We start from the raw sequence: 288,358 nt of genomic DNA on the forward strand, positions 1-288,358 counted from the left end.
GGAGGATAGAATGAATTTTTATACCAGTTTAGCCTGAAACTTGGCATTCTGAACTGTCAGCTTTTCGTATGGAAGTTGATATTAATGATCTGCTTTATTCCCTGTGATTATCATAGCTGTTTGACTATAAGACAGGTGAACTGAGACTTAAACAGCACTGACAGATTACCAGTCTATATTTATATGCCATATTGTATTGTATTCTCTGATTGGTTGATGAAACAAATTGTGAGTTTACTATTTACACCGTAGAACCTTTAGTGCGAGATAAACAAGATTAAGTGTTTTAATTTACGAAGCTATGAAAACCACAAGAAGAGCTTCACTCTGTTCTGCACCCTTTGCATTCACTGCATCCTTTCAGTATGCAGAGATTTTTAGCACCATCCTGTCATAATGCGAGTGCAGACATGCCTTTCGTTAATTAGGTAAGAAAAATGTATTAAGTCTTGTTAGCACTGGCATGACATGAAAATGACCTTAGGAAATACCACAGTCTGTTTTCATGTTTGACTTGCTTTATTGAACTCAAGCCTTTGACACATATTCAAATGTTTTTCTGAAGACAAACGGATTCACAACAATCTTTTTACATCCATCCATCCATTTTCTACACCACTTATCCATCAGGGTCGCAGGGGAGTTGAAGCCTGACTTGCTGCCTATGGGCGAGAGACTGGGTACACCCTAGACTGGTGGCCAGTCAATCACAGGGCCATCTTTTTACTACATTTGCTAAAAACTAGTAACTCACATTTATTTGTGACCAACAAATTCTAACTCAAAACGATAAGACCTTTTCTTCATCTTGCTACCTTACCTTTGATTTAAGGGGGATTGCACATCTGGGCCAGCATCTGCAGTGTAAAATGAAAAGCTCCCATAACTGTGGCTCCTGAAGTTAAACTAAGCTTGTTTCCAAAGCAGAAAAGAATCAGACTACCATAGGAATTTCTTGCCCTGGTTTGAGTCTACAGTTCCTGCCTCCTTGTTTCTAAACATAACCATGTCCCCATAATGCTAAGTTTAACCATCTATAAACTACACATAACCTTATATTTAACAGACTTAAATTGGGACTGTTCACAGCTGGATTGATTGTACACAAAGTGCTGCAGCGGGGGTCAGCTCATGACAAGAACATTTTAGATCAGCTTACTTGAATCAACTGAAACTTTTTTCCCTCTGCATCCATAAAACATGCGAAGATTCCTCTGTATCCCCACAAGCATCTTCCTTAGAGCTATTACTAAGTATTTCTACTCAAACTACTTTAAAATTTTCCTTTGGGGATAAATAAAGGAATTCTGATTCTGATTGTACTAAAGAGCATGAAACACAAAAATAATTATTTGTACATTATGGATATTTCCTGATTTACTGTAAACTACTGGGTTGTTTCAGTTGCCACAAGAATGACCTCATACAGGAGATGCTCATACCACTTTATAGTGTTGCTGATGGTGGACCTTAAGTTTGCCGTTCGGCCACTGAACTGCAGCTAGTGATGATTACGTGCAGTAAGTTTGTGGATAAGAGAATTGGGTGATGAAAATTGCTGGCAGCACCCTTTGAAATTAAATTCTCTCCTCCCTGTTTGTAAATTTTTTTGTGCTAATTATGAGGCAGACCAGGATGTTGTAATGTTGGCATTTTACCGGCTTAATGTGCAGGTGAAAGGGGGCAATGGAGGTGTTTTTAGATCCAGAATAAAAGAAGGCACTTTCCTTTGTGTGTTAGATAGAATGAAATGTCTGTGTCTTGTTAAAACAAAGTTTGCTGTAGTTGGGATTGACAAAAACAAAAACAGGATATACAGTTCAGACAAGTACAGTTCAACAGTCTTCAGTTGTTGATTGCCTCATACTGTGTTTCATCAGACCTTCCTGATGTTTTGCTACTAAACAAGTGTTGGCTGTGGATGAACTTCCCAATAGACTGTAAAACAGCATGCATGCTAACTTAAAGTCGACATCCAACTCAGGGCAATAAATCATGTTTTACATTCCAACTGATTATAAAGCACAGAAAAGTCATTATAGGTATGCAGGATTTCCCTAAAAAATAATATGTATAGACTTACATTATGTATAAATGTATAGACTTATAGAAAATAATCACCCACAATCATAACTTACAATCTACTAGAAGGTTGTGATATTGTCTGTTTCAGCAGGAACCCTAACCTGTGCCTGTATTTTCTTATTTTCATCATTGACATCAGCAGTTCTGGAGAAAAGCATGGAGATTGTTGAGTCTTACTCCCAGATGATTAAAAACCAAAAATCTGGGAATGAAACTCAGCAATCAACTACATTTCTTGTGTACTGCATCTTTAAATGGAATTTTTTAAATTTACAAACAGGCAACTGACAAATTCTGCATAGGATACCTTTAAAATGTAACGGAAAAAATCTGTTTCTGCTGAAACCATAGCTTAGAAGGATATGATGTCTGTCTTTTCTTGCAAGTTTTTATTCAGTTCCATTGCACAACAGGACATTTTATTGTGACAATATGACCTTTTGTCTCTGTTCCACTTGGTTAAGCTGCATTAGGTGTTTCTCCCACGATTAACTGAAGAGAAAATTTAACAACGTTAATATGTGCAGCGTGACACAGAGCACAAAGCAGAAGAGCTGAGCATTTGTTTAGAAAGGAACTATGACTGAAGCGATGTGAGGCCAGTCAATATGCCCAAGAGCCCATTCAGCCCAGAAGATCAAGGTCAGTAAGAACATCATGACATCCTCCCACTTGTACAAGCAGCAACCCCAGACTGACAGGAAGGAACAGACATCTAATCTGCCAAATCAAACGCACAACAGACTGTTTCACTGATGTCTCACTGTCAACCAAGCGGATGGAATAGTCTCGGTTTGTAGCATATGTATAAGTGGATGTTATTCTGAGTGTCCAGTTGCTGTTTGTGCACAGAGATATTTAGTCTGAGTATTGATACATAACAGCATCAAATAAATCAACACAAGATAAAGAAAATGTGGACTGAATGATAACACAGAAAGGCGAATACTTTTCTCACTTTTGTGCAAATTCAGGCCTGTTAGCTCTTAAAAATAAAAAGATGCGAGATCTCAGTGCTTATTGCTGTTGTCAACTCTTACAAAAAGAAAAGATTGAAGCAAAAAACATGATCATCATATTGTGGCATGATATGTCATTCAGTCCTTATGTTGTGCTGTAGAAGTCAATTATATGTCATGTGTCCTTTTCCGTTGTAAGGAATAATATTTAAAGCAAGACAAAATAACAGAGCATCTATCAAAAAAAATCTAAAAAGCCACGAAGGCAGGGTATTTCTCTAAGTCTAATAATCCCATTATGATCCCAATGAAAAAAACCTCTCTGTCAAAGCAGGGAGCATTGACGCAAGCATGTCTTGACGTCAGTAGCTGCAGTGAATGAGGGATGGGAGGGGGAGCCGGAGAGAGAGGGGGGGGGAAGAGAGGGAGAGAGAGAGAGAGAAGCTGCCGTGTTTGCTTTCAGAAAATACCACGAAATAGCGTCATTGGCACGAATACAACTGTAGCCCTTTGGAAGAAGCCCGCCGCGGATGTGCGCATAGACGCACAAAAAAATGCCCTCAGCTTTTTAGTTTCAAACCTTCTTGTTCTGACATCCAAGCGACACGTTCGGTGCACTGGAAATCTAAACCACATGTAGTAAATGGAATATGATCCCCTGACCCGGGGTTGTTCATAAATAAATCAGCATATGAGAGAATGAAGAGAGTAGGAGGGAAAGAGAACGAGGAGGGGGGCTTTTGCTCAACTGGTGTCAGGCATCCATCTGTGACTCCGCTGAGAAATGAATGAGTAAAAGTAGAAGTTCTTCACAACCTGAGAAGGTTTGTGCAGTTTTATCTCACTGGATATTTCTTAACACTCCTCAAGCACACACACACACACACTCTTCAGTTGCTGTGGTGAAAGCGGAGGGCTGATTTTTTTTTTTTTTTTATTCTCTGGCATTCAAGCTGAGTCGACCGGAGGGGAAAACTACCATCAAGCAATTTGTAAAAGCCAGACCGGTGGCGTCATTGCCTCTTCTGTAGTAGACTAAGCGCAACACCGCGACTCTCCTGCTGCATTTATTCTCCGCTTATTTTCAAGTTGGTCTGTGGCTCCCGCATAGTGAAGTGAAAGCAAAGCTAATCCTGCAGTACCGGTCCTCATAACACAATGCTTGTTTGTTCGATTTATGTTACTACGGCACTTGGATCAGAAGGTTTTGCGCAAGAAGTGTCACAGACAAATAGATTGTTTTGTACTCGTCGCTGGACTGATGGTATTGTAAGAGAGAAGGTATTGTACTGCGCGCCCTACCCACACTACTTCTGTAGTACAGTGTCTCCAGTTTTATGCCGGCTTCGCAGATGTTACCGGAACATTTTCTACCCTCGGCTTAGCTCACATGCGACCAAAAGGACACATGCTTTGGTGTACTTTAGCATGCAGACCACGTCCAGCTAATCTCCGTTTACATTGGCCTATACTCTTCAAGATACCCGAGAGTTCTCGGTGAGTCGTCTGTGCGTCATCTATGCCTGATTAGACTTGTAGTCTGACGTCGCCGGGAACCATTTAAGCAAAACACCTCATACAGCGTTGGAAATCTAAATGGACTTTAAAGAAAACACCCTGGCTGACAAAAAACACTTTTTTATCATTAAGAAGGGGATCAACAAGTTTCCTCGTGTGCGTAATTTCCATCTGAGCGGGGTTCAAGCGTAATCCGCGACACACGTGATCGACAAATCACTTCAGCTCCAAATATTTCTCATTTGTCTAGAGAAATAAGCCTCAGACCGTCCGTGGAGACGCTTCTTGTCCGATTACGACGGGAATCAGGAGGAGACCGGCTCCATGCCTCGCTGCCTCTCCAGATGCTCGGTTGGCCACCACATGGTAACTTTGCGCACACAGCACGCTGGAAAGAGGACACACAGAGAGGGGATCTGAATGAATGGGACTGACATTTATTCGCATTTCTCTTCTCGCCTCCCACAGACTGTTGTATGTGCTGTATACCCTGCTGGTTGAGGAAGTCTCACGTTCTCAGCAGATATAGATTCAGCGGTGGATAGATCCATCAGTCAAATAGGGAGCAGCAAATGTCGAAGAAACGGAAAAGTCCTGACGAGCAGGACTTTGAGGAATCTCCGCATGCAGGATGCAGCGACCAAGGTAGGAGTCGTGGTCACAAATGGCAGCTTGAAAGCAGAACTGTTTGTTATAAGGTATTTGATATCCTCAGGGAATGTTTGATGAATTCGTGTAGCTTTTGATGTGTCTGCGTAGCATTTCAGAGTTGGTACCACTGCCCCGGGGATGCGCACATTAGCTGCTGCATTAACTCTATGGATCCATAAAGTATTAAACCTGTACATGACCGTGTTGCCATGCAATCACCTCCCCATTCAAATAGGTATTTCTGTCCCTAGAAAACAATCTTCTGTGTTGCTGCGGATTACTTTTTATAATCTCTCATCAGTTCCCAGCAGAGTCAGATTTGTGTGACATTAGGTCTGGTTGCAGAACAGCCTTTCATTTCCAGCTACAGAAGAAAGTACAGGAAATGCAAACTGTGGCATGAGAGTTATAGAGGCTGGGTGCACTCAGCTCGGTTGGTGGTATGACTGTCATTATACAGCAAAAGAACGACCTGTTGATTTAGAAACTGGATTATACACATGTGAAGTATAATGGTGGCTCACCAACAGTACTTTTTCCAGTTGTGAAGTGAGTTGATATATTGATATGTACTGTGTGAATTTAGAGGAAAAATGTTAACAGTCACTTCTTACACGGCCTGTGGTCCAGGGACACTGGACCTGCACCCATTAGGTGTGTTCAGCAATCCACAATACATCCTCATACCTAAACAACTGAATAGATCCATTGCCACTGACCAGATCAGTTCATTGTCTTGCAAGTCAGTGAGTCCAAAGTCTTTGCACTCAAGTCTCAAGTCAAGGTAACAATTATTTTCACACAAGTCATTGATGGTAAAGTCTGAGTTGGGTTGCAAGTCTTTTTTTTTTTTTTTGTGACTTTAGTCCATACGAATCAAGTCCACACCTGCCAGTGACCTCCTAACCACACCGTTGGAGAGGACGGATAATGCTAAGAGATAGTCACAGTTTTAATTAATGTAGCTTAAGCTCCATTTTGTAAAATAACATAGATGAGCACTTACTTTTGACTTTTTAATTTACTCTGGACATAAACATAAGTGTCCTGGGTGAAAGTCTGGGTCTGTTTGACCTTATTCATCCACTCCAGCTGCCTGCATATGCAGACTTTGTCGCTCTCTGTACGTCACCTGACCTCTGGCTGTGATAATCTATCCGTGACGCTAAAAAGCCAACTACCCATCATAACCTTCTGACTCTGGCAGGGGGTTCACCAGAAGGGGCAAGTGCTACCTTTGGCCACCATTCTGGCCCCGCCACGGACTGGTCCTTACTGATTGCTAATGATTCTGCACTGAGGACTGGGGAGCTATTTTACACTTAACAACAGACACAAGACAAGGCCACAGTGTACATTGAGCGTAACAAACTGTTCTCACCGGTCAGGTTTCTTTGAGATTAAACACAGAGGGTCAGGGGAGCTTTAATCCAGTCATGAGGATGACTGGATTCTAAAATATAAATGTGCGCAAATTGTTGCATGCTCTTTGGATGGTAAACAATATCCAGTATAAACCAAAATCAGTCCTATTCGTAGGAATGTTATGCTTTATCTTCCTAACAGTGTATGTGATCCGAGATCGGTGTAGTTGAAAACCTGGGTTCAACACATCCTTTTGCTTGAAATTAAAGCATTCCTCTTTTTCAGCAGGCAGCTTTTGAAATACCTTGAACAGAAGTGTGGCTGCTATTATGCTGGCAATCATAACAGGAGTTGTAAGTTCAAGGCCAAGAACAGCATCACCTTCAAGCAGAGAGTCGTGCCTGTTTGCATGAATAGTGCAGTAGCAGTGAAAACGGCTTACATGATGACAAGATGTGTGGTGTTTCCTTTGCATCACATTATTATATTTTAATATTTCTGTTCATACACGAGTATATATGTGGTTATCATCAGTGAGGTCTATGGATTATTTTGAGAAATGCTTATTCTAATGATAATAGAATAATGAAGTAATTTGTCAATGTTTTTAGCAGCAAAAAACAACCTCAACTGCATTAAGATGGAAGCAGAAACCCCTCAAACAAATATCTCAAAACATGGACAAATAAAGTCATATTTATAAGTGTGGTTAGGTACCACTTGAGGAAGGTATTTTGAAACTTGACCCCTTAAGACCTTAATATGAACTCATAAACATTATGGCTTCCGAAGGCGTGCAGACTTGTTTGTTTGCACTGAAGATGTAACTTGTTTACTTCACAGTCTTTGGCTCAGCATCTTTTTGGGCAAACGCCCAAGCAAGAGTTTCCCTTGGCTAACATGGAAGGAGAGCCGGGCGCTTCCTTCCCTGACTGTGCATAGCATCTGTGACTACTCAGGGGGTACACACCCACTGGACTCCTCCCACTCAAGGTTTTGACCTCCTGCATGCTTTTGAGCATGCTGACATCATTGTGCATTATACAGTACATTATCAAAGGAAATGGGGGTTCGCTCACCAAGGAGTTATTCGCGAAAGAACCAGATTATATTCTCACAAAATGCTTCTTTCTTAAAAATCTGGCAGCAGTGCATGATTTTTTGCTTATCTTTTCAAGTATTTGTTACAGAACTGCTCGTCTGGAGGATCTGGCTCTCAGGTGCATTCAGTCAGCTAAATGTTTTAAACAAAATGAATTTCCTCCGTGTGAGACTAATAAAGGCCTATCTTATCTTATCTTATCTTATCTCATCGTATCGTATCGTATCGTATCTTATCTTATCTTATCTTATCTTATCTTATCTTATCTTATCTTATCTTATCTTATCTAAAACTATCTTGAAATTAAATTAAAGTTAAGCTGTTTTGTGAATCAGTCATTTATCCAAAATAAATGGTTGCTGTTATTGAAGCAGACAAATACAATAAAGCCACTCTACATTTGGGCATCACGACCAGAATCTGAAAACTAGCACCAGTCACTGTTATGCTGTTACTGTCGCTGCTCCATTCACTGTTGTCTCTGAGTGCTCGTGCTCGAATTTTCTCATGGAGATCGTTTTTGTTCCCTCTGATATCCTCAGTGAGGCCAGGAGGGGAGGTGTAGAAACAGACCAATTGAGATTCATATCAGGATCACAAAGCGTTTTTTGTGTTGGCTCTTGGTGTGCAGCCTGGACCTGTCCGTTAGAGGGCCACTCCCACCCATCAACCACCACCACAGCTGGTCAACAGCCTTCAGCTGTTCAAATGACCAGCTCTCTTCCATTACAGTCAGATACCAGTGCACAGCCAGGCATGAACCTTGGTGTCTGACTTAATTGATACTTGCAGTTGTTTTATTGCCTCTCCCGAGAAGGTTGTGTTTTCTGTTTGGTTAGTTTGTCTGTTTGTCAGCAGGATTACAGAGAAACTACTGGGCAAAGATTTCTTGACACATGGGGTGAGAGATGTGTAGCCTGGGCCAAATAAGAATCCATTAAATTTTGGAGCCAGTCCAAATCAGGGTGGAGATACAGGTTATTTTTCACTTTTGTTAACAGTGCAAGATTTGGCAGAAGAAATGTCATACATCTTAAAATCCAGTAGGTTGTAGCTGCATATAATGATTGGATTTGAAATGATTTGGAAATAGTTCTGTGAACCGGATGTCCCTTTTATACCCGATTAAGATACCATCACCTGTTACCAATGAACCTGTTTACACAGGAAATGTTCCAGACAGGTGCTTTTTGAACATTCAGCAACTTTCCCTGGGTTTTGTTGCCCCATGCCAACTTTTTGGAAGCGTGTTGCTGCTATCATATAAATCAATCAGATAAATCAATTTTAAATTAATTGATGAAGTTGATGAGTTAAAACATTAAATATACTGTGTTTGTACTGTTTTTAGCAAGTTTTTGGATTTTGTTTTATTTACATAACATCTAAACTTTTTTATGATTGCTTATCAGAAAAGTGGACTATTGGCCTATTGGTCCTGGTTAAGTAGCTATGTGAGAAAACCAAGCTATAACAGACGTCAAGGCGAAAGGAATGTATAGAAAAGACTTGCCGTCTAGCTTCAAAGCACACTAATATACTCCGAATGCAGCCATGTATGTGTCATTCCTATAGTGTGGACTGAAGAAGAAGAGGAAACCAGAAGAATTTTTCCTTGTTAAAAGAGGAGTTTATATGGTGAATGGTGGGATTAAAAAAAAATGCCTGTTGTCTTTGTTTTCCTTTGCATCAGAGCCTTTAGAGCAAATAGTATCCATTCATCCTCTCCTCTCCACACAGTCATGATGCTCCCACCTCATTAACAATATGTCAAGAAGAACATTACAAAATGGCATCCACTTGCGTGAACAAAAAGACCCTGTGAGACAGGAGATGAGTACGGTCAAGGCCAGTTAGACTTCCTGTTTAGAGAATAGTTCCACATCTTGTGGACTAGTGTGTCCTCATAGATTAAACTGAGTAGCAGCTCCGCGTCATAGACCAGCATGGCTTTCCAGCGGTGTACCATGTGTGTCTCCTTAAGTTGGCTCTGTGCCCACAGAGCTGAAAGACTGTAGAATTGCAGTTGAGACTCGCAGGGCTGTTTGCCACTCTTGTGACGCCACAGAGCACTTAGTGTATAAACCACATGCAACCTCACACACATTCAAACGCTCACATATTCTCATGAATATTCTCATCCATGTTGCACAGCTGCTTCAGTCTAGGACTGTTTGGAACAAGCTCAACTTGTACAAGAATACCACTTAGTGGTCTTGACGTGTATTGCAGATCCCAATAGTGCACACCAAGATGTGCATCGGGAAAAAATGTGAAAATTCTTAATTACAGCATTTTGTTTTTACATTTTTACATTTATACCAAATGCTGACCTTTGCCCATGCCAATAGTTAATAAATGCCTTTATCAATCAGAGTAGCAGACAGACAGACAGACACCAGGTGGGGCTAAAGTATAAAGATAAAACCCAGAGAGCAGTGTCAGAAAAATTTACTATGGAGCAGACAACCAGTCGCTCTTTTCACCATTTTTCAAAATTATTTTTATCATTTGCAAACTTGTTGAAGGCTGCTGAAATGGCCCCACAAATTTGTTGATTTACATGATCCTCAAATGTCAAAGGATATTTCACTATCATAGTTTTTGTGAAGTAGCAAAAGGTATAAAGCAAAAAAAATAGTTCTGTTTTATTGTTAAATGAAAACATTGTTGTTACCTTACACTAAGGTTATTGAGTTTCAGTTTCACAATTTCAAGTTGACAGCAGTGCTGCGCAAAGTGAGGTTTTCTCTGAGAACGAACTGAGAATGAATATTGTGCGTCATAGACTGACTGATTTGTGTGTTTTATTTCAATCCATGAATAAAACAAAAAACAAAAACTTTATATGTATATTCTATGATGCCCAACTGAAGACACATAATGCACTCAAGAGTTTGAACAAGGGGGAAAAAAAGAAAAAAGAAAAATGAAAGCCAAAGCTCATGAAGCCTTCATTCTACCTTATTCAAAGTTATACAAGCCACACAGTCTGTAACGATACATACACATGACTGCACTTGGACTTACATTTACAAAATCTCATTGTCACATATGGATACAGTCAGCCACACTATATCACAAGGCATTCATGATACATATTATGATGGGATATCAGTGTCTCACATTAATCTCCCCACTTTTAAACAATCTTAAATTTACTTCAGTGTGATTAAGGGGCAAGGTGTGTGTGTGTGTGTGTGGCTGATGAATGGATTGTGTCCATGTGTTATCAGTAAACAGGCAGACCTGATGTCTGGCTGCTTGGCCGTCTTGGCCTGTTCTGATGTCTGCCGTGTGGAGAGATTGACAGGCCTGTACGTCAGCATCCATATTTCTCACCTATGATTCATGCCGACTTTGTTTGGCTTCTGATGAGTGCTGCAGGCAGCCTCTTCGTGCTCGTTCCCCCGGCCACTCCCTGAATTCTTTGAGCTCGATATGGAACTCTCTCATTTTTTAAAAACATTTCTTTTCTGAGGCACTAGATTGATTTATATCAGCTCCATACAAATTAATAATAAAGTCAGCTGCATTTCATTTCAATGACTGTTTCATTCTTGCTTTAGTCGCTGTGTGTTTTTTCCCCATGTAGTTTCTGTTAATACTGAATTGAAATTAAATGAAATTGCAATTTAAGCATCTGATTATTGATTATTTTTACAAAAGACATTTGCAGTATTTTTTGTATAAGTGAAATATTTGGTAAAGATTTTAATTATATTTTGCACCACTCTTGCCACAGTTGCCCAGTTTTTACATACACACACACACACACACACACCTCTCTCTCTCTCTCTCTCTCTCTCTCTCTCTCTCATATATATATATATATATCGATGAAGTTATATTATATATATATAAAGAAGTGTGTATGTGTGTGTAAATATATATATATATAGGCACACACATTTTGTATAATGCCATAAACTGTATTGCTGTGTTAAAGACAATTTCCTGTTGGTGTATAAATGTGTACTGATTGTAGAAGGAGCAGAGTCACGCTGTCTGTCGGCTGCACCTCGCTATATGCACACACTGTACACCACCACAAGAAACACACCACACACTGACAGGCTGTGTGACATCATCCAGCTGTCAGAAATGATCCATTGGCCAGTACGCTGTTAGCATGTCAGCTCAGAGGTCAGCACACGAGTGTTCAACAAGCCGAGTGGTATCATCATGAGGAGGACAGTGAGGACAGTCTTTGCCTTTTGTAAATCATCATTGTTTGTGTGTGCATGTGTGTTTGTGTGTGTGTCAGAGGAGAGTGATGGTTTGATGGGGAGCTGATGAGGTCAGGTTCAAGTCTCATTGCTTGCGTCATCACCTATAGGATGTGACATCTGCAAAGCTACAGCTGCTGCTCTCTTGTCGTAAGAGCGTCAGAAGCACAAAAACAAAATCTGAGTCGTGTTTTAGCCCACATAGCAGTAAAAACAATCACACACCGATGGTGGACAGAAAAAATTGTCCTGTTAAAAAAATTATGGATGATTATCCAACGCAGGAAAATTTCATGTTTTCACATTTTCGTTTGAGTTGGAACATTTTTGCAGAAGTGTGTTTCTTATACACATGGCTGAGCACAGCACATGGTCGCACATGTCTGCTCTCATTTTTATGCATCTGAAGAGACACGTTTGACCTCCTCTTTTGCCTGCAATTTTACAAGATTGCACAGTGAAGCATTTTACATGGCAGAGTGACGTCAGCAAGGCCAACGAGCCACTGTTTGTTTTGTTTTTTTTCTCTTTCTCCTCCACAGACCTCTGACCACATGCTCATCAACACTGTCATCCTCTCGAATTACGGATGTGATAATCTAGGTCAGATGTGATGCCAGCAGAAACACTGCCTGCTAATCTACATAACCAGGATTTGCATGTGTGAGAGATAGATTAGTGTGTGTGTGTGTATGTGTGTGTGAGAGAGGGAGGGAGGCAGGGGAAAAATGTAAAAGAGAAAACTCTTTTTTAATATTTTTAAAATGTTTTGTTTTCTGTTTGTGAAATAAATAAGGACAAGCACTGTGCTAATTGTTTTTAAGGATTTTATTAAAATCCCTAATTAATAGCTGAATAAGTACCACCCCTGACAAATACTATTTAATAGTAAACTACTATAGCATAAACAAATCATATAATGCTGGCTGAGTTGATTTATTAGCAATCCATCTTTTGATACAGACGCAAGAAACCGTTTGGTTGCTCTGGAAATATTGGCACTTGCAGCAGCTCTCAGGCTATATGCTACATTTACTTAAATACATAAACATTAGCTTGATGGTGAGCAGCTTGAAGTTACATAATATGTAAAGATGTAAAAATCCTCCCCACTTTTCTGCACTGTTTTTTTTTTTCTTTCAGAAATGAGGTGGGGGTTTTTTTCTTTGTGGTTTTATTTCAATAGGGAATCAAATACAAGTTTGCTGGTGCTTATTTAAATGGCACTAAATGATGCTGTATATGTGTGTGTCATGCACATAAATTGCATTTTTACCTTGTGTGTGTGCATGTCTGTGTCCAAGGCAAACGTTCAGGCAGGCATAATTTGTGCCAGCTCTGTGACGTAGAGGACATGAGGCCTAGGCGGGCGCTGTGAGTGGCAGTAACAGCGTCTCCTGCTCGAGCCAGCCCCATCTCTGACTTCATTGGCTCCAGCTCTGACGCAGATACACCCACCAACCCCCTTCCTCCTCCTGCACACTTCTTTCATCACATTTTTTTTTTTTTTTTTTTTTTTGCTCCCATTTAAATGTTTTTTTATTCATGTGCTTTCTGCAGTTCCCTCCACTGCAGCGCTCAACACCACATATCTGCACTACCTGTCTGTTCTGCGCTCTGTTTCCTTTCTTGAATTGATATAATATTTATCAACATTTCTTTCATTTATTTCTTGCCGTATTATCCATGTTAATCCTCCTTGCTTTTGAATTTAATTGTGCAGCGCGAGGTCTGAATCACAGTGAGCCACTGAGAGCATTAGAGGTGTTATACGGTCACATTAAATGTGTCAGCATGTGGCACACAAGCAGGAGAAGGCTTCCACTGTTTCATCTGAGTGCTGCATTAAAACTGTTGAAACATACTATGATGTATGTTCATTATGGACCACATCATTAGGCTTCCTCCACCAACTGCACCATGCAGTGTTAAAAGGAGCAAGAACAAGTTTTAAATAAACAAAATATTGCATCAAATGTATCCATCCAGGTTCAGTCTAATAACTAATAATCTAAAACAACAAACACAATAACTAAAAGCATGTAATCCAACTAATATAATTTACAAATGTACACCTTATATAAAAGTGTGTGTTGTGAGTGGAGAAGGGAAACTGAAAGACTGACATATTATATTTTTCATCAGTCTCTAAAAATACTCCATTGCAGTAGATTAAAAACATACAGCAAGTTTAGGTCTAAAGAACTATTAAAGAACTAAAGACTAAAGACTTAACTATATTTTTTTTTTACTGTACAAACCCTTTAACATGATAGCATTTGGCCAGAGTCGTACTGTAGCACAGCTGTCCACATTGTCTGCTCACAGTGTGTCTGACACTCTGAATTTCAGCAGAGGAATTCTGGCAGTGCCCTGAATTCACAAACACTTCATTTTGCAGTCGGAGTAAGCTCTCCTGCTCACAGCGCTGCTTTACAAACCCACGTCACCAGTGTTTGGATGTTTTGTTTTTTTTTTTTTTCTTAATTCGCTGTCTAGATCGACTTTCTTCAGGTTACGCTGATGAACTAGAATACCCATCAGCTTCCAGGGGCACCACAGTTTGCCCTGATCTCTGCTGAATGGTAAATTACATGAGACTTTCCCTGCAAATAATTAATCATTTGGAACTGAACATTTGTTAATAAAACTGGAGCAAAATAAAATATAAATTTTGTCAGTGATGTCATCCTTCTGGTGCTACACACAGTGCAGTATTTCTTATGTGACGGTAGTTGTGTTGTTATGTATAATTTCATCGGTCATTGTTGACTTGTTAAGAAATACCGGTAGTGGAAGGCCATATCTTGCCTCTCGTCAGGCTGCTTTTATTTACTTTTTTCAATCGTTCCCCTTAAGATTTCTTGCTGTAACCTGTTTTTCTTTTCTAAGCACAAATAGTGATAAAGCCAAAATTGGACCTAAAGAACTCAATTCAGCATTCCATATAGCATGTAAAATTTAGTCAAATAACTAAAAGATATCAATGGTATGTCAATTAAATGTTCTACATTCGATGAGTTGAGACCATAAATGCTGGTGATGTATATATAAGACATTTTGAATGTTTTTTTTTTTTTTTTGAATGTTCAGTCTTGGGCAATAGAACACTATAAATTTGTAGACATTTTTATTTCATTTCCTGTTTCTTTTCTTATTTTTTGCCATTCTCTCCTTTGTAGAAAGGACATTTTCTCTGCCCAGCAGTCCTTTGCTGTTAAGTCCCAGTGTGGTCTCGGGAAGGTGTAGACACCCATGTGCCTCCAACAGTTCACATGGTAACAGTGTCTTTCCACCCGACCACAAGAGGCTTCACTGGTACAGCCTAAAGGAAAACTATTGTTTATTATAACATGGTTTTACGCCTCCACACCGGAGAAGGACATGGCCAGAGGCATTAGGTTGTCAGGTTGTACGTCCATCCCTTTCTCATGAACGTGATATTTCAGGAACTGCTTGAGGGGATTTCTTCAAATTTGGAACAAATGCCCACTTGGACTTAAGGATGAACTGATTAGAATGTGGTGGTCAAAAGTCAATGTACGTGTTACCTCAGGATCACCTGGAGTGAATGTCATTACATCTGGTGACATTTTAGTCATTTTTATCTTTAACAGTTTTCGTGGACAACAACATCAAATACATTCGTCACTACATTTTAGTCAACTTTTAGCATCACCTGGGATTCTGGATGTCTGCACACATCACATCAGTCTGCACTGGTCAGTCAGTAACAGGAATGCATTGATTATATTTTGGCAGAAAGATAGGAAAATATCATCCATTTTTGAATGTCCGGCCTTTTTTTCATAAAAGGTCAAAGGTCAGCGTCATTGTGACATCATGTTCTGCAAAAATACTTTTAAAGTTGTGCTTCAACGGCATAAATCAAGAACAGAAGGGCGGATTGTCACCATAGTTCACATTTGGTCAGATGGTGAATTGGTGACACTGATCTTTGGTGCCCACCTTGAAAATGTGGTGGCTATACAGATCTCCTCTATACATGTTAATACAGTGATGACTTTCATTTCCTGAGACCTACAGTTATTACCTTTCGTAATTTTCTTCAGCGTCTTTATTACATGTATGAGTCAGATAAGGTGCAACTTGACATAAGTACCCTCCAGCTAATTGCTATGGTCTGGGAAAAAGTCCCATTGAGCAATCAACATAAGGGGTTTTTCCATGCATGTGCTGATTTGGTTCCACTTGGCTCTAGTTATAGCAGGGATTTATATCTCCATTCCCACAGGGCTACCTGCTTGAAGGTGTCTTTAACCGATGACATGCTGCAGCTCCTCATCTGAAATTTCAGTGTGGCTGTTGTTGATTGCACTTTCCTCTGTACAGAATTATTGAGGAAGCCGCTAACAAGGCTTCATCAATTCTAGAAGAAGAAGAAGAAGAAGAAGAAGAAGAAGAATCAGCTTTATTGACAGTGTATATATTTTTACATACACACAGTGAATTCGTCTTCTGCATTTGACCTTAGTTGAACACACATGCAACACCCGGCAAATTACATGCAGTGAAACACACACAGGAGCAGTGGGCAGCATCAAGCACCTGGGGAGCATATTGGGGGGGTTAAGTACCTTGCTCAAGGGCACATCAGCCGGAGGGGGGTGGAGGGAGCATTTTTCGCATTAATCACTCCACCCCACCCAAATTAGGTGAAACACATTTAATTTCCTATAAATGCTTCACAGTAATAGTTTCCCTTTATTGTGTTATTAAAAGGCTTTTATTATGAAGGAGAAAAATGTTGGAGTTTTAGGTGCTAACTGAACATGACACTTACAGCCAAAAACATGATTAAATGGTAAAATAAAGCAGATATGTGACAGTATAAACAGGCGCACAGGAGAGAAAATAAACTTCAGACCACAGAGATTTGATTAGAAGACACAAAAGTACTGAAAGCTGAAGACACAGAGACTTTAAAATGTCTTTCTCTCTCGTAACACAGGCTTGTTTGAGCTCAAAGACAGGCACTACTCCAGAAATGGTTTATCTCAGGCATCGCTCAGCATGACTCAATGCGGTTGAACTGGTAATGGAAACGCAAATCAGTGGCACATGGTTTGATTCAGTGTGGCCTTAAGTAGAACTGATAAAGAATTGATAAGATTGATGGCCAGAGCATCTGAGCTTTATGGGTGCCAAAGCCAATCAGCAAGAGCCTCTAGAGCAGCATCATTGATTCAGTTATTATATATTATATTGTGCAATGATGAGTGTCAAGACGTTGCCAGATCTGTGCTAAAATTATTATAGATTATCAACAAAGTTCTTTTAAACTTTAGGGTTAAGTTAGATGTGGCAATCACATCTGCACATCTGTTTTCAAAACATTTGGTGCCAGAAGCATGTGCAGGAATTTTGCAAGTCAAGTATTATTGCTATTCTTTTTTTTTTTTTTTGACTGATTGAACAACTGTCAACTGTTTGTGGCATCTGACAAAAAGTTGACCAGATAATTGTCAGACTTGACTAAACAACCATGACAAACCTGATACAAAGTCAGATAGATAGAATATCTCAATGCTACATGTTTCTGTGAGATGTACATTGTCGACGGGAGAGTAATAAAACAGTGTCTAGCCTGAATTGCACACTTGTATTTACTGTAAGTGTTCTCGCCAAATTGGGTTGGATTATCCAGTTAGTTCAATCTGAATGTGTTGAATGTGAATGTTGAACCATTGAAGGGGCATACAGTTTCAGTATTACTTGTTCTTAAACTCTGGAGTATCATTGGCAGATAGATGGTAGTGCGGATGGCAGATATTTATTTCCGGGACCCAGACAGCCGCTCTTCATGGTCCCGTGTAGGCTGTGCTGTTAGGGCAACACAGCTCTTGGCAAGAAACTTGTCATACTGAAGATGCCAGATGTACTGAGGCCTGTTTCCTTTGCCTGCTGCAAGGGGCAGCACGATTGTGGGTCTAAGATATCTGCAGAGGAAGCAGAGCAGACAGTAGAATCCTATATCACATAATACATCATAATGGAAAGAGCAGAAAAAAAGATCAGTCATTCAATAAGCTCCACCCCAAAGTTAGGAAAACCATCCTCCTCAGGTTCCCTGAACATGCTGTTGCTGTCAGTGAGTCCATAAAAGGCAACCATCACCAGATTAGGCTGTTTCCTGTTGACAAGCCAGTGTTGTGTGTCTTCTGGAAGGACATTCAGGCAGCTGAAGTTTTATTAGTGGACACTTGCCCTTGGGGGTCACAAAATGTAATCCCTGCTGTGTAATCTACACAGCGCTTCCACAGATGTGACAATGCTGGCAAAAATCAGCCTTCATTTAATGGTTCCATTGCACTGGACCCTAATTTCCTGTCACCATGTTCACCACATGGATGGAAGTCCTCCAAGATATAGGCAAGGCAATACATGCAGCTGTGCAGACGCTCTAGTCTCAAGCTCAGATGAACTCCTGCCTAGAGGAGGCAGAGTTTCCGAGATGCAAGCAAGATGTGTGGTCCTGAAAGGGCAGGCTTTACCTTTGGTCACCTACAGCTTGACAAACCAGCTGCTATTCAGAAGAATAGGTTCTTTTAGCTGCATCCCTGAAAATAGGTGGATCATCAAGTATAAATGCGTTTTTAAAAGTGTATTTGGATCTGACTGAGACCTTGGGCCCAGACTCAGCTTTTTTACAACAAGGAGGAAGCCATCAAAGCTTCTTGTGCACAATCTAAAGATTCCAAGAATCATCTAGTTGAAAAGAAAATTGTTTTGATTCAAGTCAACAAATGTTCCCAAATTTCCTCTTTCCTCACTACAGTGAAATGCATCACACATTCTAAACCTCTTGGATATGCATTTACAATTACATGTAGTGGGTCCACCTCACCTCCCCCTAAGCTAGATGGACAAACCAGAGGAGTATAGCTGTCCATGTAACTTGACTGATGCACCTTCTACGATGCTCGGGGAATAAAAAATCATGGTCATGTCTTTGATAATCCAACACCCTCTGGATGGACTTTCTCACCAATTTCCAGAGAAGTGTATGGCTGCGGATGGCATTGTGGTGACATCACACCAGTTCATATGCAGGCTGAGCGAGGAATAATCACTGGAGACAATGCAGAGACCTGTACCTTCTCATTCCTGCTTCCCTCTTGGTCTTGGTTGCCATTTTCTGAGAAACAAAAGTCATAAATGATTGGCTTAGTTACCAATCTACAAGCTAATAATGGAGACCACAGACGACACAAAAAAGTGAGCAGATCTGCCATGAATGAGATGAGATTCAAACATTTTATGTAATGCACATGAATCCAGCATGAGTGATGTTTGATGATTTTAGATTAAAGGATCAGTTGTGGTTTCTCTAGAGTGGTGCAATAGTGATTTTTTTTTTAAATGTTTGATTGTCTGGCATGAAAGTTCACTTTGAAACAGAAATCCAAATGTAGAATAGACAACCTTAGTGTACTCTGTGATATTAAACCTGAATGATCTCAGTCAGAAAAGACTGACATGATCCTGCTTGATCAAAAGGAATTTTCAATCAAATTGTGATGAGTGGTGTACATCTTTGATAGTCAACAGTAAAATATTTCTGCCCATTAACTATATCCCTTCTGTACATGGTGGGGAAGGACAGAAACATGACGGTAGTCAAATAAAACTGTTCTATGAATGGTGCTTTCCTGATGAGCTGTAAAGGTTCTCTTGTATCCTTCTCCTGTTAAAAGGCTGCAGGTGAAGTGTGTGCTGCTGAGATTGCTGCCTAATTAGAATGAACAGAAATGCAAATATTGTTCCAAGGACACAATGTGGGTCCATCTTAAAAACTGCATCAACATCCTGATCAACTTCTTCTTGTATAATATTTCTGACAGATTATTAGGTGCTTCGCAATGGGTGAAAGTGCTTTGTCCTTGTCAAAATAAATTGATTCTGATTAAATGCTTATGGGTATGCAAACACGCATCTTACAGGATCACTTTGTTTAGTGTCCATGAAAACAGCTAAGTTGGAATTTCTGCTCAGAATGATTTTAATCTTGCTGAAGAAATATTGTCCATGTAGCTGCAGTTATTGTGTTGTAGCTCTCACTTGCCAGCTGGTTAGCTTTTTTAGTTAAATAAATATGCAAACAACTCTGATAAATGGCACAATCATAAAAATGCAAGCAAAATATCCATCACGAATGAAACTCAGTCCAAAAAGGCTACCCAGCCCAGAATTTGATGATCAGTGCTGTGGATGGGATGTGTGCTGTAGCTAACGTTACTGTCTGGATGACAGTCAGTGGCTGCTGCAGTGACTCATTCTTCAGTTCTAAAATAAATTAGCAACCCTAGCTTTAACTAATTTGTGTACTTCTATTTATGATCACTATATTCAGAACATAAGATATTTAATTCATACCTATCCCCTGCTATTTCTCTTACTTGTTTTTTGTGTTATCTAAGCACACACATATAAACTGATAGTCCAACAGTGTAATGCTCATGCAGGGATCATTTATTTCTTTACAAGAACACAGCTAAGAGAACAGCAACACACACTGTATCTGATTACAGACAAACTCCTCAGGTAAGAAGAGGTGAACGAGAGAGAACAATGAGATTAATAGCTCTGATGTCCTGATGTCTTAGAAGACGAAAAGAAAAAAACAGAAAGAGGTTCAGAACATTGAGCAGTAAACAAAGATGTCATCTTTTCTCCTGAGACTGTGAGGATGTCTGAACGAGCAACAAACCTTTCCTCTGGGTACATCTCACATACTACAGTCTGACAGCAGTTATTCAAAATGGCAGTAATTGAGACGACAGAGGTCAGGTAATGATGTTGTGTTTGTATTTCCATTAACTTAAATTATGCACCTACCTCACATTTGTCCTAATGGATCACAGCGCGATGACGTCCACTGACGTCACGTTTTAGATGATCCGCATTGCAGTCGCATGCAAATTTGTGCATGCCAGACTTTGTGTAAATGTGGAACCTTTATTGGTATTGTTGTTATTATTATTATTAATGTTGTTGCATTTTCCAGCAACTAAGAGCAAACAGAGTCAGTAATATGCTCATTGGTTGTTGAACTAGTTGCGAGTCAGGCTGTGAAGATGTGCATAACTCCCTCAGCCCCCCAGGGACCCTGTATTTTCATGGGCCTGCCTCTGACGTCAATGCTCCGGCTGTCCTGTGGATTGTCAGAACAGACTATTCAGTTGGGGGGAGGGGACCGAAAGTCTCTGTGGTGTGTGTCTGCCGCATGTGATGTGTGCGTGTGTGTGTGTGTGCGTGCATGTGTGTGTGCCTATGTGCATACAAGAATGCTCCTGTGCGTATGTGTGTTCATGTTTGCATGTGCTTGCATGTGATCTGTAAATGTTTCACTTACATCTCTGGCATGTGTGTGCATCTGTGTGTGTGTTTGCAGCGTGCAAAAAAAGCTCGACAGTGCCTTGAATCAGAAGTGTGGTGAAGTGGATGAGGTCCGTAATGTGGGGGTAGGGGGTAAGGCTCTGCGTGTGAACCAGTGTGCACACGTCTGAAGATGTGCAGCGAGACAGAGGCCGTAGTCATCATGAGGATGTTTGCTAACAACAGCCGAGAGGGGAAGAACAGTTAAGCATGTCTGCCGACCACATCGTTCTTCAGTCAGCTGTTCATCCCCCAGTGGACAATACTAAAGCTGCTCTTTCACCAAGAGCCATAGAAATATACTGCATGTGACACACATTAAGACAGATGAGTTTTCAACTTTCATCATCGCCTTTTTGATTTCCATAAATGTCCCTGTAACACACATGCTATCCATTCACAGATGGATATGGGATTTGGTGGCAGGATGATGTTGACAGAGAAATGAGTGTGCACTGCCTGTCCAAATTGATACAGATCAAGCAGGAGAGGACCCTGGTGGACATTTTGAGGTTTTCTTGGGTCTATGGCACCTAGTTCATTTATTCCTACTGCAGCCAAATAAATAAAAAGAAACTGTGATGCAGATTTGGCCACAAAATCCTTCTGTTGACCTGACTATCTGCCGGTGGTCTAACCCCTGATGCAAATATGTATTTCTTACATTATGTTCAGTACAGTTCCATCAAGTAAGGGGGATGCATTAAAGTACTTTTACTCCAATACTACTTAAATAAAAAGTTCTACAAATTTATAACTTCGCATTATTCTTTTACTTGACTAGATTTCATGTGAAAGTATTGCACTTTTCACTCTAATCATCTGACAGCTGCAGGTATTTTGCACGGTTTTGCAAAACACATGACAAGCTTATAAAATATTATCAGTTAAATTAGTAAATTTAAATTATTACAGTGATTATGCTGCTTTTCATTTTCTTTAACTAATTAATTTTGGCAACTGGAATTCTGGTTGAAATTTGAAGATGTCACTGTGATTAGAATATTACTGTAATTTGAAATTAAAAGTCGTTGGAAGATATATTGATCAAAATCGTAAAACGTCAGGTTAGAATTAGCTCCCTAACTATCAACGATGTGTTGCTGGGAGTGTGTTTGCTTTGTGCACTGAAAATAGTACAGGAAACATCTGACAACACATGATTTGCTGGAATCGTTTGTTGCTTTTGTTTCCTTTGTCTCACACATACATTTTGAGTGGTGCAAGAGTAAAGAATACTGTGTAGATAACACAAATTACTTTGGTTCAATTCATGTTCTTATTTATTCTGAGAATTTGTGCCAGTGGTTAGGTGTACTTCTGGCCAAGTGGAGTAATCTAAACACAGCTGAAATATCCGTTAGATTTGACAGCTCAAACTGGTCAGTTACTTCCTGGTATGTAATAATTATTTGAACATCTAAAAAACGGTTGCTCTCTCGCTTCGGAGAGCTGTGGATCAGCAGGGTTCACCGCTGGGTCACAGAGAGAGTTGTGGCATCCCTCGTGATCTACCGCACATTTAAGTTCTTCATCCATAACCGTCTCACATAAGCTCATAAACTTCCAGTCATGAACTTTGCAGGGAAAGATTTAAAGCATTTGTTTTCTATCTAAATTTCCGTGCATAAGCTACTTGGAGTGAAGGGAGGATGCAGAGGTGAGCCCCGAAGGAGCTGGCAGGGCTCTCTGAGCTTCATCAGCTCAGAGCCTCCTCTCATTTGTGTTCCATTTTCTAATAATTGTATAACCTATTTTATTTATCCTCACAAGATTCATAATTAAGAATAAAATGTAATTAATGTTTTTACAGTCTAAGCTATAAAAACGGGAAGTTGCATATAAATCTTTCAGCTCAAGATGGTACCTAAAGGACAGGTATCTATCCTCAGGTAAAACACTGACAATGTGCTGCATGTTAATCGGTTCATTTTACCTAAATGGGCGAATTTACTTGGCTTTTTTTCTGGGTCATTCCTGGACATAAATAAATATTGTTAGCTTACCATTTCAAAGGAACAGATGCACACTTTGTTGCTATTACACGCAAAAGAATCAAAAGGCAGCATCACATGTGTGAAACAAGAGATGTCTCTTTGTTTAAGGGCTTTTCCCATCAAGCTAAAATGGAAAGAAAAGCGGCCGAGTGTGTCAGAGAGAATCCATTATGCTATATGTGACCTCTGAATGGACCAGCTGCTTGGCAGTGTAGGAATGCCAGTGATTGATAGCACACGTGCTGACGTAACCCGCCACAGCTCCCACACCTCTCTCGCTCTTTCTCTCTCTCCACGATCAGAATGTACCGCTGCGACCGTGAGGGATTCTGGCACGCGTTATGCTGTATCATGTTGCCAACTCAGAGCTGTTTAGGTGCGCTGTGAGCACTGATAACAAAAGCACACGTCTACAGAGGTTGTAGAGATAGGAGCTCACTTCATTTGAAAGTCGATGTGAGCTCCTCACAAATAATAATAGAAAAAAAAGGATAATAAACAATAAAAAAATAAAAAGAGAAAACAAACTCTTGCATTGTTGTGATTGTACATCTTCTTTGTGCCATTTTCTAATTCTAATTTTGCAGAAGCCAAATGATTCTTACGATATTCAGCTTCCAGCTGATGCATAATGTGAAATATTCTTCTAGTTAACCTGAATTTGAGGTTAATTAGATTAGTTTTATGATTGTCACTATGTTATTGGATATTATTCTTTTAAGATTATAACTCTGTGGTTCTAGTGAGCACGTCTAAATGTTTCCCTCGCGCTGCAGATGTGCAGTCTTTGCAGTCGTTTGCAGAAGTAGGCCTTCGCTAAAGGAATGGGCTACATTGATTTATTTTATGGTGCCAAATGAAGGCAATATTTACAATTATAATTTATGTAAATGTACGACTGAGTTAGCCTGGTGAAATAAATCAATTGAATACATTCCTTTAGTACATCCAAGTCTCTGCAGATATTTGAAGTCAGGAGCTGAAATATCATCAGCGCTCCAGAAAAAGGCAGAAATTTCATTTACCTCAGTAAAATCTCTGGCTAGAGACGACACGGTTTAGAGTATTTAGAGTGTTTTCTGACTCACTCTCACACATATAGACTTTGTGTTTTCTGTACATTGAACAAGCTTCTCTTATGCTCAGCTATGATGAGAGTGTTCAAATGTTTCATGTTTATTTTTACAAGACAGACTGCGTGCTTCACGCTCTACATGACTGTCTTTTGCCTGGCTTCAGGTGAAAGGCCGATCTGAATGAACTGGCTTGTTGGACACGAGCCATTCATAAAATCTGATTTTGATAATTCTACCTGACTCTGCAGATTGATCCCTCTAAATTCTCTCTCTCTCTCTCTCTCTGCTGAGCAGTTCACAAAGGCCTGCTCAGAGCCTTGCTAAAGGGCACGTCGGGGGACAGCAAGACTCTTAAACTAGGGGTCTTTAATCACTGTGCTGCAGCTTTTCAGTCACTGCATGCGATAGCTGACGCTCCAGTGCTTTGTCCTGCCATGCTGTAAATTTGGAGGCTGTGGCCGTCTCCTCCTTGACCACCGAGTCGTGGATCAGGAAGCAGCAGCGTGTCTCTGGAGAGCACTGGGCATGTGGCTCGGCCCCTTTTACGCAGCCAAATTCAGGAACAGGAACAGCAGTTCATCAGCGTCAAGAGTGCGCTTCCCAGACGCGTCAAATTCGCAAAAACACCGGAAACAGGATTGATTTTACCCTTCAAATTAAATACGAAAGCCGCTTTTTCCCCATAAATAAATAAATAAACTTGGTGAACTGCAGGTTTTTTTAATAAGATGACCCACATTTTTGACAGTTCTATTCGGGGTCGTGGTGAATGTTGCCTAAAATTTCTTAATATCTTTTAATATGGCAACTTAACAATAGGCAGTATTAATTTCGTTGACGAATGATCCTCGAAATCCAAATGGGATTTCGTCTCTGGCAATCATTTTCGTCTCGTTTTTGTCAATAGATGTCAATAGATTCCGTCATATTCTTTGTTCTCGTGCATTAGTTTTTATTAGGTTATTCTCTCTATTATCACTGGGTCCCTTAGCATAACCCAAACGTCATATAGCAGGCGTCAATTCTGCTTTTATTTTGAAAATTAGAGAGGACGTCGTGCTTGATCATTGTAGCTGACTTGACAATAGCGTGCGCCTGTCTTCCCCTCTCTCTCCGTGTGTGAGTGTGTGTATTTATGTGTGTGTGTGTGTGTGCGCGCGACTGTGTGTGTGTTTACTCCCATTTCTCCGTGTCTATGCGTCGTCGTCTCTGCTCCGCCAGTCTGCTGCTGCACATCCACAACGGAGCCACCACGCCGAGGAGGCGGGCCGACTATAGCTACACCTCGGCCAGCGGTGCTGGGTCATAGCGCTGGTGGAGGGGAGGGGGGGGGCAGCACACTGCTCTTCTTGCCCTTCCTAAACCGTGCACAGCCTGAGGACACCATCAACTCAACGCGTACTGGAATAGTTTTGGTTTTTGCACAGACGCACCAAGTTGCAGCTGCAGAGGCGCACTTTTCTCCGTGGCTCCTCTCTCTTCTTGCGCTCACAATCCGAAATGGAAGATGGTCCGTCTTCAACAAGCTGTTTCAGAAGGTTAACGGACTGCTTCCTGGGTGCAAGTAGGTATTTTTTGTTGGACCAACACTGTTTAAGAATAAAACAAAAACGATCGATGAATTTTACGCATACATATAAAAAGCTTTGACTTTCACTAACAGGGGCAGTCAGTCGCGAAAACATGGGCATATTTTGGTCCCGCATGCGTACGTTATATGCCCATGTGTCTACCCAACTTTATGAATGACAGATTGATAGCTGATCTGGATGGGTGGGGACTTCACTAGAGGGGTCCGGGGAGGACTGCAGTTGGGGAAATGTAGCATGTGTGTCTCCAGTCCTTTCAATGAAACAACACGGTTTTAAGAATCCCATGTCGGATTGGAGTCGTTCCGGTCTGCCATGGAGGGGACAGTCAGCGCTGCTGCAGTGAGACATGGCATCAGAGAGCGGAGCGCAGTCCACAGCTTTCGCCGGTGTCAGGATAGAAAGTCTCGTTGGTGTCATAAGAAAATAAACCCTAAATGTGAGTTCAGGGATAATTTTCCGATAGAAATGTATATCATTATAGTTACATGAAATATTATTTTTCATGTTTATTCAAATACTAATAGTAATATTTATATAACACTCGTAATATTCACAAGTTTCTTATTCCACAGCTTTGATAAATGTCCTACTAAAATGTAGTTGTTTATTATTTTAATTTAACCCAATATGATTGTGAATGTTCAGAGGCTGGCATAATCCACAATTTAACATTATCTTTATTTAAAAAAAAAAATACATTTGTATATTGTTTCCAACATTAGAAAATCTATGCAAAAAGTTTAGTGGTTGCGTTAGGAAATTTCTCTCACTACAGTAAATATCCCAGATATTCACCTGTAATAAACTTTTTTTATTTTTTTATTTTTCTCAACACGTTGTGTTTGCCTTTTCTGTCATGAAATTAGACTCCTCCATTCATATTTTGGGAATTTTTTATCCGCTTCTCTATCTTGGTGTTATTGCTGTGGGAAATTCTAGCTTTGGAATCATTGTCATTTTTCATTTCTGTGAGTGTAACTTACATTCTCTGTGTGACACATGAATAACTCATGTCAGTGGTTCCTGTTGTTTCGGTGACACCTCAAGTGACCTTTTAGTGGCAACCGTGTAATAACAAGTTAGCAGTCTGGGGCCTGGGATACTGAGTAATGCCAAAGTACACACATAGCAGTAAACTGCAGTCATGGAATGTATTATTGAGGTACAGTATGTAGGTATTCTGTCCTCATACTGACCAAAAAAGGACAAAAATTTCTGATTTCACAAAAGCTTCCACGCTTTACGAATTTACGAAACAACGATGTGGGCGGCTGTTGGAGTTGAGTCAGATCTACTATAGATGGGCTGTAATATTCAGCTGTATCAATATTTTTTTTGATACTGTAAACAAGTCATTTACAAAGATGGTGGCCTGACTAAAAGTGCATCATCATCATCATCATCATCAACTTCCACTTTTGCAGTAGTTGTGATTATATGGGAGTGTTATATTTCGATTTATGCTGCTCCTTTTTTTGTTTGTTTTCAAATGTTACAGCTGTCAGTTAATCTGGGTTAAATGTAGGATTAACTGGACGCACTATTCGTCTTCTCATTGCATGTTTTCCTGTGACTGCTGTGAGATCGGGGAATAATTTGATTATCTGACCCAAGAACACATATATGTCTCAAATTATAATACATGTTATTATGTGTGTGTTTTTATAGCGCTGTTTACACTGACCGCTTTGTACAAATGTTAGGCTTTTTTGTTTTTAAAAGTGTTTTCTAGCAGCTGCATGTTTATCCTCCTATCATTGATCGTCCCCTGTGAAATGGGTCCGGTTGCTGGACTGTCCAGCAAATCCCAGGCCCTTCCTGGTGAAACAGACTCCAGTTTGCAAAGGCAACATGCTGGCTCATTCACTCCTTGGTTGCTCCTTTAATTCCATGCAGTGGGATATTGTAGGTGTTTGTAGGCCCTCGTTGTGGGACACTACATGCACATGTGTGTGTTTGTGTGCATTGTTTGCGGCTAGTTCTGGTCAGGATCGGAGGTCAGTCTGGGTCAGCCCTAATGTGATCTCTCAGGAATTTTTCAAAACCCAATTGGTTTTCAACGAATTGTTTAACTCAGTGAAGAAGGCTGCATTGTCAGGCAGGAAGTGCTCACACTGGACATTTCCTGCCCCACCGCCTCCCTGTCTCTCTCTCTCTCTCTCTCCCTCTCTCTCTCTCTCTCTCCCTCTCTCTCTCTGTCTTACACCAAAGACTGCTCTCAGTACAGTCACTGAATATATATTAAAAAAAACATACAGCTTGATATGATTGGAATATGAAAATTAAAGCTTGATTCAAATTTCAGTGGCTAAATAATTCCAGACCCAGCTGAGCCAAATAGTCTCTCTTTGTAATTTGTCTTCTGTGTTTATTTAAACTCTTAGCAAATTCCAGCCAAAAAAAAATATTTTTTTATGCATGTTTGAACCCTTTTATATCAAGATTTGTGCAGGACTGGATCAGTGCCAGGGCACAGTGCACAGTTTGAGCGGTGAAACAGATGACATTCTCTACAAGTCATCCATTGACCCCCTTGTCAGCTTGTTGTGGGTTGGTATCTGAGGGGATGGGAACAGGACACATGCATGTAGATTTCTTTACAACTTGTCCTCGTGTCAAAGCTTATAAAAGAGCCCGGCACAGGAGAAGACGCAAGGATCTGTGGTTCTCATTACCCGGGTCCCCACTAGCTCCTCTGCAGAGCGGCTGCAGAGTTCAGCATTGGTCCAGATGTGGAGTGGGGAACATGACCCGCGATCACTGATGTGGCCCAGGGGATGGAGGAGGAGGAGGGGGGGGGGACCACCGGTTTGGGCGAGATGCTGACTGCAACTGCAGCTTTACTGTTAAGGCTCGTCATCAGCGCTGTTGTTGGCCGTGTGATCGACCACCTCTGGCTGTTGTTCAGCTTCCTTTCACTGAAGAGAAATGCACAAGAAAGTTTAGAGTTTGTAACTTGAGTTGAAGGTGAAGGTTGACCTGCCGTGTGTCTGTAACTGTAGTGTTGCTGCTTGCCTGTGACCACACTGTTAGACTGTGGATCAAGGGACATGCCTTATCTACATCTCAGTTTGCCATTTATAGCCCCTACCCTTTACGTCTAATGACCTGGACCATGGAAGTGGAAATAATGCTAATTACATTTCCATGGAAATCTCTCTCTCTCTCTCTCTCTCTCTCTCTCTCTCTCTCTCACTCTCTCTCTCTCTCTCTCTCTCTCTCGAGTGTGGGGTGTGAGCTTGCATGTTTGTGCAGCGGTGTTTGTTTTTGTCATTTGGGGGCGTGTCCCTTAAAGTGATGAGACTGCAGTTAAAGTCTTCTTTCTTCATTTGACACCTTTTCACTGACTGGTTGTATTGATTCAGCCACACCGGTCACCTCACCCTTGGCTGCCGTGGAATGTGTGTGTTTTCACCTGCAAATGGACACACACACACAGACACAGATATGCTGGTTCACCTGCACAGGCTCGATGAATAAATGAGGTGAACAGTGGGAGAGGAGTCAAAGCGTTTTCATCCTCAGTGTTGCCTTTGTTTTCCCTCTTTGCCTCTCACTGAATGTCAGTGTTGGACACCGTGCTCCAGCCCTCCCATAGATAAGATAAGAACCACATGCTCTTCCCACCTCCTGGCAAGGGAGTCCCAGGCGGACCTGCTGACGCACGCACCCTGCAGCCCCCCCTCCCCCCCTTCCTTCCTCAGCCTCATGTCAGGAAAGTGAAAAGTAGTACCTTGGCAGCTTGCCCTTGACTCTCTGCCAGAAGGAGTGCGCTTCAAGAGAAGTGGTCTTTTCCCTTTTTCTCTCATGTGCATTTTTCATCTATGTGGTGCAGAGAAGGAACATCTTGCTCACTAAACGTCACCGCTGCCGAAGTCGGTCTCTGCTGTTGACGTTGCCGCCCGACAAGAGCGCTGGAGATGCTCGTTCACTTCTGTTCAGGCACAGGCACACAGCTTACTGCTTCATGGGAAATAGAGATGAGTGATGGAGATAGGGTGGAGCTGATTGTTCTTCTTAACATAGCTTAAAATGTGCCGTTATCTGAATATGTGGGTGTATTGTTTCAATTAAAGCAGTACTTTCCTTTGTCCTCAGTCCCTCGAGGAGTTTGCAGTCTTATTGCAAGAATTAATAAACTCAATCAGTTCTTGTATTATTTGATCGAGGTTGCTCCTTTTTCTAAATCTTGCAGTAATAGGAAAAAAAGAAAATGGACCAAGTTTTATCCTTCTCTGCAAAAAACACTAGTAACCAAAAGAACAAACCAGGTCAAATGACTTCACCCTCAGCTACAGTAACCACCTTCCCCCCAAGTGAGTCAGTGCATCATCAGCTTCCTGACAAGCCTTATTAAACAGTCCTTACCCCCATGTTGTGTAAAGTTGGTTGTTGAGAAAGAGTTTTAACTGACTTCACCTGACAAGCTCAATTCACGGCAAAAGGTTTCTTAAACATTTTCAAATTTGTCTCTATCTCATGACCTGTTCACAATTATATACCAAATATTTTTCTGGTCTAAAACTTTTGAATAAGGTAATTTTTATTAGATGTTATTACCGTACATGTTATGTTTTCTTTCATTTATTTACCAATCATACTTTTCCAGCTGAAAATTGCATTTTAAACACCACAACAGTTTATGAAAAAAAATACACACAAATGTTGCAAATTGCAATGTATATTTTCAACCAGTGAAAAACTTTTGGGTTTGTACTGTCATAAAACAAATAAAACAAATTATTATTCAACGAATCAGAGAAAAAAGAACAGATTAAGAAATAAGAAGACTATAAATTGTCCTATGTGCCTTTTCTCTCATCACAGGCACTTATATTGACATATTCAGATTTGAAAATAAAGCCTGTCAACTTAGAAAGAAGTAAAAGAAGAAGCTGACCAGCAGTCATCCAGCGCAATCACCCTCTCCGTTCCTCAGCTCTCAGATGAACGCTGAACTGATGACATAAAGCGCGGTGTTGGATCAAAACAGTGACAGAGAGGTTGTGCAGGCTTGAATAAAACCAAATGGAAATGGTGTGTGGATACAGAAAGAGAAATGACGCCTTTCTTCACAGGGTTTTTTTTTTCTTTTCCCAATCCCCTGAAGGAGCTTTCTGTGAAGAGATAGATGAGAGATACTCTGGGGCTTTCTGTGTTGTGTGCCATTGATAAATGCTGACCAGCAAAGGGTCTTATAATGACTTGTAACTCATATGCCATTTACCACAGCTGACTTCACATCCGGTTCTAATACCGATGCTTGTTTTATTACGTTAAAGCTATTGCTCCACTAATACAAAGCATAAAAAATGTTTATTGAAAGCAGTTTTTATTATACAATGAAGTGAATTACTTAGTTTGCCTCTGTACAAACCATTTACTTTTCCACATAAAATCAGACCATGCCTAATTGATTTCCTTAATGAAAACACTCATAAATTCGAATGGTAACTCCCCAAAATTTGCTATTTTTCAAGATGTTTTGATACCTGAAATTTCATTTTAACACCACAAACCGCTGCTGACACATCTACACACAGATACCCAGCTCATCCCGTAAACGCATTTCCCGTCAAGCAGGAGTGTGTTCCTGCTGAAACTTGGATGTGAGACCCAGACAGACTGTGACTGCTTTGGCCTTCCATTCCCAGTCCCAGGGTGTGGTGTGCTGAAGTCAAGATAAGTGTTATGCAACAATACCTCACTGCATGAACTCAGGCTTCAATTTTTACACAGGAAGCCCAAGTCTGAGTCAGGCACCGAAATCTCTGCCAGTTGGGCTTCAGCCACTCACAAACATGCTGCACGACAAATTACTTGCCGCTTATATGTTTGTCTGAATGAGCGGCTTCATTTCGCTCGTTTGTTTAAGAACAGAGGAAGGTGTACATTTACTCTAATGTGCTAGTTTAAGGTTCTTGTACCTTACATAGCATTTCAGTTTTACACTATACTTCTACTCCTCTATATATCAGAGAGGGCTATTATCCCGCTACATACAACATACATACAACATAAATGTGGAACATACAACAAATTATCCCAACCTTTTTGGATTACAGAAAGTTTAGTAGGATTCTTTTGTCATGATTCAGATTTTTAGAGATTTTACCTTTACAAGTGGGTTGGGTAATGTGATGATTTTAGATTGAGATCGGTCCACAGGGGTGCCCACAATCAACTTCCAGGTGAATCATAGAGATTGTGGTATTTAATGTCCTCTTACTTCTGTTTCCAAACTTCACATAACCTCACTGACTAGAGCCACGCTGTGTGAACAAACCAATAGAGTGATGATGCCAACCTGATGGCCATGTGAGGGGCTTGCGCCAAAAAAGAAATGTCTTTGCTTTAAAGACTGTTGTGTCTTAACAGTGCAAATATAAAAATCCATAGGCTATTTCACGTCTGGATACAGGTGTAGTCTTCAGGGTGTTTCAAAATTGAGAAAAAAAAAAAAGAGATTGCAATCAGATCAAGGATTGTGATTGTGGTTAAATAGATCGTTATTTTATTTTTTGGCCAGATTGCCCACCCCAGGTGGTTTCATTGAATGAGGATATCAAGGCCCAAAATTTCACCAAAAAAGCAAAGATTAGAGAAAAGTACAAATTCTGACCACAAATTTGTTCAGTAACTCTTTGTTTTTCCTTCTTTCCAATCATCTCACAACCTCCCAGATTTATTTTGTGATGTTTGGAGGTTGGGAACCACTGGACTAAACTGTATGTAACTCCATCTTCGCCTGAAAAGCAGTTAAGTTCTTCTTGTGCCTTAATGTATCAGTATTAACTGATTAATTGGCTTAAAACCTTTGGAGTACTAAAAGATCCTGTTAAATGGTGAATGTTTTGACTTATTTTGTTTGTACATGTTTAATTTGTGTATGTTTGACATGTCACACTTTGGGTTTATTGGAGTCAAGTCAAAAACATTTAGTGATCATCTTGGTGACCCCATTGTCTTCAGCAGCATTGGCCAGAGCAGGAAGGAAAGTTTTACAGAGGTTTGACAAAACTAAAGAAAAAAAAACAACCTCTGGTCGAACTGGTGACCAAGCCATTGCTTCTACCACAGCAGCCTCTCTCCCCTGATTGAGTGAGCACATGTGGCTCCCAGTAGGGTTAATCTTTGTGGACCGCAGCATGTGGGACAGATCTGGCTGCACCTTTGATTAGCCGTCACAGTCCCAGGCCCAGGACACTGACGCATATCCCACAGCTCACAGTGTCACTGCGGTCACATTAGGTTGAGCCATAGCGCGAAAGATTTCAGAGGGAATCAGAGGGAAAATCTGTAAGGTCGACAGAAAGTAGCAGGAAAAAAGTGCCATCAATCATCATCAGGCTGCAATATAGTGACTGCTGGGTGAAACCGGTCATTCCTTTGGCATCTTTTCCCAGAATACTTTAATAAAGATTGACGATATTTACATTTTTGGCTTTTTACCATAACCAGAGATTTCTTCTCTAAACTGGTACAGGTAGCATTCAATGTGGAGAGTTTGCCTGAACTAACTGTGTTTAGCTAAGAACAGACGGAGACGCTGCTTTGTGAGTATCGGATTCAAACTGCCTACACACGCTGACAGAAATGTTGAAAATGTGTAACAGTGATTTTACATTTTCAAACATCTTTCTTTCACATTTACGCTAGAGGAAGTGGACCCTTGAAGGCTTTCCTGTCATGTGCTTTGCCTTCCGTTAGTGGATCATAATGTTGTGTTACTTTGTCATACGTCTTCACTGTAACCATTCAATCAGTGCATTGTTATAACATGGTTTTGCAGGATATATGTAGTGATGGACTATATTTTTATTGTTGTCAAAAAATATCAAGAAAATAATTGATCCTAGTGGTTTATGTGGTCAGAAGCTGAATGTGGTGTATTTCTCTGTGCAATAGAAGGAACTTATAAAAACACACCAGTGAGCCAGACTGTTGCACTGCGTAACATGTTCCTCTACTAGGCTGAACACGAACACTGTAGTTAAGTTTGAATAAATCCCAGAAACGCCGGCCTGCAGCCTGAAATATTCACTGGAGCACAAAATGTGTGTTCAAAACAGATCCCAACATATGCATTGTTAACTCCTGTTTGAATAATATTTGATATAAACTACAGCACTCAGCCATTTTAGCTTTTTAATGAAAGCTTATACTGGGTTTGTAACCTGTTTTAAGACAGCAGGCGACAGTCGCAGTCAGTTTCATACTTTCATTTCTCATCCTTCTCAACAGAAGCAAAGGTCAAAGGTTGAATTAGGGGTCCGAAATAAGTGTTGGCTGTTCTGAAAGCCATGATTTGCACATTCTTTTCCAGTAAGTTTGTCAACGCCCTCCACCTTTTTTTTTTTCTTTTTTTTTGGACAATTTTTCTAGTGTGGGTCAGTCATTTTAAGCACAGGGACACCATTTTCTCAACCATTATGTGACCACGGCAAAATTCTAATCACTGAAGTTTGTTTTTGCCCTGTGGAAATGGGACATTTGACTATTTTTGTTCATGTGCACACATATGATAGCTAAATAATTTTCAGAGCCCCGTCGACACAAAAGTTTTATTCATAAATTGATACAGCGTCCTTGTTTTTTCAGTTCTTGTAGTGTCAATAATCACAGTGCCTTCTTTGTGTTTCAAATAGGACAAAGTTGTAAGGGTCTTTTGCAGCTCTCCCATTTTACTCCTCTCTGTGTGTCTTTCTGTCGCCTTCAGCTCCCTTCACCCCCCCTTAACTTTCTCTGATTTATTAAGCCGTATTCTGCCGATGTGCGTCAGAGCTGGCCAGGAGTCTCGTGAGGCGTTCCGCTCCTGAAGATCTGTGTCTCGTGTCTGGACAGCTTCAGACCGCAGCGTCCTCCACCCCCCAACTTACCCCTACTTCTGTTTGCCTTATTTGCCTGCAACCACAAGCCTGCTCGACCTGCACACGCACGCACGCACGCACACGCACACACAAGCACACATCGAGCAGATGATCCATTGTAACTGAAGATCAAATGATTTGTACTGGAGGAATAGATCTAAGATTGTAGATAACAGCTCAGAGCACTTTGATTCTAAAATCAAATTAAAAGTTATTCAGGTTTTTTATGAGCATGCATGAGATACCTGTAGCTGAAGTGGATTCTTCTAGCTCTTGCATCTGGTTTTATTTTGTCATCTGACACGACTGTCGAGTCTGTGCCACCTTCCACGTACAGTCTGCAGCCATTTACCACTCTGATATCATACAGGATTTCAGACACGCCACTTAGCAGTATTTTCATGCTGTGTGAGTGTGTGTGTGTGTGTGTGTGTGTGGATGGATATATCTCATAGCAGAAAACATGCCTTCCAGCTAAATGTCCTCCTGTGATTCATACTTGAAGGGAGTCTACAGAGATGCTGCTGATAACCGGACATTTCGTGAGAAAGCTGTTTAACAAAAAAAATAAATAAATAAATCAGGGCTGTGTGAATATAACAGCCCTCTTTCTCCTACTGTTATCTGATAAAAGATATAATTACTGTGTACCATACCATAAAATATAAATTTAGCATGGCCATAGGTTTTGATTTTCTTCTGCAGGAGGAATTGCTTTTGTCGCCTTTGAGTTCAAGGTCTCGGGATGAAATGATGTCTCATGGTTGAATTTAGATAGTTCAAGTCTTTGTTTTAGGCACACACACTCCATTTGCGTGAGTGACCTAAACATGATGGTTTCCTAGTGCATCATGACGGCCTCACAGACGCCAGCGGGTGTATTAAAAACAACTTTCCCTCAACGATGGTCTGGCAAATGGCTTTTTTCCCTGACAACAAAGACAGTAAACAGCAGCACTTAGCGAGCTCTCAAGAACCTAATTGCCTATTAAGCACAATCAAGTCCTCCTTTATCCTGCTGCCTCTGTTGGGGGCTCCTATCCCCGGAGACGCAGCCTTACAGTAAACATAAGTGAGCTAGCCCGGCTATCAGCTGCAGCTTCAACCTAGGTGCTGCCGCCGCCGCTCTCACCTCACGATAAAGAAAAAGAGATGACCTTCGGCTGTTTGTAGCAGCTACATTTGTTCGGGTGACTGTGGGAACGCTGTGCCTTTAGCAGCTTGTTATATGACGTTATTTCCATCTCCTTCTTCTTGTGTTTCTCTCCTCTGTACATCTCTAGCATTTGCATGATTTTGTGCAGCTACTCCCAGCATTAGTTTCACTTTGTTTAGTCATGAATAAATATGTGTAGTGTGTGTGTGTGCGTGTTTGTAAAAGATATTTTGTTTCTGTGCTTTTCAGGTTTGACAGATGAGAAAGTGAAGGCCTACCTCTCGCTGCACCCGCAGATGCTGGACGACTTTGTGTTGGAGAGCGTGAGTGCAGAGACGTTGGACAGATGGTTGAAGAGGAAGACCAGCAGCAGGCCTGCAGGTACACAAACACACAGACACACACACAGGGACAAACATGAAAACAACCACGCTCACACGCACATGCCTCAGCTCTCTGGATCACTGTGACGTTATGATCAGATCAGTGGATTTCAGTATATTGACGCAGGGTCGTAATTTCGGTAATATTTTGCTTTGGTTAAATGTTTGTGCATTTTAGGCCACATAATCCCATGTGAGTTCCCAACCAGTCAAAATAAAGACTGAAAGCTCTGAATATCTGCAGCCACGTCAGTCGTTTGCTTTTATTGCACTGCAAAAATGAAAACCTTTTTCTCTTGAAGACCAGAGGATAACGGGAGCCGAGGCTGAGTGCGCCTCTGTGGGTTTTATTTGTTATCCCAGTCTTTGGCTGTACAAATCACTCATCTTCACATGTGTCTCCTTTAATAGTCAGTATGTGTGATAGACAGAAGAAAGGGAGAGGCAGCGGGCCTTTAGAGTGTTTACGGGTCATTAGATGTGTTTGAGCGGGCCGAGTTGAGTCTGTGCTGTGCGCTCCACACACAGCGGACTGTTTCTCAGACCAACCGCATCCATCAAGGGCCCACAGGGCTGGCACTCTGCCCAGTCGAGCTGCTGACGTCAGAGGCGACCTCCAGAGACATGCAGCCGGCTGAAGGGGGCCCATGGGAGGGGAAGGGATGGTGGTGGTGGGGGGTTGTACTGGCTCAGGGTGTGGGTGTGTTGAAGTGAAGGGGGAAACTGGCAGAGGATGGATTTGTCACATTTTGGAGCTGCTTTCTACATGAGCTCTACAGACAGTAGTGTTCCCTACTGCCACACAGAACTGATTTCTCAATTCTGAGCCTGCGATTGAAACCGTTTCCCGTATACAGTGTATGTGTGCGTGTGTGCGTGCATGCTTGTCCGCGTGTTTAGGTTGACATGTACCAAATAGAGGCCCTCGTGTTAATCATTCTTGCTGGCGCCAAGTTGGAATAACTAATTTCCCTCATGTAATTCAAGTTAGAGCAGATGAAGCCTGTGCAAAGTCAAGCTCTGATTCACAAAACTTCAGAAAGGCAAGAGACTTTCAGCTTATATTTCTGTAATTTTCATCAGTTTCTGATTATTATATGAGTCATGAAGCTAAAAGCAGTTAGTGCAAAGATCAGGGTTTTTTCAGCTCCTGTGAAAAAAACAGTCTTATTTACTATAAATTACATATATTAACCTAAAGCATGTTTTAACATTTAAGACATTGAATTTGTTTTTGTTATTTCCCTATTCACTCACTGACTTCCATTTGTGTCACTAATGTTGGAAAAGCGACATTCAGGGACTTGAAACTTGCTTGAGTCAGATAGCTCATCACAGTGAACGAAGTCAAGGTGATCATTGCACAGGAGTTCACAACTGCTGATTGATTTGAAAAGTCTGCACTGCGTTACCTCACAGCTGTGACATAGATTACAAAAAACAAACAGACATCTTTGTCCAATATGATGAATTACATGTTTCAAGCAAGTTTGGAATTTCTAAATTGACTCTCATGTTACATGCTAACCACTGACTGACTGAAACTGCTCTTGGAAAGTGGTCACCAGTAATGTAAACTATATTAGTGATCCTCTGATAGCTCCTGGTAAAATGGTTAATGGCATTAATTTGTCGGATGAGGTAAGAGAGTGGAGGATCAGGATGTAAGCAGTATATGCTGGCAACATCAAGTTACTGAATTGTTATAAGAAGAGCAAATCACAGTTTTAGTTGGTCAAAAATCTTTTTGTTTGATGACAGAAGGAATATGAGAAACTTCAACTCTGTATTGAAATGAACAGCTGCACTCGCACACACTTGTACACCTAGTTGTAAACAGCATTTTCCACATTTATCCACCTGCATTCATACCTACATTAAAGTCATGTGTGGGTTTGCAAAATGCTGCTCAGCTACAGGCGTCTAGATTTGATTTCAAAGAATTCCCGTCAGTGATTCGCTGATGGAGCTCATATTAATACTAATATGTAACATGTGTAACATACAGTAGTTATTTCGCCAAAAAACTCTTCTTGTTTGTTTGTCATGAGATGACAGGAAGTGAGGGGACAGAGAGATAGGGCCCGCTAGGCCAGCAGGATGCCCCTGTTTCTGGGATTCTAATTGTGTTATATTTATATTCTTTCTCTCTGGCTCTCTCTCTCTTTCTATCATCTAAGTGGGCTTATAAATTTGGCACCTTTCTCTTTGAAAAACGTATTTAACAATCCTCAATGTTGTTTTGGTGAAAAGTCTGTTGACCCTATCGTCACTGGTTACGACTAGGGCTGTGTACTTGCAAGGATCCGGTGATACGAAATGTTTCATAGCACAGAGGTTATGATTCAGAATACTGTAGTATAGTACAATCCTCCAAACACGGTGACATTTTGTCTCACAGGCCTGTGTTTTTGCTGTTTAAGCAGTTGAAATGTGTGATTCATGTGTACTGCTTCCTGTCTCAGTTGACGTAGTTATGTTGGAGTGGACAAGTCAAATGTTTGAAGATAGATTACGATGCTGCTCTCTAGTGATTGAGGGTTTAAAAATAAATAAATAAATTTACACATAATTAAAGATTGAGAGTGTTTTTGTTTTCGAGTTACACTGTACCTTACAGAGCCATGTGCAGCTTTGTTGTAAATTTGTTTGAATGTCATGTAGTAATTCAACACCATCGAGTATTGCTGCATATGTTGTATGTAGTCAGATGGAGGTCTGATAAATTGCCTCAAGTGATGTCACTTGGTCACTGTTGCTCATTTAGCGATTTATCCAAACGGCACATGTTCTGGGCTTGACATCCCTCCTTGCATTCCTGGCGTAACGTTGCCGTCATCCAATCACGGCCCACTGACATCATCAGCCTGCTGCTCCTGTGCTAAGTTTTCCCAGTTAAAGTTATTAGAATTAAACAAAATCCTCAACAAAACAGAACAAAATCCTTCACTGCATATCTTTACGTCACTAATGTTCAAAATGCATAAACAGCAGCCTTGAGTAGCCATATGTTCGTTGTGCAGTTTTGAGTAAGTAAAACAGAGCTTGCAGTTGGTCTTAACCAAGTTGTTGGAGTACAAGTGCAGGCAATATTACATATTATATTAAACCCACATATTACATTAATATATTAGATAATATTCAGCCAGTATCTCTGTGCAGTTGTGCTCTTGGGGTGTGCGAGAGGCCATCAGACTCAGTGATCATCAGTAATATCGCTCCACTGTCCACTTATTGTGCAAGGCCATTGGGTGCAGACACTTAGGCACCACTCTGAAGGCTGTATCCACTTAAATGACAGGCACAGTCTAATTTCTGGTTCATCGTACAGGCTGAATGGTCACTGTTTGGGGATGTTGGCTAGTGTCTCGCTTTTAGATTTATTTGACACTTTTGTCAATTTGCTTTAAAGAAGGGCTTTTCTTTGGTGTATTTGTACTGATTAAAGTAGCTAATTTCATCTAAAGATCTATTTCTGTGTCCATTTTTACAGTAATTCTGCGAGATCGGATAGATCCTATATTCTTTATGAGTGTAGGAGCAGCAGAACCTGTCATCATGTGATCATCACTGACATAACCATAGCTTCCTGGAAGCAGTCCCTGCAGCCAGTCCTGTTCTCAGTTATCATGTGATGGGCTACACTGGATAACATAAATCAGTTTGTCTGTACACATACACGCAAGTGTGTGTGAGGGTGTGTTTGTGCAAACGTTGCGCTCCAGAGTTCAGTTCCAGAAACGGCCGTCACATTTGCACACTCTTGTTACTGTGTTGAATCTACTGAGTGGTAATATTACATGTGTGCCTTGTCACAGTAACTGAATTATACTTTTCTTGTGTTGTTCTCCTGATTATTACTTTATTGCATCATAGTCCTATTTATATGTCAAGGTTAGCTTTCAAGGCAGATGTTGTTGTGTCGCGTGTGCATGTCACAGAGCAGACTGGTGTTACAGCAGCCTCTTACTGAACATTTCCCAGAATCCCTGCTGATGTCATTTGACCATCACACCTCTCTAGACTGCTGTCCCTCAGGCGATGTTTACTTCTCACCACACACTGTCGTGGGGTGATTAATAAAACTCAAACCCCCTGTTCCTCCCATCTAGAGGCTCCTCGTTACTCATCAGTGCCTTTTGCTGATCATACACAGCATTTCCTCATTCCTTAAATTTGTGAACAAGAAAGTGCACAATATTATTTGTAATAGTTTGACTATATCTGGTTGCTGATTAACCTGATCATTATTTTTAAACAAATCAGTGTCAGAAAGTAGTGGACTAAATCCTTGAAATATGTAGTCAGATATCAGAGAAAGGTAACACACAGAGTAGCTGGAAACAGAAGATAGTAAGGTTTTTTTGGCCGTATATGCAATGCTAACGATACGAAAAAGGAAAATAACAAGTGAGTGAGTCTCGATGTCTTTCTTTCCTGTGCTCCAGAGGACAGGAGTTGGGCCGAGCTGTTTAACAGCTGATACTGTTTCCCAGGTGTGTGTTTGGGTTGCAGGCTCAAGCAGACAAAGATGTGATTGTGTAGCAAAACTTCATACACCACCAGAGTGATAACAGTACTGTCTCACCTGCAGGGCTTTCCATCAGGAGGGAGGAGGAGGAGGAGCCCCCCCTCCCAGTGCAGTACTCAATGGATACACTTTGATATACTGGGGAGGGGGAGGGGGGCATTTTAGGTTTACTAATGTACCGTAGTCTTAAATGCAACTGAATTCATATGTCAAACAAAAAAGCTTTTGCTCCTAGAAATTGTTATTAATTAATCATTTTTAGAACAGGAAGTCCTGTTGACATCTCTATTTAAAGAGCACACAGATAAGCAAGTGGAAGACTAGTGTGGAGGTAAACAGGGAGGTGCACATCCTCCATGGAGCAGGACTCGGTTGACACATGTTGACTGCTGAGTCACTGCTCATTGACCGCCCTGTGTGTGTGTCTTTCTGTTGCAGCAGATCAATAAAATGCCCATCAGGTATCATGCACATTAGACTCAGCTGACTGGGGGATTTTTTTTTTTCTCCAGTTAAAGGCCTCAGTCTGGAGCTGCTGATTTGTTTGAGATGCTTCTGGCTTACTTTATTTATCTATTTATATCTTGTGCTTAAATACATTAAACATTATAAAAGTGTCCACTTTTTGCTGAGCAGTATTTGTGAAATGAGTTTATCAAGTTATCGGGTATTATCAGCAGTGGATCTTGTTTTCTCTCCTACAGTCATATCGCACTGCTGTGTGCTCCACACCTCAGGCAGCATTGTGATAAACAGTTTATCTGATGTAGAAAGAGTTTTGCTCCAAAAACAACATGTCAGTCTGATTGTACATTAAGCCATTTGACAAGAGGTGACAGATTATGAAAATGTTCAAATGATTTATTAGCAGTTAAGTCAAGAAAATTCTTGGCGTCACTTTTGTATGTTATCACAGACATAAACGATCGATGCCTAAAATCTGATGATTTGATTTGATGTTCTGATTTTTTTTTCTTGTCTGCTGTACATTTGTTCCACACTGACGTAAGAGCTTTCATTACACTCCATGAGATCAATATGAGCAAATAATTTGCCCAGATATTCCTGTGTGGTGTGAAAAGGATTTGACCCTCTTGCTGTTGTTGCTGTGGTGCTGGAACTAGGATGAAATTTTACATCCAGACTCAGGAGCGGGTTTGTCCTGTCTGATGTCATGCTGGTTCATTTATTTTAACTTAACTGTTCTGTTTTTCCAGAAACGGTCTGTGAAAGGTTTTTCTCTTCCCAGCTGTAGCTGCCTGTTCCTCTGTCTTAACTGGTGCAAGATGGGAACAACAAATGTATCAAAATGAGACTTTCTGCGAAACAAGAGCCTCTAAACAACTCAATACTTAAAAAATAACAAAAACATCAAATTATGATTGAGTTTATATTAATTACGATAACCATGCCGTTTTTTCATCCTGAAGTTACCATAACATTTTAGGTAGCATTGTAGGAGACAAACAAAATCAGAACATGCGGTACTGTATGTTTTGGCTATAAACAAAATCTTCCAAAGTGCTTTACCCACTGAGCGTTGGTGTACAACGCAGAGTAACACATATCCCAACATGAGACTTGCCAGCTTAAAGCTGAACATCCCAGTGCTGCACACCTGGCAAACATTTTCACTCAGGTTGTTTCCGTTCGGGAGAAGTTTGAATGGAGTGATGGAGTTACTAGAAGAGGTCTGTTTATCCTCTGCTGGTTTCAGGAGTTGTTAGACGGTTGTGTTTAGTGTTTGCTGCTTAGCGAGCTGGCAGTATATTTTCAGCCCTTTCCTCCTGTGTTTACTAAAAGCACAGCACTGTCTCTGAAAATATGGGATGGCATTAGAAGAAGCTACTGGTCTCCGTCTGTGTGCTGATGACTGACCACACACACACACACACATACACACATGCACAGACACTTGTATACATACCTCCCCTCACTGCCCCAGGGGTAGCTGTATCCTAAGGGTTAAATCCCCAGACTCATGTCTGATGAAACAAAGATGTTATTGTTGCAAAAGAATAACGGGACACATAAACTGTCATATACTGTATGTTACATATTCTGTGGTCCATTTTAAGTTTTTCTAAGTGTATGTTTTTAACCTATGAACATAGAAAATGTCCATAGATTTTCTCACCCACTTTTCCTCAGTAAACAAGATCATAGCCTAACATACAGTACAGTGTACAGTCAAGCTGTCCTCTGGTTTCTAGGAAAACCAGGAATATGCTGAATCTCCACCTACTGAATGTGTGCATGGCCCTGCATGCTCGCTTGCTTGAAAGAAACTACTGGAACCGGTCCAACCAGGTGACTGGTTCAGCACAGCAGATTCAAATGGTACTCATTACTTCCTAGAAACAGGAATGTTCTGCATTTCACTTTGCAATGTGTATAGTCTGCAAGTACAGCCACTTCCTGTCACTTTATGGCCCCTTAGCCATTTTCAGTGTGTGGACACAGGGCTCAGTGGTGCTCACCTTGTGGTTCCAGTGGGACTGCCACACAAGAGAAGTGAGCAGAGATGGTTTGGCAGATTGTAATTTGACCTCCAGGAGTGACTTTGAGAACTGGTGGATACCCACAAGCCCTGACGGAGGACTGAGGTGTACGATTAAAATATTCAGAACAACATTTTTCTGATATATACTTACTAAATATAAAACAGAAAACAAACAAAACAGCTGATCTTCAGTGCAATAGATTGTGTTCCAATTTTATGCACTTCATCATTTTTTGTTGATGTTTAAAACAAAAACTGAACCGACTGATTTTGATTTTAAATTAATTTTGTTTGCACAGCAGAATTTTAGAAAACATAACACAATTATATCATGACCATACTCATGCAGCTGCATCACCTTGGTGTTTGTGTGTGTGTGTTTATCCTGACCTATCGGCTTGCACAAGGCAGGTGCTCTGAAGGTTTTAGTTTTTTTAACTACCGCCATTAGTTTTGCTGCCTAAACGATATTTGCTGCAGTGACCTGACTGTGCACATGGAAACCCACTGATCAATGTGATTCTGATGTTATCAGAGCTGATCTGTGCATCACTCGGCAGAGTCACAAGCAGAGTGGACGTGCATTGTGAAGCTAACAAAGTTTTTCCAAAAATCAATTACTGACTCCGTCATAGTGTTTGTGTTGTAATTGGTGGTGTTAAACTGCTTTCTGGTAAGATATCAAAAAATGCAGATATTCAAGTCTATTTCTAAAATTTGTCTTTCAAAGGGGTTCATGTCAGAATATTCTTGGCCTCAACAAGTCTTCATCAAAAAGATTCTGTGTATTTTTCGTTTTTTCAAAGTGGTTTGAAGTCTTTTTCAAGCGCAGCTCTCTGTCCTCTGATTGACGTCATGCCCGGCCAGGGGTTCACTCTAAAATAGCTCTCATGGCTAAGTTAGGAAACTCATAGCTTACTGGAGGAATGTTTAAAACAACAAACAATGTAGCTGGCTGTAATTTCTTTCTTCACATGTACAAAGAGGTTCTTTTCAAAAGAGGAGCAGCTCGAGTCAGCACTTCAGTAGATGTTTCTAAAATCAGCCCGGTCTGATCTGATCACATGAGAAGTTACCAGAGAGATCTGAGCGGTTACTGTTCCTGTGTGCTGTTGATGCATGTGTAATGAAGAAGCGCACGAGCTGTGTGAATGGTTTTATTTTCATCACAAGTAGCACTCCCAGACTATAAGTCCAGAAACTGTTATGACTGGCTGAGGCTCTCATTATTATCACATATTTCAGTGTCTACGTCCAAAAACAATAGTTGTATGTCTGCTGTGTCTCCAAGTCCGACTGAAATCACACCAGGAATTCGCTTTTGAGGCCTCTAAATTTTGCAGTAAAACCTTTCTTAATTTTGTTTGTTTTAAAAGGAATGTAATTTTAGCCAACGTCTGACTGCATCAAGAGTGGATGAAATATTCTTCTGTGATTTATACATGCTGTGTATTAATGCTGTGAGTTCTGTTTGCATTTTCTCATTAATCATTCACCTGAGTGCTGTTGGGAGGACAGCGTGAGGTTTTGCTTACTTGTAGTGTTATGCATCTGTAATCCACCCGACCTTCCAACAGCCAAGCCAGATTACCTTGTAATTTTGTGTCCAAATGCTGATGATTGATAAAAGGTTGATCTTACCTCTGACTTCTGTGTGGCTCATCAAGTAGCTTTTCAGCTTTTTAATGCAGACCAAGTTGATTGTGCATGCACTCCTATCACATATGAATAGGTACATAGACTTGGGGGTCTGCAAGTTAGCTATTTAATGAAGTATTTAACTCAGTGACACATTGACAGGGGCTGTAATGGACAGCCTGGCTCCAACTCACTTCCTTCTCTAGTTGCTTCACTAGCTAAGTAACAAACAATGCTCATATCAAATCATCTTCACTAACCAGTGTTCATTGAAGCAAGACTACAGTATGTATTTTGCCAAACCACATCCACCCTGGCCATATAATTAATTAATTGTAAACATAACAACAGATAGAAGAGTCTTCAAGCTGCAAGCAGACTCAGTTATGTAGTAATATCTGTACTCTGTAATATCTGTCCAGTTTTCCTAATATTTGCCAACTGTCAGAATCAGATATTGGTAAATTTCCTTCCAAGGGTATTGAATAATACTGCAAGGATGAATGATATGACATATTAATTAAAATTTTGATTTGTAGAAGGTCTCATCCACCCGTTAAGAATGTCAGATCTGATCCCTAAATAGAATCTTTGTTTCAAGTTGTTTTGTTTTAACTTTGCGATTTTTCTCTATACAGATGACACATCAGCTAAAGAAGTCAGCAGGGTAGGTTTTTGCTTAATTTTATGTGTACATATTTATGTGACAAAGTACATGACCCTGAAATATGTTAACACATTGAGATATTTTAGTACTTTAATACTTTGAAATTGTACCCCCATTTTCCCAAAGCTAACTTTACTGACTATTTAAGCTTTTACCCAAGACTGGACGATAACCTTCAATAACTGCAAAAATGCCCTGGTGTACTAAATTAAGATGCAGATTGCACTTTGACTACCATTTCATTTGTCCTTGGGCTTTTTTTCTTCAAGACAGTGTATTATTGACTAGAAAAATATGGATAAAAGCAAAACATAGTTTACAAAATCAGTGAATGTTCAGGTCAGCTTCAGATCGATGATTAACAAACATAAGAGCTGCTGCTCTAGTCACAGCATAGACAAACAGTGTGAAAGTTATGGGAAAGTGTAGATCCCCAATGCTCCACTTTCGTATGTTCTTTTGTTATCCTAATGCTGTCGGGCCCTTAGGAGGCCAGGTGTCAGTGCCCACAGCAGAGCCCCAGAACTAGGAGGAACATCACGGACTTACACACAGAAGTAAAAAAAAAAAAACGAGGACCACTCGACCCCTCAGTGCGTCATCTATACGTCTGCGCAAACAGGATGTGGGAGGATAGAAGGCGTCCCGTGGGGGGAGGCTTTCTAGTGCGCGATTCTCCCTGCCGTCCTGTCCTCACCCTCTCTGCAGGCGCACAAATAGACAGCTCTCTGGCCCCGTACAAGGCAGGAGGTCTGCCTCTTACATAACCGCACTTTTAAGCTGAGGCTGAGCAGCAGCACATCTTGCCAGGGCTCTAATCATAGCTGTGGGGCTCCAGTGGCCTCCTCTTGGGACTGCAGGGGATCCCTGGGCCAGAATGCAGCAGTGAAGGGGAGTGTAAGGGTGGGGTGGAGGGTAATGTTGTGATGAATGGCTTTGTCTTTGTGAATGGCAGGAAGATAATCCTCTTTCATTCATTCAAAATAAGAACAAATTCCCATTTAGTTAGTAGCAGGCTGCAGTAACATTAGACTGGGTGCAGTACAGAATGAAGGTTATCACTTTTTCTTTGTCATGACACGTGCTGAATTTTGAAATTCAATGTCAGTGTTTATGGCTGTGAAGTTGCAATTTCTGGGTGTCTTGCGTCCAGCAGTACCAGGACACAAATATGCAGGGTGTGGTGTACGAACTCAACAGCTACATGGAGCAGCGCCTGGACACTGGAGGAGACAACAAACTTCTGCTCTATGAGTTGTGCAACATCATCAAAACAGGTATAAGTAGACATGGTCCTCTCTCAGCTTCTATTCACATCGCAGTGATAGCACAACCCTCCTTTTTTTTTGGAGAAAGAACATGATAAAGACTGGGACCAAATGCTCAAAGTACCATTTGAAGAGAATTTGTTTTAACAAAACAAAACCGTGGTGAATGAGCCAAGAAAAGTACTTTTCTCATATCGTCCACCAGTATGTTGCTGTAAGAAAAATATATATGTAACACAAGCAAGAAGAATTATTTGTGATTGATTAGTCCCAGGTCTTCTACCCATTTAGGCTGGCAAACCAAAATCAAATGAGATGTGAAAATATCTAAAAAACTAGAAAATTGAATAAATATGTTCAAAGGATATTTTATAAGGATATATATATTTTTACAATTATGCTTTTTAAATGATCAAATACTAGATTTAATCAGTTGATTGTTCAAAATGATTCAAATTGTTCTAAGTTAGTTTTATCAAAAGTCCGGTATGTAGAGTTTAGTGGCATCTAGCGGTGCAGTTGTAGATTGCAACCAACTGAACATCTCATCTGCATCCCAGACTGGACACACTGGAGCATTGAAGCCAGATAGTGATAAATATAAACACCAAAAACACAAAACACATCCAGGACTTCTAACCCTGACAATGTCCGACAAGTTGAATTTTACGAATATAAATTATTATGTTGTCAAAGAATCAAAGCAAAGAATAATTTCAGCCAAAGTACAGTACTAACCACAGATCATCTGATCCTCTGCCGGCCTCTTGGTTGTCACATTGTATGATAACTTGACCCATATATCAGTGTGAAATGGGACTGGAAAGGCGGATTGGGAATGAGATGAGCAGTCAAAGCCCTTGGTCAGAGTGCCCTGGTTGTTATGTGGGACATTGTTAATAGATTGTTATTAGACTTTAACTGGACTGTTGTCTCCTTGTCCTCTCAGGTGTGCCCGCCATGTATTTTTGGGCAGTATAAGGGAATGTAACATGGACCTACTCTGACTGCTCTCTGACCTGTCTCTTATTTCTACAGCAACAAAAGCTGATGGATTTGCACTTTACTTCTTGGGAGAATGCAACAATGTAAGCGCAGTGGACATTTGCTGAGTACATTTTATCCAGTGATGCCGTTGTGTGCGCATGTTTGAAATTGTCTTTCTCCGTTTCTGTTTGTCTTTCTCTTCTTGTCCATGCTTCTCAATAGAGTTTATGTTTGTTCACTCCAACGGGGGCCAAAGATGGCCCTCCAAGCCTCATCCCCTCCGGCCCCATCGCATTTGGGACAACCATTGCCGCTCATGTTGCCAAGACTCGCAAAACACTGCTAGTAGAGGACATCATGGGGGTAAGGCTGTTTTCTCACATGGAGCGCAGATTTACCCATCACAGGAATCAGTTCGCTGTGAGGATCGATTACAGGTCTCTTTATGCCTCTTTATGTGATTATATTTAATTAAATCACCTGCTTTGATGCATTCATTGCCATCAACCTAAAAATAATAAAGCAAAAAACAAAACTTTAAATTTCAAGGAGAAACATCAAAGTCTCCAAACAGAAAAAAAAAAAATCAAAGTTAAAACTCTTTATCAGCTGATATATACAGCTTTGAAGATGCTAAGAGAAATGTTTGCTCTGCTGAGGGGTGAATGTTTGGATCCTTTGTCATCTATATCAGCGGATGTACCAAACTCCTGTGCACCTCCAGTGATAACGACCGTCACACTGACCTGTGTGTTGCAGGACGAGCGCTTCCCCGACGGCACAGGGCAGGACTCAGGGATCCATGTTCACTCTGTCCTGTGCCTCCCCATCCTCACTGCCATTGGGGACCTCATTGCCATCCTGGAGCTGCATCGGCACTGGGGCAAGGAGCCCTTCAACCTCAGCCACCAGGAGGTCAGTCTGACCCAGACAAAACACACCAAGAGGGGGAGGCTGGAGAAACTCACAGAACTACAGTTAGTCTGGTATTCACCTTAATCTGGATCTGTTTAAGATCTCTACATATTGGATTGGTGGGGTTCATCTCAATGTAGAAATATTTAATAATCCTGTTTGTCTTTGTACATGGTGCTAATGAAACACATTCTGTAAAATGGCAATACATTGAGCTGGAACATTATTTAACAAACAGATTTCTGAAGCAAGTATGGCCTTGTTGGCTTTCCACAAACACACCACAGCATATTCAGTTACATAACGATTTCATAATTTCATTTATTTTAGCTTTTTTTTTCTTAAATCTTATGCAGGCATACCTGTGGTTGTCAATTTAATATTTGAAGCAGGATACATTGGGTAAAACTGACTAGATTTTATTCTTTTTTGGCCAGTCGGAGTCAGCACAACACTGTCACACTGTCGCCTTTTTAAAGCGAAAGTTGTTTACACATCCAGCAGACCCAGACCCCAAATTGTGTTCCTGACCACCTGATGAGTCCAGTAGCACAAAATTCACTGTAATTTTAGCTCTGCGTTGATCTCCGCTAACTGCTGAAGGAAATATCTGGCTCTTTAAATGTTCCACTTTGCTCACACATACTTGCTAAACTCATCTTGATTTGGTGTTGGGCAAGTAGGAGTATCAGTTTGTTTATCAAGGCTTTTCAGATTGCTGATAAGATCTTCTGGAAAAGAAGCTGATCAGGCTAGTGAGACTGAACATTTTGCAACATTTTGCTTACAGGCCATAAATCTTATACACGCTCTGTAGAGCTGAGGGGAACTGCAGAGTCATGTGATAACTCTCTGTGGCTTTCTCACTACGAGCACTCCTTTCACATTACACATAGTCATCTGACCTCTTCATATAAAAATATCTCTTAGTGCCGCTTGAATTTTTCTATTGCGTGAATTTGAATCCCCAACAGTGAGTTCCCAGAGTGGCTCTGAATCTATAGGCTAACTGGCTTTGCTGTGAATACATAAAAAAAAAGATTAACTGATTAAACCTATATAGATATATATATATATATACATAGATCATCTATATACATACATATATCTATATACATAGATATATCTATACAGATAGCTGCTGTTCTTTGGAGTTAAATTTCTCTTTGTTTTCCAGGTTGCAACAGCTAATTTAGCATGGGCGTCGGTTGCCATTCATCAAGTACAGGTGAGCAGACTTCCACAGAGGACCACTTTGAATCTAAAATTGCACATTGCAGCCAATATTCTGTAACCCTTCACTGAAGTCTTGGAACAAGGTGAAATCTAGCCGTCCCACTTATTATGATCTTGGCTGACTTTGTTTGTTCTGGTTCTACACTGGTGTTTTTAATGGGGAAATCCACTGTGTACAGGAACTGGGTTGTCACTGGGCCCAGTCCAATCAACTAAGCAATAGATTCAACAAACAGCTCCCCAAAGACGTCATTATGCCCCAGTGCTGTTTTTATACGAAGAGATAGCACAACATCTCAGAGAAGCAGCGTCCCACTGCAGCACTGGCCACAGTGGACCTCTGAGCCTCAGTGAGCCTTACTGCACTGCAGCAAAGTGCACTCCTGGGTTGGCTGCTCACTGCAAAACACTCAGTTGTTACAGAAAGTCATGAAGGTGGCCCACAGCCAAATGTGTAGACAGCAAATTGGTTTGTTTACAGTACACACAGGATGCTGTATGTGTCCTGTGAGAAAAGTGTGATACTCTGAGTCTTGGGTCATGACCTTCTTTTTTTTGTTTTTAGGTGTGCAGAGGTCTCGCCAAACAGACGGAGCTCAATGACTTCCTACTAGATGTGTCAAAGTAAGAGCTGCTGTTGGGGAAGTCTGATGAAAACAAATCAAATGTATTTGCTCTGTGATCTCATTTTAGTCTAAGTATAACTGGAAATGTCTCATCTTTTCTCATGTCAGGTCAAAGGTTAAATCCAACAGTTTTTTACTACATTGTTAGGAAACTTAGCTCTCATGTCTTGAATGTGAACGTCATCAGAGCTTCCCATTTGTCAGACATCTCAATGCGCCATTTCTTCTTTTCGCACAGAACATACTTTGATAACATTGTGGCAATAGATTCTCTACTTGAACATATTATGGTGAGTGTGATTCTGCATGTGTTCATTCACACTGTCCTCAAGGCTACACATCCTGAGAGTGTGTGTTAGGTTATGTCTGTTAAAAAGAATAGTAAAACAGATCAGACACACAGGCCATATACCTGGGGGCCACTGCTAACTGTTTCCTGACAATACATGCTTGTTGACATTAATAATATCTCATAATAATAGTAATACTGTTATGTCTCATAATAATTCTAATTATTTGTTATCATTATATTAGACATTGTCATTCTAAATACATGTTTATGCGTGGCTCGCAATATTTGTTGTACTGCAAATCTAAAACAGATGTGTGATTTTCCTGTTTCTTTTACTAAAAACCCACCTCTCTGTTTGTATGTATTTGGCTGCCTTGTGACTGTGGTGTCATCTCAGGCCATTCAAGTCATCTGGTTCAAACACTGAACTGGAATGACCTGTAGTTATACTGTTTGTTTTTTTAGTCATTTAACTGTTCGATCCCAAAAATCAATTAAAACTACAGTGTTTTACAGTGTACTGTTTTAATTAGGTTGCAGGAGCTAGATGCAGTTTTCAATGTTTTGTTGTTGTTGTTGTTTTTCAGTTTTCTTCACACCCTCAGTGTTTCTGATAAGGTTCCCTGGTATTGTTTTGCAGATATATGCAAAAAACCTGGTGAATGCTGACAGGTGCGCACTCTTCCAGGTAGATCACAACAACAAAGAACTGTACTCTGACCTGTTCGATATCGGGGAAGTGAAAGAAGGCAAACCTGTCTTTAGGAAAACCAAAGAAATTAGGTGTGTAACATTTACCCTTTTCTCTTACAGTGTGCTAAATAGTATACTCATTTCATTTTCATTTCATTTTCATTTTCAAATGGGCTTTTCTTTTTTCACACATCAACACAATAGTGTTTTGCCTGCAGCTATAAGACAATACTCATCATGGTGTACAGTAAGCATGGCCATCCTGTGACAAAGGCAGCTCAGAAAAAAGACTTCCAATAATAGAAAATCAATAGAAAAACGTGGGGAAAAGTCAAATGACCTGCTGATTTTGTACCATTTTTAGTCAATGGAACATAATCATTTTTCTCTCGGTGTAAAATTGGTTCATCTACACACTACTTCTGTAGTGTGGATTTTCACACTTTTGATTGACCATTGATTTTTTTCAATGCATATTTTCACCCATCCACCCAGCACAAACGTAACTCTTGTCGTCTCCTCTCCGCTAACCCTGTAGGTTTTCTATCGACAAGGGAATAGCTGGCCAAGTAGCTCGGACAGGGGAAGTCTTAAATATCCCAGATGCCTATGCAGACCCACGGTTCAACCGGTAAACTCTAACAAACCCTGCAGTTTTTCAATTATATACAATTATTGACAAATCTTACTAACTTTCTTAGCCAACTTGCTTTGCTTGTTCTCCTCTATTTAGGATAAAATCATTGTAGTCAATATAGAGGCCTTCAGTGTACACCAACAGTTAAGACCCAAACACATTTCTTGTGTGTGGTTCACTTCATAAACTTAACTGAAGTCTGTGATTGTCATACTGAGTCTCATATTTTTGTATGGAACAGAGAGGTGGACCTGAAAACTGGCTACACCACGCGGAACATCCTGTGCATGCCCATCGTGAGCAGGGGGACCGTTATAGGTGTGGTGCAGATGGTGAACAAGCTAAGCGGAAGTGCCTTCACTAAAACAGATGAGAACAACTTTAAGATGTTTGCTGTCTTTTGTGCTTTGGCCTTACACTGTGCAAATGTGAGTAAACTGAATCTGCTTTAAAATATTTAAACAACTAACTGATCTTCCCCGACGCCAAAATCACAAGCCATTCTCTTTATATCTGTCTGCACAAGCCTGCTCTTCATCTTTAGCTGTGTAGGTAGATGTCATGAAGATTATGTAATACTTCATGGCCATGAATACTCAGCTCTGATTGGCTTATTTTCAGAAAACGACACCTTTGATGTAGTGGCCTCATCCTCGTCCTGAATTCATACTTGTGGCTGGAAGGCCTGTTTCAGTGGTTACTAGGCTGCTGGTTTCCCTATTAATCAGACTAGTAATTTCATTTTTTCTCCAAGGTTAACAAAGATAGTGCGACCATATTCTATTTAAAAAGTGCTTTGCTCCCGTATATGAATAAAAGCGTATTTTCTGGCAGTGATGATTATATCCCTTACATGGAACACACAGACACAGACATGAATCCCGCTAACTCTGGGAGCTTGCCTTGTGTGGTCTGTCTGTCAGAGTTTCTCCTCTCTGTGGGGCCTGACTCACCATCAGCTTGTGCGACAAAATTACGCAGAAGCAGCGTCACAAAGTTGGTTTTAAAATTGATGAGGCATGTTAATATTTTAAGACAAGCAGTCTGCATCCGTCCGCTGACAGGATTTATGTTTAGCTGTAATTTATGCCTTGCGTCTCTAGGAAACTCGCTTGGGCCCAGCTCCTGATTTATGGTGATTTAAGGTGGAAGGTGTGAGGCTTGGTACATGTACCTGACTGTCTTATCCCTGCCTGTCTGGGACTGGGACAGGGATAAAAACCAGATGTGGAAACCCACAGATAAAATATGATACAGGACTGTTACGGATTACTTAACTTTGTTTGACCCTTTTGAAAATTCCAACAATGATACTTAAAGAATTCAACAGAAGATGGTATTTATAGCACTGTGTAGACGTTTGAAAGACTAATTCCTGTTCTGCGACCTAACCTTGTTCCCCATGCGTCTCTGCAGATGTACCACAGGATCCGGCACTCTGAATGCATTTACAGAGTGACGATGGAGAAATTGTCTTATCACAGCATCTGCACATCAGAAGAATGGAAGACCCTTAGCCAGCTCAACCTCCCTGCACCCATTTATAAAGAGATCGAAATGTGAGTGCCCCCCGGAGTGAGTGCTGATTCAGAGCAGTGTTTGTGTCACCATCTCTGCTGTGATCTAAAGCCACATGTCTGTGTAAGGGATGGGATGATGACAGAGTCCAGACCTGATCGAGTCCTCTCAATTTAATTTAAGACTTTCCTCCCATTTTTGCCCACCCCCCACCCCCAATCCAGGTTCCACTTTGACATTAATCCCTTTGAGGAGATCTGGCCTGCTGTCTTTATCTTCATGGTTCATAACTCCTGTGGAAAGACCAGGTAAGGTGTCGCTGGGTCATGACGACATCATCATCATCAAAGCTTGGGATGATTTGTTGTTGACCATCCTTTCCTTCCTTGTGTAGCTTTGAGCTAGAGAAGCTGTGTCGGTTCACCATGTCTGTAAGAAAGAACTACCGCCGTGTGCCCTACCACAATTGGAAGCACGCAGTGACGGTGGCACACTGTATGTATGCCATCCTGCAGAAAACCTCTGGGATATTCACAGAGCTAGAGGTCTGCTCCTTACTGGGTCTGACTTTCACTGCTCCAAGACAAAAATAAATCATATTGAATTAAAGCAAGCCTCTGTCCTTTGTGATTTTTTGTTTTCTGTCTTTCCGCTGTGGTCTACAGAAGAAAGGCCTGTTGATAGCCTGTCTGTGCCATGATCTGGACCATCGGGGGTACAGCAATGCGTACCTGCAGAAGTTTGACCATCCGCTGGCTGCTCTGTACTCCACCTCCACCATGGAGCAACACCACTTTTCTCAGACCGTCTCCATCCTACAGGTAGAGCTCCACTATGCAGAACTTTCTGTATGGTTAAAGTCAACATTTCTTTCTTTATTAATCATCTGTTCACTTCTCCTATTTAGTATGAAATGATGTGCCTTGCATAACATGTTCTGGCCTCTTCATTGTTTAAGCATGTCAGCATTTCTCTGACTTGCTTCACTACTTGCTGTGCAGATGGTGTGCAAAAGAATGGGAAACCATTACTTTTACTATTACGCCATACATGGAGAAAGCGTGTGACAATCTGAATCCCACACTGAAGACAGTTGCCTACTTAAAACCATAATGAAATAGTGCCTTCAGTTTTTTTGCAAAAGTACAGCTTCAAAAGCTCACATTTACCTCAGAGATGACTTTTAGAGACTAAAAACACTTGCATAAAAACCATACCTGGATTAGATTGAACTGCTTTTTCATTGGTTCATTGTTATGTTTTTTCTGTAAGAGAAGAAGCATTTTTACTTTCTTCTAATTTGAGTACTTACATCGGCATATGAATTCTAGAAAACTAAAGCTTACACTCACACAATCTGACAATTCCTTGACAGGATTATATGATGTAGTTCTTAGTGCCCTCTTGTGTAACATCCAGGGTCGGCTTGACAGGGCGTGGACCCTGAGATGAACGTGAGATTACAACCTGTTGTAGTCTAGCTGAGCTGAACGCCTCATAAGTGGAGCTTTTGCTTTTTTATTGATCTCTTTGTTTCTCATAGCTGGAAGGGCACAATATTTTCTCCAACCTGAATTCCAGCGAGTACGAGCAGGTGTTGGAGATCATCCGGAAGGCCATCATTGCCACAGACCTCGCCCTGTACTTCAACAACCACCAGCAGCTGACGGAGCTGCTGTCTTCTCATGCGCTGGACTTGAACAACCACTCACACAGGTCAGACCACTGTGACTCGCGTCAGTACACAGGTCAGGTCAGAATCGTACCGGATCTCCTAGCATCACACAGAGAAACGTGGACCTGGCCAAATATTCGGCACATTGAGTTTCTCCACACGGCTATAACGAGGCTTTGCTCCCCTCCAGGGACCGTGTGATTGGTCTGATGATGACAGCATGTGACCTGTGCTCTGTTACCAAGAAATGGCAAATCACACGACTCACAGCCAATGACATCTATGCTGAGTTCTGGGCTGAGGTACGGTGGGATACTGCTGGAACTGAAACAGTTTTAGTGTCGTGACTGTGCCTCCAGTATAACAGTCAGACCTTTGTTAGTACTCGTAAATGCTGCTACACCAAGCTGTCCCACATTTTGTTAGGCACAAAATGGCAACAGGTTAGCCACAGTGTGCAAATATAAAAGGAAGTTTCTTTCTATGTTTTCTTCTTTCACAGGGAGATGAGATGAAGAAGATTGGGTTGCAGCCGATCCCTATGATGGACAGAGATAAGAAGGACGAGGTGCCCCAAGGCCAAGTAAGACCAGCGTTTTTGCTTGTGTGTCTTTAATCGTGTTTACTCTCTACTTCACATTCTGATGGTGCAGAATAATTACAAAAGGGCAACATTCAAATTTGAAACTCTGTAGTCCTCCTCAAGATCGTTGCTTTTGCTGATATTCAGTTGATAGTTGTTGCACCATGTGATGAAGCCCTCAATCAGTCCTCTGTAAAAACAGTCTCTGGAAATTATTCACTGGAATCATACATGTTAATATAGTGATAACTTCCATTTCCCCAAGAAATGCATGTTTGACACATTCAGATAATAACAACATTTTGACTAATGTTAACTTAAAGAAAATGAAAGCCTGAGTTTACCCGAAAGTAAAACCTCTGTGTGGGCGTATACACAGTGTTGATTGACAGCTCCTTTACTCCCTTGTTAGTTTCGTAACAGCTGTTTGAGGCATGGTGGTTTACATTATTTTTACTGGTTCAGTTTGATGATGTTACATATTTTCAGCATAGCTCTGCCCTCACCTGTCCCAGAGGAGTGTTCTCACCAGCGCCTGTGTGGGGGTGCGTGGTCAACTCGGTTAATGTACATGTGAATTTTGGAGAGAGGTACCACTTCCAAGCCACTAAACCAAATGACAGACACCTATAAGGATTTTTGTGTACCTATTAAGGCAAAGTCTTCTTTTGTGAAAATTGCTGAATTTAAGGTTTTCAAAAAACAAAACTTTGCTCAGTTTTGTATGTTTGGTATTTAAGAACACACCAGGAGTCATAAACTCATAGGTCGGCTGTTCTTTGTTACCTTAGGAGATGAATCCCCGCACAGTCACCCCTCTTGGCAGTCCTTGGTCATAAAGAAGCTATTATCAACATGTGACAGACAATTGAAAAAATTAAAATCATGAGATGTGTGTTGCATTTCTGATGTGATTGTGATCAATCTAAATGTTTCTAAAAAAAATGTTATTACAAACTGTATACAGAATTTGTTTTTGTTTGTTTGTGGTCTTTTTAAGGTGGGCTTCTACAATGCTGTTGCAGTACCCTGTTACACAACACTAGCGGAGCTTTTCCCACCATCCAGCCCCCTTCTAAAAGCCTGCAAGTGAGTATTTAACGCTGCAGCTTTAAAACACAAGGGAATGTCTCAAAACAAAAAAAAGCCGAACAGTATCTTGATTTGGAAGAGAATGTGCTGTATATAGGATGTGCTGTCAGGAATAAAAAATGAAATGACTGTATGATTGTAGGGGTTTTCAATTTATACTTTTTTGTGAAACAAGTCAGAAATAATAACATTCAAGTGTTTGCACAATACTCTCATGCTGATTTCACATCTGATATGGTCAATAAGTGCACTGACCACTGCTTGCAACAAGGGATGTGTGTGCTGGCCTTGTCTGACCAGAGCGGTTTGTGTGTGTGTGTGTGTGTGTGTGTGTGTGTAGGTGCACATTCCACGTATTAAACTGAAAATACAAAACAAAACACCCATTCGACTAGACTGATATTGAATTAAACAAACTCATACTCTAACTCTTTGAGAACACATTCCAATAGACATGTTTCAATATAGAATACAGTGTACCAACAGGAAACAGTTGCTTTGCCTGAGTGTGTGTGTGTGTGCAGTATGACAATGTGTGTCTGTATGTGTGCACGTCACATTGAAAAAGAGTGTAAGAATGTATTTATGTGTGTAATTTCTGCTTGTTAAACAGGATCATATTGCACATTTGCCTGTCCTTCCGGGGTAACCCTCTGGTTACGCTGAAAGCGTTGACCTTGATCTGCCTGGAATGCAAACAAAGTGAGCAGTGTAATATTTAAACCCCGGCTGTACGTCAGCACTGGGCTCTGGGTGGGCAGCGGGCCTAGACCCCGCGGAGCCCGGCTGCTTGTTGTGGGATCTGTCACAGATGTGTAAACTGCATCAGGCTGGCTAATTGAATGGAATGGCAGCAAAGGGCAGCACTCTCTGCGCTCGTGTGTCAGGCTTGATTATAGCACAGAGGGGGGAGAGATTACCTTCATGACGACAGACCTGATGGGACCCTGATTACAGATGACAAATGAATTACAATGCTGCTGCCTGGCTGTGGTGACGCGTGGTTACAGATTTTTGTCTGACTTTCAAAGTGTAAATGAATTATATTTAGTTGTTTAATACAAATTGGTTTAGTTAAATGCATGCTGGTTAAACATCATTGCTACAGTTGCACATGTTTTTAAAGTACAAATAAAGTACAATATTACTTTCTTACCATTTGTAACATCAAATGCACACCCTTGTGGTACCAAAGTGTCATAATGTTGTATGCTAAGTAGCCAGCCACATCAATAGAGACAGTAATACATTTAATTTTCAGTCAAGCAAGAAAACTGAAAACTGACAGCAGTGGAAAACTAAACAGTTACACACCTAATATAAGCGTTATTGAATCAAATTGCTATTATTAGCCAAATGTAATTGGTATTTAAGGGAAAAAAAACACATTTCACTTAAATTCACAGTGTGTTTTGTGTTTGTTTATGTTTTTGTCCTGTTATTGATGTTTAAAATGTCTTTCTTCATGTTTATGTTATTTTATCCTCTGTGAATGTCTCGCATTAAGAATTGAAATGTCTAGTTGCACAGCCTTGACTGTAAACCCAAAACATCCGGAGTCTGAATTTGATGGAGGTGTTTTGTGTTTGCAGGGAGAACCTGGGCCATTGGGAGAAGATATCGCGGGGAGAGGTGGAGGACATCGTGCCCAACCAGCCTTGTGATTCAGGCCCTGTAAAGGTGGACAACTGACTACGAAAGGGGTTGCTGACCCGCCAAAGGAATACAACTTGCATCCTGCCACGGACCTGGTACTCTGTAGGGGGAAGAACCCACATCCTGCATTAGCAGGAGAGGGATCAGCTGAAGGCGACTTGACTTTGAAAACACACAGTTACCTCATTGGGTGACGGAGGTGTCAACACTGAAGGCTTCACCGATCCCAGAGACTGACGGACAGCCGATGGGGAGGGACTTCAACCCATCACCCTACATCCACTCAGCTTGGGAATTCATTTGGTAGAATGGTTTTAGTTCATCTGTTTTATGTCATTTAATTTTTTACTTTTTTATTTGAGATAATTCTTTTGCGGTCTGGTATTTGTAGAGGCCTTACTCTGAACCTTTCACAGGCTAGAATATGTGAAATCTTGTTGTCGGTTCAGGCTTTTTGTTTTCTTTTTTTTGTTGAAATGGTACTGTTTGCCTTCTGTGGTTGGTTTATTGTACGCGCACTACTTCAGCAAGGTATTCCCAGAGACAGAAGGAATGTGTAGAACAGACGTATAGTATGATGCCACCTTACTGAGAAGGTGGATTTCAGAATGTTTTTTATTACTTTGTGAGCAAAAATCCTTGGCAGTACTTGAATAAAGACATAAAGCCTATTTTAGGTGGAGATAGCAGAAATCCCCCCGCAGCATATTGTACAAAACATGGATGAACTGTGACGAGAGGAGTTAGATAATGTCAACACTTGTGAACATGGTCATAAGAGAGTCACAATGTTTCTCCGTGAAGTTGACCCCACAGCGCTGCCCCCAGCCCCCCCTGGCATTTAGGGACCCTGCATAGTACATTGACTATCCTCTGATTAACAGGATCTGATCCCAGGCCAGCAGAAACAGTAATGTTAGTAGGATGGAGTTCACAAGAAAAAAAAAAGAGCAAGATGCAGAAATAGCATGGCATCAGTTGTAGTAAGCCAAGACTGAATACAATTGAGTTTCCACTCACATCACAATTTTCACGCCACTATCGGATCATAAATTATTTTACACTACAATCTGGTTCCTCCTCATGAATGAGTTATCATTTTCTGCCATGAATAAAACACAAGTAAAATTAGGATACTGTCCAAATTACACCACATGGTGAAGGCATGAATTATGGAAGTATAAATTAAAAAAATGGTGAAGGGTGGAATGAGCCGTCGCCTATACAGCCTCTGCTTGACATAGACTGGTGTCCATGCAGGTTCAAAACTGTAGTGTGGACAGCAGCTCAACAGAGCTCTCAGTAGCTTGATCTTCATATTTTTCCTACAATGTCAAACCTGTTAAGCTAAAGTGCATCAGATGTCTGTCTGCTGCGGGATTGCAGCTCAAGATTGTGGGTTGACTTTTTGCGGGTGTGCAACAGAAGTTCCCCTCACAGCCCGTCAAAGGAAATAAATCCTTTACGCTGACTCTCCAACATGATGCACGCGGGGAACATTTGGACTCTTTCAAATGAGTTTCTGAGATCTTCCAAAAGACAATTTTGTCTGAAACTGTCATTCCAGTGGACATTGTCCCTCCAAGACTGAAATTACTGCTAAAATAATTTGTTTTTATGACTGGTACTGTGGCCCCGCCCCCAATGGTGTGAATGTACATTTTGATGAATGTTTTGTTGATTGCAGGTCCTCAGTGGTGGCAGTTTTCTATGATGTGCTCTGTCTTACTTTTCAGAATTGCTTCCAGTAAGCTTCAACCAAGAGCAACAGTTAGCATGCACCTAAACTGAAGTTTATATATAATTTTGCATATACGGTAATAGGTGTATACTGTGTACAATCTAGGAATTAGTTTGTACAGACTGAGATGTATGCTCTGATGGTGCTAAAGTGAAAGGCAGTCATGCACTTTCTAACTAGGGGTGTGTGTGTGTGTTTGTGCGTGCGTGTGTGTGCGTGCATGCGTGTGAGTGTGTGTGTGCGTGCGTGTGTGTGTGTGTGTGTGTGTGAGAGAGAGAGAGAGAGAGAAAGCTTTTGACTGTCTCTTTGCCCTCCCCACCTGAGAATATGGTTAAGTCCATAACACTGCACTGTCCCTTCTACTTTTCAGCACCAGTTATATCCCATTGTCTGCACTATGTTTAGCTTATGATCTTTATCCTTATTATTATTGATGATTATTATTATTGCTATTATTACTATTGTTATTTTCTTAATTAGAGTTAAATTTAAATTAACTTATATTTTTTATACAAAGAAAAATAATGTTGGCCTTTTTGTTTTGTACAAAGTAAGCGTTAAACAAAATGGTCTAAGACATGTTACTGTCACCCAGAATAATTGCAGAATGTCTCAACTGTAAATGTAAGAGCAGTAGCCCAAATGACTTTTATTAAATACCTGAAAAATACACCTCTGTGTCTGATTGTTCTTGATTTAGTGTTTGAATTACCTGTACAAACTGAGAGTACTACAGTCTAAATGCTGCGTAATGTCTCACCACCCCATTTTAAAACTGATCATCTAAGGAATTTGTAACAGGACTTTTTACTGATTTCCTACAGATCCATTCATTATTCCAAGTAATACAGTAATTCGTCTCTTGTCTTGTAAGTTGTTTCTGCTATTATCTTGCACCATCGATGGAAACACAGTGAAACGATGATGATTTAATCAGCAAGATAAGCTGTACGTCAGAGTTTAAAATTTTCATTTGGTGACATTCTCAGAGCCGCTGTTCGAGGGGTACATGGAAGGTGTGTTCATTATGCATCTTATATAGTGCTATTAATTGTGAATAATTCCCAAATAGCAGCTCTTCAATAAATATCTGCTTGGTGGAATTTAATCTGTTGTTTGTTATTTTTTTATCATTATTATTATTATTCATTTCATCCAATTGCCTGTAAATATTAATTTAAACATGTCCTACTTTGGCTCTGATGCAGCATACAATTGACAGTAGTTACTAACTGAAGTTATCATATAATGTCATGGAGGAAAAAGTATAATGTGCCCAAAATTTAGAGGCGCAGAAGTGTAAAGTTGCAGAAAATGAAAATACTCAAGTAAAGTACAAATACCTCAAACAGGCTACTTAAGTACAATGCTTGAATAACTGTTCAATACATCATCAAGCTCGGAAGAGATATTATTTAATTTGTAATGTAATACAAATGTGGAAATGAACCTTGGTATTTCCTATTCATTGTCATCAGCAGCTGCATCTTCTGATGACAGTTCTGAGAGCATCTTCCATACTCACTACACTGCATTATTTTATTTTACATCATTATATGAAATGTGAATGGAGGATGAACACTCCACTGTATGGACCTACTTCTTTCAGTGAAGTATAACATTTTACACTTTCTTTCCTCTCACACTCAGCTTTGCCATCTGGGTCCTTTCCTATTCCATTCAAGCCCCGAGGCCAAGTCTCACTCTCCTTCTCCTCCTCTCTCTGCTCTCCTCTATGGGCTACGCTCACTGTTATGTGTTTACTTACACACTATAACCCAATTATTGTGAGTAACCAGATTAAGATAATAGTTTGATTTAAGGATTTACTGGTGTTTTGCAGTAATCGGATTTCCCCAGTAACCCATAAACACAAGTTGTGTGTAATTAAAGGATCTGTGGCGGCCCACAGGAAACATTTGAGTGTCACAAAATAAGAACCCTGAGGAAACAGGGTGGAGTTGTTGGACTATGCTATTTTACAGCTCTATTTGTCAGAACACGTTCTGTTGGATTCCTTGTTTACACAAGGTCAGCTGCCTGAACTCTATATCACCCACACATATCTTCGCTACACTGACTGATACATATACAAACTTATTTCTCTTTCTTGAAAACTGTTTCTTTAACGTCACCCACGTACAATTGAGACCTAATGCCTCCACCCCAAAACTCATGGGTACGATTATTACCAAGACACTGAAGGCAACGCAAACATTGCGCGCTTCGATCTCCTTGGCAACCGAATAACGAGCAGACGTTCGGCCATGATGAAAGTTTATTTGTCATGATTTCACACCAAAGTAGAGTTAGCCACAGGTGAGGAGGCTTTTAATGAGGGTTTGTGTACGTCTAATTAGCTTCAAATGTTGGAACTGTTGTTGTCGAACTGTTGGGTCTTTGCTTCACGGTTGTGGAAAGTTACGTTAACATAATTTGCGCACTTTCTGGATATGGATTTATATTGTTTTACCTCAGTCTGTTTTCACGAATTTGTATTTTTATAATCTTATTTTTGGTTCATTTTGCTTAATGGGGACATCACACTTCTGCTGTAAAATCAGTCACCTTGTGTGTATTAACTAATATTACTTTGTTTTGTGCTTTCACAGCCATGTCCAGCAGCTTTGGGAGCGACATCCACAGACTGCTGCTGGCTGCTGAAGCCGGTCAGAAGGCTGATATCCTGGCCTACTCCTCAGGTCATCTGGGGCCCCGCAGCCTGGGCCAGAGTCAGCCTCACGTGGAGAAAAAGCAGTCTTTCTGGGGGATGTCTCATCGCCAAGGAGAAACTCCAAACCTTCTGACGCTCCAGCAGACACAGCAGATGAAGGCACTGACTTATGTAAAGAAGAAAGAAATTAAAGAGTCCTCTTCAGCCTTAATAGAGTCTGAAGTCTCAAGGTCAAGACAAGATCAGGCTACTGATTACTCATCACAGAGAAGAGAAGGTATGATTCTGCCTAAGGTAGTTTGCTGCTCCTCATAATCTTTGACGTACCAGCCAAGATCCTTTTCCCAAAGTGTAACTCTTGTTCTGACCCAGAGGGGAAACAGCAATTTTGCTCAAGCCACACTGACCAGGAAGGCCTGACCAATGTAGACCAGCAAAAGATGAAACAGAGGCTTAACAGGCAAGTCATACCCAAGCAGGACCTTTTTGCTGGAATAAATGTTGCTGAAAAGCTTGAGAGGAAACTACAAAAGGTGAGAATGGTCACACGAATGCTGACATCCTGCAACTAGTTTTGGAATTGCACTTTTTATCATTTTCATGCTTTCTTATATCTCCATTTTTCAGGACATGGCTATTCTCAAATACCCTCTCATTACTCTTGCAGAAGATGCATGAATAAAGACACACACAGACTCACGCATATCTTAGCTTGCTGACGTTGTGTGTCTGTGCGTTTCTGTGTGTGTTCCTGTCGTACTCAGGAGCTGAAGAAGCTGTCAGCACAAAGCTGGCCCAGCAGAGACCGCCTTGTGGTGTTCAGTGACGTCTTTGATGATGTATGTGAAGACTCGCCAGTATTTGGACGCATCCTGAGGGAAATTAAGGTTTTTCCATTTCCTCCATACCCAGTAGCACATTTTTAGCATGTGCCGTCAGACGTATCAGAGCCAAGAGAGCGTGAGTCCCTGATGTAGCAAGTGGAAGTAGAGCAACCACTTGAGCCTGGCCATGATGTGTCAGGGAGCAGGTCATTGCAGGGGAACAGCTGAAATTAGTGCTCATTCATAAGAAATGTCTTAGGATCATGCCAGTTTATTTTGTGCACACAATAGCTCTTCTAATACTGTTAGTAAGACTACTTTTTATGTTTACAATTTTGCATATATATAGGTGTGTGTGTGTGTGTGTGTGTGTGTGTGTGTGAAATGTGTTCTGTTTTTCTTCCAGACAGATTATGATTTGTATGCCAACCACATGATGGATTCCCACTCATCACTGTATGATATGGTAAAGCACACTGGCCATAATGTATTCATCATATAAATAGGAAAACGAGCTGAGACATGGATGTGACTCTCTGACCTTATTTCCTGTCAAAAATATTGTTTCACTTCTGTGGATGTCAGTGGATTGACAGAAACCTAACACAATGGATTCATGTTTACTGTGATGGATTATCAAGCTCGCACACATTCAAAGTTTGTAGATGTGTCCATTAGGTACTGAACTCAGGAAGAATATGTTTATGTAGCTCAGAGAGTTGCACGTTACAGATACTTAAACTTTCCTCAAAAGGATTCTTGAATAGTTTTGCAGTAGTCACGGTATGGAAGCATTACTCATGAGCATCTTTTGTGTTTGTGGGAAAAAATGCAAGTCCTGATATGTCTCTGTTGTTGTGTTTTAGTTGCAGACTACTCCACGCGAAGAGCTTGGCAATGGTAAAGTAAGGCATGTAGAGTTAGAGGATGCTAAAAAAGAGGTTTTTCAGCTGGAGAAGGAGGCCAGAAGAGCTCTAGAGGAGAATAAACGGTACTGCATGGACCTGCTCAACAAAAAGCATTGTGCATATTTATACTGTACATTCTCTTTAGTTTAGGCAAGTTTGTCCTTTTTTTAACCTCAGAGTCCGAGAAGAATTACAGAATGTTCCAGCTAGGAACATTGGCCCAGAGGACAATGACATGATGAGTAAGTCTCAAGACAGCATTGCTGTATGTATCTAATCACTGGTGAACCACCTCAAAGCGTTTGCTGTATATTTCCATGCAGGGGAACAGCACATGGTAACTTTTAAATCTCTGGTGTGGACAGACTGAACAAATAATCACTTTGTCATGACAACACTCATAAAGAGGTTATTGTAGTGTTAGGGAGTCAGCTGTGACTTCGTAATGCCTGCAGGAGTGTGTATGTACAGATACAGATATATCATTCCTCAGTGCAGCGCGTTCATGCTCTGCCCTTCTGCGTTTGGACAGATACATCTCTTTCAGCGCTGCAGGACAGAGAGGCTGCCATCGGTTGCACTGGCAGCATCCGGTCCAAGAGGCTTCTGGTCTTGAACATGTGGAGGGAGATTCAGCAGCTGGAGGAGGAGATTGAGGAGAAGCTGGTGTCCATTGCTACAACCACAGCCACAGAAAAGTGCATCAAAGACCTAAAGGTGCTGTGAGATAAACTGTCTGCTTACGCTCACACATTTTTAAGTTGGGCTCTCAAGATTCAAGATTGTCATCATACAGCACAAGATGTGCAACCAAACTCAGGAATTAGAGGCCTATGCGACACATGAAAAACAAAAACTATATAAACTAATGAATATGTCATCGTATCATAAAACAAGCTTTTCAGACTTTGAGTTTAGGAGTCTCACAGCCAGAGGGAATAAAAAAATTGCTCCATAGTCTGGTGGTACAGCAGTGGATATTTCAGTATCTTTTGTCAGGCGGCAGAAGGGCAAACAAACTGTAGCTTGGGTGGGTGTTGCCTTTTTAGTATCCTCTGGGCTCTGCACCATCACCCAAATAAAACAGAAATGTGAAAAAGTAAGTTACGTTTAATTATCCCCATAGGAATAAATGTTCTCTGCATTTAAGTCATTCTGACTATTAGGAGCAGTGAGCAGCCCCTGTGAAACCAGGGATTTAGTCAAGGGTACTGACAGGAGAATTTACCTAACATACATGTTTTTGATGGTGGGGGAAAATGAGGCAGAGGAGGCCCTGATATGCACAGGGATAAAACCTGCTCCAGTCAGGAATCAAACCCAGAACCGTCTTGCTGGCTGGTGACAGTGAAGATGCTGAACACTGAGCGAGAGGGCTGATAACTTGCACTCTCTTTGTCAGAAATAAAAGTAAATCGGTGTAAAAAAGCTTCTTTGCTGATTACTGAAAATGCTTATGGCTGCAGTTTTTATTTTTTCCTTTTTGCTTCCAGACAGAGATAATGAGACTAATAGCCTCAAATGACCTTCTAAACACCACCAACAAGGCAAGCGATTCTGACCTCGTTCCTACCATATCATCACTTTTGAAGTATTACAGTTTTTAAACACATGTTATGCTATGTGATAGTGAGTCTTGTGTGTGTTTTTTTTTACTCTGTAATTTTCCCTCAAGAATCTGGAAAACAACATCAACAGGGTGCTGAACAGAGAGAAAGCAAGCAAGGCTGTGAGACGGTACTTGTTACGTTACACATACTGTACCTGACACTTGACAAGGAGATGTCTGACTTTCTTACTTACTGCTGCTTTCTTATGTTTTTTACCACTAGGATGTTGTGGGACGAGATACACTGTGATCAACAAACAGAAAGCGACAAGCTTCATCAATGAGTAAATCAGAAGATCATCTGATGAAATGGATGTTTCAAAGTTAAGAGCTAGATAAAGTGCAATTTTCATCAAAATGAAGGAATAATAAGTAGAGTCGCGTCTTTGACAACCAACAAGTAACATATTATGAAATTACCTTGTCACTGTCATAGCTCTTCAGTTTAATACACATCAAAAAAAATCTCTTCACCAGAAATGACACTATAGATCATCAGCTCAAAACTTCTGTCAATATCACCAAGCAATAACGCAATGTAAAAATATGCCTGTATACTGTATGTCCTGCATTCAAATTTAAGTACGGGTACAGAAGTTGGGAATATTGGGTTCTCTATATTACAATTTAATTAAAGACTTTGGCTAGACCTGCTCTAATTGGAAAGTTTCATGAGATAACTTTTGTTGTGAATTGGCGCTATATAAATAAACTGAATTGAATTTAATAGAAGTATCAACAGGATTACATACATGAGATTAATAAAAATAAAATTAAGTAAAGGTACTCTGGTGGACTGACCCCTTTAAAAGTGTTATATGTCTATAGATATTTTACTCTTTGACTGAAGCTAATATTAGCTGCTTTAAGTACTAGCCTGCCTGGAGTTTGCCAAAAGGCACCAGAAGGACTCTCAGACCACGAGAAACAAAATTCTCTGGTCTGATTAAACAAAAATTGAACTCTTTGGCATGAATGACAAGTGTCATGTCTGGAGGAAACCAGGCACTGCTCATCACCTGGCCAATACTGTTCCTGTTGTGAAGCATGGTGGTGGTAGCACCATGCTGTGGGGATGTTTTGCAGCAGCAGGAACTGGAAGACTAGCAAGGGTCGAGGGAAAGATGACTGCAGCAATGTACAGAGACATCCTTGCTGACAACCTGCTCCAGAGTGCACTTGACCTCAGACTGGGGCGAAGGTTTATCTTCCAACAGGACAACGACCCTATAAGCATACAGCCAACATCACAAAGGAGTGGCTTCAGGACAACTCTGTGAATGTCCTTGATTGGCCCAGCCACAGCCCAGATTTGAACCCTACGCTCCCCATCCAAACTGATGGAGCTTCAGAGGTTCTGCATTGAAGAGTGAGAGAAACTGCCCAAAAATAAGTGTGCCAAGCTTATAGGATCATACTCAAAAAGACTTGAGGGTGTAGTTGCTGCCAAAGAGGCTTCAACAAAGCATAGCTCACAGGGTGTGAATACTTATATACATGTTATATTTTTGTTTTTTTTATTTTTAGCAAATTTGCGAAATATTCAAGCAAACTTGTTTGACTTTGTCATTATGAGGTAACTTGTGCAGAATTTTGAGGGTGAAAAATGAATTTAATGAATTGAATGAGACTGTAACGTAACAAAATGTGTGTGAATACTTTCCGGATGCACTGTAACAACAGTTTTGAATAGTTGTAATTAATTAGCTTGCTCTACTGCTGGTATTGGACATTTACATTTACTTGTGCTGCATATCCATCAACGTTCTCAAGCCTTACATTCTGACAGTGCTTTGGGTGCAGTGATACATGCATGCGCATAAGGTGTTTCGTTATAGAGGACGTCAGGTTTAACAATTTCCAGCTGTCCTGCAGTTTAAGAACAGCAGTGAATCAGACACTTCACATATGTTGCTTTCGTGACCCCAGGCAGTCCAATTAGCATTTTTCTATTTCAACAACTTCTAACTTTAGGTTGAAATCAAATAAGTTGTTATGTATGTACAGCCTTGAGCTACTGAAATGTTAATGAACTTAAAAAAAAAAAAAATTGCAAAGCAGATGACAAGACCTGAATCATTTCTTTTCGAATGTATGTGTGTTTTCTAATGTTTGTATGGGGCTGTACATGAACATGATAATACAGAATATTAGCAGAACAACAAGACTTATTCTCCTTTTTGGCTACAGGAGACAATAGTAAGTATTCATTTAGTGAGTATGCATTTGTACAGATTTGTATTGGACGACAAAATTCGTAAACCAGTAACATCATTCACAGTTTGTGTCAGCAAAACAGACCTCGGGAAAGTAAACATAAATTTTCACAGCGCTGGGAGAAGATTACTCTTCAAACACAAGAGGGCAGCAGAGACATGCCAATAAGATAAGATAATGTCCTGTTTGTCTCTGAACGTCTTCAGTGCTGAAGTGTCAGTGTGTGACCTTTGTCAAAACACAATGAAGATGCTTTGAAATTTGGGCTGTCTTGATAAAGGTTACAGGGTTGAAATGCCAGCATTAGATGTGGTGAGTGTTTATATTAATACAAAGAGGGCTTTTTTTCACTAAGCTCAAGCTCCATGTGACTTTTGAGTCAGAAAAATCTAATTATATCTTTGTGAATAAAACTGATGAAATTACTCCTCTGACATGTTCAGGAGTCACAGAGGAGAAGATTAGAGGAATTATGGAAGCTTTCTTTGAATTGATATGGAGGTGAGCTTTGCCCCCCAACATGACAGAGTGCTTTGCTGTCTCCTAGAACCTAATCATAGGTCAAAGTCTGCTCTGTGGCTGGCAGAGCTAGTAGGAGAGTGTTTTTGTCCGTCACTCTACGCTCTTCTCACCCTATTTACACCACCTCACCTTGTGGAGTGCGTCCTCTGCTTGGATTGTCACCAGTTCAACACCATGCTGCTTCGGACTGTTGTTATGCTCCTCCTCTGTGTGTCTGTGGGCATGTGTGCCACTTTAGGCCACTACCAGACTCAGTCAAAGGAGGAGGAGGCCCCTGAGGTTACTGATGTAGCTGAAGAAAGTGTCGCTCCTCCAGATGCTCGAGTAGGAGATTCACCTGCGGCCGAGGAACCTGCAGCTAATTCCCTTTTTGGTGACAATCTTCTAGCTAAAACACTTGCAGTGGATGACTCAGCAGCTGATGAACCTAGAGTGGATGTCCCTGTAACGGAGGGTGCAACAACTGAAGAGCCAGGGGTAGACAGTAATGGGCCGCCCGGAGACACCCCTGCTATGGAAGCTCTTACTAATGAAGCTATCACACACGAGCAACCTTCTTCTTCTTTTGAGGAGAAAGACATCAGACCAGTCCAGAAAAACAAGTCCCTGAACAGACCCTTGGCTCATGAAGATAACAGTTGGAGCCTCAGCTCAATAAGAAATCAGTTTCAGACCGTGCATGGATACTTTGACTCCCTGGTGGAGCTGGTGGGAGGACATGATGGTGTGTGTCAGTACCGCTGCAGATATGGTAAGAGTGAATCTCTCGAATTAACATACTGCTATGTTACTGAGAACCAGAAGTCGTTTATTGTCCTGTAGGTGGGAGACTCAGGGTGCTCAGAGATGGCTAGATAGTCAGAGTTGTTATTGAACTGTTTTCAGAGACGTTTTTAAATCAGCCTATCGCCTACCATAGGTTTTCAAATGATTGTTATGTAGTCTGCATCCAACATTCATTCAGTTACTATGTATTTGTTCACTTAGCACACTTTCTCACATCAATCATTCCACTGTCAGTTTAGCTACATTTCTCATGATCCAAGACAGTGCACCGAATGACATTGTGGTTTTCATCCTGGGAGGAAGATGTACCTACAGTTACACAAATCAATACAGAAGTTACATCTTATCTGTGAAACACGCAAGAACAGAGATAGACCATACCTCCTGGACTAGGAACACATGATGACATTAGTTTGTTAATGTGTAGATTCTCTGGGGCTTTTTTCAGGAGAATCTCCTCAACCTCGCCCCGGCTACCAGCTCTCAGAGCCCAACGGCTGCAGCTCCTCTCTGGTGGGATTCCAGGTGAATGCTGCTGTAGGTGGCCTGTTTGTATCACCACAGCCCAGAAATACATCATTTACACCATAATGACTGTAAATGCTATTCTTTATATTAGTAAGCTATCCTGACACAGTATTCCAACAGTTCATGTCAGTTCCTTCTTTTGACAGCTTGACCTGGGGATCCCTGCTATGACAAAGTGTTGTAACCAACTTGACACATGCTATGAAACCTGTGGGTCAAACAAGCATGACTGCGACTCCAAGTTTCGCTTGTGTCTGCATGGCATCTGCTCAGACCTGAATAAGAGTCTGGGCTTTGTGACAAAGGTACAAGGTGAGTTCCACAAGTTTTCCTGTCCTCATGGGTCTGAACAACAGCAAAATATACGGGATAGTATGAATATGACCAACAAAACCAACAAAAACATCTTCTATATATGGCATTCTGCCTCTCTCATTTCTTTATTTCTGTCTTCTCTTCTCAGCTTGTGAATCAATAGCAGACACCCTCTACAACACAGTGTGGACTCTTGGTTGTAGACCTTACATGAACAGCCAGAGGGCAGCATGTTTCTGCGAGGGAGAGGAGAGGGATGAACTGTGACACAGAACGCTGTGGACTCCTGAATGCCTTCACAGACAAACAACAGAGTCATGGGTATTTCTACAGACTACAGGCTTTTTGACTCAAGAGGAGACACCGCACAAGAGCCTTCTTACAATTCGGAGCTTGGGAGTTAAAAAAAAAAAAAAAAACATAAATGAGGAATGCAAATGAAAAATTTCTCAGGTTTTATTCATAGACAGGATGAACAAATATTTAATTGTCTCAGTATGAATTTCAGAATTTTAATTAATTGTTTATGCATGTTAAACTTTCCATTCTCCATTTCATTTTAGGCCACTTATAGGTCTCTATAACTCCATTACCATACATTACTTTGATGACTCCAAACAAAATGTTTGATGGGAAGGATATTGTAGTTGGATTAATTTCCTCTGGATAGAAAGACACTAAATAATTACTACACAGCACATAATTTGTTGTGTGCTCCTGTTTATCAAGAAGGCGTATCTGCTCAAACCTTAAGTCACAGTCATGTAAATGTAATGCCTATTACTACAGCAACTACGTTAATATTTGATGTAAGTTATTTGTCAGTTATGTGTTACTTTTTATGAATAAATGCACAGCTAATTGCAGTTTAACTGACATGATTAATTTTGGATTAATTGTCAGAGCGATGAAGCATTTGCATATTTTCCAGGCATGGCACACTGGTATCTCTTTTCCACTGTGCTGGAATATGTGACAGGCTCCCTAGCCATCGATTACACTGAGCAAATTATGTTCTACATGTATTTTTCAACTCAGTGATAGTGTAAAATATACACCAATTTTTCTAAGTCCACTAAATCTTTAAGCTGTAATCAAGCCTGAGAAATGCCTGAAAGTGTGACCTAGAAAAGCATCCCTCATGCTGTAGTTGTTACAAATGATCTGTAGCCCCTCTGAGTGATTACTAATAGGAAGGTCATTCACTTTAATGTCACTAAATTGTGCTGCCAGGCAAAATGGTAAAGCCTCCCCCCCCAATTTGGGTGTGTTAACCAGAATTCAAGTGATCTACAGCAGTGTGGCTCACACACGGACTTAAACATCAGTAAAGAGCAGTGTACTATTAATCTATTATATTATATTATGTATTATACATACATTATATTGTACATCTGCATGTATATGTGTACAGCACAATGGACTGCCCTGTGTATATCTGTTTGGTGTTTTAAATACCAAATAAACTGAAATGGTCGGTTCATCTTAAATCTAAATGTTATGCTGCAATTGTTTTTTTAATCCTGGTTCTGGTGGTTTTTTTCTGGCTGTTTGTTTGAATGGCTTTAAGTTAGTCATCATGGCTCAGGCAGGATGAAGATGGGACCTCCACTCAGCGTGTGTTGTTCCCGAGGTTCATCAGTCCAAACCTCTCGGCGGACACGTCCACGACAACGTTGAACACAGCGGGAGTCTCCCACCCCACAGACCAACACCTGGCAGTGGAGGAACACTTGCTGTGAACGAAGGACACAAACTTGTTTTGAGCAGGACTATAGAGGAAGACCATCACAAAGTAAGGACACTGCTAATTCTATGTACTCAATCCTTACGGTACATTGGTACATAGACATAAGCCCACACACACTTGCCAGCTGGCTCCCAGTATGCCTCTTTTACTCACTTGCTTGTCCTTGCCGATGAACTTGAAGACAGGGACCTGGTAGTGCTTCGAGAGCTGGTCCTTTGATGAGAACTGTGTCACAGTTTCATCAGAGATACACCTGAAAAAGAAGACAACGAGAGGAAACAGTCATGTGCCTGATATGGAACATGGTACTCAGTGATCCATATGTATTTTTAACAAGTCACTTCATCAAGGTTAGCCGCCCCAAGGCCCTGAAACACAGTTGTATGTTTAATAGGAAATTGCAAGAATTGATTATAGCTGTGCTCTGCTGGGGTTTGCAATGTAGTTTTTGACTAGCCAGAAGTGAGTCTTCCTCAGAAATTAAGTCCAATCTGTTTTTTTTTGATTGTTCTACTCAAAATATTCTTGTTTTCTTTCTGTCTATTGAAGAAACTGTGCCTGTGAAATCTGATGACTGTGTTGTGTCTGATGTTGTCTGAATAGCTCCGAGATGGTGATAGTGATTCTGAAGAAAGATGTCTTTATAATGAAATTGTGAGGGTTTTTAGCACCATAACAAATACTAGAGTATACGTGACTCCTGCAAATGTAAAAGCTACCATGAACTGGATATAGCTTCAATACAAAATACAAAAATTATTAGATCATTTTCCATTAGTAAACCAAAACCATTTAAAAACGTAGTGAGTATACTGTTCCAGCAGTGCTATGTTGTGGTACGCCGAAGTGTGACTTCAAAACTGATAAATCATCTGCACAATTCACCCGTCTTTGATGAGGTAATACTTGAGCGCCTGGTCCGCTTTGGGCCCTGGTGTGGCGAAGCAGCTCTCCACCAGTGCAGACAGACCCTCCACTCTCTCCTTTGGCTCCACGCCGAAGTACAGGGAGTCGTGCAGGTGGAGCTGGGGCGGGGTGTGGTAGGGTTCTGAGAACTCTGCACTTTTGAAGAGTTCCAGGGAAAAGGGGAACACTCCCTCACTGTGACCTGCCAGCTTGAGGGCCGAGCTGCGCAGACTTGCCTGGTATTCATCCGACACATGGTATTCCCTGGGGAACTCACAGGTCACTGGGAGCACTAATTTGCTGGTGCGGACTATCAAGTCACTGCTGCTGCCTGGGCTGCTCCTAGGAAGGCCTGTCACCAGGTTGGTGGCCACAATCTTGTCATCTGTCACCTGGGGGTCAATATTCAGTAAGTTGGTGACAGCCTCACACAAGCCACTCTTAAGGCACAGCTCTTTAATGTAGCAATGTGATGATGAATTCCTCCAAGCCCTGACTGAAGGGACTCAACCCCGGTCACATGTCTAAAAATTAGTCTTAAAATTTCAACTCAGTGCCTCTGACCTCCACCACTGTGCCGCAGGTCTTGAGGCTGAAGCTGAGGTTGATGTGCGTGCCATTGGAGACACCTTGACAAGACGAGTTGGACAGGGAGAGCTCCAGTCCTCCTACAAGGTCCTTAGGAACTGACACAATAATAGAGCTGGAATCACATTGGACTGGCACTGCAGAAGAGGGAGGCAAAGATATGACATGTTGTTATGATCTCATGAAATGTCATGAACAATGAAACATCGCACAGACAAAGAGCAGCAATAAATCATCTCAGAGTCATGTGACTGGATCAAAACATACCACTACTTGTAGTGGTAGTATCACAACTAAAATGACTGACTAATGATTTCACTAATTTCACTAACATTCAGAGCTCCAGCTTGCAGCGTTACTGTCAACTGAAAAGAGCTGAAATGATTCATCATTTATTGACATAGCTTACTAAAGGAAAATTAATAGGCAGTTATTTTGATAATAGGCTAATTGTTATTATTAGTAGTATTATTTACTGGTTCCAGTTTTTTTGCTTGTTTTTTTACCAAGGTGAACATGTGTTTTCCCCAGGATTGTGTAATTTCTCAAGTCCGTAGAAAAATATGAACTGGCCATGTAATCTGCTGCTTATTTATTTAAGGATCCTCCCTGACACATAAATAACTCTGCACTGAAATGCTAAAAAATCATATAATAGCAAATCATATAATAAGAAATGCATTTCAGTCGAGCAGCTACTATTTAGAACATCTTCTCAGACTGATGCAAGCTTGCATCCCTGTGTCATTGTGCTGTGCTGTCTGTACCTTTTTTCAAACAGACACACACACACACACACACACACACACACACTGGTACACACCCTGACATGTGCGTTTATCCTCTCCCAGCTCCAGCCCCCTGGGACAGTTGCACTGATAGGTGTCCAGCAGCGAGGAGCAGCCATGGCTGCAGCCTCCATTGTTAACATGACAGCCATCTATCTCTGCATGAGGCATCACAAAGAAAATGAAAGGATGAAGACCACCGTGTGGCTATCTGGTTTAATTATCTCTGCTCAACGCTGACTGGTGTGTCATGTAAATATCAGAACATGGATGTACCTCTGCAGTTGTGTCCATCCGTGTCCAGCACACGCCCTGGCCCACACTCACAGCGCCTGGAGCCTTTGGTGTTTACACACACCTCTGCACAGCCACCATTGCTCTTCTCACATTCATTCACATCTGAACACAGGACACACACACACACCACACCTGGGTCAGATATTATTATCAGATGAGTCTTTTTTTTTTTAATTGACTGAGTACCAGATGGGTGGAGTTTATCACCTCACGGCTATTCACTTAGTGTTCCAGAGAGGAGGATAATAAATCTACTTTAAAGGACTTTAAAACTGCATTTATAATACTGAGAAGACTGGTAAAGAAATAATGAGCGATGAAATAAAAGAGGGACAGAAGTGAGAGTGCAAGAGAGTGAGCAAGGATGGAGAAATGAAGAAGTCATTTCTGAGACAGCGAAAGCCAGATTTGGTTGATGGGTAAGTAATGAGATAGTGGCAGCTCGCAGACTGGCTAGGTTCCAGCTGCATGCCTGTCACCCATCATTAGGTGTACCTCCAGCGTATCACACACACTCACTCACACAAACACACACACACACACACACCTCCACCTTCAGTTGAGTCAACAAATACAAAAGACAATCTTTTGGTCTTTCCACCACTGCTGCTTCCTTCATCAGACTTTTTGTTCATCTGTCCAATTTTATGGTATTTCATTTTGAATACATAAAACTAGTACCAAGTATATTGGTATGAACCTCGGCTTTGGACTTGTGGACAGATTGTAGAGTAGATGACTTGATCGAACAGAACTTACAGATTGATTTAAAATTATAGTCAGCTGTAATACCTGAGCAATTTTAAGAGTTTGTGAAAAAAAGCGTTAAAAGTAATAGATAAATGACTGAAATAGCTAAATGACAGTAGCAATGGCTAATGTAATGGAAAGGTTAAAATAGCTAGCTAAAAGGGCTAAAAGGACAGGATATTTATGAGCTCTACTGTCTGAATACTAAACTGTATTTCACTGTACTTCTACTTGTGTATGTAAGTAAAGCTGAATCTCATCTAATCTTATTGGAGGTTTAGTTCAAATTCTTTTTTTGTCAACATACTGTTTAAGGTCAAGATTGAATTTACAGTAAAATAAAAGGAATAAATCCCCTCAACATGAACGATAGTGAAACAAGCCAATTGTCTCTGAAGACAATGGGTTGACAATGAATGATGTCATGATGAAATACTTGATCCTATTATGCTTTGCAGTCTTTGCGGACCGTGTCCCATATTGTACATATCCCATTAAGTCAAGTAAACATGGATATTTTAATAGCAAAAAAAAACCAGTGAATATTATGCAGATATTATACTGATCTCTTTTGTTTTCAGAAGCCATTTCCATCCTATCTGTCTTCCATGTTGTCATTACTGTTTGTTGCACAACTTATCTGTCCTGTCTCTTCCTTCCTCTCTGTCTGTCTGTCTCACCCAGGCATGTTTGTCCGTCTGGTCCCAGGACAGTTCCAGGCGCACAGCGACAGTCAGACTCAGGACATGTGAGACCTGTACAGTCCACCTCATCACAGATGTCATAGAAATCTGTGGAACACACAACAAAACACATAAACACCACAATAGGCAAGAAAACAGGATAAACAAATTGACTTTTAACATGTCAGACACGCTCACTCACGGCCACAGTAGACATGGAAGCAGACTGAGGGTCTGGGCAAGCGGTAGACAAAGTATCCTCCAGTACAGGCCTTGACATCCACGCTGGCGTTCCACTGGCAGCAGTTGTCGTTGAAGCTGGCACAGACAGGCAGGGTGACGATGCCTTCGTGGGGCTGAGGGTGGCTGCCGTTGAGCCAGATGGGAGCATGGGTGCCACAGTGATTCTCAGAGATGCAAAAGGTGGGCATGGCGTCCCCAGCCATGCCAGTGAAGCGGTACCATTCTCCAGACACGTGGCTGTCACACAGAGGCACGCCGGATGACTGCTTGACATGGTAGTCTGTGTTCCTCCAGGGTTCATTCAGGCTGATGTAGGCAGAGCAGGGGTCCAGGGCTGAGGCATGTGGGTGGGGTGGCAAAGATGAACAACATGTGCACATAGTTTTTCCTTAGTAAGAGCTGTGAGATGTCTGCCTCCATATCAGTATAATGGAGGTGAAAATAATTTTGTTTCTTGTGCTGACAGCATTGAAAAATGACTTTAAAAAATTCAAAACAGCAATGTTCTTTGAATTCTTTGTTGCATCACCAATAGTTTTCGAGGGGCGATTCCAGTGAAAACAAAAATCTCAGAAGGCAGAACTATGTGCATGTTAGTGAAGTCACCCTTTGGCATTGCTGTTAATTCAAAGTAATACCATTAGTTACTTTGGGAAAGGTTCCAATCTCTGCTCAGTCCACAGACAAGCAATATATCTTTTACCCCTTCCCATGTACTTTGCATTGTCACTGGCCACTTGAGCAAACTTGTTACCATGACGCAAACCTTTGGACTGTCAAGATAAACTGCAACCCAGAGTCGATTCTAATTGAACTAAAAGCCAGCCTACAAGAGGCCCTTTATCCATCAGCGGTGACTCTTTTCACTACAGCAAGCTTTGCAAAATCAGGAGAACAACTAAACAAGCAGAGTAAACAATGTGCAGCAAAACAATCAATAGTCTCTCCCCCTCTTCATGCCCTCTCAACAGTGTAATTAAGAGTTAGATGTAAAACAAAAGGGAAAGTAGAAGGCATGAAGGATGAGAAGTAAGTGTTAATCACTGAAAATCAGCAGGGATGAAGAAACAGCAGGAGGCTGATCAGCCCAGCAGTAAGGCATCTTCAGTGACAGGCCAGAGGCAGGAAATATGACAGCTGACAACTAGCACATTACACTTTACTGTGGCAGTAACCACCACTATAAGCTTTGCTTTTAGTTGGATTGCTCTACATAAAATATCCGTGTTTACGCTGTCCTGTATCTTGAACAAAAATTGCTTTCTGTGGGACGCACAAGGTTGACCAGAACAGTTTATGGTTACGATAACTCTCCCTTTTCTGATATCTGCTTTCACAGGCAAACATTGAAACACACAAACACATCCTCTAAAGAATAATAAAGTTACACTACACCTCGGGTTCTGGGAGCTATGAAAAAATGCTTTTGTGAGATGGGACTAATATCGTGACCGTAAATGATGTCACCACACATCATTTTCTCCCTCCATCCACTAATAGACAGTCCATCTTGTCACTACCTGCTGCTCCAATAAGAGCACAGGGATCAATCCATGGCCTGGACCAACTGACAGCGTAAACGACCAGTTCTGGAGACGTACGACTGACCAACTGTGTTCCAGCTCTAGTAGCACACAAGGGGCAGGGGACATAGCTGACTCATGCGGGTGTATGGTAATGGGGGTGTTAAATCTTTCAGATGGGGCTTGAATGACTTAATATGGCTATTAAGGGAATGTGGAGCCACGCCTGACCTGAGTCAGACTCCAGTCTCTCATCTGCACAGCAGAAGATGAAGACCTACAGTAAACAGTGTCAAACCTTGTTGCTCTTAAAGAAAATATTTTAGTGATGTTCTTTATATGTCTGTCTACAAATCAAAAAGAAAAAACAGCAATGATTTGATCCTACTAAAAGTGTGCTCACTGTGTGGCCAAAGCCTGATATGAAGATGATGTCTTTATTCCACCGTGTTTATTTTGAGCCAGTCCTGCACACATCACCCTGCCGTTGTGAATACTATGTTATCAAATGTGTTAATCCGCTGCTGAAAACAGGCCTTCAGAAATGTAATATTTATGGAATTACAGATATTTAATTACCATTTGCTGAAAGCTACAGATACAGAGTTCAGCTGCTGTTAGAAACCACTGAGCTTTTTCTTTTTAATGAAATTACATCTGTGACACATTATGTGGTACATATAGATTCGGGAAAATATTCGGGAAGGTAGACGCAACTAGTTGGTTTGGTTTCATTTTTTGCTGAGCATAAGAAAATACAGAATAACCCACAGTAACAGGCAGATGAGATACATACACATTGCTGTACAATAATTAAAATATAATCTAACTGTAGGAGACACCTGCTTGTTTCAGGGGACAGCATAAGAAATGTCACTCACCTACACCTGCAGCTGTAAGAACCTCCTGCAGCAGAGCAGTAATTAACAAAAAAATCATGATGTGTTTTCTCTGTGTTGAATGAATGATAGTCCAAGCTCAGGCCTGAGTGGGAGTGTGTGTGTAGCTCTCCTGTTTCACCCTTGGGGGAAGCCTTTTCTTTAATAGGCGGCTCTTATCTGTATGTGTCATGGTGTCATGTCTGTGTCTCACCCTGACCTTCTGATCCCCACGTCCACTGACAAGCTCATCCTCCCATTGTTTCACTCTTCTCCATCCTCTCACACACAACCTGAAACTACCCCAAACAAAATATCTTCTATTCTTTTTTTATTGAAAAAGTGTGATTGTGGCTTTTACAAGTTCTACATGTCTTCAGTATTTTCTCTCTCATCCTGATTTAAAGGTCATGGAAAAATTAGCAATTATCTAATCTGCAGCAGCATTAAACCAATCTGATTAATCTGCTTAGTGTCAGGCCGAAGCAGCTTTCACATCAAGACAACGGCAAGACTCAGGATTTACCACAGACCCCCACCCTGGATACACTGTGCAAGTATGTTCTCTACTAACTCGGTACTTGACCATTGGTACAGGCCAGAAAATGTCTGATGTTTGGTTATTTCCATTTAGAAAGCATCCAAACTAACCTGATGCTTGCAGTTCTTGTTTCTTGTGTGTAATTAAATCAGTGGAGACATTAAGGCTGTAAGAAGAAATGGGGTAGAACATGTCATTCTTCTTTTGTGATTACTCGTGGAAATAAAACACTGTTAGTCCGCCTTACTGCAGTCTCTATGGCAGTCTGGATGGCAACAGACTGAGATATCTTAACAGCTGGACAGATTTCTCATTTACAGACATCGACGGTCCACAACTCATCAGTTTCATGGTTCTTTCACTATTTTTTCACTGATGTCAAAGTATCAGTTTGTCAGAGACTTTGGTTTATGACCAAATACCTGCAAAACTAATGACTTTGTGGTTAGTGCAATTTAGCAAATGTTAACATCCATCCATCCATTTTCTATACCGCTTATCTGTCAGGGTCGCAGGGGGGCTGGAGCCAATCCCAGCTGACCACGGGTAAGAGGCGGGATTCATCCTGGACTGGTCCCCAGTTAATCGCAGTGCTGACAAACAAAGACAGACAACCACACACTCACTTAGGGACCATGTAGAGTAACCAATTAACCTAAGTATGTTTTTGGGATTGTGGGAGTAAGCCAGCAAAAACCCATGCAGGCACAGGGAGAACATACAAACTCCACACAGAAGAGCCCAGACCGGGATTCGAACCTGGAACCCTCTTGCTGTGTGCTGCACCATCATGCATTAGCAAAGTACTTGCATGGCAAGGCCACAGAGGTGCGAGCCCAGGCGCAGTTGAGAGAAATTATTTCATCCTTTAACCCAGATTTTATTTTCTTTTAAAACCACTTAAAGATTTAAAGGAAAATATAACCCTTTTTTCCATTGCCTTTTTTTAAAAAATAAACTTTGTTTTTGTAACTTTTTGTAACCATTATACCCTTGCATTGCTTCATGTGCCTATTGTACACAACAGCTTATCCACACAGGTCTATCTCATAGGATGTCCTGTACAGGAAGAACCGGAGGCCAAGGAGACCCAGAAGAGGCAGTCAAGACCTTGAAAAGCTTCTTCTTGTAAATTTCTGTAATATGGCCATTAATCACAGAGTCTTCACTTCCAGAGAGAACAACAAAAACCGTAACTGGACAACTGGCTCCAAAAACTGGATAAGGATTTTATTGATAATTGAATTACATATCTCTTTTATACATATTTCATAAATGATACAGGATTTTACATTTTCTTTTTTGCCAACATTACAGCATCATATGTCAACAGAAGAAAAAAAAAGACAAAGAGAAAAACAAAATAAAATAAGAGGTCAGAATGGAGTACAAGATCATTTCAATCCTATAACTGCCTCACTCTTTAGGCTTTTTAAACATGTCATAATAAATGCACACAAAGAAAGTATTCAAAACACATTCAAAACACAGAAGAAGAATGAGATTTGAGGGAAAATAGGCTGAGGGTGGATGAAAATGACAGGAGAGAGGGAGATTTTCCCTGATATGCTAACAGAGTGCTCCTGACACTTCCTTTGCACTCGAATCCAGGACGTTAGAAACCAAGATCGAGAGCTCTCATCCTTTATAGGTACACCGAGGATGGAGGGTGTTTTCCCATTTATTGAGGAGTACTGATGCACACTGAGGGAGGGGGATATGGAAGTAAATAAGGTGAAGGTGGGAGTGCGGTTTGAGCAGTTGGTTGGCTGGGATTTAAGTCAGATTTGGCAGGGCAGATTCTAAAGACACAGCCCTGTCCGCTGCCCCGTCATAACTAGGAATCTCTACAAACAACGTTCTTAAATTATCTTTGCAATTTTATTTCTTTATTTTTTTTGATAAATCATGTTTTTTATTTTTCACATTTCTCTTGTAAACATACATTCATGCAACACCCTCTTTATAGTAAAGTTTCCCTATATTTGATATATTTTGTATTTCAAAAAATAAACGAGAAAAGGAACGAAGGTTATAAACGGTGGATGGCATGATAAAAAGGAGGTGGTGATGATGGAGAGAAGTGTTGAAACAGCAGAGGGGAGGACTGGACTGCAGACAAAGGGCCACAACTCTCTCTCACCTCCCACAGTACATCTCCAAGGAAACACCGTTGTCACATTGTGTGTGTGAGGTGTGTGTGTGCATGTGCGTATGAAAAAAAACGAGTTTAAAGCTAATGACTGCTATGAAGTGGGATGTGGGCGGAATTGAATTTTTTTTTACCATTATTGACAACGAGGTGATGAGGGCCAAACGATTCATGAATATGGTGATCTGAACTTTGCCCCCAGTGCACTCGCACTCGTCAGCACGTGGACTCAACAAACACGAATGTTCACAGACACACAGCAGGATTGATTTCCGTTTCCTAACATTCAAACTGAACCCTCCTTCATGTAAGGATGGCATCCAGAATAAGAAATTTACTTACTCAGCGATCTTATCAGTGCTGTTCACCAAACTGCTGCATACACCTTGAACATCATCAATCAACCAAAAGGCACCGTTTCCCTTGGAGATAAAACACACACACCACCACACACAGTGACACACACACACACCAAGCTCTGCCTTGACATGGCTAACTTTGGATTTTATCTGAAATCATGCATTTTAATAATAAAAAAAAGTCTGCAGTCAAACCCAAGGATCTCTTCAGTAGGATTCAGCCAATTGTCCACAAGAGAAACACAAGGGGGAGATGATCTCGAACTGGAGTCTATGTGCTGGGATGTTGTGTTATTGTGCTTCCTCTCTGCAGAGGTGATCTACAGCAGTTCAGACTGAAAAATAACTAGTGTTGAGACCTTTTTATTTTTGGAGACATAAACGGGGCCATAAAGAGGGCCACCAATCCTCACCCTGAACAAAAAACTAAGTGAAGCTGACAAAGGTTTATTCGATGACCATCTCAAAACCAACAGAAACATATGGCTTCTATAACCTTTTGGGGGGGGGGAGATGAGACTTCAGCTAGATGTGGCAAAGAAAAGTGTCCAATTAAGTACAAAACTGTAATAATGCTCCTACACATTCACAAATTTCTACTGAGGGCATACCACAGCATGCAGTCTACCCTGCCTTGCCATCGCGGGAGCAGGGGGGCATTACAGCAACAGTGGGAGGAGAAAACTCTGGCCTTATTTCAGGATGAAAAAAGCCTCTGTGAATCAGTGCCAAGATGCTTTTTTTTTTTAGTTTTAGATATAACCTTTTGGTCATTTCATCTGAAAGCTTCATGATGGAGATTTGTAAAAACAAAGCAAAACAAAAAAACATTAGATGATAAAATACACATCACATGCTGCTAAGCTAAAGGCCAGGACACTGAAAATCTGGAAATGGTAATTTTACACCTCCAATAATCCTTTCAGATTCATCAGAAACATTCATCTATAACATGCTTCTGGGTTTGTCTGAGGCAATGACCAATGAACATTTGAGCCCCATCATTATGTTCAGCATTTTCATAGCAACCTGATTATAGAGGTGAAGCATGGCATTATCCATGTCAATATCCTCTCTTGCTGAAAACAATTCTAATTAAAGGCATTTCCAACCCTGATTTGGCTTCGATGTTGTTACCCCATTTGGCGGCCATGCATGAGAGCCTTACGCCCTAGGTAATTAATGCATACAGTATAATGCTATTTGTGTGTGCGTATGTGACAAAGTATGAGTTGGGCCATCAGCGGGAATCCTTTGTTCTGGGAGATCTTCAGAGTATGTAACTGAGTTTCTGATGAAATGATGTTTGTAAGAGAGTTCCTCCCCCCACTGAAAAGACTAGCCTCTGGTCATTTGTTTATTTGATTGTATACATATATATATTTATATTCTTTTCATAACAAATATACTATGGCTTTCAAAATAAAAAGTGCCAAAATATTTTTTTTGGAATAAAAGAACACACAGTGATGTTGTTGTCGGTAGTACTCTCATACTTGCAGACCGGGCAGCTACAGGACATCAACAGGAAGAGGAAATGAGGCGTCGTCATGCCTACATCCTGCGGGTCGAGACAGGCTCCCGACAGAGGTCACTCTGGGAGGGACAGCTGTCCGTCACCTGGAGAAGGCATGGCCCAGGCAGGGACAGGCAGCAGGGTTCAGCCACAGGAAGACGAAGGTCCCTCCTGATGACTGCGACTGCAGTCAGGACTTCCTTGTAAACTTTAACAAGTGGGGTAGAGTCTCTCCCTGGAGTCTGCCCCAACCAGGAGTAGGTGTGTGTGTTGACAGTTTGACTGCTAGAGGAAGCAGGACTACACCACTGAGTCGCCAGGGTCGGTGTCCCAGTGTGCCTTGAAAGTCCCACACATACACACACGCGCACACACTCACTGAACAATCACTGCCCCTGTCTCCCCTCTGCATGTCCTCTGTTCTGGAGTGTCTAGAGGTGTGATGATTCCTGTTCGCCCCCTGGAGGTCCTTGCAGGCTGTCCATCTGGAGACTTGAGGCATGCCCATAGTGCCCAGTTTCATCCCAACATCATCATCATTGTCCTTTTCATCATCCTCATCATTGGCTGTGAGAGTTTTTCAGTTTCTGGTATTCTCACCATCCTTCTTTGTCTTTGTCGCGGCTTTCACTTGCAATTCCAACTGGAGTTTTCAGTCAGGAAAAAAAAAGAAGAAAAAAAAAGGAAATAAAAAAACAGGAGAAGAAACTAACTCCCACAGTCAAGAAAGAGGGGGCATTATTCAGGTGTGGGAGGGATGGGGGAGGGAGGAGTGGGAGGAAATTACTGGGGGTAAGAGGGGAGGGAAAAGGGTTTTGGACGGCGGGAGAAAAGAGGAGAAGAGGGGTTGTGGGAGCTGAGAGAGGAGGGAGTCACTCTTCCCATCAATTTTTACTGGCAGTGAGCTGCTGAACTGGGAGCTGGAGCTGGAGCGGGTCCCGAAGACGCTTCAGATCCAACTCCACCTGGAGAGGGAGGATAAGGAGAGAGAGGTAGGGTGGAGAGAAAAATATGAGAAGAAAGCGAGTGGGGAACAGAATGAAAGTAGGTCTACGCACAGCTGTTACAAATCCAAGTACTGAAGAGTAAAATGTGTGAATCCCCAGTGTCTGCAGTGCTCATTTTACATCACAAAACATGTAGTTTTCACCAAGCGACTGTACCTCAGCGATATCATCCTTCAGCTTGTTGTACTTCTCAATGTCAAAGCGTGTCCTTTTCACCCCCTTGTGGAAGAACAGCAGATACTGTCTGTCTCTAGCATCGGGGTAAACGTACTCCTGCAGGTTACAGAGAGATACAGACAGAGCACTTTGTAAGAGGAGCCAGTTTATCAGATACCCTCCATGTTTGCGTCCTGAGTCACACTTGTGAGAAATCCAACATAAGACGACCTTCATGTCCTTGGAGGTAAAACTTAGTGTTGATTTATAAATATTGGATTCAATTCTATACGGCAACAGTGTCACCACCAGTATCTGGTTCCCCCTGGAGTCCTTTGTTAACATCTTCAGATTACCTGTTTTCTGTAGGCAGCAGTTCAAAACCAAGTTAATCAATTTACACTAATATAAATGCTTTATAAGCTTGAGAACCTTAAAGTTTGGCCCTTTTCTTGAAGCAAACTTTACTTCAAGTACTAGTTGCTGCATATATATTTTAATATTTGTTGTCTTTCGTTGCGTCTCACCTGGCGTGTAAGCACAAAGTAGGCGTACATGGCCATGGCTGTGCCATAAGTGATGAAGTAGGTGACAGGCTCCATGATGTCCCAGGAGTACTCCCACCAGGTCAGCCTGGCCAGAATGCCAAACTGGGTTGCCATGTAGGCCATGCCACCCCACAGCACCCAGGTGGTGCGTCGTTCTGCCTTCTTACTCAACTCCTCCCTCACCTACATAGAAGTCGAGAAGGAAGCAGACAGTCAGCCAGTTCACATGTGTGAGTGTGTATTGAGTGTCTTCGACTAATTATCCGCAGATTAAAGGACTATAAAAATGCCTTTTACATTCTGAGCAACTACAGCTCCTCTTGGCTACCAAGGAAAACGATTCAACAATATGCTAATTATTTAATTGCAAGGTCACATATGTTTTACTATTCAGTTCTTGGTAAAAACAGAGGGGTGATTTGTGTGTCTAAGAGCAGCAATGAACTTATGTAACCAGGAGCAAAATATTCAGTATAGTCAAACTGTGCTCAAGAAGTTAGACCTTCTCCAGGGGGCGGAGCTGAGAGTTGAGGTCTTCCAGTCGTCCGATCAGCTCGCGCTCTTTGCCGAGTTGGTGCTCCTCGATGCGCAGGGTGGTGTAGAGCTGCTGCACCAGAAACTTGACATCATTCAGCCTCTCTGCCTCCTCGTGGGGCAGCAGCTCTGAAGCACAAACACACCAACAATTACAAACAAATAAACAAAGATGGGCCTTCCCTCCTCTTATTGGTAGTGACTCTGACTGTGAGGAGGTGACTCAGAACAAACAGCAGAGGCTCTGCCTTTTTCTCTGCCAGTCCTCACCTCTCCTTGGTGGCCGCACAAGGTGTGTGGTGTCGTTAATGACGAGCTTGAAATCATCCAACAGCAGGATGTCTATACCTGTGGAGGAGGCGACCCTCGCTCCATCTGGAGAGAGACAAATGGGAGGGGAGGTGGTAAGAGGCGGTAAGAGGGATGGAGCAACGATCAGTCACCACTTCAAACACCACTGACATCTCTTGATAATCAGGCTTGTTGCTGTCTGATTACCATGAAAGGTAAAAGCCGATGCACTAACACAGTAAGAGTAAGACTTAAAGCATGAGCTGCTCCTGTATAATGAACCCTCTGAGCAAAGCGAGGGCAGAAGAATCATTTCATCGTGGTGTGTGCACTGTAATCTTGTGTCTGTGAACACACCTGTGGAGTAGATGGCCACCCGGTCGATGCCTCTGTCCTCTGCCTGGAGCTGTTGCAGGAAAACTCCCACACAGTCACTGAGAGGCTTGAGGGTGAACTGACAGCGCTCTCGCCTGGACGGCAAACTCACTGAGATCACTGGTAGCCCATTCTGATACACCACCGTCACCTCTGTGAGGGGGTTGAAGGCATGAAGTGAGATACATGTCAGAAAAAGTAAGCTAAAGCTAAAGTCTTCACTGAATCATATAGCTGAGTTTTAGTGTGCTCTGCTCCCTGTGAGGATGCATATTTCTTGTTTTGTTCCGTACTAGTTAAGTCTTCTGGATTACTAGATTTTACATATACAAAACTTTGAACCACAAAATAACCCAACATCGTCTACATCGACAAAACATCACAAAACACCACAGAGTCTGATATTTTGAATGAAGCATCATTTTGACTGGCCACACAGTTTGCTGGTTTGAGTTCAACAACAAAAGGCACCTTTTCACCCCAGGAGCTACATTAAGTTCGACAAACATTATTTTATATCCCAAAAATCCCTGTTCAGTGTGTAGTTAGTCCAAAAGTACTGAAACACAGTTTGAGCACTAGCAGCATTTTATTTCAGCCAGCATTTTCAAAATCCAGCAGCTGCAAACGAGATCATTTTTTTATTTTACTGTGCTTCAGTGCATCAACAACTGCAGGAGAAGGCATACGACAGATGGACAGAAATGCTGTGTAGGACAGACATTGCTTTTTCACCTGTTAGTAGACAAAAACAGTTTGAAGGAACGTTTTGGTTCTTTGACAAGTATTTCCCATGATTAAAAGCTGTGGGTGCTTTTGGTGAAAAAAAGCTGCCACACTAAGAGCAGCAGCATCCCAGAAACTACCTTCAACCTGAAACCAAAACCTTCACAACAGCAACAGTCTTTATCGTTAAAAGACACAAGAAATACAAGCTGTTCTTAGCAGTTAGGATCTCACTGCTATGAACATACCACATACAGTACATGTACAACAACACACAACAACAGCAATTAATTCAAAAGTTGTTGTAAATACTACATGAATTCTCATTGTGCACCTCGACTGTTTAACATGTAATCAAAACACGACCGAATCTCATACGGGAGTGCACAAGTTTATTTATGCAGACACGTAAATACATTGTTTTGTCAAAAATAAGCTCACTCTCCACTGTCAGGGTCCTGAGGAACAATACAGTATAATATTGGTAAGCTTTCCTTCTTGGACCTGTTATGTTAATCAAGTACTGATGTTTCATATTCCCACAGAAAGGCTAAAAGGCAGCTAAAAGATGCATGTGCGGTGGGACTGACTTAAAAGTCCTTGAGGTTCACATTGCAATTTCTTCATTCCTTGAAAGGTTCTTGCTTTTCATAGCAGCAAAAAATAAGAAAAATGGGCTGAATCAGTGCACCTTGGACTAAGAGAATACACTCCCAATACAATTTTGCAGTTCAGGATGAGTTATTGTGTTCCAGTATTGAGTACATGTTCTCATCTGTGCTTGCTTTTTCACAGCACACCCTAAAAACTGGCATTTTTGTCCCAACCAGCTGAGCTGCTGGTTCTGCTCAGTGGAACTTCATTTCTCTAGAATACTAATAACCGTTTGTAACCGAGCTCTACTGGTCCGTAACCAAACTCCGGCTAAAAAGAGCCCGCACAGCTTATACCATTATCATGCTGAGTGGTCTCTAATGACAGAGCCATGAATCAACGCAGAGGGCTACGAGCCCACGGTGGAGGTGATCCAAGCTGCTGTGTTGCTGCTGCACCCAAAAACCTCTGCCTGCAGATTGGGGCCACTGCAGTGAATCAGCAGATCTCTGCTTGGGCTCGCACCAAGAAGTGAAGGACCATCGGCTGGCGCAGGCAGCACCAGCCAGGCCTCAGTTTTAAGAGTGTCTTGACAAGAAGCAGGGTGCAGGCATTTTATTACAAACCCACTTCTTCATTATGTCGACAATTTGAAAACTTGCCCCGAGTATTTGAGCTGTTCTGCTCCTGCACCTGTTCCCTTTGCCTGCCACTGCTAATGTGATATCTCCGCTCCAACGCTACAGCTATTTAAGTCCACGTTAAAATCAAATCAGCATGTTCTGCAATGCTGCTGCCTTCTCTCAGTGCCCCATACTGTGCTTTTCCTCCCTCTGTTCACACTCCCCAGCTCTCTCGACTTTCAAACAGACGAGCAGATGCTACCCCGACACAGATTCCTTATTAATATCTACTGGCTGTTAACTCCAAATGAGCCTTCACTGTCCGATCAATGCAGGATACCTCCACATGCAGAACTCATTTGTCTTGGACAGAGAGCACAGGCTGGACTTGTGGTTTTCTTTAACTCGGGGGAAACCCCTTAAATAGCCCATGTGGTCACATATAAACTGAACGAAGTGAGAAGAGGTGAGTACTTACCCTCTGGAGCAGCAGAGGAACACAACAGTCTCTGGCCATGCCATGAGGGGGCGCCCTTCCAAACCTGCGGACAGAAAGAGAAAGAACAAACAATCTGCTTATTCCACTTTCTCTTATCTAAGGTTTCTGTTCTTTTACATCAACCAGAAGCGCTGTGAGGCAGTCGTGTGACATTCAGCAACATGACAATTTCTAAGCCATTTACTTCTCTAATCGCTTATTTGCAAGATTGACCGAGTGCCATCTGAGTATCGTGTTACAAAATGGCTTCCTCTGTTCCAGTTTCCAGAAATGGTCCCATATGCAGACAGGAGCCACACCTATTAACAGATCCAACAGCAGCTCCATGAAAATATTCTACAGTTAGATGACGCACTAAGAACACACACAGTCACATTTAAGTTCACCCGCAACCAGGAACAACAACCACCAGAGGAAAACACCCCAGTCGGGGACGCAGACAGAAGGCAGCCAAATGCAGCCTGAATAACAACCATGTGGTTCAGCATGAATTCTCCACTTGTGTCACAGTGTGGAGCGAGGGAGGGAGGGAATATGAACAGAGGAGCAGAGCTTGGGGAAACCCTCATTTTTTTTCTTTAGCAACTGTCTGCTGTTAGCCCAGCAAAGTAGGAGTATCCATATGCGCTGATTTGTTTCAAACCACAGCACCAGTCACGTTTTTCTGTCGAGCCGCAATCGAACCTTTTAAGGCACGAGACTGGCTGCCAGATCTCCTCACACTCGCACAAAGAAAATGGGGGTGGGGATGAGGCATCTGAAATCAAGCAAGAAAGAGTCCCAGGGGGTAAAAACAAGGCATTTCTGATTAAAGTTTTAGATATCTGAACATGCAGGAAGTAAACATGTCTCTACAGCATCACAAACAAGGCACTGCTTCTCTGCTGTGTCCTCGCATTTAATAACTGCTACCTGGATTCATGCGATTTGTGCCACTGTAGCGCTGTATATTAATTTGGATATGCATATACAGGATGTTCTCCTGAATCCCACATACGTTCATTAACCCACAGGACAGCTTTCGCATGTCAAGCCCTTAAAACAGAGCTGACTGGATGCCACTCAGCATCTGGCAAGGCCTCAGTCTGATGCACTCTCTCTGAGTATGACTGAACAGATTTGTGATGAGCCCAAAGTGTCTGACACTCACTGGTTCAACTTCTCCTTTATGACTTCATGCTGATGGATGAAGTGAAAACATATCTTGGAGGAGAGTAGTAGTTACGTTTGGATGCTGTCACTGCAAAGATGCTTTCTGGATTTGTAACACTGAGCTGAACACAAGCACTGCAGACACCAGTCCACCCAGCATTTCTGTCCTATGACTCAACAGTAGAGATATTCTGGCTAATTCTGTGACAGACACCAACAGAAAAAGCCCATGATGAAATCATTTTTTTCTGCTGTATGCCTCTTGAGAGGGCCTGATGACACAGCATGAGACTTGGGGAATACATTGGCTCATGTTTCAGGGGTCTGACTCAAATTCCTCTTGTATTTTCAGAACCTTTTGTGGTTATTTTGTCTTACAAAAATAACCTGTAGTTTGAGGTTTAACACAAACTACAGGCAGCCAGTGTAAAAACATTTCAGTCAAGTCTGACAACTGGCTGAACTTTACTGCCACAGTCTAGCTAGTTAAAACGCTGCACAATTGAAAATATTTTTCTTTGTGAAAGGACAATCCCAGCAGTGGGACCACCTGTAATCCCAGCACAGACCTGACAAACACAGCAGCCAGATTCGCGATTAAACGTCCCAGGCATCAATCAGAAAATGTGTCAGCCATTCACAACTGCAGTCGCCTAATCCAGCTTCCAGTCAGACAGCCCAAACAAGTCAGACTGCTGCACGTACAAGTAGCAACAAAGTGGAGGGGATAAATGTAGAGAATAACAGAAACAATGACAGTTGTTGACAGTTAAGCACCGTTTGCCACCCTGAAAAATGCTGTGGATTGTCAGTAGCTGAGCATGACTGACATTAATTAGCCACGAGGTGCTAACCAGTGTGTTGTCAGCTCTGGATCTCCTCTGCTGTCTGTTTTAAGACAGACTGCTCTCACGGGGCGTGCTATGCTACACTGACCATCCAGCACTCAGAGGCTCAGTAAGGGTTCACAGATAGAGGCCCTGCTGTGTGTTTACTAAAACACACAAGCAAAACTTAAAACTTCTTGAACAGTCAAATTTCTTTTAGATTTTTCAACATTTGCAAACACAGGTGACGATGAGGAACAAGTTAAATAAGTGTGAAAACATTCGTGAAAAGTAACCGCTCCCACTGCAGCAGTGATGCACCACCACAGGGTGTGTGTGGTATGTGTGTCTACTAATCAGGACTGTAAAACTCTTGGTTTTGACACTGCAGGCCAAAGATGACTGAACGCTGCAGTAACAGTAACAGCATGGTGTGTGTGTGTGTGTGTGTGTGTGTCCTAAATGAGAATACTGATTACTGTCCCGTGGTACCAAGCAGAGCCCAAACAGTGATTAGGCTTCTGATCAGATGACATGCTGAGAAAGGCATTTTGGCTGGCCTGGAATAACTGCACAGTCTGCAAAGAGCGGTCCAGCTACTGCTTTACTCATTCATTAACTATATTTGCTTAAGGCCAAGAGGAAAGATTTCACAGAGACACCCACAACATCAACAGCACCGACCCACGCGCCCTGGCATCAGGCAGCACTACAGACATATGCAAAGACGGCTCTGGCGTGTGTGTAGATCCATCTGTGGAGTGACATGTACGTGTGGAAGTACCGATGTGTCTTTGCAGGTGGCATGTGTGTGTGTGTGTGTGTGTGTGTCCATCCGTCTGTTCACCAGCCTGTTTGTCAGCAGTAGTTGCAGAGCACCCCCCCCCCCCGTCCACTCCCCTCCTCTCCCTCGGCACGCAGCCACTGAAACGCTGCCTGAAATATTTAACAGCGTAGCAGCAGTCAATAGCACAGCAACCTTGGAATCAATGTCACACAACTAACAGAGGCAGAGGAAAAAAAGAAACGGGCATCAAGGTTGGCTGGTGAGATTGACGAATGAGCTGGAGGAGAGAAAGAGGTGTGGAGGCACGGAGGAGGAAAAAGAATGCCAGGATAAATGGAGGAGCAGCAGGGGAGCGATAGAGATAAATGAAGGCTGGAGTAAAACGGTGTGAGTCACGAGCGCGCTTGCATTTCTACCCATGTGCTGCATATACTGTACCCTGCAGCAGACAATCCCTCCACGCTGAAACGTGACTGCCGTGTGCGTATGCGTGAGTTTGCGTAGTGGGGATGGTGGCTAGCAGAAAGAGAGAGGAGAAAGGAGTGAAGGGAAAGAGAAGAAGGCAAAGTGAGAGGGAGGGAGCCATGAAGAGAAAGCTGCGAGTGTGAGGGAAAGCAGGTGGAAGGAGGGGAGGAGGAGGAGGAGTAGACTTGCTGGGAGGAGGGGAGGTAAGGACGGAGGAAGTAGGAGAAGGGGGGGAGATTGCTGATCACTGCAGTAAAGGAATCCCTCGTCTACAAAGGGGGGTTGCCCCTTGAATTCACCCTCCCTCCTCCCATATCTCCCTCCCTCCATCTCCGTCTTACGCTGAATCCCGATGTGCTCGTTTTGATGTACTCTCCATTCTCATCTGCACTGCGCTTTAACTTCCACTGCATTTCATCATACCACGTGTGCATGTTGCCTCAATTAAATTAAAACTGACTCCTCAGTTTGAAAAGCTCGCATTTTGTCCAGTAAATGCAAAGCACGGGCCCAATATATTATACGCTATGAACTGTAGGAGATACACAATAATATGCTAATACACAGCAGGCTATGCATTGCATTCTGAGCCCTTCATTGCTCTCATATAACATAGTTAACACGTGCGAGAGGTACGATAATGATCTTCTGTAAAGATTAATCAAAAAAGTAACAATCTCACCATGGAGCGCAAAAGCACACAGAAGATTAAGACTGAAAAGAGCTGAGCAATTAATCAAAATATCAGCAAAGTTGCAATTTAGCCAAGTGCAACATCCAAATCACTGGAGCTGCAATGTCTTTGACAAAGGAAAAATGTGCCACAATAATACCACCATACATGAAGTGTTGTGGTGAGAGATGCATCAACCTACAGACCATATTGAGATTATTTTCTCCAGAGGTAAGGAAACAAGCTCATGTGGTACCGAGTCCAGCAAAAATCACACCTCCATCATCTTCCATCTTAGCCTTCAATAATGGAGTCATACATTCAAACTGTCAATGTTTTGAGAATTCTTTGCATTTGTCCTACTACTGCTGGGGGCTGGACATTTCAACAATTCATCATCATGTTTTTGGTCAATTGTTCCCACCGTTTGCTAACAATTTCACTATTTATCAATCACTTTTAGCTGACTAGCTCAACTATCCATTGCTTATAGCTAACTATGTGAATTCTTTATTCATTACCTTTTTGTTTTTTACCTCACTCTTCATATATAGTTTAGTGTTCAAGTGTTACAGCTGAGTCAATAAACTGATAAATGTTTAAACAGTAATGTCTATTCTTTTTAAATTAGATGAGGCACTCTACAGTCTTTCCACATATTCCCCGGCATCTGCAGAAGTACCCACTGGGGTACAAGTACACATATGGACATCCACTTCTTTAGCTTTGTTGTTAGGGCTAAATCTGCACATAAAATAACAATTTTAAAAATCTCTCGTGTCAGAGCATATCCTTTTATCTCCAGACACAATATTATACAAATTCTGGGTGCTGAGCATGGCATGAAATGTGTCTCTGTGTGTTTCAGACACCAGCACTGAGGAATAATGTCGCTGACATAATTCCCATTTCATGGTGCCCTTCCGGGGGAGGTGAAACCTCTGCAATCTGTCTATACAATGACTGCATCTATCTAAGTGGTAATGTGCTGTCCGGGACGGCTGCTACAGACCAGATAACATGGGTACTCATGCAAAGGCATTCATGAAATCATTCATGGATACACATATACACCTCACCCATGCCAACAGAGCTCATCGCTCCAGGCATCAGTGCACACATGCATCTACATTATCTTTTAATATCATATTTAAAATCTTTTTCATTTTCGATTCCTTTTACTGGTGAAAGTCGTAATGTGAGGATAGATTTACAATCAAAGGAGCTGGGATCAATTTCCCAATGGCACAGTCGTTTAACAAGCGTTCGGTTCAAGGAGAGGTGAGGTGCTCCATCATGTTAGTATAACAGACAAAGCTGGGAGAGGAGCGAATGGTCAAGGTGGGGTCAGTGGGAGGTTACTCTATGTAGAGCGACAGGACACACTGGGACAGGAATCCAGTCTCGAGGACAGGACAGACAGGGACCAGCTAGTGAAAGCACCTTGTCTTTACTCAAGAAGTGTACTTAAAAAAAAAAACAACCAAAAAAACAAATGCTTCAACTATTCCACTAAGAGTCAAAGCACAGCAGGGGCGAATGTGTGAGAATAATAAAAAAGAAATGAAAATCTGTTGTATAAGTGAAGCTTGAAGAGCAGAGAGTAGAGATCACCAATAATCAGCTGTGACACCCTGCCGACTCAACTTTAAGGACTATTTCCATGTGGAGTGTTGGAGCAGGCGAATGAGGTTTATGAGCTATTAAATTGGAAATACGCAGCGCCTACTACATTATCATCTGGTGGACGGAGAATGTGTGGACGATGCTCTCATTCATTTACCCAGTGAGATATCTGAGATTTCTTTTTTGCATCCTTGTGTTTCTAGCTTTATTACTTTTTAATAGCACATTAAGAGTCTGCTGACTGTGGCTGTTCAAAAGTCTCTCTTCCTCTTATTTCCAGTGATGTTTTATTTTCTCTGAGAAATCATTAAACATCACCTAAATGATATGAAAGTGCCATTTATTAGATTTTGATTTTATTATTTATATGTAAGGATATTTTTTACTCCCTTACAAACAAAGGTAGCGACTTAAAACTGCAAAATCAGACATTTTCTATAAATATTTGTTTGGACGAACCAGAAATGAACACAAAAATCACAGCTGAGACTAATTCATCCCTACCAAGACGCTATTTAACATTTTTCATGACCATTTAATCTTAAGATATTTTGTGTATATTCTGTGTAACTAAAATGCCAGGAATTGGCCTAAATGTTGAAAGAAAGAAAGAACAACAGCAGGTTTGAACCACCTGGTCTTTTTTCTTGATAAATGGCGACTTAAGGACTGATTCACAGACTATGTGAAATGTTTTAACAGAATCCCTTCACACTGAGCGAAAACATATTAAAATGGGGCTAAAAACATTGTTGCCTTGCGTCGGCTAAGTTACAGCTAATACACAAAGGTCATATTGTGATGGTGCAGCTGTAGATGTCCAGGCTTCTATCTATTGTCTATCTATTGGTGTATTCTGCTCTGGGGGGGTGCAAAGTCCTGCCCACTCAGCTCCTTGTAGCCCGTTGTGGGGTTAACAAATTGAAAAGCACAGCTGCGCCCTCTTACAACCCCCTGCACGTACACACACCCACATTCTCCATCCTCTCAGAAGTACAGACTTAAGCGCACACACACACACGCACACACCTAGATAAGATGGGCACTCAGCAATTGCTACAGAAGAAAGTGGATTTGAGTACAGTATGACAATAATCACAGTCATTTTTTCCGCTTCAGCGCAGACGAGCTTATGTAACGAAAGAAAATGCTGTCTTTTCTCTCGGCTGTGTTCCTCGTCTGGTAAAAGCCATTAACAGATATGAAATGTGCAGTCACATACTTGAACGCCACAGAATTAAGTAATCTCCGCTCACGCACTGGGAGGGAAACCGTGACAAAGTGCAGCACCCGATGGAAGCCTGTGCACAATCTGACCTCCCCACTGCAATGCAGAGCTGATAGTGAAAACAACCTTCTCCTGATTAGGCTCTTTCAAATATCAAAACCGCACACCCGTTACAGCAAGATATAAATAATTTCAGACTAATCTTTCATTCCATTTCAATAAATTGCCTTTCAGAGCCTGGACACACTTTGATTAATTCATGCCAGCTCATGGCTTGCTTAATCCACAGGATAGGATCTGCTGGGAATGAATCCATTTCTATGACATGGAGGCTTACGTCAGAAGGGCCAGTTGGACCCTCACGAACCCCCAACCTCTCCCTGGGAGCAGCAACACTGGAACCTGATGTATTATTAAACAGCAGTGCAGACATTCACGCCTGAGCTTAGAAAACGGTCAGCGCTCGGCCACTGTGTTTCGCGGCGTTGCTCCTCGAAAGATTCAGTCCTGCTGAAGAGCAGCGTCTGTGCTTTCTAACTTCCTCGGGTCACTTTTTAAATCTGAGTGGTGCAGAAACTGAAATGGGTTTTTGAATGCATAATGTACATATGTGTGTATGTGTGTGCGCGAGGTCAGACCCCCTTTGACTGCTCATACACCAGATGGCACTAGCTGCTTGTGTCAGTGTTATTTCCAGTGCAGGTCAAGCAACACTCAGACCCTCACCCTGACTAGATGAAGGAATTCTTCTTGCTTTCATTTTATTTTTCTTCCTCCTTCCCTTCTTCACTTCCTCTAGCTATTTTTTTTCCCTTTCTTGAAAGTAATTGAGACCCTTCTGACATTCACAGACATGTATCTAAGGAAGGCATGTAAATCCAGCCGTGCACATGCACACTATGCAAGCTCATGCGGGTTCTGATCTGACTGGTGAGCCAATGGGCCCAATTAAACCTCAAGAGCCTGAAAAGGTGGAGGCCTGCAGCTCCTTCACATCACACATATCACACACACCAATCAATGCTGCTGAATAAGCACTGTTCATTGGTTGTTATCCTCCCTTTCTTTCTCTTCCCAGAGAAAGCCTCACTATCCAGCTATACTTCCCACCATTATTGTTATCCTCTTTGCGAGCACACCTCTGAGAACAGAGCCACATTTTGCACCATTTGCCATCACTTTGGATTCATTAATTATAGTGGAGGATAAACACTTCAATTAAGAATTAAAGTACCCCCCCATTTGTACTGTCTGCAGACAGCGCAGTGGCCCTATATGACCACTCTCTGCACCATATGTTCCTACAGAAGCTGCTTTAGGCAAACAAAGAAACAGGTAAAACAGGATATTTTTTTCTTATCTAAAAGTTTGGCTCCAGAACAGTCTGTCACAAATTCTTGGTGAGAGATATAACTGGTCTTTTAAAGAGACACACACACAAAAAAAACACATTTGCAAGGATTCCTGTGGCAAAAATATTCCCTCCAGGATTCAAAGTTCATGATCACTTTTAAGAAAACCCACACTGAATAAAATATCATGTTCAGAGCACACACATTAGTACTAGGTCATCACCAATTTATCTCTCATCTGTGACGCTGAAGGGCGCAAGATGCTCCACTTTTCCCACTCCTGTTTCATCTCTCGCCTTGCTTTCATAATCTGACCCTCTAGTTATGTTTCGGCGAAGAGCCAGGTATACAAACTTTGTACCTTGTAACTAATCTATTTTAGGTAAATTTCAAAACAAGTTTACAAACAAGTTTTACTAACTTGCTGCTCATGTCACAATTCAGTTAGAGAATGCTAAGTATTCTGCACACAACATTTCTGACTAGCACTGAAACGTTTTGTCGGTTAATTGATTACTCAATTGACAGAAAATTTCAAGAATTTCAATTCATGTTTGAAGTCATTTATCATGGATTTTGGGCTGCGGGTCAAACAAAACAAGCAATTTAAAGATGTCATTTCAGCCTTGTGGAAACCGGAACTGAGAACAGAAGTTTTGGTTTGGTCATTTTGGCTTTGTCGACTTAGTTATTAACAGCTCTGCAGTTTGCAAGTACCCACAAATGTACAGGATTCTATCATTGGAGTACTTTGACAGGGAACAAAATTTTATAACATGCTAATTCTGATAAAATATGAGGTTTAAAGTTATGAGGAGCCTCGTTTTTCTATTTCTAAATAGATTTATGGATGTTTAGCTGAGAGAGGTAACCAATATAATTACACACTGACACTGTCAAAAAATATGTGAATGATGTCTATGTGTTGAGAACTGACTGAAACAGGATTCCAAAGAGAAGTATGATTTTTGATGTACAGTAGATTCCAGTAATCAGCACCAAGAGACTTTACTTTAATATCCTCGTGTCACAGCTCCAACTGTTCACTGTTGACTTCCTGTTGTTTACACAATAAGAGCATTCACATGTCCCTGCCCCCTCAAGCAGCATCTTAACCTCATGTCTCTAAACCTGTTATAGCCTGACAAGTTTATCTGAAAAGTAAAACAGATTAATCCACAATGAAAATAACTGCTGGTAACAGCCCTGCATTTAAGTTTACTATACTACATCCTTTCTATACTCCCTCAAAAAGTTTTTAAGAGTTACACAAATGACAGTCACTTCCTGGTTAATCTAAAAATATGTCTATATGTGAAAAGGTAGAAGAAAGGGGAACAAAGCTTTTCACTGGTTTTGTTCCGCTGAGGCGTTGACTAATTAAATGTCAGCTCAGACAAAACATGCAGTAAAATGTCAAATTTAAAATTCAAGGCAGGCAGGCAGGCAGGTGGCTGTTAACCTCGTCTGGGGTGCAAGGTTTTTTGGGCTCTTCTTCTAAAACTTTGTAGTGAGCAATTTTCTCTAATTGGACAGAAGAGCAGTGACAGGAAATGAAACTACTCACATGGTCAGATTACAAGGTGGATGGAGGATGAGGATGAAATGTACAAGGCAAAATAAATAACAGGCTCATTGTGGGTGTTTCAGTAATTGCATAATTAAATATGTCATTTCATATAAGAACCACTGGTATTGCTCCCTGCATACTGAGAACCTCTTGGGGTCACCCGCAACTTGTTAGTTAAAATGACAGCTGTTACCATAAATGGTCAAAAAATCAGCTAGCAGGGTAGTTTTACCAATATTCCCATGATGCAGGGCTGACCCTCAATGCTTGTGCCTTTGCTCTGTGAGAGCATGTGAGGTGAGCAGCAGCTGTTATTTATGGAGAGGCAGGCCTGGGAATGATCTGTGTGAGGAGCTCTGCTCTCCCTCTCTTATTGCCTTGCCTATGGCCCTCCATGCCTTGAGAGCGACTTGAACTGTAAAAGGTACAAAGACTATGAAAGCATAGCTAAAACTAGCCAGAGTATCAATACTTGATCCTAATGAGCTCAGCACTAAACTATTAATCTTCAGCTAATCTTAGCTGTCTAGCCTGATCAGTGGATGATCCATGGAGAGAACTAAAAAATGTGGAAAAGTGAATCCACAGAATTGTAACTCTCTGCCCTCTTGGCTGTGTTGCTGAGTCTCCTTGAGTTTTGCTCAGCTGTGGTCCACATGGACATATGGCATGCAGACACGCCAGTGCTGAAACTGGGCTAATGAATGCCACAGACTGGACCAGACATTGTTCAAGGAGCTTAGAGGAGGCTGCAGCAGAACAACGGACTCATAAAGAGAATAGGAACACACAGCTGTCCTCGAGTGGACATTTACTGTGGCAAGAGCTTTGATTTGTGGCCTCAATATTTTGTAGGTACAATGACAATTTTCTTGTTTAGAGCCATAAGATGTAGTTTATGTGACAAACAAAGTGGATTTGGATTTTGCCTGATCAGTCCCAACAGCCCTCTGCCGGGCATTTAGGAGTTTCAGTGGAGGAACCATAATAGACATGGAGGCTACACCATCTGCCTGAACACTGGTTTCTGTGGTGGTCAGTCAGTGTATGTACGCCTTTTAAATATGCATGAATGATAAAGAAAAAATATTCTCCTCCCAGAGAATATGATAAACAGTGGGGTAGAAAGTGTAGGAATATTTCATATCTAGAGCCATGTGTGCAGCAGTACAAATGTTCTTCCACAGCAGCATTAAGTCAATATTTACAGATCTGTGTCACATAGTAAGTACTAAAATACATTTATGGTACCTGGCTTTTGGTGCAGAGTGACTTGTCTTAAGAACTCAGCTTCAAATTCTGACTGATCTACATACAAAACTCCAAAAACAAATGCAGCGTGTCAAACTAGAAAGCTTTACTTTTGCTGCATCACCTGAGAAATGAGCACATTTTACTGCCTCTTGTTGTATGAAATGTGCTACAGAAGTCAGTTTATTTACAGAAAATAAATTTGTTTCAGCAATTTTACATCCAGCCTGATAGTGAAAAACAAAAGATGTAAGTAAGTCAAAACATATTAATTAAATGAATAAAGTTCATCAACAAATTTCTATAAAATGAATACAAATTATTATACATACACTCCAGTATTGTACTGATTTTATATATTGTATTGGCCCAGAAAGCAAATCTTTGAAAATCTTTTGCATCACATTAAACTTTGGTAAATGAATTATGCAAATGAATGCTTTGGACCACTAGCAAACCATATTTCAACTGCTAATGTTCAAAGGAACCGAGGGCTGCAGATCCCAAAACAAGCTAGCATAGCTTATTAGTTTCCAATTCACTGATCAGGACAGGTGGCTGAGTCTTAAAAGGGCTCAATCCCTTCTGTTTAAGCTTTATGTATGTGCAGAAAAATAGCAAAAATGCCTCAATTATTGGCCGAGATACACGTGACTAACAGTGGACTGCATCATTGTCATTTCAGAACCGTGGACAGCATTGTTAAAATTACTGTGAATACTGCATTGGAAGAGAACCCATCCATCCATCCATTTTCTATACCGCTTATCCGTCAGGGTCGAGGGGGAGCTGGAGCCTTTCCCAGCTGACTATGGGCGAGAGGCGGGGTACACCCTGGACCGGTCGCCAGTCAATCGCAGGGCCGTGGAAGAGAACCATTTTGAGAAATATTCTTGGAAAGACAGGAAGTCGGGACTTTTTCTGTTTTGTCTGTTTGTTATAATCTTCACTTCAGGCTATTCACAGCAGGCATTGAATATTCACATGTCCTGCGCCGTGGGGCTTTGTGGGGAGCAGCCGGCCCTCACACAAGATGTTGGACAGTTTGCAGAAAGTGGGCCAACGTCTGTGAACTGTCCATCATTTCGCCCACTTGCAGGGCTTGGGGAAAGAAAGTCACAGCAGTCAATAAGCAGACAGCCACGGCTTTCAGATCCCAAAGAGTCCTGGGTGGCATCCCCACCTGCCTGCATGTGACAAATTCACCACCCAGACAGACCGCAAAAGGAGTGGGAGAAAGGACTGACCATACTGAGTCTAATAAAGTCAGCTGATATTAACGCTGGCTCAGACTGCATGGCTAAAGACAACATTGTTCAAGATTGCGCTGAGCCCCTTGTCTCGCCTCCAGCTCTTCCTCCCATCTCTGCCCATTTATCTCCCCTAAATGACATCCTGACCTGAAATTCAAGTGAGCTAGTGAACCTCCCTCATGCTCCAACAAAAAAAACTCACCTCAATATCTCTCTGTCCTTGTGGTCCCATTCACCATATCTTAATCCCCATCATCAGAATGCTGCTCATTGTGCTACCCTTCATCCTCAATTCCTTACAGTGTGAATGTGATTTAATTTTCTATCTTTTTCAAGCGCTTCCTCCATCACCCACTGCAATTGTTCCTGCATATTCTCCTCGCTCAATCAATGCAGGATTCAGCCTCTCTGATGTTGGCTGATGAGCTCAGGCAAGGGGACCAAAGTATCCCCATCATGTTGCCTCCCACAGTGGACAAAATGCTGTAGCTCTGCTTGCTTCCAAACATTCAGGAAGATTCAAGTGATTCAGGTCCCTTCAAGCAAAACACTGTCCTTTTTTTGGAACAGATGTTTATAAAAATGTATGCTAAGTTAATCTCAGAGGGCCACTATTAGTGCAAATTAGAGGCTTAACAACTTTAATGTGTTCACTGTTTCTCTTAGAGGAGTGCCTTAGGGTGTCACCCCCAGCAAGCTACCAGATATAACATGGCCTCAGCATGAACACTGGTGTAATGGGAATGAAGAAAGTCCTTTGATGACACCACAAAACAACTTTAAACGCTTAAAAGGCAAACTATCGGTGATATCAGTTTTGATGTCATTTTGTTTTTTGTATTTTGAATCCTCCATCTCATCATCACACTTCAGGAAGTTTAATATAGCCAGTATTTGTTTGCTTTCAGCTGTAAATGTCATGTTTTCTGATAAGCTTTTCAGATCCAAAGGTCAGGGTTTATACTGTAGACTCATCATTTCGCAGACATTCAATAGTGTTCACATTTATACACACATAAATAACCTCTAGTCATAATAAATTACCTTTATTGTTGTTATACTCAGGTACAATGAAATTTTGCAAGGCTTCTCTTGATGTAGTTAAAATAAATAGATCAAAGCAGTACCAGCAAACACCAGTAAGAGCAGAATGATATTTCAAATAAATTCAAAATTAAAACATTTACAAATTGATAAAGGTTGAATGCTATAAATATTAATAAACAGACACCCTTGTGTGTGTGTGTGTGTGTGTGTCGCAGTAAATAATACAGTTAAAGCAGCAAAGCAGGTAAGGTGGAGTCCCCATAGATAACATGCTCCGAATAGCTTATAAAACCATTTTGAACTTGTGTCAAAGGATACCAAACAGAAGGTGTTCACATTCTTGCTCAGAGCTGCTGGGTGTCTGGCTGAAAGTACCTGCTAGCTCACACCTCTGAGGTTCTCTGGAAACCCTGTTAAGATTAGGGAAGGAGGCTTGTCCTTTCACAACATAACAAGACCTTTAATCCCAGAGACTGGGGCACTAGGAAAAAAAGAAGTCGATCAATAAAGCAGCTGTATGTGACATATGTTTATTGCGACTTAGAAAGAAGACAGAAAAACAAGAGACAATTTAAGTTAAGACAGGTAAAGAGCAGAAAAGAAGGTAAGATGTATATAAACATCTGACAGAAGAATGGTATTTGTTGGGACAGTTTTGAATACATTAAACTGATAATTTAATATAATATAATATAATACAATATAATCTCAGCTAGTTTGCAAAACCTGAGGGAGAAAGCAGAGGTTGAGGGAAAAACGGAGAGCTGAAAATACAGAAGGAACAGTGATAGAGCCTATCAGGACACGCTGATAATGTTATGCAGCACACACGGCTTTGGAAAGGCATAACTATAAAATTTTTATAATTATATTTGCGTGCCATTTAGTCATTCTGTGCACCAAAATGCCAGATTTGAGATTTCACAAGATGTTTAATGAAAGAGGGAGTTTTATATGCAAGGATGTGAAATTTTCACTCCTTGCACAGAATCTACATTAGGCATCATCATTTTCTGATTAAAGCAGCACGTTTCCTCAGCTCCGTGTGACATTGTTCAAGATTTCAGCCACATGCAGGTTGTATTACTGCAACAAGCGACACCATTGTGACTGTGTTTACAAACAGCTTTAGTCAAACTTTTGTTCATTTTTATACTATGAAATACCATACAGTGTCAGTGGATACATATGGTACTGGAAAGCAAAGCTTAATTACTACATCATCATCCCTCATCCTAAAAATGTAAAAATACAGTTCTCATTTGAACTGATTTCTGCTCATCTCTCCTGAACGTCACAGCGTGATGATATCTGAGTGTAAGGGCACCCAGGTTGCAGTTTATCAAGAATCCCTGCTAATTCTCATAAGAGAGGCAGGGACTTTCACACACACGGTGACTCCAATAAGATCAGGTTACACTCAGTGAAAGTTTAAGGTGTGGATATCAACAGGTTTGTTCAAACAGATAACTGAATGAACGAATGAACATCAACAAAAGAAATCTGCTTTCTCCTTGAAATTCTTCATATTGACTTAGATCAAAGGCAGAAATTTATTTGTTAGACTCTTTAATATGAGACCAACTTTAACCGTTCTGAACTTTCAGACCGATGATGTCTCATTTGGTGGGCGCATAATCTTCTTCTCACCAAATATCCTCTACATCCTATCTTCACTGGTACCAACATTTAACCATATTCAGGCTGCTTATAATGCACTTAACCCTACAGGTCAGCTGTCTGAAAATGTAAACCGAAATTAAAACCACAATATAAACCAAGGTCTCCGTTTGCTGGAGTTTTATTCATGAAATATCTGTCGAATGTACAAACACAAAGATATGCACAAATAGATCAATAATACAATCAGACACAGTGATGGTATCTCAGCCTAAAAGGTAGTCTAAAGCCTTACTGAGCCGACCAGTATCTGTGAGTCATGACGGAATAATCGATTGGATTTGAAGGCAACAGACTTAACGGCACAAGAGGCATCACCACACAGAGTAGTTTAGAAATATCAGACTGATCTGAGCTTTTTTTTGGTTTTTTTTGCCATGTCAGCTGACAAAATGGCACTTGAAATAACAGCCGTGATGACTCTTCACACTTTGTATTGCTACTCAAAACAGACAATATGAGAATGGACTAATTAACTACCGAATTAACTAAAGGAAAAAACATTATGCACAAGTTTGTGTTGGGTGAACTTCACAATATCCATCTGCTGACAGCAGTGGTGCAGTTTTATAAACTAAGAGGTGCAAATGCACGCAAAGGTTCTTTTTCCACAGAGATCCCACAATACCGCAGCAACAAAGAGTCGCCATTAAGCCAGCTTTGCTTCTTTACACTGAGCCAAACAACGCTGGCCTAAGGCCGCACGAATGTGTGATTTTACATTTTGCCAGTGTTTTGGAAAAGAGGTGTGTCCACCCTGCACTTTCCACACAGAGGTTAGGGTGCTTTGGCTCTGTTACTACCTCCACTCCACTCCATTCCACGTTCATGCTTCTTATACAGAACAGCGATGTGGAGTAACAGCGAAACATTCTCGCCTTAATCAGGCTGTGTAAAAGGAGCAATACAGAACCCAATCACAGCGACAACTGTGTTCTCCCTCTTTCCGTTCTCGTTGCCTTTCTCCTTTCACTGACAACCATGAAAGATACAGAAAATCAAGAGGTTTGAAACTACAGACTTAGCTCACTCTTCCCCCCCAGGAGAGTCACGACTGTACAGAACAATCAGAGAGGCCTTCAGGACAAGCAGGCAAGTCCCATTAATCTTCTTTTGTTTATCAGCTCCCATTATTAACCTCTGCCTTTAGGCATGCTGTGCACACCATTTCATATGGGCTGCCCACTGTATCATGGTCAAATTGAGAGGGTTGTGAGCAAACATTTCTGGGATTAGGGAGGAATAGGGAGTGTGTTGTAACTCATATGTATGAGGGTGTATTTGTGTGTGATAGCGGCAGTAACAGCCAATTAGGGCTATGGTCTCCTTCAAAAGGTGCAACTCTGAACCGAGATGGTCAGCCCAAATCAGGGGGTTTCACCACTGTTCTGGGCTTATAGATTAAGTCAAGACAAACACTCCCCAGTATATGAATAGATGGAGGTTAGTGTTAGTGTAGCAGGAATATAAGACCAACACGATGGGACATTCTGAGCTTTAGTAATGTAAAGCAAATATTGAGCAACATGAAAACAGATTATCATTAATGGAGTTTGTCACACCTACTATTATTCTTACTGCTGTTTGTTTTGGAACACTCCCTATAATTTGGGAGCTTGGGAAATGAACAAGAAGTATAATATTGCCATGAATTTAGTACTCGTAGGTTTGCTCACAGTTGGCAAATTTAAGGTATGCTGAATTGGCTATTGGCAGTTCCTGTTTGCAATCCAGTGGATATAGAGGCAACTATCACTGGTATAATTTGATGTGGAAGAAAACATAAAAACAGGATGATTCTCAGGCGAATTCTGCAGTTATAAGACCCATCCTTTTTCCCCACAATAAACAGATTTATAGACTTTTAGTCGCGATGGAGATAATGATATCCTCGGGAAGCGTAAGTCACCCCGAATCTAAAAGTATCAAGTCTGTGTGTTAAGATGCGACTGAGAAGGAGTACAGGTTTTAACTGAAATTGCAGCAATTCACCTCAATTCATCCACAGCATCTTCCTCTCAGGTTTCTCACTCCCTTCCTGAGGAACGCCTCACACTTTGAAAACCTCTGCTCTAGATGAATGAAAACTAGGCAAAATCATGGCAGTAAAAGGCTCTATAAAAGAAGACTGATTGTTGATTTGCTAAGAGTGGATACTTGAACCACTGAGTGCATACAAAACCTCTATGCTTTGTATACCCTGTTTTTCTCAAAGACTGCCTGGTGACATTAGGGAACTAAAAATGTGTCAGGTTTGAAAACGTTTAAGGCGTTGACTGCAAATACAAGCTAAATCCCAACTGGCTGGATGCAAGCTACAAGCCTGGACTGGCAACTCCACATAGTTTATGGCCAATCAGAGTAAATGGACGGTATGGCGGTCTCTTGCTGACTTGATGCTATAAAAAGAGAGGAAGCAATGGAGATGTGTACACACAGAGAGAGAGATGCACTCTGAAAACTGTTAGAGGGAGCTTGCACTTCAGAACACAGAAGTTCGTTTGAGGGGAAACGGTTGATAATTTGGGCGGTTCAAGGTATCATTTAAATAGAGCGTTAAACTGTTGTCATGGCTCTCTTCATAACACACCTGCCTCCTGGAGAAAACAGCAGCCATTGTTTTCAGTGACTAGCCATTTCCCTGCTCCTAACCACACTGAAGCAAGTCTGTACAGGGCGGCTCATCCTACTCTTGGGCTACACCCACCTGCCAGATTGGGCAATGTGTGATTGTATAGAGTACTGGCAATATACACCTAAGAATTGCGAGGAAAGAGCAAAAAAACACTTGAATTGATTGAACAATGTTATTATTTCATTTTATTGATCAATGTCTTCCCTGCCTTCAGGAGGAACATTACAAGACAGGGTCGATGATTTCTCAGGCAAAAGAGAAGATCCTTTTGACATAGACATGGCTTGGTGAAGACATAAGTCGGGCCAAAGGTTCAAAGTCCCTGTAAAGTGTGACTTGCTCAGTGCCCCAGCACTATCCTTGTACTACATCCTTAACAGGATGTAGTATAAGAATATTCTACATTCAAAAATTTGTCCTTATTTTATTTTACAGGTTCCCACTTCTGTTTTTTGACCAATCTGTTCAGCAATCTAATCTTGCGTACTATTACAATATGAATTGGCCAGTTTACAGTGAGGAACTAACAACTTGTTCTCCCTTCTCATTTAGATTTCTCTCTTCATGTGTCAGTGTGACATTTGACAACTTGTCCAAATTGCCACAGCTCCCATCTGTAGAGGGCTGAGTCGCAGATGGGTCGAGAGGTCCATGTATGAATAGCGCTGCTGAGAATGGCTCAGTGTGTGTTTGTGTGTGTGTGTGTGTAGCTGTGACCCATCAGGCCTCGTGGGAAGCTGCAGCTTAACTGATGGATGCCAAGGAACGACAGCGGGAGGAGGGAGAGGAGGTTAGGGAGGGAGGGAGTGCTGGCTTAGCCAAGTAGGGAGACAAGTGCCTGTACTGCAGCAATGCAGGAGAGAGAGAGAGGGATTGTCAATGGAATGCACAAACAGGAAAAAATTGCAAAAAAAAAAAAATGTTGACTGAAAACAATGCAGTACACAAATACCCGACAGTGCAGCACACATGGTTTGAGACAATGTTTGCAGGGCTAACAAGTTTATGCCACCTGATTTCCATTCTACTGGAATCTCTGTACGGCATCAGTGTTTTGCTGAGGTATTGCTGTCCTACTGCAGTTATGACAATATCATCCTGAGCCCTACCTAGCACAGACAACAAGCCCCGGCAAGGCAAACACTCCCTGCTGAGCCTCCCGTGTCTCCTCCCTCCCCTGCCCTGTGAACAAACAGCTCTCCCTCTGGAGACTACATGGTAAGGACAGGGACACTTGAGACTATCGACTCGCTCCCCGTCAGCTCTGTTGATTCACCCCATTGTGAACAAGGCCTTGCTAGGACAACCCACTGCCAATGTTTTTACTTCTCCACAGCGTAGGTTATGTATACATTTCCTCTGCCCCAATTTGCCGACCTTCCCCCAATCGCAGAGCAGCCCGCCGCAGTAAAATGTAAACACAGTCCGAGGAAAGCCTCCACTCATTTTTCACTGTATAACCACCCCCACCTTATACAAACCCCTGCCTGCCTTCTCCATTTCATACCACCCAATGACACATAAATACACATGCACCAACACAAACAAAGCACACTGAACATACACTCACTGCCATACACGTAACCCCCCCCCCACACACACACACACACACACACACAGGCGAGGAGGTGAGCTAATGCACTGCTATCCATAGCAGAAGGATTGTGAGCACTCAAGGAACAAATATCCTCTTCTCATCATAAAATTTTCATCCTGTGCAAGCTTGTCGGTGGGCCAAGCACATTTCCTGGTGAAAAATATGCACGCTTAACCTTGAGCTGATCTTTTTAACATAATGCGTCTGCTTTATTGGATTCTAGCTGGACGTTACTCACAGGAATACAAAGTACAAAGAGTTGTGGTCTGGCCAAGTCAAGTTGGAGAAGAAACGAAGGACAAAATGGAAGTATAAAGAAGTCCTTGTCCCGGATCTTATGACTAACTTGTCATGATCTATTGAAAGGACACTGAAGTGACACCTTGTGCTGAGAACACAGCAACAGTGTAGTACTAATCCTCAAGTGATAACAAGTAGGAACCAACTATAACATGTATAAAAACACGTGGCACGCTCCCACTTTAAGTATAGTCTTAATAACTAAAACAATGACAACCCAATTCATTTTGTAGCTGTTTTCAATCATATCTCATGATCTTTTTCAGCATGGAGAATGTAGATGAATGCAGATGTTAAAATTTCCATTTTTCTTGACCTTGGAAAAAAGTAGTTGAGTGTAGGATTTAGTGGTGAGGATGCAGTTTGCAACCAACTGAACACCCCTCTTCTCACCCAACCCAACGTTCGCTGCTAAAAACGTGGACTTTCGTGGGCTACTGTAGAAACATGGTGGTGCGATGGCATGGCAGACTCAATGGAAGAACACCCAATCCCTCTGTAGACATAAAAGCCCCTTTCTAAGAGAATATATTATTATGAATATAAATTGTTAAAGTACATTTAAACAAATCTTTGAAACACAAACAAGTCTTGAATAAAAATGGCTAACTCCATCTGCTGATGAAGATGATGTGATATGCTCAACAGCTGCAGAAGAGGCGACAAATTGGACCTGGTCAACTTCGGTTTCCAAGGTCATCGATGAACCATGACATTCAATTACAAAAAGGTCTGCACATTTCAATTGGGATCTATTTTGAAATATTTGATTCGTTAACATTATACACCACCGCTTCAAATGACAGTATGTGGAAAGCAACAAACATTACATTACTCTGCCAGTGCAGAGACAATGAGACAGACCAAAGTGGATTACTTCACAGTGCGATCCACAAACAGATGGCAATAGTCAATCAAATTTATAACTGAGGAAGGGATTTCATTTGGCTGTAATGTCACGCTACTGGGCCCAGCAAGAGGCACAATAACACAGACTCATCCATTACAGTAGTTTATCAGATAACAAACTTTGATCTGAAATCCCCACGAGCACCACACAGTGGAAAGTGTATTAACCATCTGCAAGTCAATTAAGTATATTATGACAATTTATGTGACTCTAATGTGACTGTACTGTTGTAAAAATAAAAAACAAAACAAAAATAAACTTCTCCCATGTGCTGTTGTGAAACAACATGTCAGGACATTTGATAAGTTTGCTTTCACATGGAAGCCACATTTCCTCGAAACAGCTTGTTCTCTCCTGTTACACAACACATTGCATCTGTAAATCTCGCCGGTGTTTAAAATCCAAATACATACTTGTCAAAGTGTTGATTTGCATGCTGTATAAAGGTCTGAGGCGAAATTGGTTTCATATGGCAGCTTCATGTCAACAACATGAATCAAGGCAACAGCACCTCAGTGAAGAGGTTGGCTTGAACACATTGAATCCACACTGAATACATTTGAATAGATTTCTCCTGCTAATGGCTTTATCAAAATGCTGCCGCTCAATCCCCTCATCAGCCTTCAAAGGTTTCTCCCCTAATATGCCTTGCAAGCTTATCACCAGAAAAAAAAGGAAAAAACAACAGATAGGACAGATTATGAAGGAACAATGGGATTTGGGTGACAGGAGTTTTAAATAGACAATATAAATCAAAAATACATCTAGATTGAGGCGGCCAACAGACATTTTGTATCAAATGTGGAGTTTGGCACAATTTCATTCTTACAGCATTTAAAAGATCATATAGCAACGAAACTAACATTGAACTTCTTAGAGTAGTTGGCAGCGTTTTGATGCAGAATGACAATGGCTACACTGACTGCAAATGTCCAAGTGATCAATATGGATGGGATATATGAAACAATATGAAATCTTGACCTCATAACGATACAACAATATTTTGACTGTCCTTCCTAATGATTTTAAAAACTGCTTAAACAACTGTGGTGATAGACTTACAGGCCACATCATGGAAATGTAATTGAATTGTGGGGCAACCACACTCTTAATCATATTAATTTCCCCCTGGTAGAGTATGACTCATTTTTTCCCATTTAACCAGGTTCATTTTTATCTTCTGGAGGACTGTTTCCATATATGAAAGTATTACTTGCTCCAACTTTGGATTTAATTAAATATTTCATATCTGAAGGTATTCATGTATAATTAAAAGTGCTTTTAACTGGTGATGAAGGTCTCTGATAGTGATGAAGATGCTGTTAGCTGCTGCTCCACATCAACGAGTCACACACACAACTAACCTAAGATGTATGAATTTGGAAATCATTCATGTCCAGAATGAGAAAATCTGTTATTTTCAGTCCCTTAACAATACACGCATATATGCGTGCAGACACACTAACCTGTGGAGACAGGGCAGTGGGAGGCTGGGTGAAGAGTGTGGAGTGGGCTGCTGACCGTAGGCCATGTGCTCTCCTGACAGTCTGACGGTTGAAAGGAGCAGACAGTGCCTCCTGCTGAAGAAAAGACACAAACAGAGCATCATCATCAGCTCGAAGTGGAAACAAAGTGTTTGGGATAATCATGACCCATATGGAAAATAGCAAATGTCATGCTATTTCCAATAGAGCCACCATCAGGAGTTACTGTGAGCTAAAAAGAAGCTTAAAATAATGAGGCGTGAAAGTGGTCGTCATGTTTTATTTTCTATTCCCGTCAGGAGCCAGGGCAATTTCCTTTTTGAACCGTGTGGTTGACGTTACACGAGTGCAAGACATTAGAACACTCATGTGAAACTTCCTGTGAAGGCTGGAGAGAGTGTGTGAGACAACCTCTACTTCTGTGACTGTCAATCAGATAGGAAAGAGCGGACCAGCCTGCAACCGCTCCACACCTAAAGCAGGATTAGCAGACTGTTATTTGTTTACTATCTATGAATTAGGTTGCTTACAGGCTGACTGTTATCATACAAGAGGACAAGCACAAAGTATGTTTGCTTTGATGTTTCTGGATGTGTGTGTGTGTGTAGGCAGGAGTATGATAGAGGGTCATGACTGGAACGACTAAAATACTTTAACCTTCAAGTTAGTGTACACACTCAGATGGTCCCTGCCCCCCAGCACTGAGGAAAGAGAAGATGGAGATAAAGATACTATACTCTTCTATTACAAAAACTGAGAGCACCTTGACTGTAGCACACTGAACAATACCGACTGAACACAGGCACTTTTACAAGTCAAGCTGTTAGTATTTTAGCACTTCGCAACTGCACCGCTCTCGGCGTTCTGCGGTAAGCAAAGCAACAAGAAAGGTCAGGCATGAAGATTACATTTTCAAAAGCAGCCACCATCACAAGTGCATTTAATAAGCAATGCTGTCAAAAATGAAACGGTTTGAACAAGCTGGGAAGAGTCCAGGTGCAAACCATAAAACATGCAAGTTGGACAAAAGGACTGACATCAGTCTCACGTCACTACGGGTTGTATAAAAACAAGACATTGCTGTTTAACGGCAAGTAATGTGCTGGAAAACATCTTGGCTGTCAGTTTGTTCTCTAGACTTCTTCTTCAAGGCTACGGGTTGCTGGTCCATCACAGGACCGGCACTAACACTGACACTTATATTAACAGCTATGTCCAACATACAGACTCCACACACACATGGCCCATGTGAAATGAGAGAGCTAACCACTAAGCCGCCACACTGCCAGTAAATGTAAGCTATACATTAATTAATCAATAGCAATCACTGTAACAGTCGACAATAAGAAGGCTGGCACGAGAAGCTTTGCTACAGCAGTAATTCACTGCATCTGCTATGTCCTTTCTACTACCAGAGCTCCAATCCACGAATGGATGTCTGTGTGATACTTCCTCTCTCTACATGTTATTACACACACAATTACCTTCCCTTTAACGACTTTTAGTCTCCCTATATCACAAATGACAAGCAAGGGCAGAGTCTGTACTGTAACCGTTTGAGTTTTTATCAGAGGTTATGAATCTATCTTTACACAAGGAGCACTTTGGTAAATTATGTCTGTAGCTTCTGCTAGATAATTATATTCCATAGATGACCAAACAGCTTTTTATTGTAATGTAATTTTTTCTTCTCAGCGTGCAGACCTGCGAAGGTTCAGCGCCAGTCAAACTCAAACATTAGCCACCCTGGAGAAGCGCTGTGATGAGCAGCGTCGATGCCATTTCTTTTCCTGCGGTTCTGACTTTCTACAGCGGCAAACAAGCAGAAATAATTCCTGAAAAGACTGTTAAAGAGGCGTCATAATTGTGTTTGAAATAGATTTTTCACAACAAAGTGGTGCTCTTAAATAGAAATAGGCCATCCCATGACATATCCAGTATTGCCAACAAAAATAAACACATATATACATATACATCATATTGTGCATTAAACTGATCCGGTAAATGACTAGAAACCAAAGTTATTAAATATGCTTAGTGAAGTAAAAAGTATAGAGTAGGAGAAAGTGGAAATATTCAAGTGCAGACAAAAAACCTCAGTATTAAATGGTAACTACGTAATTACTGTATATTCTATATTTTGACACTAAGATTTTTTTTTTGACACTGTCAATGTTCATTGGTTCAAACTATCGGTTACTGGTGTCCTTAATAACTAATAAACAGTATTGGCTTTGAAAAAACATGTTAATCAATCCCTACAGTCAAAGACTTTCAAACACAGCATTAAGATAAGCAGTGAACCTTGGCACTAAGATAGCACATTGCAGCAGGATTATTGCCTCTTCTTTATCTACGACAAGTCAGGCGTGCAACACATAGGAGGGGCCCATATTCAAGACTCCATGAAATGCCAAGACAGGCTCCTCAGATCTGTTACTGTGAAGGAGGAACAGTGTTTGTCGAACTGTTTGACGCTCTGATGAGGAATATTTACTCGAGTTAGATCAGCCAGACTGACTCATTCTCATTCTGCCAGTGAATTCAAGCTCCTGCAATACTATACTATACTATACACAGAATAATGTGGCTGTTTGGATCAATAAGCTCCAGTTCAACAATACAGGTTTTACTTATTGTGCAATAACCGAGAGCCTAAGGTGTACAAAAAAAAACCACCATAACATTAATAAGAATCCAAAGCAGGGAATTATTGGAGCAACTTCAAGTTCAGTTAGTAAAACACAAAGCAACTTTTCTGGGTCTTTATGAATCAGTTTCATTGTGACTGTGTTAATGTACCTTGTTTGAATACTCTTAATTCATTTGAGTTGGTTAACAGTTAGCAAAAAAACAAAAAAAAAAAAAAAAAACAATCTTTTTTACTGGAATAATATAATATAATATACCAATACTGTATGCCCTGAGATAAGTAGTATAATTAAACTGCTGTTTAAAACAATCTGTAATTTGTTCAGCATATTTGACAGTAATTTCATATTGTGTTTGGTTGTGTGACACTCACAACGTGAACACAGAACATGACGGGGTGATGGCAGGTGTTTGCTGTTAGCTTTAGTTATTTAGGTGACACACCATATTGTGACACACTGAGATTAAAGTTAATGCCACTTTCTAAAAGTTACATTTGACTGGAGTGATACATCATGTTTAAGACATTTTCAGACCAAAAATTTAGACCATTTGATTTTAGACTTTTTAAGAACCCACAGAAACTGAACGTAAGAAAAAAACAAAACAAAAAAGATTCTAAAACTAAAGTGGAAGTGAGAAATTATGCTTTACAAGTAAATGATCAATTCCCACAGGCATTAACTTCATTTAAAATGTGATAAACTGTTCCTCTGAAAATAGAAAGAAGAAATAGGTTGCTGTGACCTCTCTGCACCACCAGGCCTGCAGCCCAGAGAGGGGAGGCCACGTCTATTTCTGTTGATTAGATTGCCACAAAGGACAACAGCTGCTCTCTCCAGATACCAAAGCAGGATCATATAATGTATACTCACTCCAAACACACCACTTTATTCTCCTGATACAAGAAAAAAAAAAAAGCACCAGCTGGTTAAGTCCTGACTGACAACACACTTTGTTTGTGGATAAAACACAATAAGCAACAAACAGGTAAGAAGACATATTTTCTACTTACAAAGCTGCAATTCAAATACAACAAAAAGAAAAACATCTCATATAGTTACCCAGCCAGCACATTTTCAAACATTCACGGCTGAACAACATCAGACATATGTATTTAACAAACAACAACAAAAAAACAACTCAAAGAAGTGCTGGGCATTAAACCATCAACAATAATTAGCACTATTTTCCTCTGTTATATAATACAACCAGCTTAGTATTTTTGAGTAAAGCATGCAGCACACATGGACCAGTGAGAAGGGAAACACATTGCAAAGAAAAGAAGGGTGAGAAGACTGCAGAGCCTGAGGGTACGAGGGCCAGCTCAGAGAGTGCCAATGAAAAAGTGAGGTGGCAGCAAGGACTCACAGACCTGGACGCAGGAGGCCATGTCAACAATGATGGCTACCACAGTTCTTGGAAATTTGGACTAACCTTCAGCAAATAAAGACAATATGGAACTCCAAACAGAGCTCTTCTATTGAGGGAGGCCGACATTATGTAATTGGTGTCACAGTGACATTAACCTGTGACTTCTTGGATATAAAATGTCATAATATCCTAATTTTATCCTACTAGACTTTTGTTTAATTGAATGTCCTAATTACCATTTGAATTCTTCGGTTATAGCCAAAACTGTGCTTTGTGAGGTCACCATGACCTTGACTTTATACAACCAAAATCTATTTGATTCTACCTTGAATCCAAGTGCATGTTTGTGCCAAACTGGAAGAAATTCCCTGAAGGCATTCCTCAGATATCACGTAATGCCTCCAGCCACGGCTGTTATCAGCATAAAAGTGGTGTAAATTCTGTTGCTATCATGATCAGTCATACTTAGTGGCACTGGCTCAACAGAAGAGCATATTGACAACACTGCTAGGAAAAAATGTTTATTTTCAGAGACACAAGTACCACACTTAAAAACAAATAAGTGGCTTTTTTTCCATATTAGATAATACAGCACGCATCAAAAGTTCAGCCACATCACATGTGACTCTTTCAGGAAAGGTGCACCCTACACCTTGTCACAGTGAGAAAATAAGCAACCACTGGCTGCCACATATTGATTTACTGATTGACTTATTGCGCAGTGCGTTATGAGCTTGCTGCAGCTCGGGGACCAATCTCCACCGATCACAGACGCGTCAAACGTAAAGCCTGCAAGGCTCGTGGTCTTCTCAGGTAACTCCAGTCACACCAGCACTTTAGCCGTCATGCTTCACATGCTGTCAGTTTGCCGCATTTGACACCTGAGCACCGCCTGATCCGTGGCAACAGAAGGTGAAGTGTTTACACGAGCTTCAGGCCGGGGCCAGACTCCAGCTTTTTGTCACCTCTGCAGATTCCATGCCTGAACTGACGTAATCATCAGCAGCTTTAATTACAAGAAACGACTCATCAGCAGGCAGCCATAAGACTCACATGTCTCCTTATGCAAGATATCTTACAACTCAGATTCGCTAATGGTTAATCTTGAATGTCACAGATGCTAAATTAACTGGGCCTCTGTGTAAAATGATGATGCAATGGAACAGGCCTCTGGGTGTGCTCTGTAAAGGCGGCATCGGACTGTGTGATTTCAGCACAGTCTACCCAAAAGCTGATTAGTCTCAACAATTTAATTTTCAATATCATGCTCTACATCGACACAGTTGGTAATGTCTTGTAAACCCTTGACAGCTCCACTGATTCAGTCACCGTGAGGTGAAATTTCAATAAATAAAAGCACCAAATAAAGTCTTAAAAGAAGACAGGAGAGGAAGTGGGAATATTACCTGAGTCATACCTGATACCTAAAAGTCTAAAATATCTTGAATTGCTGGAACACATGACAGTACAGCAAGGAGACAACCATCCACAAATGCCTACGCCAAGATTTTAAAACATAATTCCATCACTTCACATCTAACCTTGATATTTAAACCTTACAAGCTGGGATTTTGCTTGAGATGAAACAGACACACTGGTCCTTCAGAAGGGCTTTAACACAAGCTTCTCAGCTGAAGAAATTACATGACAGAGGGGTCAGGTAGGTGTCACAAAGAGTGTGTGTGTGCGTGTGTGTGTGTGTGTGTTGCCACGCATCAGATCACACATCGGCTTCTGAGAGATAATTAATGTGAGACAAATGAATGGGAATGCTATTTGTTCCCAGTTAAGTGAGTTAACCAGGGCAGCAGCTGGTAAATGGAAGACATCCTACAGAGAAAGAGTACAGATAGACTGCAGCCATTCCTCTTGTTCTCATTTGTTCAAATGCACACAGCTATTAAATATTGCATGTTGAATGCATGGAGAGAATGACACAAAGAGTCTTTTTTTGTTTTGTTTACTCTTCCTCCTCGAAGTACTTTTGTCAGCAGGAAAAATTCCAATTTTTCAATGACTCTGCAACAACGTGACTAACATTTCGTGTACAATTTAAACGATTCATACTCTGATCTGGCCAACTCCGCCCATTCCCTTATCTTGTTCTCTCAGTTATTCTTCCCGCCTTGCTCATTCACTCTCTCTGCATCTCTCTCACTAGTAGAAGAAAGGCAGTCAGCCACAGGGAGATGGGGGCAGGGGGCTGGAGAAGGAGAAAGTGGGGAGGCTGCAGGCAATCACCGGCCACTGAGAGGAGAGATGAAGTGAGTAAGATAAGAGAAGTGGAGAGTTAAATGAAATTGCCAACATATTAAGCACACCCTGTTGCCCAGTGCATGCACATGCAGGGTAAAGAGGGGTGGGGGGGCTGTTGAGTGACCGCTGTCCAATGAAAGTGTTTCATAGATAAGGAGGACTGATCCAGTTACAAAGGGTTTCCTGGATGTTTCTTGACGATAGGCCGGCATATAAACACAGGAGCTCAAGGATAAATAGAAGAACCTGTCCGGGTAAGCAGAGGCAATGTGAGAGAACCAAACTAACCACACGGTCAGTGAACCCAACTCTTCTCTCAAGGACATTTGTGTGTATGTGTGTGGACGGACATGTGTGGCTGTGCTTGCTTTTCTGCGAAATGAAATTACCGGCACCATATTGCAGGGTTACTGCAAACCAATATCAACCAGACAAAAGGAGAGGGAGCTGCACTGTCAGACTACCTTCCCCATTTATCACCTGAGAAACATAGAGACACGCACATACGTAGTACCCTCTCTGCCATTTATCCGCTGTTCGTGTGGGATACACACTAATACGCATAACAGGGTCATGAAGGCGGGGTGTGCCAAGAGTGGGGTTGACAGCTTAGCATCTTCTGTTGCAGTAGAGATGAATGGGTGGGCTGAAAACTGCCTTCATTCATAATGGAACACAGCAACAACACAGCTTCATCCCCAGGTGTCTCTGGAACTATAAGAACCGTAGTGCAGACAAAGAAAGGAAAGCAGGGGGAGACAATTGGACAGAAATGGGAGGCCAACACAAAGGCTGATACATGCTAGAAAAAAGTTTCTAGATCTACCATAAAAATATTTTCCTGATTTATTGGTCCAGGTTTTATTTATTGCTCCAGGTGCCACCCAAATAAAGCTTAGAAGGGCAGAGAGAGCAACAGCATAACTGTGCTGGTATTGTTGGAAAGCCGGAATGGCCTGAAAATGTCAGAACAAACATTGCTTACTTTATCACACTTCCTCGCTGTTCCAACTGGCTTTAAAAGGGAGGGCTTAAGGTCCTGTACACAAAGATGAACAGAATATGAAGAAGTAATGAAGAATAAAAAGGACAAGGATAGAGAATGTTGTATGGAATGTGCTGCTTGCTTTATCTCATATAAAAAGACACATGCACGTCCTCCAAACTGTGGCAATGAAGCCGGTGATCAGCAGTACAGGGAGTAGAAATGTGGGCGTGAGGGGGAGGAAGCACAGGCATGAGAGAGAGAGAGAGAGATGGAGTGAACATCACCAGCATCACAGAAGAGAGGAAAGACTGTGCAAGAGAAAATTCTGTGCGAGTGTGTGTCTCTCGGCGTGTCTGCATGTCTCTCTCTCTGTGTAATCATAACAAAGCATTCATTCTTAGCGACTGTGAAAGCCAAAAATAGCAAGAACCTCCTACTGGCACAACATGGACAGTCATGGTAAATCATTACTGGAAAAGAAAAAGGCATGTTTTCAATCTTTAAAATGTAGCAGTCAATACCAACATTCACTGTTTACACAATTAGCTTTAGAATGGAGCAACACAGCCAAATGTTGTATATATTAAAGAAAGTGTGGTGCTGGCTGGTTCTCAAGCAAAGTCAGCTATGAGGGGCTTATCAGCTGCATGATCACACAGGACAACCACACAATATCGGTACACTGTGTCTGCAGGTAAGTCTCACCAAGGCTACACAAACATCTGCATGGCTCCTTTCTCCCTGTGAGTGACCCTACTTTTCCTGGAGACTGGCTTCATATCACTGCAGCTCAGCTTTAACTCTAAGTTCAGCCTGTGCTGTAACTCTAGTCAACCACATCAATCAAATTTTTATGGGCATGTCATTTGTCTGGTGAATCTGAGGATAGCTGGATATGTGGTTCACCTTAGGGTGAGTGGGGTAGGAGCTATCCAGTGGTATGAAACGGAGCAGTGACACATCATGTAAATGCATATAGGCAGATAACCAGTGAAAATTCAAACACAGCTGTGTTTAACAGATTGTTCTGTCTGTGTCTGCAGTACAAATGCAAAGAAAGATTTTCAGTGTTCCAGTAGTGATTCCTATCTGTGATATACGTTAAGCTGGCTGCATGCGCTGTGAAATTCAAAACACAGTGTCACAAATATATCATGAAAGCCACACGGGTGAAATCCCCACCAATGCTTCCAGCATATGTTAAACTGCTTGTCCCTATGCTATGGAAATGTTTATTGGTTGATGCTATCATTTGAAAGCTTTAACTGATTTTGTGGGATGGGAACTAGAGGATTACTCACCACTTCACTGAAGGGCTTGTCCTCTCACCTACATTATATGTCCTTCTTAACAATGGCCGGGTTGACCACACATTTGAGTTTCGTTATCACTTCCACGACACCCACACATCAGAAAATAACTGTGCTGACCCGCAACATTATGGTCCTGCTTAAGAGAAACTGCATTTTAGGTACTGTTCGTGCAAACACAACACACCTCCAAACCACTACATGACATTTACTGTGAAGCAGCTTATGAAAGTGATTTCTTAGTCAACGTGTTATCTGACTTATTTGTATGGCCTTGTTTCTTTACAGCAGTTTGGCTGAACCTCAAACCTCGATGGCATCAACCGTTTAATCAACAGTTTTCACCATGGATTTCTGTCATATTCTTAACCACAGGTCCTGCGACTGGATGGAATAGGTATTACCAGCATATCAAAATTTTGAAACACGCTCCCTCCCATGCTGTCTTGTTTGGCATTACAGCAGAAGCTCTACCGGAACCTGGGAAGCACAGTAGTCATTTTTCTGATCAATGAATCCCCCCGTGGATGAGGCTAAGTGAGGGGAACAGACTGCTGAACTTAACCTACTCTGACACTCCCACTGCCTTAGACATGCAAAATGTATTTCGGTGTGTAGGAAGATGTCAAATGAGCACAGGGTTCATTGAGAGCTATGAACCAAATGGAAATAAAGCAACAGCCACAGTACATTTCACAGCGTGCATTTTTCCTTGTGGGTTTTTGTGATAAAATAAGGTAAAGATTGAGCAGCAGCAAGTCTCGTCAAATTTGACAGAATTATTTATTTTCAATTTTGCATCAAAGGAAGAATGAATTTGAAGGAAAGCCTCATAGGCAATTGAATAATTCAATACTGGACTGAAAACTGCCTGTGCATCGTACCGTTACATTTATTCCAAAGAGGCGAGTGAATGGAAGGAAGTGAAGAGTGCAGGGCAGTGCAGCAGCTGAGTTGAGAAGGCTTTCTACTGAGTACATGCCTGCACAGAGAAACGTTGTACTGTATCCCGCTAGAAGACAACGAGATAGATAACCTTCGATTCTCTGTCGGGAAAAAGGACATTTTCAGTGCAGCAAGTAGCAAGTAGTAACCCAGGCAACAGTAGAAGCAGGACTTTTGAAATGCTCCATCGACATTTTACTTCTCCTCTAGGCTCAGAAACATTTGTGAACGAAGGATTTCTCACATCTTCCTAATGCCATGTAAAATACATGGATTTACAAGACAGCACAATACATTGCTACCTCAGAAAGGCTGCAAAAAAGCAATGCATTGTGTTGCTATTACCAAAAAGAGACACTGCTTACCACCCTCCCAACCCACCTCCCTTTCACCCTCCATCCCTTTCACTTTCCATCCAGTTCATGTCCAGGTAGGGATTTCCCTTGTATTCCCCTCAGGACCCCAGTAGGTAAAGGCCCTGGTGGTGCAAGTTGAAAGCTCAGCTGGAGGTATGTCACTGATCTACTCTGATGCTAAGCTCAGCTCTGTTGCCTCCTCTCTGCTTAACTATTTTGCCTGGGAAAACAACAGCCAGGCTGATACCTCATTACTGTCTGGCTGAATGACAGGCTTTTGAACTCCATGCATTGGCTGTACTGAAAAACAACTCTGTAACCTTCCTCAGGTAGTTGTCTTCTCCCTGCAAAAAACACAGAAGTTGTGGCGCCCTGCTGCAGATGGTCTACACAGCAGACAAAACACCACAGTTGAGACACAAATGATATGATCAGAGAGATGTGTATCAGATCAGTTTTTTCATACCCACACTTGAAACGTCACACTTTTTTTTTAAATGTAATGCCATGGAAACAGTGAACAGCCACACCCGCTTTTAGACCAATACCCCAGAGACAACAGCTACACTGTGTTACCGACATTAACAGAATAAGGAGCAAAAGCATTTATTAAACATTAAATCAAATATAGTAAATGCGTAAATAAATGCTCCTACCCTCACAGGCTAATCTATGAAAATAAGATTATAGTCTGCGTGAGTCTGTCCACAGGATACTTTGCTTGAGGCAAAGGTACAGTGCCCTATTTGCTTTTGCACATTGTGTGTGTGTGTGTGTGTGTTATTATTTGAGACAGCATGATGTAAACTTTACTAGCACAATGTTTTTTCAGAGCCTATTTCATGATGTTCCCCAAATAAAATGGGAATGTTGTGGCTGCAGTATCTGGAGCTGACTCAGGCAGGAGCAATCTTGTTCTATTTTGGCTTTCCCAGGCCGCTATGGTGACACTGTCCTGACAATTAGTCAGGGAGTGTAAATATATACTTTTAGCTAAGCTAGCCTTGAATGTTTTCCTTCACAATGGCTCTCTGATGTCAAAGCCAAAGCCCAATGAAGACTGTCTCCATGGAAATACATCCTCCAACAAACTCTGCTCTCCACCATCTCCTCGATCCTATTTATAGAATGGTGGAGCACTAGCTAACTGGCAAAGGATGAGTAACAGTATAGTGAGAATGGAAATGTCTAGTATCTCCATCTCCATCTCTCCGTACTGCCCGTATTTTTGCTCACAGCTTCATTTCAAATCAAAGGCTTTGAACAAGCGTTCACACAAACAGCTGAGTGACAAATCCCAGCCTCTCAATAGGAGGCAGCCTTTATGTGTGTGAAGTTATGAGAAGCTTGTGTGCGTTTCAAGCTGATGCAAGGCCTGCAGGGTATGCACACACATCCATGCCAGACAGCGGAGTGAAGACAGCGGCCAGCTGGATCATCACTAACTTTCTCTGTCAGAAGGTCGTGGGACTCTGCAGTCCGCTGCTTTTTGACCTCTCTGTGCGGAATGAGGATGAGGGAACGACGGGCATTTTTGAGGTCAACAGCTCCTTCCTCAGCCTCCATCAAGAAATGAGTGTGTGTACACAAGCACACGCATGGCTAAATCAAATGAATGAAGATGAATATTTCTCACTTCTCTCACAAGTCTGGCATACAACAAAGAGCTGGACTAGCATAGCTAAAGCAAACCTGCAGCACAGCCTCAGCCTATAAACTGAGCAACAAAAAGACCTCAGTGCCTTTAAAATAACAGTCACAGTCTGACAACGCTGTCAGAGCTCAAGGGAAAGTCCTCCCCAACCATGCTGATAGTGCTAATTAGCATTAGTCGACATGAATGTCATGCTTATTAATACCACGCTGCAGTTGCACCATAAATATGAGCTCCTACAAACAGCATGGAGTTAACTCAATGACCGAGAACAACAATTATGGCTGTCGGCTTTCATTAAAAGACACTCACTGACCACTAATGAGACCACGCATTCCTTTTCATTCAAACACCACACCATATCCGTAATGCCAATATTGTAGTGGATCTCCCTTCTTAAACTGACACAACACAACAAGTCAAAAGTTAAGTGCTCTTTTACTCAAAAAAAAAAAAATCAAAATGTTGGACCGTCACATCGCCTTGGACCTCGTCAACACAGGATTATTGCAGCAGAGCTATTTACATAAGCAATTTACTTACTGCCCTGCTTCCCAGAGGTGCCTTTGAGCTGAGACAAGATTGTATCTCTCACACATCATCCCCTCTAAGTCCTTACTGACTTCCACATACAGGAAGAACACTGCTGAACAAGGCAGGGCACTTTGTTCTAGAGTAGGCCATGATGGATTGCCTGTTGTTGGGTTGGGTAAAATGACAACATCAATTTGTCAACTGTAAGAGATAATTCTATACATTTTATAATGCATCCTTTTAATGCAATATCTCTGGTTGTTCTGTGGTCAGTGCTGCAACACAATGCGCAAGATTGCTTTATGCTCAAATTATATTTACAGGTTTTTTTGGAATATTTCAAAATACCTTGATTGTTCAGGTAAATTTTAGACATTTTAGTGATAATTTACTCCATATTACAAGATCATTACTCAATATATAATATATACAATATATATATACAATATATATATACAATATATATATACAATATATATATACAATATATAATATATCACACAAAATTACCCATAACTATACCCTACTATTCTAGAAGTAAAGATACTTTACCAACCAACGAGCCATTTCTCTGTTTTGAAATCAGCGGCAGTCATACTTTAATCTGTATTTGACGCGTTCAGCAATGAATAAACTCATTATATGCACCGTGATATGAACTGTACAGTCAAAACAGATATGCAAAATGGACAACGCTATAGATCATTTTGCTCTCACTGTGTCAGTCTCAATCACATATTGCACTACAATCAGTCGAGAGTAACATTACAAAACATGTCTCCTATAAAGTCAGACTGTGATATGATAATTTGGCAATATTTTTCAGGCTTTGCTACATTTGCACAATACCCCTTTAATAGGATTATCTGGTCAAAACCTCCAGCCCTTACAGAAATACAGAATATCATTAAAGTGACAGGTTTGTGTGAACGAGGCTGCAAAGTGCTGATGCAGCGTAAGACAGCCTTAACCCCCACCACCACCCTACCGCATACTCGACCCCTCCCTGCCTCTCTGGAGCAGGCCTGCTTGTTGCGTGCGTGTCTCCAGCCATTGATCCACTTGTACTAATATAGGAGTTAATTAAAACATATAAAGATTCATTCAAGCTGTGAAGTGAAAAGGAGACATGCTTCCTATCAACAAACCTATGAGAATTCTCACCTTGCAGAGCAGAAAAAACCCTACTCTACAAAAACACACTCTACAGAATGTTAACTGTTATGTTTGTGCATGCTGTGACCTGTTTGACTTGTCTCACTGGTCCAGCTAATCATTACAAACAAAACAATGGGACTTGAGGGCTTAAAGTCCATTGTTGGACAGAGGTGTGCATCTTTGTTTGTTTTCTCCATGGTGAATCCCCTGTGTGTGCTTGTGTCTACCATGGCACAGCTACAATCTGGGTAATTACAGTGCAAACAAAGTGGGCGCCAGGCCGAACAGAGTCTTGCTTTGTGGGGCTCATTGACTCCCTGGATGTTCTCCGAGTCTGATCAATCCACGTTCTTGACTTCTGGCTCTGTAATGAGGTTGTCACAAGCATCATTCAGAAAGCACAGACAGCTCATTTCAGGCAGAGAGCAGGCTGGTACTGGAAAAGCAAAAAGGGGAAAAACATGGACAGTGAAGTTTTGCGAGTCCACGTGGACAAGTCTTGAACCCAGTAGACACAACAAGGGACGAGAACTGCAGAGCCTGGTTCACTCCAGGGGCCGATGTGGTTTGTGTTGTGGCAGACATTCTTTTCCCTGTCATGACCTTTCAGTCCACATGTTGTCTCTGAGCAGCTGCCGGGCAACCACTTGTTTCTGTGTGTCTTCTGAGACCCACCTGAACACGTGAAAACCAGACAGCTTCCTGATTGCCAGAAAAGGTTGTTTTTTTGTTGGAAAAGTTCTTAGATGTCCTGATTGGCAGTATGCAAACCTTCGACCTCATTAAAGAGAGACTTAACACAGCCAGCTGTCAGACATTTCTACAGAGACATGTTTCAGCACTTTTCAGCCATTGTAATGCCTAAAATGGCTTCATATAAGAAAGGCTATACGCCCAACTTTTGCTTCAGGATTCAATGATCTGTTTGTATGTATAGGACCAAATTACTAGCCTTTCTCTGGAAAAAGAAAAATTATTTTCTTAATAATAAACACAAGAATGGGTGTATCAGTGTAATAGAGTTACTGTACCCATATTTAACTAGCTCAAAAATGTGGATTCATTATTATTTATTTACAGTTACGTCGGTGTTAAAATGTTGCCTATGGATTTGTTCTATAAACTAACAAAGTTCTGTTAGGTCTAAAGCACTGAAAGCGTTTCCTTCCTAATAATGTCTGTTATCTGGCAATGTTGTGCTTTGCTTTTGTTCATTTCTGTTAACAAGTGAAATATGACACCATGTTTGTTATGTCTGTCCTAAAATCTGTGCACAAAAAAACTCTTTCTAGAAACTGTTGAGAAAATAATACTCCATTATGCTGCTATATCTATATAAAAATATACATTTTTCATTAGTTCTGCATCCTTTGGATCTGCTTTGATAAGGAGAAAGTTTGATGACAAGTTTAATATCAGCTAAAATACCCTTTAAGGAACCACATCAAATCTGCAAGTCTTTGATTTGCGCGTCGCAGTAAGTGTGAAGTAGTAATATCTGCATGCAAGTTGTACAAGCTAAATTTTGATGGCTGTAACTAATGTGCACAAACCACCCAGGGTATAAAGGGATCAAAGTGAGTAGATGATAAAAAAAAAAAAAAAACACAACAAAGAGCAACCGACTTGGCAGCAGGCCTCACACTAAGCCACCATGGAGGGACAATTCCTCCCGAGTTGACACACACTCCTCCCACCAGCCACAGTGACCTAAGCACAAAGATGATGTCACAGCTCTCCATACATCCTGTTTGACTATGACCGGCAAAGCCCTCATTTCCCTGGTAACCTAACACCAGTATTTTTCACTACGCAAATTTCCCTCCAGCAGAGCAGCCACATCTATCCTCTGAAAACTCAGAGAGCAACCGGCTTTATCAGAGGAGACAGGGGCCCTTACTCTCAAATCACCGGGACAAAAAAGGTGTAACGAACTTGAAAATGTCAAGCCCTCCTGCCATTAACCCAGTGCATCGATCCAGCAGGGAGAACAGAAAGACTACTTATGAGCTTGTGTGTGGGTGTGTGTGTGGGGGGGCATCCAAGCGATTAGAGAATCATTATCATGGTCAAGTTTGCAGGGGTCCCCGTTTGAAAGTGAACTGTTTGGTAAATTTTGTCTGTAAAGGTTTGTAAAGGTTTGTCGGCAAAGTTTTGCATTCTGTTATGGTTAAACCATAACCTAATGGAGCACAATTGTGTCCTTTAAATGCCCAGTAATGTATTACTTCTCCCTCCAACAGAGTTTATAAGTGACTGACTTATATGCATGCATAAATATTTTACAGAGCAATTACACTTAAATCAGTTGTCAGGGCTGTTAAATGCTTCTGTTTCACCATCATACATGATCTCGCTACAGTATATGCATCAAAAACAGTACTCATTATACTTTGGGGGGTGCTTATATTCAACACAGCTATTCTGGAGTTGGCGGCAGCAGTTTGACAGATTGAAAAAAAAAAAACTGGCTTCACATTTGAATGAGCCTTTTTAAACATGTGTCTACGTGTTTTGTCAGAAACAAGATAATGGTCTTCTGAGCAAAAACTCCAACTTTTGTTCTGTGTTTAGACGGACACAATAAGGCTCGCAGCTCTGCTGGCAGTAAGATGGTAAAGCTACAAAGAGAAGCAGCCCTTCTCACCCAGTTTCTCTTCAGTGAAAGAGGTGAGCCTGAGGCCGAGGGAATCCTCACATCACACAATCCCAACATTCCTCTGAACAATTTCCCAGCCATTAATCCAACAGCAAAACAAGACTCATTCATACATAATGCTACCATTTCCAATTATGAGCTGCCTCACTGTTGACAGCTTCTTCTCTCCTGCTTGCCTGTCTCTTGCTGCCTTGCCCTGATAGGATTGTTTTCTGCTTTTCACTGCACAATTGTAATTTATGGATCCGGCAGATTCGATATACCATATTGTTTTCAATTCAATAAAGCAGCGCACTGTAGATAAGTGTGAACATGGCTGGAATACCGGGCAGAGTAGGTTCAGAGAATACAGCTTTATCATTGGGCTGTTATGTGAAGCTGTACACACTGTAATCTGTTTTTACTGTGATAGAGATACAAAGTCTATCTAATCTAGTCTTGACTTGATACCAAAATTATGACTTTGATACAATACATACCCTAATTATCTAGATACCAATAACGATACCATGAAATGATACCATGGCAAAAAACACAGCAGATCAGAAAAGGTAATGGAGTAATATATTAAATGAGTACTGACAAAAATGTAGATCATGTATGTTGGTCATGATTACCATTGCTAGCACTGATGGAGTATAAATTGATCATTTAAGATCGTTAACACCACGTTTTTAGGAGCTTGAAAGTTATGGTGAAATTAACTCTACCAGACATAAGGTGCGCATAGAGAGAACTTTGCCATAGCAAAACAGCTAAAACCAGACTAAACGGTTGTCATGACGCTTAACTGTCTCGTCAAATGGATGGTGAAAGAGGTTGTCACAAAGTAAATCACTGACATAATAACAGTGATCTGTCACACTAACTAGACTGTCGCTCTTTGATTGCCATAAACATTTCTGGTCTGTGTGGGTTTAGCACATCTTATATAATTATTATTATCCATATTTCTGTAACACTTCTCCACCTGGGTCGCGAGGCGGCTGGAGTCTAAACCAGCCCATAATTATTATTATTATTACTATTACTACTACTATCTTAATATTAATTCTGGCCTACAAGACTCAAGCAACATTTTATTAAAGTAAATGTTTAAAACATTCATAATAGTAAAAGGGAGGGCCAAGCCCTCAAGTAGGCGTGGCTTACCTCTAAGGAAACATGTGGACAGACCTGAAGGAATTGTCGCTACTCGCTGTCAATGTCCCTGCACTCAGCCCAGCTTCCATCCTACTCTGCCGCTTGTATTAATTCAATATGAACTTGTATAAACAATCAATACATCCTGATGAAAAAGTCAACCTCAAGCCCCTCTTTTGCTTATTAGCTGCATATTGGAGTCTTGATAATTTGCAGGGCAAAGGTCAACCAAATTGAACTCTACAAAGCAAACAAGGTTGGATCAATTTATTACACTGGTAAGAAGAAAATTTTGTTCCAACAGCGACTTGAGAGGAGCCAGCAGGGGGACATCCAACCACATCTCAGTACACTCAGGTAATATATCAGCATACTCACTTTTATGACCATTTACTGTTAAAGCAGTTCCTTTTTTCAAGGTTCTCTGCCCTGCAGATATAACTGACCTGTTCGAATTGTTCCTCTGCCTAATTTTCATTTGGCCAAGGTTTTATGTAAATCTAGAAGTACCAGCGGAAATAAATGAATAAAAATGCTTGTCAAATCCAAAGAAGCCCAAATTGTACATGCAGTTTCCAAAAGAATTAATAGCCAGATGTTGACCACAGATAGCATTATATGGGGCTGTTCAGATTTTGGCAACAGAAATGGAATGCTTTCACAAGTAGAAGTAGGGGTGTGTGTGTGTGTGTGTGTGTGTGTGTGTGTGTGTGTGTGTGTGTGTGTGTGTGTGTTAATAAAGCCATCGTCACGCTGCTTTAAGTGTAGAGAAGGCAAATCAGCCTGAACACAGTGACCCACACACAATTACAGCAGAAGACCTCTGTTTGGAAATGCTTTCACACAATTGTCACACCTTCTTTGACAGATTTGGCCACTCCTGACCTTCATACAAGCAAAATCTGCTCACCCTAATTCATACTGGTCATTTGGACCCAGCATTACCACAGATTACTGCTGCCGTCACAATAATGAGCCCAATCCCAAATCTAATAGCATGAAAGGCTGGGCTGACGATGACCTTCATAGGTTGTTGCAGGAGCCTCACCTGCCCTCCTGGCAGAGGACGCCACCACCCAGACCTCCCAGAGATGAGAGGGGGTAACCAAGCGTTGCCTCCATCCATCATCACATTACACACGTTGGCCTAGTTTAATGTCCTTTTCAGACTTGACTGGAGACACGCTGGGCCACACAGAAACATGGGAAGCAGCTAATTAGTCTATGCCAACAGCAGAGGTTCACCAGTCATTTACCACTTCAAGGGTGAAATCCCTTCTAGAGTACTAATGAGGACAATCACAATAGCCTCATCCATTACAAAACAGCATCTCTGCAGTGAAGACTCAGGAAGTATAACTAACGTAGATACAAAGAAGGAAGGGGAGCACTTCAGTAAGTGTATAATACTAAAAGATTTCACCTTCCAGGACTGTTCTTTTGACCACAGGGCAAACAGCTGGTAATCGTGAGAAAGGTTACCATGCTGAGCAGGTGCTGTAATGTGATGGGCTCGGGGAAATTAGCAGAAGAAAGCACAGGGGAAACAGGACACGCACCAGCATATGTCTGGAGATTGAGCAGAGCCTTGGAGGGAGAAGCAAATAGAGAATTTTTCTCTCTATGCGTGTGAATTAGCTGAAAGATCATGCAGTTATACAGGGACTACTGTAGACAGCTGTTCATGTACAAAAACCTCGCATGTTGTCCTAAGAGGTGTACCTGCAGTCACAGCAGTACTTAAAGCAATTAACAAAAATGTTAAAACATCAAGAAGTGCCATGAGATGTTGAAATAAGATTACCACTATACAGTATCCAACATGTGCAATATAATAATGCACTTTAGTCAATGAGATATTGAAATATTGTAAGAATTTTAGCTTTTCAGTTGCTGCAGCCTGAAATTAAATACTCCTTATTTCACTTATAACTACGATTCCCATCTCAGGCTTAAACTCTACCACATCACAGACGTGTCAACTTAATCGTAATAGAGACGATGAAAGGGATGATGGAGACGAGGTAGAAACATGTCCAAAAAAGGGCACAGCTGAACAAATGCACCACTTTCACTTTCAGAGCAGAGCGCCTGCCAGGTCAGCCATACAACTCCTGGACCATAGCAGACAATGGAAATTACTCTGGTTGCTGCTCACTGGGGTGATCACCACCTGCGCTGACAGGAACTCTGTCAGAAACACAACCACTAAAGTCATTAGCATTTCATCACTGCATCAAGTTGACAACGCACACTTATTTTCAACGAACTCATGTTGTTTGATGGTGAGGCAGTCCATGATATTTTCACTTCTCTGCCATGAGATGCAAACAAAAGCACTAAAACATGACAATCACAGTTAAACATGAGACCAACGTGGCATCTAAGCTTTGAGCCACAGTTTTGAAATTATTGTTTGCACAGACAATACCATGTTTAACGCACCAACCAAGTTGTTTCAAGACAATTAGAACAGAGTTTTGTTTCAACTAGATAACAAAGCAAATTAAAACTCTCTTCTGTCATGGGTGTAGAGCAAACATCTGCTTTTCCTCGTACAGCTTTTTAACTAGACTGCTATTGTATTATTCACTTCAACACCAATTATCTTGCAGAATCTTGTGTTCCTCATTTCATGATCGAACGTTTAACTGCCGTATGTTCTGTGAGTTAGGCCTACACAATGTGAGGAAAATCTGCACTGTGCAATGACATTGTTCAATACTGCAAAGTCGATATGATTTGCTATAAATATTGGACCCATCAGCCATTGCACTAACTAACCTCGCAGTCGCCACCAAATTGACACCAATTAATCTGAAGATAGCTGACTGGGGCTTCATCTGATTGGCCAAACAGTGTGAATCCTTGTCCCATGTATCCAGGGTATGCTGTACATTTGACCTATCAAAATGAATGGTGTGCATAAATAAAACAAGTATTATTATTAGTTACATTTCAGGCAGTCTTTGTCAATGTGATCATCTCACATGAAAATACATGTTAGCGGTCAACACTAATATGAGTTCACCTCATTCACATTACCCTTTACCCTGATCCCCCCGCCTACAGACATACAAACAAATGAGAGCAAACAGCAGTGCTAAAAGGGATACACCGCTTTACTCACAAAACAAAGGACATAATGCTGTAGAAACACAGCCTCACTTCTGGAAAAACATCACCAATACAAATGACTCAAACACAAAGGGGTCACAGCTTGTGATAAACTCAAGATTTTACTGGGCACAGAAGTCCCCTAGAAGGGCAATCACATCAAGGGAAATGCAGTTGTTCTGTATCTAGACACTGGTTTATCTAGATAGATTGCCATTGAAGCAGAGCACCTGGCCTGCCTAACTAAGACTGGTTGTCTCCAACAAGATCTAAAACACATCACACTATCTAAAACTAATTTGTATATTGGATTTAATTTATAGTGTAGCACCTGGTGCCTGGAGGAACGCTGTCTCATTTCACTGTTCACTACTGTAAACAGCTGAAATGACAATAAAACCTCTTGATTCGACTTGACTTCAGACACTCAAGAAGTGCAGTGGACTGAACTACTCAGTTGTTTAGCTATGTGGGGTCGGATGTGGAAGGTTACACAACTTAGAGCTACGTTGTAATGTATAATTGTTGGGCCAAGACAAACCAACATGAAAATTGTTTCACTTAACTTTTTAAATAGCAATATTTTGTTTGTATTGTGGAGTATTATCTTGCTGATCTTATTTTAGTATGCTGACCAGCTGGGATTTACAAGTTTCTCCTTGTCCTTCTGGCTTGACACGACTTCAATGAATTAATTCTTTGTGCCTTTTTCTGTAAGACTCATTCATACAGTAAAGCTAGTCAGGTATAGTCTGCTCTTTTACTTTCTTCTGTACGCTAATGTGGAAAGTGGAAGCACGTAAAGACCAGTAAACGGAACATGACATGATATATGGACTGAATGTAATATCCAGTCGACAAATTAATAATTTTTGTAACCATATCTTTGACTGACTGAAATTCTATGATATCACTGTGCCTCACGTTACCTAGCAAGAGTGCATGAAACCCTGCAGGAAAACTCGGATCAATTTTCTCACTGGAGAAAACCCCCTAAATTGCACTTCATGGCCATTAAAATTGACTCAGTGTACAGATAGTGATCCAATATCAATGAGAAGATGGAACAGTACAGCCATGCTGACCAAAGATTGAGAAACCACTCCAGCAGAGGTACCAGACATGATGTGATAAGATTTGAAAACAGACAAATTGTCATCATAGACCTCTTGTGACAGTAAACCAGCTTAAGCTCAGAAATGCCATCAGTTATTTTCCATACATGGGAAGGTCACACACCTGTCAATCATCAGACTCCTCAGTGAAGACTAGAATCATTAATTGGCCACATGAATGACAGCTCAAGTGACAGTTCATTCATCATTTCATGTCAAAATGTTTGATCCTTCATACAATTATTTATTTCACATGTACATTATGGGATCCTGAAAGGTGTAAAAAAAAACAAAACAGTTTATCCACAAAAGACAGGATTATATTAGTGAAACTGACTGTGTGGACAGGTTTACCAATCATTCAACCTTCTTGTCACCTTTTCAACAGACCACAAGAGGAGCTGACAGTCACTTATCGCACTAATTCGGATAACTTCAGCACTGAGCCCAAGAAGGCATGGGGGTAAATTAGTTTACTCCTACACTGATTGGATTAAAAGCCAAGAGTGGGCTTTGACCCCCTGGTCCCAAAGACCACGGCCATCAACTGCTCAGCTTTAATGAACATGTCGGCTGAAAGTGGGAATAAATAATTGAAAAAAAACGGGATTTGATTTCTCACCATGAAACCCTATATTTTAGGTACATATGGAAATATTAAATTAATGTGCTCATACAATATAAAAACGCCTCTACTTCTCATTCATAACAATTTAACAAAGACTATTTACTTGCAGCGACTCAACTCCCCTGCCGCACTTCAAGACGGCACAATTTATATGACAGCTAACTCAATAGTAATCAAGTGCAGGTTAAATGTGAGCCTTGGAATTGACCCATCACGTCTGCAGCATGTTTCAGAGGCAGCAGTCTAAGGCGTGAACCCTCTCGCTGTTTGAAGCTGAGCTCCCGGTGGCACTTTTGCATCTTTTGAGGAACATGTCCCACTTAGAGACACTACATGCTTAATGGCAACTCATAAGTATGTGTCCCACTGCAGCTTTATAGACGTAAGTCCAGAAAAATTGGTCCCACACTGCAGTGAAAAAAATGAATACAGACGCTTGGCTGTCAAATTGTGACAGGCCCGAGTTAGGAGCTGCAGCAGCCTCGCATCAGTGGACGAAGACACAATATGACAGGCAAACAACACTACAACCTGAGTAAACTGAAATAAAATGAAAACGTATTAGGGTCAGCTCTGCTGAAATACAGACTCGGTTAAATCACTTAAGGTTTAAATAGACCTACTTATTTTAGAAGAGGGGAGAACATTACCTCTCCATGGGGGTAAATGTGCTCTATTGTAATAGTTCACAGTGGGCGACAGCACCAAGGGCTGGTGCGGAGATGTGGACCAAGTGAGTCTACTCTGACAGCCACTTAACCTCCAGGCCGATCTGTTTCACAGGAAGGAGAGCCTCATTTAATTTCACAAGGCCTGTGGCAACTGGCTGGTGTTTGTATAAGAGAGAAGTAAGAAAGGGAAAGAATGAGGAAAACAAATAGATTGTAAGAAAAGGACAGAAAGAGAACAAGTCTTGTGGTTAAACAAAAGACAATAAATACCAAAGTATTCCTTGCTGTTCTCTCTCAGGCTGCAACTACTTCCTATTCAAGTCCATCCTGTGCCTCACCTCCCTCCACAGGCAGTTTCAGCCAAGGCAGAGGGTCACACAGGCAGGAACAAGGTGTGCAACTACTGCACTGTAGTGACCGTTCTGTAAACACAATTAGATTCCTGTTCACGTGAGCATTTTTGCACCTGTATGTATTGCTACAGTGGCCGTGTAAAAAGACCCGCATCAGCTTGCAGGAAAACCCAGGATCTCCCAGCTGAATGGGGAAACACCCGCAGGGAGGGGAGAAACAGCAGGCTGGAGAGTCTGACATCATCCAAGTGTGGACTTCCATGTTTCTCTTAAGTCTCGTGTGTGTGTGTGTGTGTGTGTGTATGAATAAGCAGTGAGAGTATCTCTCTCACATACACGAGCAGAGATGTAGTTTTCCTCTCTAGCTCTGACCAGGCATTCATTATTCTGAGTTTCAGCTGCTGCACCACCACACAGACGCTGCAGTTTGCACGCCGTATAGAAGCAGAAAGACGGGGGGGGGGAACATCGGTCATGGACCGTCCACCAAGCCTTCAGCCAGCAGGCTTCAGTCTGATAAAAAATACTTACACCAAACATCCTTATTGCAATAGCAATTCAAAAAGACACCCATCCCCGGCCGTCGTTAATGAAACCAATCCCAACAGCTACTGCAGAAATGAACCAACACCTTCAACGGGATCGTATTCAAATTCACACACAGCAATCAGGACAGCGCTCGCTGTGAGGAAAATACACCCGCAAAGTTGACGGACGCGGGACAAAGCGTAAGATATGAGGTATCTCGTGAAAGCAGGGCAGAGTGTCTGAAGGCTAGTTACAGTAAACGGTGGGGCAGCGCCAGTGGGGTGTTGATGGGCTTCAGCGCTCCAAAAAAAACCTGCATTGCCTCTGTCAAAGCTCCACGTCCCACTGTGTGTTAAAATACCCACACCACACCGGGCTGGGGTACATATCATGACTCATCTTGTGCCTCGCCTTTCCCTAAGGCGCAATTTGAAGAAACGATGTGAACGGAAAATCTTGAAGCTAGTTAGCTTTACTTCCTTAGCCAGCGCCGCTGCCACTGCTGCTTTTCTCTCTCCGGTCCAGCCTGCCTGTCCGGTCCTACACCTCTCTACCCCGTGCGCACAGATGTCCTGGGACTTACCGGTCTTATATGCTGATGATGTCGCTGTGAAGAGACAACAAGTGCGGGGAGGCTGCCGGCCACCGCTCCGCTGCTCCGGGACAACAGGAGTACTGATCTGCACACTTTCGCAGCCATCTCTGTAGTGAAACCTCGCCGGGAAGGAGACTGCTGCGGGCGGACCGAGACGCACCGAAGGGAAGAGGGAGGGTGGTGGGCGGGTTGCAGGGCTGGACTACGGCTTCATACACATGCCCAGTGTTGCACCAGTAGGCAAAAGATAAAACACTTTTTTGTGCTGGCTGATTCAGAAAATGCAGACTGCATGCCGTTTGTCGGAACAAGCACAACATGCATCACTCAGGTACTCTGCTGAAGGTCACGGAGGCATCGTTATCGTATAATAAATCCACCGTGTGTGACGTTAAACATATTATTGTGACAGGACAGTGGCGTGTTTGAAAGGGAACCAGCTGTTCAGTTTCATCTCAAACACAGATTACAGTCTCTATTAACATTATCTCAATAGAGGAATAAACAAAGATAAAGATAAACAGATTGCGTTGAGCCTCACAAGTGTGTGGTGTGTTACACTGACAGAGGAAGAGGATTTCAACAAAACAGGCCTTTTCCTTCACTGTCACTCCCAGTAGTAAGAGAAATTTAAAAGGTTAAAACACACCATAAGCTCAGTATAGAGTTTGTTTTTTCTAATGACTTTTTCTAGTCTTGGAGTATTATAGTGATTTCTAACAAAAAGCATGAAGGCTGAAATTCAACTGCAAAGTTGTAAAGCTTCCTGATGTCTTTTTTGTTTGTTTCTGTCTTTAGATAATAATTAAAAGAAATTATATAGTACAGTATAGGAGATGATGCCCATACCTTTCTGTCTTTATCCACCCACTTGTCAACCCTGAACAAAACATGGCACTGAAAGGGCTGCCTTACACCTCAAAGGTTTCCAGCCATCTTTAAAGAGACAGACACAATATAACTTGTCTCAGTATCACTGGGTTAGACTCCATCTTTGCTGGCTTGCTGTCACTGGCCAAACCATTCCCCTATAACTGTGTCTAATATTAGACTAACCTTCAGTCACTCTTGTGACACTATACCAAAAGAGTGACCTACAGGATCAAATCTAATTGATCTGATCTTGAGCAGCGACTAAACAGCTCAGGATACTTTCTGATGTACAAGAATTGGAATGCATTTTAGGGCTTCTGTGCCCAAATGGCAGAACATAAGAGCAAGCAGTCAAGTTTAAGGCTCTTTCACTCAATCACTATAAACGTGTCTAATAGGAGTGGTAATGGGTCTGTTTGGCCAATGAATGTCAGGGAGACTCCCCTCAGCGGAATGTAACATGTTCTTAATCTTTGACAAGGACTGTCATATACTGCCTGCCACACCTGTATGGGTCAAAAGAGAAAGCAGATAACATTCACTAACTCTTGAATTGTTATGCGGGAGCAAACACATTTTTGTAACTACCACTACAGTGACTCATTCAAATCACAGGTCAAACTTTAGAGAATAAGGAATAGATAAATACGAACTAAGACAAAAACAAATAGAGATTTTTATTGAGAATGTTTTTGATTGTGCTTGTCTCTGTTTGTTTGTGAAATACTGTAGTAATATGCCATCTCTCCAGAAGTCATCCCAGCCCTTTCTGTACTTCTTCAGGTGCAGTGCATCAGGCTGTGTGGGCGATGTAATTTAAATGCAAATTCTCAGCCGTGGACAAGGACCTGCTCAAGGCCTCAAGACAGCATCGATTCACAAAGCGAATCTCTGTGTGATGCCAAATACTACCAAGCAGTGATTTATATAAACCTTTACAGTACTGTTTTAACTGGGCCATGACTGTATGCATTAACACATAGTGTGTCAGCAGTATAAACCAAAGAAGCTGTATTAAACTTAAAAATGCCTGCAGGTAAGTCATTTATTTATTTACAAAGAATATACAGTAGATAGTAGAATTAAGGTATGTGAGATTTTGTGTAGTTTTGTTTGTACTGCATAGTGTTAATAATGTTAAATCAGTGTAATCAGCTTTTAAAAAGAAGCTATACAAGGGCTAATTGCCAACACTTGTGTACTTGTATCAGACCTCAGTATCTGAGTTTGTTGGACTCTAATGTGAGTTAATGATTATGGTAATTAGGTTCATCTTATCTACTCAATATCTAATCGTAGTACTTTTAACGGGCATATTTAACAGAAATTCAGGAAAAACATAAACACTTCAACATAAACATTAACTGCATGACTTGTTGTATGAAATGTAAAATATGAAAGCTATTCACTAATTTCCCACCATAATTATAGATAGTGATGTATATATATATATATATATATATATATTTACACAAGACAACAATACCAAGTACTGGGGCCTCCACTACTCTTAAATGCTGTTGAGGCAGTAAAAATATGTCTTGAAGAGTTACCCTGAACTTCAGAATACAGAGTAAGAAGCTCTGCTGATACAAATCCTTTTTCATAGTTGTCCACCTGTTTAAACAAACAAACTAAAAAAAAAAAACACTACTTAAAACTGCTATTAAAAACTCCCTGTACCCATATCTCAAGGTCAGACATGGATGAATTGAGCACAGTACACAAAGGAGTGCGCATAGATGTGTGCATGTGCGTGCATGTTTATGCATGACTGAAATGTCTCAAGGTAGCACAAAAGAGCCACTCCCATTGTTCTACTGAAAAGGTAATGCCCAGAGTAAATGTGGGTGTGTAACTTCCATTTCATCACACCACTAGTCAAGTAGTACATGATATAAACGCAGACCTAATTAGGCAGAGTGTGCTGTCTGTCCTTCCTTGCTTACTCTTACACACTTGACGGCTCACAGACACCACACAGCAATATGAATCCTGAAACTGGAGCCCGCATTTATATGCAAGTCTTCACCCGAGCCATCTTTCACCATTATACAGAGGTACATTTTGTGGATCAAGTTTCACCATACTTGTCATTCTGCAAAGCAGTTCAGCTGGGACATGAGTGCACAGAGACTGCATTGGTCTCTGTAAAGTTAGCACCCCATTATGGATTTACACGTCTGTTCTTAATGTAGTGCTAAAAAGAGAGTCTCCCTCTTAAACTAAACACAAGTCACAGCAGTAGCAACACTGTTGTTATGTACTAAAAACAGTTGAGCTGTGGAGGCTCTCCTGCAGGCCTGTCTTATCTGCTGCTCCACCTTTGCTCTGCTACAATAGCAGGATGGATGACATCTGACACAATACCATTGTATGGATTTTTGTTCCATTACAGCACAAAAGCTACAGGGGTAAACAGTTAGCCTAACCAGTTATACTTAATCTTCAAATAGAAGTGTGACTACAATGTGAAGCGCTAGAGTCAGAGAGTGGAAACTTGAGTAACAGGAAGACTTTAGGTTTACCCAACGGTTCATTGATTGTTAAGGTCTAACTTCTAACAGGCCTGAACCCTACACCACAATGAGGCAACCCTGGACATAGTGACAGATCATGGTTTTATATACACGAATGTGCCATGTGCATATTGTGTCTCCAAACTGGTTGGTCTTTTGGACAATTTAAAGAACTGATTTGCATGTTTACGAGAATTATTAAAGACTGACAGTGTTTGTGGCCAAGATGAATAGCTATGAATTAGAGAACTATGCATTACCACTGTGGACACCTGTGTTGAGATTATTACCGCCGTGAAGCTATTCAAATTCAATATGAAATTTCAATAGTTGACAATTACATATTGTTCATATTAATGAACCCTGCACTGGAGGGCGGCAGGCAGAGTTAAGTAGCCTGCCTTAATAAAAGGGAACTAGAGAGAGACAGAGAGAGAGAGGGAGAGAGAGAGAGGAAAGGGAGGTATTGAAAAAAGATGGTGGGAAAACACAAAGAAACTAATAGAGATAAACATCTGTAAGATAAGTATTAGAGACATTAATTACAATATCTCTATTCTGATATTACACTGCTGTTCTGTCAAAGTAATGATAACCTCAATTTCACAGAAACATTATTGAAAACAGTAACTCCTGTGTCTTGGCTGTATAAAGCAAGTATAAAATAGCAAACAAGCTCAACTGCAGATGCATCCCTGAGTTTTTCTGGCCACAGGTCCATTTCTTTTTATAACGGTTCTATTGATTAAGTGATGTATATTGACAGAATGCTCAGATTCTGGCCAGATTGTCAGGACAGTGGTCCATTTGTAAATGCATCATATTCTCCTGACTCACTGTGAATCCTCAAAGGAGAAATATTTGGCTCAATTTTCACAAATTCATAGCTTATGAATCAATATAAAGCTACTGAATCTCCTGGCGTTCTGCATCACACCCAACAAATGTCACAAGATTTTGATGATCTGATACAGGACAGTCAGGAATGGTCTGTGTATTTAGACTCTATAGCTTAACAGATATTGGGTGACATTGAAAGTAAGTGTGTTGCTTCACATGGGCCTCTGAGAATTTGTAAAATGTTTCTTGTCAGTGACACTGATTGAGAAACCAATGAGGCCAGACATCTTTCAGAGAGCAGAGCAATTTTGTTGATCTGCTTTTGATTTTAGGAATATGGGTAGGGAGATGAAGTAATATAAGTGACATAAGGAACATGCATCTACAGATTACGTTGATGTCAAAAGATGGAGACAGTGTTATGTCGGGGAATTTCTAAAGAACCCAAGTGGGGTTTGGATTCAATGAACAGTCTCTGCTGAGTTCTATCTTTTTTCTTGTAATAACCTCATTAACACTAGTGTACAGCCACATAAAGCAGACATTTGATCGCCACTTTCAATGGATGTGACCAGTTTCTGCAATCTGCACTCTTCTATGACACATCTCGACTTTACCTGGCAGCTCCACAGCTTTTCATTTTACATGATGCATTCAGTCGAGGAAATAAGTATTCAAGGCAACAATTATAACTAGCACACCTTGAGGAGGCAAGATATTTAGTTTTGACACATTTTTATGCTGGAACTCTGTCAAGACATGCATGACTGGTGGCAGAGACTCCCTATCTCCCAAAATGATTCAGTTATTTTACTGAAATGAATGTTTAAAAAAAAATCATAAACAGGTATAATAAATACCTCAAGGAAATTCAATTGAATGCAACTGGACTTAGTTATTTGTCTTTGAAGACGCTCGCTTGACTAGTCTTGACTAGTCAAGCGAGTCAAGCGATGAATGAGAATATTCACAGGCTTAGGCATGGTAAAGCAAAGGATCTATAAAACCTGCATACAGCAGTTTATTAATTCAACCCATAATAAGATGCAACATTCCAGATGTGAACCTCTGATAAACCATCAGTTCCTAATCATATTTAACCTATTTAAAATAGGATAATAGTAGTAGAGCCAATTATCTAGTGGTCAATATTTTGGCTGCTATATTGGACTGATTTAGATAAATGTGTGTTTGGAAAACAGTGGTCATGTTTTTCATCATTGAAAAGTTATTTTCCTCAAACTGGTGCCTGCTTTTTCTTTAAAAGCTGACCATTTTAAGATGTTAAATACAGCCTGTTCGACCCTCATTTATGTTGTCTGCCTGTGCTGAATGAGAGCATATCACGTATCTAAGTTATATTAGGATATATGGCGTGATGGACATTTGATTTTATGCTACTATACTATGTACTCGCATGCCCAGCAGTGGCAGGACGGAGCCCGTCTGAACTGCATGGGGCGGAGTGCTAAGACGTCGCCCCACCCCGCCTTCTGCACGGTTGTTGGTGAATACGGAACTGCGGATTGCGCTGCGCTCCAGCTCTGCAGATACAGGAGGCTAACACGTACTCCGAAAAGCCGAAGACATTATCAATTTGGACCGACTGGCGCGTGGTCATTAATGTGAGTAGTCACGTAGCTTCTGAAAACAGCTCTCTAACGAAACACTATGTAGCCGCTGAGATGCCAGCATCCTGAGCTAATAGCCGACGTTAGCCAAACGTTCATTTGTCAGCTAGCTAGCTTAAGCTTGCCTTCAAAACAATTATCTGACCGCTGGACTGAATAGCCTAGCTTGTCAAAGTGACAGTATCAGTATCAGAAAAGTAAAACAAAATTAGGCCTGGCGCTGACAATATGTTTTACTGGATGCACACAGCTAACCGCTATATTGCTGTGGGTTGTGGGTTGGGTTGCAACGAGTTTCGCGTTAGGCTAAAAACAAAACATTGGGGTCCCCCCTGCTGCATCATGGGAACAACTTTGGGTTCGACTTTCCGCTCAGAAAGGACAAATATAACACTGGAATTCCCACATATGTTATATTTTTTACCTTAGCTTAACGTTAGTTTTTGATGCCATTGTGTCGAGTCAAATGTTGATGCCAGTGTTGATGAGACCGTCATTATATCAACCACACCCCACGTGAAAATGTGATGCTTTGTGTCCTGAGTTTCCTTACGTTATGTTGTTAGTTATGTTGGTGACACCTGGGAGAGTAAAACGTGAGGTCATTCTCACACAAGTCAGTGCTGTGCCGGCTTCCGCTTCAAGTCATGTGGACCCTTGGATGATAAACTGAGCTACTAGATCCGTTAACAGCTTAAACTTCTTTTTTGACCAGTTTGTAGGTATACACACACTTGTTTCTTAGAAAGTTGATAATCCAGTTGCGTAGTATGAAATGGTTTATTGTCTTGAGAGACTGTTGTCTGTCTGTCCACTTTAGTTTGAATTATTCAAGTAACAAACCTTCAGTAAATAATCCCTAAAGTAGGTGAACTTCACTGAATTTAAAAAAAAAGTTTTGTTAACTTTAAGCCATTTATTACCTTTTAAGGAACTTGTCATAACTCATGAACAAGTTACAGACCTGTCTAAGCATTAATGCAATATCTGAAAGTGTCCAAATGAGACACTGAGGGTAAAAGGTTGTCATGCAAACTTTGTCTGTGCCCCTGCTCTTAACAATAATCCCCTCTCTGTGTTTAGACCCATCACTTAGAAGCAGAAAACATCCCCATGCAACAGAGCAACTAGAAAGTTTAGCATCGCAAAACTGCCAAGTTTACTATTGTTTGACAGGAATTCATCACTAGTTTCAACTGAGGGCATAAAACATATTTTTTTAGTGCCACACGCAGCTAAGGTGACACTGCCCAGTGCAAATACATAGTCGTGTTCACACTTATGTTTCTCTTGTGAGAAGCTCAGTGTGTCCCTGTCAGGTGGCAGAGCATGTTGATGAGCCAGAGTGGTATTGATTTACCAGGTCCCAGGTCAGCACATGTTCCAGTGGACCTTGACATCGGACTGAAAGGGCAAAATGTGAATCTCATTTGTGTCATGGAATATGCCTGATGTCTGGACTGATGTCTTTAAATACTTGGCTCCATAAGCTAAACAAGGTTCATGTTTTATTCTATTAGTTAGGCAGCACTGCATTTAAAAAAAATGGTCCTAATTGGCAGGGGTTTGAGGTGTGCGTTAACATATGCTTTTGGGGTTCTGCGATCTTACCAATTTTAGATATCCATTTAACATTTATATTGATAATCATGAATTAAAAAATCTGATCAAGGAACCCTGACAACAACTGCAAGTCTGCATCATACACACATGCACACATTCACATTGCCTGTGTCCTCTTCCTGAGCAAAAGGTTCTGACAGGTTAATGACAAAATAAAATAAATATAAAAATCTATTTTCGTAAAAGCTCCAAGCACAATTTTTAGAACATGACTGCTCTCACTTTGACAATGATTAATTGCAACTCAGGTGACATATCTCAAAGGCCCAGGAAGGCATTCATTACACTAACCTTAATGGTTTGGCCTAAGCTGGCAGCTCAGAGTCAAACAAATAAAAAAATAATTCTGCATTTTCTGTTTTTCTCTCAGACTTTTGTCGATTTAGTCTTGTGTGTGTGTGTCATGCTTATGTTGGGGCAGAGATTTTCCGTAAAACCCGTAAATACCTTTCAGGCAGGTTTGATAAAGACTTCAAAAAATTCTCTCAGGTCAAGATTTTAGAAATTATTCAGCAGTTATGTCCTCAATTATTTTGTTGGTTATAAATATGACTAGTTGTTAATGTAATTTGGTACTTACATTACATTTATTTCAGCAGATGCTTTCGCCCAAACTTGCATGAAGTGCATTCATGTAGGAAGAAGAGCCATTATCCATTTTAAGCAATAACTAAAATCATTTGCAGTACTGCAGCACAAGTGTGTAAAGATTTTTGTTGTACCATTGGCGGACAGTGAGGTCATTCTGTTGCACCGAATAGGTTTTGCTGGTGTCCGTAATATGTGTGGCTGCGGTATCGTGCGCATGTGTGCCTGCTGCACCCCTTGGTCCCCACTGCCATGGGCTGCTGAAAATTTCAATTAGCATATGCCATGTCTTCTTTGATCTCTCTGCAGAATCAGTTTGATAATTGGTGTCTGAATTGTTAATAGCATATTGACAAGAGGCAGCTTAGGAACTCTGTGAGTTGAACACCACTGTCCTGTATTATGTGCACACAAGAGGGGTACAGATACACACCAGTAGCCCCTTCTTTAATTGTTAATCATCTTTCCGTGACACTGATGAATAAAGCAACAGCCTGGTCCAAAATTAAGTTCTGGAGCTTAGCTGCAATAATGGCAATTAGTTTTTTTACTTGCTTTCTGTTGTTTATCAATTTAGGTGGTTGAGGATTCCAGGATATTTATGCATTGACTATTGAAGGTAGAGTTTTGCCTGCAGTGCAGTATGAAGACATATCCCATGAGTGCACTGCTATTCTAAGCTTTTCCCTTTGAGATGAGTGTTAATTAGTTTTTTTGGTCAAATTCTCCAAATCCTTACCTAAGATTTCCATGGCTTATGACTGGAGAAGTGATGTGCCTTGCACAGTGCTGACGGTGGTGTGCCGCTTCTATTTGGTGTTCGGGTGATATGCGTGTTGGGTAGTTTGTCTTATTTGTCAGTATTTGCAAGAACAGAGGTAGATCGATGCCATCTATTTTTTTCTTTTTCTTGTCATCGCATAATGGACAAAATGCCCAGAATAGTATTGTGGAGTACCTTCTAGTTTTTGTACAGCACAGCCCTGCGAGGGCCTTGTTAAGAGTATCAGCTCTTTTTGTTCACATTTTTATTCTTTTCCCTCTGCAGGATGTTGCGCTTGCGGGCGTTGTCTGCACTTTCAGTGGGGTTAGCACAGCTGTCCAGGCGCCACCACACTGGCGCAGTGCGGGGGTCAGGCCGGAGGAGGCTGATGCTGGCAGCCCTGGCTGGAGTGACTGGTGTTTCTGCGAGTGCTGGACTTCTCTGGAAACGGTAGGACTGGTTCCATTATCCTATCTGTGATACTTCAACTGAATTTAGTTTAAAAATGCTTAATTTGTCCCTAAGGGGCAACATACAAAGGATCACAAAATATGTTTAAAGGTTTTAAAGAGCACCTTGCTTTTGATTGTTCCTGGCTTGCCATAAAGCTTTTCACACTAACTAGTTCACCAAACAACAACGTCAAGTGAAAGCTCACGGACCACAATCCACATCGAGTAGACTAGGATCACTTGTGGTACAGTATTCGACAGCAGTTTGAGCTCATGCCAAATTCAATTCCCCAGTTTTGCAACTGTTGGGGAAACTACTGAATGAATTTGCTTACCTGCTTTCCTCTTGACATTCTTAGACACCGCCCCAAGGGTGTCACAATGTTTTCATAGCTATCTATTACTAAGGAGGCTGGTGTTTAGTTAAGGCGAAGCAGTGGAAAAGGTGTTGACGTGAGAGCTCTGTGGGGACAGAATGAGTGTGCTGCAGCAGGCAGAGTGATGGATGGTGCCTCAGGGCATTTGAGACTGATGGGACTAGACTGTTCCAGGCCTTCAACCCGGGCTTCATTCTCCTTGTGTCTCATTAAACTGAATTATTCAGCCTCCCTCAGACAGACTCAGCTATTTATTATTATTATTCCAATTTTCAATTTAGTCAGAAAAATGGTCAAGTGGGAGTGTGCTGTGGTAAACCTGCTTCACTTTGCACAGTGCAGCAGATCTTCTCTCTCATTCCCTCTCATAGCTACAGCACACACTTAGCTCCAAAACATCGTCAGCTGCATACTCTCCCCGATTCAGCTTGGTACCAGAGGAAGATACAGATATACCCCAAATATTGCAATACCACACCTTCTTGATAGGTGACAGAAAAATGTTCCTTAGGTTTTAATCATTTTTTTGTTTTGTTTTGTTTTTTAACTAGAGCATATGCAGATGCAGGGCCTTCCGTTCAACACTCTGAACAACCAGACAGAGAGGGAGTGGATTTCGTGAAGGATACAGATTCTGAGACGGGCTCCGAGAAATCGGTGGAGGCCAGCAGTGGAGATGAAGAATCAAAAGATGAAGGTGGTGAAGGGAAAAAGAAGAAGGCACGCTCTGGATTCCGTGACCGCAAGGTAATCAATAAACAATAAACATTCAGTTCTTCGGTCAGTCCAGTCTTTAATCACCTCTAGAATGGTATTTTGAAAGCATTCCCAATCAATGTCCAATATGCAAACGCTAGTATATTTTGACAGAATATTTTACGGAGACACGCAAAGGAAATGAGCATGCAGTGTCGCTATCATAAACAACAGAAATGTGCCACTCGTAAATTTATTGCTGTTAATTAGGCAACAAATGACGAAGGAGAAGCAAACAAAGGGTGGTTAATACCATGCCAAATAAACACAGTTTGTTGCTCTACATATTATCGCTGGAGAATCAGGGAGATTGTGGTCAGGAGTACTAGCAACTGTCATTGAACATTTATTTTGAGTTTTTGGTTCTTTCATGTATGTTCCCTCTTACTTTTGTAAGGACTTTCTGAATCACATCATTTCACAGGCAAAATTACGCAGAGGGATGGGATTTTCACCGATATGTTTTCAAAATTCACTGCTTTCCCCTTCTGATTTAACTGTTCTTATCTCAGTTGTTACGCTGCAAGCTTTGAAAATCCGAGGAAAATAAAACACTTGGTGTGACTTGAATTTCATCACCCTGGTTGTGTATTTGCGATGTTTTTGTAATGGAAAGAGAGAGCATAAATGGCTGAAAGCACTAAAGAACAGGCTTGACTCTTTATCAGTGTGGATGATGCTCAGATCAGTAGCCTGTAAATCTGAGGAGATGAAAGCTAAAGAGAGACGACAGCATACCCAGGGCTTTCCATCAGTCAGACTCCCCAGTATTTCTACACGACTGTCCTATAACCTCTCATCCATGCACTGATGGTTGCCTCTACTCTGGGACACGCTCCTGGTGATTTCCCTAAAGACCGATAAGGTCTGCTAAAGTGGAGGAACCAACACGAAAGCACATAATCATAGCTACAGACTTGAGGAGAATTTAGCTTGATTAGAGTCTGTGTATGTCTCTCACTCTTTCTGTTATAAAATTGAAGTGGATAATAGCCTCAAAAAGTTGAAGCTTTTGCTGCAGGGAGTTTGTGTAGTATAAACAATCATTCACCATCACATAAAATAACTGCCTGTGTGAATTACAGCTGAGCACAGCTTCCAAACACTGCTCTGTCAAGTTTTGTTAGAAACTTCCTCCTGAAAGGCAGATGGCGGAGACAAGGCAAACATTCACATGGCTAATGTGTGTACCAGAGCTGAATGAAATGAGGCTCTTTGTATTTTCCATAATGGTGGACTACGATATGTCGGCAGTGCCATGCTGTTATCCTCATGTGTGGTTTTCACAGCTTTGTGTGGCTGTGATAGTTCTGCACTCTCCCTTCATGCTAACCTGTCAGTCAGACTGATCCTGAAAAACACTATTTCCTGTTTTGATTATGTGGTAGTTGTGGCAGTCAGGAGGTTAATATACTTCCTCATCAGGACTGACAACTTGTTTTCCCTGCCACCACTTGCTTCTTTATTCTAGTCAGTTCTTGTCAAACCTTCACCCTCTTCAGTCTTAATTCTCGCTCACACATGACCGGAATATTGCTTGGTCTTTGATTTGCTTGATGTTTGCATAGATTAGACTGTTGCTCAAACTGTGTCATTAATTTGTATTTCCTGTCTGATTGACAGGTGATGGAGTATGAGAACAGGATAAGAGCCTACTCCACTCCGGACAAGATTTTTCGTTACTTTGCCACGCTGAAGGTCATAGGCGAGCATGGAGATGCTGAGGTCTATATGACGCCCCAGGACTTCATACGCTCAATCACACCCAACGAGAAACAACCTGAGAGTGAGTTTCCTCCCTTACTATCCATCACTTTTGCTCCATCAGGGACATCCACCGGCATACTCCAGTTGTTATCTGTGATTTTTGCTTCCTTTTTCTTTATTCCTGAAGTCTAGTTGTATAGATTCAAGTAAATGTTTAGGCTGATTCAGCTCCTCATCCGAGATTTTGACCCTGAATACACCTGGGCGATCCTGCGTGTGTCTTGGTGCATACATGCAAGTAGGTTATGGTCTTGGTGAGATGTTTCAAGTCAGGGTTAGGGTGCTAGGATGCTGAGATCATATTACTTAAAGGCTAAAGAAACCCAAAACTGACCCCTCCCACCCAGCTACAGGAACACTTAACATGGACTAGACAGTTCAGGACTAATGACAGTTCATGGTATTACTATCCCACTGACCATGTTCACAAGTATGAAGCTGGGGGGGCGGGGGGGTGACAGGGCTGTCGAGTCATGCTGAGTTGAGTGAATCGCAGCCCAGCAGTTGGTGTATCAATTAACGGGTTCAAACCGGAGCAGATCCCAGACTTCACACATGGAGTCACTGAGAGATATTTAATCTTCAGCCATGGGAGGGTTGGGAAGGCAAGGAGCTTAACTTGTCATAGATAAATCCATTCTCCACACTACACCATGAAAAAATTGTTTTATTTTTATGTCTTATTTATTCATCCATTTGTGTTATTTTTGTTTAATGAGTAGCATAAAAAGGACTAAAATGAGCATTTGGTTACTCAATCCTGTGTTGTAAAATGATGAGTAAATGAACCTCGTGCTTTGTTTTAGCCCTGCTCTTCATCTGTCATTATGTGGTTATTCAACACTGAAATTTACTGAGATTTGTGTGACATGTTATTGTAAGGGAGTGTATTTACCGCCATCACACACTCTCAATTGAATGCTCAGAGTGTGAGGACTATTAGATCCTGTGCATTCATCCACAGTAGAGGAGGCCAGTCTGCAGTTAGTACTTAATAAGGACTTGGCTGGCCCTGTCACGTCTGCGCTGGATTTCCCGCTCACCTCAGCACTTCCATCTGTTAACCATGCGCAAGACTTGGCCTAGCTTGGCCCCTGTTGGTCTTCCATTCTTAGACCCAATGCCTCTTGATGATTCCCCAGCTCTTCCTTTCTTTATCCTGTCCCTTTCAAACTGGAATTAAAAGAATGATAAGCTGAGCTCTGTTGGATAAGAGAAGGTTCAGCAAAGCAGATGGAAAAGTCAGAGAGAAACTGCAGTTTACTTTATAGGCAGCCATTTCAGTCTTTTCTTAAACACCCAAAGCCAAATGAAGTCAAACAACAGACTCCCTGGTCAAGTCTGCTTTTGTTTACAATGCTCAGCAGATGTTCTGGCCCACTGATGATAAAAAAAACCGATGGATGTGATTAAAAAACAATTATCACGTAGTTTTATTTTCTTTTATTTCTGTCTGTTTGGACAAGGTGTGAATATGCATGTGTTTAGATACATACAGCTGGAAGGACATGGAAGGCTGTGTTTTTCAGGTGCATTTAAAAACAGCCTTTGAAATTGGACAGATCTGGAAACATGGGCTTAAACTCAGTGATCCACCCCCTGAATTTGGAACATCTACTGATGTGGGAAGGATGTGTTAGTCCTATTGCAGAGGTCTTATGCCATTAGGTGATCTTAATGTTGATGAAGCCAACTTTAAACAAAATTATGATGTTCTCTTAATTAGTCTTCGCTTTAACAAGATTGCACTATAACCATTGCCCTCAAAGTTAATCTGATCTGTTCCAGCAGGTCAGTGTGCTGTTAGGCTCTCGGTGTGAAGTTGAGAGCCTCTGCTTTTTTTTTTGTTTTCTCTCAAACATCACATACTTCATTTAACAGATGAGAAACGCTGCCTCACAAAAGAGTTTAGAAAGTAATCACCTCAACAAGGTGTGTGTACATCAGTTTTGAGATGGGATTGTCTTTTTTTTATGCAAAAATTCATAACTCATGCTTGGAGTATATTCGATTAAGTCCAGAGAAAAGTGGAGGAATATTGCATTTCGCAGAAAGAAATGACAGAAGTAAATCTCTGGTAACACTGACAGCACAAAGGACCAGAGCACAGTGAAGTCTACTCATTTTCCACTGATCCATATATCATTGCAGTTATTATTCACTGAGTGATATTGGCACTGACTTCCAATAAACCCAAACACACAACTTTGAGATACATAAAATCTATGATATAATTACAAATATAAATATAAACACTTACTCTCAACCTTGGTGTGTGCGTTTGAGTGGGATCTATAAAATAAACCGGGTTTGAGCATACGCTCTCGACTGGTGATCAGAAAAGTCGAAGCTGAATGCTGATGATTATTTATTTTAAAGAATTTGCAAAATGGAAATGGGTTGTTAATGGCTATTATTAATCTCGAGCACATGGCAGTGATTACCAGAAGTTCACTAATGACTGCAAGTGAATACATTTGCTCTGCTTCATGATAGGCATAAATCTTGATGCCCCCGCTGTGTAACTAGTCTCCCTCACATCTCGTTTATTATAATATTTGTCTCTTAATATGTATGTCTGTTTATTTTCTCTCTGTCTCAGATCTGGGCCTGGATCAGTTCATTGTGAAGCGCTACGATGGGAAGGTAAGAAGTGGGCGTCTTTATGGTAAAGAGGATGGAGGGTCAGCTTAGAAAACATGGAGGTCAGCAGCAGAAAGTTTTTATAATTGTGTATAATTTTTGACGGATTTCATCATAAGATATTCTAAACCAAATGACTATTGCATTTCCTCAGCAAGCTGTGTTCTAATAACTATAAGAGCTTATTTCTCTTCCACTGCACAACTTGCCAGCCTACCAGAGGGGTTTATACCCCAGGAAGGCCAATGTCAGTAATGACTTTAAGAACCAGAGCATCCAAAATGCTGAAAAATTTAATTTGGGAAAAAAAAATGAGTGCTGTGTCCTTGCATAACAAATATTACTCTGGATAATCCGCAGGCCTCCTGTATTACATATGGAATATTTTCAATAGAAAGTTGTTCCAATTTAGAACATTCAGTAACAAAGTCAATATGACAATGTCAGTATATGAAGCTTTAATTTGATCGGAGCTTTGTTCCTTAACTATTAAATATTGGTCCTTTTCCTATTATTATCATGCATGAAAAATTAAGCAAATGACATCTGCATTAGATAATGAGCCTTAATAAGAATACATTAATAGTGTTATCTGTTCATGGCTTGGGGTTCAAATATGCATATTCAGAGAAGATTATAAGTGAGGTCTTGTGTTCAGCACTGAATGCGCTGAAATATCTTTATGAATATGATATTATATAATAACATAATGATATCCTTCTCCAAAGTGCAATATAAAGATGAGAATTGCCACATTCATTTTGTTTTTCATGATGAAATGACTTTGAAAAAAATGGATAGATATAATTAGAACTGGAGTGATGCATAAACAGAGGTGATAATTCAGTGTCATAGAAATGCACAAATGGCTTGCAGCATTGTAGATGACATGGCGAGAAAAAAGAAAACACCATTACATTTTGTCAGCAAGGAGTGGAGAAATTAAAACGTTCAAATAAGCTATTTGTGGGAGTGTTGGCTGGTATTTCTGGGTCCACTTTGTTGTTTTGTAGGTGTATTTGGCCTATTTAGAAAGTAAAAAAAAGTTTAGTCTAGCACCTTTCACAGAGCAAGGTGACAAAGTGCTTCACAATAATAAAACTGTTAAACATGCGACTATAAAAACAGTAAAAACAAAACATACAAAATTACAGCGACCAAGACAGCTTGAGACGAGACAAAACCCAGTTGGAAAAAATTCAGTCCTCATCTGCTGCTGCAGGTACAAATGAATGACCCAGACCATACACAATGAATATTTAGAAATTTTCGTCCTCCTCGCTCATGATAGAAGTGAAAATATGATGAAAAGATTTTTCACAGAGAGTACCCTGTATAATACGGTTTTCTTTGCTTATATCTTTGCTTTGCATTTGCTGTTGGCTTATTTTCCAGTTACAGTAACTGAGGAGAGAGCAGATAAACAGAATATGTCATTTTCCAAATGTTCTTTGAGCTCTCAAAGTTAAAAAAAAAGGTTTAATGAAGAAATGTATTATTTTCAACTGACACACAGGTTCTATATCTGTCTGTCTTCAATCTCAAAGCACTGAGTGAGTTTCCACTTTATCAGAGCAGCTCTACATTTAATCATTAAGAGGGACTGTTTGAAGTGGGTCTGTCCACTGTATAATGACCTGTCTAAAGACAATAACAGCAGGTAAACTGTGGACAGGCTACCCCACTGCCCACCACAGCCACAGATTAAAAAGGGCTAGTCGCTGTGCCCTAAACGTTTTAAACATTTCTCTGATCAGTCTTGAAAATAGAAGTCTTCGTTATGAATCACCAGCATCATTATTTTTATTACTGCTTCCCTTGATATTGATTCGTGACCATTACTGCCCTTTCACTGATCCCAGGGAGCATCTCTCACACCCAGCAGCCAGCTATTTTCATTCATTTAGTATTCACCAATCATCAGTGTGGTGAGCGTAGTGTCTAACCTCATTAAAAGATCAAAATCCATCAGCCCCCAAGCTGGCTTGATGACCAGTATGTTTGTACCCCATCTACCATGTTGGAGACACCACGTCAGCATGGCTAAAGAGAGAACTCTTTGTCACAACGTCCCTCTTTTACTGCTCTCTGCAGCTCTTTAGTGATTTTGTTAAGCCTTATGTTTTGTGCAAGTTTTATCCACCCATATTTCAAAAGCATATTAACCAAAGAGTTTTGGCTATGCATTAATCAAAAGTAAATGTAAAAGTACATTTTGTGGTGGTCTAAAATCAAAATGAAACACTCTCCATTTATGGCCCTTGTCTACTCTTTATGTAAATGTCCATCCATATCTGCTGGCCCTATGTTTCCTGTATTTGCCAGGCAAATCTGTAGATACATGGTTTTCTCTGATACTGTATTTAGCTTTGTTTGTTTCCTGTGATTTTCCTACCATGGCCACAGTGACTCCCTTCCCTCTCCCTTTTTTTTATTTTTTTTATTTTTTTTGGCCCCAAGACATGAGAATCCTCCTCATTGGCTTAATGGGTACCCCCAGCTAGTTGTCGGAGGAATAATCCATTACTGTTTCCTGCCAAGAAGCCATGAAATCTAGTTCACATGAAAGTGAGTTAAAAGTGCACTGAATTAGACCTAGAAGAAATGACCACGGCCTGCACAGTGGTGCGATATCTGTAGTGTGTAAATCATGAAGTTGATGGAGGGTGTGGGGAAGTACAAGGGGAGCGTTTCAGCTGGGGGTTGGGTGGTAAGCTGCGACAAATGCAAAGGTTGATAGCAGGGAAGTGTACAGCGTTGTGTGAGAGTAACGTGAGAGCTCTCTAAAAAAGACCTCTGCGTCTCACTTGCCGTGGTTTTATTTAGAAATAGGCACGGCATCTGAGAGATTCGTCATATGCACACTGTTTGGCCGCATTAAAGTGGCCAAACAAAAAAAAACCACACACACACTCACCGCACCCCCCACCCACTGACACTAATCTGTGCCCTATATGGTTGTTAAACAGCTGCTGTTCACCTTGACGCATGATGTATGCTTTATTTGTATTTTCCTGTCCAGAGGAACAAAGTTATTTTAGAAGTCTGTAAATAGGATTGCTTGTGTTTGCTCAACCGATTTGTGTAATCGCATTTCTCTCTGCTGTTAACTGACTCCATCTTTGTGTTTTCTCCTCCTGCCCTGATCATGTGGACATGCTTTCATCTGCCGTAATCTTATGTTGATATGACCTGACGTTGCCGTTGTTAACTGTTGATTATTCTCTCATGCTCTTATTGGCTGTTCTCTCTCATTCACATAACAAGTAATCCCTCCATTTTTTCTCTCTTCCCTTCCTCGTGAATAACCATCATCCTCAACTCCCCGCCTCCCAAAACCCCTGCTTTTTTTCTGTCTCTTACCCCCATTCATTCTACCTACTGATCCCCATTTTCCATCCATGAACTCCCCGTCCCTCCTCCTCCTCCTCTTCCTCCTCCTTTCCTCTTCTGTCTCCTTCCCGGTCTGCTCCTCCCTCTCTGCAGGACTTCTGGCAGGTATGGGGTGTGTGCCGAGCAGCATGTGTGCACCTGAATGAAAAACTGCACTTTTGTAGTCACTACCTACTCCCTCCTTCTCATCTATACTTTTTTCACTCTTCCACCTTTTACAGTCTCTCTTGTTATTTTTCTATCTTTCAATTACTCACTCTTGCACCCGTCTGTTGTAACATGCAGGGCATAGCTGTTCACTTTTATTAGTCCAGGGGAACAGCTAAGTAAGTAGTTTTTCTGTGTTTACCACATCTCAGCTTCAGCGAGTGTTAAACCGTAATTTTAAGTTTACCACGTCCATGTACAGGACATTAGCCAAACTGTGCATTAAAGTGTAAGCATTTTCTAACAAGAAATCACTCGGTTGGTAATGAAATGTTAAATTTACCACTTTTCTCTCACCGTGTACTGTGTATGTGCGGAAGGTACTGCACACAGGGGAATCAAATAATATGGGTTTGGAAGTAGAATAAAGCACCACTACTATATTTTCTCATACGATAAGACAGATTATATCATGGTCACAGAAAGTGTCTGATTGGCTACTCAGCAGTTTAACCACAGCACTGCAGATAACCTAACAGTACTTATGTTGCTGACCAGGCTCCATAACATTATCATCCATTTTAAAGATATCTTAAAGATTGTTGATGACAAGTGGCCATGGTATAAGCACAATAATACATCCGAAATAACAAATTGGGTAGAGGAAATGCCACTCTGCCTTATCTGTTAATTTCTTACGCTGGTGCACTTTAGTTGCTATCACTTGCATAAATGTGTATGAGCTTGTGCATTTATGTGCTTCTAGTTTCCAACAATGCTGTAACATGTTTCACCAGAGTGCATCTGGGAAACTTTTTTGTGATTCAGATGTTCTGCTCTACACATTTATATTGGCAAGTGTCAATAAATGAGCCCTGATCTATGAGCTTTATCTACTAAATGATTTGGCCTTTAAGCAGGTTTGAATGCCTCCATCCGTCAGGATGACGTGAAGATAAGCCAGGCACAGCAAAGGACAGGTTACAACCTGTGCACCTTATAAAGATGAGAAGTGTTTGAAATCAAAACTGGCACGCACCCCTTTGTGAGTGCACTTGTATCAAATATGCAAAGTCAGACTCTATTGTTACTGGACATTGTGCACAAGACCTCCCCCATGCCCTTTGTATAGCTTGTTGGAGACAGCTGTGTACCATGCTCTCCCTGCTGAATTATTGAAAGTGAAGACTTTTGCCTCTACAGGGATTATTAAACGCTGCAGCACTGCTACATAATTTACACTTTAGTCAGTTCCTCAAAGTAAAGTTCACACACAATTATAGTCAGATTTTAAGGAGAATGTCAAACCTTAAAAAGCTGAAATGCAAAGAGGGACTAAAATGGGTCTTTCATAGTGAACTTGCCAAATCATGGCAGTGCTGTTCCCCTGCACTCTCTTCTTATTTAAAAACCTTTTCCCTCATCTTTTCATCTCTTCTAAGAAATATCAGCTCTAGCTTTCCACACGCTTTGGCACTCTAGCCTTTTCCCCAGCATGCACTGCTCTATTGCCTGTTTCTCACAGAGAAAGTAGCTGGTGGTGGCGCCCCCTCTCTGCGCATGGTGGCATCACAGGGTGGTTTGGGGCCCAGAAATTGGCTCTATTAGCTAACGTCAATGCTGTGCTGATGTGCTTGAAAACCTTCACAAATCCATCCTCTGGATTGTCCGGATGTCAGTGCTGCATGATTTCTGTATAGCATGGTTTAGAGTCACTGGAAGGAAGGACTTGGTCTGTACATCTGAAATGTAACCAAACTGTTCCTATATGCTGTGGCCCTCTTTGTATGTAAAGCCACAGTGTCTGCCACATGAGCTGCTACAACTGGGAGTGGACTCCTGTCACTCAGAAGGAGTACTGAGGGGGGCTGCTGCAGTGGAAGTGTTGTCATGTTCACTTGTTCTTTTTTGGCAGGAAGCTCCCAGGGCGTGGTGTTCGGACTGTCACCGCTCTATTTCTCTATCTTTTCACACCATCTTCAATACACATATGCCTTCTTTGTCTGTTCTGTCAATGGTTATCTCTATAAAAACTTACACACACTTTCACTTTCTCTCTATCTCCATCTCCTTTCCTAATCTCCAGTAGTAGAGGTTGGGTTGACTGTACACCTGGTCATTTATTTGGTTTCCTCTCCCCTCCTGTGAGACAGCTGCTATTCCTCAAAGACCAAAATTTGTTTATTGAGCATTCCACATCATTGGGGTCCATTATGGTGATTGTGCTCCCAAAATAATTCTGAGTTATTTAAAAATGCACCTGCTCTGCAATTACCCGTGGGACTAAAGGTGGAATGCTAATACATTAATGTCCCCCTTCACACACACACACACACACACGCTCATTAAAAGTTTCATCATCGTGAGCAAGAGGAAAAATATTCACTCCTGACACCTCCAATGGGCAAGGATGACTTTTGCTTAATTTGTGCATGTTAAAGAGAGAGTACTGAGCGTAGAATCATGTAGTGTGTGTGGTTTTCTTCAGGGCATGGATGGAGATGTGCCCTAGTTGTGTGTGTGTGTGTGTTGCAGCACAGGTGCACTTGTATTGTGAGGGCTTTCAGCCACCATTCAAATGTCAGACTACCCCTCAAGCGGGTCATCCTGCACTCCCTTTCCCCTGAAACCCCCATCTTTCATTGCACCTGCTAAAATGACAGTAGCCCCTGAGCTACCGCATCACACAAAGCGACATAAAGATACTGATCCATTTTTAATGCATTTCCCCCCTCCTCCTCCTCTTTCTTTCACTCACTCTGCGCTGTCCATCTGTCGATTTGTACATCTCTCTCTCTCTCATTTTTTTTTAAATCAGCATATCCCTGCTGGTGTAGCTCTCCAGTACACCAAGTTCCATTGAGACACACCTGTACAAAAGACGAGAGGTCGCTTGTGGTCAGACATCACTCAGGCGTGCACACACTCGCCACACACACGGGTGAATTGACAAAGTGAGTGGAGGCCTGAGAGCTTGAGCTTTTCATCTTCAGTGGCAAGGCCTCAGCCTAGATCCATAAAGTTATATATTTGTTTTGGTGGTCAGAGAACACCATACGATATTTAATATTCTAGATGTTTAGCTGCATGGCTTAAATCCAGTTCTTTCAATCATCCATTTCCCTCTTTCCTTTTACCTTGTTATCATTGCGTCTGCAGCTGCAGTGTTGGACAGGGTCACAGATCTAATCAGTAACAAAGCACTGCAGTTGGTACGGTGGTATTGGACAGGGCCAAACCTAAGCTGCCATCAGCTCCTTTGCCAAGCATATGGCCACACAAAGTGCTGGCGGGGCAGTGCAAATAACAAGAGTGACGCCAGCAGGAAATGGATGGAAGGAACATATTTCTACTATCCAAATATCCACATGAGAAGACTACGGTGTCGAATTTTGTTCAATCACAGTCACTTCAACATTTGCCTCTTTTCTTTTTTGATGTGATGATGCTGGATGCCAGAAATGTGTGCCTCTGCATCAGCACGGTTGAGATAATTGAGATTGTCAGAGCAATAGTCCCATATGGTTGATTTGGTCTTTTAAAGTTGTTCATATTCTTCATTTGTTTGGAAGCATAAAAAAGGTAACAATTTGAGACTATTTATCCAAGCTTTTGTTATTTTTTGTCAGTTTTCTACAGTCAGAGTCAGTCAACTACAAGCCAGAGCTGCCACTGTCAGGTTTTCACTACACGATTATTGTGGGCAAGTTCGTGATAATGAGAACTTTAAAAAATAAATAATAATGCTATCAGTCAAATTCATCTTTAACTTGGTTTATCATATATTAATATAACTGTAAGCGTACAAAAAGAACCACATGAACCAAAAGATCCACAAGGCCTGATGTCTGTACTGGATTGTTTACACACTGTTATCATGCTGTGTATTGTTATGGTGTACGTGATAACAGTATTTCATTCTGTCATGTCATGGTTGATTTTCTATACTGAGAAATTGCAACATCTCCAGTAAAAGCACATAACTCTTCATATTTGGGTTTTAATAGTGAAATGTCACAGCGGCAAAGATCTTATTAAGCAGTCACTTTTCAGTGGTGTGCTTAGAAAGCGTTTCTTAGCCACTCATGGGAAATGAGCAGAAAGAGATTCAGCCCCTCTTGCATGCATGCCCCTGGCTGTGCTTGACTTGCATGGGTCTCATTTGTTGGACTCTTTAAGCTTGGGCTAGTTGAAATTTGGCCAGGGCAGCGATCAGGGCTGCTCTGTAGCCTGACGCACTGGAGAGATTAGTCCGGACCAAACCCTTAACCCCGGCTGTGTGTGTACATGACAGCAGTACATTTGACTGCCCCGCCGCCAGCACCACTCATCCAGCAGCTCTGTCAGCACTGAGTTTCTGCCTCAGCTCACAGGCTCTTGGGTTTGTTCAGTCCGTCATCTGGACGCTGCTCATGGACTTTGCCGTAGCGTAGCTGACACACACATAAGAACACATGAGAAGGCTTAAGGCAAAGATTTAAAAAGAAGTCATGCTTATGTGCACACAGGCCGCTACAAAGTTAACGCTGATCAACACAGACACGCTGACAGAGCAGACGTTAGCTGACAATTAACTTGAGTGCTGCAGCAATTAGGATTACAGTCATTTGAAGCTCAGTGCTTTGGGAAAAATTTGGTGTTAAATACCGACTCCAGTGTAGTTGAGATCCTTTTAGCGACTGCAGCAGTGTGTTTTATAGGCATAATGTCCTCTGGGTAGGAGAATAAACATTGATGAAAGACAAATCTGATGAGACACAGAGACCAGGTCTGTCTGGGGAATCATGTTATCCAATAGGTATCTTGTGTAGATAGAACCTTTTTACCATTTATTAAAATTTTATATCAATTTTTGTACTGATGGATGGCTTTTTGCTAGAGCTCCCAGTATTGCACAACTACAACAAGAAACTGGGGCTTTCAGCTGTGAGAGAAAGATGGTGAATGAAGCAGAGGTGAGACATGGTCTTACAGCAGAGCCACAAGCTCCACTAAAAAAATGGCTCAAAAGCTGAGGTGAACCCCACAGTGTAGCTTCACATACACATGTGTCTGTGGGAGGCACTGAGTTATCACATAATTCACGTATACAATGTGATAGCACATTGCATATACTGTCTGCTTCCCCTCTTTGGTCATTATATTTGTGAGTAATTTCCTTGAATGTCATTTTGGCTGTTCTGCAGGGGTGTTTGTGTCCTTGACTCAGGACAGTGTTAAAAAAACTGAGTTATTATGCATAATGTGCTCTGTGCCTCTGTTCTGATCATTATAATGAGCCCCAGTGTGTTTATATCTCTCGTGTGCATAGTTGTGTGGCTGTCTGTGTGGGCGGGCGGGTGTGTGTGTGTGTGTGTGCGCGCGCGCTTGCCCATTGACATGCACACACTTGTGCAGTTTTGTTCGTTTCCTGTTTTGCGGACCGGCATTAGGACTCACCTCGGGCCCAGAGGGCTTACTGTGCGTGTGTCATCATTCCAGACTCAGGGGTCAACACCAACCTCTTTTACACTCACCCACTCTTTGCTTTCTGTTTTTACTCTTTCTATACGTTCATATTTATCTTCCCCAGTATTCTCTCACACATGAAAGCCTTTAGCTCTAATGGCACGAGTTGCATTTTTTCCCCCCTCTTGTTATCTCTTTCTTGCTCTTTTTTTCCTTTTCTCAGTCTGGTAGCACTGCTCTGAAAGTAACTTTTTCCTCTCTCTCACCTCCCCCTTCTGTCTCCCACTCCCTTCTCCCCTTACAATGTTAAATGTTACCGGAGGAAAAAACTATTTCCTTCAGATAAATGTGAATCGAGACTAGTGATGTATTTTATGAGCTTATACCAGTTCTCTTTAACAGCCATTATACAGTCTGTATCTGTGGGGAAAAAAATTTGGTTATGTTATGCTGTTATGGGGGCTCCCACCAAATTTTAGTATTCTTAAATGTTTTTCCCAATTAATTTAACTCGGCCTTTTCAAGAGAGCTTAGCTTTCATTTGCAGTCTGCACTCAGCATACATCTCCAGAGACAATACTTAGACAAAAGAGGACAGACAATAGGTATAAATGATTGTTGTAACAACCTTTTTAATGGAGCTGCATTATTTTGTATTTGGGGAAATCAGTCTTCGCTTAATTCGTTCTAGTTTTGGCGTGCATTGTTGTTCATGCGTGCTAACGTTGATTGCAGACGGCAAGACATATTTGAATTCTTAACTTGAGTGGTATCCCCCAATTATCTTGTTGCAAGCAAGATATTTTTTTCTGTGTGTGTGTGTATGTGTGTGACAATATGATTGCACATGCTTGTCTTTATCGTTCAAGGCCCTGCTAAAGACAGCAGAGGCTGCACTGTTTGCTAACAGTTGTTTCTCCTCCTTCCTCCTCCTCTGAATTGGATCCCTTACAGACGGAGGTAACTCCACGCGGGCTCAGCGTGGCCCTCTCCCCCCCCCCACTCTCAAGGCATGCTCTGTCCGTCTGTCCACTCTGTTTGGTGGAGCGTCCTACTAGTTGGACACTGTCTTTCAAGTCTCTATCACTGAGTGTGTAGTGTGCATGTAGTTAAGTCTCACTTTCATGCAATGCTGTGAATATACACATGCTAACAGGAGAAAATTTAACTGCGTTTGTGTGTGAACGATAGAGCTAAAGTCTTTGTTTTTAACGATTAATACGTTTCGATTGTGTTACAGATATGGCTAATCACTAGTGTGTGTTTGTGCTACGGTCTCTCATGATGTTTTCCCTCCCTTTATGTCAGTTTCACACTGTGAGTACAACCTCTGGTGGATAGCGTGTTCTGCACTCGAACTGACCACAGACTAATTGTTCGTCACTGCCACCTTCACCTGCCCGTCCGACTTCATGTGTATGCAGCATTTGCATGACTTGTTATTGTGATGAACCGTCTATTCATTGCCATCCTTATGCACCAGGTCTACTTTTAATGTGTGTGTGGAAGTGCAGTATGTGTGCATGTTTCTGCGTTTGAGCACAGTCAGTCTCTGATTAAACCTCAGACACACACACTTGCTTTCACACACACAAAGCCACACCTGGGGCAGCTGTAATAGCTATAAGGCTTGTGCTGAGTCATGTGAAATGTTTTAATGTAACTTTTTCCTTTCTTTTTTTTTTTTTTTAACCTGAAATGGATGAGCAGAAGATCGCCCAGGAGAGGGAGAAGTTTGCAGATGAGGACAGCATATTTTACACACTGGGAGAATGTGGCCTTATCTCCTTCTCAGACTACATCTTCCTCACCACTGTGCTGTCCAGTAAGTACATTGTTGAAATGTAGAGACATCATTTCACTCCCTTATTCTTAAAATATACAACTCTGATCAAATTCCAAGGAGGTCTCCACTCTGTCTTCTCTGCTCTCGGCCTTCTTTCAGTTGCATTCCCGTTAGTTAAGACGAAAAATTGAAAAGGAAAAAAATTTGCCAATATCATATTATTAGCCAGGGAGCCTGTTCAGTATGGTCTCCAGTTCTGTCAAAGTTAATTATATGTGTCTACCAAGCTTGCTACCTTGGATATGTTGTGTTTCACAGAATCAGTTTGTTGTGACTAGATCTAGCATTTGTTGCGGAGACAGGAAGTCAATTCCACATTGAATGCCTCCTTTCTGAATGTGTCAAAGATCATGGTAATGAAAACGAAGCTTTGACTCCTTCGTCTAGTAAAATTTTATCCCCCCTGCTTAGCTTGAGCATTTATTATAATCTGTTCACACGGAGTAAGTCTCGGGGGAAGTTTTCAAGGACAAGTCATTTTTAAGTAGACAGGGCAGGATGCCTTATGGTTGGTTTCAATCCATTTAACATGGCCACTAAAATGGTACAAAGGGGGAGATATTCTGCCTAACAGGCCTCATGGTGGGACATATTTACTGCTTTTGTAAAGTCTGAATCCTTAGACTTAACACAAGATTAATTTTTAATACATCCCTTGAAGGATTTGGTCTGTTGAACAGTAGATGGTCGTACTGTAACCCAGTAGTAAAAAATGAAGCGTTGAAGACAATTTAACAAATACATTATATAATGTAGTGTGTAAATATTTTTGGTTCTTTATTTCAATATAGGAATTATAGTATTTATAAACATAGTTCCACATATAATGACAAATATAATGAATGCAACGTTATATGAGATGTTAACAGTATGAAATGTAAATGTTTATAAACAGTGACAATCATTTTTATTACTTAAACCTGCATTGTTAACTCTTGTCTCCACCTTCTGGCAGTGAGAGTGATGATAAGAAATAACATTAAGGGACACTTCTGAGTTCATTTGTGCAAGTCCCTACTCTGAGAGATTATCTGCTAGACATTTTTTCATTGACTACTTAAAAATTTCTATGCTTCAGTGAGTTTCAGTGATATTGGTTTAATCCATTCAGTTGCAGCCAAGGATAAAATAGTATTTTTTGCCCATTGAACTCTTGAATCTAAAAAGAGTAAAACTTATTATCTTGTTGCAATTGTGATTGTCACTGAAGAGATTAAAGCAGTTGGACGGATATTTGGGGACCTCATTATGATCAATTTTGTGTGGAGGTCCCAACTCGATAACGCGCTTTTTCCCCCCAACTGGAAGCCAATTCAGTTGCTGAAAATATGCTGTGCAGCGTCTGCTATAGCAGCTGTCTGCAGACAGGCTGTTTGTGCAGCAATCACTGTGCTCTCTGATGACTCTTGGCACTAAAAATGAGCGTCGAAATCGCTCCATGTTGCACCACTGGGGGTTCAAGATGAAAACTGAGGATGTTTCACAGTTTATGTGTAATGGCTGAGTCAGTATTGAACTCCTTAGCTGTTGTCCGGGTCAATTTGGTTCGACACGTGGTTTTCATATTGTGTTTTATTGATTTCTGAATTTGTTTTTGTGTCCAGCTCCCCAGAGGAACTTTGAGATTGCCTTCAAGATGTTTGATCTGAACGGTGATGGAGAAGTGGACCTGGAGGAGTTCGAACAGGTCGGGCTGTGATCAGCAGCACAGCTTGCCGTCACACTCAAACACACACTAAGTCAACATATTGAAGGAGGCACAAGGTTAAAACAGTCAGCCCACGTGTTTGGACTGTGATTTAATGTACACAGTAGCTCTTGATTGCATTAGAGTAAGCAGTGACACACAGTGACAGGCAGTAAAGGTAGGTCCCTGCATTGACGTGCGCCACTGTGACATTTCCTCAGAGAGAAACAATCCTCCACAGTCTGTGATGTGTGAGTATCTCTGACAGGGTTTATGGTGTGCAGTATTGCATGTACAGTATTATTCAGTTACATTTAATTGCGTGGTAATGAGAAACAACTAAGCAAATAGCTTTGTATTTCAAATTAAGATAATTATACTCAAATCTCATAAGCTTTTTATTGTGGATAGTTATGCGATTATAATTATTTTTTTAAAAAAACACTTTTAATAGATTTATATAGTCTAGAAAGTAGTCATTACTAGTCTGCACCCTCCTGGTTGACATAGGATCCCCCTACATCCTTAGGTCCAGAGCATCATTCGTTCTCAGACCAGTATGGGCATGCGACACCGTGACCGCTCGACCACAGGAAACACCCTGAAGACGGCCGGCTGCAGCTCTGCTCTCACCACCTACTTCTTTGGAGAAGACCTGAAGGGAAAGCTCACCATTGGCAGCTTTCTGGAGTTTCAGAGGAAACTGCAGCATGACGTGCTCAAACTAGAGGTAATAGAAAAGGAAAAGGAATGAGTGGAGGAGAGAGTTATTCTGTTTTACTGTACTATTGTGTACAATCGTAATGAATTAAATTGAATCTAATGTTCGCAATTTGCTTTAATCTTAAATCTTGATCTGCTCTGTGCCAATTCAGGGACTGCACATGAAAATTAACAGCTTCTTAATTCAGACAAATTAAATAAATCCTACAGTAAACGAACAAACAAAAAAAACAAGAGGCAGGGGAGGAGCTCGGAGGCCATGACACGTGAGCGTTACTCACAATACAGAGCAAAAAACGAGGACAGAGGATGAGAAATGTGCTGCGTGGATTGTCTGTCAGCACCAGTCAGTGTCACACTCTCAAAGCTGTGACAGTTAAATATAAAAGCCATCTTCCCACATAGTAACAGCAGCTGATCTGTGTTGTTGAGCATATGGTTATTCTAATCTATTTAATCAACATAAATAGTGCCTGAAGCATAATGAAAAGGAAAGAAAATGATATCTGGCAGGTCTTAATGATACAGAGATGCTCAGAGGGGGGGAAATCATAACGGTGCAGATAAAGTTGATGCCAGTATTAGTAATCTAATTCTTGCCCTTACTTCCCTCTTTCTTTATTCGCTGAGTGTGCAGCTCAGTCTGGACCATATTTCACCAGGTGTTTGTCCCCTTTGTTCCTGTTTTTGTGACTCTTGTAATACCCCACTTTAATGAATTTCCCAGTAAAGCTGGGGTTACAATATGCTTTCAGTGCGTATTATCTGCCATTTTAAATACAGGGATGCACAATTTAAGAAAACAAAGACAGCAACTGACTGTCTTTATTAAGCCTGTGTGTTCACGCATAAGACCAGACACATGTCCCTAAAGCAGCCTCATTTTTATAACAATCTATCAAAGGACCAGGCGAAAACAATGTGACAGTTTTACTGAGCTTTACATTTTCAAGTCCAGCACTCAAATCTCACAGTCACATTGTCGTCGGCAGCAACAACCTCAAAAGATTCCGCGTGCTAACTGTTCAGTCCCACACAATCAGACTCAGTTAGAAACTAGCTGGTGGACAGAGTGAAACATTAAGCAGCTAAAGAGCTAGAGATTTCCATGAACCAATTACGGAAAAATCTGTACACAGTGTCAGAGATGTGGACCCATTCATTCCTATGAAAGTTGCTCAGTGGTGCATGAAGGCCAAGAAAATTCTGCTTCCCGGGTATAAAATTACCTTGATCTTCCACATAGCTTCAGCACTGTGCTGGCCATAGAGCATGTGCACTAGAGACTTTCACCAGCTGAGCAGCTAACTCCCAGTTTTGCCTTCCAACATGAATTGGAATTAAATTATTTAACCGTGTGACTCCTCTAGACTTTCAAAATGTTATCGAACCAAATGAATGAAACACTGCTGAATTGGCTTTCTGTTCCCGAGCACCTCGATATTTCCCTCAGGAAAAAAACAGCAAAAATAATGTCACTAAGTATCCAGAAATACCAGGTTGACATACAGTAACCAGCTTATAAAGTGTCATATGTCAGTGTTGTTTCCACTGTCCCTAATGGACAAAAACATTAGTGCAGGTTTAGTGCAATTTCACCTCATAAAAGGTTGATCCTTCATGGGTGCACTGAATGGTCAGTTCACCCCAGAAATTTTCACTCCAGGCTTATTTTGGTTTAGTCATGAGCTCCCTCTCGCAAGTGGGACAAATTAACATTTTGAGAGGTCGGCGCGTTCGGAGAGAGAGGAAAAAGGGGGAGCTGTGTGGCTGTCGGAACAACCTCAGACATAAATCGACTGGATTGGCCTGACACAGCCAAGGCTCACTACTGTTAAGCCATGCTCCAGCGGGACATAGTATTAAAAAAAAAGGCACACAGATTTAATGTCACCAATATCAGCCCCAAGCATGATTCAACTTGAAGCCTGACACCCATATTTATTGTTTCCCATCTTCCCGGGCCTTCCCCCTCTTATTAATTTGTTTGTCCCTCTGCATAGTACTCAATCTTCATCTTGTTTCTCTCCCCCCTCCAGTTCGAGAGGAACGATCCTCTGGACGGCAGAATCACAGAGAGACAGTTTGGGGGCATGTTGCTGGCCTACAGCGGCGTCCAGTCTCGTAAACTCAAGCAGATGCAGAAGGGCTTGAAGAAGATGTTTAAGGATGCGCAGGTAGATAAATGGCTGTTGTCATTCATACCATTCTGACTTAAGTGACTGGTACTCTGTGTTTATATATTGTGCTTGTTTTGGTGATGTGAGTGTTTTTAGCTAATTGGCTTACATGCAAGGGTGCGGGACAGACGTCGTGTGCCGGCAGGGAACGGAAGATTGTGGCGGGACATTGTGAATGTGTGAGAGAGATGATACATTACGGGGAGAAATGCACAGCACAGGACGACTTTATCCACCTGACTGACACTTATTCTCTCTACTTCCACTACCTCTGTTCGTGGCAGACAAATAGAGCACGGCCAGTGCTCAGCGAAAGGGCATAATTACTCCTCCATCTATCTCTGTGCTTCTTAATAAGCCCTTTCTCTGTCGGCATCACAGCCTCACACTCTCTGATTGCTTCAGGTTTTGTTCTTCACTTGTTTGGTCTTCTATTAATCTACATCAGCTTATTCGGTTGAGTTTACCTCGGACTGATCATCATTATGCAAGGTTTTGTGCAATGAAAAAAGAAAAGAAAAGAGTTTTGGCTGCCCTTTGTCTTCTCTAGTCTTTCACCAAACACCACTACATTGCTCTAAACGAGTAAAATGACTCCTCTGGGATAGACTACACAGAGGAAAAATGTAAAAATATTCAGGTCGCGGAGAGCTTGGAGCCGGCCTCAGTGCATACCTGTCCTTCTCCTAATTCAGTGCTTCGCATGAGCATTGGTTTCATGCTGGTTCTGCCTCACTGTAATGAACCCCATCAGTCAATCGACTGAAGTTACGCCCATGCATATCGTATCCCCAGAGGTGTTGCAGCAAAATACCTCCCGTTTCGATGTTTTTTTAATAGTAAGCATTTCCTAATGGCTTGTTGGTATACATTAAAGCACCACAAATGTCAGACTGAGCTACAGTAAAGCAAATCTGATGGTTAAATGCCGTGATTAGCAGAGAACACTGAGAGCAAGGAAGCTGTCGTTCCTGCAAGGCATGAGGAAAACGATGAGGCTGGGTGCTGCCAGAGTTTGATCTCTCTAAGGAATTAAACTGCAGTAAGCATCTATCTCTCTATCCCTCTTTCCCTCTTTTTGTTTTTCTATCCCACTCTCTGTCTCTCAGCGTTGGCATAACATGTAATGTAAATGAGAAAAGTGTTATTTACTGCCGAAGACCAGCTGCTCACTTTTCTTTGCAAATGAGCTCATCAGCAATGTGGCAGATGTGTGTCTGTGCGTCTGTTTGTGTGCGTACATGTGTGTCTTGGGCCGTCTGTTCCCCTTTCCGTCCGTGGCACATCGTTCATCCATGTGTGTCGACTGCTTCTGCCTGCTTCCTCTTGTTGTTTGTGTCACACTGCTGAGTTGCTCCCAAAATGTCATCGTGTAGTTGCAGCTCTTGACAAATTTGGTTGATATTTCACAGGATTGTAGTGCACCAGAGGCTCAGGTAAAACAGCAGGAATGATTTGTTCCTGATTTGTCACAGGCTTTTCTCATCCAGACTGTTTTTTTTTTATATATATATTTTCCTGTCTTGTACAGGGCATCACATTTGAGGAGGTGGAGAATTTCTTCACTTTCTTAAAGAACGTGAATGACGTGGACACAGCCCTGAGTTTCTACCACATGGCTGGAGCCTCCATAGACAAAGGTACACTCACTTTTGCCATTTTTTCCCCGACATTCTCTCTTTCCTCCTAATTAGACCCTTTTACACTTAACTGTTGCCACTTTCATCCCCTCAGAGCTGTTAACACTCAGCCAACCAGATTCCGCTTCCCACATCTCTTTTGCCTGTCTTTGCTCCCACTCTTCACTCAACCATTTGTCATTTGTTTTGTCCATCCATCCATTTATCTGCCACCTCTTCCTCCAGGCCTGCAGGAGAGCGCATGCTCCAATCCAAGAACCATGATCGTGCTCATTTGACAGACCCCCTCCTACTTGACAGTGCGGGCTACTGATGCCCGCTGACACATGTCAGCATCATCAGTGGGGGAGGGAGATGAGGGTTGGGATAGGGCTGACCTCTCTGTACATGGTTGCTCATCCTAAGCACCAGAAAGAGTTTATTTCATCTTGCCAGCTGGTGACTGGAGGGTTTTACCAATGCAGCCAAAGTACCAAATGTCATGTAAAGATTTTCTTCACAATCAAAGCTACCCCTTGTATAGACAGTTGAATGCTTTTAATGTTAAGCAGCTGCAGTAGGATGCTCCATTAACACAGTGTTAGGAGAGTGAACACTGAAGTGTGTAAATGTGATGAAAAAGCAGATCTTAAATGGTATCATACACTTAATTTCATGAAAATCTTAAGGATTGTGATTTCTGACAGATGGAGATATACTGCGGTTGTCCAATGGTTACTCAAGAAGACAAATTACTAAGTGTCCAATCAGTGGTTAAATTACTCTTAGTTCATTTATCTTCCTCAGCTCGTTCATTTTTACTGAATTCATTTGTCTGGCAGATCATAACAATGAAAGTCAACTGAATGTGAGACAGCCCAGGCAGCAAGGACCTAAAGTTTTAATAATATGCCAATTGTTTGATGTGTCATTGTTTTCTCCATTTATCGTTGTAATTTAGCCCTTGAGTGGGTCTCCATATGTTTTCTGTCAACACATCCATTAGTCCTGATTCACTGACAGAACAGCAGCCGCTTTAAGGAAGTGCAGGGTCGACTCATTTCCAGTATATGGTTTTCAACTGCGTGCCTACATCAGACATCTAACGAGCCTGTATGTGCGTGCGTGCGTGCGTGCGTGAGACAGAGTGTGTTGCGGAGGGGTGTTGCTGCCGAGGGTTCGTGGACAGCTGCCAGGCATACGTCCACAAATTATCTGTACCGTCTGAGCAGTGAAACCTTCCTACTCTTCGAGCCTAAAGGAGCCTTCTCATTCCTCTCTTTTCTTTTACAGCTTTGTCTCTCTTTTTTCTTTCTCTCATCACTTTCATCCCACTCTCAAACTCGATGATTTCACACCCTTTTAGTCCAGTTTCTCGTATGTGGGTGTGTTATCTGGAACTGCACATTGTCTTTCTTAAAGGTAGAAACGGAGGACACTGATGGGAATTTTGGTGGAGTGATTCAGCTGTTTGTTTTCTTTTTCCAATGGCAATGCCATTTGCCGGGAGATTTCATTACTCTCCTCTCTTTCTCATACTCCTCTTTTTCTCTTTGCTCCTCCACTTGTGCACCCTTTGAAGTCTGATCAATCAGTAATTCTGGTTGAGACTGTGGAGTCTTTCAATCATTTCATGTATTATCTGTTTGTTTTTCTGAAATGACCCTGAGCCTTTCTTCCTCTCCGGTCTCTCTCCAATTCCCCTCTCAATCTCTAAACCTTCATCCTCTCCCACCTTCCTTATTTTTTTCTCATTCCTCTCAGCCAGTCTCGTTGTCAGCTGGATGTCCTGACTTTCTCCTCCTGCTCTCAGCTCTTTCTTTCTCTGTCTCGTGTCTATCAGATAAGAGTCTCTCTGGTGAATAGGAGCTCTCCCTGTTATCGATTGCGAGCAGTTTGGCTCGCACACAATGTCCTCCACATGGGCCATTTATGAGCTGGCTTGTGTGACTGGCACCTCTGTTACTCTGTCCCACAAATGGTTAATCTCTCTGTGTGTGCTTCCCTCCCTCTGTCTCTCAGTTACCATGAAGCAGGTGGCCCGCACCGTGGCCAAAGTGGAGCTGTCAGATCACGTGTGTGACGTGGTGTTCGCTCTGTTCGACTGTGATGGTAAGCGACTGACAGGTGGAAATCATCAACAAACGACTTCTCCTGCTCTTACTTACTTTTCTCCTGTTATTTCATCATCTGTCACCCCCCGTCCCCCTCCCCTCTCCCCCCGCCTGTCTTCCTCAGGGAACGGAGAGCTTAGTAATAAGGAGTTCATAGCCATTATGAAGCAGCGGCTCATGCGTGGGCTGGAGAAACCCAAGGACATGGGCTTCACTCGGCTGGTGCGTGCCATGTGGAAGTGTGCTCAGGATACCGCCTGGGACTTTGCCACACCAAAGACATAAAAGAGACAGGAGGCAAGGTGTGAGAGGACAGAGAAAAGACATAAAGCAACACCGGTACACCGGTTACTCTCTTTCAGCAGGTCTTCAGAATAAAATGACAATTAACGCAACAAACTCATTATGGCTGCAGCTCTGAGGGGCATCATCAATCTTTAACACATGTTGCACTAGTTCACACTATCAGTATATTGACTGAAGCATGCTGACACAGCACAGGGCGTCCTGAAAGGCTTGTCTGTAGCCTGTCCAAGGCATCTTGGGTATTTGTACATCTTAAAATATACGTATGCTAATTTTGGCCATATTCTACAGAGGAATGAGTAGAGAGTGTGAGCAGTGTGTGACCCTTTGTCAAACTTTAAAAATGGCACTTTTATATCCGCTTAATACGTTTTACTGCAAAAGGCAAGACAAGAAGTGCAGTCAATCTTATTTGACCTTCAGCTGTACAAATGCCGCAGTATGTCTGTTCTATACTGACCACAGACCCTTAGTCATATCTTTGGTGGGATGGAGGGAAGAAGCCTGTAATCTTCTTAGCAACTCTGCATTCAGTCTGCAAGCTCCAGCTGCCTCTTTTCTCCCATCAGTCTGTTTCCATAAAAGATCATCGATGCTTGTCTTGCTCTACAATACATATGTATTCTAATTATTATTGCTCATTGAAACACTTTATATAAGATGGATGTTAAAAGAAATGCTCTATTAAACATGTTTTTAATAATGTAAAAGTGATCTGAGCTTTATTTATGTAAGACTGTGTTCTGCTCGACATGTAAATTGGATTGTTTTCCCGCCTTGTTCTCAATTTTTACACTCTGAATGAGAAAAGCACAGCAGAGGTTTAGTGAGAAATCGGGGGACACCATGAGGTCATTTGTGACATTTTTACACAGAAAATGACAGCTGGTTGTATGCGGTAGCTTTGAGTGTGTGCCAGAAGAAGGAAAAATGGTAATGCTTGTGTGTGCAAGAGCAGTCAGCAGTTTTGTCTAATTAAAATGGACAGGATGGCCAGTCCTCGGCCCCTGCTGCACATTAAAAGAATTTCCTGCAGCCCTTTCGTACGCACACTGTGCTGCATTGGCCTGAAACAAGCTGGCTTGCGCTCTCACACATTGCGACTGACAGACAGAAGTGGTACGCAGTGAGTGATTGCTTGGCAGGAGATTAGGTTGAAGGGCCTCTCATCAGTATTCTTCAGTATTTCCAGAGTATAAGTCTGGCATTAACAGTCGCATGGAACCTTAAATGAATTTTTGTACCAGAAGATCCTCATCCTCTCTGTTGTATGAGCTTTAGAAGGCTCCAGTTTAAACATAAAATTGCGATAGCCGTGACTGGAGGCATTATGTTTGCAGGCAGTTCGTTCATGCATCCGTTCTTGTGACTGCAATGCATCAATGCTTTGGGGAAATTTCTGCAGGTTTGTACAAACATCCAGTTGGACTCAAACAGAACAGATGAGAGTATGGTGTTCAATGGTCACTGGGACCTCACTGGCCATAACTCAAGAATGCATGCACTAATTATGACAAAACTTAATACATGACGGCAAAGGTCAAACCTCACTGTGACGTCATGATGTTCTGCAAACATATTTTTTACATACACTGAAATTCTTCCTCTGCATTTAAGCCATCACTGAAGTGACGCTTGCTGGTTAACTTCTGTCAGGCCAGTGAAGGGGGCCGTGCAGTGGCAGACTCGGGCTGTCTGAGGGGAAGGAGTGAAAAAATCAAAATGGCACCCGCCGCTTGTGGTGAGGCAACAGTGCATAGAAAGTCGTGTTGCATTGATGGTAAAATAGCGCCAAACTCTAGTTAGTTTGTTGAATGATGTGACTCAGATTTAAAGTATAACCAATAACAAACACACAAAGGGGATTAGCAACTATTTGACATGTAGAGATTAACCAGTTTTCTAACTTGAATGGCAGCTTGTGGTACTGCATCACATTTTTTTTTGTTTTTGTTTTTGTTTTTGTTTTTTCCAATTTTAATTGCCTCCCAGAAGGATTTAGACGAGGGGAGGATACAGCATGAACTCCTTCATGTAAACGGTAAGATTTTTTAAAATTTCTTTTCTTTTTAAAAAAATGTCATTAGTAGAAAGATGCAGATGGATATTTCACTTGTTCACCTTTCTTGAGATATTTCTGGTCATCTCTTTTGTCTTAATAAGTGTGAAACATTTATTGTAAAAGGCAAATATCAACTAATTTAAAATTTTGTTCAGAAATGTAAGAAAAGTAATGAACAGCAGCAAGGTTGGTCATGTTTATGTCTATTCTTCCCCAAAATCTGAACTTTATGTGAAGGCACAGAAACATTTCCTCAGCATATGGATGCATGAACTGCATGGACAGTGCATGTGCTGTTCATTAAGAGTATTTTTGCCATCTGTCGTGTCACATAAAACATGAGTAATATTTTCTCTGCATAACCACCTTACTGCAATTAGTGCAAGGCCTGTGTGAATGGAGTTACAGGATACTAAAGAAAAAAAGTCCTTCATTTTCTGATTCAGCCCATCAATGTTGTGTCACTGTCACAATTAAGACCCAGCAGACTTTTACTGACAACATGGAAGGAAAGCTACCTCTCTTTGCTTTGAAAGAGCAGGGAGCAGCATGAGTTGCTGAAAACATTTTAGATTTGCCTTTTTGTGTTGTGTAAAATATTCTGAGACATCCAGGATTTAATATCCCAGAGGAAAAGCTGGATGAACTGACAGGAGGAGAATGCATAGTTTACAGTAAATAGAAAATTAGACCAAGAACTGAGACTTGGCTCCCCATATGTGAAATTTAAAAGATATCTTGGAGATATCTACACATTTTACAGAAAATAAGGGGTGAAGTTTTCCAGATGAGGTACAGTACTAAGTCTCTGCTAAAACTGAATGGCTGATGGCACCAAAGCTATTAAAAGAAGATGGTTATTGTGTGAAGAAGAAAATGAACACAAATGAAGCAAATTGAATGAAGCTCAGTAACTGCTGTAAAAGCTGCCAGTGTCTTGGGTTCGGGTAACTACATAAGAAAATAATCCTGGTGCTGTCATAATGATGTCATCAGGCTTACTTCTCACTGGGCTTAGACAATGGGAAGTGCTGGGTCTACATTTTTGGAGTTTGACCCATATCATGGACTAAAGCAGGCATCTCAAACTGGTCCACAGGAGGGCCGCTGTGGCTGCAGGTTTTTGTGCCAACCAACCAAGAGCACACCGTTTGACCAATCAACTGTCTGAAGACGGAGATCAGTTGATTAAATGAGTCAAGTCTGGTGTGCTGCTACTTGGTTGGAAAGAAAACCTGCAGCCTGTGCTGTAAGGTAAGCAATACATTTTTAACCTGTTATGCCAAGTCTCCCAGTTTTATGGAAGTGCAATGTTAAATTTGTTGAGTACCCCTTTAAAAACAATGGCCTTCTGCCACTATTGCTCTACCTGCAGTTCCTGACAGGCCAGTGAGCAGAGTGCAACACACTGGACAATCACCCTCAAAACTGACCTGTGGTAAGTGAAAAGGTTTCACATACTGTACAATGAGTTGCACACTTACAACTAAATGTCAGTCCTAAAGCAAAGAGGTACCTGACTGCCATCTAGTGGCTTCGATGAAATTTTTGTGAAGTCTGAAGGTACTTGTACTTGTACTAACAATGGACTTTCCATGACTGTTACTTCAAAGAGTGCTAATGACATGAGGAATACATGGAATACATGTCTGTGACAGTAGATGGACAAAGCGGCTCTTAATTTGTGGGTGCCTGTTAAAAACACTGACTTCCTCCTCGTTTCTGTGTATGTGAAACTGCTGTTCAGTGAGAAACTGCTTCCACTGTAACCGAAACACATTAGCAATGTCAAACTGAGGAGAAGTGTTAAATAAACAAACTAAAACTAGCACCTTAGACATTTGGCTGAAATTTCACCCTATTTAGTGCATGAATTCTTAAGTTGTGGCTACAGGTGTGTTTTATGAGATAACACTGATCTCTGACAAACATTTCCTAATCGTCTCTGAGTCAAAGTTGACATTTGTGGCAGATTCAGGTTCCCTCTTTGCGTTCCTGAGATGTTGGCTTTGTGAGAACGGACACACAAACAGTATGTAAGGACGACCTGAAAACATAATGAACAACTATCTCTAGCAGGGAAATCTTAAACAAGCTGCAAAATCATTATTCCAGTCCCACCAACACGTAATCTGTTAGGTCTTTAATTAGCACTACAAGAAGCGACAAAAAAATAAGAGGTACACATCAAGTAAATTCAAATAATTGAAACGAACATGGCTCTCTCTTATGCTGGAGAATTAAATTCCATCCCACTGATGGACAGATCAGGAGAGATTGACAGGGGTATCCTAACATCAGAACAGAACAATAGTTTCAATCTAAAATGGATTGAGAACAACTTGAGATGGCTTTAAAGGTTCTAAATATTGAAATGGAATAAAACATAATAAATACACAGTATAAAACTTAGTTCTACTCTCCAAGTGTTCATGTAATGTAGAGACAAAAAACCCCCATCATGCACCCTCACCACATTTAAATGTGGCCAAATAAAAATCAACAAACTTCAAGAATTCATGTGAACCATTAAGAAAAAAAAAAAAAAAACACCAGGCTTTTCTTAACACATGATGGACCTGTTAGAAGGGATGGAAAATCATCATTCACACATAAATGAAAAACCCATGTTACACAGAAATTACACATTTTTCATTTGAGATTAAAGTACAGGTTTAAGTCAAAACAAGAAAAAGAAACAGGGGTCCAACAGACAAACAGGTTTTTGTTTTTAAACCATTGATAGGTAGCCTGCAGCCACCTAGTGGCCATACGTGGTAATATTGTCACATTGAGGTCAACCATAAACAGTACAGTCCGAAGTCACAGCTGGGAGCATCTCTCTCCTGCTGCCACAGCTCCTCTAACTGTAGCTTCAGATGAGAGATCAAACAAATGGTCTCCATTACAAACTAAGGGCAGCTAACTAAAGTGTCAGCTCAGCTCCACAGGTCACATTCCTCTGTCAGCGCGCTACTGTCACAGCTGGATGATGATGATAGACGGACTGTTTACAGGGAAAGGAAGCAGACAACCAATAGTCCTGTTCGCAGAGGTAAAGTAGAGTTCAGGTGAGAGTGAGAGGGTCCTCAGTCACTGTCAAACTTAATAGAGTTGACTGAAGTGGAGATGGCTCCACCGCGGTAGCTTCCCCTCTTCTTCTTTGTCTTTTCGTGGCGAAATGACTTGCCTTTTGTGAACTTGAGTACATCGTTAGCTTTCTGGCCCCAGTCTCCCATGGCTCCCCTCTGACACAGCAGACAAGACAAAACATAGCTTAGTAAATTCTTAGCTCACCCTCAGCAATCTTAATGTACAGTGCTGCTGTAAGAATTCACAGTGCCTACTGAGCTCACCTTTGCATCAAAAGAGTTGTCTACAAGACGGGGATCCACATCTACTTCTTCCGCTCTTATTCTACGGAATGGTATGTTGGAAGACTGAAAGACACAAATTTATGTCCATCAGATTATGGCCCTTGACCCTTCAGGAGAACAATAAATTTAATCTGGAAGCCATACAAGTTCTGACCGAAGTTGTTTTAGAAACAACACAACACACGCTGGCAGACCAGGCTTAGGCCCACGTTCTAGTCAGCAGCAGGTCATACCTTCTGGTTGGCTTTAGGAAACGTCTGTGGTGTGGTTGTTGCCTTCTTGTTTTTTGGCGTCTTGACTTCTGTATCTTCATCTTCACTTTCTGATGATTCTTCGTCCCTTTTTCTCTTTCCATTGGTACCTACATAAAATCAGTGGACAACGGGTTATTTGTGCTCATATTAAAAGGAGAACAACTGCATACCAGTCAACATAAGTGTTTCATAAAACCTAAGATGCATGAAATAGTAATACTACAACTGATGTAAATAGTGTTGAGCATAGCTTTTCTTGTAATGGCTCTTTGGGGAATCCAGTGGGCATTTTTGTCCATTAATTAAATTAATGTCCCTGTTAAGTGCATGTTCAGTTTTTGAGACTTACCATTTGCTGTGGGGGTGGTGGGTGCTGTGGCTGCTTTACGTGGTGCTTCCTCCTCATCTGATGAACTGTCTGAGGAGCTGCTGCTCTCTTTAGCTTTAGCTGCTGGAGTTGTCTTGGCTGCTGCAGCAGGTGGCGCAGATTTTACAGCACTTTTACTCGTCTCTTCTTCCTCTTCAGAGCTGCTGTCACTGGATGAGGACTCTGCTGGCTTTGCTGGGGTCTTGGCTGCCTTGGGCGTTGCAGCCTTGCCGTTGGTGACTGCAGGCTTAGCAGGGGTGGACTTTGCCTCTGTCTCTGAATCAGAGCTGTCCGAGGAGTCAGAGCTGCTCTCCTCAGCCTTCTTTTTGGAAGTTGCAGCTGTGGGCTTGGGAACCGGTGCTGCCTTCTTGGGTTCCTCCTCATCACTGGAGCTGTCAGAGTCTGAGCTGCTGCCTTGTGCTGCCACAGGCTTTGCTGCAGGCTTTGCTGCAGGCTTTGCAGCTGGGGTAGCTGGTTTGCCTGCTGCTGGCTTGGCTTTCACTGGTTCCTCCTCATCCTCAGAAGAAGAGTCAGAGTCAGAACTGCTCTCTGCTGCAGCAGCAGGCTTTACAGCAGGAGTGGCAGGCTTCGAGGCCGGTGTTGCTGGCTTACCTGCTGCAGGTTTAGCCTTGACTGGTTCATCTTCATCTTCAGAGGAGGAGTCGGAGTCAGAGCTGCTCTCTGCTGCAGCAGGGGCCTTTGCAACAGGGGTAGCAGGTTTTGAAGCTGGAGTAGCTGGTTTAACTACTGATGGTTTAGCTGTAGCTGTTTCTTCCTCATCCTCAGAGGAGGAGTCAGAGCCTGAGCTGCTCTCTGCTGCAGCAGCAGGCTTTACTGCAGGAGTGGCAGGCTTTGATGGTTTAGCTGCTGCAGGTTTAGCCTTTACTGGTTCATCATCTTCAGAGGAGGAGTCAGACTCCGAGCTGCTTTCTGCTGCAGCAGCAGGTTTCACTGCAGGAGTGGCAGGCTTTGAGGCTGGTGTTGATGGCTTAGCTGCTGCAGGTTTAGCCTTGACTGGTTCATCTTCATCTTCAGAGGAGGAGTCAGACTCCGAGCTGCTTTCTGCTGCAGCAGCAGGCTTTGCAACAGGGGTAGCAGGTTTTGAAGCAGGGGTAGAAGGTTTAGCCACTGGCTTGGCTTTCACTGGTTCTTCCTCCTCAGAGGAGGAGTCCTCTGAATCAGAGCTGCTCTCTGCTGCCTTGGCTGGGGGTTTGGAAGCAGCAGCAGATGTGGGTGTGGCTGCAGCTTTGGTGGAAGGTTTTGCTGGAGCCTCATCTTCTGAGCTGCTATCCGAGTCTGCGATGAACCAAAAATAATACGATGAACACATGAATGTACACTCAGTTGCCAGTTTATTATAGACTTCATGATTGAATATTCTAATGTTCAGAGATGTTACTTCAAAATGCCACTTGACAGAACTGGATAGACATGCAAACAATCTGTGCAACATAATATGTGATGTAGTGTGGAGTGACAAGCTGATGCTTGGTCTGTTTAAAGCAGGAAAAAAATGGCTGGCTGTCACAAACCTTCTAAAATTACAATTAAACACAGTTCAGTACACTAAAATTTGTTACTGAAAGCATCTGAGATTTGATCACCACTGCCTAGTTTGATTTAATGAGCCTCGTCTCGCACTGACTGGATCTGCAAACTGGAGGCAATTGGATGACACATCTGCCAGAGCAAATGAGAGCTTGCAATGAAGGTAGACTAAGTAACAAGAATAACTCTGTATAGGGTCAAATTTATCGCAGGACTGTGTAGTCATTACTGACTAAATGATGAATGCTACACCTTGATTCTAACCACAAACTGGTAGAACAGGCAAAAATGTTTATAGAAATGAAAAAAAAAAATCATGACATAACAATATATCTCGCTTCCAGAAGTGCTGATGCCATGTGCCCAAATATTTCCCAAAGTCTCTTACCTGAGCTTGAGGACTCATCTTTTTTAGCTGGGGTTTTTGCAGGTGCAGGTTTAGCTGTTGGCTTCTTTGCCATTTCCTCCTCCTCTGAACTGGAATCCTCCTCTGAGGAGTCTTCTTTAGCAGGTGTGACAGCTTTAGCTGGAGCAGCCTTAGCAGGAGTCACCTTCGTTGGAGGTTTCTTCACCTCCTCTTCATCCTCTGAACTTGAGTCAGAGTCAGAGTCTTTAGCAGGTGCAGCCTTGGTCGGGGCAGGTTTGACTGGGGCTGCTTTAGCTGGGGTGACTTTGGCTGCAGGCTTCTTCGCTTCCTCTTCATCTGAGCTTGAATCTGTAAAAACATGGGCATGAAGAAAAACGGTGGATTCCTTTATTTATGGAATGGCAGTGAGTAGGAAATGACAAACTGGGATTCTGATTATTACCTGAGCTCTCAGAGCTGGACTCCTGCTTCTTTGCAGCAGGTTTAGGCACAGCAGGTTTTGTAGCAGTGGTCTTTACTGGTGCAGGTTTCACTGTAAGGATTATAGCGCTGTTAGATATGCCAGTAAAACAGCGAGACTTCAAGTTGAGAAAAGTGGGCTCCTCTTACCAGCTGCTTTCTTCTCTTCTTCCTCGTCGCTGCTGTCATCACTGCTATCTGAGGAGTCGCTATCCTTGGCTTTGCTGGCTGCTGCTGGAGCAGGAGTTTTCTGGACTGAAGCAGGAGGTGGGACTGCACTGTACGCTCCTGCCAAAGCAAAGGAAACTGATCAGCTTCATACATCCTTTGTATAAACACAATATTTTAAGCAATTAGGAGCAGGTACTCAAGCCATGACAACGTCTTGTCTTCTGACGTGACACACAGTCAGGGTCTTGGATGCGAAGAATGAAAATGGGCACAGGGAGGAATGAGCAGTGTGGGGCTATGATGCATCAACATCATAATCATGGCCTCCCAGACGGTGCTAGCAAGTTTACATCTTATTTTTGAAATGAACAAAAAAGATGAAAGGATAAAACTGTAAATCTTGAAATTGAAATACTGTCAGAAAAATGTAAAAACAAATGATAGCTTTGCTCTAAATAATGAATGTCTTTGAACACTGAAGATCAATCAGGCCTCCAAAGATGTTCACTGCTATTTCCAGGGCCGCAACTGTTTTGTAACCAGACATTGTCAGGCTGTTATTGTGTAGTGTGTGGAAGCGTTGAGCACTCAGTCATAAAAAGAAAAGGCTATGAAGACACACCTGCTTTGGGTTTTTTGCTGGGTGGAGCCTCATCTTCAGATGAAGAGTCCTCACTGCTTGATTCAGCAGCAGCAGTTTTTACTGGGGCAGGTTTGACTGGAACCTATCAGGACATGTGAAATAAACAATTGACGTTCGCTATACACACTACATTAATCGTTTAACTTGTTTTACTTTATACCTAACACAGTGAATAAAGATGAACAACAACATGTGACAATATTAATCTTCAGCATACCTTGGATGGTTCTTCATCTTCAGAATCTGAGGAACTGTCTTCACTGCTGCTTTCCTGCTTCTTCTGAGCAGCACCTTTAGCAGGTACAGCTGGTTTGGGTTCTGTTATACAGAGGAGAATTAATGAAAACACATTTTCGTTACTAGCTCAGTTTTAGTTGAGAGTTTAAGGGAGTAGCATTACACAGTGTTGATGACTTCTGGCAGTGAACTCACTTGGGGCAGGAGCTTTGGCAGGCTGCTCGTCCTCAGAGTCAGACTCTTCACTGCTGGAGCTGCTGTCTTTCTTCCTTGCAGCAGATGCAGCAGGGGGCTTCACGGGAGCCTACACACACAAACTTTATTTTAACGAATGCAGCAACATCACAAACATGCCCTTGTCCCACGGACTGGATGAAGAATGCAGCCTCATTTTGGATGCTTCTTCTCACCTTTGCAGGAGCTTTTGCTGGAGCCTTCTCATCCTCTGAATCACTGGAGTCTTCACTGCTGCTGGATGCAGCTTTAGCAGCTGCTGCCGCTTTGGCCGGGACTGTCTTGGCTGTTAAAACCATTAAATATGAATGTAATCAGATTATGCTTGTAGGGTTTCAGAATAACACATATAATATTACTGACAGAATTTAACCAGAAGCATTGGCCCTCTCTAAAAGATATACTGATGCTACCTGCAGGGGCTGCCTTAGCTGGTTTTGCAACAGGCTCGTCATCCTCGCTGCTTGACTCTTCGCTGCTGGAACTCTCCGCACTGGTTTTTGCCTTCTTAGCTGATGGACCATTTGTAGCTTCAGCCTTGTTGGGAGGCGCCTTTCGCTTCTTAGATTCAGGAGACCTATGAAGATTGACAGCAACGTTAACAAGGGAGATTAACCTGAAATCGAATTCACTTGTCATCTGTAACGTGAACAGTTTAGATTCTAACAGTGTGAAGTCTGTTTTATGTTTCATTTTTGTCTTCAGGAGTTTTGACAGACTAGATAAAATTGCTACATGTTAATGCCGGCAACTAAAAGAGAAAAAACGACCCACAATGGCCTCAGATTTCAAGTTTCCTAACATTTTTGTCAACTAAAACCAATAAACATAGAATATCATAGAAAGATGCACGCAACTCACTTCATCCAGAAGTTGTAGATGTTGACGAGGCTGTCTTCATTTTGATCTTGTGGAGTCTGTGGAGACGACACATGAAACACTGACTTAGCTAATGTCTTCCACCAGTTGTATAAATTGGTAAAATCTAACAAATGCTTGCAACTCACAATGTAAAATACCGTATGATTCCCATTCAGTCTCATAAAGGAAAACATTAATTAGCTCAAGAACAATTAACAGCGGGAACACAACTTGTATTCGACACTCGAGGTACACGTGCTAACACCGGGTGGCTGTGCGGTCTCTGATTGAAGCTAACGTTACTGGTTACTCCTCGTGCAGTCTTCCTAACAACTTCACGAAACAGACAGCACGAACAGCTGGTTGTCAGCGACGCAAAGCGAAGCCCTTACCACTTTAGTCTGCTTCAGGAACTGCTGGGCCGCCTTGGTGAACTTGTTCTCCAGCAGAAATGAATAAACGCACTTGTAAAGATCACTCGGTATCGCACTTTTCTCCGCCATCTTCACCACGCTCCTTCTGTAAGGGAAGGAAGTGAACGGAACCGTCACTTGTGGGCATGTGCGCAGGCGCATAATGACGACGTCAGCATACTCAATAGCAGACAATTTTTACTTTAGCAGACAATCCGTACATTTAATTGCTAAAGAAATCTAAACTGGGTCTAATTCAGTCGACCATTTTCTGTTCTAAGTAATGTTACGCACAAATAAAAGTTATAGCTCTGAGTCTGGAAAAAAATATTTCGATCTTGAATAACCGCTATCCCATTTTTCTGACAGGGATTTATTGGTTTGCAGATGAAACGAATGAGTGAAAAAAATAATTTAATCTGTATTGTACATATTAATTTAACCTTTGTTTGGAACCACAATTAATCCACCACTCTTTTTATTTAAATGTGTGTCCGTATGTGTAGTATATAGGCGCACACTTTATACGTCATCACTAAAGACCTTTCTTGTCCCTCGTGTCATAACATGGTCGTCTCTGTACCTACTATGCCAATGACACATACTATGTGCTAGTTGAATTGAAAAAAGTGTGAATTGAGGATTTCTTCGCCGAAACAATGCCTCGCTACGAACTGGCCCTGATCTTGAAGGCGATGCAGCGGCCGGAGACAGTGACTGCTCTCCGGCGGACTGTGGAGACTTTAATGGAGCGGGGCGCGGTGGTGAGGGACCTGGAGAACCTGGGAGATAGACTGCTGCCTTACGTGATGACAAAACACAATCAGAGGCACCATAGAGGGACTTACTTTCTGGTCGATTTCTACGCAGCCCCCAGCATCCTTCCAGGTTTAATGGATCACCTACACCGTGATGTGGACGTGGTTAGGCCCACTGTGCTGAAGAAGGACGTCCGTGTTCCCAGCAACTGCTGTGGACCCAAACAGTGATCAAATGTAAGGAATGACCGATGTGGACAAGCGATGTATTTGTGTTGAAATTACACTCTCACCTGGTGTGTGTTTTTCATCAACGTAAGCCAGCAACATTCGTCAAAAAAGTTGACTACAACTAAAGAATATTTTCTTTATTTACTAATCTGTATAATTAGTCAACACATAGACAAGAGCATATGACAGTTTAAGATAGAGCACAGGATGATGACATTCAGTCTATGATATAAAACCAAGAAGATCAAATAACACATTATATTTATCCACATCCACAGTTTTCCTGTTTGCATAAATTAATTGATAAAGCCAAAAAGTAATCAGGTTTTCTGCCATTGGACCAATCAATTAACTACTAGTACTACCTGGGTTAATAAGAGGCAGTGCACAGTAAGTGCTTAAAATTATGTGATTTTGACTTGTTAACATGATACTGGAGTGATGTCCAAAACTGTAAGTATTTCTCAGGTATTAAAATGTGAAGTAACACTGAAGATAGCTGTAAAAATGTCCACTAAAGACTACTGTAAAAATATGCAACAATATTAGTACTGGTTGACTCAGGAGGGCAACTATCGGATACTGATTTTGTTTTTATTGATTTGAAAACATTGCCTCATACTGTGGTGTCCTGTCTTCTTATATGTGAAATTCAGTTGAGTTTAACAGATGATAAACAACATACACATGATGTTATATTGTTACAGTCCTGACAAAGAGACTGTAGATCCTGACATAATCTCATTGCAGTGCCTCTTCTGCTGGAAAAATGAACAGAAGTAGTGATTGAGTCAGGCCACAGACTCATTGTACCACAGAGTTAGGGGGTGGACTCGTTATGGCTGTGCTGATAAGAAATGGAAATCCAAGAGATGACATATCAAAGGCTATTGGCTATTACATCCTAACCGTACCCACCAATACAAGAGATATATTTTTGTAATGGTCAGTGCCAATATGCCTGTTTATGTGAATATGTAGTAGAGCCAGGACAATATCTATGGCACATATAATATTACCATAAATGGTGATACGGATTATCAGGAAGGTGTAGTACAGAAATGGCAAAAATGTACTCACAAGCCATGTTGCTGTTACATAGTTTGCCCACCAGAAAGCGCTGTTTATTTTTCAGCAGTAAAATTCCACGCTCAGTACATACCACAATGAAACAATTGAGGTGGATCTTCATAAAAAATGGAATGAAATGTGTTCCTGCAGTCAGCGTCCTTTACTTTCTGTTTGATGCTGTGCTGACTGTGTTGGAATTTAACCCCTGTGTAATGGCTCTTGTTTTTGTTTTACAGGTTTTCACAGCTCATATATCCAGAAGATGTACAGTGCGATGCTTCCCTCTTTGACGTTTTCAGTAGTTGTTGGCCTACATTTGGATGTTATGTCATAATAAACTGCTTTTTTTTTCTATCTGAGTTGTAATTTTTTTTTCTTGACTCCTTGCTAAAAACAATTGCATATTGTAATTCAACTGCGTTTAGTAATGTGATGGCAAATTCAAGTCTTATTTTTATTCTAGGCTGATATGTTGTTTTTAACCAGCTCTGAATGTTCTGAGTGGTGAAATAACCATCCAGACGTGATTACTGTTCTCTGAGAAAACCCTGTCAATGATAAACTGCTATCAGTTTGCTACTGAGCTTTTAAACTGAGTTGCGTTGACCTCATTAAATAAAAATGAAAAACCATGCATAATTTTCAGGAGATTATAATGTTTTCTCCTGAACCAGCAACAGACTTTGATCTGTATTAGTTCACTGGAATGGCATGTTGTTTAAATGTTGCTAAATCCACCTTTGCTTGCTTGGTCACACGATGTATTTACAGTCTGGGGGCGGTTTTAACAGTTTTAATCCACTTTGTTGAAATTAACATTGATTTTTTTGTTTTCTTTCCAATGACGTTCTGTTAAGATACTAAAATATATTTATTAGACGCGATTTGTATATAGCCACCAATACAGCACAAAGTGAAAATGCTAGAGTTTAGTGTGGAAACGTAAACCTGTAGAATGATTAACTAATATATAAGTTAATAAGTTTTCTCCAAACATAACGAAATATAATGCACAACACTATAATGCACAACCCGATATAGGTCTATTTTAATTTGTGTCTTCCTATAACCTTCGGCTTTCAAAGACTCACACATCAGACACACAATGTCTGATGTCACATGTCTTTTAGGAGTCAGCTGACAGTGAGACATAAAGGCAACAACAAGTCTCGCTGCCTGCATTGCAGTGCTAACCGCTCTGAGGTTTACTACACCCACCACCGAGGAACAGCCGGGAATCCGCGGAGTCATGCTGCTTCTAGCTCTACTTTTCGTGTCTTCAGGTAATGTCAGCACTCATGCCAGTATAAACAAATGTCGTCGGTGATTTGATTCAGACAATTTTCAGTTAACTGAGTTCACAGTAGAGACTGTTTGATTGTGTAACTAAGTGCGTTTCAACATGAAAACGCGGAAACCTTTAAAGTACGTAAGCGTTAACAAAACGGCTAGCGTTAACATAACAGTAACAACAAGCGCTGACTTACAGTAGTTATGTATTAATCTAATGGAGATAAACACTAAATCTCTGCTTTCCAAAACTTTGCAAAAGCTGTAAATGACATGTTACGTGAATCTTGACCGCTTGTCTTTGAGATTCAGTTGAAGGCGTTATTGTTGGCCCGCTCGCCTGTGTTGGTAGCTAATGGTTCGGCTAACGGTAGCCTGCCAGCTAACGCTAGTTTGTCTAGCTAAACATTACAGCAACGTCAACCTATAATTATAAGGATGAATAGTTTGAGGAGGGTATTTGTTTGTAGACATGAAGCAACATTAGCATTAAGGTAATTACCGGAGCAGTTAGAGCACTAACACTTTCGGTATCATTTGTGTGGTGTGTCGTGTCGGTCACCTATTAGTTATGCTTTCTCATCAAAGCAGTTTTTCTGCCTTGGCCACCGGTTAATCTACTGTACGTGGTGCTCTGTTGAGCCCCGGTTTGGTTTTACCAGATATTTTAGACGAGGATCCCCAAAACCAGCGAACGTCCTTTCAGATTTTGAGTGAAATCTTGGGAGCTCTAGGCTGTTGTTCCCCTCTTCTTTTTAGTCTTCAGGTGCACTATTGACACTAACGGCCTCGCTTATCTTTTTGGGTCAGTGAAATAAACAAATGATATTGCTGCAATAAAGCTATTCTTTTCCTGAATTTGAGTCCTTATACAATTGCATCTTGTTGGCTTTGCTTTGTGGCATTTGAAATATGGAACCGAAAATAAATGTCCTTTTTTTAAAAACTTATCAGCAGAAGCTGTGGTTTTCTGCAGTATGCTCAAAATATTGGTTCTTCGTGTCGTTGGTATGTTTATTTAGTGCTTATCTTCAGTCGGACATCTGGTTAAAAATAATTTTGTATAAAGTCGTCTTTGCACTTTGATATTGATACGTGTTGTTGCTGCAAAATGTCTTAAACGGTGTTAAAACTGATGTGCGGCCTGCTGCACTGACACAGCTTCACAGGCACTTGCTGTTGTTGACAATGCAATCTGAATCCTATTGAAAGCCTTTTGTGCTTCACTGTGTCATGTGATGTTGAGTCACTCAGTGTGATGAGTTTTAGGTTTCCGAATCACGGTCACAGAAAGTGAGTCAAATGTATCCCTGTAGCTGCTGCAGCCTTTTCCTGACTTCTTGTTTAAGAGAGAAACAAACGCTTTCTCTGGGCTGACTTGTTTTTCTGCTGTGGGTGATTTGCATAAAGTCACCTGACATTAGACATCATATATTCTGCTGCTGTGTGTTGTCTTGTTAGCTGTGAACACTTCACGCAGTGATGTCCCACTCGTTGGTACACTTTGTCCCCTTGAGATCAACTTGTTATTTTGCTTGACTGCTCATGTGACTCGAGTGAGTGGGAGTGGGAGTGCCCTGCCTGCACTGTAGCTCTGTTGGTATGATTGATGAACAGGCTTTCACAGTGGTGTATTTGGCTGATATGACTGTTTGTTGGTGCCAGTTCTTGGCTGTTATCACGCAAAGCAACCTGCTTGACTTGGGCAACTCTTGCATACTGATCAGTTTATAATCTGAGTAAAGTGCTTATTTAAGTTTGCTTTTGTTCCACATCAAAGACGATTTTGCATTTTAATGACATTTTAGTCCTAGTTTCTAATGTAGTTTTTCTTATTCAGTTGGATTCGGAGATGATCTGTATTTAATTATCAAACAGGATTACACGTAGTGAAAACGGGAACCAGTGCCCGCAAACTTTCAGCTTCTTTCCCACATCACTTTTTCTACCTTAGCAAAATGAAGAACTGTGAACAAGAACCTCTTTTTTTGCATCTACCCAAAAGAGATTTATTTTAAAATCATATGCAAACACAAATTTCAACGTCTGTAACAGACGCATATTTAAATAATAGATTCCCCCCGTGGTGCTTCTTCTTGTTGTGTCGCCTTCTCGCTGTGGTATTGACATGCTGGTTTTGGGTCTGTGGTTGTGGGAAATCATGCCAGATTTAGAGGCATATGCTAATGCAACTTAGCAGTCTGTGCTAATAGGATTTAGTGGAGGGTAAAAAGCAGTTATAAAACAGTTAAGAGTATTTACCCACAATGTTCTGTGTTTTGAAATATGTCAAGATTCACAGAGCAAGCTCACTGCTATTTTTTTTTTTTTTTTTTTTTTTTTGCCAAATTTAAGGAACCCATGTCTCTCAGACTTGATATCTCAGAGCGAAGTTTTTAAGTATTTAAAGTTCAGATTAAATAATAAAGAAAAAATACCTCTTTTTATTGGCAAGTACCTCTTTTTATCTGAGTTTGGCGAGTTTTAAAACTCGCCAAACTTTGTGGACAAGGCTTAGGTTTTAACTTCCTTCATTAACTTCCTTATTTGTTAATGCTTGAGGAAATATGTCAGCCTTGAAATTCCCCCATCTTATCATGGCTTGTTTCAGGCGTGGTGAAACCATAGCTTTTGTGATAAACCAGACTCAAAAGGAAATAATTCTGAGTAAATGCTACGTGCTCTGTGTTTGTAAATGATCCACAGTCTGGGTGACTTTATAAAACACCTGTTCTGGATTCCTCAAATCAATAGGTGCATCGTCTCCTAAAGGAAGGAACTGAATGTTTAATCTGGAGAATAAAACAGTCCCTGCTTTTGCCTCTTTTCTTTTTATACAGCAGTAATATATTCTGGAGTATTTTTTTCTTTGTGTAGTAAAGGTATAAAATTTGTCTACTTTGCAGCTGTAGCAACCCCTCTACTGGGCACTGAGCAGTGTGCTCGCGGCCCCCCCTACTGGTGTCAGAATGTAAAGACAGCGTCTCTGTGTGGAGCAGTGACTCACTGCCAGCAGAATGTGTGGAACAAGCCCCAGATGGTGAGATGCTACTTTCTTTCTTTCTTTTTCATTTTTTTGAAGGAAAGTGCCATTCATATGCTCTGAAAGTGGTATTGGAATGTTTTAATAACAGAAAGTACATGGTCCTCTTTCTTTGTTTCCTGCATTTTGTATTTGCGGGCTAGATATTTCTGTACACTTTGAAATTTGTAAATATTTTTTATTTACACACCCAATTGTCTGGTTTCAGAAATCAGTTCCATGTGACCTGTGTAAAGAGGTGCTGATGGTGGTGGGACAGATACTGAAGGATAATGCCACTGAGGTAAGAGTTTAAAGAAAGGGGGGAAAAAATGCACTGACATTTCCTTTGACACAGGAGGCGACTACAACTATGAAATGAAAGCTGATAACCAGTTATTCCTGCGATTGCAGGCTGAGGTTCTTGGGTACCTGGAGAAGGCCTGCCAGCTCATTCCTGATCAAGGTTTGACTGCAGAGTGCAAGGAGATGGTGGATAACTACTATCCCATCCTCATGGGAATCCTAACCGGAGAACTGGTGAGCATCGTCAGCCTGTTTGTCCAAGTTTGAGTCTGTTTTCAGTTTAAGTATAGATCACAAACAGTTTGAGCACCACACAAGTCATCCCTTTAATGGTGATATTACAAGTTTAGCTTATAGAACCATAAGCTGTAGGCATGTTTTGCAAAGATTCTAAAAAAGCTTATTGGAGTTTGTTTTTTCTGTCAGTTTATCATCCAGCATCATCTAATGCTCTTTAGTAAATGCTCCATGAGCCTCTCTGTGTCAAAAAAGGGAAAACAAGTGGCTGTGAGCAAAGTGCCTAGAGCTGAATAAGGGCTATTGATGGGGAAGTGAGAACGAGAACAGATTAGTCGTTGTGTAATACTGAAGCTCATGACTGGGAGTCTTTTGTTGTAGTTTTCCTTGTTTCAGTTCTCACCTGCTAAAGCAGCCTTGGGAACAAAAGATTCAGTTCTTCATGGATCATTTAAAATGCATAACATGGCTTTGGTAGATCTCTTGTTCGAGTTCATTTCTTTTTAAAGTGAAGTAACTTAAAGAGGTGGAATTTATTTGCTTATTTTTAAGGAGGATCCTGGTGTTGTGTGTGCAGCCATCGGGCTGTGTCAATCTCAGCAGGCAGCCTTGGCTAAGGCTCAGGCCCAGGAGCAGCTCATGTCCAATGAAATCCCTGCGGTTGACCTTTCCCAGCGAGTGGCTCCCTTCCTCATCAACGTGCCTGAGCTCCTCTATCCCCAGGAGAGCACCAAGCAGGAGGCTCCCAAACAAGAGGCCCCAAAGCAGGTAACAATCTTTAACTTCCACCTGCACCTGCATGAACAGCAATATGTTCTCCACCTGCTCCATGAACGTTGTCCTCACTCGGCTCTGAACTGTACCTTTCTTGTAGGAAAGTGATGTAGTGTGCCAGGACTGTATCAAGTTGCTGACTGATGCTCAAGAGGAAGCAAAGGCCAACTCCTCATTTGTTGACTCTCTCATTTCAAGTATTGAGAAACAGTGTGACCTGCTGGGGCCAAGCTTGTCTGAAATGGTGAGAATCCCACATGAGTGAATGAGTTCCCAGTTAAATGCATGTATTGTTTCTCTGCTAACTGTTTTTCCCTCACTACAGTGCAAGGAGTACGTCAGCCAGTATGGTACCCTTGTTGTTCAGCAGCTCATGTCTATGGTGAGTGTTCTGACCCCCCAACTTCACATACGTCACTGATATATATTTTTTAATTTTAATTTATTATCATTATTTTAAGAAGTTCAGGAAAACTTTGTTGTGTGTGCATATTTAAGCGACATTATAACATGAATGGTCATTATTTCCTAATGTTGAACAATGAGCATAATGAACTGGTCATCAAAACTAATGAGTGTGATAAGTTGTATGTTTTGGTGGTGCTAAGCCCAGATCCAGTCTTGCAGCACTAGCTGGCCTGCTGCTTCATTTTATTCACATCTTTAAATTGCTTTCTGTCTTTTAAATTTTTCTTTCTTACTTTCTGTTGTCTTTTTTGCCTGTGTTTTTTTTTTTTCCCTCCCCTCCATTCATATTGTCTTGCTCTGTTTTCTCCTGCTCTGGGTTTTGTGTGCTGCTCCCCAGGAACAGGTAGGTCTTTCTGTGTTCAGCCTGTAGCGTCTTCACCCTTAGCACTTGCTTCTTGTGCTGTCCACTCTTGGCACTACTCACCTGACACTGTAGAGACTTGTGTTAATGGTAGTCTTATGAGTGTGACTGCTTTCCTTACACTGAGCACTTTTGTGTGTTTGATTTGGTTTGACTTCACACCTGTTGGAACATTATAGAAGAGGGCTGCAGTAAGAGTCTCTCCTGTTTGTTGACATGAATGAACATATAGTGCTGTCATATTTAAAGTATGCTTCGATCTGGTGACTTAGTTTGCACAGACAAGCTAGCTGGGCGATGCATCATTCTTTACTAACATTTAAGTGGCATACATTTAAAAACTTAAAAAAAAAAAAAAAAAAAAAGCACCATCTTGACTATGCTCTATGTGCCCATTCTTTTGTAATCACTGTGGCTCATCTTATTGGATGCCTCAGTCAGAAGTAAATATTTTTTGGCAGTTTGGGTGTGTATTCCTGTGTGTGTGTGTGTGAGTGTTTGGTATTGGTTAAAGAAAGCTGCATTAGATGTCCCTTTTTTCATAGAAGATTGTGCATTTTGCATGGGTGGTCATGCTGTGGTATGATATGCAGATTAGGAACACACGATTTATGCTAACGGAATGCAGTGTGTTTTGCCGACCTTTGGCAGTGTGTCCTGAAATAATGGTCTCTCTCTCTGTCCTCAGCAACCCAAGGATATCTGTTCCCGCATCGGCTTTTGTCCTTCTATGAAGAAATCCATTCCCATGCTGACGCTCCAGGCTGCCAAGGCCATACCTGCTTCCAAGACCGTACCTGCTGCCAAGATGGTACCTGCTCTCAAGCTTGTGCCTGCCACTAAGGTGGAGTCTGCCACTGATAAATCTAATGTAAGGCATGGTGGCCACCTGCTGGCTGACTCTCATCACTACTTGATGTTACTAGCAAGATTAAAAAAAAAATCAGTTTTATAGCACAGTGTGTTACATGCACATGAAGTTTTCCTCTTTGTATTCCAGCCCATGGTGCGTGTCCGTGACTCCAATATGTGTGCCATCTGTGAGTTTGTGATGAAACAGTTGGAGTCTATGCTGGAGGATCAGGCCACAGAGGTGAGATGTGTGCTACTACATGTATACATTGTGGCCATAAGAATAAACAAAACTACGACCAAAGTTCTTTTGGTGCATTTGGTTTGGCTCTGGTGCCAAGCTGATCCATTTGTCTTTGTCTCAGGAGGAGGTGATTCAAGCTGTGGAGAAGGTGTGCACACTTCTGCCCTCCTCTCTGAGTGGCCAGTGTAAGGACCTGATTGAGACCTATGGCCAGGCCATCATTGAGCTGCTTGTGCAGCAGGCTGACCCCAAGACTGTGTGCACAGTGTTGGCACTCTGCAATGAAGCCCACCGTGCGTATGTTGGTAAGTTCTCACTCTGCAAACTGCACTGGATACAAATATTAGCTTTGCTGACAGTCATCCTACAGATGTTACAAATTTGGAGTTAATTTGATACTCACATGTGAAATGTTAAACAAATCATTAAGTAAAGGTGCATCTCCATATATGTGCAATGTGTAATGAGTTTTGTTCTGTTCTTTCTAGCTGTCCTGGACCAGACACGCTTTAAGGTAGGGGGCTACTGCGAGGTATGCAAGTTGGCTGTTACTTATGTCGATGAGATCCTGGAGAAGAATGCTACCGAGGCCCAGATTGAGGAGGCTGTGAGGAAAGCATGCAGCTTCCTGCCAGACTCTCTCCAGACTGAGGTGAGAAGTTGCATCTTCTTACCTTGTGTAACGTTTACCTATCCTCATGCAACAGCCTTGCATTAACCCGTGTGTGTCTGTGTCAACAGTGTGACCAGCTGGTTGAACAGTACGAGCCTGTGCTTGTCCAGCTGATCCTCCAGATGCTCGACCCAGACTTTGTGTGCATGGTAAATTTGATTAATTCCGTGCTAAATAAGACACGTCATGTGAACATCTTGTATACCTTACCTGTCTTACCAGGAAACATGATCACTCCCAACATTACAGCTGATGTCATTTAATTCCGTTTTCCCTCCATATGTTGGTAATGTACAGCAAATGTGAGGAATGACTTGCACAACAGACCTGCAGCCCAGTTTAGCATCTCAGCTGTGTTTTTGTGTGTATGTATCAGAAAGTGGGAGCCTGCCCTGAAGCTGAGCGCAGACTGCTGGGAACAGAACAGTGCAGCTGGGGACCTGATTACTGGTGCAAGAACATGGAGACAGCAACTCGGTGCAATGTGAGTAGTTAAGCCATATTTTGGAACCCAGACTTGTACTCACAGGATTCTTAAGTCTGTTTTGGACAAATGTATCCTGCAGGCAATGACTCTGCTCTGGCTAATGCTGCCCAAGAGATGCTTCTGTTTATAACCGTCTTGCACACCACAATTAATTAAATCTGATTTTGTAAACTTTTTCCCTTGTTTCTGTCTTTTAGGCTGTGGCTCACTGCAAACGCCATGTGTGGGTATAGAGGAAGAGGAAGAAGAACACAAACTGACCTGTAGGGAATTAAAACAAAAACTACTGTAGCGCTGCTTCCCACTTTTAATTTTTGTCCTGTGTTCTTTTTGGTTGTTTTTTTTTTTTTAAATTGACTTACATGAACGCAATATGTGTTTAAAGTAACTTTGATATTTGGTTGATGTCTTGGTGGAAAGGGACTAGACATATGTTTTCTCTGGGTGGGGTTCAGGAGTAGTGATAACATGTACAGTGGTCTGCAGCTCATGCTGTTCCTGCTTCACTGAGCAGAAGTCACAAAGCTTCACTGTCAGACTTTGCTGATGGGCTTCCTTTGGGTTTTACTTGCTTATATGACTTGTTGTATAATGTTGACATCGTACCAGATGACTGCCTTCTGTCGGGTATTCAGACCCCCCCCCCCCAGCTTGATGTGATTCCTGATTGCAAACAGGAGAGATGGCTCATTGTGTTAAGAATGACTGCAGTACTTTTAGCAGTATGATCCTTAAAACAATTTATATTTTGTAGAAAGTGTTTGTGTTCATGTTTTAAGGAGCTGATATGGAGGCAATTATTCCGAGAGTCTATGCCTCCCCCTCACCTCCCATTGTTTGCACTCTTCCTGCTGTTTGTAAATCACCGAGTTTCTAACCTACAGATAGCGTCACAAATTCAATTGTTTTCTGCTTCAAGTCGACTGGGTGATCTGTAAATTTTTAACAATAAAATGATCCCAATCCACTCTGTCTCATTTTTTCTTTTACTGTGAACCGAATTTTGCCTTTTCCCAAACTTGTCATAAACCTACTAGTTTGTTTATTACATAATGATCTCTAACATTCTGAAGTCATGTCTGGGTCATTTGCTCTTTACTATGCTTAACTGAATAGGTTTCAGTAAGTCTTTAGATCATTTTTTTCAATTAGGAATTTACCTTTATCCTTCTCACTACAAGAAGATCATTAACTTGTGGAGGATTTAAAAAGTTGCGTTCAGCTAAGTTTAACATTTTAGAGAGTGGTACTAAGTAATGTACATTTATTTCTAACAGATTTAGCTAAAGGTGCAAAAATGCTATACATAAATCCTTTGTAAAAATATTAAGATTACAGGTTAATATTTACAAGGTTACTTTCTGTCACTTCTAAAAAAAAAAAAATGCATATAGAGTAGTAAAGGGTCAGTAAGTTAAGACAGTTTGCACATTTTTAATACAAAAGAGGTACCTTTAACTACCTATAACAAACGTGTGGGTGGGTAGTGAAAAAAAAAGCAATACTAGATCTTATGACGTTTTAGTTAAAGGTCTGGGCATTTAATTGAATTTAAAATCCTCAGCACATTTACCTATCACATGTACATGTACGTCATGTGTTCTTCACCCCATCAAATTGGAATTCAGCAAAAATAAAACCCTCTGCATGCTCAGCACATTTTCCCATCACGTGCAGCCAGCACTGTCTGATCGAAAGGACTACAGGCCTTCAGTCAACACTTGGTTTTATTACTGGAGTGAATATATTTTTATAGTAGCCTAAAAAATAAACAGTTTATAACTTGTGGACACCTGCTAATTTTTACTAGCTAGCTGTTAGCATGTGGGGTGTAGCTTCACGAGAGTTAATCTATTTTCATCAACTTTTGGCAGAAATCAGCTAATTGAAAGTTCAATTCAGCTTTTCTTTCATTTCTATTAGAAGAGTTTACAATCATGATATGGTGAAGGGTTTGTTTCTATCTGAACAAATTACCCCTCTGTAATTCCATTTTACTCCCAATGGAAAGTTTCCACTTGGAATATTCCTGTAATTGTGCAATGCTAACGGCAGCCCAAGTGCATATTTGAAAATGATGAAAGAAATCCAAGAGTTGTGAATTGAACTTCTTCTTCTGTTTATAAGGTGTGATGAAGCTCAGATGCTTCAAACTTTACAGACAGGAGTCACAAATCAATAGCATGTCCATCAACAACAGATTTGTTGTTCCAGATGTACCCATCAACAAGAATATTATTTTATCGCAGTTGAACTAAAATAACATTTAACACCCTCTGCCTAACAACTTATGTTGTACCACATTTTTTCACCCCTTAAACCAAATAAGAGTTACTTCCTGATCTTTACACTGTAGAGACCGAGGCAGACGCAGCCCTAAGGCTCATGTCATGAACCAAATCAGTGTAAACATCACACATATTATTAATCTGAGGTATAAATGAATTAAGGCTTGGTTCAGAGTGGAATTTAGAAGCTTATCAGCACCTTTCCCTCATGGCAGACAACTGGCTTTACTAGCACTGTAAGTCACAGTGCTTTGATGTGCTGGTGTTCATCACTGTTCAGCTTAACAGGCTGGTCAGATCAAGTGCACAATAAGAACGGATAAAGCAGATCCAACAGCCAGACCGAGAGTAAGAAAGAAGGACATGACCACTCCCGTGGCCTCTGCCAACTCCCGAGGTACCACCTTTGGGCCATAAATCATTGGCAATGTGCCTAGGTAGCCATTAGAGAGGCCTAGCAGACAGTTGAAGATGACAGGGTACACGTCATGGGTGAAAAGTACAGTGTGGAGGTGGTCCCTCGGCTGATAGTTGCACAACATGAGGAGTGGCACCATGATGGAGCGACACAACACCAGTAAGGGCAAGACCCGGCTGGTGGGACCAGGGACCTGCAGCCAAGCTGTGGTCTGCCTGCCGCAGAAGTCAGCTGCGTTGTACAGGAGGAAACTGGTCAGGGGCACAAAGTAAGTGGTTGTCCAGGGGTTGCTGCTGTCTTTGTGGACAGACTGGATCCCAGAGGACACGGCAGGGAACACCATGATAGAGACACAGAAGACATAGAAGACGCTCAGGCCGAGTGTCCATGTCTTTCTGAGGATAGGCTGCAGTGGTGGGACAGAGACTATCCCTGTACCTGCTGTTGCACACCCCTCACTCATCCCTCCTGGACTAGTGCATGTTGCTGCCAGCATGTAGTGTCTAAAGAAAAGAGAAGCCAATTGTTTTAGATCAGCTAGTACATCTCAAATCTCTGAAAATCTTTGAACAGGGGGACTTTTTCTGAATTTTATCTGTCAAGTTTAAACCAAACTAGGTTTATTATTTGCACTGCTACTGACCTGAGTCAAACAGTGGCTACAAATTTAAAATGGTCAAACAAAATTAACAGGTACATTTAGAATATTTATTACAAATAATCTGAGGTAATTTGACATTGGCACCATCTAGTGGTAGTATGAGGAATGACCTCGTGGCAAATACTCATAGTAAATTCAGGTGTACAAGTACATATTACAAGATACAAAAGGAGTTTATCACTCACATTTGTAAATGAAACACAGAATTGATAGGCAGAGTTGGAAATCTGTATGGATACCTGGATATATTTGAGTGCTACTGACCTCGAATATGCCAGCCTGGGTAGCAGCAGATATGAGACGATACAGAGCAAGATGATGATGTCGGCTGTCAGGAAGTAGGCCAGAGCGCTGTCTGTCACATCCTTCGCCGCTGCCAGGTCCACAATTGATGCTATTGCACTCAGCGTGCCTCCCATGGCCTGGCCTGAGACAAAGAAGGACAGGTAATAAGGTCAATAATTAAACCCAATCAACTCAATTAATTGAAAAAGGTATTTATGCCACTGTAGTGGTCCTGAAGGATACAAATGCGATCTTAAGCATTTTTTTTTTCAGCAACATCAGTGTTTATTCATTAAAATACAACTGTATGCAGCAAGAACTTCAGGTCCACCATCTGTTCTTTAGAGGGAAACTGTAAAGTCAACATTTCAATAGTGTGTTCTATCTTTTATTTGTATTTTGGTTGTGTTCACCAGTGTTTCAACAAAAACAACACACACACAGTATTTTGTCCTGCACATCATGTGTGGTGGTGGCAGGACATAAAAAAGTGAAGTCTTTTGTCAATAAACCCATAAAGAAGCTGCTAAATAGTGCATGCTGTGTGAATTTCAAGACAACAGAAAAGTTATCTGTATGATGGTGCTCTATCAATGCTACAAAAACAACAGTGTAAACAAGAGACATGAGGAGTGTACCTGATATAAGGGCCTGAGAAATCCTCATGGGGAAATGCCCACTGATCCCGAACACGCTGCCAGAGAAAAGATTGGAGGCTCCGCTGACGACAGCCACACTGACCAGCGTGCCAGTAAAGAACTCCACCCTGCAGTCGGACACATCCACCTTCACCAGCACCGTGGTCACCACAAACACCAGAAGGATGACAAAAAGAGAAGATAGAATCCGCACACTTGGAGACAACCTACCAACAGCACACACAGAGATGTATTGGGATTAGGCAGGAGTTTATCAAACATGCAAAATGAAGCAGATGTTTTGTGCTGACTGGCTACAGTCTGTGTACCATAGAAACGTGAGACGATAAGCTAATTAATTATTCACACAAATAATAAATATAAAATAAATTCTCCTGCAAAGATGCTGCTCGAAACGACAGAATATCTCTTTTGCTTCATGTTATTATCTCAGTCCAGTACAGAGAGATCAAAGTCCCGAGAGAAAGTAGAGACACACAACATTCAAGGTCACAGGGTACATTTCATTATTGTAAACTATATGGGTCAGATAGGACAAATGTGGCATTGTCACATCCACACAGCCAGACACAAAGCAGTAAGCAAACAGTACTGAAATTTGTGCAGAGTGTGAGTGTGTGTGTGTGCGCATGTGCGTGTGCATAGGGTATCAACCTGTTAACTAGAAGATAGTTGAGTATCAGACAAAGCACAGAGGGCACCGTGGAGGCAATGGAGAGATAGCTTTCAAAGTATTCCTGTAAATAGTCAGAGAAAAGACAAAACCTTGAATTTGCTTAAGTACAAGAACACATAGTGACACACAGGGTCTCACAAAAATTAAGAGGAAGTGAGAGGAGTGGGGAGAAATCTAAAAAAATAAAACAAATTCTTTTCTATGTTCTTCTTTGGGTTTGTCTTATTTAAAATAAAACACTGGAATTAATTGTATTGTTCAAACAAAAACAGGCCCATGTTACATGATAGGCCTGTTGTTATGTATGATACAAGCTAAACAGTTCACTATAACTAATAAATCTGTCTGATGTTCTTCCAGTTGATGACTCTGGTCCATTCTGGTTGTGGTTATGAACAAAAACGCCACATGGTTAAAAGCATATCTTTACCACACTGTCTCTGCTCCTCTCCACCTTCATCGCAGCTACCCTCAACAAGCCTTTTGGCATTTCTAATTGTATAATTGTGTTGCATCTCTGTCAGATGTGAAAGGACACTCTGTTCTCACATTGGTCACAGGATCACCACAGCACCATGAAAAGCATGAAGAATGACACAAGTGTGGATCTTTCTGTTCACACACATGCAGAATAAACATAGTACAATTATTTAGTATCCTCTTCTACTCACACTGAGATCTGAACGCTGCTCCTCACTGCCACTGCGATGAGTGTTGTTACTCAGTTTGTACTGCCAGTAGTGCTTGGCTGTTATGAAGAAGTTCCATGGCAGCAGGGAGCCGATGCCCATCAGAAAGAAAATAATGTACACCAAACAGTAAGAGTCCTCTGGACTGTAGCGCACAGCCAGAGGCACTGAGGAATGCTTAGGCAGGAGTGAAGAGGAAGGACTCTCATCCTCACCTTCCTCATCCTCAGATATTTGGTGGTTGCCAAGAGCAGCTGGAATATAGGAAGAGTTGAGGCTGGGCTGCGACGGCCCTGTGCCGTCCATTCTTACAGATGTCAAACAGGAAATAGAGGATGAAGGAAAAAGGGGAAGGTTGAGAGGAACAGCAAGTGTTGAACAGAAAGCTGTAAAGAAGAAGAAGAAAAAAAGACAAGTTTAAAAAAGTTTGTGGCAATTAATGTTATTACAATAAATGGGTTTTCGATGATGCTTACATTTACTTGTGGCTGCCCAGAAGAGACAAAACAGACAGTGTTCGTTGTGAAGCCATAGTCTCTGTCCCGGTAGAGATCAGGCCAACTGTAAAAATCCTGTAATGCTGCAGAGCAAGAAGTCAAATTTAACTCTGAGAAGTATCATTCAGTTCTGTGTTTATTGATATGGCATTTCCAAATGTATCCTTTAATAAATAAATATACATCATACAGACAAAAGCATTGGGACACCTAACGATTACACCAACAGGGACTTTAATGACATCACATTCTAAATACACATACAATTTACAGCTCTAACAAAACTGGAACTGTTCCAGTTCATCCCATGTTGGATGGGGTTGAGGTCAGGGCTCAGTGTGGGTCAGTCAAGTTCTTCCATATCAAACTCATCCAACCATGTCTTTATGGACTTTGCTTTGTGCACTGGGGCACAATCATGCTGGAATAGAACACAAAGTTTGAAGCATAGCATTGTCCAAAATGTCTTGGTATGCTGAAGCATTAACATTTACCCTCACTGGAAGTCCGGGGCTGAGCCCAACCCACGAAGAACAGCCCCATACCACACCTGAATTCAATAATAAAAAGCTGTCACAAACTTCTACCTCAATGTGTGACAGAAAGGTGCGCGATTAAACAATAACTCGTGATTCAGCACATTATCCTTCTCTCACTGTGCCACCAGTGCATCAACAATATTAATTGGGGGGCTGGATTCATTAGTATTTGGCTGCAGTGTGTGGATTTGAACCCACTGCTGTCTTCAAGCAAGAACGAGTCTTCTTCTGGGTCAAATGCTCCATCAGAAAATGCCACTCAGCATTTTCCACACGCACTCTCTTCAGGCATGTGCTTGTTTGACTCATCGTACTGACTTTCAGCAATCACAAAAGTTTCATTTTACATCTGTTCCGCAAACTACGAACTCGCATCTTGAAAACACGTAGTGAATGATGCATGGAGAAACAGTTATGAGACAGACATACAGTCTATTTCTGTCACTGACTGGCTCCACTTGCTTGCACAATATGAGGTTCTTACTTTTACGATTTAAAGAGAATAAAGGAAGGCTGACCTTGCACCCTAAAGCATCATGCGCGTTTCTGATGAGGAACCAGATTCACATGATGCTTACCCAATTACCCATCAAACATACGCACGTTTGTCAGACTACACTGAGCATTATGTCACCGCGGACACCTGATATCACCACAGTTTTGCAGTCATTGCAAACGTATTCGGTTCGCTCTGCCGTGGTCTTGATTTATAAGGTGTTCAGTCCAAAAGATGTGTCAGGTTGTATTTAATTAGCGTGGACATCGCTGTCTAGACTCAAAAACGTAAACTAACCTTAGGCGCTAGCTAAGTGGACATTCTTGTCCAAAGTACCGACAGACGTAGCTAACCTACACGACCCGAGCCTAATGTTGGGTTCATTAAGTAAAATAAAAACCTACCTCACTGTTGGTGGTTCACTGACTGTTACCTCTGTCTTCTGCAGAAGTGTAACATTAACACACAAATCCATTTCACAGCAAACTTCACTTCTGGTCAGCTGACAACATTCTTTAGCCTGGGAACCGCCAGCCGCAACAACAAGATAACTTCCGGCAGAAATATTTCAGAATAAAATTACTATTGACACAAATCTAAATCCTACTGATTCAAAACAATGTGTTTCGCACAATAACGACGCAATGTACGTAATACTTCTTCTAGTCGACGAGCGAGCCTCATTTAAGATCAAAGTAAAATATTAAATATAAAATGTATTCCTCGGCGCTATTATTCGGACAACCAACCCACATACCGGAAATCTTATTGCTATGGCGAAATATATGGTTGTCTGCTTCTTTTCCCGGAACTGTTGAATTAACAAGAACTATAATTGGTGATATCATAAATAATGCAGAACTATTTCAATTTGTACACTACTAACTTACAATATATCCTTTTTGAAAAACAAGCAAACCAAAAACTGAAAACAACGTAAACAAATTGTTTGCAAATGTGGAAATCTGTTTCAAAATTAGATGCCTTGCATGTGACAGCAGACATTCAAAAATATTTATATACCACTTTCTTTCAAAATCTATGGCATCACTGTGAAGCTACACTTTAATTGTTCAATATTGAGATTTCACTGGATTTTCATTTGATATCAGTTTTGATTTACAGTGTGCCGTATTGAATACTGGCTTTTGTTGAACGTATGAGGTACCAGAAGAGGGCACCATAGGACAGAAATTCGAGTTGAATGTCACTGCACCTCTGTGGAATATGAACACAACTACAATATCTATAAGTAGAAAAAAATCCAAACATAAACACCAAGGTTTATGTTTGTGACCTTCAGACGTGAGAGTCCTCTGACGAGCAGATATGATTGGAATAAACTAATCATTAGCAAATGACTCACTGCCTAAGGGTGGAGCCCATCCACCTCACAGCTCCCGAATTGCTGTTTCCTTTTTCAACAACAGGTCCAATTGTACAGGATCAATCTGCGCAAATAATATACTCCAAAATGTTTTTTTGTTTATTTCATACCACCATGGGCCTAAAATGAAATACATGGCTAATTTATTTATTAAAAGTAACAAAAACATTCTGTGTAAAGGTGAAGGGTTGGCTTGAAGCTGCACTCAGCTTTTACACCATACCACCACTTTATTATAAAAGGTTCAATTAACTCATGCACTTGAGGTTGGCATATCAGTCCTCAGTTAGCAGTGCTTCTAATGAAACAGGTGCCTGCCATTAAGACCATACAGCAGTGCACAGTTGCCACAGATGACTCACTGGGATATTTGTTCTCGATATAAGAGCCCAATCTGATGAATTCCTCATTTCCTACTCTCTTAAAAAAAAAAGAAAGAGGTTAGATATGCTTGATCTAAATGCCCAGAGTCAATCCTTGAAGGCTACTATTAGTGTCTCTACAGCCTTGTTAAATTGAAGGCTGGACAGCCTGCCAGTTAAAAGCTTTCAAAGCTAAATGGACCTAAAGGGAATTTTCCAATGAGGTGTGAGAAAAAGAGGGACAGGCTGAGTAGTTCTGCATTCTCTGTGAAAATGGGGCGTAATTGATAAAAACACAGATGCCGTTTAACAGTTGTTTTGTCCCACCAAGGAGCTACAAAGGAGCCTGCAATTTGGTCTGGGGATTTTGTGCTTCTGCATCCTTTGTTTTTGCAAGAACACATTTAAAATCAATAACAACAAAACACACACTATTGTTAAACTAAGAAATATAATTTATTGCATAAAAATTATATTTAGTTACAGGTAAGAAGGCTAGACGTTTATTTACAATTGGTACTTTACAGACATAAAATAATGTCACTGAATCCTTTTTTTTTCTTTTTCATAAAAATGTCTGTTGTCTTGAACAAAGGCTAAATTGTTCTCTTTGATGGGAGCAAGGAGGGGGAATCCAGTCCAGCTCCAGCATAAATGATCCACAGCTATGGCCAAAGATCCAACAGATACTCAAGAAATCTGGACAAATAAACACTGTAGCCTACAGCTAGCCAGTCTCTGTAACAAGATTTGAGGAAAGAAAATAGTCCTGCAGTGTTCAGGGATCCAATGTACCGAACTGGTCGTGTTCAGACGTTTTCCCGCAGGCAAAGACCTGCAGGGCACGAGTTCATGATGTTAGTCACAACTTGTCGTGAAGCCACTGCACCATACTTTGTTTTGTTCAACCGCATGTGCTTCTTCACCATTAGCTTCCGTGGTTGGCGATCCATTTGTTCTGATCCAGATGAGCAATGCCATCACCAAAAATGCTAAACCACTCTTAAACCACTTTAGGATACAAAATCAAAACCCTGTCATGCCCTGATCTGAAAAAATAGAATTACTCTTCCAAACAAAACAAAAGAAGTCAAAATGCTTTGCTTTTCTTTTGTACTTGCATAGCACTTACAAAGAGAAATATGACAGATCTTAAGCGTGTACACACACTGTGAGTGCACAAACACCTGCCCAAACATACTCAATCATTCAGCACACACACACAAACACACAGAGTTGTGTTTTCAGTTCATTCACACAAAACAGTGACGTGACTCACTGCTGTAGAGGACGGATACTGCCTGTGTTTTGGTTTCTGTGTTTTCAAAGATGCGAACACTTTTTTTTTTTTTTTGCCTTCAGGGAGAAAAAAACTTAACAACAATAATTGACAGAACAATATTGACAATGCAAATATCTTGAAGACCCTGCCCACAAAGCAGGCCGCTTGGTAAAAAGGTTAACAATATGTTATCAAAATGAGAGAGGGGAGACAAAATGAGCTGCAGGGCGATAGATGAACAGATGGAGGCATAGATAAGTGGTGGACAGTGAACAGATTGAAACTTAATGCAGTTTGTGTTGAGGTAAATCTGATGGTCTCTTGCTGTCTAGTTGATTCAAGGCAAAGCTAATCTATTCTGTACTATTCATCAGTGAGCAGCAGAAACTGCCCTCAGTCAAAGCAAAGCAAAATGTCTACAGTGTCACCTGGACATCTGACCACCTCTAATCATGTTTCACAGGTTACACTTTACATTTTTAATAGATACACAGCATCAAAAATGACAAATAAACACGGTTTTGTTATTAAAAACTCAGACATCCACTGTGCACCTAAGTTCATTTGGCCTGCTCTACTAAAATCAAAAATAAAACACAGCAGCTCAGTCAGCTAAACAAGCGCAGATCATCAGGCTCTATATGATCGTTAACAATGACAACGAAAAAAAAGATCCACAAATATGGATAATAACTTAAAGAGCGTTCCCCAAAGGAAACTTTTAAGGGATGACCAGAAAGCTTTCCTGCAGTTTATTCTCAACAGATCGGAGGAGTGTGGCAGAGCGATAGAGGAATGTGAGGAGAGATGAAAGAGAAGCACCCCTGTGAGTCAGAATGATATGCCAAGGTTTTGAGGCATTTGTTGGTACAATATAAAGAGTCAGTTGGTCTAGTTATCCGCCAATTCTTAAACAAACTTCACAATTCACCCTCCTACCAAGAGGCAGCTTTTATATTCAGCCAAAAAATTATATGCTCAAGCCCTCAAACCTTGAGGGTTCAATCATCGTAACATTTGCTCGACAGTCAAAGCAGTTAGACAAGAAATCCTAGTCTGTTTCAGACCCAGTTAATGACCAGTTTGTGTGTGTGTTGGAGTGTAGCCTGAGGAGGTTGCAGAGAGGACAGTGCTGCCTGTCTTTAACGGCACACGAAGAATGATAATGGAGCGAACAAAAGCCCCTGCCATGAGGTGACATGGTGTGAAATTATGTACTTTCATGCTGCTACTGAAACATAGGTAATCCTGTGTTAGCATTGGCATGTTGTGTGTTGAATATGTGATTTATTTTTGTCTGAAAAGTTTGTTATTTGTACACACAAAGAGTATCATTTTCAATCTTTGAAGGAGACAGTCAACATCAGTCATATGACAGATGACTTAACACCTATTTTACGCCTTCATACCCTCAAATTGGTTTCACGTCTTGCAGATGCAACATTGCTTTGGAGGATTCAAGCTGAATCAGGTTAGCAGTTATCATGGGATGGCCCGCATGGAAATGGGTTATAGTGGGTATGTAGCTACAGTGGCTGATCAGAGGTCAGTGAAGAGGAAGATGAGGCAGACGTAACATAACTCATGTGAAGGAACCAAAATGCTCTGTGGGCTTGTGATTTGTGCTGGGGGGGTGTGCATATTCAAATTCAGGTATTCTTGTTTTTGTCACTGTGGTGAAAAAAAAAATGTCTTGCTCGCTCTTGTTTCCTTGAGCAATCAACAATCCCCATCTGTTGTCATGACAACTAACACCTCGCTCTTGCCCATGTCTTCCAGCGCGGTCGCCAGCGAGACCAGGTCTGCGTCAGCTTGGTGACAAGCTTCCCATAAGTCTAGCAGAACACCTGTGGGGCTGGGCTTTGTTGCAAAGTAGTTCAAGTACCTAAGAGGAAGAAAGAGATGCAAGAAGTAAGAAGGAAGCACACCATCACTAATCACAAAAATCTTAAAGACATCAATACAATGTGTTGCAAATACTCCTACCACATTTCCAATACTGATTCCCTGCTATTGTGTTTCACAAAGCAGGATTAGCTAGTTAGCAAGATGCAGTGTCTTGAAAAGAAATACATGGTTGAATCTATTTCCATACATCAAATCATGTGTGCCAAATCGACACAACGTTTTTCATAGTTTTTGCATGCTAAACCAAATCCAACTCTAAACTGAACTCTCAGCCTGACTCCGCTTGAAATCATAACCCTTATGCATCTAATCTCACATCCACATGCCGCCTTTGACCAAACTCAACAGCTAAAGCGTGGCCAAAACTGCCTCTCACACATAAACACGTGAGGCAGATCTGACCTGTCAAAGCCCAAACTGCGTGCCAGGAGTCTCCAGTCACATCCTCGAGCACTGGGCGCGTCCAAACTGGCACAGATCTTCTGGCGAATGGAGTCAGGCAAGCGAAAGGCATATGGTCCCACTTGAGAGGAAGGCAGGCAGGTACTTCCTGATGGGAGGGGCGAGTGCGGTGGTAAAGTCTGGATTGACAGAGAGTGTCATAAGCATTGGGGTCAACCTTTGTATTTTCTGGCATAGCTGTGCTCATAGAAACTTTATCAGGGTTATTTCATTTGTCAGCATTACCTCCTGAATATCCGTGTGCAGCTGGAATATCTGTCCCTCCCCTTCCACCTGTCGGACACAGATCTTACAGGTGAGCTGTGACACCGCCAGGCTGCCTCTCTCTAGGCTGAAGGTGCAGTGCAGGGGTCTCTGACTGCCACTCCAGATGTGATAGAACGGGATCTCCTGTTAACAAAGAAAAATTTTAAGAAGGAAGAAAAACACTGTGTTTAAAGTGGCTTTTATCCTGAGAAGCACAATCAGAAAGGATCTAGAGCACAGTTTCCATTCAAGGAGGGTGCAGTATGCTTTATTTTGATACTGGGTGTTTCCACCAACTGCGTATCCATGTGTCAAGGGGAAAATTTATTTCTAAAGTGCACTGTCCATAAATTAGACCCACTATCAGATTTCCTGTTTGTTTATTCAGAGAGGGTTCAGACTGCAATCTCACTGCTGCCGCCAAGAGAATGCAGCAGAGGAATTGAATGTTTACAGCAGCAGTCCACAAGCCCACTGTATTTTATGAGAAAATAGCCATTCTACTGAGGTGGAATCAAGCGTTTGTCATTAATCTACACCATTCAAGCTGCTGATGATTTATGCTCTGTAGACATGAACATCTGTAAACACTACACATATTAACAGGCTGTTATCTAGTATCTGCTGCCTGTTGAGTATCCAACCTGATACTTCGCCAGCAGTTTGCTTCTCCAGTGAGTGTGGGGAATGTCGTGAATGGACAGACGCAGGTTGTGGTAGCTGTCTTTGAAGAGCAGTGGCTTGGGATCCTCCAGCAAAACTCCACCTAGACTCCTCTCCAAATCCAGAACCTCCTGCATAGAGGCAGAGAGGACATGATGGGCTCAAGGACATTTTTATTCAATAAACTTCATTATGGGTTTATCAGTTCAAAACATGCTTTCAGAAACACTTAATTAAAATGTGTCATACATTCTCCAAGATGGTGGTGTCTTTACCAGCCAGAAATAATGTGATGTGATGCCAGTAAGCTGCACGCAGCACACTCATGTTTACTGCCCCGGCTGGTCTGTGAACACTTTATACAAAAGGGACTGAGAGAGGCAAAATATTTAAGTTAGAGAGTCCAGCTTTGTCTGGATGGAGTGCTTGTTCGTTGTTGGGGAGGAGGTTTGTATTGTGCTGTACTATTTTAAATCATTGCTTATAGTGGGTAAGGAGGATTCAATATGTGATATCAAATCATGGTATCTGCAAGGCCTCAGCTCAGAGTGGATGGGACTCCCCTATTGCCCATAAGTTACATTAACTAAGTTAAAGTTAAGTGTGCTTCATATTGCATAGCATATTTTTTTATCTTTGTCTTTTGACACAAGTGTGATGTGTATTTTGTTTATGACCAAACCAAGCTCTGTTTTAGCTGTACGTTATAAATAAAGCTAACATGATGGATTTAAATCCTGTGTTGCTTTAAGTAAATTAACAGCAAAGAATCAAAGAAGTTAAAAAAAAACAAAACAAAACAACAGGACAGGTAGAGCGGGTAAAGGTAAAGAAGAGTTCACAAAGACAGAGAGACAAACACACAAACAGCACCTTCAGTGCATGTGGGGTGTCATGGATGCAGTAGATGCGGAGGCTGTAGTCCAGGGAGAGGCAGGGTGCACGGGGGGCAAACAGAGCGAGCTGCAGACGTTTGCAGGCAGGGTGTGGAGGGCAGGATTGGCCCACCAGGCTGTATGTTCCCAGCTGCTCCATGAGAACATGACAACACTCCTCCTCCAGCTGCAGGTAGCACGGAGACGACAAAGTCTCCTCTCCTACTGTCAGCACCTCCTGAAAACAGATCTAGGTTCAGTGATGCCACATTGTACAACATGAGATTCATTATTTGGTACCAGTCAAAGGTTGTCGCACCTCCCAAGCCCCCTGGTGAGTCTGTGTCTTGAGTGTGAGGGTCCAGTCAGGTGTCGGTGTGTCTAGCTGTGCACAGTGGGGCAAAGTGAGTACCACAGGCCGATTCAGCAGCATACCGGATGGACCACAACTCACTACAGGACTCAGTACAGTCTGACTTCCCTCTGAGGGTAGCCTGTAAATATCAAACACACACACACACACACAGGGAGAACACCAGGTGTTTGTAACAGTTGCCAAAACATCACATTTAATTTATGAAAGAGCATCATGGTCATGACACAGTTTGGAACATGCTGCTACTGAGGCACTGAAGGCCATGAAAATCAAACTTCAGAAAATTGGCAAGAAATTAATTCACTCCAAATTTTAGTGTAGAATGTGAGACAAGCTTATCCATTTTTTAGCCTCAGAAAAAGTGATAGAACTTCAAGAGGTTTGCAGTAGGTGAGCCTTGCTTGGGAAAACGTCTGATTGAGGTGAGAATGAGGTCTATTTTGCCTCGTGGTTGTGAGACAGATGAGTCAAATAAAAGGTAGAAAGATGAAGGGCACTCACGTTGTTTTGTCCCACTTGTTTATAATGAGGTACATCTCATAGAACTTCCCCTGGGGAATTGTGCCAGGGGGGACCAGCAGGCTCACACCTGATGGGGGAGAGGTGTCATGACTTATCTTATATGTTATTAACTGAACATCATTGGTGAATTTGAATTCTGGGTCCATTTGCGTGTGAAAAGACAGCTGCATTTGATCTATGTTACCTGTATTTGGGATAGTAAGGCGTCCTCCCAGGTTACCCAAGGTGGCGCTGGTGCTCAGCCCAGGTTCTCTGGAAAGGGTGTGGCTGTGGTAGTCTCGCTCTCTACCCACAGTGCCCACCGACTTCAGGCTGAGGATTTCCCCGTCTGAGCACATGTCCGCCGGGAGCTCCAGAGAGGAGAGAGTGGAGGAGTTATACACCTTGATTTTGAGACTGGGCAACGGGTCCAGCAGGGGAGAAGTGGTCATGGGGATTTTGTGAGGGCTGTCGTTGACCCCCTGCTGCAGGGAGAAGAGCGGCCCACGGAAAGTCCCCACGGTGGCTGTTAGATCCGGTGGAGCAGGGGGATGCAGAGGGTGGGGGTTATCTGTACACAGGGAGGAAGAGAGGAGCTGTTCTCTTATCACCAGAAATGACACAGGCAGAGAGTGCTAAAAGTGACACAAGGGAAATGGATTAATGTTGCTAATTAATATTTGACGGCAAGAACAAGAGAAGGCCTACCATGACAAATGCTTAAAGAGTAAAAAATGTAATGCACTAAAGAATGGAGAAATGACTAAGTGAAAGGAGATAATGGTTTACAGAGAACTAATTTATAGGCTGATATAAATAGCAGTCTGATAATGAATTGTGAAGAAGTGCTTCTATGAAGATGAGTAAAAATAAGAAAACTTGTGAAAATAAACACAAAGATAATAGGATATGCATATGTGTGTGTGTGTGTGTGTGTGTGTGTGTGTGTGTGCACCTACCCTGTCTGGGAGGCTTGTAGTTACCAGGGTGAAAGGCGGCGGTGAGAGCAGATGAAGAATCGGTGATGTCTCCGTGGAGATGCTGACATCTGCGGCGATATGCAAGCACTCCCACGCACAACACCAGTATAACACACAGCAGCACTGCACCCATCAGGCCGGCGTAGACTGCTACACCCATACCTGGGGCCATTGCTGAAAGAGGGACCGAATGTCAGACAGTCAGGGTGTCATAAAGAGAAACGTGTGAAAACACACAAATGCAAGGGAGAGACGAGAGGAAAGTATAATCAAGAGGAATCATTTGATTAAACGTATATCTGATGTTACAGAATTTAGCAGTTAGTTAGTGCTAAAGCAATTAGTAAATTTATCAAGATAATATTACAAACATTTGCTTCTTCCTGCTTGTAAAATGTGATGATTTGCTGCTTTTCTCTCGTTTATACCATTGTAAATTCATTATCTTTGGATTTGATCAGAAAAACTACAAGCCAAGACGTCACCGTGAGCTTTGGAGCTTTGGAGTACATGATTAACTGACACTTAATCAGAAGATTAATCAATAATTAAAATAATCAGCGGTTCCCTTTATTCAAATGTTTTCATTCCACAGTTGAAATGGAAATCTTCAAGGGTAGGTTCACACTCTTTCAAATCTATTTTGAAACACTACTAGCATGCCCATGTGGATACTGAATGTTCCTCCTGTCCATACTGGGCTTGCAAGAGGCTCATCTGACAATAAAAGTCAGCATGTATCCAAGTGAGGTTGGGGGGGGGGGGGGGGGGGGGGGGGGTGTGACTGGTCAGCGGGCCCATCACAGCCTTTCGGCTCTAACTCCTCAACAGTAGCAGAGCCATACCCAGCCGGCCACGTGAGCCAGTCACACCACAGCAGAAAAGAGGAGAAGACAAGGAGCGAGGTTGGCGGGAGACAATAAAGAGCAAAAAAGAATGAGCAGACAGGCTGGATAAACACAGGAGGAGAGAACTGGAGGAGAGGCAATTTGGCAAAAAAGATGGGAAGGAGTTAGATAAGGTTGTGATTTGTGGGGAGGACAGATGGATTATAAGTGGAGTGAGGAGGAGAAAGGAGATAAGGAGGGCTGTGCTTGAGGAAAAGGCCCATGTTGAAAGAGCAGGAATGAATGGGGAAGAAGTTGGGTAGAAAACACAGACACCACTCAGCAGCAGCAGCGAGAGTGGAAGAAAGAGTGCAGAAGAGGAAAGCCGGAGGCAGACGGGCTGGCGGAGGAGAGCTCCTGTGCTCACGTGGCGCGATGGAACCAAATCCGACAGCCGTCCGCACTTATTACCACAAATGGAACAATAGCGAATTAGGTGCATTACCGGGGCTGCTCTCCCCTCAGCCCACATCGCATTGAACTAGAGGAATTACCATCACTTTAAATGTAAACTATATCACAGATTAACTGAAAGTCAGACAGAAATCAACTGTTTTTCTCCAGCAAGTCATATGCTTCCACCTCATAGCCTATGGATCAAAGAGTCTCAGCTTAGCGGCCTGTCATTTTGCTCCCCTCATAACACAGCTTGTAGATTTCCTGTAAAAATCCACTCAGCTTGGAGAGCTTTTTTCCTCCAATGTGCTGGGTTAGAGGTTTTGGGGAGTTTGTTTAATCACACCAATATCTATTAATGCCTTTGTTAGAACTGTGTCTACTTTCTTTTTCAACCCAGAGCTGTTATGTAATGATGCAGTGAGCTAACATGGAGCCAGCTCAGAAACCTATGTTACGCTTAGTCAACATGGGAGACAAGATGGGATAACAACACTCATAAACGGGCTGGACAAGGAGGTGAGGCACATCTTCACGGAGCTCGATCTGAGGTGACAACAAAGTGCGGATAGACGGGCTCAAAACAAAATGCTGCACACACTCAGCTTAACGTGCTAACACACATGTTAGGACTCAAAATCCGTATGAACACATAGACGGACAGACTCACTCACACACACACACAGAGTGCGAACACAAAGAGTATGAAGACGTGAAAGAGTGAAGTCATGGGAAGGTGAACTTACGATGGCTTGCATGTTCAATAGAAATCTTTTTATCTGTTTGAACGGGAGAAAAAAACAAGAGAAGAAGAAAAGAAAAAACAAAACAACATAAAAATGGATGGACTAGTTGTTATGCAAATGAAAACAATGTAAACAATAGTTAATCAATATGAAAATATAAATGCAAACACAAAAGGCATACTGCAAGCAAAAAAACACACGTTACATCTACGAAATAACAACCTCTTCTGGAAATGTGTGAGAATGTGTGGCACTGTGGAATGAAGTACAGCATAACTGTTTACTTAATGCACACAGAAGCCTGTTAGAAATGATGCTGATGAAAGAGAATAGGCTCATTTGGATGAGAGTGGAAAAGTTAAAGACAGTTCTGAGAGGGACGCAGGTATTGTGTGGTACACGAGTGAGACGACATAGATTGAAACTGTCTTATGCACCCTACAGGGTATATTATCACCGTATCCTATGAAAAAATTGCCATCCTGACCAGAAGAATTTTTCCTAGGATAACACCATTGAACATCATCCCCAAGTGGTTTGATGAATATGGAAACCATCTTTCAGGACTGTGTCACTTACTCGATCTCAAACTGAATAACCATCTCTCTCAAGCGTCGTCAAAACACCAAATGGATTCTCCGACTTCCCCGTTCATCCCATAGCTATTAAAATCTACTAGGAGGCAGTGAAGATGATGGTCTGCGGTGTCTCAAATCATTTTACATTATGACTGGTGTATTTAGCCCATCCTCAAAGGGATTAACAATGGGTGAGACATTACAGTCAGCTTCTATTGTTTGATAGTGTGAAGCAAGGCAGGAACGCAAATGGTCATAATGTTATCAGGACAAATTGTCTGCAGAATAGTCACATTAACATGCTGGGAAAATAAAGAACTCAGTCTGTAATCTGTAGCTTGCCAAGTGACACATTTACAGTTTTCTGCAGCACAGAGTTTTCTGTCTTCCCCCTCTGTCAGAGCCACTTGAGTGCATGCTTTCCTGACATCCCCCTGAGAATGCTCCACTCTGTACAGCCAAATCACACAGTGTATTTGTCTAATCTGGCTGCTCCACGGAAGCCTGTTTATGTCAAGGCTCGCGTGTACGTCTGATAGAGTTGAAGCGTTCCTCTGTGCATATGATCCCCCCCACCACCTCCCCCAAGCCCTACCACCCTGTTGTAAGTGCATTTTATGAGGTTTGTCTGCATGCATTGGGTGTGTCGGTTAGTGAACTTGTGTGTATGTGTTTTTAAGTATGAGCCTGAATGTGTCTCACTGCCTCTGTCGATGTGCGTCTCTAAGATTCTAATGCGCTGTCAGCTGGATTTCTCCCAGCTCATCACGGGCTGCACATGGGGTGTCAGTGTGAGTCTGACTCACTCTCATATGCTCTTCCCTGTGCTAATTTTTCAACTTGGCCGTGTCATGCTCGCTTCCCACTCCATGAGCTCCCTCATCCTGCACTCGCTCGCTCTCTCGCTTTATCTCTTCCTCTCTGTCTCTCCATCTGTGCTCTTCAGATGCGGATCACTTGCCATCTCTCTCTGTGAACCTAAATTTTGCCTCATGAAACATCTGTCTGCAATTCAGCTGTTTTACCTTTCATCTCTCTCTCTCTCTTGCTCTCCACACCATAAGCGCTCTGCAATGGCTAAATATCTTGGGAATCCAGTTCTATATAAAATAGCTTGGAAATGCAATACATCTTATAAAAATGAACTATGAGCAATCACCACCTTGCTCAGAGTCATCAATTGAACAACGTGCTGATGCAGCAAATAGGCTGTTAGGGCACTGACCCTGACAGATACCTCAGAAACACCTTATTCTTTCAGATATTGGACTGTTGAATGATATGCACTGGTGAACGAATGCTCAGCAGATGCTGATCAGCACTAAGGAGCCAACTGGAGAACTACATTACATCAAAAAACATCTATCAGCCAAGTATTGATTCTATTTTGACATTTAACAACCACCCCAACCCCAGTTCAAACACTTTGCTCAGGTGACTTACTGCGCGCACACAGCCCCTCGGTGCAGTTTTTGCTCTCCATCATGCTGCCGCTGCAATGCTTTCCTCCGTTCCTGGGTGCTGGGGCTTGGCACTCGCGGCTGCGCCAGTGGGTGCACTCTGTGCCACAGGCGGACCACTTTGCCCACTCCGTCCAGCCGCCATCCACTGGAATGAGACAGCAGTGATGTGTCATTTTACAGCTGATCAGCTCCACGTTCCGTTATAACGAAGTCTGATGAACATGTAAGGGCATAATTTAGCTTTTTTTTTTTAAATTCACTCTGTGGTTTGATTTAAGTGGTTTTGGAGTCAGGGTGGTCTGACACACGGGCCAAAATAATAAGTGGCAGAATGACGAGTGACAGTAAATCAGGTAACACTATGTTCCTGACGTAGATGATGATGCTTCATGGTGAGATCAGAGCAATTACACGACCAAATGTGCTCTGGCCTGCTTGGATGAAATTGTTTTCAAACTGAAAAATTGAAAACAGGCCAACAGTTTGGTTTTATCTGAAGTTAAAGCTCATATGGAGGAACACAGCCAAACATCAGCATCTGATCTATTGATCCAAAATTCATCCTCTTACTTCCTGAAAAAAGGCTCATTTGGGAAATTTTCTGATATTCCAGCGAGTAACTTAGTCTGAAGGTGTTACAAACAATACTTAAGAGTATGTCATCTTCACCTGGGCACAGTGTGGTGCAGGTCACCCTCTGGAAGGGTGGGCCCTCGCAGAAGGCTCCCCCATTCAGAGGGGCAGGATTGGTGCAGCTGCGTGTTCGTCGCTGCCAGCCCCGCCCACAGCGAGCGTTACACTCTGACCATTCAGTCCAAGAAGACCAGCCCCCGCTCACTGACAGAGACACAAGTGAGCGAGACTGCCAGTTAACTTTACAACAGTGATGAGAATTTTACTCCTTTAGCATACACTCTAATAAGTGATAGCCTGGGGAAAAACATAATCCAAAGTAGAAAGACTGAGCTTTTAGTAAAAAAACAAAAAAAAACTTGTTTGTGAAAGAAAGTAAGAAAGTATTTCCAGTATTCTTTCTCAAACTGCCTGAAACTTTTATACGCTTTGGGAATATAGAAAGTAAGTAGGTTGTACATAAAAGTGGCAAATTCTTAAAATCCTTTCAATAATTCACGAGTTACGTTCAGGTACGGCCGCTAAAATGTAGAAATTACTCCTAAAAATGAACAAAATGAGCAGGTGTGTATCTTACCATAAACAATAAGAGTAGCTGTGCTGCTGCGTCTTTTGGCCACCACGTTACGAGCCACACAGGTGTAGTTTGCTGTGTCTGACAGTCTGGCCTGTTTGATGATCAGATCATGATCAATGGTGATCAGGAAGTTGGAATCCTGCGATGGATCGATGACATCCTCATTCTTCAGCCAGTCCACCTGTAGAGAGGCAGGAACGAACACAGACACACAAATACACACCACTCAGAGGTCTGCTGTACCGAATCGTCGGCGTTAAGTGATGACATTATTCAAAATAGAAAAAGTAACCATAGCAGCCAAGATTTTAGTTGAAAATCTTGAAAAACATCCACACTCTTGAATCTCTGTGTATAACAATTCTGAAGGATGAACTTCCTTTAATTCTTTTGGCAGATAACTCTTCACATAACTCATTTTACAAATCACCAGGTGTGTATGCATGAACACGAGTCAGCACACCACAAGCTCAGGCCCATTTAGTTAACACAGCAAACCCGCACAGAATTAAGCCATCACAACACGCTTCAGTGCTACACGTGGTATCGTTCAAACGCTGTCACTACCTGATCATTTTTCATTTGCTCAGGAAAAACAGGATTTGTATCATCACTGGGTTAAACTTACCTTACACATCCTCTTCAGCACTTTAAGTAATTTTACAGCAAACATTCACAAGCAAAGTAATTGCTATTTATCATAAAGCATTCTGAAATTCCAGTTTAATGTTCTCCTGTATTCACATAACACTAGCTTTTACACTTTGACGCTATGAGCTTTTTATTTCACATAGTAACGTGTTATTTAAAACGAACAATAAAGCTTGACAGAATGTAAATATTTACTTGGCCAATAAAAAATCTACAATTACGGATATGTATTTTTTCATATTATTGTACAGCTGTTTTATGAGAGAAATAAAACAGTCTGATATAGTGCTGTGCACTCAAAGCAGCTCAGTGTTAAAACATGACCCAAAGTGGATTTAAGCACAAGCAAAGCTTTTTCCTTTGTTGCTTAAAAACACAGCATAATATTTCTGATTGTTTTATGTTTTCTTTGTTGATGGTGCCACATAACTGGATAGACTTAAATCTCTCAAACACTGGCTTGCCCTTTACTATGCTCCCGTGTGTGTCATGTTTATGTTGGTCTTTAACTGATTATTTAGATCTCAGTTTTACTAGTTTTACTAGCTCAGCTTGAGATATAGAGCTATAAAAATATAAATGATGAGCTACTATCCTCCAAAAACATAAACAGCACCCAACATAACAGAAAAGCAATGAGAATGGTGATGAGGGTGAGATCTACCTCAGCAGCTGGCATGCCCTCTGGGGGGCGACACTGTAGAAGCACCTCTTGTTCAAGTCGTACCTCCCGCCCCAATGGCTCCTGCTCAAAGTTCTTCCTCAGGTCTACGGGGGGGGGACACAGATGTAGTCAGCAGTTAGTGAAGGTTGCCAAGTGACAGCAGTGACACCCTGTTTATCTTAGTGACACTGGCTGTCACACACAAACACACACACACACACACCAGGCTAAACCCCAAAAAGCCTCCGTCAGTGTGTCATGGTTTTTTTGTAACCGCTTCATACCCTCACACAGACTGTCAGTCAAACCACCCATACATTACCACAGGAGACTTTGACGGAGTGCTACAACAAAGTCATTTACATATATACTTAAGCTGACACATGAGACAAGCAAAAAGTCGGAAACATTTGCCCTTCTGCTGTCTCTTTTCCTTCCTCTCTCTCTCTCTCTCTCTAACACACACACACACACACACACACACACACACACACACAGAGCCTCGGAACTGACATGCAATGCGAACATAAGCACGGTTGCTCTTGGTGGTGCCAGCCGAGCTCCAGGCCACACACTGGCACCAGTAGTCCTCCAGCCCAAATAGCTCTTCCACCTGGGTCCTAGACACTGAGATGTCCACCTCCCGCACCACCAGACCTGTGCAGACAGGCAAAGAGAGAGAGAGAGAGAGAGAGAGAGAGAGAGAGAGAGAGAGAGAGAGAGAGAGAGAGAGATTAGAGGGGCATATTTTTCACAGTGCATATAAATAATGCATTGGCTGCAGGCCAAATGCAGTTAACATGCACATAAAAGTGTATGGGAGCTAATGGATTATGTAGTTGAAAATGATGTTTGTAATTGAGTATGATGTTTATGTCTGTGAAATACAAGGTGACACTATCATGTGAGTGTGTGCTGATGTGTTTACAGTACGCCTCTGTAAACACATTGTTTGAGTGTATTACCTGTGATCTGGTCCAAACTCTCTCTGGTGATGTGGTCGTTTTGATTGACCCATTCTCCATTGCATTTAAAGTAGATTTGAGTGGCTGGCGATGCCCGACAACGTAGTTGGACCGGTCGGTTCTTTACAATGAAAGCGTCCTCTGGTTCGAGCAGGAATTCTGGGAGAGGTTCTGCCGGTGCTGACGGAAAGGAGTCGGGGAGAACCTCAGCCTCACTGTAGTCGCTGCTCTCTAAATAAAAAAACAGCACAGAAGTGATTAGTATTGCTGTCAATTCAGTGGAACTGCCAGAGCAGGGAAGTGAGTCTTGATGCGTATTTAGTGGCTGATGCTGTGCTGCAACCTCACTGTTGAGGAGGTAAGAAATAAGCAAATGACAAACATCCCATGGGGATTAGTAAGATCTCACATACCTGAAGGTTGTATGTGTGTGTGTGTGTGTGTGACAGCTTGTCTTGTCTGTCTCAGTCCAGCTTTATGGTATGTGTGAACAAATTTGTCAGCAATGCTTCACTGTATACATTAAGGCATTCAGGGTGCTGACAGTTTGCATTGTAAACGGATAGGCTGGTGACATTTTTGCTTCCTAGTACTGCCCGTAACCTGGTCAATGCAGGCCTCCTGCTCTGGTCTCTCTGGCAGAGTCCATGCCTCTCAGCTGGGGAGGAGAGTGGCTGACCTTCCACAGACAGGTCCTGTTGATCGCACATTATCCCATGACATTTTCGATGTGACACATCCCTCCCAGCAATGCTGCCAAAAGCTTCTCCTAGCAGGAAGGACACAGTATCTCTGACCTCTTCACTCTGACTTGTTACTCTAATAATGATGGATGGATCTCAGGGAGTGTAACAATGCTGCAATGTTACTGGCTGCTATGCAAGTTTTCACATCAGTAGGGTAGATTCAGGTATATGGACCGACAACTTTTCTACGCACTACTTCGTTTTTGTTTTTTTAAATTTCAGGAAATGGTATATTTGCAGTAAATATTGTAATACACACAAAACTGAATTGAAATTGGACTCAGGACTCAGGACAGGACTAGTATCTGTCAGACTTGCCTGTTTACAGGGCTCCAGGGTGCCAGACTATGATGCAAGCATATCCCTTGCCGCAACTTGTGTGCGTCCATCAACTAGATTGCACCCTTGTGTACTTGAGCAAAACACTGAATCAGACTGGAGAAGAGCTTGTGACATGACACTTCCAAAAAGTATCCTGCAGTGGTGTCTGCCATGTGGAATAATCTGACTGCAGTATAGCACACAAATATCACGATATGCTTCGTTAAAGTACTGTATGTTTCAAGAGCCGCTGTAAGCCACCATGTCTTTATGCAATCTCTTAACGTCATCTACTATCAATCTACTATATCATCACTTTCTGACTTTCCCTTACGTGTAATCCAAGTTCTCATTAATTGTTAATAGGTCTGACCTTCCAAAAGAAAACTTTGCGCTGCTCATGAAAATGATCTAAATTCAATAAGCATTAAATGGAAGACTGGAGCAGAGTGCAGGGGATTGACAGGGTCGGCTTCATCCAGGAGATGCAGAAAAAGGTGTGTATATCCAGCTGAGTGCATTTTCTTCCCTTATATACACACACATGCAGGCATAGGTTATTACGTCTTTTTTCCCCCACATTCTCACAGTGCTACAGTTTTTAAATCTCATTCTCTATATTCAGTGGATAAAGCAAAAGGTGGGAGGGCAGATGCAGCTTCCACAGTGACTACAACCAGACAAATTTGCAGCGTTCAGTTTTCGAAATCTATTGAGCCTACCCTGATTCGTTATTCCACAACCTGGGAACAAGAGAATCTACTTAGGAAGATACCAGCTCCTATTTTAGGAAAGTAAGCACTTCCCCACCCCCATCCCACTGTTCCCCTTGAGATTGTCAAGAGTCTGTCTGAGACATTAGGGGAAAGCAAAGAGGAGCACGGAACATGAAGGCAGTGGAGAGAAAGCTGTGGCACGAGTCAAACCAAAGCCACAAGGGGTTCATGGAATTCAAAAGGACTAAGCCATCTTCAGGTACAGTTGCGGGTACCAGCGTTCGACCCAAAATCTCCCCTCTATAAAGAGGCTGAAGCAGCACTGCCCATAGCTCAAAGCCTGGCAGCACCGTGGCCACAGGACAGGCAGAAAGGGCAACAGCTGCTCCAGGCCCAACAGCCATCCAGGATGAACCTGTCATCCTTAATCTATCTCTGCCTCTCTCCAGCAAGTCTCTACTGCAAACACAGCCTCGTTCTTCAGCAATGACTTCCATTGAGGCATTCCACCGACTGCTGGTGTTCACTAACCTGTGACCCCATATTGAACCCTCACCACTGCACGCATTTATGCTTTACCCCACCTAGACCCCTGTGCTGTGCAGTAAAAGCAGAAATGCTTAGTCTGGAGATGAGTTAGCTAAGAGTGATCACAGATAGAAAATACACATTTTTCTTGCGCTTAAAAGTTCACTTGTTCTTCAGTGCAGTAATACTGATAGATATGCCAGATAATAAATGTTTTAGGCACAGCCACTTGTACGAATGCTAATCACTTCTCATCAGTTGGTTAAAAACCCAAGTGCCAATCAGCGTGACAGACAATGAAACAAAATTATGAAACGATGTTTTCTCGACTTTCTATGAGTATTTTCATTGACTCAATCTGCTATTTTTATTGTCTGCTCATGCATCCAGACTGTACTAGCTAACTGAGTTAATGGCTTTGTGAAAAAGCACGACTACAAGCTCTTTTGTGCCAACTTTCATGCTTACCGCCTTGTTTTCTCAAATGACTGCACCTGATTTCTTCTTATAGATCAACTCAGGACATGTTTTCAGATGTATGTAAAACTCTGTGCTTTGGGCAATAATGTGTTAAAAAAATAAAAAGAATCCTGTAGCTATGACGAAAATTTGTGTACTGAAAACTACTGAATGTTGGACCAAAACTGGCTTCCAAACCATTTGTGATGTCAGAAACCATGCTAGGCTCACCCCTTAAAACTTGTTTTTCAATGAGTACAGAGAAACTTTCCTTTTAGCAGATTGATGTGATGGGCAGCACTCTACTATCAAACTCTGCACAGGAAGAAACAAGAGGAAGACGAAAAACACATTTTTGATTCAGGGGGATTTTAACAAGCCAGTAGAAGCTCATTTGAAAAGGTTAACATGGGAGTGAGGAGGTCTATCTCCTTCTCTTTTTTCCTTCTCCTCTTTCCAATGGTGGTGTATGATCTTTCACCCTTTTTAATATAATCAGAACTGCTAGCCTCTCAGTCTCAGTCTCTGCTGCTTTGGTGACACATTGAATGTTGTGAACATAGAAGGCAGGACTATAGTAGATGCATGTGATACAGCACAATGAAACTACCAGGGGAATTCTAAAGTTAAGTGTTATATCACAAAATCACACTTGTGGAAATGACACATTTTCTGCAATTAAATGTGGAACCTAACACAGCCTATTCTCACAGTATTAGTAACAACACCCCAGCCTTAAATTCATATGACCTGTATGAACACATTTGTTTCTACATCAAGTTTCTGTGTATTTTAAAAGACTTGGATGTGCATTGCTGACATATTTGTGCCAAAAGAGGTTAGAGAGGCTGTATTTTTTTTTTTTAAATGTTGATTAGTTTTATTATCTGCTTAGTCAAATCAAATAAGGCAATTTGGTCCTCCTGAACAGGTCATGTACGACCTGCACGACCAACTAAAAAGAAGCCCCTCCCCTCCAAGAAATATGAATGGACAGAAACACACACGCAGCAAAAGCTGTCGGATAGACACGGCAACACTCTTAACTGACTTAAAACAAAATTTTACCTTCGTGAAACATCCAAATTCTAATACAACCAATAGGGCATGACATGTAAGTGCAGTGTAGTGCAAAAGAACAATAAGAAACACGGAAACATGCAAGTATATCCACACTCATACCAGACACACACACACACACATATGCACACACTTGTTTGTTCTCCCACAGGTCACACCCTGGCAGGGGTTCACACTTTGTCATTTATTCACACACAGTTAAGCACGTACAATACTGCCTGTAGATACACATGCAGGTAAACAACAAATCAGTTGGAATAATGAGAGTTAACTCATCTCAAAATGATGCTAAATCATGAATCACATTCATTGTCGTGTCTTTCGCCCAATCCTCTCCTCTCTGTCTGTTTTCTTTCCTCACATCCTCTTGCTCTCCTCTTACTAAGCTGTCGCCTCCAGTCTTTCAGTCTTTGAATTCACTGTCAATAACCAATTGTGTTGGCCCTCCCCGCCCCTCACCCCCGCTCTTTCCCTTTGTCCGGCATTGATCGCTCGGTGTTCAAACACCGGCTGAAAAACACAGCCTGTCACTCTTCAGGCCCGATGAGAGGGGGCAAGGAGGGAGGAAAAGAGGAAGGCAGAGGAGGAATGGCAGCAAAGACAGACAAACAGAGAGAGACTGTGGCTCAGATGGAGACAGAATGGGAGGAACAGCCCTGCGTATTTGGATAAACCTCTCTCTCTGTGCAATGTGTATGTGTGTTTGTGTGTGTGTGTGTGTGTGTGTGTGTGTGTGCGCGTTCTGGGGCCTGCAGAATCGCACAGTTTAATTAAAACACTTTCGGATGACAGAGGTAGGGGACAGACAGACAGCTTCTTTCTCTTCCCCTGTCTCTCTCTGGGATAATGGAGCTGGGGGTTTAAAGTGGAACCTGTGTTTTTGGGCCAGCATACAAACATCCATCACTGCTCAGCAGCCGGCAATTTGTGCGGAATGGAGGAACCTTAAAGACAATAACTCCTCGCCGTGCAGCACAGCAAGTCTTTTATTACTGTAATGACAGACAGCAGACAGCTAGAAAGCAAACACAGGCGTCTTTTCTAGAGCACACAATCACACAAACACACACACGTAGACCCAGACACCAGATGACAACCCACGCTTATACATGTTCAGTATATTTTCATCCAGTCTTATTCATGTATGCTAAACTCAAATGGTGCAAAGCAAGGGAGTCCTCTCCTTCAGTGACTGTGTGGCGGAGTGCAGAGCTTCAGGACATAGTGAAGGGGTGTGGGTGACAGTGGTGGAGCGAGGCCACAACTCGAAGGCAGGACTGTGAGGGAGAGAGATAGAGGGAGTGGGGACCAAGGTGACAAGATGGGAAGACGGGGATGCTGGTCAAAGACAGGTCAAGAGACACTAATAGACAAGCGCACTCACACAAAGTGCACATGCAAAGTGGGAGTGCAGAAATAGCTGGTGAAGAAAATGAATCACAGAGATGTCTGTCTTTGTCTTGGCCTGACTGTGAAGCTGTCTCTGTTGTTCTTTCTGCCCTCTGTTTCTCCACCCTCTCTTTTCTCTCGCCTCTCATTCTCTCTCTTTCACACACACGCACACACACACACGGACGACTGTAATTTTCTTAGCCCCAGCGCCTCTAGCCAGAGTGGAGTCTAAAGCATCTGTACTTTATCATTACCTTTACAGAGTTAGTCATTACTGTCCCCTCCAGTGCCCTCACTATCCCAACAATGCACTCAGAAGTGAGGGGAAAGAGAGCAAGCGAGGATAGAGAATAGGAAGGAGAATAGCCAAACAACAGGAAGACTCCATAAAAGACACAAGGGTCAGGTTGTATTTGGCAAGATCAGGAATCTCTTTTTTTTCTGCAGACATCCTATGAGTTCAAAAACAAACAAACAACTGCACAGCGTCCCACCTCCTCCCTTCCGCCTTTCAGTTTGGTGTCTGACATGGGACTGCTTTTCTTCTTCTGGCCCTCCCCTGACTCCAGTCTTCTTTCCCTCCTGCCTGTTGGATTCAAAGCACTTTGCACGGCTCCAGCAGACTTAAAATGACATCCTACAGCCTTAAACACAAACACACACGCATGCAGAAAGAACTATAGCCCACAGCCATGTAGCTCAAGCAGTTCGCTGAGCCCACTAAGGACAAACAGCTGTGAGGACAGACAGCCAGATATGACAACACTGCTGGTGACAGAGAAAACAAGGCAAATAAATAGAGTGATCAGCAGGCATTATTTAACATTGACTGGCCAACGATATCCATCATCCTCACCCAATCTACCTCATTATCATCATTCTTTCAAGTAAGCCCAGAGGTAGGGTCGCGCACGTCACATGCACACACATACACAGAGGCCGGTCGAAAGAGACAGAGATGGATGGAGGGAGAGAGTCTCTCCTTGTCTTCTTTAAAGGACAATTACATTGAGTGATTGATATTCAGACTGACCTCAACCTCATCAGTCTGAAAACAACTCGCTACAGGAGGAGGAGAGAAGAAACCAGCAAGGAGGGAAGAGACGAAGTGAAGGCTGGAAAAAGCAAGTGTCCAAATTTAGACAGATTTGATGGGGAAAAAAAAATTACTGAACATGTGAGTGTGTGTGTGTGTGTGTGTGTGTGTGTGTGTGTGTGTGTGTGTTGGCATCAGCCAGGGCATGAGGCGACATGAGTGCAGGTTGGAGCGACACAGCATCACTTCTCACATCAACAAAGCCAGACGGGGTGTGAGAAGTCATGCAGTTCACCCATCTGACTGAGCACGCACACACACACTTACACACTCACATAAAAACTTACAGTATAAGCTGCCCTTCTGCGTGCAGACGGGGGAAAATTGGTCATCTTTTAATGGGAAATGTCACTAATTCACCAGCGACTAACAGACATGCCATTATTTTCATTTCATCACGGTAGCTGCGAGGCGACAGGAGGCAGGAAGAACAATTTGACGTCCTGCTAAGAGCGACACAGATCCATCCATGTGTTTTCTCAGAGAGCCTTCGACACATTGGCCTCCTTTTTTGGATATTCTGATGCTACCACCAAGATGTGCACCTGCGGCGACTCCACATGGCTCTGCAGCCTGTTTCTTTGTGCTCACCATGGTGACTCTCTAACAGATTTCATGTCTCACGCAGGCAGGCGCAAGTTTTTTTCCCCCCCGGAACTAAAATTAACAAGGTTTTTTTATATTAAGGAAAAAAAATAACAATCATTTTGCCCAGAGTTGGATTGAAAGAGCAATATCAATTTCATCTTTCTACAGTACAGCACAGGTCGAAGATAAGACAAACATGGGAAACCAGAGAAAGCAGCCAGGGTTGTTCCTTCCAAACAGTTTCAGAAAACTGACCTATTGTATCTATATATTGAAGCTTTCTCTTGGAAAATCTTGAAATCTTGAAAATCTCATCATATAAATTCTACATTTCTTTTGTTAATTAAGCTCTGGGAATAAGCTAGCTAGTGAGTACACCTGGTGATTCTATACAGATGTCAAAACAAATTACAGTTATAATATATACATATATATTACAAGTTTACTATTTTTATTTTTTTTTTTTACAACTTGGGATTGAGCTTTGCTAAATCCTCTCCTTCTCAAGTCCTTCTCAAGTCCAAGTGTGGCATACATACATCATTTAATTTACTGGACACGCGGGGAAATTGTTGACGTTCAAATGCAAACTCTGGACATAACGCAACACAATCTTGGAAGCGTTGAAGTAGCTTTCCTTTTCTTTTTATTATAACCAAACAATAAAAATATAGAATATGGTCAACTAAGAATCACGTAAGACACCTAATAATGTTCATTACAGGAACTTGTGATCTCCTTGTTGGAACTTGCGGGGAGATCATCATAGCAGTGGAAATGTCACACCTTTGATTGGTTCCAACATGTGAGTGAGGGCGCCTGAAGACTGGCTATTTCTGTGACGTGTGAAGCCTCCCCTGTCTCATCAAGATACGGGCGCAAGTGTGTAATTGATTGTGCAAGGCCTGCGCGCAAGTGTGTGCAGGTGAAAAATGGACAGACAACGTGTGTGTGTTTATATGTGTGTGTGTGTGTGTGACAGACAGAGAAAGAGGGAGGTGACAGGAGGCTGGAAAGCAGATTTACAGAGGGGGAAGGCCGAGCAGGTGATGGAGATGCAGAGTGACAGAAATGCTTTGCTTGTCCATCCAGTATGTCCGGGTGGCAGGAGGAGAGAGTGCAAGCCTGAGGACATGGCCGCACACACACACACACACACACACACATGCACGTGCAATTGCAAAGGCTTGCAAGAGCTCATTTACAGATCTGCTTGTAAATAGAGTGTTATCCCACACTCTTAGCTGCAAGGTGTGTTTACCCTACAACCCTCTAATTGTAAATGAAGTGTGACCTGCCCTATTTTTCAAAACACTCACCTTCTGTCTATTTTTTTCCTCACAAGCCCTTGGTGCTATAATGACACTTAATCAACCCTGTTGGAGAGTATGCCGAGGAGAAACACACACATGTAAACATGTTATCCAACTACATGGTTCCAGACAGTAAATGAGGCCCAATGACAGAGTCAGCAGTGTTTTTTACTGATAACTGGTTGAATGTAGCAGAATTTTGTCTCTATTTCACATGGTGCCACACTACATTCTCACTGTGTTTCTGAGAGGTGGGGCAAGCATGTTTATACACTATGGATTATATATACCCACTATGCATGCAAGGGACAGCCTGCTCTAAGCAAGATTCTGCGACCATGTTTTTAAATGTGTGGGTGAGTGTGACTGCGAGAGTGGGAGCGCTAAGAGGATTTGCGCTTATGTTGTAGCTGTGAGCCCACTGCTGCTACTGGTGCATTTGAATAGACAGAGGGGGGCGGCTGCGTCGTGGCTGGAAGTGTGCTCTGTCACTGCTAGGGGGCGCCACCCCCTACAGAGCTCATTAATCATAGCCCATCAAAAAGTGGCCCTGTGCTGTTTGTGTGTGCCCCGACAACCACCTACTGCATGGGAACACAGGCGTACACAAGAAGCACTATCAATCACTATCAGAGGAGGAGAGAGAGAGGGTGAGAGAGGGGTGAGGACATATGGAGAGGGGGGAAGAGAGAGTGGGGAGAGGAGACAGAGTGGGTGAAATGTTGTTTTCCTATTATCCTCTCAAAATTACAGAGCAATGTCACAACTATTACTTGGAGGTCAAACTCATATGATAGAGTGAGACTCTTCCCCTTCCTGCATGAGTGTGTGTGTGTGTGTGTGTGTGTGTGTGTGTTTGTGTGTGTGTTGAGTGCAAGGCGCCACTGCTTGTCTGCTCCACCACTGCGCAGCTGCTTGATGAGAGTTGCGCAAATCTACCCAGAGAGGCCGGTTGCCATGGTGGGTATTCACATGGAGCTGGCTCCTCTAGAGGCCTGCAGTCTACACAGCCATTAACTAAGGTGCACATACTGCCGCGACACACACGCACACACTTGTGTCTGTAGTCTGTCTCTCCATCGCTCTTTCTTTTGTCACCCCACTTCCTCCATTTAGAAGTCTTGTTGAAAATCTGTCCTCTGTCACTGATTGTCTCACTGTGACTGTGTGTGTGCGTGTATAGTGAATAGGTGAGCAGTACAGTGGGATGAGTGTTTGGAAGCTGGGGCCGTTTAAATGGCAGTAATTACATGAGAAGATGAGCTGCATTCCTTCCTGAGGGCAGGCTGATTACAGGCCTCTCCTCTCTGGGCCCCTGTAATTACCCACTCTACTCCCCCCCCCCCGTGTCTCACCCTCATCCCACTGTACTTGCATTGGCTCTTCTCTGCCTCAGCGGGCTATAGGCGAGTTCACCATTCTCCTCCTGTCCTCTGATCCACCTCTCTCCCAAATTCTGCAACACTCCACCTCCCCTTCCCCTCACCAGGTCACTCTTCTGGCCTCTCTCATTGCTCCTCAAACTGATTGCTACACGCACATGCAGACAATCAGACTGCTCACAGGACAAATACAGTGTCTTGCATAAGTATTAACACTCCCCCATCCCCAGACTTTTCCTGATTTTGTCATGTTACAACAACAAATTTAATCGAAGCTTTCTAGGGATCTATATAACGGATCAATATAGAAGAGTGGGCAGGGGCCATATGTATTCGTAAATGAGATCATGTGCAACCATTTAACCTCAAAAGTAACATAATTTAATTAAACAGAGTCCACCTCAGTATGAATACACCATTCTGCAAAGGGCTCAAAGTTTGTTCGAGCATTACTAAACAAAAAGCATCATGAAGACCGCAGAGCTCATCAGACAGGTCAAGGATAGAGTCATTAGAAGTACAAAGCAGAGGTAGGTTATAAGAAATTAAAAATAGGCTTTGAATATCGCTTAAAGCACCGTTAAATACACCATTACAAAGTGGAAAGAATATTGTACAATAGCACAACTACCAAGAGAAGGAGTTCCACCTGAACTGACTGACCGGTCAAGGAAAGCTCAGGTGTGAGAATCTGTCTACATCATAGTTCAGTCATGCACTGCACAAACCTGGCCTTTACGGAGGGAAGAAGAAAGCTGTTGTTTCAAGAAAGCCTTAAGAATTCCTGTTTGGAGTTTGTCACATGCTGTGTGGGAGTTACAGCGAAAGTGGAGGAAGGTCAGATGGGAACAAAACAGAAATTTTTGGCTCTGGTGCAAAATGCTACATGTAGAAGAAACCAAATACTGCACACCACCCTCAGCACACCATCCCCACAGTAAAAGACTGTGGAGTCTACATCATGCTGTGGGGGTGCTTTTCTTCACAGGTACTGGGAGACTGGTCAGGATTGAGGGCAAGATAGATGGAGCCAAATACAGGACAAATCTTAAAGCAAACCTGTTTGTGCAGACAGGGTTTCACCTTCCGGCAGGACAGTGACCCTAAGCATACAGCCGGAGCTACACTGAAATGGTTTTAGGCAAAGACTGTTAATGTCTTAGAATGGCTCAGTCAAAGCGCAGACCTCAATCCAATTGAGAATCTGTGGCGAGACTTGAAAATTGCTGTTCAGTCTCCATCCACTCTGACAGAACTCGAGCTATTTTCCCAAGAAGAATGGACAAAAATTACAGTTTTTAGATGTGCAAAGCTGGCGACATACCCCAAAAGACTGTAATTGCAGGAAAAGGTGGTTCTACCAAGTTCTGAATCTGGGGGGTTTAGAGTCCCAGGGCTGGGGGGGGGGGGGGGGCAAAGTATCACATAATGCATGCTGCCTTAAAGTTCTCTTATTAATTAAATTCCATCATCAACCTTTTCTTTGAATTTCTAAAAAAGGAGACAGGATTCTGTCTGTGCATATGAACAAAAACAAAATCAAAAGCCACAATTGTCAGTTCTTGGTGACAAATACTACCACTCCTACTAATACCCCTACTGCAGTTGTATTTCTTCATCTTTGTCTGTGTAAATGTGTGTGGGTAGAGGTATTGCTCTCAAATGCCATTCACATACCGAAGGCCACTCTTCAAGACAAGACTTCACAGCTCCTGCCTTACAGGTAAATCCCTGCTTACTCTTACCCCAGTTTTTGTCTCCTTCACAATCACAGTCACACACACACACACACACACACACACACACGTACAAAGTAAGGGTGGGGTTTGGCATATGACCTCACACACACACAAACCTCAACAAAACCAGTAAGTCCACCCCAGGGATTCCGGTAATGCTGGAGACGCGCAGACAGTTAAATTACACGTCCTCCCCCGAAACACCCTAAACTGTTGCACCAACCAACAGTCTGAGTCCTTGCTACCCTGTCATTTGTGTTCAAGCACATATTCTGCGTGGAACTCATTTACAATTTGTCAATTAAGGCTCTCAGAATCCCAAGATGCTCCATTTAAAAAATACATTTATATATTGTTCTTGTTGAAGATCTGTCTTGAGGTACTGCCAAGTGACAATGTGCTAAGTCGAGGGGCAGGAACTGTGATTGTGAGAACAGTTGGCAAAAGGCGTCACAACATATGTGTTTTTCAATATTTGATATGACAACTACGGCTCCCCGGTGACAGGAAGATGGGCAGATCAAACTTCCTGTACAAATCACATCAGACACTCTGAGCAGGTGATAACGAAGAAAGATTAAAGTGTTCTGGGTGGTTAAAGAGCTGGAGAGACAGAGAGAACTAAAACGTCACTGGGGAAGACGGATGGATTAAAAATGAAAAGTCTTGATCTCTTTGAGCATTATGAAGACAGAGAGCAGGAGGAAGGGAGACAGAAATAGAGCTAGTCAGGGGGAAAACTTCGGGGAAAGGACAAGAAAATGGGAGAGACGGAGGGGTAAATACAGACAACCTAGCTAATATTAGGCGAGGATGGGGGGAGAGGTGCAGGAGGATAAATGCAAAGGCTGTAAGCTTTACTGTAAGTGGGCAGCCATGCTAGAGGGGAAGGAAGGAAGGAGGCAGGATATGTGGATGGAAAGAGCCAGGGAGAAAGAGATTGAGAGAGACACAGAAACACTCCCTGGGTGCAGATCAAGTGTAACTCTTGATTGGTCTGAGTGTGTGTGTGTGTTTGTGTGTGTGTGTGTGTGTGTGTACTGTGGGTATTGGCTATGGTTGCCACGATTGCCAGTGCTATTAGAGATGCCTGCTGCTGTAATGTGTTGTGACAGGAGCTGATTCTTGTGACTAACTGCTTTGGCAGGAGAGCTCCTCTGTCATGCTAATGAACAGATGAGGAGATGAGCCGGATTGACAGTGGATCGCCAGGCCGCGTGCCTGACTTTGCATACACCCATATACAGAAACAGACGGTATATATGAAGACAAGAACAGATCGTGTTGTCATGAGTGTGTATGACACATGACATGCTGATGCAGACGTCCCCACTCACAAATAACGAGTTACCAAGTCAGTGTGACAGAGGTGACAACATATGGACAAACAAACAAAAAAAAGCACATGTGCATGCATATACACATGATCACACCACACACAAACACAGCGGGGCTGGCGTCACTCTGTTCCTTCATTGCGTCCCCTTGCATCAGAGAAATCCCTTGATATGCAGTACACAACAAGCAACATGCTGTAGGCCAGCTTCTCTGTGTGTGTGTGTGTGTGTGCGTGTGTGTGTGTGTGAGGAAGATATGGGCTGTGAGTGTTGTGAAATGTGCTACTGAATGTAGGTTTGAAATGCTAAAAGTCCATTGCTATTCTGAAAACAGACTAGAAGCGAAACCTACCTGAGGATTGACAAGAATTAAATATTGATAATAATATCAAATTGGAGGTTAAATGATTAAACAAGGCTCGGATAACATTATTTAACCCTGAACTGATTTTAACAAGATATTCTAAAGTAGAAAAAGACAGATAGCAAAGAGTGACAGAGCAGTAGACAAGGCACAGAAAAAGATTAGGGCACTAATAGGCAGAAAATCCATGTTGGAGGAGATAGATGACGAGAGGTGATGTGGTGATAGCAGAGGAGGACAAATGGAGAGGCAGAAAATAGAGGTGAGATTCAATCTCCTCACCCTGTAGAATGTCTGGGTCTTGTAAGCAAAAGTAGTCGTGTGCAGAAGCTAATGGCTGTTTTATCCCTTTGATCTTTTTCCTTCTTCCACTTTATACCTCGCTTCATCATTCTCTCAAAATAAATTTCCTTCCCCTGCCTCAGTTCGGACACACTTTCTCAAATTAGGCTAAAGGAGAAAGGAGACAAATCCAGATCTGTTTGTTATCTGTTTGTTATCCTACTCTGATTATAAGTCGCTATTCCTTTCTTTTCCAAAACAGTGGTTTATTTTACAGTTCTGCAGTAGCTCTTGTGGTACTTTTTCTGTCGGCAAGCAAGACGACTGAAATCCAGAGGAAGTAAAACTTCGAAAGAAAACATGCAGCTCAAAACAGGAAGTGAAAAACACACCACACTGTTGAACTGCCAGGTAATCTGTAGTGCAGTGTAGCATAAAACATAAAAGTATCAAATGAAGCACAAACTCTTAGCTTACGGAAGATCACTTTAAGCTAAGCTAGCTTCTCCATATCTGGCAATCTCAGCTGCAGATTGTGAAACAGTGATAACTGATAACAGCGCATTGCACAAAGGGACTGGCGGCACTGCTGAAAAGCTATCTGCAACCTGAACAAGCTGTGTGCATCACTGCTCTGCTTTACAAATCTTGTTATGTTTTAGGTCAAAATATTGGTTTCTTTCTCCTGTGTGATGAGTCAGCATTCATGCATCAATCATTCATAAGGCTTCAGTTCCTGTCTGATGTCAAAGTTTTTTTGCTGCTCTTCACTGCAGCTACGAGAATGTGACCTTGACCCGGGGCGAGAACGGGGACTGGACTTAAACCGAAAAGAGGACATCCCAGAGCCTCGGGCCAGAACCAGTATGACTGGACTGGCAGGAATGGCGGTGATGGAGAGCAGTGACGAAGACAGCATGATGAAAATCCCCTTGGCAGAGACAAATAAAATAGGCGACTGAGAATGAGCGAGAAAACGTGCTTGTGTATGTGGGTATAAGATGAAACAGGGAGAGATGGATGGATGGAAGGAGAGACAGAGTGTCACCCACCAGACGCCCAGGGCCAACACAGACTGATGGTGACGCTGAGTGGCCAGAGTGTGTGACACAGTGACAATAATGATGAGAGACTCTTTCCCGATCTCTCTCAGGCTTCTCCTGCTCCTCTCCCTCTCTCCTCCTCGTGTCCCCCCCTGCAGCGAGCTGGTGCTTTGATCCACACCCTGACCGCGTGTCCTCCTCCGGCCTGGGTCAAATCGCATCGGCAAGCAAAGTCTCTTGATTCTCCAAACCCCACTCGTGTGGAACTCCTCAGAAGTCAGCAATAACTCCTAAAAGTTTTCCATCATAGTCATCAAAACAAAGTGTGAGGTAGAGTAGATTTTTATTTAAGTACTATTATTTAAAGACTGAACACATTTTGGGGGGAAGCTTTTAGACTGCCACAAACAGAAGAAATGGAAGTAAGTTCCAGCATATTATCATTTATTTAACACGACTAAGAGTCTATAACCATGCTTGTGACTCTGAGAGGCTGTACCAAGACACAGTGGTGCCTCGAGCCAAATTCAAACATCAGTATGCAAACATGCTCACAGTGAAAATGCTAACATAGTAATGTTTGGCAAGTAAAATGTTCTCCATGTTCACAATCTCAGTGTAGCATATTAGTATTTTACAGTTTGCCAAAATGTTCCATCAGCATCAGTGGGATTCATCCTCAGGGAAAAACGAATGTCTGTACAAAATCTCACAACAATCCATCCAATAGTGTTATAATAGTGTTACAAATATTTCAGTCTATTTCATAGTTGTGGAGCAACCAAAGGTGCCCATAAATCAATTGGATTGACATGATTAAAAGTATAATTTGACACAATTCTGGTCCGTGGGTCCTTACTTTGGTTCTATGCCAGTGGAGAAAGAGGGCACACGGCCATGGCTGTGGTGGACAGCAGGGCATTAACTCTCTGTCCCAGACCCTAATGGCCCTGGCACACTGCACCTCTCACAAACCAGAGGCAGCCCAGAGTCATGACTCCTCTGCACTACTGCTTTGTTTACACTGTACATTTTTCTGACCTGTGCACTTGTGTATGTTTTCAGTGTGGTCCTTGGTGTGTGTGGCCCAGCTAGTCATTTGCTGCTCTCTCTCTCTCTCCATCTCTCTATTCAGTTTCACCCAGCTGAAGCCATGGCAGCAGTGCTGGTTAAGAGGTTTGTGTATCCCATTAGGATGATGAAGAGGCCTTTCATCAGTACACTCCCTCCGGCCAGGCGCTGACAGGAGCTTTACCTCGACAAGCCTCTCAAACACACCGCTCGACATGAGACAGCACCCAGCGAAGAGGTCCGCAGGCGGTACACGTACTCGCTGACAAACACTCACTGCATCTCACGCACACACACACACACACACACACACACACACACACACACACACACAGGCATAGAAAAAAAGGGAAGACTGGGAGATTTTGCTGCTAACTTTTCACTTCCTATCTTTCATCCATTTTTAACATTAGCCAATAGAATTCAGTGTATCAGGAGGGGATAAAAGAGAGGGCTGAAAAGGAGGAAAAGTCTTGACTAATTCTGACTCAGTATGCTGATCTATTTTTAATCAGAGTCACATAAGGACCAATAGCGTAACGGCCGCTCTGTCCAGATGGGCAAAGCAATTTTTCAGGAGGGTGAAAATGGGAAGAAGAAGACAGAACGTGAGGACAGAAGAGGAAAAAAGAGATAAGAATAGAGAGGAAGAAGACAAAGACAGAGAGAGTATAAGTGAGAGAGGAAAAGAGAGAGACAGAGATTGATAAAGACAGAGTGGGACAGAGAATGGGAGACAGAGAAGCCACAGGAGCCCAGATGACCTGGATTCATAGGACAAGTATTGATTACATGAGGACGAAAAACCAAAGAAAGAGCTCTGCTTAGAGACTAGACAAATGAACTCACCTGCAGGGACCTGGAAAGACAGGATGAAGGTAACAAGCAAAATATACATACTCAGAATCTAACTGTCGCAGCTACTTTCCCTTAAATCTGACAAGGTGGAAGAAAGTCAGTTGCTTAATCCATTTCCACAAAGGATAATACAGTCTGATGAATAAAGAATTATGACAGGTAGAAACTGGAACTGTTTGTGTGTGGACTGAATCCACACACAAACGACATTAACAAGAGCACAAATGCAGCATACGGGAGACAACATAATCTGATCACGTTGTTTTCTGTGCAGGATTTATGGGGAATCTATCAAATGTATATATATAGATGATGTATGTGGGTTTGAAACCATACACACATGCCTACAGACAACATTTAGACTCACCACACTATTTGTAGTCTGGATTACTCTGCTTCATGTAGATTAACTTTGTATAATCGCTTTGAGAATTCTGAGCTTAAAGTGCTGACGCCACCATCAAAGACTCATAGTATAACAGAATGAAACACAGGTAGCACATAAACTCCTGCCAAACACTATGCTCTCCTCAGCTCCATATTCATGAGGTTTTATGGTCAGAGCCTTACCATACCAGCGCTTAGGCTAAGCCAATAGCAATGTTAAACAACAAAACAAAAAGGATAGAAAATGTGGAGAAATAATATCATAGTGCAAGTACTACTGAAATTATCATAATGACCCATACAAAAATGGACTGTCACATTAATAATATGTAGCATTTGGCTTTAAATTTCTAAAGATGACTAAGACTATGACTATTTTGTTCAGTTGTCTACTTGCATTATCTCATCTGCTTTCAACAAAGTTAAAACCAAGAGAAATCTTTACTGTTACTGAAGGTTTCAGTGTTTCATTTGGCCACATGTCATGGTAGCTTCCAGGTGAGAGTCAGAGCATGAGGAAGGACGTCAGTGAATGTCACTAGATGTGAATTATGTGAATAAAAATCTAAAACATTACCCTGGGCCTGTGAATATTTCTGCTGGAGTCAAGTTAGGTAGATTTTCATTGGCCATTTACAGTGAAGACAACAACTCCCATGATCCCACACCACAACAAAGTGTAGAGCTGAGAGGAAAACACACAGCTGGGTGAAGATTCTTTATGGACTCATCACTGCTGCATTTTTGGCACTTAATTTTGATCATAGTCTTTGTATAATTATTTCATGTTAGCTGTAGTGGAGTTTTAGTTAACAAGTGCTCTGTCTTTTTTTTTTGGTCAGTGAATTTTTGTGTTGTTTTTGTCATGCATTTTTAATTTTTATATCTTTTAAGCATGTTGACGCTACAGCTGTCAGCACCTGTTTGTTGTGTACACTTAGAATGGTCTTGTTCTATTGCAAGAATGGTGGACAACACACAGTTTACTGCTTAACAAGTCACTTTGCTCTGCAGTGATACAACAGGCTGACTCCCCTCAGTAAATCCAGTTTCATTTCCAAACTCCGGCTGTTTAGACAGAACTGTTCACTCACACTGTTGTAGCTAATGGATAACATAGTGCTACCCCTTTAGCAAAGGTCTCATTCCTGTCGACAGCAACATGAAACATAGCTGACATCCACAGCACAACTTCATATTAGCTTACCTTGTTTTAAATGTTGCCGTGGCCAGTTGACACTTGGGACTATGAATAAGCCTTTTCACATTGCATGAATGCACATCATCATTTGGTTCATTGTTGAAATAAATATTGACAAATTGATAAATGTAGAGAAGCTTTAACATAGCAGTAAGAGTTTTTCAATCTTACAGCTTTCAAAGTATGCTGAAAATAACAGACCTAGATTTTCTCATTTCCTCCCTCAGTTGCCTCTTGGTTCAGCCTTCCTAATGCTGTCGGCTCAGCAACGACACTACACACTGCGCTGGAAGCCATAACAATAGAACTGCTTGACCCTCATAGAGCTGCAGCCACTTAGGTCATTTGTGAAGCACAATGGCAGGCTATAAGCATAAAGGTGTTTATATCGTTTCCACAATTTACAATCTATTCAGCATGACTGACTTCACAACTTCCATTTTCGACAACAACAAAGGAATAGCTTTCAGTGTGTGTAAGTGTGTGCTGCAAGTGTAGAGGATGTGCTGGAGAACACATAGGTGAGTGGTGTTTGGGTGGGCGAACACATTACAGACACCATGCGAGGCACACAACGCTGTTCTGTGGTGTATTATGAACTACATCATATGCACAACAATATGACTGGGGCTGTTTGAATAGTTAACACACTAGCACTAGACCAAAAAGCAAACAGTAAATGATTGATGTGAACGAAATGAGAGTCTGTGTGTGCCGCTTGTCTGCAAATACACAAAATTTATGCCAGACGGTTTTATCAACTCTACAGCATACTCAATGTAGTTAATAACAATTTGTATTCATGTTGAGGTTTCTGTTATCATCGCTCACACTAGAGCCCTCATAACATCTTCATATAAGATTGTATATTATCCAGTTCAGATCAGTAGGTTAGAGGTTACAGCCCTCTGTTAACTCCAGATCCCAGGCTTCACTGTAATACCTTCATGGTTTTGATGCATTAATACCGCAACGCTGACAAAACAAAGCTGTTATCAGAGCTGACTGCACATTGCCGACGAAGCATCTCTCAGCCTTTGCCATGGCCTCGTCTTTCGGAGACCCACAATCTCACCTCTAACCTGTGATAAGCTCCTCACAGGTGGCCCCATGCTGATCCAGAGAGAGCACAAATATTCTGAACACATGTAGAAAAACAACAAATCACAATCTCTCAATTTAGTTACCTGACAGAGAGGCGCGCTGCTATGTTTTCTCCCCATGAAATACATTAGGATGCACAGCAAAACTTCTAAAAGCACAAGCACATTGATATATGTTACAGAGTCTCCAATCATTTTTAATGGCTGCGGACACGCTAAAAACAATCACTGGAGCATATAAAGAGAGAAGGGAAGGGGGACTGAAAGACACAGGAAAGCTAAGTGGACGGAGTGAGGTGAAGCTACCTATGTACTTAATGAGTGTGAAGATGAAAAAGAGAGAAAGTTAGCTGAGCAGAAGAGGCAATTTTGGATTGTGTGAGATTCATCATGTTGTCTTGTCTAAGACTCATCATGTTCTGAGGTGGTCCATATAACAAGGTGCGGAGATCAATAGCATCCATTTACTGAGGTACAGCTCATCTAATCATCTCTGTTGCCCACAGAAGGTGCCGCGACACACACCTGGCCCTCTGGAGGAGAGCGTGGAGTAATGAAATGTACACTGCAGGCCTGGTCCATGTTCAGGTTTCCAACAGCTAGCACAAACACAGCCCACACGCCTCCCCTGTCTCGCTCCCTTCATCTCCTCCACATTTGAACAGCAAATCCAAGCTTCACCTCCTCTTTCATTCTTCTCTCCTGCTCGCCTTCTTCTCTACATGCACGGCCACATACGGCCAAAGTTGCATATCGTGTGGTGGTCTATTGGGAATCTGAGGGGTGTGAGGCTCGGAGACCAAAATATCCACAGCACTCTGTTTCTCTCTCCAACTCATTGACTGAGTGCCTGGGGGTAACATCACAATAAGCATTGCTTGTCCCTGCTTCCCAAATGCAATTCTATAATTCATCTTAATTGAGAAAAAACAAGCAAGCGACGGCAAGCACTGGAAGGATTTAAAGTGTAGGTCATGTATTTCTGGGACTGAGGGACACGGTGTATGTTTTTTATCTGTGAAAGGTGAACATAGGTGCTTACTACTGCAAAAATATATTCACCTTTCTCCATTTTCTTAGCAACCTTACTGATTAGAGGGTATTTTTCTCTAATGAGGTTGAAAACAAAGCAGTGAAAAAGCATGCAAAAAAGAACAACATATACAAAGGAGCAGAGTTTATGTTTATGGTTCACTGTCATTTGGCTCAACTGCTACAATGGCTAAATAAATGGAGGTTATTGATGGGAGGCAATAAGGGAATTTGGCAAGAAAACGGAGAGAAAAACACTGAAAACTGGACCTTATACGTGCCAAGCATAATGAATCACAGGGAATGTATCTTTTTTTCTGCATCCACTGATTTTTACGTATATACTGTTCTCTGGTTTGGATTCCCGTGCTGGGAGACAGAGGTAAAAGGTATATATGGTGTCTGAACACTATCTTGCGAATGCAGAGTAAACATGACGTCCGAATAACAAACCGTTAAAAAAATTTTCTGGCCAATATGGCAGCTCCACTACAGATGGAGCCCCAGCTTTAGCTGCGCACATATTTTGCTTCAGGTAATTAGCAGAGAATTCAGACTTTTTGTTCTCTTTGTGGCCACTGGAAGTTAAAAGCAAACTGTTCGAGGCAAATCTTGTTTTTAACATTTATGAATAAAAAAAATAAAAGAATATCCCTGTTGTTCTAATATCAGATCAATGCAAGATAAACACATGAAAGAGGTGATTTCCTTATTGGCTTCCACTGTGCTGAGCATGTAGTCCCACAGTTTTATTAGAGAGTACATGTTTTGAGAATATTCAGTACTGTATCATCTGTATTTGCATTTATTTTTCCATCCACTTTCCAGAGCCTGTGCTATCTAGGGCAGTGGTCAGCAGTTTTAATCAATTTTCCAAACACAGGAGTACTCCCAGCAGGATAGTAGGGAATGGACATAGCAATAATAATAACACAAAATCTAATCTGAATTATGCTCTAAAGAGATTAGGTCAGAATAATCCCCAGAATAAACACAAATGGGGAGGAGGGGAGGCCGCTTGTGATCAAATGCAGGGAGGGGAGTGGCAGCATCGCCTGTGTGTGGATGTTTCTATTCCTGAAGGTGGGATTTGTGTAAAGTTGTGTTTGATTTTGGGCGTAAGAGTGATGAGGGTGTTTATTTTGGGAAATTAGAGTATGTCTGGGGCTCAGAGAGTTGCTATTATTAAAGAAGAATAAAGTAGAATAAAACGCTTCCTATCCTGCTCAAACAAACAGAGATTCCTTCAGCATGACGGATTCCTGAACATTTTCAGTCACAAAGCCAAATGGAGTACATTCATTTCCAAGTGGGATCTAGATTCATTAAAACATATCTCCATTCAGTTCGACAAAGACCCAATAAACTCATTATTCACTATCCATTTTGGGTGAAATTGCAGCAGTGCAGACATATTGCCTTCCACTGGTCTCCTTGACACAAAAATGTGAAAAAGAATGGCAGGAACTGAGAGTGAAAGAGGCAGTGCGTCTGAGATATCAGTTCAACTACGGAACAATGCAGGAGAACAATGCAAAGTAAGAATTTTCTGAATGCACAGCCAAACTTAAAATAACTACTTTAACATCACTGATTTCAGTATAGTTACAATGCAGGGCTTTGTTTACAGGGGCCATAGAGCAGTGTCACACTGATTTTAGACCCTTGGAAGCAGATGCACAAGTTTTTTACAGAAATGTTGAACCGCTGAGCCCAAATTTAAAGACCAGTTTGATATTTTGGTGCCTGACAAACTCACAGTGATGACAGAACTCCAGGAAGTAACTACATCTAGCCAAAAAATTCCAGCTGAAACCACAATGTTTTTGCCATTACATTTGTGTAGGTATTGGACAAACAAAATTATTCATGAGAATATTAATTATTCATTTTATGCCAGCCACTACAAACATGTTTATGGGTCCACACTGTGATTTTGGTTGATTTGCTCAAATTACTGCAGGGTCTCTGCTGTGGCATTGCTGGTGCTGACTCTGTGTGCTGAGGGGTTCAGGGATCAGAGAGGACAGGGCCAGGGCCGACCTTGAGGTCACTGGCTGCCTTTCTGCTGAGCGTGCTATTGTTCAGCAGCTGCACGGACACACCACTCCAGGTCTATTCAGAGTCCATTCAGCATCTTCAGCTAAGTGCAATGGAAGACCTCAGTCTATTGTCTGACGCCTGGTCTGTTTGAGCTGCACCAGAATGCTCACTTCATCTCCCAGTGAGTTCAGAGAAACAGTTAAGTCTCAAAGAATGGGGGCGGATTTACACAAGCAAAAAGACACGTTAAACACATTCAGACCGACTCCAGCTCTCAAACAGGGAGCTGCTTGACCTCATGTGACCTCTGCAGAACGTCAAACCACACTGTAGGAACTCTGTTTGCTTCTCTCAGCACAACCCTCAAACATGCATTTAGACACAAGCACAGAAGGGCTGCTTAAAGGATGTGGGGGAAAAAACTTAAAAATCTCTAACTTTATACAACACTCGTCCACAAGATTTATGCCAAGCAACCTGTGGTGTCAAGACCCATTTTGTATTTCCGTAAGCATATGATATTCACTTTCTCTTCTGTTGTGAGTACGATACAAGAAGCAATAAAACATTATAATGGAAAAATGAATAACATGAGACGAGTGGCATTTCTAGCAAGTTATCTATTCCCAAAGTATTGACTAAGTGTATGATCATGCACACAAAAAGGCCATATCACACTCAGTAAAAAAGCCATCTGGAAGCATCAGCACTTCTATGAGCAGAATTAAGTCAGAGTGCAATGACTTTCTCGTTTAAAGTGCCTCCAAAGAGCCCCATTATTACCTTCCCAGAATGCAAATATGCTTTGGGCCAATTAGAGGTTGAGCCAATACCAATGTAAGCCCATAAAAACCCGCCCTTCCATAATCATTCAGCAATATGACTCATGGGTAAGACTGGAACACCGGCCTGTAAATGTGCCATGATTATGACTCTGTGCTTAAAATGAATGGAGGAGCTGTGTATTTCATTCCCACGGCGCTGGAGCTGAGCCACGCATATGTTAGTGTCAGAGCTTCTAATGAAATAAATAGACTTGTGATAGTACTTATTAGGCCTCCATAAGTGGCAGGTAAAGACAAGGGCCCAGTGGTGGATCAAAGACAGTTAAATGTCTCTCTTTAGATCTCCACCTATCAAGAGGTATTTAGGGGGAGAGGGGGTTGCTTTTTTGTTTGTGGAGACAGACACCCTCATCCAGGATCTCTCTGTGTAATTACACGCCGCAGAAGACCTTCATTCCTCTCCTCTTCACAGAGAGAGATGAAAGACGAGAGAGACAGGGGCATGTAATCGCTCCACTGACTGAAAGAGGGGGAGAGGAGGTGAGGGACTCAGAGAATAGAAGGACAAAAGGATGGTGAGTGGTGGTGGGGTTTTAATAAACCTCCTCCATCTCTTGTTTACAGAGTCTCCCCTACCTCTTCTGATTTCTCCCTCTCCCTCACACAAACACACACACACACACACACACATACAGGCTACCTTTGACTGAGGCTTTCATTACTCTCAGAGTTGCCTGTTCTTCGCCTCAGGACAGATGTGTAAATTGTTGTGCTAATGTAAGACCCACCGCTGAGAGCTTTAGAGGGAAGGACAGTTACACACTTCACACCACTGTATAACTGTCACTCACAAACTCACGCTCGCAGGAGCATAAAGGAGGACACCATAAGCGACAGCATCTCAGCACACACACTCTTCATATACGTCCAAGCAGACATGCATAAACACACACACACACACACTGGTACTGACAGAGGCGTGGGTGGATGCTGATATGCAAACGTAAATGGTCTATTTCCTCCTGCCATTCTTACTCTCTGAGTCTAAGTCTAACAAAAAAGACTCACTTACATCATCACAAAGGGCTTAAGATCAGCAGTGAAGTCCCAATCTGTTGCTGTTCCAGTGTAAAACTCCAATATTTTTCCATTACAGGCATTATTTACTCTAAAGGGCACAAGGGGGAAAAACCAGAAAGGCACCTGTTTATGATCTCCCTTTGCTTCTGAGGTTAGGCTGAGGTGAAAATACGAGGATCTTTGTGTTATTGTTTTTTTATTAGTCTGACAACATCTGTTGTTTGCCAGAAATACTCATCATACAATTCAGAGAACTGGGGACAATATGAGACAGACATCATCAAGGCGTGAAACAAACCAAGGACTCAGCAACTGCAAAAAGTTAACTGTTGAGTCATACCATTATTTCCAAAAGGGTTACTTGACTGATCATTTAGGTGACCGACACAAAATTAAGCAACCACAACTCTGGTATGTGATGCATCATTTTAAACATTTGGGTAAATAGACGAGATTTGGTTTCCTCGATGAGAAGATCAACACAGCTCTCCTCATCCATCTGTCAGTCAAATATAAATCCACAGCCAGCAGTTGGTTAACTTATCACAAAAACATGGCTCTGTCCGAAAGTAACAATATCCTCCTACTAACTTCTAATTAACATGTTATATCTGCTTTGTTAAATCTGTACCACAATGTTTTGTATCATTCTAGACTACATATCTTTGGTTTTGGACTGCTGGTTGGACAAAACGTGCAATTTAAAGACACACAGGGCTCTGCATTTTTCACTATTGTCTGGCATTTAATAAATTACAATAATAATCCAGAGAATAACTGTCACTGAAAATAATCATTAGTTACCATATTTATAGCATTTTATACTTCATTCTCTGCATTTTATAACTCCTGGTTACATCTCTGCCAAGTCTGCCAGACACCTGGTGACTGACTACTCTGTCTGTTTGTCAGTCTGTCATTCTGATGGCGCCGAGGCCTCTGAGGGGTTCCAAACAACCCATCTGCCCAGGAATCTGCCAGTCCGTCTGTCTGTCTGTCTGTCTGACTCTCCACAGGTATGTCTATCTGTCCCTGTGTGATCTATGTTTCTTTTATTAAGCCGTGGAAGAGGAGGGGAGGAGCTGGCTGCAGCGTGAAGGTTGAAGCTATAGACAGAGAGACACAGCACAGTGTTTAATGACCCACTATAACTATACCTATTCATCTCCCCCAGCAGAGCGCTGAAATGCCATGGAAATGGCCCTCTGCTGAAATTACTGCATCATGCTAAATCATTACTCTTCAACGGACACTAGCATGATTACAAGAAACATGTTTCTCCTACTGCTTATATACCTATAAAAACCTTCATTTGACACGAAACGACACAAGAAATGCTTCAGTTCAAATGAATCTGGAAGCAATTTAATGTAATGACATCAGAGAACAAATAAAAGACAGAAGAAAGTGTCAGCTGCTGCACAGCTTCTACTTGAACCAATCACGCAGAAACTTCAACCCTGCTCTATCCCCGATCGATAAACATCTATATGGCTTTCCTTTGCTGGTGTAAGGTGCTTTCTCTACCTGCTGCACCTACACACACACACACTCAGAAACACACTCAGAAACACACACAAACACACCATCTTTTGTTGCTTAGAGGACTGGAGACAACTGAAGCTGAGTAACAGCAGCGGTGGAGCAGAGACACCCAGAGTTAATGAACCCTCACCAGTCAGCATGGCTGTCCATCTGCTTTCATAATCCCCATAAACAGCAGGCCACGGGTGCTGCCCAACCAGACACACACACACACACACACACACACACACACTGCGTATCGTCATGTTAAATATCCTTTGCGTGAAGAATGAGGGCTGCACATGTGCTTGCGTGCATGTGTGTTTGTGCAGGACTGGGTGCTGTTAGGAGGAAAGGGGGGTGTGTGTGTGTGTGTGTGTGTGTGTGTGTGTGTGTGTGTGTTGGGGGGGGGGGGGGGAGTGATGTGCTTATTATAATGCCTTAGCTCAGCTCACTAGCTAATCTAAGCAGAGTGGCGGGGAGAGGTGATGGTGAGGTCGGTTGCTGAACCCATCTGGTCAGCAGCAGGTAAGAGGCTTGAAACACACACCCGCTGACACACTTGATGCGCATGTGAGCTCATACACTTAAATCTAGCCTTAATTACATGCAGGTACATCTGTCACATAAGACCAGACCGCGTCCAAACTACTTCACACATGGCACTCATTTAAAACGATTCCTAACTCTTCACCTACGGATTCCTGGTGGCATTTTGTAGCGTACGCTGCACACACCTGGCACGGTGAATGAACCAGGAGGATAAACCAGGTTTCCTACTGTGCAATCAAAACCACAACCAGAGCAAGAGAGAGATGGGTGTGTGTGCGAGCTGTGCTGATTGAGACTGGGAGTGTGACCCCAGTGTGACCCATGCAGAAAAGGGAGTAATACCTAAGTAATATGACTGGTATCCCATCAGCGCGCACCCATCGCACATACACACACTCAGGCCAAATGCACAAAGCGAGCCAAGAGGAGGCTGTTAGCCCTTGATTAAGACCTGCATCCAAGGCGAGAACAGAATCTTTACTGTGTGTTTGGCGGCTCCCACTCAAAGCCCCTGGAAGAGTGGTACGAATTAAGTCTCGGAGCTGAAGACGGGTGGAGGAATTAAAGGGTGGATGGGAGCAGATCTCATTCTTTCACCCTTCTCTTTGCTATGGTTGTGATCCAAGACTGTCTGAGCAGAAACAGGGATTATTTCCCCAACTGTGCGTGTTTGTATTTGCCTGCATATGTTTTGGGGCTGAAGCCAGACACTACATATAGTTGACATTTTCCTTTAGCCTGATCTTTAAAGCTCAAACTGAGGAGATGAAAGGAAAGAAACAAAAGGGAAAGGGAAAGAGAGGTAGGAAAATGAAAGACAAGAAAGGAAAAGAGACGCAGATAGGACAGGAAAAGAAAGTAAAGGACAGATAAGGTCTCGATCTGCCCTTATTGACCTCTGATTAAGTGCCAATCACTGCTCCATTACTGACAGGCAATGAGCTTAGGAGACGACCACGGTGCTTTAACTCCATGTAAGTCACTAAATTAAATAACCCAGCAACACACTGGTGACATGCAGTCAATCACACAAAACCCACTGAGCCCCCCTCCCCCCGCATACACTCACAAACAAACTCAGCAAGCATCTTTGCCTTGATTTAAAACACAAGGGAGGAAAAACAGTAAGCTGTTTGAAAGTCCTGCTGTTGCCTAGCTGCCTGCCATGCAGACAGAAGGACGCAGGATCATTTCCGTTCCCTCTCTCAGCCGGAGATATACACACGTCTCTCAATACGCCCGCCTCTCCGGGGAGGTCTATGTGTCATTCCCCTACTTTAGACACACCAGCTGCTTGGTGTGTGCTCTGCAGTGTTAAGAGCCCCTTCCCACCTCACACAAGCCCCCAGTGGCACCCACATCCACTTACACACAGGAACGACAAAGCTCCCCCCCTCCACATTCATAAGTACCCCGAGGGCAGATGGGACCCTAATAAGCGTTACACTCATAGAAATGGGATTCTTCACAGTGCCTTCTAAAGAGCAATTCCCAAACTACGCCAAAGCTCGGCTTGAAAAAAAAAAATGGATGTGAGAGAGATATGGATGACAGAGGTTGGTATATATGAGAGTATAAAGCTATAAATACGCCTGATGAGACTATCAAGAGATTGAAGGAAGAGGAAGGGGAAATGGGGATGAGTGAAGGCAATTTATTAATGTGGATGTGGAGGAATGTAGCTTTGTATTGCAAATTCATATAAGGAAGTCAGACGAACACCAACTGCCATCGCCTTCTCCAGTGCCGCACATCTCCTCTCTTGATGGAAAGTGTATTATTAACACACTTTAAGCAGAATTTCCTCCTGTTGCCAAGCCCGCATGGCACACTTTAAGCAGAATTTCCTCCTGTTGCCAAGCCTGCATGGCACACTCAAATCCAAACAGACACAAACACAAGCATTAACAGATTGGCTGTGGTCTAAGCTCCGAGTGGACTTGGCTCAACTGCCTTTTGAAGACAAAAAAGCCTCTGCTAAGAAGATGAGGAGAATCTACATGGCCTGGAAAAAAAAACAAAACAATTTTTTTAGACAAGGACACACGCAGAGCGTTGGACCACAGCACAGCCAATCAAGCGCTGATGCTGCCTCTGATCTATGGACCTCAGTGCAAACCACTTTTACCCAGTGTGTGCTTGAGTGTGTATGAGTGTGTGTGTGTGTGTGCGTGTCTATCTTATGGTAAGGGGGTTGCTCAAGATCTGGCCTGACCCCCCACAGTGAATCCCAATCCTATTGGTCACGATGCTCAGAGTGCTGCTGAGATCTTAAATGAAAATTCCTGCACTCACTCACTCACTCACTCCTCCCAAGCGACCCAGCAGGTCTTCCACCATTATAAACATAAATGCTACCTCTTCATCAGAGGATGTGGCTCCGTTTTACTTACGTGGGTGTATGTGTGTGTGTGGGTGGGTGCTGTATTTTTGAAGTCAGAAGTCACTGAGCATGTATTAGCATATCAATCCTTAAGAGAAGCAGAGATTTTAAAGCTCAAACAAGCAGGTGTGATCTTAACCTGCGCATGAGTGGGTAGGAAACAGGAACACTCCTCTAAAGAAGCACGAAGACACACACATATGCAAGAATGGCTCCTGTTGAAGTTGTGAATGAATTCTGAGTGTGTGTGTGTTCTGCTGCTGCCCCCCTTCACCCCACACAAAGAGGCAGAAAAAGCTCTCTGGAGGCTCCTATTCAGCTAAAACACAATGGAACCCCACCGAGGTTTTCTTCCTGTTTCCCTGTCTGCCCCACCCATCTCCCCCCACAGGGCAGGACGGAGGGGCAGGGGGTACCCTGTCACGCCGGACCAGCAGCAACTCCCATCTGCCACCGAAACTCTCCCTCCACCACCCCCGATCCATCCATCCACTGCAGTTCTATTTAGGAAAAAAATGTCTTAAAAAGTCATTGACTTTAGAATAAAATGAATGATGCGATAACTATACACACACACACACACACATACATGTGTAAAAACATTGCTTGACCTTGTTAAAAAAAAAGCTCCGTCAAAAACATTTTTAAATGTTAAATTTAAATTAAATTAAAAATCAGTGGCTTTAAATGTTTGGATTAAATTGAAACATTCTTGCATGTTATTAGTGTTTTATGTGAAGGCTCACAGGTAGAACAGACCATCTGGTGTGAGATAAACAAGACATTTTGATCCAGAATCCAAGCAGACATTACATGAAATAATTAAATAACTTCACTTGATAATTATCTACAGTATTTTAGGACACTTTTTAAATAACACTCGGTTTGAATTAGCTGGCAGGCTCAGCAGTATTGATTAAATCCTTATTACCTAAGATTCTAAATACTTGGAGGACATATTGTCTTTGCCGAAGCAAATAATAGCCTGTGCTTAAAACCATATTCATCTCAAGTCTGCCAATCTCTGCTCGAAACTTTCTTCTGCTGCTAATTCCTCTCTCTATTCTTTATAGTCAGCTCCCTCTTCCATTTACCTTTCTGCATTCCCCTCCTACAGAGCCTTTGCTGTTTGCTGCAGATTTATGGTCTGGTCTAACATGCACAGTATTGGCAAAGCATTAAACATGTCTACTCTTAATACTGTGAGCTCTCTCCATCGATAAGAGCCTTAATAAAAACATCCCCCTGGTGGATTTGTGTGTCTCTTTTTCACTTTCCACTCTCCACCTCCCACAGCGATTATATCCTTCTCTCTTAACCACTGTTTCTTGTGCTGCTTTGCTAGCTTTAACATGGTTCTGCTGCACATTTGCCTTCCTCTCATTCTTTTCCACCTATCCCCCCCCCCCCAAACGCACCGCCTCATTCCCTGGCCTGTGCCAGAGGTTTAATGACGCTTGAATGCCACTGCTATGGAGTTTTCTTCTTCGCTCCTTTCTCATCAAGGATATTTAAAAGCCATGCCCTGAGATCAATCTATCTCAATGTGTCTCTCGCGGATTCATTTCTCTTGCATCTCCTCTTTCTGTTTTTTCCCTCCTCACTTTCAGATGGATAGCATTACCCTGTGTAACCCCTCTCGTTGTTTCGTTCACACACATCCTCAGCAACAGCCCCGGGCTGCAATTGGCACACTTGCTCGAACTGTCACTCTTTTATCGAGTCTATAAATGCCTATTGGTACCCAAAAATCCTTCTCTACCCCCTGTAGCCATCCGGGTCAATTACGCCTGTGAGAGCCAAGCAGCTGTTCACCTCCCACTTCTTTCTCCTGTGCTGTCTCTGATGTCAAGAATTTGAGCATCATAAGCACATTTTAAATATTAACAAAGACCACTTTGCACGTATGAATAATACAGCAGAGAGGGCAGTGGCTGGCCAGCGATCCCATCCCCTGCCGCCTGATGGCCATAAAACTAATGCACTGCTCCGGGACAGAATGTGGCCTGGTCTGGTCTACCAGCAGGACTTGCCTGAGGAACTAGTCTGGCCTGTGGCCTGGCCCAAAGAGAGCTGTCTGTCCGTTTATTTATCATGTTGCCCAACCACCTGTCCAAATCTCTGCAGATGCAACAGTCTGGCAGCATTTTTGTTATGACTACATGTTTCAGAGACACTTTAATCTAATCTGACATCTCAATCTGTTGAACTTCTTTGAAGCCAAATCTACTTTAGCGTTTGTTTGAGGTGAGCTTTGTTGTCACATTCCTTTCTTTTCATGAGTCTAAAATTCATATGTTTAGTTGTGGGCAAATTACAGCATTCTTCTGACCAAACTTTTTAGCGGCTCATATATTACTGTTATGTGTTAGGAGCAAACGGATTCCCACACTAAACACAAATGAGACGACACATCCTAAAAAAGGGCATCAGTATTCATTCAGCCCTCTATGGGAGTGGCTGACATGCTATGCTCTGTAACACTGAACACTCGACTGCTCCTTCACTGACCTCCCAGTCTGGACACTGGCTTATGTGGGGGGGGTCACCTGCTTGTCTCCATTTAATCTTGATGTGTTGCAAACTGTGCACAAACACATTTCCCATATGTTGGTTTTCTAATTCTGATGAAGTCATTAATAATGAGACACACACAGAGACAAAGTGGACAGCAGGGTAGTTTACTCCAGACAAGTGTTCCTGGCACTCTGGGTAATTAATGTGTATGTCAACACAGAAAGAGGAGCACCGTATAGCAGAAATGTGAGCTCAGCACATCCACAACGCAGGCAGAGACTGAGACAGGAGGCAGCAGAGGAAAGGTGTACACACAATGGGAAAGAAGATAAATGCAATCTGTCTGTCCCATCATGCATTCCCGAAATAGACCCCTGCCTGCTTCTCTCCCAGACAGAAACTTTACTGGGGCACACTGAGCTATTGTCCCCTTTTGTCCCCCTCCTCCCGACTTTGCTCCCTTAACAGGACCTCACTGCAATCCTCAACTGTTTATATCAACCTTTCTCATTTCTCATGCAAGGATTTCAGAATAGTCCACAATTTTAATAAGCGTAAGCTGCTTTTCTGCTCCGCCTGTTCGGGGAATAATACACTCTGAAGGACCTTGGGATGTGCAGTGGTAGCGAGTGGTGGTGGTGGTGGTGGGGTGGGGTGGTCTTATTGGCATTCAAAGAAATGACCATAGGCCTGGACAGACAGTTAGTGTTGCCTCCACAAGATTACTGTTGTCATTAAAAGATGGACTTCCCCATCAGAGACTCAGAGACAGAGATTTATTTCTCGGAGTGGTCTTTCAGCAAAGCTTGCGCAAATTCCGCAATCACTGCTGTCTGCATTGTTCTTTTTTTCCTACTGTAAACCGAGCTTAATCCACAATCCAATAAACCCTCAGATTTCTGCCTTGTATTTCAATCTGATCTGGAAAAGGAAAGGCAGGAAAAAAAAGTCCTTGCTTGTCTACCATTAGACCACACTGTGTGAAATCATTAAATGCTGGAGACAGGCAGTTGGGTGTCCACCTCCTGTCCCATCACCTTTCCCACAGTGAAACCTCTGTGTAGCAGCTGATTTCATCTCCATGAGAGCTGCTGCAGTCTTTGACTCTGAGCAATCCACTGATCAAAGCCTGCACTATTCACACTGAAACACCAAGTCTAATAAAATGATGATTAGACGGTGTTTATGACTACGTCTAAGGTTTGCGATGAGCTGACTGCATTCAGCATTTCAAAGGCAACTCATACACCCAAGCTTAATACAAAAGGCATTACATTTAGACTCTGCAGGAGCCTATGAGAGAAAGAAAGAAAAAAGAATTAAAAGAATCTCTTCCCCAGAAGCACTTCGAGTGTTCGATCTGTCTTACTTTTCACAAGGCTTTTTTCCTTTCTCTTTCTGGAGAGCCCAAGAAGGCATAGAGCAAAACCTTAATTACTCCCTGCGCACCGGGGGAGTACGATTTTTCCGCTCCAAGTGGAAAAAGGAGCTCTGAGCTCGTGTGTACTGTAACGTTGAGGAGTTTGCTCTAAGTAAAATAATAATAATAATAATAATAATAATAAAATAAGAAATAAAACCCCAGACCCTGCACTGGAGGGCTACAGGTGTACTAAAGAAACAAAGGTATCTATTAAATAAACCAAAAGGGTCAGGTAGCATCTTTTACGCTTTCGGTAGAAAGACTGAACCTTTTCTTGTCGTTTGATTTATTCTAAATAAATAAATAAACAAGCTGCGTGTGTGTGTGCAACTATTTGCTTTGTGCCGTGTCACAAGTGCACAGTCTTTCCCAACGATCACACTTCAAACTGATCTTTAATTTCAAAACTTACCTGTGCCAGAAACGACACATTCCCCGACCAGGAGGAGAAGAATCAGTGGAGCGACACCTTGATCACGCAGCGTCCGAAAAGAGAGCATCTTTTCCGGCTACGCCGTTGCGAAACTTCCCGGCTTGTCCACACAGCGTGACCTGCAGTGCTTCTCTCACACCAAAGCGGCTCTTGGCCAGCAAAGTCTGCACCCCTGAAGGTTCTGTCAGGAAGGAGTGAAATACCAAAGAGTCCAGTAATTGATGGTGGACGTCGGCGTTTTCTGGGGGCTAAATAATTCACTCTTGACGCAAACAGATTGCAATGCTCAAAACACATCCATCAACGAGTAGCTTGTGAATGCCGGAGAAGAGATTGGACGGGTGTAATTTCCGCCCGAAATCAAAGTTTGAAGAGGTCCGTAGACATCATACCCTGTGAACATTAAGGAACAATTTGTCGGGGCTATTCCTGGTGAATTTCATGTCCAACCGCACTTGAAACCCGTCAGACTGGGAGCCCTGCGCGTAGAGGTGCCACAAAAGTCAGCAAAAAGTTTGACGCATTTCTGCTGTGAATGGACAGATGAAATTAGACGAGAGAGTCCGATTCCCAGCAAGGAGAAACTTGGTTTTCAAGCATATAAAAAGAGTACCGCTGGGAGAGATGCTGTCCGGATGGCCGCGTCCGCCGCAGACTGGGCTCTCGAGTCTGTTCTGGGCCCCTGGGCGTCTTGTCTGGTCCCCCGTCCGCAGGGTGTAAACAAGAACACGGGGATCAACGCTGGAACACAGTGCCAGCCTTCGGACTACCAGTCCCCGCCTGGCCAATCATACTAGCCTCCTCCTCCTCCTCTCAGAATGAAGGCTGAACAAGTGAAGGTAAACTAGTGGCAAGCGAGAAGGAAATAGATGGAAGGGGAGAGATAGAAAACCCGGACCCTAGAGCGCATGGCACCGCTCTGGATTCAGCAGGCACTCTGGTCTCACAGGAGACAAAAGGGGATGAGTTTGTGACTTCTTTTCATCTATCTATCTATCTATCTATCTGTCTAATTTTAAATGCAATAACGAAGACAATCCCCTGTTCTTTGCTGCCCCCTCCACCTAATATAAATATCCCGTGGATAGCCACCTGGAGTCTATAAAATAAGTCCAGCACCGTCTTGGTTTATGAGAGCACATTATTGTCTGCCAATCCATCTCTCCCGCATCCCTGGGTCACATGTTACTCCGGGTGGCCACAAGAGAGCACCCTTTCATAAATGAGCCAATGAGACGAACGACACCTGATCTCCAGCAGAACTCTTCATTATCACAGTCGTTTCCTGTGCGTCTGGATGGTGCTGACAGTGTCTGAATGGTGAGCGGGCACCATGGGGGGGGCATGATGAACGGGTGAGCATGGCTTTGGCGCTGAAGCTGCCTTATTTCTGCTTATTTTAAAAGCTGTGGAAAGTAGAACTAAATGTTGCTTCTCATCACAATTCCAAGTTTTATTTTTATTATTGCCACAATCTCTTTAACTTTGTTCATGTGGAAGTTTCTGTGGGTGGTCTTTCTCTTCTTCATCTGTTCTCTATTCAGGAAAACGACTTTTTTCCTCTTCAGTTTGTTACTACGAATATTTGTTGTTGGTGCTTCTGGATGCTCGATATGTATCACTTATGTGCACTGAAGGATTTTCTGTGATATTCAACAACATTTAATTTTGAAACTGCAAATTGCTTTCATTAGCTGCCGGGCACATGGTGCTGAAATGGGTGACAAATTAAAGGAAAGACCTGAATAAACGAAATGGAACATAACAAGTGCAATACTGTGAATTGGTTTGATGAGGATGAAAATTATGAGAGTCATATGCTATGGTCTTCATAATCAGTGGTGTCAGAACATTTATTGAAGGTTTTGGAACAGCACGTCAGACAGCACTCTCCACCACCTTCATAAAAACACCAGATGAGAGAATATCATTTGGAATAATGGTGTTCATCCCTCCAGCAGAGACTCTGAGAATCTTTACCAAGAAGCACTGAAACTGTTCTGGGAATGCAATTTTCTTTTAATTTGTCACCTGCTGCTGTATGATTTGGTGATAAAGTGTACACACATTATGTATTTTTGTGAAGATGTCACTCCCTGCCTTCACTCTCTATGGGAGGTATCACGCTCTGGCTCATGAGCCTAGTGTTCATTCCTTCTGTTGCTGAGTCACACTGATGGTCAGTGAGGGGAAGGTTTGTCCTTGTGTGAATATTACCTTGAGATTAGATTAACCTTGTAGCATAAAATGCTCAAGATGAAATTAGAGTAAAACAGAACAAAGCACAGAGTTTTAGGCACAGGGTGAGGCATGGAGAGCTGGCATGTAAGCACGCATGCGGCTGAGCCTAAAGCAAGGCCCCTCTCTAAGATGTGACAGTATCTGGCAACAGAGCACCATTGCTGTACTTTGCTCCAATCCAACTTCAAAGGTTATAATTCGCCTGGACAAGTGATGACTTCCTTTGCCTCCCTCCTCCGACGACAATTATGCTGTTTCCTGGAGCACAGAATACAATGTGGATTATTTATTTTTGTTCTCTAAGCCTTCATTGTGACTGGTGAGAGAGTGAGAGAGGTAGGGGAAGAGTGACAGGGATGTGGACACACACACACACACACACACACACACACACACGCGCACACACAGAAAGAGAGAGAGGGACTGACAACGACGGTGAGAGCGAGAGAGGTTATGTGTGAAATGGACTTCACAGGTTGTGTTTGAGACAGATTTGGCTCGTGGAGCTGCAAATGCATTTTCTGTTTACATGTCTGTGCATGCCATATTTTCTGATTGTGTTTCTGTGACACTTTTACTGGTTTGTTCTTTCATAAAACAGTTCTGTCCTCTGGATAGTGAGTATATACTTACATGGCATTATCAACAACCTTTATCAAGTCTCATCACTTAGCAGTGATTCTTGGTGTGTGTGCGGAGCACTTTCGGAGCACTCATTCATCAGTTTTTGCACGACTGACTTTTTTGAAACATTTCCTACCTGGATGAGGTCATACAGGATGTTAACACTTTGCAAGCTCCAGACAATTTGCCCTCTCTTCCTTCTCTTGCTAACATATACCCCCAATTATTGCTGAGATGATGATATTGTTGAACTTGCCATAAGTTATTATTTTGCTCTGCCCTTTACTAAGACTAATTGAAGATATAAGTCATGGGAACCCAATGGAAAAATGGGGTAGAAAGTTGGGGGAAAGGAGAGTCATAACTGAGGGGGATGGAACTATGCAGTGCACCATACAGAGGAGGAGGACACAATGAGAAAGCTGGGGCTATTATTAAGGCATAATAGGTTATCCGCCGAGGACTGTTTAGCACTGCTGACTCTCCGTTGCTTTGTGTTGCAGGATTGACATAAAAAGGATCAAACTGCCTATCTCTGTAAAACAGAGGGGGTCTAAAAATAGGATCCATGCTCTAGAAGTTGCTGTGGAGATAATTGAATATTATTTTCAGGAATGATTAAGTTGACCTATCCAGTAGACTAATTATTTCTTGCAGGCCAGAGGAGAACTTGTTTAATAGATTTTGGTAGCAGTGAATAAAGCAAAATAAAGCAGCCAATCTGCAGGCTTTCTGCTGACCAAGAAAACATCATCTATGGCAAAATGAATAATACCCATCATTAGAGTTTTCCTTGGGGGATGTTCACAGATGTGTCTAGCAGCATTTCAGAGTGGAGTTCCCTGACATTGTCCTTGGATGTGTTTAAAGTTTCAAGTCATCCAGATCTCGCAAAAACTCATATTATCGTTTGTTAATGCAAAGCTTTGGCTTAACTTTCCAAAGTTTGACAAGTCAGAGTCAGACAGCTCAAAGCAAAGACATGTTAAGGATGCATTTGAGATGTGACTGCTCAGACCACATTCAGAGGTGGTAGACAAAAGTATTGGAGCACCTGACCATTACACTAACAAGGACTTGAATGGCATCACATTTTAAATACAAAGACAGCTATGCAGTTATAACAGCTTCCACTCTTCTGGGAAGGCTTTCCACAAGGTTTTGGAGTGTTTCAGTGGGAAATCTTGCTCATTCATGCAGTAGCGCAGTTGTGAGGTCAGGCACTGATGTTGGATGAAAAAGCCTGGCACGCAATCTGTGTTCCAGTTCATCACAAAGGTGGGTTTGGGTTTGGACTCGGCCAGTCAAGTTCTTCCAACCAAACTCATCCAGCCATGTCTTTATGGACTTTGCTTTGTGCACTGAGGCACAGTCCTGCTGGAATAGAAAAAGGCTGTTCTCCAAAGTTGGAAGCACAGCATTGTCCGAAATGTCTTGGTATGCTGAAGCATTAAGATTTCCCTTCACTTGAAGTAAGGGGCCGAGGCCAACCCCTGAAAAACAGCCCCATAATGAGGTGTGTCTGGATACATTTGTCTATATAGTGTATGTCCACATTTTAGCTGTGCGTATGTGAATGTGTCCTGGGCCACAGTGAAGGAGCTGATGTCCTCTGCAAACAGCAAGAAGACATAGCAACACCCATAACAGATTACAGCACACAAAATATGTTTTTTTTTTCTATTACAACCTGTACACAGTACTGGTTCAGAAAAAACCACACCAATCAATACAACCAGCCAGACATTGTGGTGGTCAACAAACAACAGAAGAAGACTGTGGTGATAGACGCGATCCCAAGAGACAGCAACATCAAGAAGAAGGAACACAAGAAGCTCGAAAAATCTCAAGGACTGAGTGAAGAGCTAGAAATGATGTGGCGAGTAAAAGCAACAGTGATGCCAGTGGTACTGGAGGCTGTAACCCCAAGACTGGAATGGATTTCAGGTGCAACATCGGTGGTCTCTGTCCAGAAGAGCGCGGTCGTAGGAACAGCTAAGATACTGTGCAGAACCCTCAAACTCCCAGGCCCCTGGTAGAGGACCCAAGCTTGAGGAAGACACACAAGTATATATACCCACTGTGTTAGCCCAACAGTTATTCTCACATCCTGCACCCATGCACTTATGCAACCAAAACACTTGGTACACATTTCAGAATGAACTCTTGTCATCAAAGTCATCAAGGAGTAAAATAGCTCAGTTATCCCAACTGATCCCAACAGTTTTTTTAGAAGTAGCAAACCCAGTGAATTGGAGTCTAATTAATTTTAATTAATTTTGTGTTATTTAATTTTGTGTGTGAGTGAGAGAACACTTTATGAACTGTGAACGATGTGGTCACTGACTACATTCTGTGTCAAAGCCCTGAAAGATGATCCAGAGTTTAGGCCACATTAACTTTTGAATTTGGAAAACGTGAACTCAGTACTGAAAAACATGAGTTACCATTTCTAATAAAATTTTTTTTAAAAAGTCTTATTTTCCATACAAAACATATGATCACCGCAGAAAATGTAATTTCTCACAGGAAGTTGAAGGGGTTGGCGATGGCATGACAGCTGCAAAGCAAGACTCCACTGTTTGAGATCCTTTCAACCAACCAAGACACGAGGCTCATTTTTCTGCTGGAACATTTTGTAGCGGTCTCTGCGGCACCAACAGCAGATATTTTAAAGGAAATGTCAGGAGTTTTTCCAGTCGTGTTTGTGGCAACTAAAGCAGGTATTTTCAACAAGATGTGAAGAGATTTTCCAGCTGCTTTTAGGTCAACAGAACCAGGTGTTTTAAGGAGAAATATAATCAATTCCTAACAATAACCTAGTCTTTCATTGTCTAATGTTAAGCGTGGTGTGGTCACCACATAGCATTGAAATTTAAAATGAAAGATCTATAGACAGATGATTGTTAGTGTTTTTGCGTATGTGTGCATGACATTGTGTGTGTATGTGTGTGTGTTTGAGAGTAAGACAGAATGTGTGTGTCTCGGTCAGTGAGCATTGACTTCACCTGTCCTCCACTGTTGTAATCCCTGGGTACACCTGGGCCTTTGGGCTTCAGGGCTTTTAGCAGATTGCATGTGTCAGACTTAGGACAATTACACTGATTGTTGCCCTAGAAACTCTGCTCTCCCTTTGCTTCTGGGGGTAAAAAGTTAATAAAACTAAAGGGCACAGAACAATGTAGAAGATGAGAGAATCTGTCTGCAAGCAGTTTTTAACATACCAATAATATTGATTGTTTTGACCATACTGTACCAAAACCACGCCTCGACAAACAAATGGAAATGGTTTTCATATGCAGAAAGGTCATTTCTGTTTCTGCTGAATTGAATGTTTTTTCATCAAGTTTATTTAAAGAGCTTATTTAAAGAATGTAGATCTATTCTCTCATCCTCATATGGAACCATAAAAACATATTTTTAAGATGAGAATTCATCAGCCACAAACTTTATATTGTTGTCAATATTTGCTCTGTTGGATTTACCTTCAGGCCTAAATTGTATTTGTTTATATTCAGGAAAGATAGGAAAATTAATGCTCAACTTATTCTCTCATGGCCATGATCAGCTCTCCTCTCAGCCATACACAGACATCATTAGTAAACAGCAGACAGAGGAGCAACATGCTGGTCGTTTGTGCTGAATACTTGGGAAAGTGTGTGGAAAGAAAGCACCGACCGGTCCCAGCGGAGATTACAACTGTTTCATATCGCCATGGTGTTAAGATAAGGGCTATCAGTGTAATGTGCACAGCTGAGGGATCCCACAGAGACGCATGAATCATTGAGACAAGAGATTCAGTTGTATCTTTTCCAGAGGAACTCAAATCTGTTAATTCAATAAAAAACATACAATAGTGTTAAAATACTGCATTACAAGCAAGTTGGCCATTCAAGAGCCTACATAAGTAAACGTATATAAGTATTATCAGCTAAATGTACTTAAAATTTAAAAATGAAAGTGGAAAAGAAAATCCACCTTCACCTGTGACTGATATTACATGTTATTAGATTGCTAGTACTGATGCATCAATGTGTAAGCTGCGTTTTACAGCAGTTTGGGCCTCCAGAGAGGATCGTGAGGTAACGCTGTAGGAAAGAAAGAAAAAAAGAAAGAAAAGAAAAGAGTTTTATCTTGTTAGCCCTGAACAGTTACTTAAATGAGACTATGTGAGAAGCTCAGATGGGAAATATCTTTTTGGTGGAACTGCTAAAAATTCAAAAAGCACAAGTACCAAAAAAGTTTACTCAAGTGCTGAACTTCTGTTATGAGCACTGATGAGGGCTGTTGTTTTTCATTTTATAGATTATAACTGTCATATTGAGACATTCAAAAAGGTAAGGAGTGTTTGAAATACAATATGTGTTTACACACTATGAGGTGTTAGAGAGCGTGAGAGATGCTTTGAAAAGAAAGTGCTGTGAGGTGGCGAGACTCAGCGCGGCAGTGAAGAGTGGGTGTGAGCGCTAATTAAACATAACATCTGTTGGAAGTAGAGACACTGGCACATACGAAAGCTGACTATCACATCACCAGCAGTTAGAAACCACAACGTTACTGTCATTTCATATCAAACAAAATACATTTAGTTGATTGATTGGAGGGGGAAAAAACACATCCTGCACGCTGAATGTTGCCTCCAGTAAGCTTCACATGTGGGAGTTTTCTACCCACTGAGGGCCTTTGTCAGGTAATCTCTTAGTTTATTAGTCCTGATATGAACTATAAACCCAAATTTTGTTTATGATGAGGGGCGTCAGGGCATAGTTGAGTGATGATATTTCATGAGGGATGCATTTTGTACACTTCATAATATTGGCTGGTCAGCACATTTGCTATGCTGGTCCAGTCTGGGCTTGTTTTTTTTATGGTAGCAATGTGGGCTTTAGGACACTGCAGGTCAGGATTTCATCTGTGAGAGCAACATTATGGCTTCTGTATGCACTTGTACTTTGTGTGTGTGTGTGTCTGTGTGTGTGTGTGTGTTTATGTGTCTAGATTAATGACCGCTGGCATAAGAAATGCCACCGACTAGCATTTTACACAAACAACTTCTAGTTTTGTAACGATATAGGGAAACGCCTTGGGGTGGAAGCATGACTTTTGTTGTCCTCCGTTACTCCCTTCATCCCTCCCTCTCTTCATCATCCATCGCTCCCATTCACCTGTGCCACCTCACTAATGATTGCTCAGCGGCTGTGAGTCTACCATGCATCATTTACCAGAAGCTCCAGAGAGGTGGCAAGAGAAAGAAGCAAAGAGAGAAAGGGGAGCGAAAGAAAGAAATTCTCTTTTCATGCAGGTGGGAAGGCTGAAAGGAAAGAATGAGAATAAAGAGAGAAACTGGCAGAGGCACAGACGCTGGGAGACAAGCATGTGCTGCAAAGGCAGTGTAAAGGGAGAAGGTGAGAATAGGCCGGAGGGGAGCAGGAGGCCCATTTTATTAATCACAGCCTTGATCTGGTGGGAAACGCTGACAGATCTGGATGGAAATAATACTCAAGACTTGCCATCACTGCACTTCTGCATGCCACTGAGAATGAGTGGAGACTGATGCAAAGCATTCTCCTAAAAACAAAATAAATGTGTTGACTTGGTATGCGTGTTATTTGGGATTAACATAATTGCACAAACTGATTATTGTTATTGAGACACAGCAGAATTTTCCCATACAAGCTAGTCAATATTTAGAGGTGTGAGATTTGCCAAAATGATGACTTGATTTGATATGTTACACTGGTGTCACGACTTAATACATTTTCAATATAGTGTAGCAGGACTGCCTAACAGCACATTTCTGGTTTCAATAACACCGAGATTCATAAAGCTATCAGTGAGACAATTGAGGTTTGCCTGACACATTTGATTGTTTTTTCAGCAGCTGTGCAAAACAAACAAAAGCAGCGCTTCACACTTTGGAAAAAAAAAATACCCTGCGAGATGGAAATGTTGCTTAAATATCACAGCAGAGGATTGTTAAGACTTCTTTACCAAATGAATGGTGAATTTACCACATGTGTGGCAGACTGTGACAAGACTCAGTGGCATCCCATGATGCAACACAGCACTGGGGCTGGCATCATGGCTTACTGCACAATATAAGGCAGTCAATGTTACAATTTACCTCTCCAGACATAAAGACAGACAAAGTCAGTAAAGCAAAGTGACAATTTTTCCACGGTCCTCACACAAGCTGAACGGACACTATTATTAGGTGACTGACTAGATGGCCAATCAAGGTGTGATTTCTGCAGACAAGGAATGGATCACACAAGAGCTGACCCTGCAGTACAGCCAGCCAGCGGTCATCTTATTAGCCTATAAAAAGCTCAGGTGTGGGTGTGCTTTGTTTGCCTGGACATGGCCTCCCATCATACCAATATCACCTCATTTCTGGGGGTGGGAGCCAACACTGACAGGGAGGAAGAGCTGGGGAGAGAGGTGAGGAGTAGGAGAGAAAAGAATGGAAATTAGAGGGGAAAGTAGCACTTTTCCAGCAGTAAACTGACTGACTGCAACATCTCTGATGAATATGGTTACATTCAACAGTTATAATGTCTTGTTTGTAAAAATGCAATTAGATATTGATTGCATAGCTTTGAGTAGTTCTCCATAATATTAGAGCACTATGAGCACAGTGGCCTCTGCACAAATTGCATTGGACGTCTGTAAATGAGGATAATCAATATTATTGGCAGGTTGTTGGAGTAACCAGAGGCTGGAAGAACAATCTTCAGTTTATCTTGTTTCCATGTATTAGTTTTTATCTCTGACCTTTGTGCTCTGGCAGTTGAGGTGCTTTTTCTTTTGAGGGCATGCAAATCCATCTGTGGTTACCAGTCAAATCTATGCAAAACAGTGAGTTGAGGATGAAGCCTCAAATCAGGAAGAAGAGCCTATGCTTCAAGGGCTAAAGTCACATTGTCATGATGATATATGAGAAGTCAGGGGAAAAAAGAATCTATTGTACATGTGATTTAACTGAAATATCTCAATGGTTTGCTTTTCTTTTACAGTATCTGTACAGTAACTGCAGGCATTTAACCAAACAACCAAAATTCTTCTGAAAAATACATATCAAACTGAAAGTTTGAAAAATGAGCCCCAAGGAGATCACATACAGAGACACTGTGGCAAAAAGGAGTGTGACTTGATATATTACCTTGTGAAAATGACAAAAAAGTTGATTTTTAAAGTCTATATTTGTGTCTTTTTTCCTCTCTTAAATGGGAAAAAAATCAACTCTTTAGAAACGGTGTATGAGACAGACAAGAGAACGAGCAGGGCACCACTGTACTGTAAGGTAGGTCATAACCCCAGATGAAATTAATGAGCATATATCGCACCTGCTTACAGGGGAACAGACAGGGGTTGAAAGTTGGACATCTAATACTGGAGACACACCTGCTCCTCTCATCTTCTACATGATTGTTATTTGAAGAATCACAAGGCGGTGGGTGTTAGTCGGACAAAAACTCCATCTCTGTGAACTCTGACCTCCTTTGTTGTGCAGTCTTACCAAGTTCAAGGATGGCTTCAGAAAGTAATCCCACGATGCGTGGAGTAGCATGGATGTGAACTTGAAACATCGGACCCGCAGTCCTTCTCCTGTCAGGTTTCCTGTGTTCAGGCTTTGTAACAGCTCCTTCTGTGACTAAAAGAGACAAAGGAGCAATCAGACGCTGTGAGTAAGCGTGCTCCTGGGCTCCCACATTCCCTTTGGAGGGCACACCGCAGCCTTTCATCTCTGCTCTCCTCGCTGTATCCATCCTCTCATCTCTCTGCTTTATGTTCTGCTTTCTGAGTGGAGTTCAAACACTGGGGACCAGTTTAAATACAGGAGGTTTCCACTGCAGTGCTCCAGTGAACTGGAGCATATAGTAAAAAAATAAAAAGCTCATCCTCCCCTTTTTGGGTTGTTAGCCTCACATTTATATAAATAGTCTTCCTTTTTTAATTAAAGCATAACAACCACAGTGTTATGAATGTTAAGCTTTAGGACAAGTCTATTAAAGCCCAGGAGAGTAGTGAATAGATGCGAAAGGACACAAATAGTAAAGCCCAGAACCTGATATTCCATCACTATTTGATGCAACTTTCCAAATACACTGCTGTAAAAATCAATAAGTGAAAAAAAATAAGCTAAATAAATGAAAGGAAGGAGGATGCACCTGGGTCGATGGACTTGCAGGTGATTGAGAGGAAATGGGAGCCTTGTTGTGCCTTGTTGTGTGCGTGCCTGTGTGTATTAACATCATGTGTATGTTTGTGGTTATGTTTGAAACCTATATTGCACAGCGTGTTTGTATTTAGACAGTTTTTCTTGTGGCATATCTCATGGCTATACTGATCCCTTGTTTGGTATTGACTCTGTTTGAGTCTTCTACAGGAAGTATTTTTCAGGAGAACAAGAGCTCTTTGCTGCAAACAGACCTTTAAGTCCATCAATAAAGAGAAAGAGAGTCCGGTAGAGAAACAGCAGACACAGAAAACCCAGATGGAATCCACACACACCTAAAACAACAAAGATAATGCTGATGTTGGGAACTAAACAAGAATCCACTTTTGGCCTTCCAAAGTGCAACATGTGCTTAATCAATCATTTTATCATTAATTGGATGCTAGCATATTAGTCTCATGCTTCTACAAATACAATTATATGGATTAGGTAAGGAGACATAATCTGCTGTTCAATCCTCATTACTATGGTGATTAATCCACACTGATTACCTCATTTTAATTAACATAATGAGATACTCAAAACACCCATTCTGCCAACAGTGAGTTTGATGTTTAGTTATGTTTTTTGCACCCTGAAAGCGTTCCTGGTGTGTGTCTGTGTGTGTGCGCGCGCACATATCTTCTACCTGGTTGGCAGGGATGGTCCGCCAGTTGAAATTAGATTACACAATCACAAACGTCCCAATCAGGGCTCATGCATATTTCATCCCTCCTGCCTGACTTTCATAATTACTTAATTAATTCCCAGCTCTAAAGAGATAGGCCAGCGCTAATCCCCCAGCCTCCCCTGGGGCTTCCTGGGACTGCTATAGATGTCCTGTCCCAGGATGCAGTGCAGTAAAGTAGAGGGAGACATCTTGAACAGTTGCGCAGACTGTAACCGCAAAGATAAATCTGCTCTCTTAGGAGGCCTTACTCCGTTCTCCTTCTTAATGTAGGTTGATATTCAGGAGTCTTACTTCCCAGTGAAGCTTTCAGCTGGGGTTGTGTACAGGCAAAGTGTTTCCATCCCACTGAGAAACATCCAGCGCCTGCACCGCTTGTGTTTCCTCCCAGAGCAGAAAGAAGAGATTCTGACTGATCTGAAGCAGGGAAAAACAGGGAAAAGAACCCACTTGCATACTTTTACAGGCAACACGTGCTCAGCCTGTTCTTGACGCTTCTTTATGTTGTGTTCTTTCAGCGGAGCAGCACAACGTCTCATGCACTCAGTTTGAACTGGAGGCAGATAAGGGAACAATGGGGAAGCTTTCCTCGCACACACCCACGTTGTAACATTTTTGAATGCGCCTTGAATAGCCAGCAAAACCTAATTCAAACATCCATTTTGTGCTTTTTCTAGGCTGCCTTGATATTAACGATATCAGCTTGTGCTCTAGGACGTAATGACTTTTAATTCTAAAGGAGGAGAATATGCTGTAAGCCATATGAGCAGAAATCAGTATGCTGAATAGGGGTGATCCAGTATTCTGGACTGATTTCAACAATTCAACAATCAGCGATGAAATATGATTGATGCAAAGTGAAAACTTTGATCCATATCATCAAGACACACTTGTATTTTGAAATTTAAATGGCACGTCTTCCTGTCAAGATGCACCTCCTTCCCAAACTTTCAAACAGTGCCAGCACAGAGCAGATAATGGCAGGCAGCCAAAAAAAAAAAGATGATGAGGTTATTTATTCCTCCTTCGGGAATAAATCAGAAATGTGGAAATATTTTGGGTGAGTTGTTACAAGATCAGGAAACATGACAAACCGCTTACTTGTTTCTCTCACTACCGTGATATCAGCTATGCTGCTGGGCTAAGAAAACCTGCAGGCAGGCTGACATTCAATCGTGTTATCATGTAAGATGCAAGGACAAACTAAAAATGAGTTTGAAAAAAGTGTAAATAATACATAGACTTTGTTAAACTATGAGTAGAGGAAAAGTCCACAAGCCAAAAATGATTTCTTCAAGGAATCTTGACAGTTATTATTAAGATTTTTATGCTATTGTTAGATGTTCATATTGTTATGCTTGTTCTATTTGTGTCACTTTAAAGTAAACTTGACTTCAATTTACTAATTATTTACAATTATTTATGTTAGACTGTCATTTATTGATCCCAGGCTGGGAAATTACAGAAATCAGCAAATATCATCCAAAGAATGGATATAATATCATATCGTGATGAAACTGGCATTTCACAGCCCTAGAATCCAGCAAATTCCCATAGCTCTGCGGGAGAAAGACCTTTTACGGAGAAACAACAGTCATGACTAATACAAATAAACTGCACAGCATTCGTTCTCTTTGGCTTCTAATGTAAAGGCTAATGAACCAGATTCTTACTGGACCTGAAGCTACTTAATCGCTGATGAATGAATATATGGTAAGCAAACATAGCAACACATATTTAATCACACCTCCTCATCCTCCGTGGTCATAGCAAATAACAATTATTAATGGAATTAGGTTGACCTAGCATGAGTGAGACCGCGGCCTTTCTCCCTTTGCTCCCATTTGAAAAATGTCCTGTCACTTAATAGGTTCTAATTAGTAATTTGTAGATTCAAATAATTTCTTTTTGAGCACTTAACTAATGAATTATATGTCCGCTGAGAGACGAAATCACCACAGCGGAGGCCGTATATCCACATTGTGCAGAAGGACCGGTCACCTGCTGCCACTGTGCTGTCGCTGTGCTGTTAGTCTCCACAGCAGGACTCCAGCGGCCGAGAGTTCACGCAAAAAGAGAGCGAGATAAGAAGGAGAGGCAGCGAGAGACCAAAGACAGATTTAAAACACTCCAATCAATCAGTGATTTGACCCTGGGCTAAATCCATGTTGATAATTAGCCAATCAGAGTAGGTTGGACGGTGGGAGCTTGCCAGGCAGGTGCCTAGAGGCCCTCAGGGGACCTGAACTGTCTCTTCCCTTCATTAACTCCTCTCGTCCTCTCCCCTTGTCCGCCTGATCCTCCGAGCAGCCGGGGCTGCTGGGTAATTCAGTCTCCAATCTCTGAGGTGACCCCACGCCGCAGGGCTGAGGGAGCTGAGGATACAACACTTCTTTTTAACCTCTCTCTGACTCCCTTTTTCTCTGTTTCCACGACCACTACTGCTGCTGCCTGTTGCTAGTTCTTGTTGCCAAGGTTGATGGTGAGATGATCTAAATAATGTGAACTTTTTGTTTTTTTCCTGAACTTCCAGCCAGTACTTAGTTACAGGGGTCAAAGAAAAAGGGCTCTTCTAGTTTATATTTTTGTCTGCCCTTTTCTCTCTATGTCTCCTACCAGTCTGTCTGTCTGTCTTGGCAGAAATGCAATTTCCTCTCATCTCACTGTTTGCAGCCCTTTATGGGCCCTTTATTGCCGTTCTTAGCTGATTGCTCATATTTATTTACAACGAATGCAGTTATGAGGTGCGGATGTGAATGCAGTGGGCATATAAATGCAACACTCATCTCCTGTTAGCTCATTAGAATGTATTGCAGTGCTTTCATCAGAACATTTTTTTTTTTGTCTTCATGACTGCAATTTTGAACCTCCCAGGATTCTCTCCTCGATTAAGATAGTCAGAAACTGTAGCTTTGTTCCAGGAAAAAACAGCTGGAAGCACGGAGGGCCTTTAAAGATGAGATACAGTCTTTAATATGTGTCAAAAACTGAGTTGTCATAATATCCAAATTTAATAAGGGATGTGCAGAGATCCTTATCTCACAGAAATCCACCCACCCGCACATGCACACGTGGACACACAGTAATCAGTATGATTTCACATTATGGTTTTGCACATTGCCATTAAAGCAGAGTTACAATGTGATTATTAACTGTGACAAATGAAGAGGTTATAGTCAAACTATTAAACAGCTCATAGCTTTTGATAGGAGACATATATGATCAGTTAAGGTGCTTCAGGCAGAGAAATGCTGTCTGTTTGTCTCTGTCTTTCCTCTGTCTTTCCTCTGTCATTCCCCCTTCCTTTTCTGCTCTCAGTCTCTCAGAAATATTTTCAATTATGTTCGTCTGCTGTTTTTAAAGTCGGGAGGAAAGAATGCTACAAACAGTGTCATCAGTTGTTCTCTCTCCCATATAAATGTGAATACAAACATCTGTGTGTGTGCAAACACAAACACACAAACACATAGACACACACACACACACACACACACGCACACACACAAACACATAACCAGTCAGAACATGTTTTTCAAAAGCATGTTAATCTGTAGATTCTGAAGAGCCACAAAACACAACATCAATTGAAATGATAATGCTGGAATGATTGCATTTGCTGTAGTAATGCGTAAAATCAGCACACAGAGGAGGACTGTGCTTCTCAGAGCTGCACAAGAACACCAGGAGAACCTTTTTTGAGAGTATATATATCTATCAATTCAAATGCAGGTGAAATGAAAGAAAGAACAAGACATGTACGCGCTCAGCATGCGCACGCTCACGCCATGACACACACCCGCTGATGAAGGCTGCAGTACGCTTCACCAAGCAGCTTTTGTTAGTGACAGATTGTGGCAGGTGAGCAGGTCTAAGCAAACTGACGACTGTCACTGTTAATCTCCCAAATCCGCATTCACACACACACACACACACACACACATACAAATACTCTCACCACCACTGGCACTGCAATACTTTTTCTGCTCCACACCCTACATGTCTGATTGCTATCCTGTCTGCTAGGGACCAGGGCTACCCCAGGGGGAACCAGAGTAGAGCCAGTGATTCAACCACTCCCTTGAGACCCCCCCCCCTTTTTCTTCTTCCCCAGCTCACACACACCCAAAGTGCTGCTGCTATCCCATCTCATCCGGCCGAGGCCCAACCAGGCTCCTGCAGGGCATGCTTTAACGACTTCCTCTCGCCTTCCCTCGTCTGCATTTAGGTGTGGCCGTCATCTAAAAGGAGTGGGGGATAGACGGAGAGATTAGCATATCAGGGGTGCAGATTAGTGCTCTGTGGTGTGTACATGTACTGACAGAGGGTGGTAATGAGAAAAAAGGACCTCCCTCCCCCCAGCCCGAATCCCGTGCACTGGTTAAACAGAGGGAGTTCAAATGGAACCACAGATAAAGACGCAGGGCCTCTTTATCTGCTCCTTACAGGTAGACAGAGTGACCGTGTTTTCTTTTTCTTTTTTTTTTTTTTTCATTTTAGACACAAGGATTAGTGTGATTAAAGTGCCAGGCAAACAAATTAGAAATATTGTAGGAAATAATCAATCTTTCTTTAGTTGTCTTTAGTGGTAATTTCATCTCAGCATAAAGACAAGCTGTTTCCTAAAGTTGAATGTCCCCTTTCTACCTTGTTCTCAGTGAGCTTCCTGCTGGTTGGGTTGGTTTTGGCCCTTGTCCAGTTGAGCGAGCACTGCCCACTGCCACCCAGAAAGACCCGGGCTCTGTGTCAGTTGAGATACAAGAGCCTGACCGCCGGTGCCCTGTCTCTGCCACAGGGCCGAAGAGCTCTTTACCCCCATGGATTTTTCATTTGTGGATCTTCCAGAATCAATGTTCTGTTTTTGCCTTCCCAGACAGGGACCATGGATCAGCATTTCCTTTCATTCCATTCCTTGTCTCTTCGTGTTTCTCTGTATGTGTGTGTATCTGCATGTGTTTATGTCTTTCTTATTTTCTTTAACCTTTACCTACTCTGTCTGCCCTTAGGACATCACATCCCCTCATGGCATTGCTTTATCCTTTGCTTTATCCTCTACCTCCTTTTGATTTTTGCTCATTTCTGCTATGCCTGTTCAAGTATGAGACTCACATTCAGTTTGCGTGCATGTGTGTGTGTCGTTTTTAAACCTAATCAGCCAACCAACAGGGTATTTAAACAAAGAGGTACTTATTTATACAGACTCATTTCTGTCTCTAGAGATGTTCACATCTCAGCAAAGGTCTGGAGGCAGCTAGAATAGCTGCAGATGAGGAAAGTAGGGCAAGAGGAGTCCCTCTTTGACAAACAAAATTGTCTGAACCGTTCTTTAAAGCACAGCGTGGGGTAGTTACAGTGCTTTGCTTCTCCACCTGTCCTCAGTTGGATGGAGGAGTTTGGTAGCAAGTCATTTTTTTCTCTCAGCACTACCCAAGGCGCCTCGTTTCCTAAGAGACACTTTAGGTGGACAGAAGTCATTGTTGCCAATGTTGCACCTCACTATGACAAAGGCTTTGCAACAGGGAGTTTAGCTGAGCCTGCTACCTTAAGGGCTTCCCTGCATACAATGTAAATGATTCCTCACTTGTGCTCCCCCTTTTCTCTGCCCAGTGGACCATTGGAAGCACATAATGAGCCACATTTTATGCTTCCACAGTGGCAGAGTGGAGAAGTGAATAACGTTATGTCCTGGGATATGTATCAGTAGCACACCACTTTTAAGGACATTTTGCATGTCATGTCTGCACATTTTAAGATATTCATGTGTCATTAGCTCCTGTCTGCATTTATAAGTCTTGGATGTGAAGGAACGGAGGAAGTCATGTGACCTTTGTGAGGTCACTGTTGTCGTCATGGTAACAATAATCAGGTAACCTCCATCATCATGGTAACAATACAAATAATAGCTTGGTTAATTTCATAGCCACAATCTGTTTGGGTTTAGGAAAAGAGCATAGTTTGGATTTAAATTACCTTAAGTTATGCACGTGATGTAAGTTATTCGAGTTAAGTTAAGAAAATAGATTACGATAAGTTAACAATGACTATTGTTTAAAACACGACATGAACACTGGTCTCCTGGGTGAAAGTCCTGTCTTTCTCCCCCAGCCATTCACCTGACATTTTATTTCTCTGACATTTGTGTGTAAAAGGACCCATGAAAAGCAAAAAATGTGTTGTGATGAGGCACCAAATGACTAAAGACATTGTTGTGTCATTGATGCAGAGTTTGACTATACCTGACTGAAGTGAAAGTGGTTTTGTGGTTTTGTTAACATTTACAAATCCACCTTTATAACACTTGGACTCACTACAAAATGCTGCTGCTGCTGCTGCTGGTAACTACACAGATTATGTCCAAACACAAGATGGAAAACATAATTGCATTCTCACCACATTCTCAGACAAATACTCCCTGCAGACATTCGGGTCAGTTAATTGGAATTTCACTTAGTGCCAACGAACCATCAAGTAAAGCACTGGGTTTATGCTGGCCACTGTTCATATTGTGCTACATGAGGAATTGAAAACCTCCTACGCTGCTCTAATTACTAGTCTCTAGACAGTTTGGGAGGCACAGTGTTGGCTATCAAATGAAAGTGTTGGGATGAATTTACAATTAGAAGAAGCTGTCTATCTTAATAAACACAATGCATATTTTATTAATATGAACGTATCACAACCTATTCATACAGTGTGCTGTGATCACTTTTCCACATTGCTGTTTTCTTACGTTATGTTTGAAAGTTTAGGCACATACCTTATTGTTACAGCAATAGCAACTGAACGCAGTGACCTTTCAAATGCTGCAATAGAAAAATACTGAACCAAAGCAAAGAAAATGTTGGAAACAAAGTGAAGCTGGAATGTGCCCACTGTCCCATCTCAGTACAAGAGGGAGTTCAGGTTTGCTGGCTACATCACTGCATAGAATGTACCCAAAGATAGATGAGTTTGTGCCACTGGATGACTTTATTCAGGCTTAAGGTGCAATGTCTGGACTGCACTGGCAAAGTGAAAAAATACATTCACATTTACACTGGGGTGATATTCTGAGTGGGTTACTCCTTCCTTGTTCATATGTGCTTGTTTGGGATGTGCATATTTTTGTCTTCCCCCAAGGTGAGGCCTCTTCCAGAAATTGCACTGCTCATCACTACCTACCACTAAACACGACTCCTGATTATTTACACTTCTCTGGCGACTGTTTCGTCATGCAGTACTGTCATGTCCCAGCCGTTATGTGCTACAGCCAGATAACATCAGTGTCCAGCATTATTTCAGAGACTCCCTTCTCTGTAGCCAGGGGAAGCGTTAAGGGCAGGCAGGAAGCCGTGCAGGGCTAGTTTCACCTCCTCATTCTGCCTCCTCCACCATATATTAAATCCCACCCACTCCCATTGAGGGCAGAGGGGGCCATAAAAAGCACCACAAGAGAGAGGAAAGGAGGAATCATTACATGCAATTTATAAACCATTAAGAGCCATATTAAAAAGCCTGCAATCTAATTCACCCGGCGGTGGGCTCTGGAAATGACGGTGGCCGAGGGGGAGAGGGAGAGTTCATTTAGGGAGTGTGTTTTGGCCAGTGTGTGTGATGTTAATAGGGTCCAGGGGGTCACCTCCAGCCGAGGGAGGCTCCTCCTCTGCGTAGATGTCCAAATCAGCAGTTAGAGGTTGGAGGGAGAGCATGAAAGCTGACAGACAGACTGACAGAGAGATGACACGAGAGGGGATAAGAGAGTTGAAGAGATATGATGTTGCTCGTCGATCCCACCTTGTCCAGCAGGTTATCTCTTTAAAGGAAATGTTCGTTCCACAGCTTTATGGTTTAAACACGGTATGCTGGTGAATGAAAAGTAGAAATTTTCATGTTTAACCCTATAGACATCTTGGTGTGTCCATTATTGCAACCTTGTGTAGACAAGCACTATTCAAACCCACAGAACTTTACATTAAATTTTTAGGGGAGATGCTGATTCTAAAGATATCAAAAATGTCAGGCTCACTTATGTGTCTGTAATAATCTGTAAGACATCTCCAGTTTTCCATTTCACACAATAACTCAATCATAAAAATAAATGCTTCCATTTTTAAATGACTATATTTATATATAATATTTAAATGACTGTTTTGGCATTAGAAATATGTCATGAGTTTCTTGCAGAGAGTGTGATTATTAAATTGTTATCATAATCATATTTTATCCGTCAGTTAAGAGTGAGGCTAGAACTAGAGGATGTGATGTCTACCAGGGTAAAATAGCTAACCTCTTTGTCTTAGCAGCCAGCATACATACACCTCTGAGGCTCATTAATTAAAATATCATAACTTTTTTTGTTGGAATGTGAAAGTGTAATATATCACTTTCACCCACAGCGATCTATAGGTGGAAGGTTTGCCATTAAAAAAATAGTAAAACTTTCAAGAACAGAGAAAAAAATGCAGTAAAAGCATCTGTTTGACAAATTCACATTTGAATAAATGAAAACGTAGGATCACATGGGATCAAATGGGATGATGAGAACAGGACATCATGTAGTAAAATAACTTCCCTCTAAAACGTGCCATTATATCTATTATAGGTAACATTTCACAATACAGCACACAAAAAGGTGATGCCTACTCTCATTCCCAGTGCGTCAAAGACTTCCGTCTTCGACACATCCCTCTGCGTCTCATCCAGGTGCATGGGGTACCCTCAGTGGGTCTGGATGAGATGCACCAAGCTTTAATGCACCTCCAAAGGAAATGCATCCGCGTCACTATCAGATGATCACACAAGTACGCAACACAACATACTCTACAAAGTGGGAAAGTCCCCGGAGACGGAGGTTGAGTGGTGGGTTGCACACACAACTTTCACCCAGGAGACTGGAGTTTGCGTCCTGTGTGAAATCACATAGATTTTAAAGTTTAGACACGTTAAGCTCAAGTTCTAAAGGCCTTATGACAGGAATCCTTTGTACGTTGGCCACAGATGCTAAAGGGTGAGACAAAATGTTGGTTTGCGACAAGCTGGGATTAAAATGTGTTGAAATGTGAGTAGTTACTAGATAGAGAAATGAATCAGGAAAGGACTGGTAATTAACAACTTCTTAATGAGTAATTATTGTACCTACTGACCACATTTTTCTTGAGTCGCTCCTTATTAGCTCTGAACAAGCTGCTGAGTGGCAAAACTAGTGACATCCCATTAATTAGTAATTAATAAATCATTACTATTTTTTACCCCCTCAAGAAAAGCGATGATAATGAGTAGTTACTAAGTAGTACCTCATTACTTCAGGATTATGACATTACTGAGTTTTTACCGCAGAGTTCACAATTAGGCATTTAATAACAGAAACATTCTAAAAAGTATTTTTATCATTATATTCATATCACATGTATATTAATATTAGAGAGTCATATTCTGTGGTGTTAGTGCTGCTGACACCTTAACTGTCATAAAGGTAGGGCTCACCTCATTTAACTGTTTTTGAAAAAAAGTTTTTCAAAATATAAGAAAATATAAAAATATAATGCAGTTAAATAGATCTATGTGCACGTTATGTTGTTGCCCAGATTTTGTTAGAAATATTGGCTCACCATTCACTCCCTCTTCTTCCTCTCATTCCTCCTCTCTGTTCTCCACACGGCCCCATTTTGTCCACAACACAGTAGAGGTCATCTGAGGCCTCTTCTATGCTTTGGCACGTGATTGGGATGTTTTGCCAATTGAGTTCGAACAGCTGCGACATGAACGAAACCAATTGGTAATTTGCTTTCCAGGTAAACATAGTGTGTTAAAATGTGATGTAGAATTTCAATTTGAGTGAAAAACGCAGGAATTGTGTATAGAGTTTAGCAGTTTGGGATTTTGGTTTTGATCCATGCACTTTGATTTGTCAGTGACCACTGTTGTTGGTGGACATCCAGTTGATTGTATTCAGGGCAATACTTTATTTGCAAGAAAGTGAACAAAGACGTTTTCCAAAATGGTGAACTATTCTTTTAAAGAGTTGGACTTGGAAATTAAAAAAAATCTAAAAAAAAAAAAAAAAAAAAAGTTTTAAAAAAATTAACAGCTTCAGATAACATGAATTTTGTCATCACTTTTCAGTGGTAAAATGTGATAATTGAGCGATAATTTGAGAGTCACAACAGGCTCTAACTTGTTGTGTTTAGATTGTTTAGTGGGATAACACTTCAGTCTCCACTTTTGTTTGGGATTTGTGCCAGTACAGTCATTACATGAGGTCATTATTCACATAAATCAGGCTTTAATTGCTCAAAGAATATATAAACAGCATGCAAGGTGAAACTGACAAAGCATTCCATTATGGTACTTGACAGTTTTTGAAAATTCAAAAAGTACTGAGGCTTGATGGACAGATCTTTTCAGAGCAGTAGTGGTTATGAGTGGAAGCATTTTAAGTATTCTTGCTGGTTCTGTGTGTATCTCTACAGCATTGATTCAATATACTGGGACCACTATAGACAAGCTTACATTGTCTTTGTAGGGAGAAGGTCAAGAGGGTCAATAACTGTGGCGTTGAGAGCGTCTGCCCGGAGCCTGAGGCCCTCCCTCACCATATCACAACAACACCACAGTCAATACACTCCAAATTGAGCCCTCATGCAGAACACTGCGCAAATCAATATTCTTAAAAAGGTTACACATCAAACCGTTAAATACTTAATTGATCCATATGCAATATGTACTGCTTATATAGAAATCTATAGATATGTTATCCCTGTCCTATAGCTTAGAAGAAATATCTCATTAATTTAATTTCTTACACTATCAGTGGCAGAGTATGTGTGGGAGAGAGGTAAATAATTCTTAGTCAGCTGGCCACATGCCTTGACAAGTGCCGTTCTTTCTCTTTTGAGTACATCCTGTCAAACTCAGTGCCAAAATTTGACAGTTTACCGTTTACAGCATGCAGTTTAACATGATGTTCTCTCCCTTACAAAAACAGAAAGAGAAGAGGCAACGTTTAACGTGACTACCTATAACTCAACCCTTACATAAGCTAAGTTAAGAATATCTCAGAAAACAGGCTGTACATCCCATTTTGAACCTATTCATCTTGTTTCTTACAGCTGTCAACATTTGGAGAGAAAACTCTCTAGCTGAAGGACTGAGAGAGAGAGAGAAAGAGAGAGAGAGTCATAGCATCTCCTCATCAAATCCAACCATCTCAAAACCTAACATTAATTTTCTTCCACATGTCAGCCGCACGTCATTCAACTAAACGGAGCAGCTGCACTAACATCACAAAATGTACAATAAACCTGTCACAATCTGTATTAGTAGGGAAACGGGAAACTAAAAGACAAAAGCAGGTGTTGTGAAGGATGGAGACTTGAATTTACCAGGTGTAAATCTGGGAAATGAGAGAGAAAAGGTAGCAAGAGAGCAATGGGTGACCGAGATAGATGGATGGAATGATATTGAGAATCAAGGTGAATGATACAGCATGCAGAGGCACACAGGAAAATGCAAGGTGAGGCAGAAAGTCTTGAAAGAATCAGGTGACAGAAAAAGTCAGCTGTCGGTTACAGATGTACCAGTATAAAGTGTTATTACCAGGGATAAAAAATAGCTTTATGATAATGGGTAAGAAGAGAAATATACAAAAAAATCAAAGGTGGGAAAAAGTTTTATCTATAGAGCCATGGACGGTGGATAAGAGAAGTGAGTGGCACTCTCAGGTCTGATGTTGTTTTTGATAGCCTTCTGGACCATTATAGCAGGAAAAGTAAAGAAGGACATCACAGGAGTGAGCAGGAATGGAAAATAGTGTGGGTACGCAGAAAAGTACAGGGACACAGAGTGGAAAGAAGTGACCAGAGGCAGTTATGAATGTACAGTCAATAGAGAGACAGAGAATAGGCAGGAGAGAAAAAATCGAAAAGGGCACAAGAGAGCAAGAAAAAGTGAGTGGGATAGAGAGAAAAGGGAGTGACAGTGAAGAATGGAGGCAGTTAAAGATATCTGCCAAGCGATCTGTTATTACAGAAGGAGGGAGACAAACAGCTTCTTTCTTTCTTTCTTTTTTTTTTTTTACAACGACAATAAAGACACTCATCAATTTAAATCGGCAAGGCTCCTGGACCTCACCTTTTCTCTGTCAGCCATTCGGTTGTGAAGGTGTGTTCCTCCCTCCTCTTGTCCATTCATCACACAGAGAAAGAATACACCCCTCCAGGGGCATCCTGGGTAATCTTGCGTGGCCGGAAACGTGGCGATGGTGAGCGGACGGCGGCAGCACCCTTTGTTATTTACTGCTCACTTAGCCCCTCTGCACCCCGACACACACACAATTTATGAGGACAATCGTCAGGCCCGCCGTGCTCCATTGGAGCACTCCCTGATGGATGTACATGGAGCCGGGAGAGGAGAGCGGGAGAAAGAGCCAGGCAGGGAGCGTCAGGAAGACGAAGAGTGAGGTTGGGGTGTCTTATGGTTTTCATTACTGTAAATGAAACTACTCATTGGACTTCATAAGAGAAAAAGCTAACAAAACAATAGATAATGAAGATCATTTAGTTGTATAAACTGTACACATGAAGTGGAAAAGTCATTTTAGATGTGTTAATGAGCACTTCTGTGTGGCAGATCAAAGATTTCAGGGGGTGTGTTGTCCCATCTCATGCTAAGAGTGATGTGAACAGAGGTACCTGCTCATATGTCTTGTGAAATGCCACTGACGCCCCAAATGTCACCAGAATGTCAGCAATTCCACTGTCCGTGTCTCGAGCTTTTATTTTGGTGCATTCCTTTTTGCAGATACCTCTGTTCTTTGCCTCAGCAGCACTTCTCTCATCCTATCTGCACGTCCCCAAACCTCACCTCCGCTGTCCCCTGCACTGTGTTTTTGTAATGGCATCTGGCATACAGCACAGTAAGTGTTCGATCGTAACAATCCATTAGAATAATCACCGATAACAAGTCCATTTTCATAAAAGAGGCGGGAGAGGGATTAATGAGCTTAACGCTACTTATGTTCCATCCATTTTGTGCTGTAAATCAATAATCCAGTAATAATGTTCTTCAGTGGGGCAACAGAGGCCCACGAGCAGCATCCTCTCTCTCATCATGAGTTATTTGAGCTGCCCTGCAGTCTCCTTTGTTCTCTATAAAGTTTCCTTTTGGGACAGCCAGGACCAAACACATATATTTTTAGTCGTTTCAACACAGTCTGGTGTGAAACAACACAAGGGATTGGTAAGACTCCAAGAGGAAAAGAGAGCACAGAAGGGGAGGGGAGGGGAGGAAAAGAAGGAGAAACAAATGAACAGGAAGGATGAGACTGAGAGTGGAAAACATGAAATGTGTGGAGGAGGCAAGAAGGCGAGGTGAGGAGACACATGGAGGTGGCAGGGTAGAGCATGTTATATGACCAGCCTATCTGCCCTTGGTATGCATAACTGATCTCTAATGTACAATAGTTCAGTCTGTTGATTGGTTTCTCTAATAAGCAAGATTACTGTTTAGTGGTTGTTTGTTATTTCAGTCAAGGATCCCTTTTGAAAACCAATGTGTTAAATTGTGTTGTGTTGCATCACTTGCATTCACAAAGCAGAGCAAAAAACAGCAAAGAGCTCAAGCTTTTGACATGTCAGAATTAAATTAAAGCACATTTTGGAAGTGGATTATAATTTTGTGCTCAACATCAGCACCCCCCAGGGCGTTATGCTTAGCCCCTTCCTGTTCACACTGTACACCCACGAATACAATCCCCAACATTGAGAGAATTGCTGTGAGGGTTGCACTATCATTATCTGCCAGACTACAAACAATGATGGCATGGAGAGGAAATCAGCAGTCTTGTAGAATGGGACACAGAGAGTAACCTACTGCTCAATGTCAACAAAGTCTAAGAACTGATTGTTGATTTTAGAAAAAAAGAAAAGAAAGCAAAGGCACACACGCACCTGTTTACATCAGTGGAGTTGAGGTGGAGCAGGTGAATAGTTTTGGATTCCAGTGAATCAGTATCATCAACAACAAGTCATGTTCAGCACGTCTTCACCCTGGTAAAGAGAGATCAGATTCGACTGTACTTCTTAAGAAAACTTTGGAGGAATTGTCATGCCAAGTTTTTGCTAATTATTAGTGAGCAGCAATAGAAAAACATTATGATAGGAAATATCCCAAGCTTGCATGGGATGTGCACAGGCCAGGACAGCAAGGCTCTGCAGCAAGTGTTTAAAACTGCTCAAACTCAAGACAAGAAAGCACAATCAGGTAATGGTGGTGACCTATCAATGTGGCATATGTCTGCATTCAATTAATGTGGCAGCCAGTATTACATTACACATGGATAGACAAAATATAAGCCACACATTTTAGGCTACAAATCAGCAAATATGCCTATAATCTACTGCAGACTCAATCAAATGTGAACCTAATGCACAATCAGACCTCATGTGTTCACGTGACGACATGTGACGACTTATGAGTCGTTCTCCTACTTTATTGGTGGTCCATTAAAAAGAAAGAGAAACAGCTTAATTCTGACATAAAACATTGTGTCTGTCTTTCCGATTAATGTTTTCTACAGAAAATATACAAAGAAATACGAAGAAAGTCACTCACCCACTCACTGTTGCTGCTGGAGGAGAAGAGTTAGACAGTTGAACTGTCAAAAAAACTCTTTCAAACTCGATAATATCAACATGGCATCACTATGTCCTTCACTGGCCTTTACAACATGGCAACCAACTGGTTAGTTCTTATGACAGTTCATGGTATACACATTCACATCTGTGAAAGATGCACCTCTTGTTTGTTGGGCTGGGAAGAGCACAGTCCTGAGCAATATTATAAAAATATATATGGCTGTGGAGTAGTTGAATAAAAACTATTCAATTCAATTCAGTTTATTTATCTAGCACCAATTCACAACAAAATTATCTCATGACACTTTCCAATTAGAGCAGGTCTAGGCCAAACTCTTTAATTAAATTTTGTAATACAGAGAACCTGACATTCCTCCATGAGCAAGCACTTGGCAACAGTGGCAAAGAAAAAACACCTTTTGAAAGGCAGAAACCTCGGAGCAGACCCGGCTCTAGGTGGGGGGAAACTGAGGGGGTGGCGAGTGGAGGTGAGAGAAGGAGCAGACAGAGATGTGTAAGAACAGCAATAGTTACGGAAGTATTGGAACTATTGATAATGATAATGATGAAATATACAGAAGGTACTATGGTGATTATGATAACAATAGTAGTAACAATAATAATGGTAGTAGCTGTACACAGTAGTAAGAGAATTAAAATAAATTAGGACTAAACAGTAGTAATCACATTAGGTTTCAAGCAGGACCGCAGCAGGAAGTCCAACCACAATCAATGGGAGCCTGCGAGATGAGAAAGCACAAGGAGAAACCAGAATGCAATGGCTTTACAAAGTGTCCCTGTGCCCATGCTGCAGTGATGTGCTTTATACAATCATCTGTTTCACAAAGTGGTGAACCTCACACTTGATGATGTTCTCACCTGTAATGAGTCTGTTCACCTGTGGAATGTTCCATAGCTAGGTCAACTTGTTTGTAAAGTGTTGGTGGCATCAAATTCAGAATAAGCATGTATTTACAAAAATCAGTCAAGCTGAACATTTTTTGTATATTTCAGGTTTTTCTTTCACTTTGGGGCTTACCAATAGTGTTCTTTATGCATTCAAATGCAAACATACACATACTGGTCCACATGCACGTTTTATCACCAAAATGCTATTTTATCAACCCCTTAGAAAACCCTTTCCCCATGTGACATGATGTAGGTTTCAGTTTATGAAGTTGCTACCTATAAACACCATAGGCTACCTGTGCCTTTGTCACTTCATGAGCTGCAGGTTTGAGTACATTTGAATGTTGCTGGAGGCATTTTAGATCTAAATATGCAGACACCAGGGCAGCCACACACAATGAACAGTATAAAGTGTGCATTTCAGCTGAATGTACACAATGCAGCACATTCTCAAAGGACTGTTTTTGTGCTTTAGAAAATAACTTCTGTGAAACAGTCAGAAAATAATGTTTTATTTCTCTGTTTCACTGCTTCGCTCATGCTCCTTCTCTTCGTTCACTCTGTAGCTCACTCGACTACCGCTGCTGTCTGTTTTTCTCTGTCTGTGTTTCACTCGCCGAGCTGGAGAGCAACTTTGAATAGTGTTTTCACAAACAGCAATTGACAAATCCAGAAATAAAGGTTTAATAATAATAAAATCACCTTCTACCTCCAGCCTCAAATCTTCACTGTAGTCATTTTCCATGTTTACATTGTCAATGCCAAAAATTTCTGTGTGTGTGGGTTGAGTGGGAGGAGGTCATCAGTTCTGTAACTTATGTCACTGCTTTTCGTTAATGGCTGAGTGGGAGTTTACATTAAAAACTTTTTTTGGCATCTTGGTTGTATGTGATAATGAACAACAGGTCCCTGTCAGGAGGAGAAGATAGCAATCGATTGGGTGTGTACTGACCTGATTAGGAGTGACAAGTCTCCATAATGACCATGAAAACCCTAAAGACTCTGGAGAAGCCAAATCACACATATTGTCATTAAGGCTTCACGCTAGCTTTCTGTGCCAGTTTAACCTTAGTAAGAAATCACACCAACGTTCAGTCTTTCCTTGCAAGCAACTGATATATCTGTGTCTATTTTTCTATTCTTCACGTTATCATCCAAGTACAAAATCTACTTTTAGGAAGAACAAATACCCTGCAGTTGTGTGTTGACTATTTGTAGAATTTTGGCAATGGCAATGTTTAAGATCATGCTATACTAGGGTTGGATGAGATGAGGACGGAGATGGATGGAGTAGAGGGTTCATTTAAAACATGTCGGATTGTCCAGACAGCCTCCAGTAGCCCCAGCTGGTGGCCTCCTCTCTCCACCACCCCTGTTTTGGCTGCTCACGTTCCCACAATGCCCTGAGAGAAAAAGAGCTGGCAAACTCTGCTGCCCATGTGCCAGCGCCAAGCCGCGACACTGCATTGCGTGCCTCAGTAACAATCTCTGCTACAGCACTTAGAGCAGGAGGTAATAGCCCACAACATACCCTGACGCCACATATTTTCAGATAATGTAGGCAAATTTGAATGAAACTGCAAAAGATTGACATCTCTTTCAGGTTTTTACCCCAGATTTTAAAAATATAATTTGGCTAAGAATCCATCAGATATCTGCTGTTAGTGTGTTGCCCTCAGGTTCTGTTTTATTAGCTGACACAGCTTCTACAGTCCTCAGGTGCCATTTTTACATTCAAGAAACCAAAATAAAAGGGAGATATTATACAAGGATGCGGCATTCTCAGGTGGAATGACATGTGATAACATATATGCATTTTTCCCCTCAAACTACACGTTACGCACATAAAGCAGATTAGCAGTCACTAGTACTCCAATTACATAACAACATAATGGGCAGGAACTGTGGAGCAATCCAAGACATGCTGCATAATTGGAAGCATGGCATCATTAGGATAACTGGTATTCATAGGGATTTACAGTTTAATGCAGAAGAAGCAAGTGAAGCAACTTGAGAGTGCAGCATAAGTTCAGCATTCCCAGATGAGATGGGGATGAGAGACTAGTAGTAGGAATGAAGAAACACCAGAGGCCATCTGCATGTGTTATTAAACTACCCAATGCCTTGCACTAAATCCCAGTGGTGGGAAAGAATCCAACAATCAAAGCACATATGGCTGGTGACTGGTGCCTGAATTATCCTTCAAATGTAGGTTAATGAATTCAGGACCAGGCTGTGCTCATGAGCATCATATCTTCAACAGCCTGACAGACACACCTGCCAAGAAGGGTCGGTAAGGTGCTTGTGTGCGTGTGTGTGTGTGTGCGCACGTGTATTCCTGTAGTTATGGGGACAAGAATCTGTTTACACAGTCAAATTAGGAGGACCTGCCTTATGGGGACAACACAATGTAAATTATTAAATATTAGTGAGAAGACTTGCTTTAAGGTTAGGATTAGGTTACTAGTAATTAATTAGTTAGTAATGTTTATTGTTACGGTCAGGTGGTGGTTAAGCCTCCAGGAAATGAATGTAAGTTTATGCAATGTCCTGAAAGTGATGGAAAGACGACTGTGTGTGTGTGTGTGTGTGTGGGCGTGTGGGGGACGGGGGTGACAGCACCCCCAGATACACTGGGACACCCAGGGCAAGTCCATTCATCAGAGACCATCAGGAGCTAATGAAACACACTGAGAGAGTGATTAAGACACCGACACCTACTACAGCAGGGCCCCAAGCCTGATGCATTAATCACAGCCACTGTCTGCGGGTATCTGAACCCTCCCTGTTGCAGTGTGTGTATGTATGCAAGCACGCCTGTTGTGCACTTGTGTGTGTTTGTGCATACAGACACATCTACAGACTGGTCTTTATGTCCGGTATGCGTGTGTATTTGTTAGGGAAATAGCTGCAGTGTGCATAGAAGAGAAGGTGTTACTGTCCTTTCTGTGTTTGTCCTTGGATGCGGTCCACCACCTTTGTAGCTCCGGCTGTAAAAGGCACTGCTTGGACTTGACATGAATACAAGAAGTTGTTCTCCTACTGATCATTAAGGTTTGGTGTCAATTGAATTATATATTAATTATTATTAATTTCTCATTGAAGCATAGGTGGCGATTTCTGGATACAGGGCGCATATCCCCCTCAGTACTTAAAACACAGGCATTATACACACCGCTTTATGTTGCATGATATTTTGTCACCTGAATTTTATGCTGTCTTATAAATAAAGAGAGCCATTTCCACTACAAACTGATACAAAAAGTCACAAATTAGTGTAAAGTTTTCATCAGAATCCAGTAAATCGAATGTTTGATGGTTAAATTTTCCTGAGGGAAGGCACCCACAACCATCCTTTCACAGGTGTCCCACCAATGTTAAAACAAAACCTAAGCTCTTGCGTTGTTTGTCACATGTCAAAAATTTAGAGGCTGTAGCATCTCTTCTGGAAGACCAAGAATACACTACAGATTTGTTAGAAGACATCCAGTCCACCATCTGTGGTGTCACTGTCAGAGAGAGGATGCATATTGTTTATGACAGAACCAAGATGAGGTTTTAATACCTGGTTTTATTGCTTAACAAATGAAGACAGGCTGAAGGTGATTATTTATACCTATTAATTAAGTTAATTAAGATGGGAGGATTTGTTTCCCTCGCCCCTGTTGTTAATTACATCTGTGTCTGCAGCACAAGGTTGATGCTGTAAATACAGATGTCACCTCGACACAGACAACGTTTGAGATCAGGCTCAGCATATGTTTGCATATGCATGTTGGCACGCATGTATATGTGCAAGCACAGGTTTAAATATCAATGTCAGTGATGCTGAGTATATGGTGCAAAATTTCTATATGCTTCCCATGGTGTATATGGCAATTTTTTTCTCTTTTCACACTACTACCGCTGAGACAGACACATTTTGAGTTACACAGTACAAATGAAATATGTGTAATATCCAGAAATGAAAAAGATATTGTCCCTTATTGTGTTTCATGTGTCTTTGTCCAAAGCAGCCCAGCAGTTCGACCTGCTGAGCGAGCAAACCCACTCTCTCCCCATTCTATCTCTGTCCCTTCTTCAGACTTCTGTCGCTGAAAATGGGACAGCAACCAAGGGGTCCACACTACAAGCAGCAGATTAAAGGATTACCATTAATTAGATGTCAGGGACAGAGAGGGGCTTTGCCTGTCTTGGCCATGATACAATATCTGTTAATCTGCTGCACTCCTGGATAAAAAGAAATCAGTCCATTGACAGGAAAAATAGGAAAAGAGGGATGGAGCCAGAATGGAATTGAAAATAAGAACAAAGAGGCAAAAGAGTGAGGGCTGGGTATAGAGATTGGAGGAGGGATGAAAGAGGTGGAAGAAAGCAAATATGCTCATGATGCACCTAAATGTACACTGAGCTTTTTTCTTATAGAAAAAGAAGCAGCTGGGGATAATAAGAGGCAGGAGGGTGTAAGAGAAGTAACAATGAGTTAATAACATAGTGATCTATGGAGACACAAGGGGATGAAGAGAGGGGTGGAGTGGCTGGGCTAGAGTGTACTGACTCCCACATAAAACAGCACCAAAAAAGGAAAACTCATTACCTTAACTTAATTTTATTTTGCTCAGACAAGGTTGGCTGAACATCTCTGTGTGACAGACATTTGTCCATTTCATCTATCAGCTTTGCTCTGCACTGCTGCATCTGTATGAAAGTGAAAAAATGACCAGGTGCACTTCACAGATATAGTGTTTCTTTGTACACACATGTCATTCTTAATTGAAGACTGCCACATGGATAGCAGGTAAGTCAGGTGATTGACAGGTGACTGGTTCGAGTTTGATAAGGCACTAGTCCATAATAGATGTCCTGACCCTTACTTTTAGTGCTATTAACCCAAGCCGGGCTGCCTGTGTTGACTTCATCTTCCTCTGACAAGGAGTTTGATACTGTGCCTCAGGCCAGGTGAGGATAGGCTATCAGGGTCCTGTTAAACACCCATCCACTGCCCAGCAGATAACACTCACCCTGAGGGCATCCTGGTTTTGGCTACCGTCTTCCCTTTCTGGACAGATCACCCGCACAGAGCCTGCAGCTGTATGAGGCTTATCACCAGCATGTACACTGTAATGCTTGCTTATCGGAAATATAAATGATTTGCAAAGTGAGGTTAATCTTAAAATATACAACTATATATTTTGTTGAGTTGCTTGAATGCCTAAAGGCGAGTGTAGGACTGCAAATATTTGCTGGGGTGAGTAGCACCTAATGTAAATTTGAGTTGTGAGGGGGTAATTGATGGAGAAGGGCTGGGACATCATTTTCTTATGGCAAGGCATAGGGCATTCCCTCTATTTGACTAGAGGGACTCTGGGCACCCCTATGAGCCCCACTCGCCTGAGACTCTAATTACTTTGGGGACCTGGAGAATTCAAAGGATTTAGATACGGGAAAAAAGAATTTCCAATTTACTGCACCACTTGATGTTTGTCTTCATTTGTGATACGACTTGTACATTGGAAAGCAAAATGACTCAAAGTGCGCATTTGTGCGCCCTGATAAAGGTGAAACATTATTAGAACACTGTCATGGCTGTGTTTATCCCTGGGCAGTATGTGTGTGTGTGGATAATAATCTTCTGGACAAACACACTATAAGCTCACCCCCCGCACACTCTGTCGGAGCTATCTTCATCTCGCAAAGCTGAACCCCCACCTGTCTGGCCACTGACATTTCTGCTCCAGAGCCACCGCCCCGAAACCCTTTCCACCGGGAATAAATTAGGTCTGAAGGGATAAAGACAGAGCCATCATCGTTTCATTTCTTGATTGAGTCGTATCTCATTCACTTTTATCAGGCCGTTGTTTAGACATTTACACAGGCCTGTGAAAAATTCAATAAACAGTTCACAGTTGGAGAAATGTTTTGCATAAGACTCTGGATATGATATCTCTGAGACCGGGTGAGGTCCGTTTTCCACTGGGCAAATGATTTGGTTACTTGAAAATCATCATTTCAGTCCCCAAGCTTTATATAATTAGAATTCTGTAATCAAATTCAAATACCGACAAGAAAAAAAAAAAAAACAAAAAAACAAAAAAACCCAACCATAAAAATATATTCATTTTCCTTTTCCATTAGTTTGTAGCTTAGATTACATTTTCGCCTGATTGAGAACAGTTCCCTGTGGACTGGGGAAGGTGCTGTCTAAACAGTTTAAAACATGGCTTCCTTGACAACAGACCCTCTGAAGCATGATAATCAGAAACACATTTTGGTTATGAGGTCAACCGACAATAATTGCCTGGCAGGTTGGTCAATTAACACTTTTCCCCCCACACGTATTTGGATCTGCATGTACATGTTTATTCTGTACCTTTACCGTGAATAGCAGTTCAGAAAGGTGTGAATTTCCTTCCTTTGCATGCATTAAGTCAGCGCATTAGAGAAATGCAAATCACATGGCAGGATATTAGTATATAAGACAAAAGGAGCGGCGTGTGTGTTTCATACTTATTCAGCCCGACGTACTTTGGAATTATGAGGCCACAAATGCAGTGAAAGCTTAATTTGAGAGGTTACACTGCTGCTGAATGAAAGCTATAAGGAAGCTCAATAATGAAATGAGGATTTTAAAAAAAAAGTTGTCATTAGTCGAGAGCACCCCTATGCATACGCACAGACCCATGACCAATGAAACAAGAGTGAGAGAAAATGGATGCTAAACTTTCCATCATCTCCACTCTTTCCTATTTAACAAGGGATATTTTGCCCTCGCTCTGAGTGGCAGAACCCAGTAAAGCCATGGTTTTTTACAGCCTCCCAGCTCAGTGTTGACAAAGATTGGGCACCAGAGAGACATGCTGGAAAGTCACAAAGTCATGCAGGACAGAGAGTGTGGGTCCACAGAGTGACAGAATCTAGTGTTGTTAATGGTTTAGGGCATTAACACCACACTTTCACACTTTAATTGAGCACCCGGTGAGCGAGATGTCAGACAGCAGAGCCCTCCAGGGTGGCATATGTTGTCTAAGTTAAGTCTCTGCCTGCGTGGGTTTGACTATGTGTGCCTACGTAGGTGCAGGTTTGTTTGTGTGTGTGCGTGTGCACTCACCTCAAATGTGTGGGAGTGTGACAGACAGAATGAGACCTCTCAGCAGAAGTTGTTGGGGACACAATCGATACGACTCACCAAGGTGTGTGACTCCAGCCCTCTCTCGTTATGCGTGTCGAGGGAGGCTGCTGCCGAGTCTGGCTGACGAAGAGCCAGGGGAGTGTGGACGCACGCTCACAGAGGCCCCCTGATGCCGGCCTTCTCTGTCTTTTTTATGATACGTGACAAGATAATGAGTCTGTAACACGGCTGAAAATATCCCCCATGGGTGTATTATCCCTGCGTATCTTTTCTTTCTAAAGATTCACCGTGAACAATGTCACCAGATGTCCATGTAAAAATCACCTCTATTTTAGATGTGATGATGTCCAGAACCAAGAGAGGCTGAATGTGAAAATAACATGGGGAGAAAATCAGGAACTGAAATAGAAAATGATACCTACGGCATAAAGTGACACTGGAAAAAATACCTCTCTACACAAAATGTGGCCCCTATTATCTACAAATAACCAGAATCCCGAAGGTGCTTTTGGATTAAATATAACTGTGAAAATAATGGGCATATTTTAAAATTTGATAATGCAATCCAATCCTTCTGGGCTCCATTTTCTTGGACCTAGACTGTGGGACAGTTCTGTTGAGCTGCACTCTATCCCCATCCATTTTTATGCACACTGCCAGTAATCTGTGCCAAAGTGCTGATATCCCTCATTAGAAAAGCAGGATCCAGGAAAGAGTCCAACTAATGCCTGCCCACACTGTCACAATGATGGTGCAGGGTCTCCACAGGAGATTTGAAGGTCAACAAGAAAAACAGGTTGTAACAGATAGCAAATTGTGGCCTGTGAAAACCCAGCCATTTAAAGCGAATCTCTTGTGCTGTTGTAGGATGAGCTAAAGGGGAATGGAGATGTGTTTCCTCATGCTTGTTAACACTAACTGTGTGTAACTGCAGAAGGAAACAGACATGCTGATTGAGGTGACTGTGTATGCATGTGTATCCAAGTGAAGCCTGGGGGATATCCATGCCAGCAAGCAATTTACCCACAAAATGTGAGAGTCTGTACTGTAACAAGCATACAAAACGTGCAGAATATTTGACCTGAGATTAGGAAAAGGTGCAGTTATTCTAACAAATCATTTATTATCTGGTGATACCCTAAATAATTCTATGCGCTGAGCCCACAAAAGCCAACATTTATCTGGCCCTTAGGACAGAGCCTGGGGAAGTCTGGCTCCAAGCCGGCAGGAATATTGAGTTAAAACAGGCCATATCCCATCTCCAGTATCCTTAAGCAAAATATGTGTCCTCATATACAGCAATCCCACATATCACCAGTGTCTCCTTTTTCTGTTAAGATTACATTTATCACCACATTTTCCTCTCTTTCTTTTGTTCACTCACTCGAACACACGTGTGCACAGGTGGATTGTCACTCCCTTCTTACTTTAAAGCTATGCTTCTTTGTAAAAGCTCTGGGGTACTGCAGGTGTGGTGAGGGGCTTTCAGTACAGGATAGGCCACGAGGATTACATTCGCACTAGATTAAACCGCCACCATTGCCTGCTGGGAATTCTAACTATTATCAGCCTTATACTCCAGGGATGTGGGACCAGTGAGGGAACAGGGTTTCCTGAGGCAGAGGAGGGGGGCAGCCAGGCACTGGCTGTCACAAGGGTAATGTCTTCATCTTGAACACTGGTCTGCCACATTGAGATAAACAGTGCCTGCCAGGCAAATGTATTAAAAGACATCAGATGTCTCAAATGCACTATTAAAACCCACAGTTTGAGACATGGCATTGACTATTTTGTGTCATCAGACTGGCTTAAGAATACCCCGCTGCTTATCTCCCTTTGTTTCACTCTGTGTCCTCGGCCACCACGCTGGTCACTGCTGCTGCTGCTGTTGAAAGTGTTGCAGGTAAACGCTCCCTTTTGCCAGCCACACAAAAGCAGGCCTTTTGTCGTTTTGAAGCCTGTTGTAAATTGAAGGACCCTTCCGAGGCCATTGAGGAGAGAAACGGGGGTCTGTAATGAGAGTGTTAAAAGAACATATGCTGCTCCCTTGCACCTCCACACTTAAGGCTGGCTCCTATTTCACACTTTTTCCCTCAATCGCACGCTCTGCTCCCCCTCTGTTAAATTCCCACTTGCCTATTTTTGGAAAGTCATTTAGAGTCTTTGACAAAGACAGGCAGAAGTGAATGTGAAAACGTGCCCCTGGCCGTGTTGCCTTGTACTGGAGCAGGCCATCTGACCACCAGCAGTAGGCTGGGCCAAGTGGGGCCATTAGACCAAACCTGGGAGACCCATGTAGCCACCACTGCCAAGCTGCTCCACTCTCCTTCAAGCTTCAGACTACTCTGTCCACCTCAGCCACCAACAACCCCTCCTTTTCTCTTCCCCCTGCAGGTGCCAACTCTTCTGCTCAGCCAGATCCCACTGGAGCACACGGGAAAAATCCATCCAGTCAACCCTGTTCTCCTGTTGGTGTGTGTGTGTGTAGTGGAGGAGTGGAACAGGGATGTTAGAGAGCACTGGTGGCAAAATGGGACTTGTAAGCGGAGGTGTCAGAGGAGGTCCAGTCCCAGGAGGGCTAATTTTATATTGTTGTCCAGATGACCTTGAGCAGGGTACCATGGAAACATTTCTACCTCGACTTTGCAAGGTGTCTTGGTGGCTCTGCGTTCATGTGGCGACAAAGCCCTCTCACCTCAGAACAGAGAGAATTCGCCAAAGGCAAAAGGCTGGAAATAATAGCAGGGCGCCTTCGGTACCTGGGGAAAGAGAGTATTAGCAGGAAATCTTTTCAGGTGCCGCTGTTCATGCTCCATAGCTCCTCTTCAGACAGGTAGCTGTATTTGAAAGCTATTGATGGCCTTGTTCAATCAATGGAACAACAGCAGTCTTGAACCAAAGTGACTCAGAGAAAAGTGAGGGTAAGTGTGAGTGCATACGTGTGTGACAGAGAGAGACAGAAAGGAAGAGAGAGCTTGTGACTGAACGTGTTAATGCTTGTTTAAAAGCGCTTGTGTTTGTGTGTGTGTGTGTGTGTATGTGTGTGTGTGAGTGTGTGCGGGACAAACCAGACAATAGCAGCGAGATTTGATCTTGTAATATTAGCTTGAAAATGTGCTCAACCTCCATGTTTATGTCTAAGCACCATGTACACTCTGCGTAAATTTCTGTCACACGATATTCAGCTGCTTTTTTTCTGCAGTGTTCTGATACTCAAATTAAGTCAGCTGGAGCACACTAGGCTGCACACATTTGTTTCAGAAATTAAATAATATTAGGCTTGATTACCAAAAATTGTGCCCAGACAGGACAAGACAATATTTGTATGCAAATGCAGAAAAACCAAAACCGCAATCTCTGAAAATGCTAAACAGGGATATAGTAATAATTCTATTCACTCAGTCTGAAGACAAATGTAAAAATCTCTCAATAAACAAGTAAACATTTGTCATTAGTATTTGCAAAATTATTTGATTTGGATGTACTTTGAATCACAGATTGGCCGATCTCGCAGCTGTACCTGTCTGAAGGTTCTCTGCATCATGCCATGCCTTGTTATCGTGGGCTGCAGCTGTGCGTCTGTGGGAGGAAGAATAAGAACTGCGTGCATCTTCCTTTGTGCCACACCCCACCCAGTGTCCCAGGCACAGCCCATCTGCCACCTCGACACACACACACACACAGCAGAAAACACAGACACGTTTGCTTTGACTGGTTCACTTGTCATGCTCATTCACCAGATGCATATATGACTTTCTTAGTCAAATTCAGAGCAGGTTTTGAGAGTGTGCTCATGCACAATTAGCAACAGTATCATTTTGACTGAGAAGGCAGGCAAATATTCTCATGCAAACAATCTCAGATGAATCTTGGTTTGTTTGCTTCCTTCCGCTGCTGAATCATTAATAAAGTTGTTAATATCAATAAGGCATTAATTACATACTGTCTTGTAAACAGTGTTCTAAATACAGACCAAAAGGTCATGCGTCATCATTTAGTATTTACACTGAGCAAGCACTTGTAGCTGGCATCTCTTTTCCTGTGAAGTGCCCTTGGAACAAAGTCTTTCATATCTCAATTAAAGTGCTTTCCCTGTGCTCCCTTGCTCTGAGTATGGCCATTATCACCATGGCTCCCAACAGTCTAATTATGCCCACTCCCAACATCACCCCCATCCTCTTGCAAACCCAACACTGCGCCCACGCTGCTCTATATTGGACCTTGGCAAGCTCACCTCAACCTCCTTCCAGCCAATCAGAGATCACAGTGTGGCATCATTAGAGTATGGGGTCGGCTGTGTGGCACTGGGTGTCTCTACAGGAGGCATTGATGAAATACCCCAAGGGAGACCTGGCACAGCAAGGCTGCTGCTAAACCCTGAACTGTCTGTCAGCAGCATTTTGTCTGAACATTCCTCTTCAGAGGCACTGTTGCCATGGTTTAGCTCACACCGCCTGCAATGTAAAGCAGCTTAGATCTCCAAAGAGCAGCACCATATTTCAGAGCAGCACCCTGGTGTGTGGACGGCTGTCCTGTGATGGAACTCCCTGTTTGCAACAACTATAACAGTGCTGACAGGAGACAACCCCCACAGAATTATGACTCTACATTCATGATTCAGGTTTGTTAATATGCTTGGAGTTCACCTCTGGGTACTCAGGATAGACATACAACTCAATACATATAACATTCATTTAATTAATTCATTTAAAGATCCCACACACCCCACCCTGCTGGGTTAAACACTCACTTGAGAAGTAAGTGTATATTAATTCACAAGTCAAAACAGTCCCCAAAGAATAACATAAGTCTTCAGTTTCAGCAAATGGACTACAGACAGAAAAGGGAACCTGGAAAGTATTGGGAAAAGGACTCCTTGGTTTTGGTCTTTCTTAAACTAGAATTGCCACCCTTAAAAATAGGAATTTAAAATTAGACAACCATCCAAATTTAAATGATTGCTAAGGCTGCTGTCAAGTGACACCTCTTATGTTTCCTATAGCTCCATTCCCCAAGACATCTGTCTGCGGATGATTGATCATAGCATTGAAACCCTGTGCTTCAGACTCCTTGTTTGTTAGATGGGTTTTTACATGTAAATCAATCTGAAATGGAAACAGCAGGAGAATTGAGCTACTGCTGCTCTGAGACATGTATTTAGCTTTCCTGTGCGGTAAACAATTTTAAAAACAATTAAAATAAATGTAGAAAAAAAGGCATTTGAGAGTAAATAAACACTCACAGGTTAAAGCTGAAACTGAGGAGCATAACAACCCCGAGCCCTCTTCCAGGGAGAGACAGAAATATGAATCGGCTCGGTGACTCACAGCTTTCCATACACAGAGTGGCGGCTTAATGGAAAATAAGGGAAAGAAAAGAACTGCCAAGTGACAAGTCCAGGAAAGTATGGAGCTACAAACAAAGCGCACCTGTTCTGCATAGAGAGCACAAATGAGACTTCACTATCATAAATCATACACCTATAGTAGACAGGTACCTACTCATATTTAGACTCCAGGGGCAGACACAGACTGTGGGAGTCGAGGAAGACTGTTTATGGAGTAAGCAGCCATCACTCAATAACAGACAAAAAATTACAACATGCTTCTGACATATAAGGTTGAAAACGAATAAATGAAGTACCAAGCAGTATATCAAAGTACAGCACCTTTTAAGAAGAGCAGCTAGCCCTCACTACAGCTTACAGCCTCCTTGAGGTTGTGTCAGTCTGAGTCCTACACTGTGTATTGTGCAATATTACACCAGCTTCAAATCCACTTCACGCGCTGCTCTTCGACAAAATCCCAGAGGCTCAATGATGTTTAGATCTTTTGAATTAAAGATGTGTGACTTCTTCCTGGTGTTTATGAAACCACTATTAAATTTATTTAGCAGCATGCATCATGGTGTTTCCATCTTGGTATATGAGACCGTCACAAGGGAGCAGAATTTGCACCACAGGGTGCTCTTGGTTCTGTAAAATGGCTTCATATTCCTTTGCTGTTATGCAATCATGCAGAGCAGCAATCATCAGACCTAATGATCCTCAGTAGATGGCTGCCGCCAC

At 41.9% G+C, this 288,358-nt stretch overlaps 11 protein-coding genes and 1 long non-coding RNA gene across 26 annotated transcripts; 7 read left to right on the forward strand and 5 right to left on the reverse strand.

The window, feature by feature from the left end:
• The first annotated feature begins 4,409 nt into the window (after positions 1-4,409).
• Positions 4,410-61,310, forward strand: pde10a (phosphodiesterase 10A). 7 transcript variants are annotated; one of them, XM_046401421.1, is made up of 23 exons: positions 4,410-4,928; positions 5,031-5,207; positions 36,249-36,380; positions 45,693-45,721; positions 46,875-46,998; positions 48,028-48,077; positions 48,199-48,339; positions 48,736-48,891; positions 50,069-50,119; positions 50,693-50,751; positions 50,992-51,043; positions 51,686-51,828; positions 52,277-52,369; positions 52,617-52,803; positions 53,792-53,934; positions 54,118-54,201; positions 54,288-54,438; positions 54,559-54,714; positions 55,440-55,609; positions 55,759-55,870; positions 56,071-56,151; positions 57,152-57,240; positions 58,836-61,310. In XM_046401421.1, the coding sequence occupies exons 2-23, from the start codon at positions 5,135-5,137 to the stop codon at positions 58,933-58,935; spliced, it is 2,376 nt and encodes a 791-aa protein (XP_046257377.1). In that variant the 5' UTR covers positions 4,410-4,928; positions 5,031-5,134; the 3' UTR covers positions 58,936-61,310. The 7 variants fall into 7 exon arrangements, with proteins under 7 accessions (XP_046257377.1, XP_046257375.1, XP_046257376.1 ...); XM_046401419.1 differs by having other exon boundaries at positions 4,412-4,928; positions 55,437-55,609; XM_046401420.1 differs by having other exon boundaries at positions 4,584-4,928; positions 46,878-46,998; positions 55,437-55,609.
• A 1,559-nt stretch (positions 61,311-62,869) lies between these two features.
• On the forward strand, positions 62,870-67,634 carry LOC124065739 (uncharacterized protein C6orf118-like). The gene is made up of 11 exons (XM_046401426.1): positions 62,870-62,959; positions 63,253-63,591; positions 63,687-63,847; positions 64,079-64,201; positions 64,545-64,604; positions 65,005-65,129; positions 65,224-65,288; positions 65,579-65,763; positions 66,540-66,593; positions 66,722-66,783; positions 66,879-67,634. The coding sequence occupies exons 2-11, from the start codon at positions 63,255-63,257 to the stop codon at positions 66,937-66,939; spliced, it is 1,233 nt and encodes a 410-aa protein (XP_046257382.1). The 5' UTR covers positions 62,870-62,959; positions 63,253-63,254; the 3' UTR covers positions 66,940-67,634.
• A 1,823-nt stretch (positions 67,635-69,457) lies between these two features.
• Positions 69,458-71,477, forward strand: pla2g12b (phospholipase A2, group XIIB). Of its 2 annotated transcripts, none has more exons than XM_046402611.1 (4): positions 69,458-70,145; positions 70,629-70,717; positions 70,855-71,020; positions 71,172-71,477. In XM_046402611.1, the coding sequence occupies exons 1-4, from the start codon at positions 69,569-69,571 to the stop codon at positions 71,288-71,290; spliced, it is 951 nt and encodes a 316-aa protein (XP_046258567.1). In that variant the 5' UTR covers positions 69,458-69,568; the 3' UTR covers positions 71,291-71,477. The 2 variants fall into 2 exon arrangements, with proteins under 2 accessions (XP_046258567.1, XP_046258568.1); XM_046402612.1 differs by having other exon boundaries at positions 70,629-70,705.
• Positions 71,462-79,571, reverse strand: oit3 (oncoprotein induced transcript 3). Of its 2 annotated transcripts, XM_046402609.1 has the most exons (9): positions 79,433-79,571; positions 76,988-77,362; positions 76,783-76,893; positions 75,332-75,454; positions 75,091-75,213; positions 74,244-74,404; positions 73,659-74,071; positions 72,927-73,026; positions 71,462-72,759 (listed from the first exon to the last, which is right to left on the reverse strand). In XM_046402609.1, exons 1-9 carry the CDS (start codon positions 79,488-79,490, stop codon positions 72,601-72,603), a joined length of 1,623 nt encoding a protein of 540 aa, XP_046258565.1. In that variant the 5' UTR covers positions 79,491-79,571; the 3' UTR covers positions 71,462-72,600. The 2 variants fall into 2 exon arrangements, with proteins under 2 accessions (XP_046258565.1, XP_046258566.1); XM_046402610.1 differs by lacking the exons at positions 75,091-75,213; positions 75,332-75,454.
• A 1,608-nt stretch (positions 79,572-81,179) lies between these two features.
• Positions 81,180-135,445, reverse strand: mcu (mitochondrial calcium uniporter). Of its 2 annotated transcripts, none has more exons than XM_046401451.1 (9): positions 135,212-135,445; positions 111,170-111,280; positions 89,330-89,393; positions 86,891-87,061; positions 86,513-86,617; positions 86,211-86,371; positions 85,688-85,891; positions 85,161-85,277; positions 81,180-84,962 (listed from the first exon to the last, which is right to left on the reverse strand). In XM_046401451.1, the coding sequence occupies exons 1-9, from the start codon at positions 135,326-135,328 to the stop codon at positions 84,882-84,884; spliced, it is 1,131 nt and encodes a 376-aa protein (XP_046257407.1). In that variant the 5' UTR covers positions 135,329-135,445; the 3' UTR covers positions 81,180-84,881. The 2 variants fall into 2 exon arrangements, with proteins under 2 accessions (XP_046257407.1, XP_046257406.1); XM_046401450.1 differs by having other exon boundaries at positions 111,170-111,283; positions 135,212-135,441.
• Positions 135,425-137,566, forward strand: LOC124065754. The gene is made up of 2 exons (XR_006844489.1): positions 135,425-135,554; positions 136,880-137,566. It is a non-coding gene; the product is annotated as an uncharacterized LOC124065754 (long non-coding RNA).
• A 3,281-nt stretch (positions 137,567-140,847) lies between these two features.
• Positions 140,848-170,228, forward strand: micu1 (mitochondrial calcium uptake 1). Of its 4 annotated transcripts, XM_046402391.1 has the most exons (14): positions 140,848-141,080; positions 144,346-144,510; positions 145,441-145,636; positions 147,269-147,431; positions 150,015-150,058; positions 153,542-153,553; positions 159,998-160,003; positions 160,754-160,868; positions 162,494-162,576; positions 163,106-163,306; positions 165,339-165,476; positions 167,011-167,119; positions 169,121-169,210; positions 169,337-170,228. In XM_046402391.1, exons 1-14 carry the CDS (start codon positions 140,863-140,865, stop codon positions 169,495-169,497), a joined length of 1,701 nt encoding a protein of 566 aa, XP_046258347.1. In that variant the 5' UTR covers positions 140,848-140,862; the 3' UTR covers positions 169,498-170,228. The 4 variants fall into 4 exon arrangements, with proteins under 4 accessions (XP_046258347.1, XP_046258348.1, XP_046258349.1 ...); XM_046402392.1 differs by lacking the exon at positions 159,998-160,003; XM_046402393.1 differs by lacking the exon at positions 153,542-153,553.
• A 2,739-nt stretch (positions 170,229-172,967) lies between these two features.
• mrps6 (mitochondrial ribosomal protein S6) lies at positions 172,968-182,925 on the forward strand. The gene is made up of 3 exons (XM_046402409.1): positions 172,968-173,018; positions 181,025-181,506; positions 182,808-182,925. The coding sequence occupies exon 2, from the start codon at positions 181,171-181,173 to the stop codon at positions 181,498-181,500; it is 330 nt and encodes a 109-aa protein (XP_046258365.1). The 5' UTR covers positions 172,968-173,018; positions 181,025-181,170; the 3' UTR covers positions 181,501-181,506; positions 182,808-182,925.
• On the reverse strand, positions 173,709-180,662 carry nolc1 (nucleolar and coiled-body phosphoprotein 1). The gene is made up of 14 exons (XM_046402376.1): positions 180,491-180,662; positions 180,099-180,154; positions 179,651-179,814; positions 179,414-179,523; positions 179,199-179,307; positions 178,984-179,084; positions 178,746-178,848; positions 178,103-178,240; positions 177,936-178,025; positions 177,515-177,841; positions 175,561-176,874; positions 175,191-175,318; positions 174,937-175,020; positions 173,709-174,828 (listed from the first exon to the last, which is right to left on the reverse strand). Exons 1-14 carry the CDS (start codon positions 180,599-180,601, stop codon positions 174,670-174,672), a joined length of 2,994 nt encoding a protein of 997 aa, XP_046258332.1. The 5' UTR covers positions 180,602-180,662; the 3' UTR covers positions 173,709-174,669.
• Positions 182,926-183,701: 776 nt separating the features above from the next.
• Positions 183,702-192,252, forward strand: LOC124066177 (prosaposin). 2 transcript variants are annotated; one of them, XM_046402396.1, is made up of 15 exons: positions 183,702-183,854; positions 186,768-186,901; positions 187,113-187,187; positions 187,298-187,423; positions 187,979-188,194; positions 188,301-188,444; positions 188,526-188,582; positions 189,006-189,011; positions 189,718-189,900; positions 190,030-190,122; positions 190,247-190,430; positions 190,614-190,777; positions 190,867-190,947; positions 191,175-191,282; positions 191,483-192,252. In XM_046402396.1, exons 1-15 carry the CDS (start codon positions 183,821-183,823, stop codon positions 191,516-191,518), a joined length of 1,641 nt encoding a protein of 546 aa, XP_046258352.1. In that variant the 5' UTR covers positions 183,702-183,820; the 3' UTR covers positions 191,519-192,252. The 2 variants fall into 2 exon arrangements, with proteins under 2 accessions (XP_046258352.1, XP_046258353.1); XM_046402397.1 differs by lacking the exon at positions 189,006-189,011.
• Positions 191,902-199,039, reverse strand: slc29a3 (solute carrier family 29 member 3). The gene is made up of 7 exons (XM_046402398.1): positions 198,898-199,039; positions 197,438-197,541; positions 196,944-197,347; positions 196,251-196,333; positions 195,576-195,802; positions 194,917-195,079; positions 191,902-194,494 (listed from the first exon to the last, which is right to left on the reverse strand). The coding sequence occupies exons 3-7, from the start codon at positions 197,265-197,267 to the stop codon at positions 193,867-193,869; spliced, it is 1,425 nt and encodes a 474-aa protein (XP_046258354.1). The 5' UTR covers positions 197,268-197,347; positions 197,438-197,541; positions 198,898-199,039; the 3' UTR covers positions 191,902-193,866.
• A 1,649-nt stretch (positions 199,040-200,688) lies between these two features.
• On the reverse strand, positions 200,689-249,105 carry unc5b (unc-5 netrin receptor B). Of its 2 annotated transcripts, XM_046402378.1 has the most exons (18): positions 248,487-249,104; positions 247,853-248,054; positions 215,096-215,326; positions 214,644-214,787; positions 214,131-214,234; positions 212,816-212,996; positions 212,275-212,442; positions 211,586-211,750; positions 209,565-209,597; positions 207,515-207,709; positions 206,761-207,126; positions 206,556-206,643; positions 205,998-206,172; positions 205,677-205,916; positions 204,785-204,934; positions 204,120-204,284; positions 203,835-204,013; positions 200,689-203,409 (listed from the first exon to the last, which is right to left on the reverse strand). In XM_046402378.1, exons 2-18 carry the CDS (start codon positions 247,938-247,940, stop codon positions 203,244-203,246), a joined length of 2,838 nt encoding a protein of 945 aa, XP_046258334.1. In that variant the 5' UTR covers positions 247,941-248,054; positions 248,487-249,104; the 3' UTR covers positions 200,689-203,243. The 2 variants fall into 2 exon arrangements, with proteins under 2 accessions (XP_046258334.1, XP_046258335.1); XM_046402379.1 differs by lacking the exon at positions 209,565-209,597 and having other exon boundaries at positions 247,853-249,105.
• Between the last annotated feature and the right edge of the window lie 39,253 nt (positions 249,106-288,358).

Source organism: Scatophagus argus, chromosome 10, assembly GCF_020382885.2.
Source record: "Scatophagus argus isolate fScaArg1 chromosome 10, fScaArg1.pri, whole genome shotgun sequence".
Taxonomy (NCBI): Eukaryota; Metazoa; Chordata; class Actinopteri; family Scatophagidae; genus Scatophagus; species Scatophagus argus.

Bases quoted from the DNA above. Each gene is read 5' to 3' on its own strand.
- mrps6 (XM_046402409.1), top strand. From the start codon at position 181,171: ATGCCTCGCTACGAACTGGCCCTGATCTTGAAGGCGATGCAGCGGCCG.
- mcu (XM_046401450.1), bottom strand. From the start codon at position 135,328: ATGGCTGCGAAAGTGTGCAGATCAGTACTCCTGTTGTCCCGGAGCAGC. The intron at 85,892-86,210 runs GTCTAACTTCTT...ACTTCTATGTAG, and splicing joins AGCTCCGCCCCCTGGAGAAG to GTGAGGGAGGAGTTGAGTAA. The intron at 84,963-85,160 runs GTACAGTCGCTT...CTCCCTCTCCAG, and splicing joins TGAAGGATGATATCGCTGAG to GTGGAGTTGGATCTGAAGCG.
- oit3 (XM_046402609.1), bottom strand. From the start codon at position 79,490: ATGATTTTTTTGTTAATTACTGCTCTGCTGCAGGAGGTTCTTACAGCT. The intron at 75,214-75,331 runs GTACATCCATGT...TGCCTCATGCAG, and splicing joins GGATGGACACAACTGCAGAG to AGATAGATGGCTGTCATGTT. The intron at 74,405-75,090 runs GTGTGTACCAGT...CCTCTTCTGCAG, and splicing joins GGATAAACGCACATGTCAGG to TGCCAGTCCAATGTGATTCC.
- LOC124065739 (XM_046401426.1), top strand. From the start codon at position 63,255: ATGTCCAGCAGCTTTGGGAGCGACATCCACAGACTGCTGCTGGCTGCT. The intron at 63,848-64,078 runs GTGAGAATGGTC...TGTCGTACTCAG, and splicing joins TTGAGAGGAAACTACAAAAG to GAGCTGAAGAAGCTGTCAGC. The intron at 65,289-65,578 runs GTAAGTCTCAAG...GCGTTTGGACAG, and splicing joins AGAGGACAATGACATGATGA to ATACATCTCTTTCAGCGCTG.
- pde10a (XM_046401419.1), top strand. From the start codon at position 5,135: ATGTCGAAGAAACGGAAAAGTCCTGACGAGCAGGACTTTGAGGAATCT. The intron at 56,152-57,151 runs GTAAGACCAGCG...GGTCTTTTTAAG, and splicing joins ACGAGGTGCCCCAAGGCCAA to GTGGGCTTCTACAATGCTGT. The intron at 57,241-58,835 runs GTGAGTATTTAA...TTGTGTTTGCAG, and splicing joins CCCCTTCTAAAAGCCTGCAA to GGAGAACCTGGGCCATTGGG.
- nolc1 (XM_046402376.1), bottom strand. From the start codon at position 180,601: ATGGCGGAGAAAAGTGCGATACCGAGTGATCTTTACAAGTGCGTTTAT. The intron at 179,524-179,650 runs GTAGCATCAGTA...TGGTTTTAACAG, and splicing joins AGCTAAGGCAGCCCCTGCAG to CCAAGACAGTCCCGGCCAAA. The intron at 176,875-177,514 runs GTAAGAGACTTT...GGTTCATCGCAG, and splicing joins AGATGAGTCCTCAAGCTCAG to ACTCGGATAGCAGCTCAGAA.
- micu1 (XM_046402391.1), top strand. From the start codon at position 140,863: ATGTACTCGCATGCCCAGCAGTGGCAGGACGGAGCCCGTCTGAACTGC. The intron at 147,432-150,014 runs GTGAGTTTCCTC...TCTCTGTCTCAG, and splicing joins CAACGAGAAACAACCTGAGA to ATCTGGGCCTGGATCAGTTC. The intron at 167,120-169,120 runs GTACACTCACTT...TCTGTCTCTCAG, and splicing joins TGGAGCCTCCATAGACAAAG to TTACCATGAAGCAGGTGGCC.
- slc29a3 (XM_046402398.1), bottom strand. From the start codon at position 197,267: ATGGACGGCACAGGGCCGTCGCAGCCCAGCCTCAACTCTTCCTATATT. The intron at 196,334-196,943 runs GTGAGTAGAAGA...GACTATTTACAG, and splicing joins AGCAGCGTTCAGATCTCAGT to GAATACTTTGAAAGCTATCT. The intron at 194,495-194,916 runs GTCAGTAGCACT...TCTTTTCTTTAG, and splicing joins CCCAGGCTGGCATATTCGAG to ACACTACATGCTGGCAGCAA.
- pla2g12b (XM_046402611.1), top strand. From the start codon at position 69,569: ATGCTGCTTCGGACTGTTGTTATGCTCCTCCTCTGTGTGTCTGTGGGC. The intron at 70,146-70,628 runs GTAAGAGTGAAT...GGCTTTTTTCAG, and splicing joins TCAGTACCGCTGCAGATATG to GAGAATCTCCTCAACCTCGC. The intron at 70,718-70,854 runs GTAGGTGGCCTG...TTCTTTTGACAG, and splicing joins GATTCCAGGTGAATGCTGCT to CTTGACCTGGGGATCCCTGC.
- LOC124066177 (XM_046402396.1), top strand. From the start codon at position 183,821: ATGCTGCTTCTAGCTCTACTTTTCGTGTCTTCAG. The intron at 188,445-188,525 runs GTGAGAATCCCA...CCCTCACTACAG, and splicing joins GGCCAAGCTTGTCTGAAATG to TGCAAGGAGTACGTCAGCCA. The intron at 190,123-190,246 runs GTGAGATGTGTG...TCTTTGTCTCAG, and splicing joins TGGAGGATCAGGCCACAGAG to GAGGAGGTGATTCAAGCTGT.
- unc5b (XM_046402378.1), bottom strand. From the start codon at position 247,940: ATGCTCTCTTTTCGGACGCTGCGTGATCAAGGTGTCGCTCCACTGATT. The intron at 211,751-212,274 runs GTGAAGATGACA...GTCTCATTCCAG, and splicing joins CTGCACCACACTGTGCCCAG to TGGATGGCGGCTGGACGGAG. The intron at 204,935-205,676 runs GTGCTGTTTGTG...GCCTCTATGCAG, and splicing joins ACACCCCACATGCACTGAAG to GAGGTTCTGGATTTGGAGAG.